The sequence below is a fragment of the Mytilus edulis genome, chromosome 7, assembly GCF_963676685.1.
Source record: "Mytilus edulis chromosome 7, xbMytEdul2.2, whole genome shotgun sequence".
In the NCBI taxonomy this organism is placed as follows: Eukaryota; Metazoa; Mollusca; class Bivalvia; order Mytilida; family Mytilidae; genus Mytilus; species Mytilus edulis.
In genome coordinates, this window is record NC_092350.1 from 4,866,107 (window position 1) to 5,142,596 (window position 276,490).

Below are 276,490 nucleotides of genomic sequence, written 5' to 3' on the forward strand. Positions count from 1 at the left end.
TTTGCATTTAATTGATGAAAGTGTGCTTTTATCATATAATCTTGCTGTTACGTGTATTATAGGATCGCATAAATATGAGCACGAACATATTTGATATTAAACTAAAACAATTTAGATATCTAAAACAATAATTCACTAAAACAAACACCAAAAATAATTTTAACATGGCAGTTCATTAGGATACTAATGTATTACTTGAGAAGTTATTTTTTTATTTTGTAATAAGTCTGTACAGAAAAAATCCACAATGAACATGTAAAAATGATTTGTAATATTATTTAAATTTGTGAGTAAAACTCACTTAATTTCAATAGTTATGTAACAATGATTATCATATAAATAAATCAAAATTTCCTTTTTGAAAATCTTAATTTATAACACATTTTCATCGTTCATTGTATACAAGAACACAACCGCAAAATCGCGGGCATTTTAAGCTTGGTTGGAAGTATGTAAATTATTGTAGGATGAATGTTTATAAAAGATTTCATGTCTGGAGAATTTCAGGAAAGATATTACAATTCATATAAGCACATGGAGACACTTACAGGAAAATATTTGTAAGCCCTCTCCCTTTTTTTCAAAGTCCGTTATTTCTTTGATTCTGTTATATTCCATCATTTTCGCGTTTCTGTATACTATGAATATATATACTATAAATAAAGTGTATTTGCTATTACATGTAACTATCAATTCTAAGTTTCTTCTACACGGCGATCACTACTATATTATATAGAGAGTCTCTATATATTATAGTAGTATGATCATAATATACATGCAGATAAACGCGAAAATAACTTTCCTGTCCCCGAGTACTTATTAAAATTATGTGTAAAACCGCTAGTCATGTCTGTCCTAGGCGGTCTTATGAAGAAAACCATATCCGGACGCCTTTATTTTCGTTTTTTTCCCTAAAGTACCAAAACTGAATAGTCATAAGAATGGATGACAATTGCGACTATGCATGGTACCTATAGCACACAGAGGCATGATTATTAGTTTGTTGTGGAAGGAAGAGAAGCGACACCCAAAATGAGGATCTTTGTTTAAAAGTATATTTACGCATATGGTCCAAATACTCATATAGTTCGAACCATATACATATGATTGAAACAATTACTTAAAGTAAGATGAATTTTCACTTGTTTCCGTTTAGGTTTTCTGCTGGTTATTAACGTTGTTATTGACTTCAACTTTTTAAATTTTACTTATTTTGGTTTTGTTTATATACTTTTTAATTAGTTGATTGTTTTACATGTATAATTTTTTTATAGAATAAAGGCAAATGTAGTATTTTGATATTCAAAATAGCATACAACAAGAATTGACAGAAAGAAAAACGTATAGAATTACAATCAAAGAAGGAATATTTTTGTTTTGTAGTATTGTGTACAATTTCCGCAAGAATCTAATGAATCCATTGCCAACTATTATAGCTCGTACTAAATACTCAAACGGCAATAACGATTTGTGATGTTATAGGCTGTAAATTGTATTTTTGGACGTTCCTAAATCGTCGTCTGTTCAAAATCATTTTTACCAGTTCACCTACAGATGATAATATAGCAATGAAATATAAAAAATGTAGATATAACTTGTCGTGTTGCGCCACACAAAGGATGACCACAACTGCTTTTAATAGTAATAAAGCATCTTGAAGGTACCACGAAATTTTGACAAGTCATTCGATTGTATACTGATTATAAAGGATGTATAAAAATAATAACAGTCACACGATTTGATTACATTGATTCTCTTTCAGCCATGGTTTAGTTGGCTTTGAATTTATTGAAGCTTTTAGTTGGTCACTGTCATATTTCTTCTTATTACTATTTAATATAATTAATTTAGATATCACATAAACGCACAAACCAGAACGATTGTGATAGCTTTTCACTCGTATTCTTGGCTGATTGCCATTTATTCTTTTATAAACATGTTTCCGTTCATTGTATTAAGTATAATAAAGTTATAAATAGGTTGAAAAATTCCTAGATCTATTTATAATAACACGTCATTAATGTTATAAAAATATATACGTATTACATAACTTGCTCGTCTGATGCAGTAAATGTTATTGTTCTAGATCTTCATATTGTTGTTAGTTTATCAGGTAAGTTCGCACCTGATCTTGATATTATCATTTTTATGTAATGCACTAACTAACCTCTACAGCTAAGAATTTCTTGCCTTTGTGATAGAACTGTTGATCTCATCCAGCCATATACTTTTAATATTACTTCCTAAAATAAATAAGTATAAATCTGATCATTTACAGTTAATTTCATGCTGATACATTTTAATGAAAATAACACCTTAAAAGAGGGGCAGTCAAACTCATAAATCGAAAATTAACTGACAATGCAATGTTTAAAAATGAAAACGACAAACAGACAAATAATTGTACACAAGAAACAACATAGAAAACTGAAGACTAAGCAACATGAACCCCACCAAAACTGTGAGTGATCTTAGGTGCTCCGGAAGGGTCAGCAGATCATGCTCGACATGTGGCACCCGTCGTGTTGCTCAATTTATTAAAAACCCGGGAAATGGTCTATTTTAGTACTTAACATTCGTGCGTCAGACTCACTTTTCTTGATATAACATCATCAGGAACGTATTTATAAATATAAACACCAAAATAATGTTAAAGATGCAAAAATACCTATTAAAACTATTATAATATCCCATATCAATTATTAATATTGCACCGACTTATTTATGAAAGGGAATCCAGAAAGTTTTAAACTTATGTAAATTTGATGTGGATAAATAAAAATATCTTAGAAAACCATATAGGACTCATATCGCCAACAGTAATTTGTAAAAGAATTATACGCAAATAAACATGATCATGATGAAATTGTGTATATATGAAAAAAATAATGGTAATGAGAATTCGGAAATGTTTTAATTTAAAACACATCCATTTAAGTCAATACTAACAAAGACAATACAGACATTACAGGGGTAAAATATATATCGGATATCAATTCAATCAGGACCTCAAATCATTTTAATCACATGCTTGCGTTCATGTTCTTCAATACGACCATGTGAGTCATCTTGTTGAATCTCTAATAAAACATGTCATTATGGCAATAAGAATAAGTATTATAAATACTCATTTGATTGTACTTCCACACCTGATTATGCAACCAATAATGCCATGTGTAGTAACAGTTATCTCCAAAAATAGCTCAAACAACAGCGGGACACACCAACCAGATATTTTGCGAATCATAAAAGTTAGAAAATTGCTGTGAATCAGTGTTAATATTACATTATAGCCTTTGTAATGCAAAACTAATTATTAAACTTAAATAAGCCATTTGAGTATGATCTATAAAAATTTATATTTTTATAAAAAATAAATTTGAGCATTTTCATTTCTGTTTGTAATTACAAAAAAGCAAACGATACAAAACCAAGGATATGAACTCACAAATCAAAGTTTCAAATCATTGTTATGATATGCAAACATTAAATATATTTAAATCCTACTTATGTAACATAAATACCGAACTTCGATGAAAATTCAAACCATAAAGTCCCTAACAAATAGTAACCTTAAAAGCTCAAACACATCAAACAAATCGATAGCAACAGTCACATTCCTGACTTACGAAACCTTATACACTATATGTTTTGTTAAAACAAACATTGTATCTCATATACTAGTATACAGTATTGTTGATTGTAGGAGAAAATGGTTCGTCTACACAGTTTTAGTTATAGGAGACAAAATCCTTGTATGTTCCCAGAAGCTTGTGATATATGTACGCCAGAGAGAAGATTCATGCTTCCTGCACATAAGAAGCAACATGACGATGCCAAGCATGGAAATTGTTCGGCGTCATTTTACGACTACTCCATGTTAACTCCTTGCTATGTTGTTTCCGATGTTTCATCTACGAGACCCAGTACACATAGCCATTTATCCGACAACTACAGATCAACGGTATTTCGCAATGATAGAGAAATGTTACCACCCTCAAGTCCACTTTATAGTGTTTTAAGATCCTCTCTCGATAAATTTGTAAGGGACGAACTTGAACCTGACACAGAATATAATGCTAGCTGTGGTGCTGTTGTTGATCGTTTATGCAAGTTCATGCAGAATAATTTCCCAGCAGAACTACGACCATCACAGATTATCAAGGTATAATTTCCTTATCCTCAAATAAATTTATTTGGCCTTTTTACCTTTTTTATTCTAGAGTAACTGATGAGTCTTTTGTAGACGAAACGCCCAACTGAATTTTAATCTTGGTATCTTTGATAAGGTTTTTTTCACAAAATTAAAATGTAGAAAATACAAAATTTTTTGATCTCACTTCAAAATATAAATTATTATTTTAATGTAAATCCAAAACAAAAAACTAGATGCAATGATTTGCCAACAACTGTACATTAATCACAATTAGAGAAGGCATAGTTCGACTAATATAGTACAATTCATTTCGCGATCTACTGTATCTTAAAAACAAATGTAGCCTTGCATCTATCATAAGTTTTATTTTAACAATAAAAAATATTAAATGTCTACATGTACCTCTTTATCAAAACCTGTTATATAATATTTGTCATTATGATATTCAGTCATATTATAAGTGCTTCTTGTTAAACACAATACTTGTATTGTCCTTACTAGTTCCTGATTTTAAGAGCCGATGTTATATATGGGTTTTACAACATTCTTTCTTGTAGGGTGGATCCCTTGGTAAAGGTACGGCTGTGAAGGGAAAATCAGACGCTGATCTTGTGGTTTTTCTCGCCAATCGAAAGATTGATTCCATTCAAGCTCTCCAAAATTACATGGAGACAGTGCTAGATGGTATGAAAACCTATTTGCATGACGGGGAATGCATCATTGATGGCAAAACCCGCCACGCTGTAAAAGTGTCTGTGTCGTGTCATATAGGACATAGCATTGATGTTGATATACTTCCTAGCGTCAATATTCTAGACAAATGTGAGTAAAACAATTATAATTTAGTTCAGTCTAATGAGTTTAGATGTCATACAGAATACAAAAGGATTGAAACAGAAACAGAATTGCACGAACTCAATGGGTGAACAAACCATAGTGACGTATGGTTGTAAACAAACTCGTCCCTTGGTCACCGTTTGATGGTTGTCTCATTTGCATATATGACATCTCTTTATTTTCTTATATTTCACATTGATGACAAATAATCTATGGTGCGTTTATTTACAACCAGTTGGTCAATGCCACAGTTGGTGGAGTTTTTATTCCACGAAGTTATCTCCAGCCCAGAGGCTGGCACTTCTTTTTGGGCATGGATTATCATTGATATGGTCATAATTATAAATTAATTGTTCACAAAACTTTTTTAAATAATAAGGCTTTTCGACCTCGGGAATAGATTACCTAAGTTGTATTTGGCAAAACCTTTAGTACTATTTTGTTCTCGATTACTGCTCTTTAACTTCGTACTTTAGTTGCCATTTTCAACTATTTTTTGTTTGAGTGTCACTTCTGAATCTTTTGAAGATAAACCGCAAATACAAAATTTTAATCCTGGCATCTATGATGAGTTTATTTATATTAAAACGATACTTTCACATATTTTAGACATAGCGTGTCTTCCCAATTATCTTGTTTTTTTCTTATCATAAAAGTATATCAAAATATTTTGAAAACATGCATGTATTACTTTTTTCAAATTAAGGCAGATGATATTAATGATTTTTGGCCTTCAATGTAAATTTGATTTTGTCTTTCCAATTCTATCAATTAGAGCGTAACTGATCAGTGAGTACACAAAATGAATTTCATTTAGCGGTGTTCACAGCGCATATATTGATTTCGAAGACCAATCAAGGTACCAAAAAACCAATAAGTGACTCGCACGGGAGATTAGACAGTAGCAAACCGATGACACGAAAAAAATAAAACAGTAACTCTTATTAAACGAAAAATATACAGTAAAGCAATGCCGGTGAGGATACTGATTACAATTTATTTCTTATCGGCAGTGTTGAAAAATGTGTAAATAGAAATATACATTCCAATACATGACTTTTTATAGTATTCATTTATTGAGATCACTCCATTAGAGGCTTGTGAATTATTCTTTTTTAAATTTGATAAAAATAAACTTATGCAGCTTACAAAGTCATTGTAAACATGACAATTAATTCAATCTGCTTATTTTTGAATTTGTTTTACATCAAATGATTTTTGTCTTCAGTCAAACATGTAACCATGTTAACCTATTCAATATCTGAAATATACATGTTGCTAGCATTTGTTGATTCCAAAATTTATGTCCCTGTGTCCTGCGAAAAAATGTTTTTAATTCTCATATCTCCTAAGATAACGATGATATCCAGATGATGTACAACACAGTCACACAAATTTGGGCAGAGCTCATAAAGAGCACAATAAAAAAAAACATTCGAACGTCACTGGATATGTCTTTTGCGTTTTGAGCAAACATTTAATTTCCATCCTGGTAATCGTAAATGAATTTATATATCATGCAATGCTAAACTTAAGAACCAGAAGTCATAGATACACTTCTGAAGGCCGAACGGTTGCCTATTATAGAAGAGTTACGAAAGATACCAAAGGGACAGTTAAAATCAGAAATCTAACATAAACTGACAACGCCATGGCTAAAAATGAAAAAAAAAACCAAACAGACAGACAAACAATAGTACACATGACACAACATAGAAAACTAAAAAACAAACAACACGAACCCCATCAAAAACTAGGGGTGATCTTATGTGCTCCGGAAGGGTAAGCAGATCCTGCTCCACATGTGGCACCCATCGTGTTGCTTATGTGATAACAAATCCTGTAAATAGTCTTATTCGGTAGGTCACATTCATGAAAGGGAAGGGGAGATTGTCCTGTACCAAGTCAGGAAAATGGCCATTGTTATAACATAGTTCGTTTCTGTGTATGTAACATTTTGACGTTGTGTTTCCGTACGTTGTGTCGTTTGTTTTCTCCTATATTTGAGTGTGAATTCACATTACTATAAGACGTGTCACGGTACTTTTCTATCCCAAATTCATGTATTTGGTTTTGATGTAATATTGGTTATTCTCATCAGATTTTGTCTAATGCTTAGTCCGTTACTATGTGTGTTACATTTGAATGTTGTGTCGTTGTTCTCCTCTTATATTTAATGCGTTTCCCTCAGTTTTAGTTTGTTTTCCCCGATTTTGTTTTATGTCCATAGATTTACGATTTTTGAACAGCGGTATACTACTGTTGCCTTTATTTATCACCATCGGACCGGAATCTCTGCTGGTTTACAATCTGTCCCCGAGGATTCTACCAGTCCGGTAGCCTAACGGCATGAAAACTAGTAGAACAAAAAATATTATACTGGATGACACGCCGCCCAGGATAAAAAGGTGTTAATCGGCTGTTGTCAAGGACACAACAACACCGATTTTATCAGGTGTCCCAAGGATCATTTTAAATGATATTATGAAAATGACACATGTGCAGTCTTCTGAATCCTCAGTGTACTATAAAAATGCAGACAAGTTTGAATATATTCGGCCCTGTACCGTTCAACTTTCAGATATTTTAGATTTCAATGACAACCATCAATATTGCTCTATTTCCAAATGTAACCGTAAAAATTGTAAAATCTGTGATATACTAATAACTGATACCCACTTTCAAAGTAATTTAACCATTAAAATTTACAATACACATAGTCATGAGGATTTGAATTGCACCGCTTCCAATATTGTGTACGGTATTGAATGTACTCTTTGTGGATTGATCTACATCGGGGAAACTCGACAAAGACTCAATTTTAGAATGAATGATCATCGATCTAATGTAAATGATCCTAATTACAACAAGTTTCTCTAGAAACATTTCAATCAGCCTGACCATTCTATTGTTTCAATGAAAGTCAGGATTATAGAGAAAATATATCATCCAACTAATGACCCCATATTGAGTACAACATATCGTTTACAAAGAGAAGACTTTTGAATTAGAGAGTTGGGAACAGCCATTCCCTATGGATGCAATGACAAAATTGATGGTGTAGGTATTTTGTCTAGTCCCAGGTGTAGTACCGTCAATACATTACAATTGTTTAATACTTCTGCTCGACGAAATAGAAGTCATGGTCACAGAAAATATATACCACCTGCTGTACACACCGTGACAATTGATAGTCTGTTAACGTCTGTTCAAAAACCTTTAGGAATTCATCATATCAGAACTAAATTATACTCCATTACATTGTCAAAACTTTCTTTACTATTTCAATAAGCCCAAAATACTTCCGTTACTGATTCTCGTTCTCTTTTGAATAGACTAGTTTCAATAATTATGAACATTGCTAACCATAGACTATTCAAACCTGTATCGACTACATCCAATAATGAGTAACAACGTTATTTTTTTAAGGTAGAATTCGCCAATAAAGGTTTAGATGCTGTAAATATTAGCAATATTTTCCATCAAAAGTCTGTACAAAAACCCATACCTGATTACTTCAAAATTAAAGCTACACCTGTTATTTCTTATACTTACACCTACACCACAAGAGAGTTTTAGAGGCCTTTAACCTCAAAGATACGAAATCCAAGCCTCCGGATTGCTCATATGCATCCTCACAATACAATTATAGTCCAGCTGGTCATGTTATTTCTGGTGACCTTGGCATCGTTACCAATGAACAACTTAGAGAGTTGTTAGCCAAGGGACCAAAATATAGAATCCCCCAGCCCATCAACTGGAAAAAGAATTTCAAGTACTGATGGATGCAGTTGAGGACTAAGCAAGAAAATGGGTAAAGCGCGAACCAGACGAACCAGAACTGGACACTTTGTCTGAATGGATCAAAGCTATTCGATCATGCATTCAGAGGCGCATACAAAAACTACGATGTAATATGAGTACAAGAGTTACTAACCCTCTTATACTGGATACCTAAATTACACAAAACTTTCTACAGTTAAAGATGGGCTTCAAAAATATTGTGATGAGATATATTCTACCAGTGGTGTTAACCAGATGTGGATTCTCAAAAATTCGAAAGATCTATTGCTTAATCTTCGATCAGAATCTTTGCAATTTTGCAGCAACATACAGACTTTTGATTTTTCTACGCTATACACTACTATTCCCCATGCTCAGTTGAAAGATCGACTTCACCTTCTCATAAAACAGAGCTTTTTCTATAAAAATGGGAATCGTAGATACAAATGTCTGGTTTTGGGTTACAATAATTCATATTTTGTGAAGAATCACACTGAATCTTCCAGAAAATATACTGAAGATGATATTATCAAAATGCTGGACTTTTTAATCGACAATATATTTGTTGAGTTTAGAGGATTTATATTTCAACAGACAGTCGGTATTCCAATGGTTACTTATTGTGCACCCCTACTGGCCGATTTGTTTTTGTACTCGTATGAAGAAGAATTTATTCAGAACCTTCCGTAGCGAAAATCGGTCATAGTTCATTTGTTTTGATGTGAAATACCAGTTGCCTTTTCCTGTTAATTGTGTTTCTATATGTTTATAAGTTTCTCCATAGTTGGAGCACCGTCTATTTGTTAAAACACCCCTAAATTTGTTATAGTCTTGATTTTTACCCCTTTAAGTTTAATGGACCGTTCCATATGGTAGTATATAAACCGGCTCAAGACAGAGAAACTTTGTCAGTTATATGTGGACCGTTGAAGTGATAACATCAGGGATTATTTTCCAACTGGTAAGTAGAGTGAATTAAGTGATTCCAAAGGATATATAAATAGTGTTCGGATTTATATGTGGATATTGCAATAGTGATTGTGATACAATGTATAAAGTGAAACTGATATATAAGTGGTTATTGTATTAATGAGAATACAAGGTGTATACTTGCTGGTGTTGCAAGTTGTACTATGTGGAAGTGTGAATACTTCATAGATTTGTATTAGTGAGAATACAAAGTGTTTACTTGCTGGTGTTGCAAGTTGTTATATTGTGGAAGTGTATTAGTGAAAGTGCACTGTGTTAAACCTTACCAGTTGGATAATATTCATTGTGTGGGAACTCAAAAGGATAGTTAGTGTGTGAGTTCAGCTGTGTTATATATATATTCCTTGTGAATTGAAACATTGTGCAAGTGCAATTGTGTCATTGTGTTCTTGTGGTCAGTTGCAGACTAACAAGGTGATACTACATATTGGTGGACGTTGTAAATAGAAGTTGTATATATGTGATTTTGTGTTCATACGTTTTGTGTAATACTTACTTGATGCATGTTGCAAAGTAATCTGTTGGTGACATGGTGTAATAAAGGGTCGTATGCATGTTGCATAATAATCTGTTAGTGACATTGTGAATAAATCGGTCTGATACATGTTGCATAGTGATTGCATAGTGACATTGTGTATATATTTTGTTATGATACAGTGTGTTTATATATTGTGAATGAGAAACTTCTCCTTGAATTTTGATTTATGTGCATTGTGCTGTGTATATATTTTTCGTTGTAAATCCTTTTATGGATGTGTTGATTGTTTGAATAGGACAACTGGTTGTGGTGAAAAATTGAGTTGAACACTTGAAATCCTGATTTATTCAGATACGGATCCATTGATCGCCCGGTTACACGTTACAAATTTGGTGGCAGCGGTGGGATTTCATGTGTTGGTCTCTGTAAATTCGTATGTGATTGAACTAGTTGTATTATTTCAAAGTTATTTTTGTGTTTTGTTTGTAGTCAAAGTATAGCAAAAAAAAATAAGTAAGAAGGAACATTAAGTCAGTTGAAATTGAAATGGCCGAAAATCTGTTTGATTCGGAAATTGGTCTTTTAACAAGTGAAATTGGAAAATTGGAATATTGCCTCAGACACAGTTTTATGCATTCAGCCTCTAATTCTTTGCAAAACGAAAATGATTCAGGAATTACAGATGGTGTTGAACTATTTAGAGATACTGTAGTGTTTGGAAGAAAGTAGTCATGAGGATTTTTGGGTTAAGGATCACTGTGAAGAGTAGACGATTGGATGTATCATATGTGTATATAGACAGATTTGTAGTGTATATAGTGTACATATAGTTAAATATGAGTCCGTCGGATGGGGACGTTAAATCACAGGCCCCATGTACAGGCACATGTCACGTCCTGTGCATGTTAAAGACCCCTCCTGCAGATTTCGTTAAGAGTAGGCTCCTTGGGGCCGCTGCAGAGGCAAAATTTGTTAGGGACCTTTTAAATTTTCTTTGGCAGTGACGCTCAAAATTACAGACGTTAATAGGAAAGAGGTTAATGTTAGAAACAGGGATATTTTGAAGTAGGAAGTTTTAAAAAGTTTTATTCGGACAAATAGAGAAATACTGTGAATAGTGTTTGTGCATAAGAAGAAAGTTCAATATGTTTGATATGACTGACTGGAATTTGGACATATAGGTAGACTTTGTATCTACGGGTGGTGCCTTGTGATGTCATCAGTTAAGACCTGATGGACAAAAGGGTAGCCTGACATTATTGTCGGATGTAATGGTGCCTGACGTTGTGGTCAGAAGATATGTCCAATGGAAATAGTGCCTGCACTATGGTAGAGTTTGGGTATGAAAAATGACCACTATGATAGATGATTTATCAGCATGTCAGATGTATTTAAGGAGTCATGCGAGGACGCATGATTTTTGAGGCGTGGGTAGTGTAACGAAAATCGGTCATAGTTCATTTGTTTTGATGTGAAATACCAGTTGCCTTTTCCTGTTAATTGTGTTTCTATATGTTTATAAGTTTCTCCATAGTTGGAGCACCGTCTATTTGTTAAAACACCCCTAAATTTGGTATAGTCTTGATTTTCACCCCTTTAAGTATAATGGACCGTTCCATATGGAAGTATATAAACCAGCTCAAGACAGAGAAACTTTGTCAGTTATATGTGGACCGTTGAAGTGATAACATCAGGGATTATTTTCCAACTGGTAAGTAGAGTGAATTAAGTGATTCCAAAGGATATATAAATAGTGTTCGGATTTATATGTGGATATTGCAAAAGTGATTGTGATACAATGTATAAAGTGAATCTGACATATAAGTGGTTATTGTATTAATGAGAATACAAGGTGTATACTTGCTGGTGTTGCAAGTTGTACTATGTGGAAGTGTGAATACTTCATAGATTTGTATTAGTGAGAATACAAAGTGTTTACTTGCTGGTGTTGCAAGTTGTTATATTGTGGAAGTGTATTAGTGAAAGTGTACTGTGTTAAACCTTACCAGTTGGATAATATTCATTGTGTGGGAACTCAAAAGGATAGTTAGTGTGTGAGTTCAGCTGTGTTATATATATATTCCTTGTGAATTGAAACATTGTGCAAGTGTAATTGTGTCATTGTGTTCTTGTGGTTAGTTGCAGACTAACAAGGTGATACTACATATTGGTGGACGTTGTAAATAGAAGTTGTATATATGTGATTTTGTGTTCATACGTTTTGTGTAATACTTACTTGATGCATGTTGCAAAGTAATCTGTTGGTGACATGGTGTAATAAAGGGCCGTATGCATGTTGCATAATAATCTGTTAGTGACATTGTGAATAAATCGGTCTGATACATGTTGCATAGTGATTGCATAGTGACATTGTGTATATATTTTGTTATGATACAGTGTGTTTATATATTGTGAATGAGAAACTTCTCCTTGAATTTTGATTTATGTGCATTGTGCTGTGTATATATTTTTCGTTGTAAATCCTTTTATGGATGTGTTGATTGTTTGAATAGGACAACTGGTTGTGGTGAAAAATTGAGTTGAACACTTGAAATCCTGATTTATTCAGATACGGATCCATTGATCGCCCGGTTACACGTTACACCTCTAAAAGACAAAAAGAAAAAGCACCTTGCAAAATTCTTTAATTTTACTTTCCGATATATTGATGATGTTCTATCATTGAATAACCCATATTTCAAATCTCATATATCCCAACGAACTTGAAACTAAAGATACTACTGATACTAGAAGGACTGTTTCATACCTTGATCTTTTCCTCAATATTGACGCAGATGGACGACTTCACACGAAAATCTATGATAAACGGGACGATTTCAACTTCCCAATTATCAATTTCCCATTTCTCAGCAGTATCATACCCTCTGCCTCTTCGTATGGTGTTTACATATCACAATTGATACGTTATTCTCGTGCATGTTCACACTATACTGACTTCATATACAGAAGTGTGCTCCTTACACAGAAACTGCTTCAACAAAGTTATGAGGAGGACAGATTAAAATTGACACTCCGTAAGTTTTATGGACACCATCACGAATTAGTTGATCCATACGATGTGTCTTTGACCAAACTAGCTAAGGACATTTTTACCACATGGCAGATTGTGGTTTGTCATTACGTCGTCTAATCTTTTAATTACCGAACGTGATTTATTCCCGATTGTGACTGTTTTGCTGAGTGTGAATTTGCATTCCTTCAAGACGTGTTACGGTACTTATCTATCCCCAATTCATGTATTTAGTTTGATGTTATATTTGTTATATTTGTAATTTTCATCGGAGTTTGTCAAATTAGTTGACGTCTTTTCTATTATATTTATGTGTTATGGTAAAGAAAATTAATCACCAGCTTCATTTATTAGTTTTGATTTTGTTCAACATAATCTGTACGATATTTTATGATTATAGTTAGGTTCAAAACAAACCGGACATATATATAATATAGTTAATTGCTATTAACTAGTATTGCAACGTGCATTGTGTTTAAATGTAATATCAGTATTTAGTTCTATTATAATTTTAAATCAATCCTATTTCTATCTTATTTTTGAGATATAGTTTTTCAAATGTGACGTCATTTTCGTGCTGTTGCAGAAATTCAAATGTCTGCGTGACGTAATTTTTGTGCTATTTTACTACTTCGTATGTGACGTCATTTTATGACTTTTTGCGTTGAGGCCTGGACCAAGTCGGGTGTGTCTATTTTCTGTGGTCTTCAATGTATTATGTATTCGGGTTTTGTTTTCTGTAATTAGTTAAGACGTCAGTTTTATCATGTAAATCTTTTATATTCATTTGATACTGTTTGCAATAGCGTAAATTGTTCTGAATAATAAGGATGTTATTATCACAAGCAGAAAACCCTAGCCGTATTTGGCACAACCTTTTTCAATTTTTGATCCTCAGAGCTGTACAACTTTGTACCCTTTTTTTGACTTTCGAACTTTTATATCTGGGCATCACTGGTAAGTCTTGTGTGGATGAGGCGCGGTTTTGACGTATTGAATTTTAAACCTGATGCCTTTTGTTATCTATTATTCATGTTTTTCTTTGCCTAATACGTTCTCCTATTTATTTGTATTGAAGTCCTGTATTATTATGTTGTCATTTAATGTTATATTTAACAATGCCATTAAAGTGCGAGGTTTTGCATGCCACAAAAGTAGGTTCAACCCAACATTTTTTTCTTTAAAAATGTCCTGTACCAAGTCAGGAAAATGGCCATTGTTATAACATAGTTCGTTTCTGTGTGTGTAACATTTTTACGTTGTGTTTCCGTACGTTGTGTCGTTTGTTTTCTCTTATATTTGAGTGTGAATTCACATTACTATAAGACGTGTCACGGTACCTTTCTATCCCAAATTCATGTATTTGGTTTTGATGTTATATTGGTTATTCTCATCGGATTTTGTCTAATGCTTAGTCCGTTTCTATGTGTGTTTAATTTGAATGTTGTGTCGTTGTTCTCCTCTTATATTTAATGCGTTTCCCTCAGTTTTAGTTTGTTTTCCCCGATTTTGTTTTATGTCCATAGATTTACGATTTTTGAACAGCGGTATACTACTGTTGCCTTTATGTATCAATTTGGAGATATATACCCCGTATGCAGGTGCTTCTGGAGTGTTGCTACATAGAAATGGAAAGTTCACAATTGGAAAGCTGAAATCATCTCTTTTGTCGTAAAGTTTTGTTTTCAACCGATCCTCATTGTCAATTTCTAGATGTAAGTCAAGATATGAGGCTGACTAATAACTGTATCTGTAGTATCCTTTATCTCTAGTTCGATGGGATAGATGCGTTCCACATAGTCACCAAATTTTTGAATTATTTAGTGAAAGAACATCATCTATATAGCGGAAAGTAGAGTTAAAAGATATTGCTAACTTCTTGTCCTTCTTTCTAAGAAGTTCCTGCATAACGTCAGTCTCATAATAATAAAGAAACAAGTCGGCAAGTAAAGGGGCACAGTTAATAACATTCGGATTTCAAATATTTTGGCCACGATCATCACTGAAGAGACATGTATTGTCGAAATGCGCATCTGGTGCAGGAAAATTGGTACCGTTAATGCTATAAGTGGTTCTATTAAACTGTTTTAAAAACATATAATCGATTATCTGATGTCGATTGTTGCATTGGTTGTTCGTCCTTTATGTGGGTTGTTGATTTCTTCGGATAATGAATATCATTTCAGATTCGAAGAAAAAGATATATCAAATGATGACGGATAAAAGTGAAGCAGATCAATCTTTCTTTTCCGCTGCTTTGGTACCGTTACAAATGCAATTTGTATCTCAACGACCAACTAAGCTCAAATCCTTGATTCGACTAGTAAAATATTGGAGGAAAACATCTTTTAATGTATGTACTCTTATTATTTAAAGATAAAGTTTAATTGGAAAAGTTAAAACCATCGAATGCAATGTTGATACTATGATATGTTATCATGATTCAATAATTTGTATAGCCTCCCTTTGATATTTTTATTTCAAACAACACGCGACTTTGTAAGAATACAGTTCTTGTAATTTCAAAATTATCAATGAAATATATAGTACCAAGCGCTTTAAAATGAAAACTTTCTTATAAATTGTATACGTCTTGCTTACCTTCATAAGAAACACTTAAAGCTAATATTTGAAAGCAAAGGGGTGTAGATTTAACAAGACTCATGAGGATCAATTTAACAAACAGGTTCCTTCATATAATAGCTCATAGCATGAATTGTATCCTATGATTATCACTCATACTGTATCTTTTTTCAGGAAAGTACAGGAAACAAAAGACTTCCAACATCATACCCATTAGAAGTCATTACTATAAGTCAATGGCTCAAAGAATGTGGTCGTGGAAACTTCGACTTACGGAAAGGCTTCTACAATGTTCTGAAAGCACTTGTGAATTACCGTGATCTAGCTTATGTCTGTGAAGATAACTACGAGTCGTCTGATGTGAAAAGGTAACTTAATTAAGATAACATTTTTTCGTCAATGATAACACCGATCAAATTATATTTCATTGATAATTTTAAAATTACATGAACTGTACTCTCTCTGAGCAAAGCGTCCTTTAAGTAGATACATTTACGTGTTGTTTATTCTTTAGTTTTCTATGTTGTGTCGTGTGTGCTGTTGTTTGTTTGTCGTTTTCATTTTTAGCCATGGCGTTGTCAGTTTGTTTTAGATTTATGAGTTTGACTTTCCCTTTGGTATCTTTCGTCCCTCTTTTATAACCACTGGGTCGATGTCTCTGCTGGTGGACATTTTGTCCTCGAGGACATCATCCGCCCAGTAGCAAAACTACAATTGCATGAATTTAAGAAGATCTAACAGGAAACTGGCTCGGACGTCGCCCAGTATAAAAAGGCCCGAAACAGACGTCACCATGGACACGGTGTCGTCTGATACGGCAGGTGTCCCCTCATCACCAGACATGACAAATATCACAAACATGACCCATTCAGATCATCGTCCTAGTGACAACAGCAATATTACACTTATTCAGCCATGTTCAGTTCTCCTTAAAGACATTTTGGCTTTTAATGACACAGTACAACACTGTCGCATTTCGAAATGTGAGACCAAAGGCTGCAAAACTTGAGCAATTTTAATTACAGATGCTGAATTCACTAGCAATTTGACCAAGAAGTCATATTTTACCAGAAGTTACGATGATCTGAATTGTAAATCGATAAATGTCGTCTACGGATTAGAGTGCAACCTTTGCGGATTGGTATACGTCGGTTAAACGAAAGGAAGGCTAAACAAACGTATGTGCGGTCATAGATCAGACATTAACCTCAATGCTAACGACATTCTATACCAGCATTTCAATCAGCCCGATCATACCATCGTTTCCATGACAGTTCACATTATCGAAAAGATATACCATAGCTCTAACAATCCTAATCTTTCAACAACTCTCCGTAGACAAAAAGAGGACTACTGGATTAGACAATTGGGAACTGCGACACCTTATGGTTGCAACGACAAAATTGATGGTATAGGTATTCTATCTAGTCCTTCGTGTAACTCGGTGAATGTGATGAATATTTTCAACTCGACTCCTCGACGTAGACACAGTCATGGTCATCGTCATTATACATCACCTTCTCTGCATGATGTATCTATTAATGACTTGCTGCCATTTATAACAACGCCGTTAGGTATTCATCACATTCGCACGAAACTTTATTTATTACCCCTTTCTAAACTTCATTCTCTGTTCAATTTATGTTTGGAATCCACTGTTACATTCAAACCAATACAAAATTACAGCTATAATTTCGGATATTGCAAGTCACAGACTTTTCAAGCCAGTCCGCATTGGCAAAGATGAGAAAGAGAAAAGATCTTTCCTTAATCTTTCCTTTGCCAACAAAGGTATGGATGGCGTCAACTTAGGCAACATCCTTCATCATAAATTAGTTCAATTGAAAATACCTCCTTATTTCAAAGACCAGTCTGTACCAATCATTTCTTATACCTATACCAAACCTATTGCAACTAAAATTTTCAATTACAAACACGTTTTGCAGGATCTCGATATTGACGACTTCAAGTCTAAACCTCCTGATTGCACTTGTGCTAGTTCCCAATTCACATACTGTATAAACATTAATTTTCGTGGGGTTAAAATTTCGTGGTTTTGTATCCAAAAGTAAGTTCGTGGGGATTAATTTTCGTGGTTTTTAAGTTTAGAAAAAAATTATACAAATGTCACTTTATAATAAAATTTGACAATACTAAAAAAAACTGATGTGAACTTTTGCCGTTGGGAAAAATCAATAATTGCATTTCATAGTAACAGTGAGCACTAATCAAGTATTGTAACCTGCACACGCTAATTTGCTGTTACACACCTTTGGTGTTTTATCCAAGGACAATGAGTGTGTAATAAATGTATTACGACTTGAGGGCATTACAGACGCATAAGACTGTTAAATGACATTGATTGACAGTTCTTGATGATTATTAATTACTGTACAAACAAGGATTAGGATTATCATCTGACTTAAAGAAAACCTTTGAATATCGATGTCTAATGAATTAACCTATTTATTTCATTGTCTGCATTTATGTTCATCAATTATATAATGTCAATAAGATTTAGTCAAATCATAAAATAATGTAAATCTACAGTTAAATTTTCGTTGGGGTTTTAATTTCGTGGATAATTCTTATCCACGAAATAAACGAAATTAAATCCCCCACGAAAATTTGTGCTTTTACAGTATAATCCTGCTGGCCACGTTATTACCGGTGACCTCAACATTGTTAATAACACTTCTCTACGAAATGTGTTATCGAAAGGTCCGAAATATCGTGAGCCTAAATCCATCAATTGGAAATACAAATTTAAAATTTTGATGGATTCAGTTGAGGATTATGCCAGGCAATGGGCTAAGCGCGAGAAGGAAGACGTAGACACTCTTTCCGAATGGATTAAGGCAGTGAGGTCGTTGATACAAATCAGAATTAAGAAACTGAATGGGTCTATCAATGCCAATGCTACGTCAATCTTTAAAGACCCAAATGTTGCAAAACACCTATCCTACCTCCATGACAAATATGTTGTTGTCCCCGCAAAACAAACAACATCGTTTTTGTATGTAAAACTCATTACATTAATTGCTTGATAAACGAATTAGGTATGGATAATTCACTTGGAAACTCAACATATACCCTCACGACACTTACCAAAGAGGAAATTCTGGATAATCATAGGTCTGTTCTGTGTTCCTTTGGAATTTCAACCAAAGATGAAGAACTGGATCTGCCATCACTGTATTAGATACCTAAACTACATAAGTGTCCTTACAAACAACAGTATATTGCTGGGTCTTCCAAGTGCTCCATGAAACCTCTTTCTAAATTATTAATATCTATTTAATCAGCAATCAAAGACGGGCTTCAAAGTTATTGTGAAACTGCCTATCCTAGAGGGGGCGTGAATCAGATGTGGATACTTAAAAATTCCAAAGATCTTTTAGAGTACATACAAGCTAACTCTCTTTCATCTTGTAATAGTATTAAAACATTTGACTTTTCTACTCTGTACACTAGTATTCCACATTCCAAACTAAAAGACAAATTGAAAGAGTTGGTATTGCTTTGCTTCGTAAAAAAGAATGGCCAACGTAGATACAAGTATCTTGTCTTAGGGAGGGATAAATCCTACTTTGTAAAGGATCGTTCTGATTCGAACGATATCCTTTAACTCTACTTTTCGCTATATAGATGATGTTCTTTCACTAAATAATTCAAAATTTGGTGACTATGTGGAACGCATCTATCCAATCGAGCTAGAGATAAAGGATACTACAGATACAGTTAAGTCGGCCTCATATCTTCACTTACATCTAGAAATTGACAATGAGGATCGGTTGAAAACAAAACTTTACGACAAAAGAGTTGATTTCAGCTTTCCAATTGTGAACATTCCACTTCTATGTAGCAACACTCCAGAAGCACCTGCATACGGGGTATATATCTCCCAATTGATACGATATTCCCGTGCTTGCATTTCCTATCATGATTTTCTTGATAGAGGGTTGCTGCTGACAAGGTCGCTATTAAACCAAGAGTTCCAAATGGTGAAGTTGAAATCATCCCTTCGTAAATTTTACGGACGCCATCACGAGTTGGTTGACCGTTATGGAATAACCGTTTCACAAATGATATCGGATATGTTCCTTACGTCGTAACTACAATCACCTTCCCTTTCATGAAAATTACCTACCGAATTAGACTATTTACCGGATTTGTTATCACATAAGCAACACGACGGGTGCCGCATGTGGAGCAGGATCTGCTTACCCTTCCGGAGCACCTGAGATCACCCCTAGTTTTTTGGTGGGGTTCGTGTTGTTTATTCTTTTTTTGATTTATGAGTTTGACTGTCCCGTTGGTATCTTTCGTCCCTCTTTTACTTTAAAGGAGAAGCGACTGATATCAAGCCTATTACCATAAAACAAACTGACAATGTCATGGCAAAACATACAAATAACGATACAAAATACAGCATACAGTACACATAACACAATGTAGAAAAACATACAAACAACGATACAAAATACAGCATACATTACACATAACACAATGTAGAAAAACATACAAACAACGATACAAAATACAGCATACAGTACACATAACACAATGTAGAAAAACATACAAACAACGATACAAAATACAGCATACAGTGCACATAACACAATGTAGAAAAATATACAAACAACGATACAAAATACAGCATACAGTGCACATAACACAATGCAGAAAAACATACAAACAACGATACAAAATACAGCATACAGTACACATAACACAATGAAGAAAAACATACAAACAACGATACAAAATACAGCATACAGTACACATAACACAATGTAGAAAAACATACAAACAACGATACAAAATACAGCATACAGTACACATAACACAATGTAGAAAAACATACAAACAACGATACAAAATACAGCATACAGTACACATAACACAATGAAGAAAAACATACAAACAACGATACAAAATACAGCATACAGTACACATAACACAATGTAGAAAAACATACAAACAACGATACAAAATACAGCATACAGTACACATAACACAATGTAGAAAAACATACAAACAACGATACAAAATACAGCATACAGTACACATAACACAATGTAGAAAAACATACAAACAACGATACAAAATACAGCATACAGTACACATAACACAATGAAGAAAAACATACAAACAACGATACAAAATACAGCATACAGTACACATAACACAATGTAGAAAAACATACAAACAACGATACAAAATACAGCATACAGTACACATAACACAATGTAGAAAAACATACAAACAACGATACAAAATACAGCATACAGTACACATAACACAATGTAGAAATACATACAAACAACGATACAAAATACAGCATACAGTACACATAACACAATGTAGAAAAATATCAAACAACGATACAAAATACAGCATACAGTACACATAACACAATGTAAAAAAAAGTAAAGACTGAGCAAAATTAACATTGCCAAAAACTGGAGATTACCTTAGATGTTCCTCAGGGTAAACATATCATACTTCACTTCTTTTAACTTCATTTATAATTCTTGTGCAAGAAGAGAGTTGTTCAATTCTTATAACTGCAAAACGGTGACCTATAATTTTTATCGTCTATGTCATTTGATCCTATTGAATAGTTGTCTCATTGACATTCATACACGTATTTCTATAGAAATATATATCAATAAAACACAATACCAATCTAATGTTCATATCTCCGACGACGAACTCCTAAAAGGATAACAATATAGCTATTAATACACCAACAAATATCTCTTTATGTTTGTGTTTTAAAAACATTTACCGCATTTTTAAGACAATTACTTAATTGACTCCGAGTCATTTTAAAATAACTTTATTCAAATAAAAGTATATCATAGCTAGAAACCTTTTTGCCTTATTTCTAATTTATACGCTTTATTAGTTTGTTTATATATAAGACATGAAATTTACTAACAAAATGCCTATATTTGAAATTGTAGCTCTTTGAAGCGAAGTTGGCATGTGATGGATCCTGCAAACCCGTTTAACAACCTTATGGAAAGATGTGATTGCTGGGAAGAAGTCAAAAGTATTGCTGAAATTTGTCTTGCTAAACCTCTACTTAATGACCTACGTGGTGATGTAGGTTGGATCTGACAATAAACACTGGCAGTGTAACTACAGGTTACCGTGTGAAAGGGGCATACGTTATGCAGTCAGTCATATTTTTTTTAAATCATTTACACGTAGTATTTGGTTCATGTCACTAAAATATATACTTTGTCACATGTGATATTTAACTTTTCTTATATAGGAAAATAAGCGCCTTCCTGATATCGAAACAGCTCTGACATTCTATTTTCGTTCCGTGGAAGGCAGAAGCACATGTCGAGATTATGTTGCTGATATGTAAAATTAAAGTCATAGTATCCTGTAAAAAGTATTTCGTCTACATTGTTGAAGTCAGGTAATTTATGTTCTCCCACTCAAATGGACACATTGAAATGATTTTATTTTGAGAATCAATATTCTTTGACGCATCTTCTCTGCGAAAACAGATTAACATAGATGAGGCTGTTAATTTTCTCGTTTGAATTGTTTTACATTGTCATTTCGGGGCCTTTTATTGCTGACTATGCGGTATGTGATTTGCTCATTGTTGAAGGCCGTACGGTGACCTATAGTTGTTAATTTCTGTGTCATGTTGGTCTCTTGTGGAGATTTGTCTCATTGGCAATCATACCATATCTTCTTTTTTATTATGTTGTTTACTGCTGTTTTTAAAATTACAAGCTTTCAACAAGAACATATACATTAATATTTTATGAATTAGGGCACTGGAAAAAAGATAAATGTTGTTTACTCTAGTATTTCTAATTGCTGAATTTGTATATTCTTTCATACTTGTAAGAATATGAAATACGTTTTCACTTTTTAATTGTGATAGCGATTATGTAGCGTTGAGCTCTTTTGAATTATACTTTTTTCTGTGTTTTGTTTAATGACATCACACCTTGCAGTGCGCTATATTGGTTTTAGATATTATTACAAGATAGTTATATTTTCGGATGCAACTTATTTGGATAAGACAGGTTTAAGTTTGTAAAAAAAACTGTTATGGACATTATCTTGTTATTTCATAACTCATTTCATAGAAAGTCATACTATGTTAATTTACTTTCTAAATTTACTGTATTTAATTTTCTTAGAGTAGGTTAGCTCTTAACTTGTAAAAGAATTAGCGGATGCAAGACAGAAAGAAAATTGGTAACCTACTTTGTTTAGATTAACACTAAAAACAAAAACGTTTTTAATCATAATTTACTTATCTGGTTATGTCAAATTATTCGTGTTTTTTAAAGAATCGTTCGTTTTGCGATAATTTCTTATGATATTTGATGAATAAAAGACAGATAACATGATGCGAATCGTATATTCTTTTCTTACTTGAAATCCGTGTGATTTGTACAGTCCTTATCAATTTTCTAAATTTTATTATCTCAGTTTAACATATTTCAAAAATTATTTTCATTAAACAGGTACACAACGTTATAATTGATGCAATTAGCAGCTGGTACTTCATTGTAACCTTTTTTATCCGACACATTGGGGGACCAGAATAAAATATCTGATTAAGCAGGGTGTCGGAATATTCAGGTTTTTTCTGCAAATGCATATTTTAAGAATAGGAAAATGTGTCGGTTAAAACATGAGGTTGGAATACTCAGTAGTCGGACTACACTGCAATACAATACACTTTTGCATCGAGTTAATGTCTTACTGGAATCATTTTAAATAAATTAAAATTAAAACTTGATGAAATACGAAGAGGTCCGGGTATATTGATAATGCATATAAATACTATAAAAAGTGAAGAATTTAATAATGCTTTTAAAATTTGGTGGGAAACCTGGAAAATTGAAAAAAGTAGGTTCGAAAAAATTCAAGATTGGTGGGATGTAACAAAATCACAAATAAAAAAGTTAACAATGGAAGTAAGTAAAATATTAAACAAAAATTCTCAAAAAAGTTATATTATCAACCTTGAAAAGAAATTAGAAAAGCTCAAATTAAATAGTACTACTTCTGGGGAGATTGAAAATAAGATATCAGAAATAGAATTACTAATTAAAAATTACTATGAGAACAAATCTGAGGCGTCTAAAAATAAAGGCGCGTGTAAAATGGGCAGAAGAAGGGGAAAAATCGTCGAGCTACTTCTTCAACCTCGAAAAGCAAAACGAAAAAAATAAATTATGGAGTCGAATTAAAACAGATAATGGACATTTTAAATACAATATAGACGAAATACTAAATGAACAAGTTAAATTCTACTCAAATTTATTTAGCTCCGAGGGATGGAATTTGGAAAGTGCTAAAGATTTAACCAGTCACATCGAAAATAAACTAAACGATGACGACTAAAAATTACTTGACCGCGATATTACTGCGGAGGAAATAATGAAAGTTCTAAAAATTATAAAAACAAATAAATCCCCAGGGGAGGACGGGATCATATCTGAATTTTATGTATTATTTTGGAATATCATACAAGAAGAATTTTGTACGTTATTGCAAGAAATATTTAATGACAAAACATTGTCGGACTCGCAATATAAAGGAGTTTTAACATTATTATTTAAGGGCGGGGAACGGGAAAATATACGAAACTGGCGCCCTCTTACTCTACTGAATTGCGATTATAAAATTATAGCTAAAATACTAGCAGAAAGATTAAAAATAGTCCTTCCTAAGCTTATACATCCCGACCAAAAAGGGTTTGTAAAAGACATATAACGGAGGCGAATAGAATGATACAGGATATCATAAAATATATTGATGTTGAAGATGAAGAGGGTATTATTGTCTTTTTAGACCAACAAAAGGCCTTTGATAGGATGGACTGGGGATGGCTAGATTTCGTTATGAAGGAATTTAATTTGGGGGACAATTTTCGTGGTTGGGTTCAAATGCTATTAAAAAGTGCTAAGACGTGTATTAAAACAAATGGCTACGTCTCAAAATATTTTTCAATTTCTAGATCAGCCAGGCAGGGGTGTCCTATAGCCCCCTTTTTATATATATTACAGGCAGAGCCCTTGGCCTGTGCAATAAGGGCAGAAAAAGGAAATTCAAGGCATTATATTGCCTGGGGAAGAAAATGGGGAGCGAATAGAAACCAAATTAAATATGTTTGCAGACGACACGCAATTATTTAATGAAAATGAAAGTTCTGTAAAAAAATCTTTTGAAATATTAGACAAGTCATCGGGTTCTAAAATTAATTACGAAAAGACTAAGGGAATAAATATTGGCGCAAATAAACGCAGACGACCTACTTTTGAAAAGATAAGCTGGACAACAGATAACATAAAAACACTAGGTATTCACCATGGTTATAACATTGACAATGACAAAATTTGGAAATCAATATTAGAAAAAGTACAAAATTGTGTACACGTCTGGAAAAGTCGAAAATTGACTTACTCTGGAAAAGTCCTTATTATTAAAAAATTTAATTATATCAGTGTGTGGATATGAGTTAGAAATAAGAGGTATACCCGAAAAAAAAACAAAAAAGAATTGAATAAGATAATATGGAATTTTATTTGGGATGGGAAAGTGAATCAAGTAGACCGGAAGGTTTGTTGTTTAGATGTTAAAAAGAGGGGCATGGGGATGGTAAATTTAGATAGTTGGATAGAAAGTAAATATATCAAATCTTTATATTCGATATTACATAAGCCATTATCTAGTTGGAATGCAATAGGTAAATTTTGGTTAAAAAATGTGATAAGAAATTTGAGGATGAACTTTTTCTGTGTAAATGTTCTGACCTTTCAGGTCTTGAGATAAAAAAAACTACCACATTATTACAAAAGCGCTTTACAATCGTGGTCAAAATTGACTAAGATCACACAGGGTATATTTAACGAAATGGAAGTAAAGAAACAGCGATTATTTGGAAACTCAAATATTTTATTTCAGGGCAAATCTTTATTTTATTCTTCCTTTTCAAAAAGTCAGATCAAAACTATTGGTGATATATGGGACGATAATACTAAAGATTTTAAATCGTGCAATGAAGTATATAGACAATTAATAGATAAACGTAATTGTATTTCGGAATATTCACGAATTAAAAGTTCCATACCACAAACATTCATGCAAATTTTTAAAAATAACAATGATCAACCTGCTTTAAAAAGCAACAAAATAAAAATGTCTTAAAACCTTGAATTTTTAAATCCAGACAATAAAATTATTAAAATCAAGGATTTGACATTAAAATATGTTCAATTAAACATTAGCATAACTGAGACCCCTAAGTGTCAAACAAAATGGGAAAATTTGTATAGCGAGTATATAAATTGGGAAAAAATTTGGCTAAATCTAAGTAAAATGAATATTAATAGAAAAGTTAAAGAATTTCAATGGAAATGTATACACAGGATTATATATACAGAAAACAGACTGAAAATAATGCACATGTCAAATGGAAAATGTCACTTATGTGATGAAATTAATAATATTGAAACTCTTGAGCATTTATTTTATCAATGTATCAATGTTAAACCATTGATAGAAACGGTTGTTAGAAATTTACAACTTTGTAACCTTATAAGCGACGAGGTTCTCGTTGAAAAAAATATTTTATTAGGAACTTGTACAGAGAATTCGAATAATTCCATTGTTAATGCAATAATAAATTATTTCAAATGGGCTATTTGGAAAATACGTAATAAATGAAAATTCGATAAAATTAAACTGAATGTACAGTATACAGGCTTTGCTAAAACTGCACATGAAAAACGAATTAAAATTTCTTCTGCTACGCTCGGATATAAAGTATATATGCAAAACGAAAATTAAACTCTTTATCGAAAAAATTTAGGAAGATGTACTTAGTTCTACTGCTCTAAACGAAAGGTGTGTTCGATTCCATATATACTTATCTTATTGTATCTTGTGTATAAAGTAGTGAACAATATGTTATTATAACAGAAAGAAAAAACAATATTTTGTATTGTAATTATTATTTAAATCTATGTCTGTGCATATTAGTTACATTAGTAAACCACATATATTATGCTTCGTAATACATTTGTACTCACCACATGTGCTTTATCCTTTTTTTATAATCCATAAATATATATTAAAGAATACTTTCAAATTATGTTCAATCATATCAAAATTCTTCAAGTCAAACTATAACTTATTTTCGCAATCAAATTTTAAAGTATTTCCAGTTTAAATCAACACATGTTTGTTCAGTGAACCGGATATACGATAGTGATTTTATACAGTGATGCTTATCAGGTGTGAAAATCAATTGTATTGGTTATTAAAATATAATTATGTATGTAAAACTATTGTATAAACTCATTTGATATTTTCCCTGGTCAAATGAGACTGTTAAAATACAGGGGCCCCTACACAGGTAAAATAGCTACGGACGTTTCACGGCCGTGGTAATAAACGTCCGTAAAACATCCGTAATACGGATGTATTACGGATGAAACGGTTACGTCCGTAAAACGTCTGTAAAAATACATCCGTAAAACGTACGTGTAAAAACTGACGTAAAACGGATTGTCCGTTTCACGGACGTATCGTAAACATACGTATTACGGACGTTTCTACAACATCCGTATTACGGCTGTATCATATTCAAAGATGTAAAAGTACCATGCATGATATACGCACGACTGCTTATACATGTATAAAGTAAAATTCTTAACTTGCTTTCAACATTCTGCATGCCAGACATACATATGTATAGTGAATCTCTGCTTCAAGGCTATAACTTTAAATATTTGCATAATATGAGTACATACATGACATACATGTACATGTACTAATATAATTTTTTATTATTAAAATAATTAACTTTTGTTCATTATGAACATCCATTCGCAACTACCCTATATTTTAAGCCTAGAAATAGCGTACCAATTATCAATAAGCACTGTTAATGTCAGAATTTCTCTCCCATCAGCCCAAAGAGTCAATGAAAAATATGTAAAATGTAAAATAAAAAAAAATCCCTACCTATCCTATTTTTTCAAAGATGTAATAGCTGAATAGCATGAACACAGATATTATTTTATTTGACCTAATTACAAAAAAAAGAAATTGAAAAAAATCTTTCTATATTTTTTTCTAAAGGTTGTAATTACAATTAAGTTGAATTATAAATACAAAGAGTGCTTGGCAGTGGCAGATCCAAGGGGTCCGGGGGTTGGAACCCCCCCTTTTTTTTGGCCGATCAATGCATATGAATTGGGACATATAGTTGGACCCCCCCCCCCCTGTTTTTAAAATGGCTGGATCTGCCCCTGCTGGGTGTCTTTCAAACAACCAACTAATCATGCTAATGATGGATGGTTAAATAATTGCCATAAAAGCAGTTAAAACAATATAAAACATCTAACATTTAACATTATTTGCAATGCTTGAGCAAAAATGACTGTAGTCTATGTATATATTGTACAAGGCTGAATTAAAATTACCTCATACCAGGTTTCACCAATGGCAATAGACCGGACTGTTGTCTAATATACTTGATTGTTGATCATTCTGATTATCTGTCCAAGTACAAAACTATTGCTAACAAGAAATTGCACATGAGCATATAGAAAGTACCTGAAAAGTTTCAGATTGTTTAATGTCTGAAGTAGTTTCTACTGTTCAATGAGGATCATAAGATGCAGGGGGAAGGAAACACTCTTATCATGTTTTAATCACAACAACCAATGCAATAGTCACATGGTGTTCCTTCGTCCCTTATACATTTTGTACCCGCCCTTTAATATATTAAAGCCCTTAGAATGTATATGTTAAAGTAGTCTCAGAATCAATGTATGTAGAATAATGCCGGTAACATTAAAATGTTATCATACATTTATCCTCCTTTGGTGTGGAATAAGAGCAAATTACCTGCTAAGCTTCTATTTTATTGTGGGACTATGGGAAGAAAGGGGTACTATTTAAAGTATTTTTAAGCAAGACAGAAAATTAAAGATATTATCATTAAAGTACAGGGCCTTTTGCTGTAGGTCTATTGTTAACGATGAAATTGGAAAGAGGATACCAATTACATTAATTTATAACAAAAAATACAATCAAACGAGATAAGACAGAGAATAAAAGATAAAAATATCAATATTTAAAGTCCCTTTAAACTTACCATTAAACATAAACTGACTGATCCGGAAATTTGTATAAAGGGATGGGGGGGGGGGGCACTGACTGTTAAAAAAACAGGCCCCACTAGTCATGCCATGTACTAGCGAACAGTTCGGAACTTCCCGTGGCATCTCAAAATTTGGCAACCTACATCTCAATTGCAAATTTAGTAAGTACAATTTTGACTTGATTCGACATATTGACAAACATGATAACATAAGTGACACACTGACGACATTAAAAGATCAATGTAGGATAAAAAAAATTAAATCAAATAGTTTAGGGGTGTGGTGGATGGGTAAACATTGCTGCAAGTTTTGCTTATCTCACATCAATTTTACATGTATATTCAATCATTTTTTTCCAAAATTAAGTAAAGAAGGTGGGGGAGGGGGGGGGGGGGGGGGGGCAGTGAAAAAACTATGTTAATTAAGTTTTGTTTATTCCACATTGAACTTTTGATGTCGTCCACAAGATCTTGTGAGCTTAACGTTGAATATAGGAGGAGAATTATAAAACAAAATATATTGTCAAGTCCAAAATTTAGCCATTTCAAGGATCTATCAGGCTGATAATGTAGCACTGGCTATTATTAGAATCTTAATTGTATCGAGTAAATCAAGGAGACAGTAGGAAAACTTATAAGATGTTTCCTAATAATCATGATTACAAAAGAGCTTGACACGAATTTTTAACTGAAGGTCTGTCCGATTGGTAAAATTTTGATTGCACTTCAATGAATACATAAGTGACCCCCCCCCCCCTTCCTCCCCCGCCCATAATAAGTGTCCAAGACTTTAATTCTTCTCTGATTTAAGCTAGGATGTGTATAGTAAGTAAGTCAGTAATTTTGATTGGTTTGAAATCCAAAATCATAGGATTGATACCAAGACAATACACATTGGTTATACACCAACATCATGACAAACATACAGACATATATATCATACCAAATTCATAAAGATTGTACTATATATATATACACAGCCATGTATCACCATCATTGTTGGTGATCCGATGGATAAATCTAACTTAGACGTTCTTATACATATAATAATTTCTGTGACTGTATCTTGCATTAATTTGTACTGAACAATAACATCTCCATGGCTTATATATCATGTAATGTAGTACGACGCTAGATTAAAAGTATATAAAACTGACGAGGAAAGGTAACACACGGCCACCGAAAACTTTATTCATTGTGAGGCCCAGGTGGTCGTGTGGTCTAGCCGGCGGGACGGCTACAAAAAGGGGGGGGGGGGGTAGGGGGGGGTTCTAACTATGTCCCCCTGCAAATACATTGATCGTCCCAAAAAGGGGGGTCCAACCCCCCTGGATCCGCCACTGATGTATGATAATGTCATGTAGGCCTATGTCTCCGATTCATTTCTTCATAGTTTTATATAAAGCGGCTGTGACTGATTTGTAGACAAATCCTTGTTTATAACAGAGGCCTATTTTAAAATACTCAGTGTACCACTTCTGAACTTTTTTGTATTTATTTTCAATACTTAAATCCCCATTCTTGATTCCAGACCGGGTTCCGGACTAACTCTCAATCATATACGTAAATGATCGTAAAGTGTATTCTCGAAAGCTTGACAAATGGAATACGAAAACCCGGAAAAATCACCGTTGCCGTTTTTTACACTATGACGCAACTCCATCCATGGACGCTCGTCGGCTGCTGGCTGAATTCATGTTTTACAGTTAAAAAGAATGGAAAGATGTATACTAGTCTGATAGATAATACGAGGACCTCTGGTTTTTCAAAACTGTTGGATCAACAAGTTATTATAAACAGATAAATTGAAATGGTTTGCTTGTCGATTAACTTGAAGAAACCGGGTTTTAAACAAGAAAGTTGTGTGTCTTTTTGATGGATTATTTACATACCCGCTATTTTGTACTTGGAAAGCGCACCGAAAGGTAAATATTATCATGCAAATATTTAAGAAGATGCTAGTGGTATACTTTTCACGAAAAAACATTTGAATTTATAAATTTCATCGCATGCAAACCCGAAAATAAGTCTGACAAACATTGCAAAGATCAGAAGATTGGCAAGAACGGACGCAAGTCAACTCGACCCACTGCCAAAACGGCCTACTTTTTTAACAACACGTCTCCCTTTCTAAAAATGTCCCACTCTTGTTAAGGGAGCTACCATGTGAGTTTTATTGGAGGTGGGGGGTCACCATGTCACAGGCACTTGTCTCAGAAAAAAAATTCCCTATATACCTTAATATAATACATATTTAATACATATATATAGGATTTTTTTTTCTGAGACAAGTGCTTGGATGTTATTTGAAAAATATGCGGAAATGGAGTTCTGTCAACTTTTTAAAAAAAATGCAGGATAACATTTTTATCGTAGCCCCCACCCCATAAAAGTCAAGTGGTGGCTTCCTTACCAACTCGTCCTGCTTTAAAAAAAAAATTGCCCTACTTTATATAAAAATGGTTAAAATCTGTAAAATATACTCCTGCAAAGAATGGCCTTGCCCAAATGAATATAATTAATATTTAATTTATATAAAAAATAAAAGTCTGCAAATTTGCCCTTATTTACATAAATTTGTACTTATCTAGACTACCTAGTTCAAATAATTATGACTTCTTGAAAGGCTATTACATTTTTTTTATTTGACGCCTTACTGTACGCCTTACTGTACATTAGAGTAAAGCGTCCAAAAAATAATATTATAATAGCCTTTCAAGACGTCATAATAATTTGGACTACTAGACTACCCAGAAATTAGAAAACACTGATATAAAAATTTAATATACATAAAATTGATAATGGAAATGGGGAATGTGTCAAAGAGACAACAACCCGACCATAAAGCAGACAACAGCAGAAGGTCACCAACATGTCTTCAATGCAGCAAGAAATTCCGGAGGCGTCCATCAGCTGGCCCCTAAACAAATATATATACTAGTTCAGTGATAATGAACGCCATACTAAACATGCTAAACTCCAAATTGTACACAAGAAACTAAAATTAAAAATAGTACAAGACTAACAAAGGCCAGAGGCTCCTGACTTGGGACAGGCGCAAAATTCAAGCGGGGTTAAACATGTTTATGAGATCTTAACCCTCCCCCTATACATGTACCTCTAGCCAATGCAGATGTATGATATCTATTGATTTAAATTGATGTGTCATTTCTGAAACCATGATCATGATGATTGTGGATTCATATTTACTAGAACACACCCGCGAAATCGCGGGCAATCAGAGCGTGGTTGAAAGTACGTAAAGTGTTGTAGGAAGAATTTTGCAAAAATGACTGAAGAATTTCAGGAAAAGTATCAAAAGTCATAGGTATACTTGGGGACAGGAAAATGTTTTTTTTTATCTCTCCTTTTTTTCCCAAATTCCCATTTTTTTGTTTTCTATTAATTTCAATATGATCATACATTTAGTATATTAAGAACATTCAAGTCAGGAGCTTGTGATTCAGTGGTTGTCGTTTGTTTATGTCTTACATATTCTTTTTGTTCGTGTTTTTTGTACATAAATAAGGCCGTTAGTTTTCTCGTTTGAATTGTTTTACATTGCATTTCGGGGCCTTTTATAGCTGACTTTGCGGTATGGGCTTTGCTCATTGTTGAAGGCCGTACGGTGACCTATAGTTGTTAATTTCTGTGTCTTTTTGGTCTCTTGTGGAAAGTTGTCTCATTGGCAATCATACCACACCTTCTTTTTTTTTGTTATAATAATTTTTTGTTAAAGATTTAATTGATGGAGAATTTCAGAAAAGGTATCAACAGTCATTGACTTTTGGACAGGACAATTGTTTTCCTAGCCCTGCTTCTCCTTTATTTTTCAAAAATTCCCATTTTTTTTAATTTCTATTTACATAAATAACACATGCATACTTTTAGCGCTGAACATTCATTACTATAAATAAAGTGTATTCGCTTTTTACTTTCAATTTTCAGGTTACTAATCGATCCACGGCGGTCATTTCTATATTATATAGACTCTCTCTCTTTTAAGTTTACTCTGTGACCGCTGTGGATAGTAAACTTGAAAAAGATAGCAGATAGAAAATACACTTTATATGTATGGTCAAAGAATACAGAAAAACTCAAACCGGAAGTCTAATATGACTTAAAATTTCGCCCAATGACGGAATCAATATCCGGATGCGTTTTTTCTTGTTTTTCTCCCAAAATAACTCAATCTGAATAATCATAAAAATGGATGACAAATGCGACTATGCACTGTACCTATAGGACACAGAGGCATGATGATTACTTTATTGTGGAAAGAAGAGAAGCGACACCCAAAATAAGGTCTTCTCGTTTAATAGTATAGATTATTAAATTATTATGTACATGTAATTTATGTATTTATTTAGTGTATCATAATCTATTTGAACTTTTTTTTAGCTTACTCAAAATCAAGCTGTTTGGGCCTCCTCTTGTACATGGGAAGTGCACTCCTTGAGAAGGTGAAAGGTCTGCTTTACATGTACGTAATGTTAATATAAAAATACAAAAAATGTGGTGATCATGGTGATAGTGAATGAGAAAATAGAGGAATTTTTAAAAGTGTAAATTCACTTTTTTCCACTTATAAATCTGTCATATTGTAATTATGATAATAATGTTTAAATTACATAATTAGGGAGCTACCATTTGATTTTTAGGGGGGGGGGGGGGGGGGGGCTAGGATGAAAAATTTTGTCCTGCATTTTTTTTCAGTTGTAATTTCTGTCCTGCCTTTTTATTTTTCACTCTATTCGGTCCTGCCTTTTTTTTATTCATGTTATTAGTTTATTCCGACTTTTTTTTACCTAAATTGTCATCCTGTATTTTTTTTGCAAAGTGTCTCATCCTGCCTTTTTTTTACACTCAAAACTCCTGTCCTGCCTAATTTTTTCAAATTTCATCCTAGCCCCCCCCATAAAAATCAAATGGTAGCTCCCTTATTTTCAAAATAAAATATTGTTTAGGTTGCTATAAACAGTTTCGTATAAAAACTAGGGGTTATTCCCCAACTAAAAATAAACATGGAGGGAAGTCCCTTTTTATCAACATAATTGGTGAAAAAGTATCATGTTTTTTGTATTTGGTTGTAAAGATATATTAATTAACTTCAATTAAAGCAGGTTGAATGATTAAAATAATTAAAAAAATTAGATTAAATATACATGTTTTGAGGGGAGACAACACTGTAAACAGTGAAAATTGAAAACTTATTTGCAGACACTGTAGCTCTTTATGGAGCAGGCGAAAGTACCCTGAAGCATGAATTTTTTGAAAGACCAGGTAAAAATCTATGAAATTCATACAACTTTGATTATGAAAAATGTGCAGGTATCATGTCTTCAGGGGTGTGCACATGACCTGATTTCAGGTTTTTGTCAAGCCTGCAACTTTTGATTGCACCCTTAACAAGAAAAGAAAACTCTCCACCAGAAATCAAGTGACATCGAAGTTAACTGTTAACATGTACAACAATAGGTCACTTTACATCCTTCAACAATGACTATGAGCAAAGCCAATACTGCATATTCAGTTTTTAAGGACCCTATATGAGAATCACAAATTTGTAAATCAATTCAAACAAGAAAACTAAGAGACTGATTTATACAATGTAAAATATAAAAAACAGAACAAAAAAAATATGATAAACAGCAAGATAAGACAAATTGAACCACTAAATTACACTTATTTAGTTAGAAATATGTGTCTCTTGCTAACTAACATGCCAACATGACTAAAAATAGAACATAGGGGTAAAATGCAGTTTTTGGCTTATACATGTATCTCTGAAAGCAGAAACTAAAGCATTCAGAGCAAATTTGACCTGAAGTTAAAATGTTTACCAGGTTAAGAAGAGCTATCCTTTTTTTTTCAGGGAAAGTTTGTTGGTCTAGTTTAAAAGATCAAAACTAAGCCAATTTTGCAAGATCAAATATTAAATGCAATTTTGGCAGATATTATAACTTTATTTCATTAAACATTATTTCTTTTAGCATTTTCAAAGAATGTACAAGTACAAGTACTTTGAGAAGTAGGAGAAGATAAGCAACAGAACAGAATTCATTTGGGTCATTGCTGTCTAGATTATATAGTGGATTCATAGATTGTCATTATATTGATTTATGTGCATATGAGCACAGAGGAGCAGTAGTCAATGAATAATTTGGTGATGAGAGGTATGTTTATATTAAAATGATGCCTAGTTTATTTGATAATTTTGCTCTCTTGTCAAACTCGGTAAATCATGGACATGTAGTTTCCAAGATTTATTTTAAAATTTGAGGTCATAGAGTTCCAAGTTTTGATTCTTGTTGTGGGCAAGTTTGAAAATTATCCATGTTAACAATTAGAAGTGACAAATTATTTTTTTTACAAAACCATAAACAATTTAACTAAGATTTAACCCTTTCCTCCATGGAATTTTTTTTTACAAACTTGATTCGCATAGGATTTTTTCAATAAAAAAAAAATCATCAGGTTTAAAGTATTAATGCATTGTAAAAACGAACATTTCATCAATGAAATTCAAGTCAGATATTCTCCTGAATATCCTTTTCATATTGGATACAATTTTTTTAAAGTCTTTTTTAATATGCAGACATTTTGTAGTCGATGCGTTTCAACTGAGGTACTACACAGGCGTCAAAAGGCGTCATTATGGAGTAAAGGGGTGGGGTCAAAAAGCGTCATTATGGAGGAAACGGTTAACCTCAAACTAATTAAAACAGAAAATGTTTTAGTTCTAATCTATAGCGTTATGCCCTTTATATACACAGAAAAAAGTCCCATAAAATCTAACTTGAGGAAAACTCAAAAGTGGCATTTTATATTTCCTTTGGAAATTAACATTGGAAGGGGAGATAACTCCACAAAAATGAGTCCTTTTTTGGTCAGTTTTTGGTTGATTTTCTTGAAATTTATGTGAAGGCTTAAGCACGATACTTTTATGGAGTTATAAGTTTGTATTTGACTAAATTATATAATCATGATAATCTCCTGCTCATGAAATGTACAAAACCGAAGTGTTACAGGTATTATTTTTTTTTGGTGCATTTTTCATTAAAGAAATTGCAAATTTGAAGCTTTGAGACCATTTTGAAAAAATAATGTGAATATTTGGTATTGTTTATATCTGTATATTATATTCTTTCAGCATCTTACTTGTCTAAAGAAACTTTAAACCACAAAATGAAGAATACGTGCTTAATTATTTTTATCAAATTTGAGATTCTTAATTACCTTGACACCAAGCAATAGGTATGGGCTTTGCTCATTGTTGAAGGCCATACAGTGACCTATAGTTGTTAATGTCTGTGTCATTTTGGTCTTTTGTGGATAGTTGTCTCATTGGCAATCATACCACATCTTCTTTTTTATAATAACTTATTATGGTAAAGTGATTAATATTGTGCAATTGTAGTTATAATATAGGGATATTGCATGAATATTGTCATGAGTAAAATTTATATTGCACGAGCTTCGAGTGCAATTTTTGTTCTACAAGGGACAATATTTCCCAATATTCATGCAATAATTTTGAAGATGTATTGCACTGGTGCAATATTATAGGGTTATTGCATGAATATTAGGGAATATTGTCCCGAGTTGAATTTTATATTGCATAAGCTTGCGAGTGCAATATATGTTCTACGAGGGACAATATACCCCAATATTCATGCAATAACCCTTTTATTGTATAGCAATATAATATTTGAAAGTAAAAATTGGTTTAAACTAAGAGTTTGTCATTGATAACGTCATGATTTTTTGAAGATTTTTGCACTAGTCATTGTAGTGCAATATTATCAGATTATTACATGGCATTTTTCATATCGCATGTATTATCAGCCCTAGGTTCAATATCAGCCCAAGAGCCGCATGGCTGATAATACATGCGATATGAAAAATGACATGTTATGGTCTTTTTATCATATGCTTCAACAGTAGAGAAAAATAACAGATTCATATATTGATCCTTCTACGTGGTTCCCGAAAAGATCTTGAAAGAGTAAAAAGTTCACGGACGTCGGACCCAAAATTTGATACATTCAATAAGAAATCTTTCTATCATATGCCTCAACAGAGAGAAAAAAAAAACCAACATTTTAATATGGACGAATGGAGAAAAAAATAATTCAACAATATACATGATGAAAATTGTTTGGAAAAGTCAACTTTTTTTAAAGTAACTTTCTAAATTATGTTTCAGAAAAACTTAAAAAATGCATTTATTTAATATTTTTTTTTAATTTAATTTAATTATTTTACACAATATACTTTCCAGTATTCATATAATTGTTTTGTACACTACTTTGTAATGTTTTTCACTGAAAACGTAGCATTAAGGTGTATTTTCCGGAATTTGCTGAGTATCACCAGAATGCCATGTGATAACGTTACGGAAAGGCATGTGATAACAATCGAAGCATGTGATAAACTTTTCATATCAGCCCGCTAAGCACCAATTCGAAAAATATAGAAAATACTTTAATTTAATGCTATTATCATACGGTAAAAATCATATGTTATTAAGTCTAAGTATATGATAATAGAATTTATTGCACGCTAACTTTTAGTTATTTTCTGTGGGAAATATTATATTGCTATGCAATAATAGAATTTATTGCACACTAACTTTTGGTTACTTTCTGTAGGAAATATTATATTGCTACATGTATGCAAAAATTCTTATAATTAGTGCTTCACTTAAATGTTGACAAGTTTCTTACTCCTTGATACAGGTCCTAATTTGGATTGTAAATAAATATTTGACATATTATATGTTTCTGAATAAATGTAGTCAAAGAACTTGAAATTGGTTACACAGCTACTTTTGCATCTATGTACTATTTCTGAACCAAAAAATATGTAGTACTGTAGCTTCGGAGGCGACGGCATCAACAATGTATTAGTTTGTGATTAGGTCTAGTTTATGGTGAACCACATGTGATAGGATAATCATATTTGGTATGCAGTTGTATAAGCATTGGCACATCTCATTTCCATGGAGATTATTTGGCCCTGCCTTCTCAGTCATGGTCTATTGACTTCGAAACTTTTGCTCATACATGTATTAGTTTGTGATTAGGTCAGTTTATGGGGAACCACAAGTGGTAAGTCAATGATATTTGGTATGCAGTTGTATAAGCATTGGTATATCTCATTTCCATGGAGATAATTTGGCTCCGCCCCCTTAGTCATGGTCTATTGACTTTGAAATTTTTTCTAAGTTATCATGTATTAGTTTGTGATTAGGTCAGTTCAAGGGGAACCATTAGTGGTTGGGCAATGTTAATTGGTATTCAGTTGTATAAGCATTGGCACATCTCATTTCCATGGAGAATATTTGGCCTCGCCCCCTCAGTCACAGTCTAATGACTTTGAAACTTATCTTAGTTTACATGTATTAGTTTGTGATTAGATCAGTTTAAGATAAACTGCTTATGTTTAGTCAATAATATTTGGTATGCAAATTTATTGGCATTTGCAAGTATTGTTTCCATGGAGATTATATAGCCCCACCCCCTCATCATGGTTCATTGACTGAAACTTTTACATAGTTTACACATTAATGTTTGTAATTAGGTTTGGGAACGACTTATACATGTACCGTACCTAAATGTTACAATAATTTTTAAGTAAAGAAAGTTATTATACTAAATATCAAAAGTAAATGTCCAGTACTACAGATTTTAAATACAGAAACATTACCTATGCAAAAGTAGCAGTTTATATGAATTCAAGAATTGAATCTACATGTATATTCAATTAAAGATTTCTTGCTGTTGTGCAATACACTGGGCTGTTGCGCAATAATTGGTTAATCTGTTGTCAGACTGCAAACAAACAATAATTTCTCAATGTCACATGTATATCAGAAATTTATAAAAAGAAAACTAAAAGGAGGTTTTCTTAATAGCTATAAATCGGTCATCAAAGTTTAACGAAATTTTAAGGATACATGTATTTCCAAAAACTTGAAAGTCACCCCTTTTCTTATGACATGTATGAAGAAAATCTTATAACTCAGAAACTGACAAACTTAAATTTATAAAAATCAAATGGGAGCTTACAACAAAAAAATATGAACAATTTAACTAAGTTTCATGATATTCAGCATTTTTATGTCCCACTCAACGAAGTTTTGGGGGTATAATGTTTTTGACCTGTCTGTCTGACGTCAAGTCCTGTTTCTTGTCATCACAACTGTTCTCAAACCACACAACAGAATTTCATGAAATCTTTTTAGATAATAAGGACATACAATGTAGATGTGCATATCGACAGGAAATTAAGATTCAATTTTTTTTTTAGGAGTTAAGCCCCTTTGAACTTATTTGCTTTAAGTTTAATGTACTACTTCAACAGTTTGTTATTGCAACTCTCCTGAATCCACACAACAGAATTTCATGAAACTTTGTAGATAATAAGGACATACTATGTAGATGTGCATATCAACAGGAAATTACAATTCATTTTTTTTCTAGGAGTTATGCCCCTTTGAACTTATTTGCTTTATTACTACTTCAACAGTTTGTCATTGCAACTCCTCTGAAACCACACAACAGAATTTCATGAAACTTAGTAGATAATCATGATAATAAGGACATACTATGTAGATGTGCATATTGACAGGAAATTATGATTCAATTGAAGTTTATCAATTGCCAAGGTACATTGAAAGGTTGTTCTTTTATTAAAATCTGCACATACATGTATATAGGATTTTTTTATAAGCTTAAACTTGATCTTCTTTCTGTTGTTAGCTTACATTTTGTTTCAATTTACTTAAAAGTAAAAGTATATAGGAAAGGTATAAATTAGTGAGCATCGGTTCATACTACATATAGTTTTTGTCTGGACTTCTTGATTAATTTATATATATATATACAATTTTAGCTTGTTACCAAATGAAAGGAAAGGACATTATTGGCAAGGATTGATATTACTGGTGAACATGTATGTCATGTAGGTGTGAATGCCCTGCAAAACAGACCTGATATCAAAGTAAGTTCATCTGTAGAATTGCAGTTAATTTAAATAGTTTTATGTTATCTACCTAAAACTGTTTCAAGTTTAATTGTACATGTACAGTGTTGCTTATTTTTCTCACTTTCTGATTCAATGCATGCATTAAGCCTTACTCTGCTCGCCTCCTTCTGCTCCATACACACACACTTGAGATGTCAGAAATTCAGACTATCATAGCATTTACATTACAAACTTACCTAGTCAGACTGGCCAATATTATGTTTTGATAAGTTAACGTTGTTATTTAGAAAACATAAAATATTTGCCACTGGACATTCAAATAAGCAAAAAAAAAAATGACCAGTTAATGATTTTGCATTAACCATGTTAACAGAATGAATTTGCAAACATATAACAATTAGCTTATGTAATTCATGGAAGTTAGATTTATATTCTTTATGAATATTTTATTTCAGTTACCATCACAGTGAACATGGTGAAGAATAACCAATACCATGAGTACAGGACACAGAAGACTACCTCACAAACTTGGGAATTTTACAAAAAATAGAACGTTTAAATTTACAAAGAAGACATTTATTTTGACATTCATAGGCTTGGAAAGTAGAGAAATTATAATGTGAATATAAATCCTTGGAAATAAAATTTTGAACTTTGAAGAAGATTGAAGATTATGTTTGTTCTAAGAAAGTTTGAAGAAAAAGGATACATTCAAAACTGTAAAAAGGAAACATTACAGTATTCTCAATTTATACTCTTGAGATCAATTACTCTTGATATATAATTAAAAGGACTTATAAAAGTAAGGACATTTGGTTGAATTGCCAATGAGAAAAATATCCACCAGAGTTCACATGATGTGATAGTGAGCTATTATAGGTATCCATATGTCCTCCAACAATGAAAAAAATGAACTATATAGTGTGTTGTGAAAGGGTTTGGACATGACAAATAGAGAAAACTAAGAGCCTTATTTTATCAAGTTAATACATGAAAGCAAAATATGAACCAAAGACCACCACTGAAATACTTCTGATTATTGTTGATTAACTCTTGAAATATCATGTAAAATGTTTAAAAAGATATCATCAATATTCAACTTGTTAAACAACAAGTCACTGTATGACAGAAAGTTCTTTGACAAAATCCTTGTATGTGTATTGCATCAGAATATTTTTTTTAGATAGAACACTAGGAGACTATATACATGATATAAGGAAATGCAAATAAAAAGTATCATCACCTTAAAAAAAAGTATAGCATTTTATCATTGACAGTTCCATCAAAAGTTTCAGCAATACAATGCAACTGTTACATAAAAATCAAACTATACACTATAATAAGTGTGTTATATATACTACAATAAGTGTGTTATATACTATAATATATATATATTATAATGCATAATTATAATAGACGTTATACGTCCGTGGTACAAAACATCCGTATTACGTCCGTGGTACTAAACGTCCGTAATACGGACGTGGTACTAAATATCCGTATTACGGACGTTTTACGGACGTTTTACGGATGGGAAGCAACGGACGTTTTACGTCCGTGGTACTATTCGTCCGTAGACGTGCCGTATAATACGGACGTTTTACGGATTTTTTACGGACGTAAAACGTCCGTAGCTATTTTACCTGTGATATAAGTATGCGACCTGGGCTACTTAGGTATTTATATATCAGGAAATGATTGAATAAAATATTTGTTATCGTTAAAAAAAAAAAAAAAAAAAGACACTTTTAAACTGTTAAATACGATTTTAAGTAAATATAGGAAGATGTGGTGTGAGGGCCAATGAGACAACTCTCCATCCAAATAAAAATTTATAAAAGTAAACCATTATGGGTCAATTTACAGCCTTCAACATGGACCCTTGGCTCACACCGAACAAAAAGCTATATAGAGCCCCGAAATGAATAATGTAAAACAATTCAAACTTGAAAACCAACGGTCTTATCTATATAAAAAAACGAGAAACGAGAAACACGTATAAATTACATAAACAAACGACAACTACTGTACATCAGATCCCTTAAGACCTATTCTTGCTCTTAAGGAAACATTCAAATTTCTTTTTTTCAATCCGTCTCTCTTCATCATCAAAATTATACAGGACGAAGACAAGGAGGAACTGCTCCAGTAGGGCCTAACAACATTCTTACTAAATACACGAATATAATAGATGTACTGTGTACCTCTCAGTGGTTTCCTTTGCTGGTTTTCATTTCTGAACGATGGAAATTTGTTTTTGGTTTACAGAAATTTCGCCTTTTAAACAACATCCGCAGCAAAATTTAAGAATATAAAGAATAAATTGAACGAAATCCATGATCATGTCAATTAATTCTAAAATAAAAACTAATCCAAAAAGAATTGTTAGCCATGACGACGTATCAAGAATACCTCCTAAGTCAATCCCCATATAAAATGTAAATAAAAATGAACATATATCCAATACCAGCTCAAGAAATTTGAAACCAGAACATCGGATTTGAAATTGTAATTTTGTTTTAGTATCAGGAATCCAAAATGCACATAATAACAAAATAAAAAACATTACTATAAATGATGATATCTCACTTATCCAAGAAATATATGCTTCCAAAGAAATACTTCCTTTGTTATAAGCATCTGCAATGTTTATCTTTTCAGATGCACCGAACACAGTTATCTGGATTATATTTGTAGCAAGTTTTAACACAACATGAATAAAAAGACGAAATATCAAAAGTCTTCCATTTTTATCATACTCCTTTTTACCATTAACCTCTTCACAGCAACAACCACAACAGCGCTTGAAACAGCAGCAACAATTAGACAGAATACAAAAAGTTAAATCATACATGGTACGACCAACTGATCAGAATGGATAATAATCCTATTTATCGGTCAGTTGATATTACATTTTGTTATGTTTTCGTTTAAACATGTTCTAAATGACAAATGGATGAGACACAAGTTTTAGAACTAAGTAACAGTAATGTCTTCTCTAGGTTATACAAATTGTGTTATGTTATATATCTTCAAATGCTTCTCCGAATTCAGTAAATTATAAACTGTTCCTTATTTACATTGAACAATTATGTACTGTTCTTTTTATATGTTATACTTCTCCAAATTCAAAAACAATTATGCACAAATTTACTTTTCCAAATCCTTCATATTATGTATTATGTGCAAAGTCAGCAAAGTCTGAGCGACTATACTACAAGATATTCAAGGAATTATGTAATGTAATACTTCTGTAGAACCACATTAACTTTTAAGTTCTGATAATTGATTAGCCATATAAGGACATTTATTTGAATTTGAAACTAGATACTTATTAGCTATATAACAAGACGTAGATTTCTATATCTGAACGTAGTACGAATGATTTGATTATAATGCAGTTTTGTAAACTGAATGAATAAGGGCTATGATGGCATTGCTGTATTGTCATAATCGCTTTAGAAGTCGATGACACAAGTAATACCTTTAAGTTGATAGTTCAAAATAATAAATTGTAATATTAAATTGAACTGAAATAGCGGCCGAATAATACGAATACATGCTATCTTAGATCCTTATGATATTAAATCTTTTAAAGTCCTCTTCTATGAGTAAGTTTGCATTCGTGCGTTACGTTGTTTTATATTTTTTAATTCAAATTGTCAAGAAAAGATATACCGGTAAGAGTTCAAAAGGTACATGTTTGTACATTATTTTTCCAATCTGCATCAACTCTATAGAATCTAAAACAAAATCGTGGTATTCTTTAATCACTGCATTAATAACATATCGCACGACTAGAAACATTGTAATGTATGACAAAAAGTATGCAGTATAAAATTGAGAATGGAAATGGGGAATGTGTCAAAGAGACAACAACCCGACCAAATAAAAAACAACAGCAGAGGTTCACCAACAGGTCTTCAATGTAGCAAGAAATTCCCGCACCCGGAGGCGTCCTTCAGCTGGCCCCTAAACAAATATATACTAGTCCAGTGATAATGAACGCCATACTAATTTCCAAATTGTACACAAGAAACTAAAATTAAAATAATACAAGACTAACAAAGGCCAGAGGCTCCTGACTTGGGACAGGCGCAAAAATGCGGCGGGGTTAAACATGTTTGTGAGATCTCAACCCTCCCCCTATACCTCTAACCAATGTAGTAAAGTAAACGCACAAGAATACGCACATTAAAATTCAGTTCAAGAGAAATCCGAGTCTGATGTCAGAAGATGTAACCAAAGAAAATAAACAAAATGACAATAATACATAAATAACAACAGACTACTAGCAGTTAACTGACATGCCAGCTCCAGACTTCAATTAAACTGACTGAAAGATTATGATTTCATCATATGAACATCAGGCACAATCCTTCCCGTTAGGGGTTTAGTATCATACCATCATAACATATATGAGAAGAACATAACCCGTGTCATGCCAACAACTGTTTTTAAAAAAAATAATGTGTTTAGTTCCGATGCAAAGACCTTATCAGTGACTCAATATTAACGCCAAAATATGCAATCTTTAATGACTTGACAACAGTATCGTAATTATATCCCTTCTTAATAAGTCTATTCAAAGGTTTTGTAAGTTTCTGAGGTGAATACTGACACCTTTGTGCTTTATAAAGAATATTACCATAAAAAATTGGATGTGAAATACCTGAACGTATTAGAAGTCTGCATGTTGAGCTATATTTACGAATGATGTCTTTATACCGATGATAAAATTTAGTAAATGTTTTGACTAGTTTGTGATATCGAAAACCCTGGTGTAATAATTTTTCAGTAATACATAAATTTCTCTCGTTAAAATCTAAAACATTGTTACATACACGAGCGAATCGTACAAGTTGAGATATATAAACACCGTAAGATGGTGACAAGGGAACGTCACCATCTAAAAACGGATAATTAACGATAGGAAATGAAAAATCATCCCTTTTATCATAAATTTTAGTATTCAGCTTTCCATTAGTGATATAGATATCAAGATCGAGAAAAGGGCAGTGGTCATTGTTAGTATTAGCTTTATTTAAAGGAAGTTCAACAGGATAAATTTCATTAATATACATACTGAAGTCGTCATTATTGAGAGCCAAAATATCATCCAAATATCTAAAAGTATTATTAAATTTGTTTATCAGATGTTGTTTCGATGGGTCTTTGCTTATTTTTGTCATAAATTGTAACTCATAACAATACAAAAACAGGTCCGCAATAAGTGGTGCACAGTTAGTCCCCATTGGAATTCCGATAATCTGACGATATACGGAATCCCCAAAGCGAACAAAAATGTTATCCAGTAAAAATTCAAGGGCATATATAGTATCAAAGCATGTCCAATTAACATAGTTTTTTTGTTTATTGCTACTAAAAAATGACCTAAAAGAGTTTGAACATATATATTCACATTCTGATTTTTTGAATGCCCATTTAATTAGGTGTGTGAATTTTTTCTTAATGAGAATGTGAGGCAATGTGGTATACAGGGTAGAAAAATCAAAACTTTGAACTGATTCAAAATCATCAATATAAGCATGCAATTTATCAAGTACTTCCAACGAGTTTTTGACACTCCAAAAGTAATTTATTCCACTATTTTCAAAGGCCTTATTTGAACAATTTATTATCAGGTTTTTAATTGTACCAAGTGTGCTGGTAAGAAGAATAGACAATTTAGTAGTTGAACAATGGCTTGAAGACGAAATAAATCTATATTTGTAAGGGGTTTTGTGTAGCTTCGGAAGCCAATACATAGTTGGGACTTTCATTGTATTTGGCTCTGCTTGTAAAGCGGTGGCTAAAAGTTTATGTTTGTTACAGATTTCGTTTTCTGAAAATGGAGTCAGTTGGAATGTTGGTGAATTGGTGATTTCCTTTTTCAGAACCTCAATGTAAAATTTACGTCAAACAATAATAATATTATTAGCAGCTTTATCTGCCGGGACAAAAACAAATTCCTTGGCTAGTTCTTTTAGTTTATGTTTGATACGAGAAATAGGTTTATTGTGGTTATAGTTTATAATAAAATGTTCTTTAAAATGTTGAATACGTATATCAACTATCTTCATTACTGAATTAAAAAAAGAGTCCAAAGATTGTTTGTCAGCTTTTTCCCGTTTTATCCATTTCATACAGTAAGTATGGAGTGAGTCGTGGATGATATTACGACACTCATTCCAATTAATAATTGACGGGGGACGATATGTAGGTCCTTTACTGAGGAATGATTTTAACTCTCGGTCTTGAACGATGTTAAGATCTCCTGTTATAACATGGGAAATGGGTCCATAAATATATTCGGAATTACTGCAATTACATGAAGTAGGTGTATTTTCACTGATATTAACATCTTTACACAATTGACTATAATTAAACACAAATTTCCGGGTAGATTTCTTGTAAATATAACAAATAAGAGGTAGCTCAGTATTGTCAAAATATCCAGGAATTTGTTCTTTAACAGAATGGTCGTTAAATATACCGGCAATATTTACAAAATCAAAACCTTTATTGACATACTTAATTTTAATAAAATGTTTTTTATGATCTTCAGGGCGATCAATTTTGGGAAATAATTTAGAATAACAATATGCCATAATAATTTGAACAATTTCATACTTAGGACTGCTATATGAAATTGTGTTGCAATCCTCCAAAATTTTATTTAACTTATTAACCGGTAACGAACAGAGTTTTGTTAACAGATAATGTCTGCCGTTGTTTTTTGAAATAGAAATTAGGTCCGAAATATTGGTATGATTGGCCCGAAATTTTCTTTGATTGCGATTTGTTATACGACCGTGAGAACGTTTTTTACGAACAGTTTTAGAAACTATATCCAAAATGTTAACGGAATTGGTTCTAGATATATTACCAATTCCCATGATATTATCATTTAGACCGAGAGGGTAAACTGTCTGTAATTTTTTAATCCAATTTAATTCAATTATTTTCCGTGATCGTACAAACTTTGAATGCGATTCACCAGGCTGCTTATTTACTACTTCTAAAGGTTAAACTGCTAAATATTTAAAAGGATGGTTGTGCTTCTTAAGGTGTTGGTAAATGATACTTTTGAATTTATTGGGTCTTTTAAAACGATACAGATGTTCTTGAGTGCGTTTAGATAAATATCGTCCAGTTTCTCCTACGTACTGAATACCACACCCCGGTTTGTTTCATGTGAGTAAATAAATAATACTGTTTGTTTTTCAAGTTATATCAGTTTCAAAATTTAAAGAAAATGTGCGACCATTAAACGTGGACCTTACCGTATTGTTGGTGGAAAGACGGGGACATGTAAGTAATTTTTTGGCATAGAAGGGTAACCACGATTTTTATTGTTAAAAATGTTAGCGATGGTAGTATTTTTAGATAACCGATTTTGAAGATTGAGACGTGTGGATACCCTTTGAACAAGTTTAGTATTTAGTAATTTTCCATTTCTAAGCTTCATAATTGTTTTGTTAGTGAATTATATAATAAAGGAGCAAAGATTGGCGTCCAGAATATGAACCAGCATACAATAATTGAAGTTATATAAAATGGATAAATTTGTTCGGCTAAAAATGTCAAACGCTATCAGTATTAAATAGTAGAATGGGGCTGAATATTGAAATACTACTTTTTGATAAATATTCCTAAAGTAATGCATTAGAGCAGTTCTCGCTCGGACACACACTCCATAATCTAGTATATTATAAGAGCATAAACCTGAAGCACGGGGAGGCACTCTACTGCCTCCACACGGCACTAAAGACAAACTCTGTAAAAAATAAAATTGAGAATGGAAATGGGGAATGTGTCAAAGAGACAACAACCCGACCAAATAACATATTTGATAGGTTTACAAATTGTTAACTGCGCATGCTTTTCTGAAAAATTAAATTAAACAAAAATGCCGAACTTAAAGGAAAATTCAAAACTGAGAACCTAAATAAAGTACAGAATAAAAGCTTAAACACATCAAACGAATGGATAACAACAGTCATATTCATGAAATGTGTTTGAATATTTTTATCCAGTTTGGTTTACTAAGCAATCAAACGATTAACCCTTTTCCCTCAATCGTTCGAAAGTGATTTTTAAAATATCTCGAATATTCCGATTTCTTTCAATTGCACAATAACTAACTAAAAAAAGATGCAAAATCAACAAAAGTTGTGATAGATTATAAAAAAGTAAAAGCTTTTCTATCGCAGGAATAGATAAACTTAGCTGTTTTTGGCAAAACTTTAAGAATTTTTGGTCATCGTTGCTCTTAAACGTTGTACTTTATTTAGCCTTTTAAACTTTGATTCGAGTGTCACTGATGATTCTTTTTAAGACAAAACACGCGTCCGGCGCAAATAAAAAAAAATCAAACCAAGGGATATTAGGAATTACAATCTATGTTGAATGTTAAATGAAATGAAACTGAACCTCCTACTCGCAAGTTTGAATGAATTATGTTTTTTTCAAATATATTTGTATAGTTAATGTAGCTTCACAAGTCTTTTTATTAATGCATTCTTAAATCAAAACATTTGAAAACAATAATTGATACACATCTGTTGGTTTGAAAGCCAGTTAAATCATACTTTTTACATAGAATTAACATAAATGTTGCAGGTTTCACAATAACATTTGACCTGATGTATAAATGCATGTACATTGGTTAACAAACGTTATATATAGTTACAGTACATGCACTATATATTTTATTGATAGTTCACTTCCGTTCCGTTTTCACTTACCTGTCCATCAGCGCTCAATGGGCTTTGATATGTCACAGTTTGACGTGAAATAGGTAATTTTATGTTAGCAACATTGCATTACCTCCCCAGTAGCTGTATCGTATGCCCTCAAGCACGATCAGTGAAATAACAGTCGGTATATCTAAAATTCTGTTGAATTTTTTTTTATGTTGTGCTGTTGTCCCAGTTATATATGGGAGAGTATAAAATATAATAAACATTTGCATGTCTTTTACCAGGGTTTTTTTGTGAAATGTAATAAGCTTAAATCCGGTCATTAGTTTTATCTTTTGTATTGCTTTATCTTTTATAATCCAACAGTGCTTTAATCTATAACACATTAAACGGAATAGTTCTTTTTCACACAGTTTTGATTCATAGAGATGAAGGGGTATAAATGTAATTGCATCCTAACGGCCTTCATTTTTTGTTCATAAATAATGCCCTTTTTGAATTATTTTACATTGTCATTTCGGGGCTTTTTATAGCTGACTATAAGGTATTGGCTTTGCTCATTGTTGAAGGCCGTATAGTTTTTTAATTCCTGTGTCATTTTGGTCTTATGTGGAGAGTTGTCTCATTGGTAAGCATACCACATCTTCTTTATATTAATAAGTTATACCGTAATCCAATGTCTGGTCCAAAAGATAATTAACCCAAATAAATATATAAAGACATCTTGTAACATAGAATATTTTGGTTTATACCTTGGCACCATAAACTGAGTATAAATCCATGACAAAGTCTGTCAAATCAGTCATTGTTGAAACGTGTTCATTTACAAGATTTCTTTCCAGAGAATTTGTATGTTTAAACAATCTAGAACATAGCTTTGAGTATTTTAGTAAACTTTTTAAAATAAAACAACGAAATTTTTAAACTGGTACGAACACATGACTTTGAACTAAGTGAACGAGTATCAATATGAAAAAAAGATGACGAAGATATCAAGGGCACATTTCCAACTCCTAATTCAAAGAAAAACTGTCAACTCATGACCAGTATAACACGACGAAAAAGGCAATTTATATTTATATTTCGAAAGGTTTAATATGATTAGAAGTATAAAATTAAGAAGATGTATGACCCTCCACTCCCCGAGAGACCAAATTACAAAGCAGTTACTAGTAATAGCTATAGATCATCGTATTGTCTTTTTTGTAGAAAGAGTTTTTTCACACGCTTTTTCTCTTCAGCATCTATTTTCACGGACAGAAAATCAGGACTATCCAACGGCTTCACCTTGTTTTTACCAGATTTATAAATTGTATAAATGTATTGTGGATCTTCAGTTTTCTTTTTCTTTTTTACACAGCATCCGCAACATATTTTAAACATATAGAGAATGAACTGAATTAAATCCATTAATAAGTCAATAAGCTCAAAAATAAAGAATAAACTAAAAGTTATTGTTAGCCAAGACGAAATATCTAGAATACCTCCTAGATCAATGCCCATGAAAAATGTAAATAAAAACGCACATACATCCAACAATAGCTCGAGAAATTTAAATCCCGCACATCGAATTTGAAAGTCACCTTCTGTTTTAGTTCCGTCCAACCAACATGCACATAAAACCAAAATAAAAAACATAAGCAGTAACGCAAAAATCTCGCTTATCCAAGAAATATATGCTTCAAGGGACACAATCCCTTTTTCATAAGCTCCTGGAATATTTATATTTTCAGATGCACCAAACACAGTTATTTGGATAATATTTGCAGCAACTTTCAACAATACATGAATAAAAAGACGAACAATTAAAATTTTTCCTTTAGTAATATTATTCTTTTTGGTATTATCGTTTGCACAGCACCACGTCGGAGAGATTTCAACAGTGCCAATTTTAGTATACTTCTTTCCATTTTTCTTTATAATTTCATTTCTCTTTGAATTTGTATAATGGTTTTCATTTTCACTATCTCCTTCGTTTCTTCTTCCATCACAACAAGAACTACAACATTTATCACAACAGTAATACCAATTGTATAAAATATAAAAAGTTAGATCATACATGTCTCCACTGGATATTCGTATATGTCATGAATATTTATAATGCAGCTACCTAACGTAAAGTAATATTACATCAGTTATATCTTAAATCCGATCCACAATTTATTTTCCTTCTGTCAGCAAATTATGTATTGATACATACTTTTGAAAAATCGAACTATAATTATACTTTTAAAAAATCGAACTAACTTTTAAATTCCGAGAATATTGCCTACCCGTACATTATTGAAACATTTAAAATTGAAATTAGATAATGCCTTGTTAAATTTAACAGGGACCTGATTTTATTCATAAAATAGTTCGAATGTTTTAAATTAAGTGCAGTTTTAAATATGAATAAATGCAAATAACGATAGCATTGTTTCAATGTTATAATCGCTGGAGTAGATTGTGATAATAGCTAAAAACTTATTATATAATAGTCCAAAGTTATTGATTATATACTTAATCGATTGAAAATTATATAATATTTTTTAACTCACCTGAACAATAGACCTGATGAGTTTTTCTTATCATTTGGCGTCTGTCGTCCATCGTTGCCCGTCATCGTGTATAAACGTTTACAAAAATATTCTCCGCTGAAACTCAAATTTAACAAAACTTGGCCACACTCATCATTTGGGGTATCTAACTAATGTATCCGATGACCGTTCCAGCCACCTAAGATAGCAGACATGGATAAAAATGGAACATAGGGAGATAATGTAAATTGTGTCTATTATCTTCATAACCGTTATAAATAGAGAAAAACTGACAGGACCACAAATGTTTAGAATGTCGAGCTCTACTATTTGTCCATGAAGGTGAACTGTCAGATGACTTCATATAGGAGCATTTTAAATCTGACACATCCACTGACAATATACGAATCAAGATTAAAAAAAAACTAAAGAAATCAGACCGTTTGTGGGATGACACCATTTGTAATGTATTTTGACGGTTTTACAATGGCGTTGTCGGTTTGCTTTCGACATACGAGTTTACATATCCCTTTTTATGTCTTCCGCCTCTCTTTTGAACCACGAGGGCAGGGATTTAGCATTGCTTAGATGGCAAGGAAAGTATTTTAGTTTACAGAATTATATCTTCCTATTCTGTAAAGCCCATCTAGACCTTTGGTTGTGATAATTGTAATAAATTAATCTATCAAAAACTAATAATACATGTTGTAAAGAATACGTAGTAAATACTATTCATCGTTCATTCATGCACTCAAAACTGACAACGTGACATTCCCTGTTCAATATCGGATAGAAGTAATATGACATTTACACTGCATTATATTCATTTTATAAAATTATATAAATTATAACCAATGAATTAAGAAAAAATTATATAAACAAAACGTTTTCCATTGGAATATATCTTTATTGTTTGTACGTATCTGTATATTTAAATGCAAAATTATGCAACTATATTATGCCGTTATAGCTAGCTGTTCGGTGGGAGCCAAGGCTCTGTGATGAAGACCGTACGTTGACATCTAATGGTTTACTTTTCCAAAATGAAAGAGGGACGAACGAAAATAAACAGACAACGCCATGTCTGACATTAGAACTTGAATGGAGAGTTGTCTCTTTGACACACATACCATATCTTCTTATATGATTTTATATCTACATAAACCAAAAAGTGGTCGACTAGAATAGGATACATCGAAATGAATACCAATTATTACCAAATGCTGCAAATGGACAATATGCCGGGTCATCCGGTGGTACAAAATAATTACCTGTTGCCCCCCACAAACAATATAACGGGTGATATCAATCATGACCAGCTGCCACAAACAGGCAATATGACAAACAAAACCAATCATTACACGATGTTACCGACAACAGGCAATATGAAGGGTTATATCACTAGTCAATACAAACAGGTAATATGACGGATGGTACTTATAAATGCCAGCTGCCATAAACAGACAATATGACGGACGAACCAATCATTACCAGCTACCACAAAAAAACAAAACGAGGTGATAACAAGCAGCAGACCAAGCTAACAATTTCGGATACTACCAATAAATATCAGCTGCCTCAAACACACAATTTGACAGGTGATACAAATCATTTCCATTTGCCACAGGCATGCAATATGACGGATGATACCAATAATTACCAGCTGATAAAAAACAGAAAATTTGACAAATGACACCAATCAATACAAGCTGCCACAAACAGGCAATATGACGGATGATAGCAATCATTACCAGCTGACATAAACAAACAACATGACGGATGATATCAATTATAACCAGCTGACATAAACAGTCAATATGACGGATGATACCAATAATTACCAGATGACATAAACAGGCAATATGACAGATGATACCCATCATTACCAGCTGACATTAACAGACAACATGACGGATGATATCAATTCTAACCAGCTGACATAAACAGACAATATGACAGATGATAGCAATCATTACCAGCTGACATAAACAGACATGACGGATGATACCAATAATTACCAGATGACATAAACAGGCAATATGACAGATGATACCCATCATTACCAGCTGACATTAACAGACAACATGACGGATGATATCAATTATAACCAGCTGACATAAACAGACAATATGACAGATGATAGCAATCATTACCAGCTGACATACACAGACATGACGGATGATATCAATTATAACCAGCTGAAATAAACAGGCAATATGACGGATGATAACAATAATTACCAGCTGACATAAACAGGCAATATGACGGATGACACCAATCAATACAAGCTGCCACAAACAAGCAATATGACGGATGATACCAATATTATTAGCTGCCACAAACACGCAATCTGACGGTTGATGCCAATTACTATTAGCTGTCATAATGGAAATATGACGGATAATACCAATTATTACCAGCTTCCACAAACAGGCAATATTAAGGATGATACCAATTATAACCAGCTGACATAAACAGACAATATGACGGATGATACCAATTTTTACCAGCTGACATAAACAGACAATATGACGGATGATATCAATTATTACCAGCTGACATAAACAGACAATATGCCGGATGATACAAATTATAACCAGCTGACATTCACAGGCAATATGACGGATGATAGCAATCATTACCAGCTGACATAAATAGGCAATAGGAGTGTTGACACGATTTATTAAAAGCTGACATAAACAGGCAATATGACGGATGATACCAATTATTACTAGCTGCCAAAAACAGGAATTACGACGAATGATGCCAATAATTACCAACTGACATAAACAGATAATATGACAGATGATACCAATAATTACCAGCTGACATAAACAGACAATATGACGGATGATACAAATTTCAACCAGCTGACATTCATAGGCAATATGACCGATGATAGCAATCATTACCAGCTGACATTAACAGCCAATATGACTGGTGATATTAATCATAACCAGCTGACATTCACATGCAATATGACGGATGATATCAATTTTTCCCTGCTGACATAAACAGTCAATATGACGGATGATATCAATCATTACCATGTGAAATAAACAGGCAATATGACGGATGATATCAATCATTACATCCGACATAAACAAGCAATATGAAGGATGATATCAATTATTACCAGCTGACATAAACAGCCAATATGACTGATGATATCAATCATAACCAGCTGACATTCACAGGTAATATGAAGGATAATACCAATTTTTCCCTGCTGACATAAACAGTCAATATGACGGATGATATCAATCATTACCATGTGAAATAAACAGGCAATATGACGGATGATATCAATCATTACATCTGACATAAACAAGCAATATGAAGGATGATATAAATTATTACCAGCTGACATAAACAGCCAATATGACTGATGATATCAATCATAACCAGCTGACATTCACAGGCAATATGACGGATAATACCATTTTTTTCCTGCTGACATAAACAGTCAATATGACGGATGATATCAATCATTACCATCTGAAATAAACAGGCGATATGACAGATGATATCAATCATTACATCTGACATAAACAAACAATATGAAGGATGATATCAATTATAACCAGCTGACAAAACAGGCAATAAGACGGATAATACCAACTATTACCAGCTGACATAAACAGTCAATATGACGGATGATATCAATCATTACCATCTGACATAAACAGGCAATATGACAGATGACATCAATCATTACCAGCTGACATAAGCAGGCAATATGAAGGATGATATCATTTATTAGCAACTTTCACAAACAGACAATATGACGGATGTTATCATTATTACCAGCTGTCATAAACAGGCAATATGACAGATGATAGCAATCTTTACAAGCTACTATAAACAGGCAATATGACAGATGATATCTGTTTAACTTTTTTGGATTCGAGCGTCATTGATGAGTCTTTTGTAGACGTAACACATGTCTGGCGTATATACAAAATTTAGTCCCGGTATCTATGATGAGTTTATTTACAACCACTGGGTCGTTGCCACTGCTGGTGGAGATTTATTTCCCTGAGGGTAGCACAAGCCCAGTAGTCAGCACTTTTCGTGCTGACATGAATTATCATTGATATGGTTATATTTATAAATTAACTGTTTACAAAATTTTGAATTTTTTGAAATATGAAGGCTTTTCTACCTCAGGCATAGATTACCTTAGCTGTATTTGGCAAAACTTTTAGTTTATGGTCCTCAATGCTCTTCAACTTCGTACTTTATTTGGCCTTTTTAACTTTTTTGGATTCGAGCGTCACTGATGAGTCTTTTGTAGACGAAACGCGCGTCTGGCGTATACACAAAATTTAGTCCTGTATCTATGATGAGTTTATTTATTATCATCTAAAAGTTTAATTGAGATTTCTAAATGTGTATTTATTATTTTACTCAAAATTATTGCTGGATTTCACATCAAAATCATAGTGAGGCTTTTCAAAGGATAAGTTATATTTTCGAGCATAACAATCATCCCTGGAATTCAGATCTAAGTCACAGTGAGGTCTATGTCATGCTTTATTTTCAAGCACCTGCTATCACCTTTAAAATTCATATTAATGTCACAGTTTTTGTTGTATGTTCCAAATAATACTAATAAGAAAACAATTAACAAATACTCCAATTTTAATGCCTTTACATAGTCACTAATAATACAGGAATATGATTTAACAATAAACATCAACAATAAATCAGGTGTGTTCTAGTCAATAGTTCATATCCTCCAAGATTGCTCCTATATCTGACAGCTATATTAGGAATTTTCTGTGGCTTTGGGACCAACCAGTTCCTTCAAAGATTGTCAGACATCAGAGAGCCATCTTGGACTATATCTCCCATTATATTTATCAAACAAAACACAGATATCTTCCTAATATTCATTTTAAACATAATAAACCAACTAACTGTTGTAATTTAAAATGGCAAAGTATGAAAAAAGTACATTAATCTAGGCTAGTATTCCTCTTTCCTTATCAATGATTTGTCTTTATGCTATTTTGTTTCTCTTTAATTTCAGTATTTATGCTGTTATTTTTGGAATTTAACAGACAAAATAACATTTCAAAAATTTTAATATTTTAAAGAAAAGTCTCATACAACCACTTTTTCATTAATTAAAGAAGACAAATTTATGCATTCTTTTAACTTTTCAACTCCTTTTTGTTTTCTGTCATAGGACATTAAGTGATTGCGTTAAAAAAAATTAACAGTAATGACTACATGATGGCAGGCAGAGGTCTAAAACACTCAAGTTATTCTAACAGTAGATCACATAATCACGACATAATCAAATAATCACATCATCAAACAATTCAAATTAAGTCATGTTAAATCTCATAATTATTTTATTTACAATTAGTGGGCACCATTTACTATTATTATAGCTATCTGTTTGTACTGTTTCCAAGCAGAGGACCATATACCAATAATATGAAACCATGGGCTTATCATGCTTATCAAATGTTAGAAAGAACTGAATTTCTGCAGAATCTCACTGCATGAAAATTGGAATTACCAAAACAAAAAATTAAAACTCACAAAAAAATCTAAAGTATTAAGAGCAATTCTCTGTAACCACCAAAATATTTCGGCACGCATTAAAAAATTATTGCTTTAAACTTTGTTAGTTCAATAGAGCCATATGACCTTAACAAAAAATATTACTACATTTAACCCCATATGTTTACCGTTTCCTTGGTAACAGGACTCAAAGTGGGAAAAAAGGGGGGAAATGCTGTGTTTACAAATTATATCTAATAAAAGAAAATAATATAGAAATTCAGACATTAAATACTTTTTTTCAGTTGAAAAAATCAAATAAAAATTGCGTTCAACAGTAAACTTTCTTAAAAAAAATATATTTAGCTAAAATAGGGTAAAAAGTGCAATAAAATGGGGGTTTTAGAGCCTATTTTGATCAGGTGTTGTAAAAAAATGCAGCCATTTGCTCAAAATGTTTAAAGATTAATCATTATTTTTCTGTACTTGAGGGATTCCTTAATACATGTACTCAGGTTAATTAAACTGCTTTCATGCTATAGTACATTATTATGGCGAATAATCATTTTTCAATAAAATCAAATGGATGGGCATTCAGCAAACATCTATCTAATAAAATTACATGTAAACTATATATAAAGTTTGTTTTCACACAAAAATATGGCTTCCTTTCACACTGATTACACAACCTATGGCACATACAATAAATAAATATAAAGCAAATGATGTAGCAGAAATGTAAACACCTATAAAATATATCTTCATTATCATCAATAACAATGCACTCACAACATGTCTTAGTTTTTGTTTTAAATCATGAAATATTCAAGCATATTTCTCAAACTTCCATCTAAATTTTCAAGTATTTTTAAGAGTACAAAGTGCAGTTTTTTGTGTGTTTTTTTTTATGTTTAATAGCTGACTTTGAAAATGATAAATTTTGTTGATTTTCTAGCTAATTCTGACCAGCACCATTAAACATTGTGAAAATAGAATTTGAAGTGTAAAATGCCCATTACCTTTTATATATAACTCTATGAATGACAATATAAAAATATATTAAAGAAACAGTTTTCTATAAACACGATAAGCAATAACAAAGTGAGTTGTATCAGACTGCAAATGTGAAACAAAATGGTGAGCGTAACTAAACTTAACAGTATAAACTTTGACCACAATAAGAACAAATAATTGTCAAGTTTTTTTTCATTCTAGTGTAAATAATAAAGATTTAGCATTCACAAGGTTTAGACATAAAGACAGATTGGACAAGAAAAGATTCCCGGAAAGGGGATTTCATAACAATGTGTAAAAGTTTGCTAAATTAAGACAGGTAATTACTCTTCCATAGCATCAGTTATTAATAATGTTCAAATGATTTGTTAATTACAACCATTATTTTATCCAATGTTTAAACTGGAAGTTCAAACTCTGCTTCAACAATTTCTTTTTCTGAAATAGAATCTTTCAGTATCCTTTACTTCTGTCTTGAAAAATCTTACAAAGAACACTGCATATATATTCATTAATTTTGTGGATAAAAATGTTCAAGGATTAACAAGAAAATAAATGTGGAATGTGTCCATTGAACATGTGTTTGACACAGATGATGCCCCGCTTGCATAAGATATAAAGTTATAAAGGGACAGAACTGAAGAACATTAATCAAAGTGCTTGTGAGGGCAAAAAAAATATTTTTGGTAGGTATTTGTTTTTTTCTGTATGCAAATAATTTTTTATGTATCCAAACAAGCCTATGAAAAATTGTGTACCTCACATAATATTCAAATTCATGTTTTTTCTGTATCCACAAAATCCATAAAAATTGGTATCTGACATCTAACAATGAATTCACAGTAATATTTTACATTAAACAAGTTATACAATGGAATGTGGAGAACAGTAAAATCGACACCTCAGCATCATAATTTTCTGGTTTTTTGTTCCTTTACAATAGTCTCTGCAGCTTCTATCATATTTTTTTCTTTCTTCATTAAGTCTTCCAACTCAGTCTTTTCTTTGGAATTATTACACAACACAACGAACTTACTGTTGTTTTTTCTTGCTCTCCCTCTCATTTGTACCAATGCAGTAACTGTAGAGGGCGGGTTGAATGTAATGACTAGTTCACACTCTGGAATGTCCACACCTTCTTCAGCGACTGACGTAGCCACAACAATGTCGATGACCTTTCTTTTCATGTCATCTAATATTAGTCTTTGTTGTGACACAGTCATACCTTGTTCAGTACCACTGGTGGTTCCATGGCCAACTACAGCTTCAACCTTCAGCTGTAATTTTTGTATTGAATCATGTGATCGCAGTAATTGTTTCATCTTAAAAGCTGTTTCTCTTTGTTTTACTAACACAAGAACCATGGCGTCTTTATTGGACCAATTTACATAATCTGGTCTCGTAACAATTTCGACTAATTTGGACAATTGTGGAGATGTATCTGTATCTTGATTTTGAAGTGATAGATAAGGTCCCTCTACATTCATACAAGTCTGTAGAGCATCCTTTATCCTTGTACATGGTAATAAGATTGCTTCGGCAAATTCAAAGTTTGCACAGGGGTCAGCAGCCATTAGTTCTTGTAACTCTTCGATAGCCATGTTAACTCCGGACTCTAATAACACATTTAGAGTAATACAAATGTTCTGTGTATGCTTAATTATATTCCTTGAGAACAGTCTTACACCAGATTTAGAGGCTTCTTTTGGTCCTGCCATATTAACAGTGATCTCTAATGAATTCAGAAGACTTCCATCGACTTCTTTAGCATATTTTATTAACTGTTCCTCCGTTAAATGTTTAGTTTTTGATGCTAATCCAATATCAAAATGTTGCAGCAAATCAGTTTCCTCACCAAGGCGCATGTAGCATTTAAGTAAATATAACTGAAGTTCTTCTTTAAACAACCTCTCTTTTGATGACATTGCAATGTATTGAGGGTCAATTTGTGCACTAGACTGATATTTCTTTAATTCATACGTATTTTCTTCCACTAAAGCAATCATAGCTCCACCTAGATTGTCCATCAAATGATGCAACATCCTCACTGTTTCATCAACAGAATCTCGTCCGGCTGGTGATGCTGTAAGACCAAGCAGTTTGGGGCGGGTTTGTTTTGGACATTTATGATGATATCCCTGGAGCAGCTTGTTGAATGGATGATTTTTTATACAGTGATGAGCCTCATCAAACACAACCAAACTAGTGTCATTCCATCGAAGTATTTTCCTTAGAAGTAAGTTCTCATAGAATGCTAAAAATACAAGAATTACTTTTAAAAAATTGTAGATTACTAGAATTGGTTAAAATATATAAAAAATTTGGAATTAGCTATTTCAACAATCTGTCATTAGCATCTTACGTTTTTTTATACAGTTTGGTTATTTCACAAGTGTAAGACTGTAAAGCATTCTTGTGTTTTATTACTGAACTAGTATACATTTTTATTTAGGGGCCAGCTGAAGTGCAAATCCAGATACAGGATTTTCTAACTGTATTGAAGACCCATTGGTGGCCTTCGTCCTTTTTTTGCTCGTTGGTTGGGTTGTTGTCTCTTTGGCACATTTATTGTAGGTAGGTTAAACTATTCCCACAGTGTTTTTGTTGCCTACCTGCAGTATCTACAAACACATGCAGTGTAGTATGTTTTTTTCTTTATACAATTATTTTTCTGTATTATAATCTTTTAAAAATTGTGTTTTTCTTATAAGTAGATTAGAAGGCCACGGAGTGGATTATCTGTTCCATTAACTGTGTAACCTTCTGAAAATAAAGAATTTTTTATCATTTCATTATCATCATGATCATATTTCCATAAAAGTTATATTTGCATTGCCTACTTGCAGTCACTTTAACAAAATCATGTCCACAAAGAAATGTATTTTTGTTGCCTACCTGCAGTAACTATAATAACATCATGTTTCCACAGAGGTACCCCTCCACTTTTCTGTAGTCCCCCACACAAGGCAGCTATAACAGGTTTTCTCTCCTCAAACTTGGACAGATCTGTGTGACTAAATCTACAATAAATTACACCAGTTTTTATTAATTCCTGACTTTGGCTGAGATAAATCTAATTTATTTATTGATGTGTATGTTTGTATAGGGTCCTGGGTTTCTTATTGGTACATCAGTGGCGGATCCAGAACTTTTCCTAAGGGGGGCCCGCTGACTGACCTAAGGAGGGGCCCGCTCCAGTCATGCTTCAATGATTCCCTATATAATCAACCAAATTTTTCCCACGAAAGGATCCCTGGATCCGCCTATGTACATATAAAGATCAATTAGTATGTCCATCATCAAGACTAGTAAATGGTCGTCTGGTATCATAGTTTGTCTGATAACAATATTATAGTGTTCGTATAGATTATAACATGCCCTTTTCCATATTGGCCCTGGTATCATCCCAAGACTCCCATATCGGCCTTGAGGCTTTAGCCGAGGGTCGATATGGGTCGAGGGATGATACCAGGGCCAATATGGAAAAGACATGTTATAATCTATTTATCACATATTTAAGTTTTGCAGGAAAGAGGGAAAAAAAGTTCAATTATAACAATTTAATGAAACAAAACAAGTTAATCTTTAAAAAAAAATTATAAAAGTTTTATCACATTTTAAAATTTAGTTTTTATCATTTACTCCATAGAAATTTATTGTCACATTTCCATTTATTTTAGAATATGGCAATACACAAACGCGAGAATTTTGGAATATGGCAATACACAAACAGCGCGAGAGTGTTGCACCGTCATTGTTCGCCATTGTCGTTAAGAACGCAATGACATCACGTCATTTGGAGGGCACAATATCAATATACCCTTTTTTGCCCCGGGCAATTTTGAGGTTATTGCATATGCAAAACCTAAGGTATTCATAACAAATATGTGATAAATATATATATTGTATAGTGAAATAGAATAAGATTAAATTGAGAATGGAAATTGGAAATGTGTCAGACAACAACCCGACCAAAGAGCAGAAAACAGCCAAAGGTCACCAATGGGTCTTCAACACAGCGAGAAAACCCTGCAGTATGAGGTGTGCTTCCTTCCAATTATATTTTATCGTGTGTTTTTCTATGTTGTGATGTTATGCTATTGTTTCAGAAAAAGGGAGAAGGTTTGGTACCATTAAAACGTTAAATCCCCCTGCAAATGTTTGCACCTGTCCTAAGTTAGGAATCTGATGTACAGTAGCTGCCGTTTGTTTATGTAATTTATATGTGTTTCTCGTTTCTCGTTTTTTATATAGACTAGACTGTTGGTTTTACCGTTTGAGTGGTTTTACACTAGTAATTTTGGGGCCCTTTATAGCTTGTTGTTCGGTGTGAGCCAAGGCTCCGTGTTGAAGGCCGTACATTGAACTATAATGGTTTACTTTTATAAATTGTTATTTGGATCGAGAGTTGTCTCGTTGGCACTCACACCACATCTTCCTATATCTGTTCAGCTGACCTCCAATCAAAAATGTGTACTAGTTGAGTGATAGTGGAAGTTAAAATAAACTCTGAAATATGTAAAATAAACTAAAATTAAAAATCATACAAGACTAACAAAGGCCAAAGGCTTGTGACTTCGGACAGGTGCAAAAATTAAAAAAAAAAAATTCTACAATGATACAATATATACCAGTATTCAAATTTTTTTTGTTGGTAATTATTATTTTCGATGCCATGCCCCAATCTTAGTTGACTAGGATTGTCAGTTTTCCTGCTAAAGGCTAAAGGTTGGTATAGATCTCAGCAAGCACTCAGGCTTCCTCTGTGAAAAGGCCAATATCCCTAAAAGTGGCATTAGACACCAACCAATCAATCAATACTTTAAAATATATGTACAATGGTCAGACAACAAAATACCATTTAGAGAAGGTGTCCAGATGATGAAAAAGAGAAAAGTTTCATAAGTTTAAATTTCATCATTTTTTTTTTTTATAGTCACATGTACCTTTTATACATTCGGTCTCCAATTTCTCTCTTGATATACTCTGACTGCTGTAGTACTAACAATACTTTATCTACCAGAAACATAACTTGTCTAGTAGGATTCTGTTCCAACATGGCACTGATAGTCATACAACTGATTAAAGTTTTACCAGTCCCTGAAAAAGACAATCATGAGACCTCAAATGATGTTTGCTGGTAGAAAATGTTGGAAAAAAACCATGAAAATAGCAAAATGTTTATCAGCATGATACAGCAATGTATACTTGCTACCATTAAGTGGGTTAAGCATCAATAGTAAAGCAAGTATTTTTTTAAGCAAAATTCTAGGTGCCCAACATGAAAATCTTCCATTGTAGCAAATATGTACATAAAGATATATGGAAATAAGGTCTGATTGCCTCTTGTAAATTGTAAAAGGTGTAAAATTGTTGACTGAAGCACATATTGTATGAAATGCTTCATACTTCAAAATGACCAGGTACATGTACAGTGCTTTTAAAATCCTTTTAAATTACAACAAAGAAGTTTTCATTTCTTTAATAGTTTGATTTTTATGCTACAAACATGACAACCATGAAATAAAAGTGAAATTAAGCATTTCGTTTATTTTTCTATGTATTTCTTGTTTTATCTTTGTAGTAAAGAGCATATACGGTCATAGCTATTGTATTTTAAACAATTAAATTTAAATCGTCCAATAAAAATTATGGAATTGTATAAAAGTTTTATGTAATTGCATTTATAAAAGATTATTATTTCAATACCTGTTGGTAAAAAGCAGACTCTGTCACTGTCCATGGCCTTGTTAAATAGTTCTATCTGATAACTTCTGGGTGTGGTTGTAGTTAACTTAAATCCTATTCTACCATACTCATTCATGCTCTTGACAGTTTGTGGGTGTTCCCTCTCTGGAGCAGTTTCTTTAGCAGCTTTCTCACAATGCCGCTGTCCACGTAAATGTTCCTTGTAACTCTTCTCTGTATTCATTGGTCTCTCACATGTTGAGCAATAGAAGGGAAAAGGACTTTGTTTGTCTCGATTTCTACCAGAAACCTCACATGACAATGGTGTTGTACTTCGAGCAAAATTATTTTGTATGCTTTCCAGTGACTCATCCGAGTTATCTTGGATATTATTCCCACCTGGAGTTTTTTCAAAAACATTTTCTTTCACAGCATTCAAACTAAGTTCAGAAAGGCTATCAAGAGATGTATCTGCCCCGCTAAGCGAACTTTGCTTACTTTTGCATCTGTTTTTAATCGCTCTAGCTTCCTCAGAGCCAGAAGTTTTTCGTGACCCAGATGATTTACTTCGAGATGAAACTGACGAATCAGACACAATAAAATATTTATCTCCAAACATTGGTAGTTTGTTACAAGTTTTCTCAGGAGTAACTCTCTCATTTTCCCTTGATTCCTCTCCGTCTGACTCGGAGAAACTTGAATCTGTTGTACTGTGCTCCGAGTCACTCTCTTCAGGGTTTTCACTGTCAATGCCATGTAAATCATTAGATATTTTATTAATGGTAGACTTACATGACTTAAACTGAAGGCTTTTTGATATCTCTTCTTTGTCATTTGATGCTGATGCAAGATTGAAATCACCTTTTCTTTGCATGATTGGAGATTTCTCTATAGATGGAATGGTTTTAACATTTGTCTGCTCATCAGTAAGATGAGGATAATGATTGACCTCAGTTTGACCTCTAATGTTTTTGTCAGATAAATTTGTTGTAAACACCTTTGGTCGTGCCATTGCGATCATTGATTTTTCTTCATCTATTTTTAGAATTGAATCATCATCTCTCAACGATCCCAGAGTAAGGTGTGATACCAACGAAGTATTGAATGGCACTAATGAAGGCAAATCTTCGTTTGAATTAGAATTCAAAACCCCATTTTTAATGACTGGATTCTGTGGCAATTCTGCTACTACCTCAGAAGTAGCCATACCATTTTCAGTTACTACATTTCTTTTGATGTCATATATTTCCTTAGTTACAGATGTTGGTGACAAATACTCTGCCTGTGGCAATGTGACACCTGATGATGACATTCCATTTATTTTAGGTAAAGGTGTGACACAACTAGGTGTAACAATGGTGGTAGACTTTGTTTGAAAATTTGTCTGACTAAACTGATTGCCTACATATTTTCCAGACATGGGGTTCTGATTTTCTATTAAATTTTCATGAAAGCCTCGTCCTAAATAAGGTCCAAAGTTTTGTCCTAAATTTTGACCTAATTGTCCTTGTTGAGGATTAAACCTTCTGTCTGTATCAAACCCAGTCTGTTGATTTCCAATGCCTGCTGTACACTGTCGGATCATCTTTTCTTCCTGTACCTTATGTTTTGGAGAGTTTTTGTGAGTTTCAAGCTGTTGCTGTGAATTAAGTTTACAGTTACAAAAACTACAAGTGAACCATTTAGTGTTATCTGATGTATCAACTGTTCTAACAGGAGGATCATTTTGACTTGAAGTGGCCAGACCAGCCTTCTCTACATGTTTTTTGCTTGCAAGGTGTTGCTGCATGCTCTCAGGACCACTACAAGTTATCTGACAAATCTCACAAAACATTGGTACACTTTCTGTTATTCCTTGTAGCCAACGATGTTTAGCTTTTGCATGATTTTTACCTTTTAGATGACTATCTGCATGAAGTTTAGATGTCAGTTCTATTTTACACACATTGCAGTATCCTCTGGAGCCATTAAATGTATATTCCTCCCCTCCAGTTCCCCTTATATCTGACCTGACTGGAACACCCCTGGTAACGGATGGTTTTACTGCTTGAGCATTTTTCATTTTTGCATGTTTAGCTCCACTTAGATGCTGATCGGCATGCACTTTTGATGTCAGTTCTAAATTACAGAGATTACAAAAACCTTGTTTTCCATTAAATGTGTAATCCTGGCTACTTGAACTAGACTGACGAGCAACAGGATCTACATCTTGTACTGGAACTTGGATATTCATTGCATTTTTTGCCTTGTGATGTTTTGCACCTTTTAAATGTTGTTCTGCATGTTGTTTGGAGGTAAGTTCAAGGTCACATATATTGCAATATCCTCTGCTTCCTACAAACGTATAATCAGGCTCTTCAGATTTTTTAAAAGTTGGCTTTGATACTGGAGGTGCAGGGCTTAACTTTGGCATGTTTAATGGTTTACTTTGAAGAATGAAAGAATATGGTGGTATTGTTAGTGGTGATAATGGCTCGGCATTATTTTTAGTAAGACTTAAATCTGCCTGCATCCAGCCTTCCTTTGCTTGTTTGTGTAATGCACTATTAAGATGGGCACTTGCTTGCTCTATAGATGTAAGAATCAATTTACATACATTGCAAAATCCACTCTCCCCCTCAAATTCATATTCAACCTCTTCATGAAGTGGTGATGATAACGAAACAGTGTTAAATTGAGCTCTCTGCTGGTTTTCAGGCTGAACTTTTGACATACTTCTAGTTTCATTTTGTTTTCTTAGAAACCATGATTCTTTGGCTTTTTTATGTTTAGCTCCTGAAAGGTGCTGATCTCTGTTTTTAATGGATGTAAGCTCTACTTGACAAACATTACAAAATCCAGTGGTTATATTAAATGTGAACTCTACATCTGGATCTCCATATCCTGACCTCTTTGTTAAATTTTCTAAGACTGATTGAGGGGGAGTTTCATTCTGCAAATCTAGTTGAAAATTCTGGAATAACTTATCAAGATCATCTCCAGATTTTGGCTGGTCAGTTTGTAAAGATGAAGATGTGTAAACATTTGCTTCATTAAATGACAATTTCATACTTAATTGTCCTTCAGTATTTTTAGTTGTATGAAAATTTTTAATATGCAACTCTGAGCTTGCATCGTCTGGAAAAGTTATGTTACATGCATTACATTTTCTAGTTTGTTGAGGGGCGCTTTGCATTTGGTTTGACTTTTTCTTGTGCTTTTCACCATTTAGGTGTTGAGATGCATTCTCTGGTGAAGTTAAATCTACTCTGCAGACATGACAGTAGCCACGTTTTCCATCAAAATCATACGGTCTCCCTGCAGTGTCATATTGCTCTGATGATACTTGAAACTGATGTGATTTGTCCATCTTTACCTTATGCCTTGGACTGGCCATATGTTCCATAAATGATTTTGGCCCATTACATTGTTCACTACAAACTCTACAGAAGAAATGACTCAATGAATCACATTGTAAGCTAACTTGTTTAGCTTCAGCCTCCTTATGCTGTTGACTTGAAAAATGAGCATCAGCACTGTAAGCACTCGAGAAGGGACCTTTCTGACATATCTTACAATATTTTGGGACCTCATTAATTGAGAGTGACATCTTTTATAGTCCTTACTCTTCTGAATTTTGTCATTTAAATTCTACTTTCACTTTCACTTTGCCAACTTGACAAAAAAAAATGAATTGGTGTTTATTAGTGTAGTTTTGCATTTTATTCTCGCTTCAGCTGATTTTTAGAACCATCTTGGTTTCTATTTTTAAAGAGCCAACTAGAATGCATGTTAGCAAACATCTGATGTGTATGCAGGCAAGGCTGGAAATTCCCCTTACTAAATACGAAGCTAAAACGTATACCAATATGCAGATATGTTCAATTGAATGGTTAAAGAGATAAGAATGCAATAAAAATTTGTTTGTTAATATATAGATATATGAATGGTTTTAATTATTAAATTTAAACAAAAACTTAGCTACGAAAATAGTACCAGCTTCATTTACATTATTTTGACAACCAGCAAGATGGCGGACACTGTACTGATGAAAAATAATTACAAGTCAAATCAAGTAATAACATCGAAATACAGTCAAGTTTTCTTCTTCTTCAGTTTGCATTTCAGTTCACCACCTGATGTATTTTCGATCTGCAGTCTACTAAATTCTTGCGTTTTATAAGCCCGTGTAATTCGTTTATGACATCGTTAATTTACAATTTTTAAATGTACAAGTCAAATCGGCCCCTACAGAAAAGGTCAATTCGGCACGTTGCCACCCATGGAAAAAGTCAAATCCTACCTGGTGAAATAGACACATATTCAAAATCAATTTGGCTTCTGATAATATTTTAAAGACCCCAAATAGTTCAAGATTACTCTGACATCCAACGGCTGTTTTACCAGACAAGCTGGGCAGTTGGACGTCAGAGCTCGTCCCATATCAAAAAGTGGATATTTGGCCGTCCAAAATAGATGCGCTGCTTTGTCGCTTCTGGTGCCAACAGACGGTTTTGGAATTATTAGGGGGATAGGATTCTATCGGCATCCAAATAAAAATATATGTGTGGTTACATACTTTTAAAAAATAGGGTCGATAGGTCAGCAATTTTTTTTTTGAATGTCAAAATCTGGAAAAAAATTGTGTGTTTACCGAAATTGTTTCAGGTATTATACACCCCCAACCGGAAGTCTGCCATTTTCAAATATTTTTGGTTGTAAAATAAACAGTTATGATACGTTTTTAGTAAATATTGTTGCATTTTGTTATGAATTCTTGCATTTTAGCCATAACAGATACTTGTGATGGAAATTCAGATGACAGAAATCTATGAATTTAATTATTTTAATTCGCAATCCTCAAAATTTGATCGTTTGAAAATTTATTTTTCAGAAATGAAAAAAAAGTTCTAGGTTGGAATTTTTAACTAGGGTCGGTCGGGTTACTGGAACAACACATATATTTGTATTTGGCCTAACCTTATACACTATGCTAAATTACTACAAAACAAAAGATCAAATTTGAATTTTGCTGGCTTCTCTTTTACCATTCTTGAGTTATGTCCCTTTATATTATAGACATGAAAATTGCACAATTTTCATTTTTGTTCTCCAATTTATGTTACACTGTATTTAATAATTTAATTTGGGATGTAATGTGACATTATTAAGTGCACGTGTGTACCACATTTTCTGTATTATTTTGAATAGACAGAAAAAAGTCATTTTTTAAAATTTTATTCTAAATTCCATTTTAAATCAACATAAATCATAAAAAAATGTTGATGACGTCACAGTTACAAGTACATGACAAAATTATGTCTATGAGGTGATAATCAAAACAATGTCAGTCTGTCAGAAGACACATTTAAAAAATGACTTTTTTCTGTCTATTCAAAATAATACAGAAAATGTGGTACACACGTGCACTTAATAATAACCCACTACACAGGTTATTCAGTGTGCACCACATTTTTGATGTTGTTTCTTCTTTAAAATCATCACATGTTATTATTTAGCAGTTAGAAAACATTATTTAATTGTTCAAATTTTTCTCAATATTTTATGACTGATGTTTATCGCATCATAAGTTCTCTTTTCAATTAAATAATGAATAATTTTTATCAAATGAATAATCAACATGTTTGATGTTTTTCTTCAAAATTTTAAATAAAAAAAAAAACAATGAAGCCTTGAAGCTGTATTATGCAAACATTAATAAGCATTGACATTACCTACAAAATCATCATCCCCATCATCTCTCTCAATAGCTTACAGATGAGAACTTAACAGCACTGACTATGAAGAGTCAAGTCAGGTAAATTTTCTATACTAAAATAGCTTTAAATATGAATCCCTGTTGAATATTATACAAAGCTAAATTTAACAGTTAGCCAATTTATATTATATAAATTATTTTGTTATATGACACGTATGATTAAAATCTTCACCAAAACTATATGAGGTTCGAATTCATGTAAACTGAATGCATAATTTATGATTGTGATGATTGAATTTTTACTTTTCTAGGCCATCAAATCATTGCTGGAGAAATGTGGCATCAAAAAAGATAAAGATGTGGAAGAGCTGTATTTATCAAATCAGTAAGATTTTAGTGGCAATTTCTGTATATATCGAACCAGTAAGATTTCAGTGGCAATTTCTGTATTTATCGAATCAGTAAGATTTCAGTGGCAATTTCTGTATTTATCGAATCAGTAAGATTTTAGTGGCAATTTCTGTATTTATCGAATCAGTAAGATTTCAGTGGCAATTTCTGTATTTATCGAATCAGTAAGATTTCAGTGGCATTTTCTGTATTTATCGGATCAGTAAGATTTCAGTGGCAATTTCTGTATTTATTGGATCAGTAAGATTTCAGTTGCAATTTCTGTATTTATTGGATCAGTAAGATTTCAGTGGCAATTTCTGTATTTATTGGATCAGTAAGATTTCAGTGGCAATTTCTGTATTTATTGGATCAGTAAGATTTCAGTGGTAATTTCTGTATTTATTGGATCAGTAAGATTTCAGTGGCAATTTCTGTATTTATTGGATCAGTAAGATTTCAGTGGCAATTTCTGTATTTATTGGATCAGTAAGATTTCAGTGGCAATTTCTGTATTTATCAGATTTATTAAAGTGTCGAAACGTATTACATCAGTAAATAAGTCTGTAAGACTTGTATCTGAACCAATTTCCGTATTTATAAGATTAATAAGGTACATGTATCAATACTTAATTACAAATTAGTAAGACATGTACATGTATATATAAACATCAAGACTGTGTTTATCAGATCATTAAAACATTTAAAAATTGATTTCTAAACTTTCAAAACTAACCAATATATATCTACATGATCTAATACTTCATTCTGGAAATCCTGATTTAAAGTGTAATTTATATTTCTGAGATTTGACATTAGCATTTGATAGATAACTAAAGATATGAAATGTTGAAGACTGTATGATTATATTCTGCATTTCAGAGATCTTTCAGAAGTTGTTGATTTAACCAGATTTAAATTCTTGAAGATATTATGGTTGAATGCAAATAAGGTATGTATAGATACTTGTATAGAGACAAAAAGGTTTTTTCTGAATAAATGTAAATCATGGTTTAAGTTTACACAAAACATTGATAATGGGGAATAAACATGATTAATGAATCTGAATTGTTTTTTCTTTTTCATTTTACAAAACTAATTATGACATAATTTTGGAATCTGCTGACACTGATAATAATTATACAAGTAAAATCATATCTAATGGGAGACAACTCACTAATAATAACATAATAATGGAGATCAAAATCTTCAATTTTCAATTCTTCATATGTATCTAGTAAAAGTTATCAAATGTACCAGGAAAATGGGTATTAAAATGAGACTATTTGTCTTAATAGATAAGAAGTCATGTCAGCATGATAATGGTGTTAAGATTTCACTTATGTTTATATTGTTTTACATTACTATATTGGTTGTTTTTCTTTTAGCTAAGAAGTATTAATTGTTTGACAAACAACTTCCTATTGAAAGAACTCCATCTTGAGAACAATCAGCTGACAACAATCTGTGGAAAGTTACGACATCTGACTTGTCTTGAGGTTCTAATGTTACATAACAATCAGCTCACTAAACTAGAGAGGGTCGCTAAAGAATTCAACAAAATGCAAACTTTACACACGCTTAGTAAGTGCCCTGTTATTATTTATTAATGTTAGTCTAACTGAACAAAATGTGTAGGATTTCACACTTTTAAATACATGAAAAGTTAGATGTAACAATCAAAATAGTCAGATGAAATTTTATGAAATCTATGTAGAATTACATATATGGAAACTGCAATTTCAACAATCATAGTGCTTTGGTATGGACATAATTTAGATAAATACATTATGACATAGTTTTCATTTATAAAACATTATGACATAGTTTTCATTTATAAAACATTATGACATAGTTTTCATTTATAAAACATTATGACATAGTTTTCATTTATAAAACATTATGACATAGTTTTCATTTATAAAATTTTTCATAGTACCACAATAATGATATAGACAAATAAGATATTGGATGTTCTGTTTAAGCCCACAATTTTTTTTTTCCCAAACTTTTTTACCATATCCAATGAGGATGATATAAGAAACATGTGTCATATATTATAAATAATTCTTTTAAATGTTAGTTGGTGATTAAACATCAATATTTTGTCTTTTATCGCAAACATCTCTGCATTTCAGTATCAATACACATGAATTACATCCCTTTGTCACATTGGAACTCTCAGTCATAAAATGAGTATGAGAACTAACTATTCTAAGATAACCACACAACATTCTGAAATTTGTCTGTCCCAAGTCAAGAGCTTGTAATTTAGTGGTTATCAGTTATTGCTGTATTTCATAAATATATTTTGTTTATTGTTTAATTTTGTATGTAAATCAGGCTGCTAATTTTCTTGTTTGAACTGTTTATTTTTTTCAGAGTTTTTTATAGCTTACATGTGGTTAGGGTTTTGCTCATTGCTGAAGGTGAATGGTGAACTATAGCTGTTATATTGATGGAGAGTTGTCTCATTGTCAATTATACCACATTTAGTGCAGGCAATGTAGCATAAATTTGACCCTAACCTTAAACGTAATTGCAACAGTAGATTTTGAAGTTTAAATCTTTAGCATTACACCCAAAATATACACAGACAAAAGTCAAACAAAACATAACTTGAGAAAGACTGAAAAATCATGATTTTAAAATTCCTATGGAGATTTGCATTGAAATTGGAGATAACTCTGCAAAAAGGTAAAAACATCAATAATAATTGATACAAAATTACCCCTTTTACTGCTTTTATTCAGCAAGATATTTTAGCTGTCTTTAGAGTATAATAAACAACTCTCAAGGTGTTTTCATATCTTTTATCAAGCTGCAACCTAGATTTCATAATTTATTAGTTTACCATATATTAAATTATCCAACAAATTTAATGAAAATAATTAAGTATATAAATATTCTTCTTTTTGTGTTTTGAAGTTTCTTTAAACAATGTGGATGTTGACGATATATAAGTTAAAGATATAAACAATTCCAAATTTCAGCACATTTGTTTTTTAAATGGTCACAAAGCCAAAATTTGCACTTTCTTTAATGAAAAATGCACTATTATTTTTTTCAAATACCCATAAGACGTCGGTTTTGTACATATCATGAGCAGAAGAGGATATAATATAGACAAATACAAACTTATAACCCCATCTAAGTATCATGCTTTACATGAATTTTAAGAATATCAACCAAAAACTGAGAAGAGACTCATTTTTGCAGAGTTTAGTATCTTCCCTTTCAAATGTTAATTTCCATAGGAAAATTAAAAATAGTGATGTTGAGTTTTCCTCAAGTTAGATTTTATGGGATTTTTTTCTGTGTATATTCAGGGCTTAATGCTATGGATTAGAACTAAAACATTTTCTGTTGCAATTAGTTTGAGGTTAAGCCTTAGTTTGACTGGACTAATTTTCTTATTCTTATAATTACATTAAAAGGAGACAACTGAACATTGGTGTGAAAATAATTTTAAAAAACTATGTGTAGATTTACTATTTATGCACAAGTTGTCATGGTTAAGGACCATTTGAAGGTATCTGAGAGCTGAAAAGATCATATATTCTTAAATATTATGTTGAAAAAGAATAGGTCCAGTAAGACCCCTTTTTGGCCCCAAAATATAGTAGTTTACAAATTTTTAGCTCACCTGGCCCGAAGGGCCAAGTGAGCTTTTCCCATCACTTTGCGTCCGGCGTCCGTCGTCGTCCGTCGTCGTTAACTTTTACAAAAATCTTCTCCTCTGAAACTGCTGGGCCAAATTGAACCAAACTTGGCCACAATCATCATTGGGGTATCTAGTTTAAAAAATGTGTGGCGTGACCCGGTCAACCAACCAAGATGGCCGCCACGGCTAAAAATAGAACATAGGGGTAAAATGCAGTTTTTGGCTTATAACTCAAAAACCAAAGCATTTAGAGGAAATCTGACATGGGGTAAATATGTTTATCAGGTCAAGATCTATCTGCCCTGAAATTTTCAGATGAATCGGTCAACCCGTTGTTGGGTTGCTGCCCCTGAATTGGTCATTTTGAGGAAATATTGCTGTTTTGGGTTATTATCTTGAATATTATTATAGATAGAGATAAACTGTAAACAGCAATAATGTTCGGCAAAGTTAGATATACAAATAAGTCAACATGACCGAAATGGTCAGTTGACCCCTTTAGGAGTTATTGCCCTTTATAGTCAATTTTTAACCATTTTTCATAAATATAAGTAATCTTTTACAAAAATCTTCTCCTCTGAAACTACTGGGCCAAATTATTCCAAACTTGGCCACAATCATCTTTGGGCTATCTAGTTTAAAAAATGTGTGGCGTGACCCGGTCAACCAACCAAGATGGCCGCCACGGCTAAAAATAGAACATAGGGGTAAAATGCAGTTTTTAGCTTATAACTCAAAAACCAAAGCATTTAGAGGAAATCTGATGGGGTGAAAATGTTTATCAGGTCAAGATCTATCTGCCCTGAAATTTTCAGATGAATCGGTCAATCTGTTGTTGGGTTGCTGCCCCTGAATTGGTAATTTTGAGGAAATTTTTGCCGTTTTTGGTTATTATCTTGAATATTATTATAGATAGAGATAAACTGTAAAAGCAATAATGTTCAGCAAAGTTAGATTTACAAATAAGTCAACCTGACCGAAATGGTCAGTTGACCCCTTAAGGAGTTATTGCCCTTTATAGTCAATTTTTAACCATTTTTCATAAATCTAAGTAATCTTTTACAAAAATCTTCTCCTCTGAAACTAATGGGTCAAATTAATCCAAAGTTGGCCACAATCATCTTTGGGGTATCTAGTTTAAAAAATGTGTGGCGTGACCCGGTCAACCAACCAAGATGGCCGCCACGGCTAAAAATAGAACATAGGGGTAAAATGCAGTTTTTGGCTTATAACTCAAAAACCAAAACATTTAGAGGAAATCTGACATGGAGTAAAAATGTTTATCAGGTCAAGATCTATCTGCCCTGAAATTTTCAGATGAATCGGTCAACCTGTTGTTGGGTTGCTGCCCCTGAATTGGTAATTTTGAGGAAATTTTTGCCGTTTTTGGTTATTATCTTGAATATTATTATAGATAGAGATAAACTGTAAACAGCAATAATGTTCATCAAAATAAGATTTACAAATAAGTCAACATGACCAGTGATATTGTTTGCCTCAAATTACAGCCGAAATTCGGCCTTTTCCCCTAGAGAAAATTCCCCAATTACTAAAAAAAATGGCTTAAAATTCCTCCCATAAAGTTTTACATTTTCCCCAAACAGTGATGGCATTGGTAGTAATGTTTGTAAATATCGTATTAATGTTATTATTTTGATATTAGAAAGCACTTTTGAGATCCGGTTTTCTGTTCAGAATCATCGTGGTGTTTGTAACACATGTAGTTTTCAATGCATAAAGTACCATCATTGCTTCTGTTTCTTTTCCCTCTCCGAAAAGTACTTTTCAGGTTGAAAATGTCTGACAACCAAAATATACAAGAAAAAACAGTGCAAAAAAGACAGCAAAGGTCAGCAAAAAATTGGAGATGTGTTTAGAATAAAATATACAAATTTCCCAATTTCAATAAAAAATATGCATTTTTCCCAATAAAAAACGGTAGAGGTAGTTTTGAAAAAAGACAACAATATCACTGATGACCGAAATGGTCAGTTGACCCCTTTAGGAGTAATTGCCCTTTATAGTCAATTTTTAACCATTTTTCGTAAATCTTAGTTATCTTTTACAAAAATCTTCTCCTCTGAAACTACTGGGCCAAATTAATTCAAACTTGGCCACAATCATCTTTGAGGTACCTTGTTTGAAAAATGTGTCCGATGACCTGGCCATCCAACCAAGATGGCCACCACGGCTAAAAATAGAACAGGGGTAAAATGTAGTTTTTTGCTTACAACTCTGAAACCCAAATCATTTAGAGGAAATCTGACAAGGAGTTAAATTGTTAATCAAGTCAATATATATCTGCCCTGAAATATTCAAATGAATTGGACAACCGGTTGTTGGGTTGCTGCCCTCCAATTGGTAATTTTTAAAGAAATTTTGCTGTTTTTGGTTATTATCTTGAATACTATTATAGATAGCGATAAACTGTAAACAGCAATAATGTTCATCAAAGTAAGATCTACAAATAAGTCCACATGACCTAAATGGTCAATTGACCCCTTAAGGAGTTATTGCCCTTTATAGTCAATTTTTAACAATTTTCATTAATTTGGTAAATTTATGTAAATTTTTACCAAATATTTTTCTCTGTTACTAATGGGCAAAGTTCATTATAGATATAATTGTAAGAAGCAAGAATGTTCAGTAAAGTAAGAACTTCAAACACATCACCATCACCAAAATACAATTTTGTCATGAATCCATTTGTGTCCTTTGTTTAATATGCACATAGACCAAGGTGAGCGACACAGGCTCTTTAGAGCCTCTAGTTTAAAATGTAAACTTTTAGCTATTTATTGGATAGTAAAATGCTTCTGCTTCATAAATATGGGCTGTTTTTGACAATGCAGTGCACATATTTTGGGTACTAGCATCATTAAGTCATGCTGATTACTAAAATCTTCACAATTTTAGCATTTTAGTTAAATTTTAGATGGTTTCTGTCCTAAATGAAATTGGCCTCATTTGTTTTCATTCTTAATATTGAAATGTAAGTTGTATTTGATGGTAATACATAACATATATAATGATTGAGGATGAACACAGATGCAGCCACTTTAATTTTTGACAAAAACCATCTGAAAAGTGACAATTTTTTGCATATTTGATAGATTTTTCCTATTTAAGCTTGAATCGGAGCATTTTTCAATGACTAAATCAGTTAAAATATTTCACATAAACTAATTGAATCAACTGAAATAGACACTGAAGTGTTTAAAAAGTGTCCAAAATCTTTTCGTCAGATGAACCTGAAATTTGAGGCCAAAATCGGCCCTAACCGGACCTACTCCTTTGTAAAGCTTTGTTGTCATTGGTAGTACAGGTAGTATATAATAGGTACACTTCCTGCATCATTTGAGAATAAGTATAGATTATAACATGCCCTTATTGTTATAATTGACCTTTTTTTCTCTTTTCTGCAGAAATTAAATATGTGATAAAAAGATTATAACATGTCTTTTCCATATTGGCCCTGGTATCATCCCGAGACTCCCATATCGGCCTCGAGGCTTTAGCCGAGGGCCGATATGGGTCAAGGGATGATACCAGGGCCAATATGGAAAAGACATGTTATAATCTTTTTATCACATATTTAATTTCTGCAGAAAAGAGAAAAAAAGGTCAATTATAACAATTTAATGAAAGATAAAAGGTAAAATCTTAAACATTTTATCACAAACATGTCGTTAAGGACGCAGTGACGTCACGTCATTTAGAATCAGGGCACAATATCAATATGCTTTTTTTTGCCCCGGGCAATTTTGAGGTTATTGCATATGCAAAACCAGACGTATTCGTAACAGATATGTGATAATAGTAGATATTCGTTGTCCTATGCACCATTCAGAATAACAAAGAATTATAGCTAAGAACAAAAAGGATTACATTATATTTTTTTATTCGTTTTTATCATTTCAGACCTGTTTGACAATCCAGTTTCTCAGGAACCAGGTTACCGACTGTTATTAATTCATACAGTTCCCTCCTTAAAACTCCTGGATAGACAAGGTTAGACAATTTTATAGCTGACCTGAGGGAATTTGTTGTTTTTTTACCTTGTTGAAAGCGGTACTGTAACCTATAATTTCTTTCATCCTCATCATGTAAACTCATTGTCTATTATTGTACACTGTTAGTTTACTTGTTGGATTACTGTCTCATTGACATTTACTACATATAACGTTTTTTCAGTTTGATTTATTGTTGTTCCAAATTCCTTTGTAGATTTCTATATGGTATTTCATTAGACCTGAACTGGAATTAAAACAATGCTATGCAAGTAGTTAATCGAGATTAGTTAAGTTATAGAAAAGACTGAGTTTACCCTATAACTTTGAATTAATAATTGAATAAAGGAAAACTAAGAATGTCACATAGAAAATACTTTTGTGCACATATTTGCAAGTTTTTCTTTTTTTATATGTTTCTGAACTTTAAAATATAAAACTTGATGTCAAAAGCAATGATGCATATTTATTGATTTGTTTCTAAAGACCCATAATTATTGATTTGATTACTTTAGAGGTAGGGAAAACAGAAACAGATCAAGCCAGGAGAGTTTACGACCAGGAACAAGAAAAGATAAGGGAGACAATAGCATTTGGTAGACGATCAGAAGGCCCACCAGAGTTATATTACCCTCCAGGGCTAGAAAGATCACGGACCACAGATATAGGTTAGTAAAAGTTGGATTCTGTATATTCGTTATATTATTATTTTTTATATTATATTAATTTTTACATGTTCCCTTTAATGTTACTTACTGACATTTTAAGATCATGGACAGGACTTAATACTCTTTAATATTAAGCAATGACGTCATGTAGCAATGTCACATGCTCAAGTCAATCTGCATTAATTTATCAATTAAATGCAACCTTTAAGTTTGAAAAGGTTAAATGAAAAAAAAAACACTTACTTAATAAAAACAAAGTACTTCAGAAAAAATGTCTATGTCGGGTATGACATGACATGAAAAAAAAGCATTGATTTAGTGATATTATTTATATTTATTTACCAAAGCAGAAAATATTGAAAAAAAAATATAAATACACATGGTTGTTTAATACATTTTATTGATTTTGATTTCAGAATCCAAACATATAGGAAACAGTTACCTGAGAGATAAGTAAGTAAAGTACATCAGACAATTATATAGATTATAATCCACTGAACAGGTTGAATTGTTTCACATTGTGTCATGTCTAAAACCTTTTGTTCCCTTACTATATGGTAATGGTTTTGCTCATTGTTGATATCTGTACAGTTACATGTACCTATAGTTGCTAATGTCCGTGTCATTTAGTGAAATTTTAGTCTCAGGTGAAAAGTCATTTATAATGACAATCATACTCCATTTTCTTATTCTTATATTCATGTACATTATTTGACTTTATTTGTTTATTGCTCACAATTGTATACTGTTTATTCACTTAAAACCTACTGGGGATTCATTTATTTTCATAGATTGACTTGCTTTTTCGTAAATATTTATTTTCATTGTACTGCCAATCTCTGCATACAAAGCCTATAGAAAATTTGTAATTCGTGGAACATTTGAATTCATGGTTAACCTATAAAGGCTGTATCCATAAAACTCATGAAAATTGATATCCAACGAATTATAGTGAATCCACAGTATGCTTTGGGTTTTTATGCCCCTCCCCTGTAGTGGAGGGGACATTTAAGTTTACCCTTATCCGTACATACTGAATATAGTTTTGTTTCTTTAACTTAAGTTTGTCTAAACAAAATTTTATGAAAGTAATACACAATTCTTAATACATGTACCACAACACACCGATCAAGTTTTATTTGAGTGGTGATATTTTTACCTTTCTAGAGTTATGCCCATTTACAAAGGGAAAAATTATTGCATTTTTCGTTTCTGTTCTCTAACTTAAGTTTGCCTCAGCTAAATGTTATGAATCTTATACACATGGCTTATTACCACAAAACACAGATCTAGTTTGAATTTTGATGGCGCCACTGTTACTGCTCTAGCACTTTGACCTTTTCAAAGTGTGTTATTGCTGAATTTTTCATTTCCCTTCGCTAACTTGAGTTTGCCACAACCAAATGTTCTTGTTTTACTTCAGTCCTCCTTATGACAACACTGAAGAAGCTGTAAATGCTAGACGATTAAAGAAGTCAGTCACTGTTTTTACCACATTTGATTGGTCGAAAATACCACGATATGAAGAAAGACGACAGATGGACAAACCTTTTGATTCGCCAGAAATCATAACACATGTTTATCGTTAATTCATTATGTGTTATCATTTTTTTTTAAACTGTGATAAATATAAAAGTATTAGAATTTATTTGTGATAATTGAAGAAGTATTAGAATTCATTGGTGATAACTTAAGATGTATTAGAAATTAATAGAGTATTAAAAAATAAGTATTTGAAAAATATTTCTATTTAGAATCAAAACATTTTTTCTCAGCTTCATATATATCAGTATTTCATGGACATGTTTTATAAGTGCTATTTATTGGTGTAACTAAAGAGGAGATTGGAATTGAATTTGTTTATGTTACACAGAATGTTTTGATATTGCTGTCAATATACAATATATATAGAAATATGAACTTGTCAGATAGAAAATAGGAGCCATCTCAAGGTAGTAAGGTGGCAGAGGTCTAAATTACAAACATTAGAATTTTTCATAGGGGTATGGGAAAATATCATGCAGGCTACTTTTTATGACTGATTTCATTTAAAGATTCATGATTTCATGAGTTGAATTTTAAAACCAATTATTTGATTTAATGAATGTTTCTGTGCAACACATGTATATTGACCACTGCCATCATTATGGATGAATACAATTTGATTATATGACTGGTCATCTCTGCTTAACAGAACTGATTATATGATTGGTCATCTCTGCTTAACAGAACTGATTATATGACTGGTCATCTCTGCTTAACAGAACTGATTATATGATTGGTCATCTCTGCTTAACAGAACTGATTATATGACTGGTCATCCATCTCTGCTTAACAGAACTGATTATATGACTGGTCATCTCTGCTTAACAGAACTGATTATATGACTGGTCATCTCTGCTTAACAGAACTGATTATATGACTGGTCATCTCTGCTTAACAGAACTGATTATATGACTGGTCATCTCTGCTTAAGAGAACTGATATCAATAAAACATAACTAAATACAGCGTTCATATATTCAGTTTTTTAAGGCAAAAAAGTATAAATGGTTGTTTCATTATAATATATTTTTAAAGATATTTTAGATCACCACATATTATATATTTTTGTAACAGTTACAATTCTGTAACTGTGGATAGTTGTAATTAGAGCTATTATTTACCAATTGATAATGGTACAGTCTTGCTTTGTATTTTTTATTTGTATTGGGCTATCATTATAATAATTTTAAATGTTGAAATATAAGAAATACAGTAATTTTTATTTGATACCAAATTAAGATTGCAGTTATCTCCCTTTACTGTGACTTGCTAAATAAATCCTTACTATCAAAATTTGGTCTTACCAAATACGATTTATTTATATGAAATTAATATCTTATTTTACTTTAATTTGTTTACTACAAGATGTTATACTGTATTTTTCAAAGTACACTGAAAACAACTGATAGAAAAGAGATTTATATTTTTATATATCTAAAAATAGAAATCTATAAACTTCAATACTTTGTGACACAATCATAACAAGCAATCAAGTAAATTTCTGCTTTATTTCAGGCAGATTGATATTACTAATATTATACAACATATTATTTTTGTCTCACTAAATCACAATTCCTGAAATTGTCAGATTCTAGTTTGATGTAAGCAGAACTATTCACTCTATTTCTTACAATTATTATTTTCCTGTCTTATTATCCAACACAAAGTATAGTCAGATTTTTATATGATCTCAATTTCTTTACATACTATAATAATACATAATATGCAAACAGTCAAATGTAAGTACTGATGTTCACTAACAGTCCTGTCTTCGTTAATTTAATAGTTGATATTTGAGAGGGTAGGTTTCTTTGTGAAAATAGGCTTGTTTGTTTTCATTTATGACTGGGGCAAATAATTATTGTTATCTAAGTAGAACATATTTTTGTCGAGCCTTCGACTTTAGTCGAAAAAGCGAGACTAAGCGATCCTACATTCCGTCGGCGTCGGCGTCGTCGTCGTTGGCGGCGGCGGCAGCGTCCACAAATATTCACTCTGTGGTTAAAGTTTTTGAAATTTTAATAACTTTCTTAAACTATACTGAATTTCTACCAAACTGGGACAGAAGCTTGTTTATGATCATAAGAAAGTATCCAGAAGTAAATTTTGTAAAAATAAAATTCCATTTATTCCGTATTTTACTTATAAATGGACTTAGTTTTTCTGCGAGGAAACATTACATTCACTCTGTGGTTAAAGTTTTTAATTTTTTAATTACTTTCATAAACTATCCTTGATTTGTACCAAACTTGGACAGAAGCTTGTTTATGATCATAAGATAGTATCAAGAAGAAAATTTTGTAAAAATAAATTTCCACTTTTCCGTATTTTACTTATAAATGGACTTAGTTTTTCTGCGAGGAAACATTACATTCACTCTGTGGTTAAAGTTTTTAAAATTTTAATAACTTTCATAAACTATCCTTGATTTGTACCAAACTTAAGACAGAAGCTTGTTTATGATCATAAGATAGTATCAAGAAGAAAATTTTGTAAAAATAAATTTCCACTTTTCTGTATTTTACTTATAAATGGACTTAGTTTTTCTGCGAGGAAACATTACATTCATCCTGTGGTTAAAGTTTTTAAAATTTTAATAACTTTCATAAACTATCCTTGATTTGTACCAAACTTGGACAGAAGCTTGTTTATGATCATAAGATAGTATCAAGAAGAAAATTTTGTAAAAATAAATTTCCACTTTTCCGTATTTTACTTATAAATGGACTTAGTTTTTTTGCCAGAAACAGAACATTCACTCTGTGGTTAAAGTTTTTAAAATTTTTATAATGTTCTTAAACTATCCTGGATTTCTACCAAACTTAGACAAAAGCTTGTTTCTGATCATAAGATATTATTCAGAAGTAAATTTTGTAAAAAAAAAATTCACTTTCTCCGTATTTTACTTATAAATGGACTTAGTTTTTCTTCCAGTTAACATTACATACAGTCTGCAGTTAAAGTTTATAAAACATTTATTAGATTCATAAACTATCCTGGATTTTTTTACCAAACTTGGAAGCTTCTTTCAATCAAAAGACAGTATAGAGAGGGAAATTTTTATTGATGTTTTTCCTCATTTTTGTTGAGTCTGCGATTAACAGCAAAAGTAGGCGAGACACTGGGTTCCGTGGAACCCTTATGAATTTTTTATGACAGTACCCATACAACAATAATTAACTTATTTTTGATTGATCTCTTTAATATAACATTTTTTTAGGCCTTAACATAGCAGATGATTTATGAGAAGTATCATCACCATATTTTTTTATATTATTTTATTTCATTGGTGAAAGCCATGTTAATATTCTATTGACATTGGATGTTGGATTTTTATGTTTTTGTTTTTGTTTGCACTAGTTTTGTAAAATGACATTCCATAAATTTATTTTTGTTGACATTTTTTAAGCAATACATATTGCATTTATTACGAATAATAAAATTTTACAATTTAAATATTGTTTTTATTATGCCCCACCTACGATAGTAAAGGGGCATTATGTTTTCTGGTCTGTGGATTCGTTTGTTCGTCTGTTCGTCAGTCTGTTTGTCCTGCTTCAGGTTAAAGTTTTTGGTCAAGATAGTTTTTGATGAAGTTGAAGTCAAATCAACTTGAAACTCAGTTCACATGTTGCCCATGATATGATCTTTCTAATTTTAATGCCAAATTAAAGTTTTGACCCCAATTTCACGGTCCACTGAACATAGAAAATGATAGTGCAAAGTTCAGGGTAAAGTTTTGGATAAAGTTTTTGTTCAAGGTAGTTTAAGATGAAGTTGAAGTCACATCAACTTGAAACTTAGTACACATGGTCCCTATGATATGATCTTTCTAATTTTTATTCCAAATTAAAGTTTTGATCCCACTTTCAATGTCCAGTGAAAATTGAAAATGATAGTTGGAGTGGGGCATCTGTTTACTATGGACACGTTCTTGTTCAGACTCTTTGAGGATTATAGAGTATGGAGAGGCTTGAACCCCATCCTTCCATATATTCATATGTTCCTGTCTTGGATAAATAGAGAATGGAGATTGGGAATGTGTCAAAGAGACAACGACCCTACTGAAGAGCAGAAAATAGCCAAAGGCCACCAATGGGTCACCAGTGACAGTGTAGTGAGAAAATCCTGCACCTAGAGGCTGGTTTCAGCTGGCCCCTACAAAAAATGTGAACTAATTCAATGAAAATAGACGCCACACTTAACTCCATAACATATTAATAAACTAAAATTGAAAAAAAAACATTCAAGACTAACAAAGGCCAGAAGCTCCTGACTTGAAACAGACACAAAAACTTTTTTTGTGAGATCTCAACCCTCCCCTTTAATTCTAGCCAATGTAGAATAAGCAATACACACAATACAACTCAGTTTAAAAGAAGTCATAGTTCAATATCAGAATCAAAGAAGATGCTTATATTCCTGATTATGTACTAGGGATATTGCAGTCAAATTACTTCCCCAAGATCTACACATCTAGCCAATGGCATTTGAACCCATGAATTTATGTAGTAAATTTCTCCATAAAAAATGTGTTGCTGGTTTCCAGTTATAGATCAAAATGGATCAGCGGTCTTACCTGAAGCAGTGACAGTCATTGTAATTGACAGTTATATTTGCAAATGTAATTTATATTTTGCTAAATTCCAATGTTTATAATATAAAAAAGAAGATGTGGTATGATTGCCAATGAGACAACTGTCCACAAGAGACCAAAATGACACAGACATTAACAACTACAGTTTAGCAGCTTTATTTTCTTACTCTTAAAACCGATATAGCTTTAGGAACAGAAAATTTCCATGGAAAAGTGATTGATGTATATGACGTCAATAGTTCAAAGATTCTGGTGTCAAGCGTTGCAGATTTTCAAATAGCAATAGGTGTATTCACTTAGTTTATAACAATTAAAGAATATGGTCTTCATAAATTGTTTTATAAGTTGTATACAGCCTTTGTTAGAATTTTATGAACAGTCTTTGATATGATGATTCATCTCAGGTTGCTTAATGTCCAGTGGCAAAAATAACACACACTTAGTGTTTGAGGTCGGATTATGTAGGACAGACTATACAAAACATAAGTCAAGCTGAATTTATTACTTTATTTCAAATTGTGTAAAGTAAATAAATAACATATAAAAAGACAACAGTATAACTAATATAAAACTATATTTATCACATTAATTAAATACACAACCGTGTAATCACTAAAACTTGTAAAAATAAATTGGTATAAAAGAAAATGTTTCATATTACTGATTGATTCAGTTCAGAAAATATAACAAACAAATTAACAATATATAACAATCATCAAATAAAACTTGACACTCTAGGTCACAATAAATGCTTACATTTAATTGTTTGCAATGATGCATCATGAGATTCCAGTGAAATAAAAACTGATAATCTCAATTGTGAAAAAAACTAGTATGAATCAACATGATAACACTATTCATTTCAACTACAAATCAATGATACAGTGTGTGAATGAACTGGTAAAATCTAGAGAAACCTGCAGGTCATTATATTAACATGTTTATACTAACATGAGGATAAGTGGATGAAGCATCAATATAGTGGTACTGTAAATTCAGAAATTATTGCGTGCATTTATTATTGCGATTTTGTCATTTTAGACTTAAATGCCGTTTTAAGTTTTACGATTTTGAAAAAAAATCTGTTTAATTCATATAAAATATTTCAAAACGCGAGTTTAAATTATTGCCATTACAACTCTGTCCCTTTTTCGCCACTATAAAAACCTTGCATTAATTTCTGAATTTACAGTAGTTGTTTCAAAATATATAATATTAGAAACAGTTGCAAACAAGCATAATAAAACAAGGTCAACAAATAAACTTTTGATTTAACAAGTAAAATTTGTAACAAACTATTGAACATTTCCATATCGTTGGCATCTACATGTATGAACAAAATGTAGGCACAATGGAACATGGGAGTAAGAAACTGTGAAAGTTTCATTCTAATCTGAAGTAAAATGTAGTATTAGACACTCTTGTGATAAAAATATAAAAAGCAATATGACAACAAAAAATGACACTATTTGATAAGTTTTAAAATACAAAAGTGTAACAAAAATTTACAAGAATATTAATAATGTCAATAATAATAATATAGGGTTATTGCATGAATATTGAGGTTATTGTCCCGAGTTGAATTTTATGTTGCACAAGCTTGCGAGTGCAATATATGTTCTAAGAGAGACAATATTCCCCAATATTCATGTAATAATTCTTTTATTGTATACTTATATAATATTTGAAAGTAAAAATTGGTTTAAACTAAGATTTTTTGGTTGATGACGTCATGAATTTTAAAGATTTATTGCACTAGTGCAAAATATTAATTTATTGCACTCTAACTTTTTGTTACTTTCTGTGGGAAATATTATATTGCTATGCAATAATATTCTTGATATAAAGTGGGTAATTCAAATAGTTTTTACTAATTTTACGTAGAAAGTACAAAATGATACACAGGTTTACATGTAGTACATGCAAATAAACAATAAAAAAAAACAAGCAGTATGCATAAAATTAAAATAATTCATATTAATGTTCATGTTAATTAAATTAACAATTTATTTTTGCATGGTTTGACAGTTATATTTGAAGGAATTATCATTGGTAAGCTATTTTATTGAATTGCTGAAAATTTTATGCCCCTTTTATTATGCCCCATTCATTATGCCCCAATTATTGGCATTATGTTTTCTGGTCTCTGCATCCATTATTCTGTCCATCCGTTCGTTCTTTCATTTGTTCGTTCAGATTAAAGTTTTGGTCAAGGTAGTTTTTGATGAAGTTGAAGTCCAATCAACTTGACACTTAATACACTTGTTCTTTATGGTATTATCTTTCTAACTTTAATGCAAAATTAGAGATTTCCCCCCATTTTTACGGTCCACTGAACATAGAAAAGGATAGGGGCATCTGTGTACTGGGGACACATTCTTGTTCAGTATGTTTTTCATGTTTAAATAAAAGACCTACCTGTTTTAGAGGATTTGCAGTCACAAGAGGTATATGTCACAAAACTAAACCAAGGGCTCAATAAATTAACCTGTGTTGCTAACTGTTGTCTATGTACATCTTGAAAAATAGACACAAGTAGTTATATTTCATAAATTTTGATTTACAAGGGATTTATATACAAGTGTAAATTTAAAATTAAGTAGCAGTTAGACCCTTCTTTTCAATCTAAAGATAAATTACATGACATTGTCAAAAGTTGGTGGCAGATAATAAAATGCTGTTTTATCTTCCTGTAATTTATAAACCACATGGTTAGTTCATGATACATCTTCAATCTATAATTCTTCCAATTATCTTAAAATTCAGAGGGATCACACAGCCTCAGCTTAGCTGAATATAAAATTATGCAATCTCCACTTATTGTTATGTACAAACTATCAAATTATAATGATCATTAATGAGTATCAAAGCTACAGGATTATACATGATTTAGAGTTTCTTCTGCCAAAACAACAAGTATTTATATTTCCCTTTTTTCTATGCTCATTTTCTCCCCTTTGTGTATCGTCCTCTATGGATAAATTTTGCCGTCGAGAAGTAATAACAGGTTGAATCAATGGTACAATCCTTTTCCTTTTTTTTTTATCCTCCTCCTCTCTGCACATCCGTTTCTCATTTTGAATCCTACGTCTAACTTCTTGTTGGGATAAAACTTGCTGACCAACAATAATGACAGGGTCTGGCCTTGTTTGACCAACCTGAAACAGTGGTATACTGACATCTAATCCTATTCTATGTGTTAATAGATAATTCAGTTTCTTGAGTTTTTCATTGGCTGTTCTCTGTTCCTCCCACGTTGAACATTCATGCCGGAGATAATATTGAAAATCCATGAAGAAAGAAATTTGATCAAATGGTGTACCTTCATTCATTAGGGGAGATAACTGTTTTCTAATAAAAATCTCAAACTCGGGAAACGTAATCATCTGTAAAAAAAAAAGAGAACTACAGCTTTAGGCTTACAAAGAAAAAAAATAATACAGAGTTAAATCAACATGCTATACTGACCATTAGTATGTAGTTTGAGGTCAATGTAGATATATCTATGATTAAACATGCATTGATGGAATTGAGAGGCTTCTACTGATAAATTGTTCTGTGTATCAAATCTAATATATAATTTTTACATTTTTATTATTTTAAATTGAATCATGCAGATAACAGTCTTATTTTGGTTTCAGCAAACATTACATGCTGGATTAAAAAGGAAACAGAAGAGACTATAATTAATCAAACCTGTTCATATTCATCAGCCATATACTTTGTACAACTGTTAATAAGACGTGGTATATCCAATTCCACAGAAGTTTGATAGATGTCAAGGACGTTGCTAGGGTCAATATATTTACTGATTTCCTCCGAGCATTTCTTCTTTATGACAGGTAGTACAAATTGAGTACTTGCTCTCATTAGAGGGATACAATTGTCCTTGGTTACCTTAAAGTAAAGTGTACAATCAAGCTTAGAAAATAATTTGTAAGGGGTTCCGTGGAACCCTCTGTCTTGCCTACCAGTGCTGCTGTCAGTGTAAAAGTGTAACGTTCACATAAAAAGTGAGTCAAACTTATCAGTAAAATACAAAATTAAAAAAAAAAAAACTCTTTTTCATGCTATTTCTTGGTCTTGAAAATAAGCTTCTGTCCAAGTTTCATTACAATCAATGAAAGTTTACAAATTAGTCAATCAAATTTATTCCCAGACTGTCAGTAAATGTTAAATGTAAAATTCATCTTATCATAAAAATACTGAAAATATATCTTAATCATAAAAATGTTTCAAAAATGCTATGATGGTTTGACAAAGTTTTTGATGTGTCACAAGCAGGTCCATTTAACAGTAAAATAGTAGAAAATGAAAATATAAATTAAAACATTTTGCTCTGAATACTGAATTTTGGTCATTAACAAGTGTTTGCTCTAATTCCATAAAGTTCCTTGAATTATTTACTAAGTAATTGATGTTTAGATAAACTGAAACCAAAGACTGAACCTAACTGTTGATGCCTTCAATGTAATCTCCAAATCTATGTTGCTTTCTCAACATAAATGTTGCAAGCTTGACAAAAATGGCTAGGACCCTCAACTCCCATATAAAAATTCATATAAAAAAAAAAGTAAAACATGGTTAAACAATCCTAGTCTCCCACCAAGTAGGAGAGTTTTCTATCTTCCGCTGATCAGAAATTACTTCATTTAATAAAATTGAGAATGGAAATGGGGAATGTGTCAAAGAGACAACAAACCCACCATAGAGCATGGATGCATAGACAATGAATCATTTAGAATTAACTTGAAATTTATATATCTTGATAAAATTTAGCTGATTGCTGATTGATCAACATTTCTATAGGACACCAATCACGTATCCAGGATTCTTCAAGCGTTTGTATTATGTTAGGAATTCAGGCCCTTGCAAGTAAGAGAGATCGATTATGGGGTAGGACTGAATTATTCAGGTTACATAACTCCTGTAAAAATGAACAAATATATTTGATGGCAAACAATCCTGTAAACTATAAGAGCTTTCTGTAAAATGGTCTCAGAGGAGTTGGGTTTATAAGGTGACATTGTTAAAAAAAACTAAAAAATGATCAAGAGAATATTGTGACAAATAAGTCTTCACATTTGCATGCTTAATGTCATACTGTCAGTGAGAATTGATGTGTTTCAGACAGATGGATAAACAGATGGACTGGTGGACAAGGGAGACAATTAACATACGGAAATGCTGTATAATCATGTTAAATATGACAGATAAGCTTCAAATCTCATAGATATGTAACAAGTTCTGCTCAGTAATTATGCCTCTTGACCTACCTCATATTCTTCAGTATACAAAAACGAAATAATCTGGATAAATATATCTGCTGTTATATCGTCTAATTTAATGGCAGGGAGATAATCGCCATAGGATGGTGGCTGCTCATCTTCTTTATCGATTAGCATTTCTCTGAAAAATTCACTTCTCCCATAGAAAAATATCTGAAATACAAAAATATATTACTTACTACTTATATGGTTGTAATACAAGGCCAGAGACATATAATTGTAGTATATGTCTGCTTTGGCTAATGATGAATTTTCAATACTGTAACAGTTTATTTTTTTGCTGAAGTATGCAAATCAATTAGCATGCTTAAAGTAAACAAAAATAATTTAACATGTAAAATATTTATTAAATATGAATAACAAAAAGGTTCATTAATTGACATAAACACAGTTTTAGATTTTTTCATTGAAATCAGAATGTAATCAAAAAGTAATCAGGATTACAGGCTATTTTAAAAAGTAATTGATTAAATTAAATTACATGTAATGATATTTAAGGCTGATTAATGATTACACTGATTACTTGAAAAATTGTAATCAATTACAGCTGATCAACGATTACAATTACAATTACCCCAACTCTGGGTTGTATTAAGACAAATACTTATACATTATACCATCAACAGCATCTCTGTGTGGGGTATAAAAATGATTATTCATTCTAACAAAAAGTTTGAAGATTTTAAACCTAAATAAGCAGGGAATGTGTCCATGGGACACAGATGATGCCTAGCTTGCATATAATGTAAAAAAAAATAGGGTCATCATAACTCAAGAACTGTAAAATGGATGCTACCCAAATTTGTACTTAAACTGAGTTTTGTGATAAAAAGCATTGTGTATAACTTTCATAACATTTGGTTGAGGCAAACTAAAGTTTCATCAATTTTCCATTTGTAAAGGGGATAACTCTAGAACAGTAAAAGTGATGCCACCAAAATTCATACTTCATATGTATTATGTGGTTATAGGCATTGTGTTTAAGTATCATAATATTTGATTGAGGCAAACTAAAGTTGGAGAACTGAAACCAGTTTTGGGACTTAGGGGGTGTAGGAACAGACAGACAAGGGTAAAACTTGGTGCTAGAGATAACTTAATCCAATCACCAAATAATAAGGAAATTGAGTCTTGCAGCCCATCTGTTCAGTACTGTACCATTTGTTAACACAGGTGAAATATAAAATTAAGACTTTTCAATTAAAATTTACTTCTACTACTCTTTTAATCTTTAGAATTTGATCACTTTAATTTTAGCCCCTGCATTTGTTTATAGTGTCCAGGAATAAAATCTTGTATGCAAATAAAAACCTACTGGCAGAATATTTTTTAAATAGATTTTAAACTGACATCTCAGATCCTCTTCCTGAGTCTGGTTTATAGACTGACCTTATGACACTTAAATGAGTGACCTTGAACTTCAAATATAATATCTGGGTATGTTTTAACATCCAGACCACAAGCTTCATTCTCAGCTGCCTAAAACAGAAAAAAATAACATTTGCTACAAATTTTGTTATCTCTTGGGGTTTTCTCATTGTTTACATCAGTCCTTTCATTTGTTATATCCCCCATGGGACTGATTGAGTACTCTCACTCAGAAATCTAATACATATATCTATATTCAGATTTTCCTGAAGTCTTTAAAAAAATACTAATTTCTGTCAATTCTTCAGCCATTGCAATAAGAAATGCACCCAATAATTTCTAAATTTAATGAACTGCTTTTGTTGTTGTTTCTTTTATAAAAGATGCAGATATCCCCCCCCCCCCTTTTTATATAGGATTATATGTGTTAATGACAGCTTGTTTATAAAATACCCTCATTAATTAATGTTTATTGTAGTGACTACTACTTACTATAGATGAAGGTACTGCTGATGTTACTAAGCAACCAAAACCCTTCTTTAAATCTTTCAAAAGTTGCCAATGTTGTATCAAAAGTAAACTTTTATCTGAAATTTATTAAGTGTCAATAAATTTCGTTTCTATTCATAACATTTAAACAATTACAGTATGGATCTTATGAAATTACACAACTTTTTCATGGTGTCACTAACTATCTGGGGCCATGTTCAAACAATGCATTACACATAAATTTCAGAGACAGTTTAAAAAGTATGGTAAACACTTCAAAACAAAACATTTTTAAGTCTTTACTTTAAAAATATTGGATTATAATCTATCGAAATTACAAAATGTTCACTTTTAAAACTTTTCCCTCCATCTGCTCATTTCTGATTTCCTTTGTATTTGTGAAACTTGGCCCATACAGAAAGTTGTCAAAGTGACCGTTTATTATAGATTGGACTACAAAGTGATAAGGTGTGTAAGATTTAGTACCTTCAGTACCTGATGAATTTATTATCTTTATTCACAAACTGGACTTTTATGATTCATTTCTTTATATGATGACTGTTATGTACGTTCTGCTGTACTGTATCTAATCTAATTAATTGTGAGCGGAGTAAGAAAAATTGACACGAAAGTGTGAATGATAGAGTTAAATTTTGTAATGCCCAAAAGGGCCCTGTGATTAGTAAATAAAGAATTTGATTTGTACATTTTGTGCAAATACAATGAAAGATAACAGATTGACCTTAGATAATTGATTATATGTTTAAGATAAATTTAAAAATCAATATCTGAGTTAAAGCTACGAATAATTTGCTGTTGTAAAGACTCTTTTAAAATTTAACACTAAAATTATTGACAAAATTAAGATTTTGACCTACTTAGAGTAAAACAAATACAAGGGTAATTAGCCCTAACTCTCACCTCTTTCTAAGATTTCAGCTAAACTGTTAAACTGTAAGAACTTAGCTAATGCTATTGTCTTTTCCCTCTGTCTTTTTTCAATATCCAATCTACCTGTAATACAATAAACAGATTAAAAGACAAAATGCATAGCTCTAACTCCTTTTCCTGGTCTGAACCTTGTGGTACAATTTAATAGAGATCCGTACACTCATACACGAGTTATTGTCCTGAAACAAAAAAAATGCTTGTTTTTTGTCCCTTTTTTGCCCTAAATTCCTACACAGTTAAGACAATAACCCACAAAATCACACCCAACCATGGTATGGAACCTTGTGGTACAATTTTCATGAAGATCCTTACACTTATACTCAGGTTATTAGATATAGGAAGATGTGGTTTGAGTGCCAATGAGACAACTCTCCATCCAAGTCACAATTTATGATTTTTTACAAGTCATAATTTATAAAAGTAAACCATTATAGGTCAAGGTACGGTCTTCAAAATGTCTGGAAACCAAATGTCTTCAGACAATGAACGCAACAACAACATCATACCATTATACGACTGCAGAAAATTTTCATAGAAAAATAGTTTTGATATATTGCATTGGAATGGAAGGCACATGTAAGTCTAGGACATTTGGTTCAGATTTATCTGTAATATGAAACTGTTTGGTTTTCGTTTTTTGTCTTTTTTGGTTTTTTCACCTCTTTCACATTTGTATAAGAATTTGAAATTTGTTTGGCTTCAAGCGTCCCTGAAGAGACATTAATTGGCAAAATGCACACCTGGTGCAGTAAATTTAGTACTGTTAATGTTATATATATATATAAATTTCTGTTATGTTAGAATCATTCAAATTATTTATTTCAATTATTCAATCCTCTAAAGTTGGCCATTAAATCATAATAAATTTACAATATCGTTTACATATTATCTATTCATATCTGCATTATTCAAAGACTCTGACAGACAGATTAGGATTTACATAAATACATATTGCACCAACAGTCAGGTTTATTAATGTGAGCATCCTTACCTGTATAAATAAAACAAAGGATTTATCCTTACCTGTATAAATAAAACGAAGCATTGGTCCAAAAACATCAGTGCACATCTGTAAAATAAATGTTATAAAAATAAAAATAAGGAATAGTTTAATTTGTTCCAATTAAACAGTTAAAACTATCCATTAATAACTAAAGGACAAGGATGGGAAATAATATGACCATTAACAATGAGCAACAATCCTACTGTATATATAAAAGGCAACAACATGACAATATGTGAAACATTTCAAACAAGAAAACTTACTGTCTAATTTATACTAAAACAATAGACAACAAAACATTTGACTTACAAGTTTATGTGATAATACTATCCTGCCATTTGTATTATTTCGAAACAAATCTGCAAAGTATCTACACCTCACAGACAAAATACAACGATGTGCTAAATATAGTTGACCTTGGATTTCAAGCTCAATGTCATATCCTGGTTGTCTCTCATATAACCTGAAACATTAAACCAAAAAGTTATTAAACAATTTTATTCTAGTTTAGGAGACTTGGTTACTTGAAAAAGTGCTTATTATATAAAAATTTACCTGTGTATGTTACTTTATTTAACGACATTTTGTCCTAGGTTGAAGTTGTCTTTTTGATATTGTTATATTTTTTTTATTTTAATTGTGTCATAGATCAAACTGATTCATTCAGTGTATATTTAACTGTTTTTGTTTATATGCCTTTTAATCGAGTTAAGCCATTTTAATTGGTATTTCATGGTGTATCTTTTCATGTTGTAATGTTACACTACTGTTATCAGCTTAGGGTGAAGGTAAGCACTTGTTAAAACGATTAAATTTGCTGCATTTGTTTGCACCTGTCCTAAGTCAGGAGCCTGTTGTTTAGTGGTTGCTGTTTGTTGGTGTGAGTCATGTTCCTTGTTTTTTAGATAGATTAGACTGTGATACACTAGTCATTTTGGGGCCATTTTATAGCTAGATGTTCAGTGTGAGACAAGGCTGTGTGTTGAAGGCTTTACTTTGACCTATATTTGTTTACTTTTTACACATTGTGACTTGGATGGATAGTTGTCTCATTGGCATTTATACCACATATTCTTATTTATATTAGATAAACTTGAATGAATAGATTTTCTACTTCATTAAAATCAAAGCGCGAAAGCGCTGTAAAGGCAGTTAATTACAGGTTGTGTGTATTTCTAGTCCAGTTATATCATTATCTTCCATAGAACAGAGGTGGTTTGTAGAATTTAAGATTTAGAGTTCTTTTGTACCTAGTTCGCCTATATCTATAGTCTACTGTTTACAGTATATTTTCTGTGCCTCGCCATGAAATGCATTTTTAGCCATGGCCTTGTCAGTTTGCTTTAAATTTATGAGTTGACTGTCCCTTATGTGTCTTTCGTCCCTCTTCTTTAGACATATAAGAACTTTTCCTTTTCAATATAAATAGACTATTTTTAATTATTGATTGTATACGCATATTCTATGACTCCCATAAAAAGAAGTTCACAAAGATTGACTAGTCTCTGTACTGTGTGTATAGCAAGAACATCAAGTAACATAATGGTAAATGTACATAGTAACACATCAACTTTTTTTATGACCATACCTGCCAACTGTCAGTATTTGCAGAGTATTTCCCCCATCGAGCTCGAGGCTCCCAAATGGAAATTTTGTAAGAGCAATTTTGTCGACTATTTTAAAGAAAACAATTAATTCAACAATGGCAATGAGCTTGTTTATGCACGAAGAAGCCAAAAACCACATTAGAATATATTTGAAGGGAATCCATGACAAATCGCCCCATTAGCAAATAGCCCCACTTTTTCACTAACTCGCCCCACTTTAAAAAAAACCTGCCCCAACCTGGATAACCAAATCGCCCCACTTGTGAAATGTGTTATATCCCTTAATATTACTCCTGCCAACTTGCCCCAACTTATAGAAAACGATAATATCTAGATAAATATATTATTAACCAGGAAGAATTTACTAATGCCAACTCGCCCCACTCATGTAAAAAGATGTTATCCCGTTGTATATAAGTTAAATTCCGTTAATATTACTCCTGCCAACTGGTCCCACCTAATGGAAATCAGTGAAATCTAGATAAATATATTATTAACCAGGATGAATTTAGTAATGCCAAATAAAGGCAACAGTAGTATACCGCTGTTCAAAACTCATAAATCCAGGGACAAAAAACAAAATCGGGGTAACAAACTAAAACCGAGGGAAAAGCATTAAATATAAGAGGAGAACAATGACATAACACCGAAACGTAACACACACAGAAACGGACCAAGCATCAGACAAAACACCACGAGAATAACAAATATAACATGAAAACCAAATACATGAATTAGGGATAGACAAGTACCGTGCCACGTCTGATCTCAATATCTCAAAAATAAGAGAAAACACAAACGACTCAACGTTAAAATGCAACACACACAGAAACGAACAATAATATAACAATGGCCATCTTCCTGACTTGGTACAGGACACTTTTAAAGGGAATAAAAGTGGTGGGTTGAACCTGGTTTTGTGGCATGCCAAACCTCGCACTTTAATGGCAAAGTTAAATATAACATTGAAATGACAACATATTACAGGACTACAATACAAATAAATAGGAGAACATATTAGACAAAAAAAAACATGATTAATAGATAACAAAAAGCATCAGGTTTAAAATTCAATACGCCAAAAACGTGCCTTGTCCACACAGGACTTACAAGTGACGCCCAGATATAAAAGATCGAAAGAGAAAAAAGTACAAAGTTGTACAGCACTGGAGATAAAAAGTTGAAAAGGTTTCGCCAAATATGGCATTGTTTTTATGCCTGGGATAAGAACATTCTTATTATATAGAACAATTCATGCTATTGCAAACAGTCAATTTTATCAAATGAATATGAAATAGATATACATAAAGAAACTGAAGTATTAACTAATTACAGAAAACTAAACCCGAATACATAACGCCCAGATATAAAAGATCGAAAGTGAAAAAGGCACAAAGCCGCACAGCACCGAAGACCAAAAGCTGAAAAGGTCTTGCCACTCTCCCCACTTATGGAAAAAGATGTTATCCCGTTGAATATAAGTTAAATTCCTTATATTGCATTATGATACAATTAACAGGTTTCTTTTCAATTGTTATGCAAATAACTAAGCTTCAAAACTTAGTTATTCTTCAACAATACATTTTTTTTTTAGAATTATAATTTCAGTATATCAATAATAGTAATTAAATAAATTTTCGGTTTGTTTGTATTCTGTGTAGATTAGTTTTCATTAAAGTGGTGCGAGTTTTTATTTTTAATTATATATATATATATTAATCTAAATATTACCGTTTTTTTATAAGTAGGGCGGGTATGCAGGAGTAATATTTAACATGATTTAACCAATTTCACATGTGGGGCGATTTGATAAATCAGTTTGTGGCGGTTTTTTTAAAAGTGGGCGATTAGCCAGTGGGGCGACTTGTCCTGCTTCCATTTGAAGGCCCCCTTGAAGGTTTTGTGCATTTTGAAAAGTTGGCAGATATGTTTCTAACTCCAGGCAAAATCTACCGGTATGAATGAAAAAGAAGTTTTCAATTAAGGCTCTGTGGCCATAACAGCTGTCTCATTAGCATTTTAACCACTTCCCATATTTGCAATTAAAACAATAGAAGAAAATTATTCAACGCAAAAACAAAACTTACTTGTAAATATGAAATTCTCTTTACGGTATGAGTTTTTCTCATTGTTTGAGATTGTACAGTAGTACCTGTAACTGCTTATACCTATTTCTTATTCACTTTTGCTTGATAAACTCACTAAATATCATGTATATACATTGTACCACATCTCCTTATTTTTATATGCATTCCAATAACATGAACAATTGTAATTCAATTCTATATACCAAAGCAAAATGAACTGCACCACTTTCATTCACTAGTATGCATCTTTTGGCAAAATACAAGTTCTTAAATGACACAAGATATATTTACATTGTATTGATAAAAAAAATAAAATTTAGTATACAACTCTTTAACAGGTATAAAAAAAAAAGCACAGCTGTGTCATAACTTGTGAAATCTGTGCTGAAAACATAGACATTGATGGTATTTGAGTAATTCCATATGTGAAGCTCAACATTAGCTCGTCAGTTGGTGGTGGACAGTTATAGTTCCTTTCTGCAGGCTAGGATGAATGACTTTTCAGGAAAACCAATTTCACAAATCAAAACTTTCCTCTAGATTTCTCCTACAATATTCATCCAGTTTAGTTCTTTTGGTTTAATTGGACACCGTCCTGATTTTTAATTTTGCAAACCATTCAGTCTCTTGCTTGCAAATGGTGCATGAAAATAGGATTGGTATGGCAGTAGACAAGTCTCTTTAAAGTGGGTTTGTGCCCTGAAAAAAAGTTTTATAACTTAAGTTTTTTTGAAACTTGTGCAACACACATACCTAAATAACTATAACATAGAAGAGAGCATCATTCGTGTCAATGTTTTGTTCCTGTTTACATTGTCATTGATATTTTTTCAGAAAGCCTGAGGCATAGCTCATGAATTCCTGTCATTACATCCTAAATTAACATAATTACTGCTAGAATAATTATCAGTATGATATACGTACACTATCATTGTACAGCCCAAGTCTTCAGTATATATCATTGTTGCATTCATTCACTCCTGTGTTCAGTCGTTCAAAAATATTTAAACATCAACAAATGAACTTTAATATTAAAGGACAAGAAAACACTAGAAAAGATACGTACATACAACCCGTGTTTAAGTGTATTTGAAAGAGAAATATATCTGGTTAAACGATGTATAAAGGAGGAAAAAAATGCAGATATTGCATTACGATGCTTTCTACCTAATAGCACGTGGATATGTTTACATATTTAGACTTGACCCAGTATGACCCGTACCTTGTAGGTCACCGCCGTCGTTTAAACACTAGACTACAGTCGTGTATAAGACAATAAAATGCTTAAGCCTGTACTATTTGTGTGAAGTAAATGTGTTTTTTCTGTACATTTAAATTGTTTTACCTGATAGCAAGGACGTATATCTATCCGTTTCCTTCTCAATTCACTTTGTCAATTTCTTCGAGCTCCTTCAAAACATACGTATTACTGCGCCCGGAAGTGAAAAAAATATTAGAAATCCTCGTAAAATAATGCTATTTTCAATTTTGTGGAATCCATTTTGTTATATTTATTATATAGAGTTAAAAAAAGTTACGATTAATTATGAATTTGCATATCATTATACGGAACGTTTATGGACTATTTTTCCATAGCTGTAAGTCGGTCATTTTGGCGGGAAATCATGTACACATACACACGTAGATTGGCTGGTACCTGATCGTAATGTTACACATCAGATATATCAAATAGCTAATACCCGGAACGTAGTACCGGGAACCAGGATAATACGTAGACAACATACATAACTAATACCGAAATTGAAAACGCTTTACGGTTTCTCGTTTATAAACTGAATTCCGCTTTGAATTATAGAAGATGCAATATTAATCATGTTCAGTCGACTTTTCATTGTTATATCAACGTCTGAACTAATTAAAAAATCTTTAGATCTCAGATAACACTCGAAATTGACCCGACCTCTTTCCACACGGAATACAAATAATGATAGTTTGTAGTCAGGTTGACTGCTTATAATGCAAAATACACATTAATAACAAGTTCTATAAAACGAACAATACATACTGATCGTTTCTTTAGTCCCCAATGTAAATGAAAGAAACAAAAACCATATCATACCATAAAAAGAAGAGGAGAAATTCGAACATTTCCGGATCTTTTTCTGGCCAAAAGACCCCCTGCATAGATTGCGTATGAAAAGATTAACCTCATGACTTGAAAGTCAGGCCTTAAAGCACTGCCTTTAAAAATTAAACATATTTAGTTTAAATGACTAGGTGTATAAAGCTGGGAAATGGAGGATATTGTGTTATTTTATATGTTATTAAGAAATTATAAGGATATCATTTTAGTTTAATTTTTTCTGCAGCATATAAATTATGTCTGACGATTAACCATCGGTAAACAAACAGCTGTTTCCATTGTTTTGCTGTGTTAAATAAGTAGAATATTAGTTAAAGTCTTACTGTTGTAAATACTCCACATATTTAAGATCTGTACTTTCCACAATTAAGGAACATTCATACTGCTTTAAAACTTGTCTGATGTCATTGGTCAAAGAAGACAGAAAGCATCTCTGACTGTCTACACTGTTAGTGTCATATCTTGCTCCTGTGAAAACATAATAAAAAAATACACTTTCAAAACTAATTCATTTTCAGAGGGTCAGAATGGGGTTTACAGAATACAGATTAATATCGAATAATATATTGAATATAGAAATAAAAAAAGAATAGACAAAATGATTTGCAAAAGTATAAATACTAATTGTGGAAAATAAAAGTGTAACGCAATACAATACGTATATATCATTGTATTTGAATTGTCTCCCCTTGACTATGATTGTTACTGTAAATTTAGAAATTGTTGCATACATTTATTATTGCAAGTTTGTCATTGTAGACTAAAATTCGATTTAAATTTGCTATATTGAGAAAAACCTTGTTTGATTCATATAAAAACTTTCAAAATGCAAGATAAGTTATTGCGATTATAACCTTGTCACAATTTTCGCAATAATAAAAAACATTGCAATAATTTCTGAATTTACAGTATTTACACAATGTACTTTGTATTCTATCCTACATGGCCTTTCTGATCCTTCATGATCACTAGTGCCTATTGTGTAACAGATAAAAGGAGTAAGAGGAGAAGGCCAATGCCATTGTTACTTTTCCTACGTATTTTTGTAATTTATTCCAGAGTTATATCGAGTAGATAATTACCATATATGCATAACGGTAGGGTACTCAACATTTTAGCTTTAGATTGTGCTATTGAAAATTTAATATTAAAACTTATATTTCATATTATATATTATGTTTATATCTATGTATCTCAATGCTTCTCAGGTTCTTCTCATATGTTTTATGATGGGGGAAGGATTGTGCTTAATTTTCATATGATGAAGGCATAATCTTTCAATCAGTCAATTTAGGTCTGGAGCTGTGGCATGTCAGTAACTGCTAGTAGTCCTTTCTTAATTTATGTACCATTGTCATTTTGCTTAGGTTTTTTTTGTTACCTGTTTTAACATCGGACTCAGAATTCTTTTAAACTGAACTTTACTGTGCATATTGCTGTGAATTTGTTTAATCTTCATTGGCTATAGGTGTAGGAGGAGGGCTGCTAGCTAACAAAACATGTTTAACTCTGCCCATTTTTTGTGCTTGTCCCAAGTCAAGAGCCCTTGGCCTTTGTTAGTCTGCATAAACAAGAGTGCACACACTGAAATGTCTCGCCTCCTTTACTAATCATTGATTTTATGTTGATAGTCCTAAATGTAAAGCTTTATTACAACTGTCACATAAACTTAACATTAACCAAGAAAACCAAATATTGATCAATGAACCATGAAAATGATGTCAAGGTTAGATAAACATGATAAACCATGCTAGGCAGACATGTACAGCTAACAATTCTTCCATACAACAAATATAGTTGACCTATAGCTTATAGTTTAAGAAAAACAGACCAAAACAGAAACTTAACACTGAGCAATGAACTGTGAGAATGAGGTCAAGGTCAAATAAAATCTGCATGACTGACATATGATCATAAAATATTTACATACACCAAATATAGGTGGCCTATTGCTTATTGTATTATAAAATAAACCAAAACTCAAAAACTTAACTTTGACCACTGGACCATGAAAATGAGGTCAAGGTCAGATGACACCTACCAGCTAGACATGTGCACCTTACAGTCCTTCCATACACCGAATATACTAGACCTATTTCTTATAGTATCTGAGATATGGATTTCACCACCAAAACTTAACCTTGTTCACTGATCTGTGAAATGAGGTCAAGGTCAAGTGAAAACTGTCTGACAGGCATGAGGACCTTGCAAGGTATGCACATACTAAATATAGTTATCCTACTACTTATAATAAGAGAGAACTTAACATTACAAAAAATTTTAACTTTTTTTCAAGTAGTCACTGAACCATGAAAATGAGGTCACGGACATTGGACATGTGACTGACGAAAACTTCGTATCGTGAGGCCTCCATATACAAAGTATGAAGCATCCAGGTCTTCTACCTTCTAAAATATAAAGCTTTTAAGAAGTTAGCTAAAACCGCCGCCGCCGTAGCCGCCATGGCCGGATCACTATCCCTATGTCGAGCTTTCTGCAACTAAAGTTGCAAGCTCGACAAAAAAGAAGATGTGGTATAATTTGCCAATGAGAAAACTCTCCACTAGAGACCAAATGACAAAATAAAAAGATCTAGAATTAGTTTTACTTTGTGATGTTTTAGGGTTAGCAAAAAAAGACAACATACTTTAATCAATTTTTTATTGTTTGATGCCTTATTACTAGTGTCACTAATGGAGCAGGATCTGCAGACATTTCACAGCATCCCAGTTTTTGGTGAAGTTCTGGTTTGGTCAATCTTTAGCTTTCAATGTAGTGTTTGAACTGTAGTTGTGTCTATTGGTGGTTGTCTTTCACCCATAATGGGTGTTGTTTTTTTTCACCAGCGTCTGGTTTTTAAGTCTCCTTGGTATCTCCCCGTTTTTTTACACTTGTGACAAATGTAATCATACAAAACAGAGATCATAATTACCGTTCTGTAGCAGATATTTGACAGCACTCAGATGTCCACACAAACAAGCCAAGTACCTGTAAAATAATGGTAGAATATACAAACAGAATTAAGTGTTTTGTATGGTTCTTTAAATTTCATTCAATTGTCATATGGTACAAATCTATTACTGTAAACCAATTTTTTTATTCGTGGATACTTTATTTTGCGTTTAACCCTTTCTAGTCTACTTTGCGACTATTTAATTTCGCAATTATTTAAATTACATTATGTAGTTTAATTAGGAAAATCCAAGTTTAACATATTCTCGACAATGTATTTCGTGTAATTTTTCTACTCGAGAAAGTCACGAAAATAAGTTGTTTTACAGTATCTTTCAATCAGTTTAATTGAAGTCTGGAGCTGGCATGTCAGTTAACTGCTAGTAGTCTGTTGTTATTTATGTATTATTGTCATTTTGTTTATTTTCTTTGGTTACATCTTCTGACATCAGACTCGGATTTCTCTTGAACTGAATTTTAATGTGCGTATTGTTATGCGTTTACTTTACTACATTGGTTAGAGGTATAGGGGGAGGGTTGAGATCTCACAAACATGTTTAACCCCGCCGCATTTTTGCGCCTGTCCCAAGTCAGGAGCCTCTGGCCTTTGTTAGTCTTGTATAATTTTAATTTTAGTTTCTTGTGTACAATTTGGAAATTAGTATGGCGTTCATTATCACTGGACTAGTATATATTTGTTTAGGGGCCAGCTGAAGGACGCCTCCGGGTGCGGGAATTTCTCGCTACATTGAAGACCTGTTGGTGACCCTCTGCTGTTGTTTTTTATTTGGTCGGGTTGTTGTCTCTTTGACACATTCCCCATTTCCATTCTCAATTTTATTTAATATAAACTCTGCCACATACTGTATTTGTCTGTCCTAAGTCAAAAACCTGTAATTTAGTGGTCGTTTGTTGCTGTATATCTTTTTTATGGTTTTGTACATCAATCAGGCCATTAGATTTTCCGTTTGAATTGTTTTACCTTTAAGAATTGAATGCTTCATTTAGTAACTTCATAGCAGTGTAAAAGCGGTGACAGAAGTATATTTTGTATTAAGAGCGGAAGTGCTTCATTCTAAAAATGTGCGCAGGGTCAACGCTATTACACCCTATGAAGTTACAAAAAGAAGCATTCAATACTTATAATTACATTTTTTAGCTAGGACCATGAAACACGATTTACAATGTATATCAAGTTTTTATTTAATTTACCTGTGCACTTTATTGTGGGACCTTGTGTCATCATGATAAATTTTATTGTGTAATGAAGTTGATCAAGGAATAACATGAGATTGCAGTGTAGCCGATCAGAATAATGTATTATAATGAAACATACATATAATGTAATTATTTGTCATTACACATGTTACAGGGTTTTTAAATAGCTTTTTATGTGGTATATGGTGTGTGCTAATTTTTACGTCATTTGATCTCTGGTGGATTTGTATCGTTGGCATTCATACCAGGTCTTCTAGTACCATTCATCAACTAGAATATTGACATAAGTAAACACTGGCACTTAAATAAACTTACAATGGAGTGTTATCCCAAGCGTCAGTAGTATTAACATTGAGGCCCTTGCCTTCTATGGAACGTCTAGATAAAAAGAAAAAAAAAGTTCAGTTTAGGGTTTAATACAAAATATATATGAAGAAAATACATTTTGTGAAGTGGTAAATGATTAGCCAAAGATGTTGTAGTGAGTAATTTGTTTAGAAAATGATATAATATACTATTCGTGATATTTTACTCATTCGCTCCCAAGAGGTTTCTGGAAAATCCGACATTTAAAAAAATTTGCAATCATATTCAAATTATATGCAAATTAGCAGACTCTTGATTCTGTAACTGATGCGCATCTATTAAACTATATATTGAGATTTGGGGGCAGATGGCATGGGTGGGGGTGGGGTGCGAGGTGGAAGATTTTCTCATGGGTTTGAACCCACCCCCACTGAAAAATGGTCATTTTCCATCTATTTCCCGATTTAAAAACGACCTTGAGAAGTGAACATTGACCTGACTGTGTTTCTTTGTCATTCAAGTCTTACCCTATAGTTACTGCAGTCCATTCATGCTAACTGGGAGTATATCGGACTTAAGTGTCTTGCTGGCGAATTATTATTGTTAAGTCAGGTCTGCCTAAATGTCTGTTTTTACAGATTTTTGACAAAACGCTGACCTAGATTTTACAGACTAGTTTCCTATTGGCCAAATTATACCGCTTTGAGTTCCTATACCACCTATGCATGCATTTACAATAATAGTTTATACCTACAATGACTAGCAGTTACGTAGTGGCCATCAAAAGATGCCCACCCCACCTGATTTTGGCTACTTTTCACGTTTTTCGGATTTTGAACTCTTTAACGGCTTTCAAAGTGCCATATTTGAGAAGAGTTTATGGAGCATAAACTGCTTGGTTGAAGTCCCTGCTATCATGACAGTTCAGGTGGGGCAGTTCAAAAAAGGTATGGAGGGTCATACAGGCAATCAAAGAATGGTTGTCGCCATCACTCCTACAGGCGGGATTGGAGGTTAAAGGGTTAAAAGCATGCTTAGTGTGAAAATCACAGCAAAATCTAAATATGGAATGTTATGCTTTATGAGACTCAGAGATATTCAAAAAGGCACAAAAAAAAAACCACCTTATATAGATTATAACCCTGAATTGTAGAAATAAAATATATTTATTATCTGTTATTGGTGTTTTGTAAAGGAATAAGTAAACAGGTCATATACATGTATTAAGTTATAAATGTCATAACTGAAGGAGAGATACCCTCTTTAAAGGTTTCAGAGGTTTGCATGTATGAATATGCTGGTTTTTCCATATGATATTTTGACCAAGGGGTCAATTTTCAAGGGGGTTCAAAATACCATATGACACTGACCCAGGGTTTTTGTTTTTTTCTATTTGGATTAATAAATTAAACTAAGGTTTTTAGTTAAAATCTGTTTGAAAATTTTCCAACTTGGTTTATCTAGGGACAGTTATAAGTAATCTTACAGTGTCTTAAGTGACACATAATATGACTGTACATGTATACATGCATTACCCACTTGTACTTTGACAAAAAGTCAGCGTGTTGTGATCAAAGTTACCTGATAGCACTAACATCACCTAGTCGGACACTTCTAAAAAAATCTTTCAAGTCTCGACTGTTCTGTCTTCCATATCTGGCTGATTGTTTACCCTGAAAGTATTCAAATAAAAATAAATAAGGATAAGGCACAATAAAATACATAATTCTAATTTTGTAACACTTAAATCTGGTTGTTTTGTTCAAAGTTTCCTTGAAAATGGTTCTATACATTAATTCTACAAATTTCTTTTATTTGTAATTTCAGAGATATTTTTCCTGATAAGAGTAATAAAGCATGTGTATAAGATGATACAAAAAGCAACAAAAACAACAAGAAGTTAGTGATGGGTGGTAACTTGTAAAATTTGCTTGTCAAGATTAAAAGAATTTTGCTGGACAGAATATTCATTTTCATATGTTCTGTCATGGGCAAAGAAATATATAGTAAGTTATTTGAGCAGGCCAGACTATTCACTTTTAATATTCTCTGCACTTAAAAAGCCATTAAATCTGTTGAAACAATTACCCTTAATCATGAATGTTATAATTATTCATTTTTATTGACAGTAAAATGTTCATGGTATAAACCTTTTTAATTTGAATATGGAAATCAAACTTTGTGAATTTGAAAGTTTTTTGAAGCACTTTTCTAGAATTTGGCAGTTTGAAGCACTTTTCTGGATCATCAGAAAATCAAAAACCCCCAAATTGAAAATTCAAGGAAGCGTGTTTAAATATTTGAGTCTTTGAGGAGCTAAAACAAAAATATGATCAGAAGGGATGACAATAATAATAATAACCTGAGAGAGTGGTACAGTCTGTTTTCTATTATTGTTATCTTCTTCCTGTCTGCGCTTCAATTCTTCATATACTTTCCTATTTCTTTCTTTCTCTTCATTCTTTATTCTATTCTTTTCATCTTCTTCCTGTCTTTGTTTCTGTTCCTCATTTTCCCTCCTACGTCTGACTTCCTCTGCAATCTCTTTTCTTTTCTTTTCCTCTTCCTCCTGTCGTCGCTTGCGATACGTGTCATCCGTCCTTTGTCTAACTTCATCTTTGGATAAAACTCGATGACCAACAATAATGACAGGTTCTGGCCTTGTTTGACCGACCTGGAACAGGGGTATACTGACATCTAATCCTATTCTATGCGTTAGTAGATAATTCAGTTTCTGGAGTTTTTCATTGGCTGTTCTCTGTTCCTCCCATGTTGAACATTCGTGTCGTAGGTAATATTGGAAATCCATGAAGAAAGAAATTTGATCAAATGGTGTACCTTCGTTCATTAGGGGAGATAACTGTTTTCTAATAAACATCTCAAACTCAGGAAATGTAATCATCTGTAAAAAAAAGTATTACAGTGTAACCTTACAAAAAAAAATAATAAAGACTTTAATTAATCAATATGCTATACTGCTACAAGGATGCAGTCTGAGGCAAATGTAGATATATCTATGATTAAACATGCAATAATGGAAATTTAGAGGCTTCTACTGCTAAAATTTTCTGTGTACTAAATTTTATATACGACTTTTACTGTTTTCTTTTCTTTAATTGAATCATACAGATAACAGTTATTTTATCTTCCCTGCAATGAACAGAAGAAGGACTATCTTATCACCAGTAAGTTCCACAATGCTATATTGTATCTTGAATGTGGTTTGTCTCAGGAAATTTGCTACTTACCCTTCCAGAGCACCTGAGTTTTTGGTGGGATTTGTGTCGATCACTTTAGTTTTCTATGTTGTGTTTGTGTGCTATATTCTATGCATGTCTGTTGGTGGGTTTTTTTTAGCCATGGCATTGTCACTTGTGAGTTTTTTTTAAATGTCCCTCTGGTATCTTTGGTCTCTCTTTTGCAACTGAATGTTTATAAATTTAATCTGACCTCTTTCTGACACACATTTGATCAAAAATAGATCAGAGACTTAAAAATGGCTGGTTTGTACAGGAAGAATCTTTTAAAATATAGAGAATCCTCAGTAAATTGAACATTCAAATATTTAAAATATGAAATATAAAAATTCCTTAACACTGTACAAGGATTTGATTACAAAACAAAAAACTTTTAACATCTTTTAGAAGTTTTGCTGAAAACTTCCTATGTCAGGAAAATTTATACAAATGTGACAGTTGTGGTTTTGCCATCGTTATAGTTTAGTTATAAATATGAATTTTATTAAGTTCTGGGCTCAAAGTTATCGGAATTTTCTCAGAATTTCTTACCTATGTTTAGTTTTATCCCCTTTCGTTAATTATAAAGGTTTTAGATCCACATTTACTCAAAGTCTTGAAGTTTTCATTCATTTTATTCTCAGCTGATTTTACCGTCAAACCGGAAGTTGGATTTAGTTCGAACAGAAGCGGGAATTTTTAGTAACTTAATTTCATTGGTCTATTGATAAATATTTCAGTCAATCAGAGCATGATATGTTTATATCGAAAAGCCAGGTATTTTACGTAGTAAAACCTGTGAACTGTAAAGGGTTCATTTAAGTCAAAAAGGTTATAATTTTTCTACTATATAAGTCCATATATTTCTTGTATTCATTGGTTCATGTATAAAGGCGACAGGTATGTTACCTGAGGGAATTGTATTCTATTCTAGTCTTTGATACTGTTTGCTTAGTTTAGTGCCAGAGAAGATTGTTTCAATCCAGTATATTGGTATTTAAACTTGCACAATTTTGTGGTTTATATAGAGTCTCTCTTTTCTTTTGGTTTAGATAAGTTTTGTTAGGACGATTTTATAGAAACTCCCGGTAGGTTAATCATCACACGGACCCGAGTTTCAAGTTAGATAAATAAATAAATAAGTATAGTTTGTATGATAGATACTCCGGGTAGGTCAATTGTCACAGGAATCCTGGTTTTCAGTTAGATAAGTAAATAAATAAGTATAATTTGTTTTGATATTGTATACTGATTAAATTTTGTACTTTGTTATAATAAAAGTTGTACTTTAAATCTTTGTTTTTCAAAGTCTATACAAGCATCTGACAGATACTAACCAGGACGGGTACTCCACTACACGGTCCAGGACTAGTCCCAACCGAACCCCACCGTGTACTGGGACCTGCTACTATTACACAAATATTGGGGGAAGTTTACTACTTTTTGTTTTCTTTACACAACAAAACAATTGGACAACAGTCACAAACTGACTTAACACAGGACACATAAGAGAATATCATTAAACAAACCTGTTCATATTCATCAGCCATATACTTTGTACAACTATTGATAAGGCGTGGTATATCCAATTCCACAGAAGTTTGATAGATGTCAAGGACATTGCTAGGGTAAATATATTTGCCAATTTCCTCTGAACATTTCTTCTTTATGACAGGTAGTACAAATTGGGTACTTGCTCTCATTAGTGGAATACAAGTATCCTTGGTTACCTAAAAGTAAAGTGCATACCAAACTGAGCTGAAATCAGGCTCTTACTATTTTATTTAAACTTGTGTGCATTTAATTGTCAGCTGTGAAAAGTGAGTCTTGCTCATTGTTGAAGGCCATGCAGAGATCTGAGTGTTTGGTCAAATAATTGTTTTTTGTAAGATAATTTTGGTTCATAGACAATCAAACCCCATCTCCTTATACTTACGAGACAACAAAATGTGTCACTTTTATTCTTGATTCTTAAGCTTTACATTCTATTTCTAAATTTCTGATAATGATATAAAATTTTAAACTTTTAAAAAATTGGTAATAAATACCACTTATGGTATTTAATCAAAGGAATGTGTACTAATATGCAACATGGTTGCAGTTTCAACAAGGTTGCTAGGTGGTAGTTAAATGTCCCCAACCACTGTGTAAATGACAAATTCAATTTTGTGTACAGTAAAGATTTGTGTAACAAGAACATGAATATATTATAAAGTGTATTTGAGCTTTTGTATTTGTTCCTGTTATTTAATAGGCAGGACAGTGTGTATTTGTGGTACAATAGTAGAAAAAAATTGTTAAGATAGTGATATGCTGTTAGTGAAAAAGTGTAAAGTTGACTTAAAAGAGAGTCAATTTATGAGCAAAATACAGAATTTCAAAACTTTTTCTTCAGATCTTATTTCTTTGTCTAGAATATTAGCTTCTGTCCAAGTATCACAACAATCCATAACAGTTTACACATTTATCATGACTATAAAATGAAATCACAGACTGTCTTTCATCCTACCTCATATTCCTCGGTATACAAAAAGGAAATAATCTGTACAAATACATCTGCTGTAATATCGTCTAATTTAATGGAAGGGAGATAATCCCCATATACTGGTGGCTGCTCATCCTCTTTATCAATCAGCATTTCTCGGAAAAATTCACTTCTCCCATAGAAAAATATCTGAAACACAAAAATATATTACTTGCAACATATATGAGGGTCAGGACCTTTTTCAGAATGTCGGGATCGGGTGTTTTTAAGCTTAGGATTTCGGGATTGATCCTTTCTGGATCAGGGAATTCTTTTTTTGAATTTTGTAATGTCGGGTTTAAATTTCTTTAAATTCGGGACCTTGGGATTTCATGTTTTAAAGTCTGGGATTTCGGGACCAGGACCCCTCTGACAACCCCCCCCCTTTATATATGGTTGTATTAAGACAAATACATATAATCTATACTCTCTGCATCATCTTTGTGTGGGGTATAATGATGATTTATCATTCTAACAAAAAGTTTGCTGATTTTAAACCTAAACAAGAATGTGTCCAAAGTACACAGATGCCCCACTTGCACTATAATTTTTCATGTTCAATGGACCGTGAAAGGTCATATCATAACGAACATGTGTACTCAGTTTCAAGTTGATTGGACTTCAGCTTCTTTAAAAACTACCTTGACCAAAAACTTTAACCTGAAGCGGGACAGACAGACAGACGAACGAATGAATGAATGGAAGAACGAACGGACGCACAGACCAGAAAACATAATGCCCCTCTACTATCGTAGGTGGGGCAAAAAAATGCAAAACATATTTGCTTTTGAAGGTCTAGATTTTTTTTATCAATGATTGGCAATTTTCATATCTATTGATAGAGATAACTTAATCCAATCACCAAATAATAAGGGAATTGAGTCTTGCAGCCCATCTATACCTTTATGATTAGAGTTCCAACACTGTTGTAATATAGAATTATGACTTAACAAGAATGTGTCCTCAGTACACGAATGCCCCACTCGCACTATCATTTTCTATGTTCAGTGGACCGTGAAATTGGGGTAAAATCTCTAATTTGGCATTAAAATTAGAAAGATCATATCATAGGGAACATGTGTACCAAGTTTGAAGTCGATTGGACTTCAACTTCATCAAAAACTACCTCGACCAAAAACTTTAACCTGAAGCGGGACAGACGGACGAACGAACGAACGGACGGACGAACGGACGCACAGACCAGAAAACATAATGCCCCTCTACTATCGTAGGTGGGGCATAAAAATATCTGAAATACATAAATATATTATATTGGTTGTATTAAAAACACGTAGTTTTCAGCAATGAATCAGAAACTTTTCTATTTATCAAACTCATCAAAATTTTCTTGAGTAGAAACCTTCATAAAAATGATATAAGTAGTCCAGTCAAACTAAGTATTAACCTCAAACTAATTGCAACAGAAAATGTTTTAGTTATAATCTATAGCATTAAGCCCCAAATATACACAGGAAAATGTCCCCTAAAATCTAACTTGGGGAAAACTCAAAATCAGCATTTTCTAGGGAAATTAACAATGGAAAGGGAAGATAACTGCGCAAAAATGAGCCTTTTTTTGTCAGCTTTTGGTTGATTTTCTTTAAATTCATGTAAAGCATGATACATTGATGGGGTTCGTATGCAGCTATAGTATATCCTCTACTGCTCATGAAATGTACAAAAGGGAGGTGTTGTGGGTATATTCAAATTTATTTTTCATTAGAAATTGCAAATTTGTGGCCTTGTGAGCATTTGGAAAATTATGTGAAAATTTGGTATTGTTTATATCTGTAAATTATATTTTTTCAGCACTTACCTTGTTTAAAGTAACTTTCAACCACAAAAAGAACAATATATGCTTAATTGATTTTATTCAATTTGAGATTCTTTACCTTGACATGTTGAAAATTTAAGATATGGTCAACTAATGAATTACGAAATTTAGGTTGTAGTTTGATAAAAGATAGGAAAACACCTTAAAAGTTGTTAGTAATACTCTAAAGATGGCTAAAATATCAAGAATCATAGAAGCAGTAAAGTTATAATTTTTTATTAATTTTTATTGATGTTTCTGCCTTTTTTGCAGAGTTATCTCCCATTTCAATTCAAATCTCCATAGGAATTTTAAAATCATGATTTTTTAGTCTTCCTAAAGTTATATTTTGTGGAACTTTTTCTGTGTATATTTGGGTTATAATGCTAAAGATTAAAACTTTAAAATCTTCAATTACTTTGAGGTTAGGGGCAGATTTATGCTAGATTTACTGGACTAAATGGAGCCAAAAAGAACTGAAGACATTATCTCGGAGGCAAGAATTAATATGGAATTTATTTACCCTTTTTCCTCCAGATAAAATAGTTCACAATTTCAGATTTTTCATGGTTTTGATCAGTGAAAACCTTCACCTAAATTTGTTAAGGATCAGGAAAAGGTTAAGGTGCTGGGGTAGCATGCAGATGACTAGATGGCCCATTATACCCTCTGCAAAGTCTTTGTGTTGGGTATAAAAAGGATTGATTATTCTAACCTTAAGTTTGAAAAATTTATACCTAAAAAAAAACAAACATATCTGCTTTTGAAAGTCTTCATTTTTTTAATTTATGAATGGCTATAGTCACATCTACTGATAGAGATAACTTTATTCAAATCTTTTATGCAGTCAAATAAAAACCTACTGGCAGGGATAGTTTTTGTTCAATCAAGGACCTTCAATAAGATATCCCTGCCAAGTCTAGTCCAGCATTTAAGAATGAGATATAAAATGGTAATGGAATGCTCACTGACTATAGAGGATTGATGCAACATGAGGCAAATAACTCATTCATGGCAGACTGTGCAGATTTTTTTTAAATAGATTTAAAACTGAAATCTCAGATCCTCTCCCTGGGTCTGGTTTATATACTGACCTTATGACACTTAAATGAGTGACCTTGAACTTCAAATACAATATCTGGGTATGTTTTCTTAACATCCAAACGACAAGCTTCATTCTCACCATGAGGAGCTGCCTGCAAAAGAAAAAAATAACATTTGTTTCATATTTTTTTTCCCTTGGGTTTTGCTCATTGTTTACATCTATTCTTTTAATTGTAAAAATACCCTTGGGACTACTTGAGTATCGCAATAATAAGTACTCACTCTCTGATACATACATCAATCTTTAGATTTTCCTGAAATCGTAAAAAAAACCTCATTTTTTTTAATTCCTCAGAAATTGCATTAATAAATGCATGCAATAATTTCTGAATTTACAGTACTGTTTTTTTTTTTTATCTATTTCATTTTTTATGTCTTAACACTGTTAATTTCCTTTTATCGGTAATTCGTATATTTTCCCTTTGATTTTACTGCCTAATATTTTCGAGTATCAATGTACTGGCTGTATCACTGAAAATATTAGGCAATACATTATGTGACGTCATAATTACCGATAAACAGAATAATAGGTAGTTTCGTTTTTGTTACTGACTATATCATGTGGAATATCTTAACTCGCCCTAATGGGCTCGTATAGATATTCCATATGATATAGTCATGGTGTCAAAAACGAAACTACCTATTATTCTATATATAGTATGCTATATGTTAATGACAGCTATAAAAGTTATAAACTATCCATCATTAATTAGTCTTTACATTAGTGACTACTACTTACTACAGATGGCGATACTGCTGCTGTTACTAAGCAACCAAAATCTTTCTTTAAGTCTTTCAAAAGTTGCTGATGTTGTATTGAATGTAAACTTTTGTCTGGAAAATATTAAAGTTACAATAAATAATAATGAACATGAAATTGATCCCTTTACCATTAAAGAAAGGGGTGTTGGAGGTTGGAGGGGTCCTGATCCGAAATTCGGGGCTTAAAAACATGAATTCAAGAGGTCCCGAATTTAAACAAATTTAAAATCCTGACATCCCGAAATTAAAAAAAAATGAATTCCCAGATCCCGAAAGGATCAATCCTGAAATCCTGAGCTTAAAAACATAGGATCCCGACCTCGAAAGCATTCTTAACTACAAACCAAAATTCTTTTAGAAGTTAAGCTACTTATTGTTTCTCAGGTGTAAATTTACTAGTTCTGGTTATGAAGAGCTTAAAAACATTTTTATTTTTATGGAAATATCTCACATTTTGATAAAACTAAAGGCTCTAAAGAGCCAGTGTCGCTAACCTTGGTCTATGTGCATATTAAACAAAGGACACACAGATGGATTCATGACAAAATTGTGTTCTGGTAATGGTGATGAGTTTGTAGATCTTGTTTTACTGAACCTTCTTGCTGCTTACAATTATCTCTATCTATGCTGACTGGCTTTAGAAACGCAACTCATTTTGTAGAATTTTTTTTACCAAATCAGGTTTGATCCTCATACAACTACTTTTCATGCTTATCATACTTCTTTTTCTTTCGAAAAAATCAATATCTGACTTACCTATGGTTATTAAACATACCGAATTAGTGAGATTGCACTAATTTCATTTGCGAAACAGACCTACAGCCGCAACGTCAACTGCTAATCAAATTGCTAAATGCCATTTTGCACATATTTATGCCATAAATGTTTCCCATAAATTGAACTGCCAAAGAATCGACTGCAGAAAAACATTTAAAGCCTTAATGTTCAACCGCATTATTGCCAAAACCCATTGTAATGGGTGGGACATCAGTAAAATCAGAAAGTGAAAAACAGAACCCAAAACATGCCGAACAGAATTGATTGACCTTTCTGATAATCATTTTGGCGTTTGTTACAGGCAGTCATTGCTTCTGACAATTACACGTTCATTGGTAAGAGTAAAACCAGGGTTTCAGTGTATAGCATAATATTTGAAAGTTGAAAATGACGTAATCAATTCAATTTTCAACCTGGCATTTTTTTTTTTTAAATTGAAGTAATGAAAGAACTTTCTGTACATAACTTTGTTTACAAAAATATGAATATTTGAAAATGAGAGTTACAAAGAATAATCTAGTGTTGCGTTTCTAAAGTCGGTCAGTATATAATGAACTTGGCCCTGTAGTTACAGTGAAAATATTTTGTAAAAATTTACAAAATTTATGAAAATTGTTAAAAATTGACTATAAAGGGCAATAACTCTTTAAGGGGTCAATTGACCATTTGGTCATGTTGACTTATTTTTAGGTATTACTTTGCTGTACACTATTGCTGTTCACAGTTTATCTATATCTATAATAATATTCAAGATAATAAACAAAAGCTGAAAATTTTTCTTAAAATTACCAACACAATAACGGTTAGCTGGGCAGATACATCTCTTCATCTGACGAACAATTTTTTTTCCCTGTCAGATTTGCTCTAAATGCTTTGGTTTCAGAGATATAAGCCAAAATCTACATTTTACCCCTGTGTTCTATTTTTACCCATGTCAGCCATCTTGGTTGGATTTCCGGGTCACCAGACACATTTTTCAAACTAGATACCCCAATGATGATTTCGGCCAAGTTTGGTTAAATTTTGCCCAGTAGTTTCAGAAGAGAAGATTTTTGTAAAAGTTACAACCGATGGACGCCAAGTGATGAAAAAAAAAGAGTTAAAAAAAAAGAATATTGTGAAGGTTCTTTAATAAACTTATTATAAATTGATTTGACAAATTTCAGATTTTGACCTTCTTTAAGTGAAACAATACTAGGGAAATTAGCCCCAACTCTTACCTCTTTCTAATATTTCAGCTAAATTGTTAAACTGTAAGAACTTAGCTAACGCTACTGTCTTATTCCTTTGTCTTTTTTCAATAACCAATCTACCTGTAATAAAATAAACAGATTAAAAGACATAATGCAATCCTCTGATTCCTGGTTCCAGTTTGGTTTTCATTTTTGGTCCTTTTTGGTTTTATCATCTCTTTCACATTTGTATTAGAATTTGAACTTTCTAAAATTTTTGGCTTCAAAGAGTCCCTGAGGGAAGAAATTGTGAAAAATGCACAACTGGTGCAGTAAAATTGGTAGTGTTAATGTTATATATAAATTTCTTTAATGATAGAATTATTAAAAGTCCGCTAAAGTTGGCCAGTAAAACATAATAAATCTACAATTTTATTTACATAGAACATAAGTATTATTTAAAGACTCTGCCAGACATGGATACGAATAAAACTAGCAGTCATGTTTATTAATGTGAGCATCCTTACCTGTATAAATAAAATGAAGAATTGGTCCAAAAACATCAGCACATATCTGTAACATAAATGTTTTAAAATAAAATACGGAAAAGTGGTACTATGATTGCCAATTAAACTATAATGCATTAATGACTCAAGGACATAATGATTTTTTCAATCTCTTACATTTTTTTTAGATATAAGCCAAAAACTGCAGTTAGAGCATATGATCTATCTTTAGCTATATAAGCCATTGTTTCGATGAACCAACACCTGAGATAGATGTTTTGAAAAGGATATTGTAAGAAACAGTTATATAAAGTTTGGCTCAAATCTTTTAAAAGCAGTTTCATAGATTTTTTTAAAAGTTTTAAGGAAACCTATAATTGTTAATTTTCTACACATTGTGACTTGGATGTAGAGTTGTCTCATTGGCACTCATACCAAGTCTTTATTTTTATATAAATATAAGTTGTTATCTAAGTTTTGAGGTGTATCTTTCCTTCAGGACCTTGCATATTTTAACTTACACATTTTTTAGTTAATGCAATCCTGCCATTAGTATTATGCTGAAACAATTCTGCAAAGAATCTACATCTCACAGACAAAATACAACGATGTGCTAAATATAGTTGACCTTGAATTTCAAGTTCAATGTCATATCCTGGTTGTCTCTCATATAACCTGAAATAAACCAAAAAGTTACTAAAAAATTTAAGTTTATTTTAGGACACTGGTCTGTTGAGAAAGTTCTAAGCTAAAACTATTATGACTAGATTTTCCACATTGCTAAAACAATTGATTTACTGATTGATTGATTGATGTTTATAGCCACTTTCAACAATTATTTTGCTATTTTGCAGCAGTCAGTTTCTATAAGTGGAAGAAGCCATGGAGATCCCTTCAAACAATTGATTCAAGTAAAAGATGTTTCATGTTTGGAAAAAGTGGAAATTGTGCCATTTTACCTGTTATTAATAAACTGAGATAGCATTTAATCTATGTTTTTGTTCTACCACGAATAAATCATGTCTGATAAATTATTGTCTGTAATACCACAGCTATTTCCATTGTTTTGCTGTGCTAGTTAAAACATATTTTGTTATGCTGTGTTTTAGTAAGTAGAATATCAATTAAAGTCTTACTGTTGTAAATACTCCACATATTTAAGATCTGTACTTTCCACAATTAAGGAACATTCATACTGCTTTAAAACTTGTCTGATGTCATTAGTCAAAGAAGACAGAAAGCATCTCTGACTGTCTACACTGTTAGTGTCATATCTTGCTCCTGTGAAAATATATAAAAAAAAAAAATTAAAACAAATTCCATTTCAGGGGGTCTGAATAAGGTCTACAGAATGGAGAATAATGGACATATAATATAACTCATGTATAACGATTTTTCTGCACTCTCAACAGTTAAATTTTAATTATTGAAAAAGCTTGGCAAGCCTCATGCTTTAAAAATTGAAATTTTAATGTCTCAAACAATAATATCGTAACAAACTTGTTGTAATGGTGAAATATATATATGTTAATGACTAAACTGTCTCCTGATGAGTAGTAAACCCAACAGGTACCAGTAGTGGATTAAGAACTGCTTACCTAGTTTGGGATTGATTTGCTTTTATTTTCGTTGTTATATTTTGTATTTTTTGTTCTTGTTAGGCCAATCTTTAGTTTTCTGTGTAGTGTTTGGACTGTTTTGTGTTTTGGTTGTTTTCTTTTGACCTTAGCCTGTTGTTGTTATCATCAATGTCTGGTTTTGATTGCCTCCTGAGAGTTATCTCCCCTGTTTTTAAAACTTATGACAAATGAGGGGAGGGGGGGTGTTGGGAGGTTGGAGGGGTCCTGATTCTGAAATCAGGGGCTAAAAATATGAAATCAAGAGGTCCCGAATTTAAAGAAATTTAAAATCCTGACATCCCGAAAGGATCAATCCTGAAATCCTGAGCTTAAAAACATAGGATCCTGACGTCCCAAAAAGGTCCTCCCCCCCACCCCCCTCACATATGTAATCATACAAAACAGCCATCATAATTACCATTTTGTAGCAGATATTTGACAGCATTCAGATGTCCACACAAACAAGCCAAGTACCTGTAAAATAATGGTAAAGATTTTCACCAGGATGTATCATAACATTCAACTACATGTAATTCATTCCCTGTTTATTTTTTACAAAAACTTTATATGAAGTCATTCTTTACTTTGTATGTTTAACCAAGTGATTTTGCCAATAAAAGTTCTAGCTGACTTTTCATGGAAATTAATTAATAAATTTTATTTCTTTTGAAACTGTTGAAGGAAAACTTGATTGTATTTGAAAATCTTCAAACTTTCATAGTACTTATATTGGTATATGTATATCTTGATGAAAGCAGAAAACAGAATATTAGATATATTAAATGTAAAGGTTGACGTCAGCCAAATACAAATGAAATTTGAATGTTACATTATGTTCAATTGCAGAATTCTTAATTACCAAAGTCTTGTCCATTTCCATGAAAATTCCAATAAGTACATATAATATACCGTACTAAAAATGGTAAAACAGAATCTGTTATACATTTGTACTTCCAAAGGAGTATTTTGAAATCAGGGAAATTGTTTAAACTCTTTAATATTTTATCAAAATTGTGTCGATAACCAGGCATTTTTATTTGATATAAGTAAACACTGGTATTCTTAAATCTGTTATACTTACAAAGGAGTATTATCCCAAGCGTCAGTAGTATTAACATTGATGCCCTTGCCTTCTATGAAACGACTGAAAAATATATATACAAACTTTAGTTAAGGGTTTTTATACAAAATATATATCAAAAGATTTCACTTTTTGAAGACATCAGTCAAAAGAAGCTATAGTGAATAATTTCTTAAGAAAATGATTGAATCATGCTGAGGGATGAACAAAAATTTGCCTTTTAACATAGTTGGGGTAAATTTAGACGAATTATAATATATATATATATATATTGTGAAGTTGAAATCATTCCTTTGTAAATTTTATAGGTGGCATCACAAGTTGGTTGACTAGATCTGGAAATCAGTTTCACAGATGATATCAGATTTGTTCCTTATGTCGTTACTACAATCCTGTTACCTTTTCACTAATGTGACCAACCAAATTAGACTTATTACTGGGTTTGTATTAACATAAGCAACACAACAGGTGCCACATGTGGAGCAAGATTTGCTTACCCTTTCATAGCACCTGTACATTTGCATAACACACTTGTGCTTTATTGTCCATTTGACTCTATATTTAAATAGGTAAAGTCACATAGTACAAAGAAATAATCCTGATCCTTCAAATTCATTTCATGTGGGACTTTCTGTTTTAAATTTTTGTTGGAGTTCAGTATTTTCGTTATTTGACTTTTTCAAACCACTTGAATGTTGTTTTTGTTTTTGATTGGAATGTTGTTTTTGTTTTTGATTGGAAGGCTGTTACACTATGTATACTTCATCAGGCAATCAACACTTCAAAAAAAAAAAAATAGAGACCTAATTGGAAACTTTTTTTTAATTATACACCAAAACTTAATAGTCAGATAAGGCATCTATCATATGTCAGAAAAAATTAAGGGAAAATATCAATTTGAAAAAATGGATTTTTTGATTTTGTTTCTGCTAATATATAGTTCTAGGTCAAGTGGACAATAAACAGAAATTTAGTGTGTTTTGATCCAAGTAAATACCTGATAGACTTAACATCACCAAGTCTGACACTTCTAAAAAAATCTTTCAAGTCTTGACTTTTCTCTCTTCCATTTCTGACTGACTGTTTATCCTAAAAGTATTCAAATATAAATTAATAAATGGAGGTGTCCACTTGCATTTATAAATAATGTTAAAAGTGATATGACCCAAATTTAAACTTGATCTCTGTTTTGAGGTAATAAACATTGTGTAGAAGTTTCATAACATATGGTTGAGGCAAACTAAAGTAAGAGAATGGAAACCAATTTTGGCACATAAACATATGAACACTTAATGCCTGCTCTGGTAAAAACTGGTAAATAAAATTATGCATACCTGCCAACTATCACTATTTGCAGGGGATTTCCCACATGGAGGCTCCCAAATGGAAATTTCGAAAGAGCAATTTTGTTCACAATTTTAAACAAAACAATCAATTTTACAATGTCAATAGGCTTGTATGAGTGTGAAAAAGCCAAAACACAACATTAAAATGTATTTGAAGGCCCCTTATGGTGTTGTGGGACTATAAGAGCCATCTTGCACGTAAAACCCCCATTGGCATTTTGAAAAGTTGGCAGGTATGATTATGAGGCACATAAAAATTGAAAAACAACTATCAGCACCACAGTATTGGTTCAAAATATAAAAAAAAAGATGTGGTATGATTGCCAATGAGACATCTCTTCACAAGAGACCAAATGACACAGATATTAACAACTAAAGTTCCCTGAACTGCCTTCAAAAATGACCAAGCCCATACCACATAGTATGCAGCCATAAAAAAGTCTGAAATGACAAATGTAAAACAATTCAAAAGAAAAAACAGAATGCCTAATTAATGTTCCATTAATATATATGAACAAAGAACAGATCAAATTTATTCGATCATTGTGTCATGTGTGTGTTTATTTGTCACTTTTTGACGGATATTTAATAGTGTGTCTTTCTATGTTGTGATGTTATACTACTGTTATACTACTGTTTCAGAAAAAGGAGAAGGTTTTGTACCTTTAAAACATTTAATACCGCTCCAATTGTTTGCACCTGTCCTAAGTCAGAAATCTGATGTTCAGTGGTTGTTGTTGGTTTATGTGGTTTATAAGCTAGTGTTTCTCGTTTTTTATATAGATTAATTAGACCTTGGTTTTCCCATTTGAATTGTTTAACACTGTTACTGTTAAAAGTCATTTGCCAAGAATTTTTACCGTAAGTCGTCACAAATATCCCCAATTAACCCTTTCAACGCTATGCACGGCATATGCCGCGATGACATACGCCGTCCACCACTGCTATTCACGGCATATGCCGCGATGACAACGGATTTTTCATAAGGACTCTTAAACAATTCGGTTTTCATTCGGGTCCTCTCTAATTTTTCCTTGTATGAATCGAGGATATGCAAGGTCTCATTTGCTCTTGAAATCCCGGCAATTTTTATTGTAAAATCATGCAGTAGAAGGAAAATTGAAGGAAAATAAAAACAAATATTTTGACAAATGCAAATGGCGGAAATCGGAAACGAAGCTGTAAATATGGAAATATTTCAGCATTTCTATGGCGAAACTCACGACGAGGATTAGTTAAAAGGTTTCTTGCTATCTCAATGTGTTTATTACATTCAATTCGTGTGGGAAATATGATTTGATCGATCATTACAAGACGTAGAAAAAGGGGGGAAAACGGAGGTTGACTGAAAATTTTGAGGACGGAGCCACTGATTTGTGCCATAATTACATAATACGTTGTGTATGGTGCAATACGCTACGGAATCGAGCAATTGGTGTCTTCTTTATTATATGGCAGATAAAAAAACAAAATAGATGAAGACTAAAAGTAGTTTTTATTCAAAATTCAACACAAATGTAATAAATTACACCTTTTACCTGTTAATTACCTGAAAATGCAGGTAACCTGATAAAAATTTTGCTGAAATAACTGCCTAACATTACAGTTCATACTCTCCTGAGCATTTTTCATGCAATAACTTTATCTGTATCTCTTATAATAAAAAAGATACACCAGTCTGAAAAGAAATATACTGTTCTAATGAATGAACACAAAAAAAATGCAGCAGCAGCAGCCATTTTTCTATTTTTTTGTGTAGCGTTGAAAGGGTTAAGACCCTCAGACCACAGACACTTGTTTCTATCCATGGGAAGGTAGACTATCCATATAAATAGCTTCTATTTATACGAATAGTTGACCTTCCCATGAATAGAAACAAGTGCCTGTGCCTCATACCTACAGAATGTGTCAACAGTTTGCCAAGGCAGCAACCATTTGATTTTCTGGGGGGGGCTATGGTTTTTTTTTCTATGTAAACTTTTTTTTTCGCCTGCGGCGAAAAACAATCTATTTTTTTCGCGACAAGTCGAAAACAAATTTTTTCTTTCAATTTTAGCATTACATATAGTGGCAGCTGAGGGTGAAACAAACAATTTTTTTCTCAGAATCAAAAACAAATTATTTTTTTCTCCAAAAACTGGAAAAAATCTTTTTTTTCAAAAAAAAAACCATATTCCCCCCCCCCCCCCCCCACCCCCCCCCCCCCCCCCACCCCCCCCCAGAAAATCAAATGGTTGCTGCCTGCTGCCTAAGAATCAGTCAAATATGAACCTCAATTTATTCTAAGTTCTTACCGACATGACAGTCTGTTTCGTTGTTAAACAAACTTATATAATGACAGTTAATCACATTATAATATTTATTAACTGTTATTTTTTGAAAGATCGTACATCCATTTCGAAATCGTGTGCATTGTTGACATTGCAAAGACAGGGGAGATTATTTCCCGCGGTTCCTAAAAAAAAATGTAGAATCGGTACCGGTGATAAATTTCCGTGACAGATAAAATGGCATGATTGATTTGAAGATAGATATGGTGATCAGGACAGGAGCATTTTTGGCAGGTGGCATATCCATTTTAACATGTCAGGGGCGGATGCAGGAATTTTCGAAAGGGGGGGGGGGGGGGGGGGGGGGGGGGGGGGGGGTGTGTGTGCTAACCCAGGGCACCCAGGGCAAAAAGGGGGGGGGGGGGGGGTGCAAAACATATGTCCCGATACAAATGCATTGATCGGCAAAAATAAAGGGTGGGTGCGTAATCCTGCATTTTGAGAAAAAAAAATTAATTATTTATCTTTATTGGACAGAATATTCTGTCATGGGCAAACAAATATATTTTCAGTTATTTGAGCAGACCAGAATATGCAGTTTTTAATAATTCTCTGCACTTGAAACCATTAAATCTGTTGAAACCATTACCTTTAACCTTGCATGTTATAATCATTCATTTTCAGCATCTAGTATATGACCTTGTAATCTACAGTAAAATGTTCATGATATGAACCTTTTTATCTTTAAATATGGAAATTAAATTTTATGAACTTTGCAATTTGAAGCTAAGTCTTTTCAGGATTTCTCCATCAGGAACTCAAAAAGTCCAAATTGACAATTCTTGAATAATTATCTTAATGTACTCTAAAAGGCTATTTGCCAATTCCCGTAATTGACCCTGTAAATAAAGATCCCTCTTTCAGTTGTCTCCCTTATGAGGGACATTATTTTTTATTTATAATGGTGAGCTACCAGAACGTATATTGATAATGCTGCTGTTTATTGAAGATCAGTTTGTGTGAAAGGTTCAGATGATATTTGTTACACTGTAATGAACTGTTTTAAAAGTGGTGAATAATCCATGTAATGTACTATAGGGATGCATAATATGTAATCCATGTGTAAATTGTAGACATGCTTATCTTCACTTCTCACTTAATTACAGATTAATTAAAGATTCTTGTTAATTACCCACACACACAGCAATGGTAAGTACTTAATTATATAATATATAATTTTTTTCTTCAAGAAACTTCAGATGACCACAAGTTTATTTAGATTTTTTAATAAATTTTATATTTATTAAGGGGGTCTCATTGGGGGGTTCTGATCCCGGATCCCTATTTTGTAAGATTCCCTTATCCCGCTTACACTATTTGCGTAAGCAATTCTTATTTTTTTGTAATTTCCTGTGTCCCACTAGACCTCATTTCCCGATAGTTTTCACGGCACAATAATTTGACTTTCATGTGTCACGCTTACAAAAAATCGGCAATCCTGCATCAGGCTTAGACTCCAATGAGACCCACTATTAAAGTACCAAATACTCTTACTTTGCCAATATACACATATTAGGCCGACAAAATGCAATGGTAAGCTATTCATTTAGAAGGTTAGATGTGTCAACTTGACCAGTTTTTAATAACAAAAGATATTCCTGATTTCTTGAAATGATTATTTTGCAATGAAGTAAATGTCATTAAGATATGATTTTCACAAACTAGACATATAATGATCAGGGGTGGATACAGGATTTGGCGTATTGGGGGGGGGGGGGTGCAGAATAAAACTTTGCCGAGCGGAGTGAGGCGAAAAATTTTTTGAGGTTAAAATAATCAAAGTTATTGAAATATTCTTCTAGAGTGGGTGCAATGTAGATAGATATCTTGCAAGCTAGGTGTGGCGAGAAACATTTGTGGTAAAATGAGCGAGAAATTAAAGTTTTAATCTAAAACCGCATAATTTAAATGACAATCTACATTAACCATAAAATTAACAAAAAAATCTATTAGTTTCTTTTCATTGACTACCTCTATATATTTACCAGAAAACGGGACTCACTGCCAGAACAAAGGTAGAATAGAAACAATTCTGAGTACACAAACTGATTCTCCATATAAAAAAAATTAAACGAATTTTATGTCAATGGTTGCTGGGAAAACTGGTGCTAACTGATTCTCCATATAAATAAATTAAACGAATTTTATGTCAATGGTTGCTGGGAAAACTGGTGCTACATTACTATAATTTAATCGAATATATTCGGTGGAAAATGAAGTAGGGACGTCGTATATGCACGCATACAGACAATATTGTGAAATGAAATCGGTAAACTTTAAAATTACTTTAACTCTCCATAACCACTAGCCCTGCCAAACTTCAGTTTCTTTGTTAAGACGAAGGAAATGTGAAGAGTTGACAGATAGACAGGCGAACCGACAGACGCAAAGTGAGACGAAGCAAATGTCGATAGCTCATCTGACCAATATAAGATTTTGAAAACGAAAATTATAACTGGTACAATTTATTTGTCAATTCATAATACATGTTTTTATTTTTGTTCTATTTTCGGAGGTCGTGCTAGACTTTTTACATACTGTAAAAAAAAATGGCCGCTAACCACTAAAATCAAAATGAGATCCTTAAAAAATTGTACGGGTTTGGTCCTTGACCGTTTATGCATGCTTCAGCAAAATTTATATGTTGCAAGTGAGAATCATATATTATTGTCACAGAGATATTAAATAATGAGTCAAATTAACAAACTAACCTCTCACTTGAACAATAATCTTTATCTTTCCTTAAGAAAGAATCTAACTTAGACTGCTTTCTTAATTGGTCGTGCCATGATGAAATAACCCAAATAGCGGGTAGGGAACTTCCACCTTCTTCGTGGGAAAGTGATGTAGGGATGTTTTTGAACTTCGATTATCAAAGAAATTGTTAATTAAAACTGCAACTACAATGTCACAATTGTTTTATTCTAACTGCTGAAAGCCTATGATATTTGTCATCAAACGCAGTACCGGACACCTTCCTTTGAAGTGTAACATGTTTATAGAACTTAAATAAACAATAGGTCAGTTGATTAGTAATCACGTTAAATAATTCTGTTAAATTACTGTTTTATATAGTAAAACTTCTTTGAATGTTAAAACAGATTGAATGCAACGACATTAGGCTAGCTTTCGTCGTCTCTTCGGATACTTATTACGTGCGGACAACCCATGGTTTGCAAATTTTAGGGGGGGGCGCACGCCCCCGCCTAAATCCGCCCCTGATGATTATTAGTTTGCCGAGATGATAGATCAACAGAAGTGGTCTGTATAACTGTCAAAACACACTCAACATTTATAATCAGACTTAATATATTGCAAAGAGGAGGCTGAATGGAATGTAGTGTAATGCATCATTGAAGTTATAATGTTTATTGTGATGGGGGAGGCGAAAAAAAGGGGGGTTGGAAAGCTTATTCTAATGTAGTGTGCATCAATCTAATAACAATAAGTAGAGAATGATTATATTAAAGGTCATAGGTCAAATCTAAAGAGAAAGGGTCTGAGTAATAACATTTTTAGCTCATGTATAAATGTATTGTCCTTGATCATGTTGATCGGTCTTTATAAATAATCATATGATTTAGAAGAAGGATAGGCCTAGTTAATTTTCTATGTAGAAGGTTGAAAAATCAGTATAGTTCTCCCTAGTGCATATTAACATTTGAAATATAGTCTGATGAATAAATCTGATTCTAATCAGGAATACATTTCTATAAGCTTGTATTATATAATTGTTTTACCCTGATCTTATCATTATTTCTTAAAATTTGGTTTATTGTGATGCAATAAATTTAAACAAAAAGGTACTGTTTTAAAACTTTCTTTTTGTTAGTTAATGTCTTAAAGAAATTTCTTGGGAAAATAATAAATAGCCACCTCTAGAACAAGGATCAAGACCAAAAATTGTAAGCATGATATATATCTGCAGGGATGGGTTCTACAGTATTCAATAAACTTGATGCTGATAATATTAGAAAGGAGGATGTCACCATCATTTATTGGTTATTGTTAAACTTTAATGACTTAAAATAAATGGAGATCTGGACATTAAGTTCTGTCATTGAATGATTTATAATTTAAATTTTTCTTTGAACTCTGTGAAGTTCAATTATTGGTTGTACTATTTCTATTCCAGAAGATAAGGTGTGTGGTGTTAGGCCTAAAATAACATATTGTTTGTTTCCCCAATCCCGACTGACCCTGCAAAAATGGAGCTACTCATAAAATTTTATTGTCAAAACCAAGTCAAATATTATTTTATTCATTCCTGATTTTCAGGCTTTCTGGATCATCCGATAATGTTCAAGCTTTTTGGAAAAATAAAATTATTTCCCTACCTACCTACCCACACCTTGCTGACAGGGTCGGGATTGAGGAAACAAACAATATATTAATATAAGCCTTATCATCAATATCGTGAGACATCTTTGGACAATTATGTCTTTAGACATTTCTTTAAGGCATAAACATTATAAAAACATATTTGTCTCAAGATGTGTCTTAACTGCCTTGTTAGATATATACCTATAAAGTTAACAAGAAATTATAGTAAATTATAGATGTAATAAAAGTATCGCTTCAGTCTGAGACTATAAAAAAACACAACACAAAGTATCGGGTAGTCTCAGTTTCGGTCTTCAGCAATAAGTAGAACAGTTTTATAAATTCTGCTGATGACAATCATTATGTTGTAAAATTTTACAGATAAAATTGTGGTTGTCCCCCCTTGCTTGAATAAAAAAGCTTAAATTATTAAATCAAGTTATGCCAATTTTTTTTTTTTGATTTACCAATGTTTACCAAAATAAACTAAAAAATACCTGTTGGTAAAAATATATTCAACAAATCTGATAAGGGTTTGATTTATTTAAGATATTATCCATTATAGGACATTTCTTAAGTCAAAATTTGTAAGTATAACTCGACATCAGTACCTTGAGACATCTTGAGACAATTGTGTCTTTAGAAATTTCTATAACCCTTTCCTCCTGTGTAGTTGAAACGTCTTAACCTACGTCTTAATACCTACGAAAAAACTTTATCAAACTTAAATAAACTTTGTATCTGATATAAAAAGGATATTCATGGGGAGATCTGACTGTAATTTCTTTGATGAAATATTCGTTATAGCAATTCATTAATACTAGAAACCTAATGATTTTTTTATGGAAAAAATCCTATGCAAATCAAGTATGTAAAACAATAAATCCATGGAGGAAAGGGTTAAGGCATAAGCATGATAAAGACACATGTTTTTCTCAAAATACATGTTAAAAAAAATTATCATTTGCCTTGTGAGGTCTGTTTTTACGTATAAAGTTAACTAGAAACGATAGAAAGTGATAGATATAATAAAAGTATTGTTTCAGTCTGAAATATGGAACGCCATCACTGCCTTATAAGAAGAAACTACAATGACATGATGCAAATGTTGCTTACAAGATGTGAATTCTCCTTCATATGATGTGAATTCTTCTTTACATGATGTTAATTTTTCTTTACATGATGTGAATTCTACTTTACATGATGTGAATTCTTCATTACATGATGTGAATTCTTCTTTACATGATGTAAAATCTTCTTTACATGATGTAAAATCTTCTTTACATGATGTGAAAACTTCATTACATGATGTGAAAACTTCATTACATGATGTGAACACTTCTTTACATGATGTGAACACTTCATTACATGATGTGGTTTCCTCTTAATATGATGTGAAAACTTCATTACGTGATGTGGTTGTTTCATTACTTAATCTGAAAGTTTTATTACATGATGCGAAAATTTCTTTACGTTATGTTAAAAAATCTTTTATGTCGTATTTCTATTACAATATGCCAAACTATATACATCGTAATGTCAAATTGGTATTACGAGGTAAGAAACACATATGACGTTATGTGAACACTTCATTATGTCAAAACATCTTTATAAGAACACGGGACCTCTCGGACGTTATTATTGTTATTCAGACTCCTTGAATTTTTTCTAAAGCTTTAGGGTAAAATATTTTGCCTCCTAACATCTATTTTTATTTTCATAAAAATCTTCAATAGCTAATTTTGAGATCCAATTAATACCAATGCAAATGCAAGGTAAAATTCCAAGTCATCTTTTTCCCGCCATTTTTTAAAACTGAAATATCTCAAGAAGGAGCTCCATGACCTATCAATATCTTTTAGCTTATTTTGTTCCTTAGCTGATGCTCTTTAGACTTATAGTATCAATTTTAATTTCTGGATTTTTTTTAAATTTCAACTAAGTACATGCTTAAATGCATTTAAAGGGAGCTGAATATAAAATTTCTGTAAATTATGAGTGATGCTATACATTTTTATTTAAAAAGCTTATAAGCATGGCCGTGCCATATTTAAAATTTTCTTTTTAAGTGTAAGTCATTTTTTTATATATTTATATAAATTTAGGAACCTAATTTAAATGAATTTTATATGAAAATATTACTTTTTAGAGGCAATTTTGGCAAACCCCTTCCAAAAAATATTCAAAAATACTTCTCCTATTTCATGTATATCCAGAAGCTATACTTTACATGTACAATTATTTCACTTACGTTACTTTGTTACATATCTCACTTTGAAATTAATAAATCTATTAACTTATCTTAACTTAAAAAAATAAATCCATACAAAACTGGCTAAGAAGTGATACACAAACATAAGAAGTGTGGACAAAGAAGAACAGTATGGGTAGTATCCAGCATTCTGAAAGTATTGCATGGCAATACATAGTCCCCTACCAGTTAAAATTCATTATTCTCAAACAGAAAATTTGAAATTAATGTGTAAATTGTAATGTTAAAAGTAGATACCAAATATCAAATCAATATAAAGGTAGTTAGACAAGCATGACTAAAACATGTGCAGAACATTGTGTGATTTTTCTAGGTCTAAGGACCATTTGAATTTGCAAAAATTTCATCAAATCAAAACTAAATTTAAACTTGATCTGTAACTTGTAATGATAAAAACAAATTTCAAATCTAAATCTGTAAGTTAATGACAAAAACAATAGTGGAAAATTTATTTCTTGCATTATTTTTCTAAGTTCGAGGACAATAACATTGCAAACACAATTCGCACTTGATCTGTAACTTGTCATGGTTTTACTAATAATTTGTATGTCAAATTTTAAGTCAATATCTTTAAAAAAACAAAAAAGTGAATTTTCTAAGTCCAAGGGCCATAACTCTGCAAAAAATCCTCAAACCGTTACAAAATTTGAACTTGATCTGTAACTTGTCATGCTTATATTATATACTAAATATCAAATCAATATCTTCAAGCATGGCCAACAACAGTGACATATCTCTTGCACGTAAAAGACATCCTTGTAGATTTCGAAACCGAGTAGGCTAATGCCGCTACAAGGCAGCACTCGCATTTGCAAAATGGAAAGGGATTTATATAAGTTGCAAAACGTGTTACCGAATCCATTATAAATAAATATGTTTTAAACTAAAATATGTGGAGAGCTAATTTTCCGGACGGACATTCTGACAGACGGACAAAGTGCAAACCTAAAGTCCCCTTCAACTTCGTTGGTAAAGGGACCCATAAACGTTTAGTATATAATACTGAGGTTTCCTAAAATATAAACCTTATAATAGTTTAATAAATGTGCCTAGTTAATTCCCCTTACTTTTGGATAGATTAATTATTTGATGATTAAATGTTTATTTTAAGTTTTATTTGATTTAAACTCCATAGTGAGATAAAAGTAAGGATTGTTAATTTAACCGTTTTAGTATTTAACTTTTGATGTTTCTGTAATGTTTTATGAATATTAGTTTATTCAATTTGTCTTCAGTACCTTCAATGTAAAAGTTATCCGGTTTAATGACAATATAAGAATTTTAATTGTTTTTTTTTCAGTCGGAGTCGGCCTTGTACAGGCCTCCAAATACTCACCGGACTGTATCAGTCCACTTCAGTTTCGAGTTAGTCACCACTTCGGTGCAGTTCGCTAGAGTTAGTCACCTCTTCTTGGTGCAATTTTACTACTTAAAACACAACGCGAAGCCAATTTACTTTACTAAAGACTAACTCTTGGGAACACTTTATTTTTCATTTTACATTTGAAATTACTCTATTTTTGAACTTCATTTAAGAAAGTTTTTTGACTCTTGTTTGTCCGCAATTATTTTACATTTGTGACTAAACATAGCTTCATTTGATTAATTGTCTGTTGTTCAGCCATAATCTGACATCAGGTGTCCCGATGGTCGAATAGGGACACAATACTGGCAACTACACGTCCCGGGAGGTGTCGGCACCGACCCTCTCCGTTACAATAACACTACCATAAAAATACACCACCAAGAACGTTTCTATAAAGTTTTGAACCCTTGAATGACCTTAAATCCTATATATCCTTAACAAGCCTATGGACTGTGCAACAAAACGTTTATAGTGAAAATAGGGCACAGATTTTGGGTTAAGGAGTTATGGAGCACAATAATACTGTAAACGGCCAAACCTAATAATAATAAAAAAGATAAAGCACGCTTCTATCAAGTTTGTAACCTTTTACATGACGTAAAATTATAAGTTGACGTTCACATCAGGTAATGCAGTTCTAGCATCACGTACTGCAATATTCACATCATACACTAAAATATTTGCATCATGTACAAGCGTTTTTATTTTAACAGCACATAAGGAAAGTTTTGCATAATGTAATGAAACAACCACATCACGTAAAGACGTTTTCACATCATGCAATGAAGTTTTCACATGATGTAATGAAGTTTTCACATCATGTAATGTAATGAAGTTTTCACATCATGTAATCAAAGGTTCACATCATGTAATGAAGAATTCACATCATGTAATGAAGTATTCACATCATGTAATGAAGAGTTCACATCATGGAAAGAAGAGTTCACATCATGTAAAGAAGAATTCATATCCTGTAATGAAGAATTCATATCATGTAAAGAAGAGTTCACATCATGTAAAGAAGAATTCACATCATGTAATGAAGAATTCACATCATATAAAGGAGAATTCACATCATGTAAGCAACATTTGCATCATGTCATAGTAGTTTCTTCTTATAAGGCAGTGATGGCGTTCCATACTGAAACTACTCCAACACATAGTATGGGATAGTCTCAGTTTTGGTCAACAGCAATAATTGGACCAATTATCGAAATTCTGCTGATGGGGACCATTAATGTTATAAAATTTTACAGATAAAATTGTGGTTATCTCCCATTGCTGTAATGGAAAAAAAGCTAAAATTATTAAAATCAAGTATTACCATTTTTTGTTTTTACAAATTAGAATTAAAGAAACACTGGTTAATTGACATTATACCAATCTGATAAAGTTTTGATTTACTGAAGATATTATCCATTATGGGACCTTTCTCATGTCAAAATTTTAGAAGGGTTTTTTTGTCGAGCCTTCGACTTTTGTCGAAAAAGCGAGACTAAGCTATCCTACATTCCGTCGGCGGCAGCGCCGTCCACAAATATTCTCTCTGTGGTTAAAGTTTTTGAAATTTTAATAACTTTCTTAAACTATACTGAATTTCTACCAAACTTGGACAGAAGCTTGTTTATGATCATAAGATACATGTAGTATCAAGAAGAAAATTTTGTAAAAATAAATTCCCACTTTTCCGTATTTTACTTATAAATGGACTTAGTTTTTCTGCGAGGAAATAGAGTTTTTAAAATTTTAATAACTTTCATAAACTATCCTTAATTTGTACCAAACTTAGACAGAAGCTTGTTTATGATCATGAAGAAAATTTGTAAAAAAAAAATTCACTTTTTCCGTATTTTACTTATAAATGGACTTTCTTCCAGTTAACATTACAATCAGTCTGCAGTTAAAGTTTATAAAACATTTATTAGATTCCTAAACTATCCTGGATTTTTTACCAAACTTGGAAGCTTCTTTCAATCAAAAGACAGTATCGAGAGGGAAATTTTTATTGATGTTATCCCTCATTTTTGTTGAGTCTGCAATTAACAGCAAAAGTAGGCGAGACACTGGGTTCCGTGGAACCCTTACAAATTTTTTTCTCTTTAGATCTGACATTTCATCCTGGATAATATTAGAAGTGATAAGGGTTATAGTTATATATATATGATATTTCACATCATTTATACTTGCATGAAGATAACTGTGCAGATGTTTGCACTGAGAGGTTTATTTTTTTAGGTAAACCCCCTTTTAAACTTTGTCCTTCCATAATGTATAAGAAATTTATCAAAACATTTTCAACTTTTTCTGTGCCCATGTTCATCTGCGATTTAAATAAAATGAATATTGTTCTCATGTCTGTCTGACTGCAAGTTTAATAAATTTGGATAATTTTAAGTTTGTTAGATAAACATTTGTTTTGTTGGATTGTGGGATTCTATTTATACAGTGTCACTCAATAAAATACATGTCAGTGAAATCAAGAAGAAAGTAATTTCAGAATAAAAAAAAACATAAATCCTTCAAGAAATAAATTTTGGTTCATGATTTATTTTATTTAGTGAATACTTTGATCTCTGGGGATTAGGTATGTATAATACAAAGGCATTAAAAAATATACATATATATATGTATACAGTATAAATTTTATGTACATCAAATGGTGATGTTGTTGATAAATGATCGATATATTTTGACAATTTGGATACAGAGCAAATAACCTATCATTTACCTATTGTACTCTGAACTATTACAATAGAAATTGAAAATTGATTAGATTATAGGTATCAATTCAGGTGAAAGTTGAGGCCATATAATAGGAGAAACCTTGATTTGTTTTTAATTTATATATACATTAAAGTCCTATAAAAAAAAACATACAGCAACTAGAATAAAGACTTATATACAACTATTGAAAATTCTGGAAAATTCTGATTTACATTTGACATGTTTTTTCCTTGAATTTCAGCAACAAAGCATTTTTCTGATATATTTCCTATTTTCACCTCAGATGATATTTAAGGATTTATTTTCATTATCCAATGTCTACATCACAAGGTTTGGGAATTATATATTTATATCCAGCTCTTCAAATTTAATTTCATATAGAGGAGTTCATTTTACATGTTGACTTCATAATCTGTGCAAGATTTAAACTTTTATGAAATTTAATCATAGTTTGTCTGATATCTGCTGAGTTTTTTCCTTGAAATGTTGAAGATAAATGTTTGACATGAGATTATATAATGCTCTGGTGGAATGAAAGAGGATATATTTCTTTGGATAAACCATTTCTATTAATAACATATAAATAATAGCGAAAAAAAAATTCTATAATATTCAAAGGAAGAAATATACACTAGAAGACTTTAATAACAGGAACTTAGTTGATCATATGTAATGATTGCAACTGATATTTTTTTATGTGTTCTATTAAAACATCAATTTCTGGGCATGATCAAAGATTATGTTAAGAATCAGCGGGGGTGTTAACATCTATGGACTTGTGTGATCAGATAGCTTTTGAATTAGATATTTCCTGCATCGTTGTCAGCTAATTTTGGAGATCTCGTTGTAAGCTCGTCTTTTTTTACTGGAGGATTGAAATACTATAAAGAAGTAATCATGCAGATGAAAATAATTTCATTTGATATAAATATAATCACCAGTAATATTTTTTCGATTATATTTGCTGATAGTGCCAAGTTTTTCTACTTCAGACTTTTTTTATGAAAATAATCAAGGAAAAAGTTGATTGCTTGACTTTTTAACAAGTTTCTAGATTTAATTTTGTTTCTGTGGAAACAAAAAGGACAAAGATTGACCAGAAATCCACTTCAGCCGAAAAAACATTATAATTAGTTTTAGTATGACGGACTACTGATTAATAACTTGAAACAAGAAAAATGTGTAAAATCATTCCCAAAATAATCGTTACTTAGTGATTAACAAACTTACTTTTTATCGTTTACATCTGAAACTTATTGACACAAGGTATATACATAGCAGGAAGTATTTTGGCACTTTGTCGCAGAAAAGTATTACCCGTTCTTCGCTGTTGGCGTGCCAAAAACAACTCTCAGACAACATCTTAATTATGTGGCGTGATTTGTTAGTAATGTGAAGAAAATGGTTTGACAGAAGGAGAAATATTATTACAGATTTAAATGTTGACCACTGATTATGTGATAATTAATTTAACATACTTTTAGAGAATTGAAGCTTTATTGGAAATATAATATTTGAAATAGGGATGCTGTTATAAAGGATAGAGATGTTTTACAATTTGAATTGTATCTGCTAGTTATTCATAATGACAAGTTTAGATTGGGAAAATATTATTCCAACAGAATATTGGATAAGGCCTTACACTGAGGTGCAACAGTGTCCTCGGAATTATTCAACAATAACAGGTAGGAAGTATGAGTTATTTCCCTTCTATTGGTTTGTTAATGAACTATGTTTGACCTTTGTATTTGGTATCAGAGAGTGCAATGACCTTGTTAAAATGTAGAGTATTTTAAGACCTTCATTGAGTTTGGCTTAAAAGATTAGAAAGCTTGGTCCAAAATTGTGAGGGGTCATCTTATTCACTGAAGATCATTAGGGGGTCTCAACATGGTTTTTTTGGTTACAGATGTGCTGAGTGAGCTGGGATTTCAACCCCCCCCCCCCCCCCCCCCCCCCCCATTCATACATTGTAGTCTTGAGAAATACTGACCAATAAACATATTTCTTGGAAAAATCATAACCCATTCATATATACTAGTATTTCACAGTTGTTACAAATCAAATTTTCTACATCTTGACTTTATTTTAAACAATAAAACAGCATTTATACAAAAATCTAATCGAAAGATGAAAATTATTGACCCATTGACATATTACCTTGGTGAAATCGCAACCCATTTATATACTTTATGTGCGAAAAAATGTACCCATTCAAGCCGCACATCTGTGTATACGATCATATAGGGAAAAAAACCTGTGCCGAAGACTAACCATGTTGCACTAACTTGTAGAATTGTCAAGGGACCTTATTGACCAAAGACACTAAAAGTTTACAATGGCCCATGCATGTTGTTAAAAGGACATTATTGACTGAAGACACCAACAGTGTTGTAAAATTGTAAAGGGACCTTATTGACCCAAGACACTAAAAGCTTACAATTGGTCCATGTTATTGTAAAATTTTCAAGGGATATCATTGAGTCTTCAGGTTTTGGAGACACTTTAATATCAAAATCAATAAAAGCTTACAATGGTCCAAGTTATTGTAAAATTGTCATGGGACCTTAAAGGCCCAAGGCACTAAAAGCTTACAATAGTCCAAGTTATTGTAGAATTGTCAAGGGACCTTATTAACCCAAGACACTAAAAGGTTACACTGGTCCATGTTATTGTAGAATTGTCAAGGGACCTTATTGACCCAAGACACTTAAAGGTAACAATGGTCCATGTTATTGTAGAATTTTAAAGGGATATCTTTGAGTCTCAAGTGTTTGGAGATACCAAAAGGTTACAATGGTCCATGTTGTTAAAGAGATCTTATTAACCGAAGACACGTTAAATCTAACAAGGGTCCAGTTCATTGCATAATTGCCAAGGGACCTTATTGACTGAAGACACCAAAAGCTGACAAGGGTCCATGTTATTGTAGAATTTTCAAGGGATATCATTGATTATTTAGTGTTTGGAGACACTTTAAGGTTATAATGGTCCAAGTCATCACAGAATTGTTAAGAAACCTCATTGAACCTATTGTGGTTATGGACACGTGGAAGGTAAAAACAAATGGTCCATGTTTTCCTAGAAATGTTGAGGGACTTTATGTCCATGTTTCTATGTTTACATCTGTTTTTACTGCTGTGTGGTTTCAATAAGAAGATGTGTTATGATTGTCAATATATCAAATTCCACTCAGGACTAAGTGGTGTAGCAGTTTACAACTCTCTGTTTATGTAGACCTGCTTTTAGATACTTCAACAAAGTGCAAACTGAAAGGTAAAAAAAATTGTAAGATGGTAAATCTCAAGGAAATTCTTATCTCTGAATAGCTAATCCTATATATCTGTTATTTTGTTTTCCATTTTTTTGGAAAGGTTTGAGAACATTCAATTATATCTTTTAGAGTTATCTCCCATTCTGGCTTATGATAACCTTGCCAGAATAAAAATATGTAACAAACTAATTAAATTTTGTAAGAGACTTAAGATAAGATATGCAGTTATTTTCTTCTCTGATTCATGTAGGGTGTGTAGACCTGTCTAAGTCTATAACTATATAACTATGATATTTTAAATAAATATTAAACCAATCATTATCAAGAAGGATTGGTATCTTGTTTGTTATATTACTGTATGATTAGGGAAGAAAAAAAAGACAGGATACAAGAAAATATTTAACAAGATAAGGGTTTGAGAATTCTGGCTAAATATTGTTCAGAATTTTACTACCATTTTAGTCAATAAAAGAATAAGAATAGATATCAAATAAAATATCATTGTTTTTTAATAAATTTTCAAAGAAAGAAAGTTACATTATTTACCACGATGTTTTTGTATAGGTTCACCAGATTAGACAACAAGGACACAAAATATCTGTTAAAAACCATTAAAGGTGTCAACTTTGACGGAATCTGACCAACGCAAACATTGTTTGCTACATATATGTAAACATGACTGTGACAAGGGGGTTAGTATTTGTACATGTATCCCACACACACAGAGACATAATAGTTGATAATTATGTGACAGGTTTACTGAAGACATTGTTTTGTAGTGGCATAAATGTGCAAAAGTCAAAATTATAATGTGTGGGTCTATGTCAGGCCTATAAAATGTTCTTAATAAAATTTAGAATGGAAATGAGTTTATTTCTGAATTGAAAAATGCTTGATACCTTTTTGTAAGATAATTCTACAAATTTTTCCACATCTTAATACATTGTAGTATGAAATATTCAATATTTAAGACATACTAGTTTATAGTAAACTATCAGTTGGCTGTCTCTTTCACATACATTCTCTGTCTTATATTTCCTAGATAAATGCTCACTGATAAAAAAAATTAGTTTTGCAATAAAGAAATTAAAAAAAAAAATCATTGTTTGGTCTCTGGTGGAGTCTGTTGTTGCTAACTTATAACCATGTTCTATGGTAAAGCATGGTTAAGGCAGAATACCCAATTACATTAAATGACATCCTGGTGTATTTTAGAATAGTATATTCTGTTAGTTTGTAGAGAGACGGAAAAGGGAGAGGGTTGGGATCTCAATAAAAACTAATTAAACCCCATCACATGTCAAAGCAGGGGGGCCTTCACAGGTACCCCTGTCAGTGTGCAGTTTGAACCATGGTTAGAACCATGGTTAACCATGGTCAACCATGGTTGGTCAACCGTGGTTACAACCATGGTCAACCGTGGTTCGAACCATGGTCAACCGTGGTCCCAACCATGGTCAACCGTGGTTCCAACCATGGTCAACCATGGTTATTAATGAGTCAACCATGGTCAACCATCTCCATTAAACCATGGTTGGCCATTTTACATTCTTGTCAAATCAATCTTCAATTATCTTGAAACAGTTAGTCTACTTGTTATGGAGCCTGTATACTTCTCTTCCTTTTCGTGTCAGGACTACCAACAAATGCTAAATTGCATGAAACTCTTTAAAGCTACCCTTGCAGAAATGTTCATCCATAAAATGCAAAGCAGTTTCCACCTGCAAGAACATAAAATTTTCCACAAAGAATCAATTGTTCTTGATAATTTGTATACAATAACAGATTTTAAGGATCAAAAATGTTTTATCTTCTTTTGCAAATTTTCAATAATAAAAACACCCAACAAAATAATCATTATGAACATGTTTTTGTTTAAACAAATAATTGTACCCCCCCTTTTTTTTTGGTTTACCTTTCAAACAAAAGAATGATTGTGTAAATTATTTTACCATTGACAAAATTTTCATATTGTACAGTTTTATCAGTTACACCTGGAATTAAAAACAATTAAATATAAAATTTATGTTGATATGAATAACTGACACTGACAAAAAAAATTTAAAGACCCATTTCAGGTGGCATGTGTTCAATTAATGAAAGCCAAATCAAATACTGTAACAATTTTTACATCTTTTAAACAAAATATCAAACAGATTTCCTGTGAATGTACTTATCTGATAACAAATCTTCTTTACGTGACAACACTGCCACTGGACATCAAATCCTTCACTTGATTTTTAAAGCGCGAAATAACTTTACTGAGATCACGTGACGTTTGTTCCAAGTCATTTAAATGTTTCGCACTGAGTGAATCATTGTTAACGGTTGGTGATAATAATTGATCATGACGTCGCATGTGTTTCCGATTGGGGAATAAACATAAACAATAAAGACTAAAGATATCACTCTGAAATGTTTTCAAGTTCTTAAAGGAAGCAGGACAAGTCGCCCCACTGGCAAGTCGCCCCACACCTAGTCGCCCCACTTTTTCACCAACTCGCCCCACTTTAAAAAAAAACGCCCCAACCTGGATCACCAACTCGCCCCACTTTTTAAAAAATCGCCCCACATGTGAAATTGGTTAAATTATGTTTAATATTACTCCTGCCAACTCGCCCCACTTAATGGAAAACGGTAATATTTAGATATAAAATTAAAATATAAAAACTCGCCCCACTTAAATGAAAACTAATCTACACAGAATACAAACAAACAGAAAATTTATAATTCTATCTAATGAATGTTTGTTTAAAATGTTATTGTTATGCATACTTATGTAGATGTGCAAACATCTGAGAATAAAATTATGTAAACACACATGATTCTTGACTTATTTTATAGAAAATTGCATATATTTACCATGACAAACACGTCACAAAAATGCTGTTCCTAACCTTTTATCTGTTTTATTTCAACTATGCAGAAGAAAAGAACAAAAAAAAAAGGAAGCCTTTCAAAAATTCTCATAAGTGGGACCAATTGGAAAGCCAACACACATTTCAGTTTAATTATTTTATTCGTATGTGGGGCTAGTTTGTAGCCTTTAACTCTATTCATACTTGTACTATTCATAATCTTTTCCATAAGTGGGGCGAGTTGGCAGGAGTAATATTTACGGAATTTAACTTATATACAAAATAATATATTAATCTAGATATTATCGTTTTCTATAAGTGGGGCGAGTTGGCAGGAGTAATATTTACGGAATTTAAGTTATATACAACGGGATAACATCTTTTTCCATGAGTGGGGCGAGTTGACATTACTACATTCAACCTGGTTAATAATATAATATAAATCTAGATATTATCGTTTTCTTTCAAGTGGGGCGAGTTGGCAGGAGCAATATTCACGGAATAACATCTTTTTCCATAAGTGGGGCGAGTTGGCATTAATACATTCATCCTGGTTAATAATATATTTATCTAGATATTATCGTTTTCTATAAGTGGGGCGAGTTTTCAGGAGTAATATTAACGGGATTTAACACATTTCACAAGTGGGGCGATTTTTTAAAAAGTGGGGCGAGTTGGTGATCCAGGTTGGGGCGGTTTTTTTAAAGTGGGGCGAGTTGGTGAAAAAGTGGGGCGACTAGGAGTGGGGCGACTTGCCAGTGGGGCGACTTGTCATGGATTCTTCTTAAAATATGCCGTATAATGATAAAGAAAGGCAGATTTATGAACTTGGAGAGAAAGTCAGAAATTACGTCTTTGGAAGAAAGAAATACATCGTTAAATGACAGCGTACAACTGTTAAAAAACAAGGAATACTGATCGAAAGTAAGTTCCAACTTCCAGTTTGTAAAAGTTTGTAAGTCCCAAATTTGACCCGACTGTAAATAGCATTCTCTGCCACTATAGCTTTACTGCTCAGTTTATGTGTGTTTTAAAATGTATAGAGAATATATTGTTATTGAAATAATCATGAAAGGTCACAATTTACCTCTTGGGAAGAAAGAAATTAAAAATTGTCAATAACATTGTACCACTGAAAAAACGAGCACGATTTTTTAATATTGAAAGTCTCAAAGTAATTTACAATTTGTTATAAATTCCCATGGGTATAATCCAGATCAATATTTATTCACCATGGTCCAGGTTGTCAAGTTGACCATGGTCAGGTGCAAGACCATGGTTGTCAAATAATTTGACCATGGTTGATTAGACCATGGTTGTCAAATTGACCATGGTCAACCATGGTCAGATGTTTACCATGGTCACAAACGTGGAAAACCATGGTTAACCATGGTTAAATAGAGCATGGTCAACCATGGTCAGATGTTGACCATAACCATGGTCAGATGTTGACCATGGTCACAATCATGGTTAACCATGGTTAACCATGGTTTTCAGCACAGTCAACCATGGTTTGACCATGGTTATCAATGGTTAGCGATGGTAACCATGGTCAACCATGGTTGCATTTTGACAGGGGTAAGCAACCTTGTCAGTAGTTGTCATGGGAACTTTAATATCTTCATGCTTTTTTTGTCATTTAGAGAATATAGAATTAATGACATATATATATGATAGTTCCTGTAATTTCATTAACAACTAGTTTAGAATTGGGATAATTTAGGGCTTTGCAATGTATATAAACCTGTCTATTGCTGAAAACCTCAAGATGTCTTTTAATTATTTGTTTTGTTTGTTTTTTTTCTAATTGAAATTTGTTCTAACTGTCTTTTTATTCATACAACAACAATGTACAGTTAAATCTCCTTACAGTTTTCTACTAAAGCTTAATAAATATACGCCTTAAATTCTAAATTAGCAGTATTTCTGCCAAACCCTGCAAATTACTAAGAAAACATTACTTATAAAACTACACACTGAAATATGTTGCTTGTCAGACGAACAGCTGTTAACATCAGATCAATACATATAACAGGTATATTAAAAATGTTGTATGATATATTCAGATATTTTTTGCATCTTGTGCATAGCAGAGTTGACATCTTTCTAATAATGCCTTTTGGAAGTAGTGCCCCTCCTGTACATTTTTACCTTTAAATTTTTTGACAGGCTATTCAATTTTGTCCTTGGTCGCCTGATTTATTGATGTTTGTTGATATTCATTTAGATTGATGTATTTAAGGAAAGACCTACATTTAAAAAATTGAAAACAACAGTTTAAAAATTTCTTGCGTCCGAAGCGCTTTTCTAGATATACCTTCATCAGGAAAGCTCAAAGCCAAACATTTGAAATCCAAAGATGTATAAGTACCGAAACCGTTGAAGAGCTGTATATGTCAAAAATACCTAAAATAAATAGCCAAATTCATCTAAAGCCAACTTTGCCTGAGGGAGTTGAAACTTATAGTTTCTTAATAATTTCAAATTTATAAACGGACAATTTTAGTAAAGTTTGTTATATCATGTCAGTACCGAAGTTCTGACTACTGAGCTGATGATATTCTCAGGGACTGATAGTCCACCAGCAGTGACACTTGTAATCAAGATAAGTTGCTCATCCAGGACGGGAAAAGTGTATTCCTATGGTTGAAACCCCCATTCCTAAAAAAAAAATTAACAAATAAAAATAAGTGACAATGAACCAATTAACCCTCATTCAAGTTTAAATTTCTGTATCAGTATATGGCAATGATCCCTCATTCACAAGTAACACCCCTCCTGAATAATCTGTTTTGTAGAATTTTGTTTATTTTGTACTAAGTGTAGGGTTTGCATATTAAATTGGTTATCTTGTTGATGCTCATGTTGTGAATTTAATTGATGGAATCCTGTTCTGATGTATTACATGTTTTACGTAATAATAAAAATAGTATTTCCATGACGATTTCTTTAAACCATTGTGACATTCTTACCAAATAATTGATGATATGTATTGTGTATTGACATAGGATGAATAAAAATGAATTAAGAGTGATAGATTAGGCCCTAATTATATGGTATAATAGGTAAATATTTAGATACTTTTCCTTGTCAAGTAGCCAGGGGTGATGATCTAATGGAAAATCTATTAAAATGTAATTAAAGCTTGTTTAAATGAGCTGTGGCTTTGTTACAAATAGCTAAGGGCCCAAAATATTTAAAAGTTTGACCTCTGCATTTTAGTTTTTAACAAATGGGAAATGAAATTTTTATTTTCATTTTAGATATATATATAAGGTAAATGTCAGGTGAAACCTATTAGCTCACCTGGTTTAAAGGAATTTGAGAGCTACATGTAATTACTGGTCGTTTATAATAACCCCTTGTATCTATAGTATTCCAGTCAGACATACATTGTTTTTTTGTATTTAGAAAAAATCAGCAGAGAATATGAAAGGTCGAAATTCTGTATACTTTATAAGTTGTGACAGAATTTTTAAAGAGCCAAGGGATATTGAAAAGGAATCAATAGGGACCCTAGCTGTCACCTTTTTTTCTGGGCTTCTCTTTAACAGTAAAGTAAGATCTAGGAATTATATAGGGCCAGTGGATATTGAAATGGGAATCAACTGGGACCCTGTCACCTTTTTTTCTGGGCTTCTCTTTAACAGTAAAGTAAGATCTGGGAATTATAAATGGCCAGGGGATATGGAAATGGGAATCAACTGGGACTCGAGTACATTTTTTTTTCAGATCATTTCTCTTTAACAGTAAAGTAAATTCTGGGAATTTTAAAAGGGCCAGGGGATATTAATTTGCAAATGAGACCTTGCTAAATATATGTTTATCCATGTCAAAACTCAATAGGCGGCATTTTTTGAATTCAAAAGATGAAGGTTTTTTTTTTCAATGCCAGGTGAGCCAATATATGGTTATTCTGATTTTCTGACTTAAGTATATTGGTATATAATGACCATTTGACTTTGGACATGTGATCCAGCATACAATAGGTTCTATCTACCTGGAGTAATTACCTACAGGTATGCATGGGCACTACCACGAAACTATTTGTATGATAAAATCTTGACATGGAGGCTGGGATGGCAATTTCAATTTAACATAGTGTATAGAAATCACCCTTTATGTCTTTCAACAAAAATTTCAGTCACGATAGAAAAAGGGAAAAGCAATTAAAGTTCGTTACATTTAACCTGAGAAAACTTATTGTTACTTTATTTACAAAGTTTAATGTGATTTTTGCTACTGATACTGAATTTATTGGCAACCGGAACTTAATTAAAAATGGTAAAAAATAGTGTTTTTTTAATACCAAATATGACTAACGTTACATTCCTGTGGTAACATATGGAAGTAAACATCTGAATATAGTCTTCCAATACTTACACGTTATATAAGTTATAACAAAGGACTTCACAAACGTTAAAATATACTGTAAAATTGTGAATATTATCGTTTACTTTCAAAATAATTCCAAAGTGAGAAAATATTTATTGAAAATGATTTTCGTGCATTTAAGAGTCCACAATCAATTCAGTGAAATGATGGAGCTTAATAGTAAAGGATAATTCACAGTTCACATCTTTGAAATTAGAATTAATAGACTTTATCAGGAGGATAATGGGGGGAAATTATTTTAATGTTATAAGTAATACTAATATTTGGTTATAAGTGAGTGATTTTGAGAGGTGACAATAATTAATACATCATTACTTGATCAAGTGATTTTTGACACCTAAAGGTAAACGAACCTTTAACAAAGTGAGTACATTTCTAAACAAAGACATTCTTACCAGGGATTTAATTATATCATTGATAAAAGTATCTGTTTACATTGTGGAATTTTAATGTGACTGGAGACTGTTACGGAGACTAGAGTGCCTTTAATGGGGAGATGGAGTATTATAATATCAGTACCAAATAGGTGGAAAACATTCAAAGCATCAGACATTTTTTGAGTGAAAATTAGATATAAGTGGAAAATTTTAAATTAGATTTAGAATTTCAAAAATATATATATATTCTTGAAGAAATTCAAGAATTTGAATTTTTTTGAAATCTGAATTTTAAGTGAGACTTTCCAAAAATTGGAATTTTGTTAAATGTCAAATAATTTTAAAACTTTGAACTATTAAAATGCAGCGTTTGAGAGACGAGAGCAGGTTAACCGACTTACACCATTCTCCTAGCATGAAACAGAATCGGTTAAGAATATTCAAAGGTGTAAAACGTTCTGTCACATTCAATTTAGGACAAAATTTACCAGTCTCTGCTGCAAGAAGAGGTATGTTTGTTACATTTATTGTGGGACACAAAAAAAGAGGGATGTTTAATTATCATTTACTTATATTGTTCTGCAGTTATCCTCTTTTGATTACTTGTATTAGTATATATTATAGTTTAATATTATATCTAAATATATGAGCCAATTAACTTATCTTTCATGTGAATCCCAGAAATATATCACATCTGCAAACTTCCCAAAACTGTAAAGAATGTAGGCACAAGAATACTCAATAAATAGCTTTAGCAATGTTTAGTTTAATTTTTAATAAAAAAAAGATAAGCGGTTCTGTGAGTGCAGCCTATGAGGAATATTAAAATTTTCTGGAGGTAACTTGGTTTAATTTTTTTAAAAGAAGCAAGTATATTTAATGGCTAATTTGGCCCAGCAAATTCTTCTTAAAGAAGAGATCAACTTATGCAGAGGTTGATTTAGAGGGGAGGGTCAGGAGTCCAAACCTCTTTTGGAGGCTACATATATAGTTGATGCATAGAATTTTAATATGTCACATTTTAAACTTTGCTTATTGTTTTCTAAAGCCTGCATGGATCTGTTATGTTAATATTAGCTTATTCTTGATGACACAATTTGATTGTTACATCATTTAGTATGAAGTTGTAGTTTGATTAAATGTCTTATTTGTTTTGGCAAACGTTTGGAATTTACAGAAATATTTAGGCTAAATTAGTTAGAGAACATCTTTGCATTATGTTTTTGGTGGTTAGTTGTCTCATATAAAATTAGCCATTTCTCCTTACTTTTATATACATACAATGCCCAACGGGGGATTTAATGCCATCAATTATATATTACAAGATGCACTTCCTGTGCAAATATCATTTTAGGTGTGGGTTGAGCTGCATATCATTTATCATTATGACTGAGACAAATAGTCAAGATTGTTTGGAATTTTGCAGTTTTACTCAATTGTTATAGTTATTTGAGGGCTTAAAAAACAAGAGCATGAGTTTTATATTGCCTCAACCCTATGACAAAGCTCAATGACTTTTTACAGGGAATGTGTCAAAGAGACAACACCCTGTCCAAATAACAGAGAATTAAACAGCCCCAGGCCAACAGTAGGTGTTCAACGCAGCAAGAAAATCAAGCACCTGGAGGAGGGCTTCATTTGGTATCTAAACAATAAATTTAATGGATGCAATATTTTTTTATTCTCTTAAATGCTCTACAGCACCAATTTTTTTGTTGCAATGAGACTGAAATAAATTGTTCGACAGTCAGGCTCCATGGAAATGAACTTTTGACAATCTCAAAATTAAGTTATTGCCCTTGTTTAATGGTGTCATGACCTTGACTCAACTTCTTATAATTATTGGTTTGTAACCTGATACAGAGGAAATGAGACAAAAAAATAGAAGTTTTATTTAAAATCAGTACATATAAACTACATGTAACATAAGCTCTGTAGAACTTTTAACTGACAAAATTTTATTATCTTACCCAATTTAATCAATCAAAATTCTGTTTTCTTATTTCCCATTATATTTTATTTTAATATCAAGTGTTTTGTATCGACTGACTTGAGTTTGACCAGCTGTTACACAACATCATGAGTAAGCAAAATAAACAATAATAGCCAGGTCTGTCTCAGCCAGGTACCAGAACAATAAAAACCAGGTCTGTCTCATCAAGGTACCAGATAGTGAATCAAACAACAACTTATTAAATTTTTATTAAATAAACTTTATTTTCATACATGGTTCATTAGATAAATCTGTTTGATACCCAGGGTACAGAGTTCAGTCACAGACATTCCTGTATACAGTATTAATACAACAGTGAAACCTGTTGAAAATCGGAAACAGTTCTTAACAGGGTTGCATTCAATATCGTAGTGCTATGTATATTTTTTTCTACTGAACTATAGCTAGCCTAGCTGCTATCAATATCTATGTAGCAGCTAGGCTAGCTACAAGTTCAATAGTCATAAATCTCTGTAGGACTATATAGCTGCTATGATATTGAACGCAACCCTGAACTTTCCTATCAGCACTTTCAGTGATAAATTATTTCATACTTAAATATGTGGAAACTGCAGGGGCGGATCCAGTCATTTTAAAAAGGGGGGTTCCTAACCCAGGACAAAGGGGGTGGTTCCAACCCCCGGAACCCCCCCCCCCCCCCCCCCCCCTTCTGGATCCGCGCCTGAACTGTTCACCTGTCTTATCTGAACAAAGTTTTCAGTTCAGTTTAATCAGATTTTACTGTAATATTAATTATATATTAAAATATTTCAGATATACCAATCACTGTCAGCTTAACTTTCCTGGTACTTTGTTTACTTTTCATAAAAACCTATTTTACTACTTATATTGTGATATTAAACTGATTTATACAATATATCATTATTTTTGCAAATAACAATGTGACCCTGACTTTTATTATTTTTAAGAAAATATGTTTATTTAGTAAACAATTGATTTAAATGAATGAATATTAACCACACTAACCACATAAGAGTGGGAAAGTCTTCCAGCTTATCATATGACAGGATTGATAGAATATTTAGGGAAATGATTGTGGTGTTTGATTGACTTAATTGAGTCTTTGTGGTATTGGATGCTGTCAATTTAAATTTAAGGAAGAGAGAAGGGTGGTAGTTGGACACCTATTTTACATGCCAATAAGATATTTCACCAAGGAGTAGTATTTAAGAATATGCAAGTAAAGATTGTGTAATAAACGTAGAGTTAGACAGACAAACCAACAAGACAAGTCTGTAAATATTTTAGTTTTGTTTATGAAATTTTTGAAACTAGTGTTATATATAGGTTAGTCTTATCTCTGTACAGAAAACCTTACTAAATCTTCCATGATCAGTCAGGTGTATTAATTTGTTAATTACACCTGTCAATCATCCTCAGGTAGATTCCTTTGATGTCTGATCAGGTAATGATCCTCTTCAATGGAGATTGATACAGAAAATGACACAGTGTATTGGCTTGTTTTGATACATAATTCATTCACCCTATTTAACCCAGTTGAATTTGCCCATCCAACCAACCAACCATGACCCTTCATACCTAGGCATTATAAGATTCCCATAGCCGCTTTTGGAATATTGGCTTGTTGCTTTCTAACTATTTTGATCTGAGTGTCACTGATGAGTCTTATTTAGAAAAAACGCATTTCTGTCGTATCAAATTATAAACTTGGGTAACCTTTGATAACTATTGCATGCTGCACTAATGTATTTCAGCAGTATTTTCAGTTAAAGAACACAATGAGTGCACTTCCCTAACCAAAACTTGGGAAAAGTAAATTGTTTTATTTCTTTTTATCTGAGCATAACTTGAAAGTTATATTTTTGGTTATCTGACTTATGATTTATAGGCAGTTATCATAGGCAATTTTTCAGAGTCAAGGGCTTGTATTGTTTTTTTTTTCTCACTAAGTTGATTGACATTATGCCTCCGGATGTGGGAGTTTCTCACTGCATTGGAGACCTATTGGTTACCTTCTGTTGTTGTCTGTTCTATGGTCTGCTTGTTGTCTCTTTGACACATTCCCAATTTCCAATCTCAATTTTATTAATCAAGTACATGTATATCCATGTTAATTTGAATAGTAAATTTGGTTGATAAAAATTTTCCTGTATTTTTAATTTCATGGTTTGCCAAAATCTACAGCATGGTGTAAGAATTGTAATAAAACTTCAAGATCAATAAATATAATCTGGTGTGTGGTGCAGTCAATCTAGCATAAATTTGACCCTAACATTGAAGTAATAAATGCAACATACGATTTTTAAGTATTAATCTTGAGTATTGTACCCCAAATATACACAGAAAAAAGTCCAACAAAATCTAACTTGAGGAAAACTATAAACTCATAATTTTAAAATTCCTATGGAGGTTTGCATTGAAATGGGAGATAACTCTGCAAAGAAGACAGAAATATCAACAAAAAAAACTGATACAAAATTATAACTTTACCACTTATATTCAACAGAATGTATTAGTTCTTGATATTTTAGCCGTCTTTAGAGTAGAACAAACAACTCTAAAAGTGTTTTCATATCTTTTTATCAAAAATGTGCAAAAAAACTAAATTAAAAAAAACATTACACTTAGGTTTTGTACATTTTATGAGCAGATTATATTATATAGTCAAATACGAACTTATAACACCATCAAAGTATCATACTTTGCATGAATTATAAGAAAATCAACCAAAAACTGAAAAAAAACCTATGTTGAGTAATTCAAAGTATTTTTCATATACCCCCTCATCCACTTTTATTCCCCTATTTCGACCTCATTGTTAACATATAGACATTATAAAATAATATTAACAAGAGTCAGATTATATCATTGGCAATTTATTATAAACAGTACTTTTTATCTTTTTCAGGAAGAAGTATTGGCATTACAAGACATTCCAGTTTTCTTGGAGGAGGATTTGGTCGAAAGGGTAAGAGTTTATTCTTGAAAAATATATTCACTTGAGGACCAAACTAATGCATTCTTTCTGAAAGGAGGATTTGATAGAAAAGCTACAAGTTACTTTTTTCAGGACAATTAATATGATAAGAAGGGGATTTTTTATTTCCCTCACAAGGAGATTTTGATGGTCATTCTTCCTTTGTACTTCCCTTTCCTATTTTTGAATTCATTCGGTAAAAATTAAGGCTTGATTCTTATGTTTTATTTTGCGTTAGTTGGGATTCCAGGCTTTTTTTTTTCTTTCTTTTTAAAAATTATCCCAGTTTTTTAGCTCACCTGGCCCGAAGGGCCAAGTGAGCTTTTCCCATCACTTTGCGTCCGGCGTCCGTCGTCCTGCGTCCGTCGTCCGTCGTCGTCCTGCGTCCGTCGTCGTTAACTTTTACAAAAATCTTCTCCTCTGAAACTACTAAGCCAAATTTAATCAAACTTGGCCACAATCATCATTGGGGTATCTAGTTTAAAAAATGTGTCCGGTGACCCCGCCAACCAACCAAGATGGCCGCCATGGCTAAAAATAGAACATAGGGGTAAAATGCAGTTTTTGGCTTATAACTCAAAAACCAAAGCATTTAGAGCAAATCTGACATGGGGTAAAATTGTTTATCAGGTCAAGATCTATCTGCCCAGAAATTTTCAGATGAATCGGACAACCCGTTGATGGGTTGCTGCCCCTGAATTGGTAATTTTATGGAAATTTTGCTGTTTTTGGTTATTATCTTGAATATTATTATAGATAGAGATAAACTGTAAACAGCAATAATGTTCAGCAAAGTAAGATTTACAAATAAGTCAACATGACCGAAATGGTCAGTTGACCCCTTAAGGAGTTATTGCCCTTTATAGTCAATTTTTAACCATTTTTCGTAAATCTTAGTAATCTTTTACAAAAATCTTCTCCTCTGAAACTACTGGGCTAAATTAATCCAAACTTGGCCACAATCATCTTTGGGGTATGTAGTTCAAAAAATGTGTCCGGTGACCCGGCCATCCAACCAAGATGGCTGCCACGGCTAAATATAGGACATAGGGGTAAAATGCAGTTTTTGGCTTATAACTCAAAAATCAAAGCATTTAGAGCAAATCTGACATGGGGTAAAATTGTTTATCAGGTCAAGATCTATCTGCCCAGAAATTTTCAGATGAATCGGACAACCCGTTGATGGGTTGCTGCCCCTGAATTGGTAATTTTATGGAAATTTTGCTGTTTTTGGTTATTATCTTGAATATTCTTATAGATAGAGATAAACTGTAAACAGCAATAATGTTCAGCAAAGTTAGATTTACAAATAAGTCAACATGACTAAATGGTCAGTTGACCCCTTAAGGAGTTATTGCCCTTTATAGTCAATTTTTAACCATTTTTCGTAAATCTTAGTGATCTTTTACAAAAATCTTCTCCTCTGAAACTACTGGGCTAAATTAATCCAAACTTGGCCACAATCATCTTTGGGGTATGTAGTTTAAAAAATGTGTCCGGTGACCCGGCCATCCAACCAAGATGGCTGCCATGGCTAAATATAGGACATAGGGGTAAAATGCAGTTTTTGGCTTATAACTCAAAAATCAAAGCATTTAGAGCAAATCTGACGGAGTGAAATTGTTAATCATGTCAAGATCTATCTGCCCTGAAATTTTCAGATGGATCCGACAACCGGTTGTTGGGTTGCTGCCCCATAATTGGTAATTTTAAGAAAATTTTGACGTTTTTTGTTATTATCTTGAATATTATTATAGATAGAGATAAACTGTAAACAGCAATAATGTACAGCAAAGTAAGACCTAAAGATAAGTCAAACATGACAAAAATGGTCAGTTGACCCCCTAAGGAGTTATTGTCCTTTATAGTCAATTTTTAACAATTTTCATAAAATTTGTAAATTTTTACTAACATTTTCCACTGAAACTACTGGGCCAAGATCATTATAGATAGAGATAATTGTAAGGAGCAAGAATGTTCAGTAAAGTAAGATGTACAAACACATCACCATCACCTAAACACAATTTTGTCATGAATCCATCTGCTTCCTTTGTTTAATATTCACATATACCAAGGTGAGCGACACAGGCTCTTTAGAGCCTCTAGTTTATGAGAATCATTAGGAGAAGACCATTAGAGTTAATTCCCTTGCATACAACAACTATAATCAGAAGATTAGAGTTAATTCCCTTCTATACAAAAATGTTTTGGAGCAAATGATAAGTTAACAATTGAAAGTTACTTTTTCCTTACACAATACCTATACATTTTATGATTCTTTTGATAAAAAAAAACTGTACGGATGATCTGCCAGTCAATGAAAGAAAGAGTTCAATGTCCTGGCTTTCTTACATTACACAGAGTTAGTTCCCTTACATAAATCAGAGTTAGTTCCCTTATATAAATTCATCACATAGGGTTACAAGAGCGCAATTATTCGTAATGCATTTTCCATAGGGTACCACTAGTGTTCCGTATTTTTTTCTCGAAGACTACACAAATTAGGGAAAAACGGATAGCAGTTCCTGTTACTAGAAATGCCAGTGTTGCATTACAACTAAAAAAATATATAGGGTCATGTGGCTCAAATTGACTTAAAATGCAGTTGAAAAAGATCGTCTACTTTTTTCGCTTAATGAAAAAGGCATATTTTTAATGGGTTCAACGTGCAGAAATGGAAGATATTTTCTATACTTTGTAAAATGTGAATATGATTTTTGGCATTTTTAAAAATAATTGGATAAGCTTTCGATTAAATGTAATTCCAATCCTGTATCAACCAATCAGAAGCCGTAAAGGATTCTATTCTGAGTACCATCTTGGGGTAAAAAACTTGCCGGTAAAATGTAAACAAATAATTGCGCTCTTGTAACCATAGTAAAGGTTCCAGGTTTCTTAAACTAAGAGACAGTAAAAAGTAAAAGCCTAAAAACAGTGTTCTAAATAAAGGCGACTGAAATTTAGATGTTAAGAAGAAATAACTAATAGGGAAATGTACTATTACCAATTTGTGTCAGTTGTTTGGGACATTTTCTAGAAAAGATATTGAGATGAAAGATAGAGATTATTAAAGTAGAGGGTTGGATTTAATGTCATTTATTGTAATAAAGTGTGAATGTTGACTAGAGAGAGATGTAATTATTTGTTGGCCAGTTTCTACCCTGAGGTCACATGTTCTAATGATGGTCAGTTTTATACTGAAAGTTTGACCTTCACTATAAGGTCAATATCAGAGCAAGAGAAGATTATAGAAATATAAAACATGCCACATTTACCCAGTATAGATTATAATTTATACTTCTAATTGAATATAATTGGACATCTTTACAGTAGGCTAGCAATGTATATCAGTTTATAACATCACATGGATTTATATTAGTAAAATCAAGTTATTTCTAATGGAAGAGCTTATATAATTATTACAGTAACAGTTTCCTTGGAAATTGATAAATTAGGGTCTTGTCTGTCTGTACTAATCAAAAAGGAGTTTAACCCCCATAAAATTAAGACATACATATTCATTGGCAATCATACCCCTGGAGGGAACTCATAGAGATTTTATTATCCACAAAAACATTTAGCTTCTTCAATAAAAACCTTAGATATTGAACTTTGTACTGCAGGACCGAGATATACAGTGATTACCTATACATAACATGTTAGTTTTCTTTTTGTGCATTTTAAATGCAATGATCATATAAAATGTGTTTTACAATTACTGGTTTATTTGTGATATTGACAAATTATGTTGCAAAAACCTCATATATTGGTCTTGTACCCCAAAAAAAGTATTTGGAGATATGATGTAATAAGTGGTTGTTCTATATTTCTTAGTACTCCTTCAAAAGTTACGGATATTGAGAAGTGAAAAAAAAATAAACACCGAAAAATTGTTTCAGGAAAGCATTTAAAGATATTTAAAATGTTTTACAAACAACATTAAAAAAAAGACCTTAACAATAGTTGGTAATAATGTATCAAAAATGATGTACAGTTATTAGAAACAAATGGTAAAGTACTAACTGTTATGTGTCACGGCTGTGAGAGATATCTAATGAATCTAAATGTACCTGTTTTTAACTCTCAAATACATTGTTATTACCGTCTAATAAATATGTCATACTTTTTAACATACATCGTTCACACTTTTAGATCACAAAAACACATTTTAATGGGCCGTATTTGTCAAAATGTCATTTACAGTTTTATGTGTTTGAATTATTAAGGCTGAATTTGACAAATTGACGTTCTTAAACGTTGAAATATTTTAAATTCTTAAGAGAAATTACTTTTTTGAAATATTAAGAAAAGGGGTATAACTCAAAATGACTTCTGGTTTAAAATCAATTGTTAAAATTGTCTAAGATAATACCTTTTAGAAGGAAAACATTATGTACAAAATTGATATGGAATTATTGAGTAACATTTTTATAATTAATTAAATTTTACATTCAGGGGTAGTTATAATTTTAATGGTTTGATTGGCATATAATTGTCAACAAATTTTTTTTTCTTCGTTCCATCCGCCTAGCTTTTTTTAATCGGTCACCAATCTTTTGTTTATTTACAAAACAATTTACATAAAATTTTGGGATTAAGTTTCTGGTAATTAATTTGAATTCCCAGTATGATAATTAAAAACAATTAACTTTGTATTCTTGACACGATAAACATATTTATGCAAATAACATTTCATGCTTTGCATAAATAAAGTTATGTTGTTTCAAAATACACCAACACAGCAAAAAAACAAAAAATAAGTACAGCACAAGATAACTGGTTATGTCTTGATTTTAGACAGAATAATCAATTAAACCTCATTCTCCACAAATTTAATATTATCAGATTACCAGTAATATCTACTGAAGGTTGTGGTTTTCCACTTTAGTTTGGTCTTGGAAATATTTTATAATATAGCGCAAAGCGGCTTATTTTCATTGGTGTTAAATTTTCACGATTTTCATTGAATAAGGTATACAATATATTTTTGCAGTTATTATTTTGGCAGGTTCAAAACTTTATCAATACCTTTGTATGAGCTGTTTTAAATTAGCAGAATTTATTTGGGTGATTTTGTTCTGGCCTCAAAAATAGGCGTAAAATTGCACCCTGCGAAAATAACCAGCTATTCGTTAATACTCCTATGGTTGGGCTTAATTTCTCCTCAAACAAAAACTAAGCTTTATGAAATGCAAGTAGTCAACACGGAAAGAGGCACAATGAACACCAACTTTCAATCAGTCTTGTTCAGAATTGATTGTACTTAAAATAAATCAAGACCTATTGAAATGGCTTTTAAAACTTTTAAAATATGAAGTCATAAGTGTTTTAAGTGCATTTTTGCTTTTAAAAGTAAAATTAGAATCTTAATGAGGAAATGACTTTTAAGCAACAATTTCCTGTCTGCAAGTTTAATTACACAAAAATTTAAAATGTTGTTTGAAGCACTTGTACATACTATTTATATATATATGTTTGAATTTCTGTCCCAATATTTTTTTAAATGATAATGTGGTGCATTTGATAATGCTTTTGTCATTCAGTATAAATTAGATTTACGCTTCTCAGGGATTACAAGTTTTTCTGTCAATACTCTGAGTGGTGCAGTAATTGTTCATCATGACAGGAAAGTTTATCATAATTAGTTTGGAATACAGATAGAAGGTCAAGGTCATAAACTTAAGAATTGATGTTGCAGACCTTAGGTTCACATTAGAAATTTCAATGAAGATGTTGTGTTTCACTGTTCTCAGTATTAAAAGATATGGCATACATAACATTGGATTATGTGTTATTTAACAAGGTTATCATCATAGTCAAATGTTGCAGACCCAAGGTCAAGGTTTACAAATCATTTCCAGTGATCAAACACCACTGAACTCTGAGTTTTTGAGTATGCAGTGAGGTGTGCTTGAATCAGACAAGGAGTGCAAGGTTTTCTGTTCTATGTCATTGTTTATCATCTCTTGATCAATATAAACTTGCAGCCATATGATATATCCAAGACTGCAGAAAGTTGCATTAAACAACAACAAACCAATAAATTCTGTCCCCTCTTTAACTGAAGTATGGCAAACAAACAAATAAATTCTGTCCCCTCTTTAACTGAAGTATGGCAAAGAGTTCAAGGACTTTGTGTAATATATATTCTTTACATTATGATACTTGATACATTACGTTTGACCTAAAAAAAAAATTTAAAAAATTAAAGCAACATTTGAGAATGATATAAAAAAGAAGATATGGTATGATTGCCAATGAGACAACTATCCACAAAAGACCAAAATGACACAGACATTAACAACTATAGGTCACTGTACGGCCTTCAACAATAAGCAAAGCCCATGCCGCATAGTCAGCTATAATAGGCCCCGATAAGACAATGTAAAATAATTCAAACGAGAAAACTAACGGCCTTATTTATGTAAAAAAATTAACGAAAAACAAATATGTAACACATAAACAAACGACAACCACTGAATTACAGGCTCCTGACTTGGGACAGGCACATACATAAATAATGTGGCGGGGATGACCTTAACTTCAAAGATAAGTTAAGTTTTGCCTACAATTATGATGGTAATTTTATTGTGCAAGTAGAAAAACAACATGAAGTTTGTAACAATTTACCTGTCTGCATTTAATTTTTGATTGACATTGACAAAGACAATGACACCACCTTTAGTTGTACCTAAATGTTTATCATCCTGGGCATGAGGACAGGAATTTACCACCAAGGTTTAATTTTGTAAACATTTTGGGTTTTAATTACTTTATGGACTTTTTTTTCTTTATAAGTGAAAATAAATAAATAGTTTTGTAAAAGACGAACAGTAGATACTGAAAATGGTTTACAATAATATTCGGAATAATTGAAGACAATTCATTAAGCAAAAATTGTATGGTAGAAATCTTGAACATTAGAACAATGTGATTTATGGATGTTACTGGTATTCAAATGTTTAGTGGTAGCAGTAAAGCTGTCAGAAGCAACATTCATTGAAGTTAGGTTTTTTTAAGCAAGATAAATAAGTAATAACTGCAATTGGATATAAAATAAACATTGTTTAAAATATTGGAGCAAATAATTGGATTTGGAAGGATCCTGTTGGATATGATGCTACTTGATTAAAGTTACAATTAACATTACAGCTGCTCAGGTGAGATAAGGAGCATATCTACCTATGATTTATGACTTCAAAGGAACTGACACCTGTAGTGATATTCTGAGATAACTTCTTCCTAAACTTATTGGAATACAATGATTATAAACCAGGAGATAATATGATTATTATTGGCCACTGATAATTGGTTTATATGATTACCATAGATTGTAAAATATACCTATTATTATCACAATATTTACAGTTTTAGTGCCATTTTAGTTAAAATATTGTGACAGATTTATGATATTTAATTACCAATAATCATTCTTCTCAATATCAGTTTGTCTGACTGACTGGAATAATTTTTCTGTTAGAATACTTTTTAAAAAACATTGATTATGGAGGTCGATGAATTTGATGTAGACGGAGAGTTTCATTTTGGAGGTTTTCACAAGGAAAGTTTTGATGTTATGAAAAAAACACGGTGGTCAAAAAGGCGTCATTCAGATGTTTGTGAGTATATTTATAGATTGTTTTGTTTATGGTAATATGATACTGTCATGTTTCAGACTGTCAGTCCGAAATAAATAAAATTAATATAGAAATATTTCTTTGGGCTATATATAAATGTAATGAAGCTTATTTATGATAATTGAAAAAGACATAATTGAGGGGAAGTGTCATTGGTCTTGTTTTATTGACATAACCTTCAAAACATTTTTCCTTGTCAAGAGTTGTCTTTCTTTGAATCAAATATTTCTGTGAGGACAGGAACTGATGGGAAAATTATGTTTTCTACATTTTTATTCAAATTAAAGATTTCCATACATTTGTGGGAAATTATAAAAGAAGATATCATATGCTTATTTGTAACATTTGGTTGGTTTAAAGATCTCTGTTTATTTCTTATAAAGTAGATGTTGACACATTTCAATACAATTATGCTCTTAGAAAATGGACTATTTTAATATTACCGACTTCTGACTCCAGGAGTATAGAATTCTTTAACATTAGATTCTGGTTCTCAGTCAACTGAGAACAAGTGTTTGAGAGAATATTCTCCAATATGAAAATTTACAAGTTGTATAAAAATGTTGTAAGGGAGATAATTCCTATAATTTGATTACCAAGTGAAAAAAAGGCAGTAAAAGCCTACAAAACAGGAAGTGAGACTATTGACAAATATTTTTTGAATTTGAACATATTTTTGACAACTTGAAATAAGTGACCAGTCAACACTGCAGTTGTTAATTTCGAACCCATAAAACTGCCTGCCATGAAATAGCACAAAAGTGGCACAAAAAGTGGCATTAAAAAGTGGCATTAAAAGTGGCATTAAAACGCCAACAATCAATCAATCAATCAATCAAAAGTATTAAAGTCAGCTTGTTGCCTTTTATATACCTGTTGACCATTTTTGTTGTTTAGTTTCTGTCTTGTTAAGTAACATAGCCTCTCTTTTGATAACAAATACTTGAAATTAAAAACACACCAAAAAGCAAAAAAACAGTCTGAAAACTGTTTGCAGTAGGAAAATCTTGCGCCTCTAGGCAGGCATTAGCTGGCCCATAAACTATTCTGTTGGATACCAATATTTGTAGATTTCATTGGTTCAGAACCACGAAATTAACTGCTCAATGAATAACAATATCCTTTAGATTGTATGCAGACTTTAGCAAAACCATGCATGGAATCAAATATACATTAACATGTACATTTTCCTTAATCCATGCAATTGGTAACCCATCAAAATAACTGAATCCACAGTACTAGTTCAGCTTAATGGACACCACACTAAAGTAATCTCTGATGGACACCACACTAAAGTAATCTCTGATGGACACCACACTAAAGTAATCTCTCAAACACTTTTGACATACATATGAACCATTATAAAAAAAGACCATATGAGGATTTAAAAACAAACTGCTAGTCTAGTTGTCGAGCCTGCAACTTTTGTTGCAGAAAGCTCGACATAGGGACAGTGATCCGGCGGCGGCGGCTACGGCAGCGGCGGCGGCGTTAGCTAACTTCTTAAAAGCTTTATATTTTAGAAGGTGGAAGACCTGGATGCTTCATACTTTGTATATAGATGCCTCATGTTACGAAGTTTCTGTCAGTCACATGTCCAATATCCTTGACCTCATTTTCATGGTTCAGTGACCACTTGAAAAAAAGTTCAGAATTTTTGTAATGTTGAATTCTCTCTTATTATAAGTAATAGGATAACTATATTTGGTATGTGCGTACCTTGTAAGGTCCTCATGCCCGTCTGACAGTTTTCACTTGACCTCGACCTCATTTCATGGATCAGTGAACAAGGTTAAGTTTTGGTGGTCAAGTCCATATCTCAGATACTATAAGCAATATGGCTAGGATATTTTCGGTGTAGGGAAGGACTGTAAGGTGTACATGTCCAACTGGCAGGTGTCATCTGACCTTGACCTCATTTTCATGGTTCAGTGGTTATAGTTAAGTTTTTGTGTTTTGGTCTGTTTTTCTCATACTTTATGCAATAATTTAAGTCTACTATATTTGTTGTATGGAATGATTGTAAGGTGTATATGTCTAGTGGGCAGATGTCATCTGACCTTGACCTCATTTTCATGGTCCATTGGTCAAAGTTTATTTTTTTGAGTTTTGGTCTTTTTATCTAATATTATATGCCAAAAGTCAACTATATTTGGTGTATGGAAATATTTTATGATCTATATGTAAGTCCCGCAGGTTTTATTTGACCATGACCTCAATTTCACGGTTCATTGAACAGTGTTAAGTTTTTTGTTTTTTGGTCTGTTTTTCTTAAACTATAAGTAATAGGTCAACTATATTTGTTGTATGGAAGTATTGTTAGCTGTACATGTCTGCCTGGCATCGTTCATCTGACCTTGACCTCATTTTCATGGTTCATTGGTCTTTGTTTAACTATCTTGGTTAATGTTAAGTTTATGTGGCAGTTGTAATAAAGCTTTATACTTAGGACTAACAACAATATCAATGATTAGTAAAGAAGGCGAGACATTTCAGTGTGTGCACTCTTGTTGAACAGAGTCACCAAAATCTGTGTCCTCTGTATGCACAGACTGTTAAATAAATGAGATTTGAATTAAACAAATATTTAATCATACTTCCCTAGAAATCAGCTTATCATTTCATCTAAAGTATACTATGTAGGAAAACTTTACAAAAGATTTTTTTAAAAGATAAAAAAATACCCAGATAAATATAGATTTTTTTTATCTATAGTATCTATGGTATATAATAATTGCAAAAAGATTAAAAAAGTTATGTTTAGAGACAATTTTTTACCTCAAGTATTCTGATAAAATGTGAACAAGTTTATACTACATGTACTACATGTATGGGATATCAAATTGTAAAAATTGTACATACTTTATTATCAAGTGTCATCCATGAACTTCTTGAACTTTTGTGATCAGGTTATAAATAACAGAAATATTGTCTGTGGTTGATCATCTTTTTCCAGGATTTAGTAACGAAACCTTTTTGTTTTACATTTTTGATTTAATAACTGGAAAGCCATGATAAGGTAAGGGGTAGAAATAAATGTAAAAGAAAAAAAGAGACATTTTATACAAATTTAGGGTCACAGAAACTCAGTGATAATGAAGAAAGCTTTACGACCTTTTAGATAGTGAAAATATTACAAATTTCATATCTAATAATAAATCAAACTGTATACTAAAAGGGAAATTTGTTACATTTAACCAACCAAATTCCTTGTTTGGGATAATCACTGTTAAGACTAAGATATATTTTTCTGAAGATGTATTTCAAAATTTTGTCACCAGAGAAAAACAAGATATCAATGAAGAATGGTGACAGGCAAAATGAAAATGAAAAATTTAAATCTGCATACCTACCAACTTTTCATAATCTCTATGGGGATAGTGAAATCATCAGAGAAACTAATGCATACCCTATCAAAAGAGTACTTGATTAGAACATCCATGGGTTTAATGAGTACAAGTGTGCTTAGATTTATTTGTATGCCCCTGCTTCAGCAGAGAGGGCACTAAGTGTTTACCCTCGTCTCTCAGTCTGTCTGTATGTATGTCCCAAATGTGGTTTCTATTCTCTAATTTTGGTTTGCCTCAACCAAATGCTTGTAAACTTATACATAATTCTCATTACGATAAAACATAGATCAAGTTAGAATTTGTGTAGTGTCACTTTCATTGTTTTAGAGTTATGCCCCTTTCAAAAGCTTAAAACTACTGTTCATAATATTTTTGAACTTATTTTGTTTAGAAAAATATTGAAGTGTTATCTCTTTTGGTTTCTGTCTTGCCTGTCATGTAGGTGTTTTTGCGTTGTTTTTATGACGTCATCATGTCGGCTTCAACAATAATGTTAAGTTTTCTGCTTAGTCTGTTTGATAGAAACTAGATCAAACTACTGATAGATCATTCATATTTTGTATAAAGAGGGGATAAATTGAGATCATACATGATTTTTACTTGATGATAATCTTTAAAACTCTTTGTAATTATTTGATTATTCCAGGGGCTCTTTTCACAAAAATCTTAATTTTAGAATTGATCATGAAGTTCAATTTTTGGTGAAAGAGTCACTGAAGTCTTTGTTAGATGTTGTCCTATGAGAATCCACTATCTATTTATCATTTCATCCCTGTATAATGACTGACATCAGTATGTTAACTATGTATGACAATTGTGATATGATTGATATGCTGCAGGAGATATCACAAGTCAATATTTGTTAAAGGAGTCCATACTAAATGTTTTATTATAGAAAAATGAAATTATAGATAGAATGATTATTACAAAGCAAGATTAATCTCTCACAATAGACATTATAGTCCCAGGCTGTGATAATGTTGAGGTATTAGCATGCATTAACAATTAAAAGACTGCTTAAACAGGGGCGTAGCTAGAAAGAAACGATGTGCAAGCAACTACTGCCGAGCTGAGCGGGGCGAAAATTTTTTGGGACCCTTTTTTTTTCGGTTTTCGGTCATAGGACAGTTGAAAGAGGAGCTTCATGTAGATAGGACTTATAAACAATTTATGAATGTAAAACTATTCATTAAGCTTCTGAATAGAGTAAATCATGGTTAATTGAAAACATAAACTACACATTTTTCTGTTACAGAATTTACTCAAAATTGTCCCAAATCTGCTCTTCGAGTCTAGGCAGAAACGAGCTTCTCTATTCATTTGTCAATATTCACACTGCAATCCCGATAAATATGCAGTAATGCTAGCGATGATAACCTGTCATTGTTCATTGTTGATCGTACATTTGATTTGAACAGACGAAGTACACTGATAGATCTCCACGGTAGCACTCGCGAGATGTTATAAACCAGTGTACGTGTTCGCCATCGAGCAACCTCCCAATTGAATTCGTCAAAATTACATACCAGGTCAGTTTCGTATGTCTCAGACAATGTTGAGATTTTTTCGTTTGTTATATTTCCTACAACACGATGAAGCAGATACGGCACAAAGAAGCGATTTTCTGATAATACCAGACGCGACTCCACTCTCCAGTTCCATTATCATATGGTCTATAAACGCAAAATATAATGAGACTTTCCAAAACTGTTTTGGCGTGTTTGCAGGATGAGTGGCTCTGGTAGTCCGTCAAACACATCACCGTGGCATAATTTCAAAGATATCGAAGGGTTCTGATAAATCTAATGCCGATTGGTACATCTCATTCCAAACAGATAAACCGTACCCTGTAAAATGTGCTCTGAAACTACATGTATTAGACTGAGTATAACAAATTCAAATCTTGTGAAAGATACAAGTTACTGTCCGATTTTGTCATGCATGATCTCCAATAAAACTTCTATTTTGAAACCAAATGCCGTTATTTAATGACATTTCATCAATTAAAAAAGTGACAACATATGTGTTTCCTTTAAAATTTCCTTTATAAATTTTTAATTTTGCAATATTTTTTTTGCATGACGAACCAATGTGCACGCAACTGCGTGTTAGCGTATAGGGAGCTACGCGCCTGTTAAAAACATAAGGCTACAATAGCCTTTACTTGGAATTCTATATTTTTGTTACACTCCCCCCACCCATTGGTTAAAGGTTGCACTTTGTAAATACAGCTGTTTCTCAAACCACACCTCTTTTGGGGGAGATCTAGAATATTCATAGAAAATTAATTTTGTTTACATACTGGTTCCCAGTTATGCTATCTGTGTTGCATCTCACAGAGACATATAACTTGGAAATGTTACTAGTAAATATACCTGTGTATATTGTTTATATTGAAATCTGTGGTAACCCTACAGTCGAGGAGGGGGCAGTTAAGAAAATTAGTGTTAGTTAAACTCTGAGAAGTTCAGGGCATATAAACGTTTAAAATATGCCGCACAGCCGTATACTTTGACCTTTGAAAAATATTGTAGAGCATATGAACTTTCAATTCTAGGATATGATTTTTTTCAAAACCTCATAGTAAAAGTGATACAGTTTTAGCTGTATTATATTAAGGAGTTACTATGGGAAATTGCATTGACAATTAACAGAAATGCAACCTTTAGCTGATGGCACAACAATAAACTGCAAATCTTAGACAATAGCTAATGTGCCACCTTAACTTAATAAGTACATGTGTATGGAAATGAAATGTTTTATCCCACCCAGCAATATTTGTAAACCACTTTTAATTTTTTTCTAACTTGATTAGAATCGTAATGTTTATGCATGTATATAATGATTCAATTATTCAGATGTTGCAAAAAGTTATTTTCACTCTTCCTTGAAAAATATGTTCACTCAATTTTAAAATCTGCTCTAACCCTATCACCAAGGTCCACCTACCCAATTCCTAAAATAGGAAAAATATTAGAATGTTGGCGTCTTATACAATTGAAATTCACCTTTCATTTGTGTGAAAATATTAATTAAGATTTTATCTTTTTACTCTACTATAACGAAGGAAGTGAAAGTTTTTAATTTCATTTCATAAAAACAATCCTGTATACCAATATAAGATAAACACTTATACATAGTGACTAATAGCAATTCTATCAAGTGTTAGTTCACATCATACGATACTGTAACCAGGATTATGTTAACTTCCTTCTGATAAATTGGTCAAGATATGGTTTAATCATGATTACAATTGCATTCATAATCTGCTAAATAATACTCTGCATTGACATTTTATTAAGTAACCTATAGATTTAGTTTTTCAACCTTTTGTGCACTAATGTGCTCTGTGACAGGGGCGTTAAGGTTTACCCTTATCTGTCCGTGAGTATGAAATAAGTTTCCATTCTCTAACTTTAGTGTGCCGGCGCCTCAAACAAATGTTATGAACTAAGAATTTTCTTATCCCAGGAATAGATTACTTAGCCGTATTTGGCACAACTTTTTTGGATTTTGGAACCTCAATGCTCTTCAACTTTGTACTTGTTTGGCTTTATAACTATTTTGATCTGAGAGTCACTGATGAGTTTAATGTAGACGAAATGTGTGTCTGGCATATTAAATTATAATCCTGGTACCTTTGATAACTATTATGAAACTTATACACAGCTTAATACCACCAAATTCAAATCAAGATCAAATTTTGTCTGCCTGACTTATACTGTTCTTGAGTTATGTCCCTTTATAAATTGAAAAATTACTGAATTTGTAATTTCTGCACTATAAACATAACAAAATTCTCTTATACGATCCTCCTCAATAAACAAATTCAAATTATTTTCATGTCACTGTATGCTTTTAATGTCCCCCAAAATCTAAATAATGTTGCGTGCAGATTATTTTTGCAAGTTTCAATTAGAGATGGTTGGGTTAGTAAACAATTTATTTTTTGCTTGGTCTTGCCATGTTGATAAACAAGAGTAGTTATCTCCCTTTGTCAGTACCCATCCTATCATATGGTGATTTGATTTTAAACATATTTTATTCATTAAGATATGAAAAGGATTGAGCAACAGGCACAGCCTATAAAAGCTCTCTCCATATTACATGTACAAGGTATAATTCAATCACAACAACTGTATTTAAAATAATGCAATATAGTGGAACATGCATGCTACTTGTGAGCACACACGAGCAAATATATGTTAACAGTGTTACTTACTAAATGCAAAATATATTTAAATATATAGGCAATTAATCATCAGTTATTTAAAGTACCTTGAAACATGCAAATATCCTTTATAAGTCATTAGAAATATATATATGGCTTGAAAGAGACACTAAGCTTGCTTAGTGGAATAAATGAATTAATGTTGGAGTGTAGAAAAAAAATAAAAAATAAAAATAGATGAAACAAAAATTAAAGTAAGTTTCAAACAAAACGTTGAGTGTCACTGATATATTTCTGAACAGATTTAAAAATAGCAATATTCATATCATATGAGAATAATCTGTTTCCAAAAAGTAGTAATTCAATATTTATGTCAACATTATCAACAATAGAGTAAATGGAATCAAGAAGGATCTGTCTTACATCATTATACTTAGGGCAAATAAAAAAGAAATGTTGGTTATCCTCAACAGGATGGTTACAGTTTGTGCAAAAAGTGTTCTCGGATAAGAACTGATTAAACAAATGAGATTTAAGGTTGCTAGCATTATTTCTGAGTTGACAATGACTTATATTTAGTTTCCTTATCCCATAGTTGAAAGGTTTAAATATATCACCAGTCCTATAAAACTTATCTAGTCCACTTCTAAATATACCCAAACTTGGTGATTTTTGTAAACTCAAAGGAAGACTATTCCAAAGTCTTATAGTGGAAGGAATGAAACTGTTAAAATAAGAGCTAGTTCTAGCAAGAGGCGGGTGAAAAGTGTTATTTTCATTCCTCAAAGTATAAGGGGTTTGTCTGGGAAGATATGGCTGAACTAACTCATATAAGTATGCAGGTGTCATCCCATTTAATATTTTGTAGAATAGTATAAGCTTATGTTTATTACGTCTATTCTCCAGAGTTTCTAAACCTAATTCAATATAAAGTTTTTGTCTGGAGGAATTTCGTCGTAATCCTGTAATAATTCTAGCAGCTTCTATCTGAATATTTTCAAGAAGCTCAGTCTCATGCTGGGAGCAATTGCCCCAAATAACATCACCATATTCTAATATAGGTCTAATAAAAGCATAATAAATACGTATAAGTGAACTCCTATCTAATAAGTGTTTAACTTGACGAAGCACAGAAAGACGAGAGCATGCTTTTTTATAAATAATATCAATATGCGTGTGCCATGAAGCTGATGACTGAAATGTTATCCCAAGATGACAGTGAATATTTATTTTCTCAACCTCTTCACCATTTATCCCAAAAAATACAGGTGGATGCTCCCTTTCCCTTCTAGTAAATACAATATTTTTAGTTTTCTTAGAATTAAATTGAACAGCCCATGATTTTGCCCAATTTGAGATAACATCCAAGTCATCAGTCAAAGAAGCAGCCGCTACAGCATGATCATCATCTACTATGACAAATAAAGAGGTGTCATCTGCAAAAAGTCTAATATCATTAGCAATGTCATTTACTATATCATTTATATAAATAAGAAACAGAAAGGGTCCCAAAACTGATCCCTGGGGGACACCTGCATGTATACTTCTTAGAGTTGACGAAAAGCCTTCTGAAACTACCTTTTGTTGACGATCCGAAAGATAACTTTCTATCCAAGATAAGAGCTGGTCATTTAAGCCAGATTGTTTAAGTTTAAATAAAAGTCCTTTATGCCAAACTTTATCGAAAGCTCTAGATACATCACAAAATACAAACCTTACATCCCTACCACTATCCATATTACTAATAATTTTATGATATATTTCAATTAACTGATTAACAGTAGAATCACCTGGTTGGAATCCAGATTGAAACTTTGACAAAAGGTTATTACTCCTCATATAATTATACAAATGTTTAAATAAAACTTTTTCCATAATCTTACAAACAATACTAGTAACAGATATTGGACGATAGTTTAGAGCTGAATGTGGGCTACCTTTCCCTTTAAAAATAGGATTAACATGTGCAATTTTCCATAACAGTGGAACCTGTTTAACTGATAGAGACATATTAAATAACTTAGTTAATGGTTTAGAAATAAAGCTAGCAACCTCTTTTAAAATTCTAGGACTGATACTATCAGGTCCAGCTGGTTTATTAACATTCAAAATTTTTAACTGGTCTAAAATTTCTTTCTCAGTGATGACAAATTTGTTTAAATGACATGGAGGAGGCTCATTATTATCAGGAATTTCTGGTTCTATATCAATATTAGCTATATCAGCAAAATGATTGTTCAGGATCTCTGATTTGTCCAATGGATGAATAAAAATTTGGCCATCATGTTCCAAAAAAGGGGGGGAATCTCTGTTTTTAGTAAAATTTGAAACAGACTTGGCAATGCGCCACCATTTACCAGGAGGAATATTTTTGTCAATAAGTTGTGATGTCAGTTTGCACTTATAATCATCCTTTGCCTTTCTAACTAAGCTGATAATTTCATTACGAATTATATGGTGATTAAACTGGGTTATAATTAGCATCATTTTCATTTGAAACATTTTAATGTGTTTATTTTGAATCAGCAAAATAAATAGATAAACATTATGTCAATGAGTGTGTAACTTGTAAAATAAACAAATAAACAATCCTATCAAAACAAAATATATTGAAATAGAAAATTTCAAAAGTGTAGTTGAATTTATAACTTATTTTGTGCTTAAGTTTTGTAGCTTTTAAACTGTAAACCAGAAATTATTGAGTTTTTTTACTAAGGGAATTAGAAGTGACCTGTAGCTGTTAATTTCTGTGTCATTTTGTCTCTTGTAGAGAATGCCTCATTGGCAATCATGCCACATCTTTTATATTATATTTCAGCAATATATTCTATCTTATATTAAATTAATAACACTTATATGAGATGATAATAAGAGATTATAACATTGGTTCCTTTTCATTTTAAGTTTTTAAAATCCTACTTGAATGTTTAATAAGTCAGCCAATATTTGATTAAACTAAATTTATTTCATGTAAAATATCCATGATGTTGAAAGAGCCTGAAGATAAACAATCAGTGAGCTATAAATAGTAAATATGCTGCATATTTATAATGATCAATAATCCTGGAGAATAATGAGGTCACTCAAGATGATGTTATGCATTTTATACTACAATTGATTAGTATGGTAGATTCATCAAAGAGAGAGATGTACAACTCAAGGCTATATTTAACGACTGTACCATACCATAGGACCAATCAACTCTTCTGAATCTGAGAAGTCAAAAACAATAAAGTGAAGGGATCATGTGATTTTCTTGACATTTCTTTTGTGGAATTTTAACTATCCGTCATGACATAATTATACTAATGGAAGCACTGTTGAAGCACAGCAAGTGTTGATATATATTTCCAATACTAAAGTTTCGTTGGATTGAAATAGACTGCTCACTGTCATGACTATTTGTTGATTATGTGAAATTAATATATGATACAGAGATGTCTATGATACTTCTGGATATTTTAAGATCTCAATAATCTATATATATTTATCTACGAATTAAATTTGAAACGATGTGAATTTTGTACGTGGATTGTGAATGTTGCCTCTGAACGGAAATGAAATCCATCGTTATGTCACCCTCTACATCCGACCTATATGTCATACAACAAATACAAAACGATTTTATGTAGTTATTCACTGTTATTGTACAACGTTTAATTTCTAAATACAAAAATGACTTGTAAAATGGTGTATTTTTGCAAAGGTGTTTATTACAATTTAACTGAAGATTAGAGGAAAAGGTTTTTATATTCAGATCAAAGGATAAAATATATGTAATCAATCGATGTTAATCTCATAGCAAATATTTACCTGACAAAGATGAAAGACATCTAAACAATTTGATTGTGAGGTATGTTCAAAATTATCAATAAGTGGGGGCAAATGGGTGGGGTCAATGTACTAGCTAAGCAAAAAAATGAAAAAGTTGAAAGTTATAAGATATGTTAAAATATACCTAGTATATGTTTATGTAATGCATCTTATTTATAATGTGGTTTAAGATGAGTGGAGTTTAAAGGAGGGGGGGGGGGGGGCAAAATTATATTAGGAATAATAATCTATTGTGATCAAGTTTTTTACAAAGAGAAAATAAATGCTATTACAGTGCATGGCTATAGAATGAGATTACCTTAAACAATGCAGCTTACCTTTACAGGAATTACATGGTTTCATGATAAAGTACAAGGCCGTTTTGTATAACAGAAAAAGGATAAAGTTTTTTTTAGTTTTTTTTCTATAGGCTAGTGTCACCATTTATTAACCAAGGACTAAGAATGAGGAAGTATACTTTTCAAAGGAAGCTGAGTCATTAAACAAAGATATTGTGCTGCATTTACTTGGACGCAAAAACATGTTAGACAGACCTTTGAATTTTTGGTCAAACAAATCTTAGAAGTTTAACCTACAATCTTAATCATCATGATCATGCATTGTTTTGTAAGATCATGTTTATGAATCTCAAAAATTTCATTGTCAAGAATAAGAGGAAATTTGAGGTCATTGTTCGCAGGACATTAAAGAGAGGTGGTTTATGATCAGCTTATCTTTAAAAATTTCTAGAATTATTATACTTCTCAAATCGCAAATTAATCATTGTCACAAAAGTTTCCAACCCAACCATCCCAAGATTAAGATCACGTACAATCAGCAAAAGCATATTTTGGCATACCAGAGAAAACATAACCAATTGATGAGACCAACATTTATAGATGACTATACAGTAGGTTGTTTTCTCATTGTTGAAGGATGTATGGTTGCCTATAATTGCTTACATCCACTTCATTTGAACTTTGGTGGATAGTTGTCTCATTGGCAATCATACCTCATCTCCTTATTTTTATATTTCCCTTTTCACAAAAAAGCAACTTTAAGAGCCTTAGTTGAGTAGATTTAGCTCAACTAACAATAGATATAAGCAGAGTCAGGTCAAATGCTCTTGAGAACCTGCTCAACTAATAAATGAACAGTGAGCTCAGGTGCTCTGAAAGGGTCAGCATGATACTGCTTCACTAATATTTTAAATGAACAGTGAGCTCATGTGCTTTGAAGTGGTCAGCGTGATACAGCTCTTCTAACATTTAGAATGAAACCGAGTCAGATCAGATGCTCTTGCAGACCCTTCTCCACTAGTATTTGATATAACAGAGTCAGCATCAAGTTCAGCTTTTGAAAATGTTTGAACAGTGGGTGAGTTCTGATTCATCCATCAAACATTTTACAGATACATGTGTTTTGTCACCTGGCCTTTTGATGTTTATACCTGTTTATTTCCTTGATTAATTACCTATTAATGTCCTACAGGTAATAACATAGGTCAAACTGGACATTCATTATACATTTTAATATATCTTTAAGAACATAATTAATATTTGTGGATGGGTATTCATATTCAATACTTCACAACATGCTAATTTTTGTTTTCCCTTCCTACCAATGTATATTATTTATATAAGGGATATATATAGAGCCTTGGTGGTCGAGTGGACTAGCGTGTTTATATAAGGGATATATAGAGCCTTGGTGGTCGAGTGGACTAGCGTGTTGGGCACAGTGCAAGGCGATTTGTATATTATTTATATAAGGCATATATATAGAGCCAAGGTGGTCGAGTGGACTAGCGTGTTGGGCACAGTGCAAGGCCATTTGGTGCCACAATTTCTCAGTAGCACGAGTTTGAAACCTGGCAAGGAAAGAACAAAACAAATGTGTTTGCGCAAATTTACAGATCTAACATTGTTGGGCTGATATTTAGAGGAATAATTTATATAAGGCATATATAGATTTACCATTTTACTAAATGTACAGATTAGTTGACATTTTAGTTTGACCCTGTTTCTAAAATACCTATAATAACAAAATTATCAAATGTCATGATAACATTATTATTATATAAAGAGGACACTTAAATTTAAATTTCATGAATTTTGAAGAAGCTTGAAAATTTGTATAACTATGTTATGAATGTGAACAAGTATTTTATAGTAGAATCTTTATTGTTGTTATGAGTAAGGCATACCAATTTACCTTTGTCTCACTGTTCAACTGGAATTGGTTAGGAATTTTTAGTTAATGTCAATTTAATCTATGGTACTAAGCATTATCTGGGATATTTAACCAATAAGTCTTTTATATTTAAGCTGCATTCAGCAAAGGCTGTATAGCCAGTCAAGGTCGTTAAAAACTTCAATCATCATCAACATTTGAATCACTGTAACCTATATTTATTGATTGAGTGATTTGGATTGAAATTTTTGCATGAAGGGTCATTGAAAGGAAATCTAAGGAATTGTCATTAATAGTATTTTACCACCACCAGCAATGAGTTAGAACAAGGCATTGGTCAACAGAGAGGTCACTTTCATTTGCATTTTAAACTGTGGAACTTTGAAATCAGTATTATTTCATCACTTTAGTCCTGAGGAATTAAAAATATATATAAAAGAAGATGTGGTATGATTGCCAATGAGACAACCATCCACAAGAGACCAAAATGACACAGAAATTCACAACTATAGGTCATCATATGGCCTTCAACAATGAGCAAAGCTCATAACACATAGTCAGCTGTAAAAGGCCTTGAAATGACAATGTAAAACAATTGAAACGAGAAAACTAACTGCCTTATTTATTTTAAAAAATGAACGAAAAACAAATATGTAACACATAAACAAACGACAACAACTGAATTACAGGATCCTGACTTGGGACAGGCACATACATACATAATGTGGCAGGGTTAAAATATGTTCAGTTTGTGGAAGGACGAATCAGGCAGAGTTTACACTTCCAAAAAAAAAAATTTAAACTTTCAATCCCAACATATATACTTAGAATGATATTATTATCATAACATTCACACAAAACACTTACAGATTCAAACAGGTTTATACATGTGTAAACTTGTTGGTTGCAATGAGGTTCAAGACTAATAACACATTGGAATAGAGAATTATACCTCTAATTAATGGTTTTGGTATAATCAGAGACATATATAATACAATAATAATATATAGACAAGACAAGACAAGACAAATACTTTATTAAAGTCTCACCACTTGTTACATATTAAAACATACAGCTTTTTAAAACACAAATTAACAACAAGAGCCACTCTATAAAGAGTTATGAGAGACTATAAAACATTTATATATATATGTCTCTGGTATAATACAATACTGATTAGTAATATTTTGATCACTCTTATTATTAGTCTTAATTAACCAACATTTTATTTAGGTAAATTATCAAATAAAGAAAATAAAGAAATACATTGGTTTTCTTTTCAATGTTGACTTTACTTACAGAAGCTTTTATAAATATGTGTTTTTATGCAAAATTTCAAAAAAATATTATTTGTTACCAACATTATTCATTAGAAAGACTGATATTCCCTCCAACAAACCCTATAAATAGAAGTTCTTTGATTGGTTAGATAAAATAGAAATCAAACAATACTATGGTAATAAACAATGGATAATTTTATTGATATTGTCTGGTCAGCTGATTGATTTTTAATTGATAATATGTCTCAGGTAAATATCAGGTAAACTTCACACCTGTATCAACCTTTGATTTGTAAACAAATTCAGGAACAACAATTAGGGGGATAATCTGATCAAATATTTCACATATTTCTAAGGATTTTAAAAAGTACTTTCTAGACAAAAAGGTAAGGTGTTTTATTTTGTTTTAACTCAGTAAAATATCTTATAACATTTGATTGGAATAAAATTTACAAAATATCTATATAACTTCAACTGTAATAGTACAATTTTACTTATGTTTTTATCCTAGTCTGTTTTTTTCTTGGATTTACAACAAATTTATACATGATTCATGCATTCTGTCAACTAATATTATACTCATGCTATAAAATAAGTATGTCCAAACTGGAACTATTATACTAGTATATGATAGTCCCTGGTCCAAATTATTTAATTACTTAAAATTAGAGAAATAGGTTTATATTTATATGATTTATTGAGAATAAAGATATATGTAAAAATTGGGACTATTATACTTAACATGAGTATAATACTTATTAAGTATAATAGTCCCAGTAATCAGGTATTAGACAGTTGGTTTTCCTGTTTGAATGGTTTTACACTATTTACACAGTATTTTTTAGGGCCCTTTACAACTTGCTGATCGGTGTGAACCAAGGCTCAGTGTTGAAGGCCATACCTTGACCTATAATGGTTTACTTTTATAAATTGTTACTTGGATGGAGAGTTGTCTCATTGGCACTCCTACTGGATTAACCAATTTCTAAAAAAAATGTACACACCAACTGCAATTAGTCCAAGTCTTTGGAAAAATGTTGAGAGCCAAAATTTAATCAAAATTTTGCTCTGACAAATCTCTGATTTTCAAATGTAATGCATGAATGTGGACATGTAGTTGGACCCCACCCCTTTTTTTCCTGGGTTGGGAACCCCTCTTTTGAAAATAGCTGGATCCTAGTTACAATTGCTAAATCATGCATGCCTTACACAAGGCATTCAGTAACCAATAAAGCAATAAAGACCAATTACATGTACAATGAATAAGTAGTGGAAATAATGGTAAACCTTTAGGTTTTTCTTTTAAAAAATAAAAAAAAAGATGGCCAGCTTTCACGTGTACACTATACAATTGTCATGTTATCTTGAAATAAACATAGCTTATGAATTAATTAAGCCATTTGTTTTCTCAACTGAATTGTTTCACATTTTTTTGTTGGGTTCTTTTACAGCCGACTATACTGGTTTTTTCCTCATTATTGAAGGCTTTACTGCTGTCTATATCTTCATTTGGTGGATTGGTTGTCTCCTTCGTAATGATACCATATCTCTTTATTATTTTATAGCAATAACTTTATAAATTCTTATAAAATCTACATTATTTTAGATTACACTTGTTTTTATTTCAGATCCACTCTTCATGACTCGTAAGGATCCATCCCAGATTTATCATAATGTTCCCTTGGAAAACCTTAATGGACCCCACAGAGTGTCATCTCAACCCGTAGTGGACCCCAACCATCATCAGATTTTTGTTACCAGAAGTCATTCATTTGCTGGCATGGCCAGTCGATCTAGTCAGCTAATGGAATCTCCCTTAGGAACCCCTGTATTAGGGGCTACATATAGGAGTAAGACACAACATAAAGTGCCACATTCTCCAAGGCCAAGATCTAGAGCCAATTACAGAAAGTCACCAAAAGTACCAAAGATTCCACGACCTAATTGGACGACCTTGATGTTTGAGAGCGTGAAAAAAGGAATCAGGTATAATACAAATTACTTAGAATTAACAAACCTAAAACCAAAAGCACCAGGAGTTGAATTCATTTATGGATGGTCTATAGAGTCAGTTGTCAGGAATATGACAGTTGTTATCCATTCGTTTGAATTGTTTCAGAGCTTTTGATTTTGCCATTTGAATAGGGACTTGGATTTTCCTCAGAGTTTGTATTAATTGTTATTATACATTTTCCTGAATATGCATGAGACATTTCCAACATCAATCAGTTACTTTACTAGTTTAATGGGATTTAAAATATTAATGAACTAGCCAATGTTACCACTACAGACATTGACCTCTAAACATCATTATTTTATTGTATTGTTTAGTTACTGTCTCATTACTAAGTACATTTATTTTGAGTCAGTCATGATCTTTTTAAATGCAAGATATGAATTTGTACTTTATGTACAGAAAAAAACTGACAACATCCTTTTACTGTTGCTATGCAGTATGGGCTTTGCTAATTTTTGAAGGCCATATTATGACCTAAAGTTGTTAACTTCTAAGTCATTTGGTCTTTGTTGGATAGCTGTTCAATCGGCAATCATATCCACCTTTTTATTTCTATGCCCCTTCAAGGGGCATTAGGTTTTTTGGTCTGTGAGTATTTGTTTGATTTGTTCGCTCTTCGGCCTGTCCATCTGTCTAGCATGTCTAGGTTCAGGGGAAAGTTTTTGGTCAAGGTTTTTTTTTGTGACATTCAAGTCCATTCAACTGGAAATTTAATTCACATGTTCCCTATGATATTGTATTTCTAATTTCATTCTAAAAGTATAGTGTTTTGACCCTAATTTCAAGGTCCTTGAACATAGAAAATTATAGTGTGAGATGGACATCCCTGTATCATGGACACATTCATGTTAACATCAAACTTAAAATTCAAACTTAGTTGAGACTCTTTGAATAAAGGATGTTGTCTGAGACAAACTTAATGAAGAAATTATGGGTCAAGATCCATAGTTCTTCTTCAGAATATACAGTTTGTATAAGATAAATAATTTGCCTTAAGACATGGTTTCATCCTACTTTTACTGCATGTAATTTCACACAAAGTGTAAATATGAGAAAAGAAATATATGTAATTTTAAAGTGCAAAGCTATAATTCATTGTACTATAAATAAATAAAAAAAAGTAGATAAATGAGATTTTGTAAATAATGGGGAAATTTAGTGAATATTTATCATGTCAAGAATGACTTGAATATTAATATTATCCTGAACATTAGTACACGTAGATTTAGCTGACAGTAAGAAAACTTCCTATTCAGAGTAGGTATGTTCATTTGGATTTTATCATATTTCAAGCAAGAGAATACATGTAGCTCAATCCATCTTATGAGTTAAAGAGGCACCAACCCAATGACAAAAATAATCATAGGTCTTTTACATGATATCTTGACTTGTTGCGTACATCATAGGCAGACATACCACATCTCTTTATGCCCCTGCCATGCCGAAAGAAGCATTTAGTTTCACCCTGGTCTGTTTTACATCTGTTGGTCTTTAAATTAGTTTCTGTTCTCCGACTTTAGTTTGCCTAAACCTACACTTATGAAACTTATAGTTATACAATATGCTTATCACAATCCTACACAGGTTAAGTTCAAATTTTGGTAATGTTACTTTCACTGTTTTGGGGTTATGTTCATTTGTAGATTAAAAAATTTCTGAGTATGTCATTTTTGTCGAGCCTGCAACTTTTGTTTGCAGAAAGCTCAACATAGGGATAGTGATCCGGCGGCGGCTACGGCGGTGGCTACGGCGGCGGTGTTAGCTAACTTCTTAAAAGCTTTATATTTTAGAAGGTGGAAGACCTGGATGCTTCATACTTTGTATATAGATGCCTCATGTTACGAAGTTTCCGTCAGTCACATGTCCAATGTCCTTGACCTCAATTTTATGGTTCAGTGACCACTTGAAAAAAAAGTTCAGATTTTTTGTAATGTTGAATTCTCTCTTATTATAAGTAATAGGATAACTATATTTGATATGTGCGTACCTTGCAAGGTCCTCATGTCTGTCAGACAGTTTTCACTTGACCTCGTCCTCATTTCATGGATCAGTGAACAAGGTTAAGTTTTGGTGGTCAAGTCCGTATCTCAGATACTATAAGCAATAGGGCTTGTATATTCGGTGTATGGAAGGACTGTAAGGTGTACATGTCCAATTGGCAGGTGTCATCTGACCTTGACCTCATTTTCATGGTTCAGTGGTTATAGTTAAATGTTTGTGTTTTGGTCTGTTTTTTTCATACTATATGCAATAGGTCTACTGTATTTGTTGTATGGAATGATTGTAAGGTGTACATGTCTAGCGGGCAGATGTCATGTGACCTTGACCTCATTTTCATGGTTCAGTGGTTATAGTTAAATTTTTGTGTTTTGGTCTGTTTTTTTCATACTATATGCAATAGGTCTACTATATTTGTTGTATGGAATGATTGTACAGTGTACATGTCTAGCGGACAGATGTCATGTGACCTTGACCTCATTTTCATGGTTCAGTGGTCAAAGTTAAGTTTTTGAGTTTTGGTCTATTTATCTAATACTATATGCCATAGATCAACTATATTTGGTGTATGGAAATATTTTATGATCTTTATGTCAGTAGCGCAGGTTTCTTTTGACCATGACCTCATTTTCACGGTTCATTGCACACTGTTAATTTTTTGTGTTTTGGTCAATTTTTCTTAAACTATAAGTAATAGGTCAACTATATATGTTGTATAGAAGCATTGTTAGCTGTACATGTCTGCCTGGCATGGTTCATCTGACCTTGACCTCATTTTCATGGTTTATTGGTCTTTGTTTAGTTATTTTGGTTAATGTTAAGTTAATGAGACAGTTGTAATAAAGCTTAGCTTTATACTTAGGACTATCAACATAATATCAATGATTAGTATAGAAGGCGACATTTCAGCGTGTGCACTCTTGTCATTTACATACATTGTTTTGTGTACTTTTCAACTTCAGTTTGACTGTTAAGAGTAATGTCCCTTAGTGAAATGTAAATTTCTGCATTTGTTGTATATTTACAAGGGGGAGCATCTAGACTGTGTCTCATGGGCACATTCTTCATTTATTTATGTAAGTTTCTTTGCATCTTGTTATGATCATAAACAAAGTAATTGTGATGGTAGATAACTGTTATTTTCTATAAAAAAAATAATAGAATGGATGATATTTTCTGAATTACCTCCCCTTTTTTATAGAAAAAAATGAATTCAAAGTTTTTTATGAACAAATTTTTTTATTTAAGAATTGAATGCTTCTTTTTGTAAATTCATTGGGGTGTAAAAACGTTGACCGAAGTACATTTTGAATGAAGCGCGGAAGCGCTTCATTCTAAAAATGTGCGCACGGTCAACGCTTTTACAACCCTATGAAGTTACAAAAAGAAGCATTCAATACTTATAATTACATGTTTTTAGCTATGATCAAGAAAAAACGAATTTTATATTGTTTTTATTTAATTCACCTGTGCACTTTATTGTGGGACCACGTGCTATCATGAATGAAAAGTATTATTGAGTGATACAATTGCTTACGGAATAACACGTGATGTGCTGTTAGCTAATCAGAATAAAGTATTATAATGAAACATACATCTAATGTAATTATTAGTTCTTGTTAGCTAGTGTAAATTTTGTGCTTTTTCCCAAACACGTATTCTTACTAAGTCAAGAAAATTGATAAAACTGAGATATTTTATAATTAACATTCTAAGGGCAATCCTTCAACCATTGATGCAGATCAAGAATATGTTTTTGTGAAATTAAGATTGATAGATTCTGATTTGTACAAGCAGAGCCAAATTTTTATCAAGCTAGTTTGCAAGCATCTTTGATAGGCAGAGACTAGATCAGTCGTAACCCTTAGCTAGTGAAGATAGCTTGCAAGCATCTTTGATAGAAGTGGCTGGATCATAACCCTTCACATGGGAAAATGGCTTAGAAGTGAACAGTCATAAGACAGGCATGTTACTAAACAAGCACACATAATTATGCCTCTGACCCACTGCTCTGACCCAAAAAGTCCTTGCTTTTAATAACAGATTGAATGTTTTCTTCCATGTAAACTCCATACAATGAATTGTAAAAATCTTTTAAAAGATTTAATTTTAAGAATAATCTTCGAAGTGAATTTACAATTGACTCACATTCTAGGCAACCGCACTATGAATATGAATCCACTGAGATGGTATAAACTTTTGGTATTATGGAAATGAGAAATAGTCAGACTATGAAAAGTGAAGTCATCTCTATAAAGCTAAATGATTGTTCTTCATGGATTCTCTTTGATCATTCCTATATTTAGTCGTTTACCCATTCAGAGATATTTATCTTACGGTCATACTTGGTTTATCCTCTGTAATTATACTTACAAGAAAGTTTAAACAGTTCATCAATGTTTAAGGTTAATAGGGTGATCTAACTACATGATTAAAATAATATCAGTGAAAATCAACCCACCCTTGTACTTATCCCCAAGTTATATTTGACATGAATTTTATCACTGACTGCTAACAATTATGTCACTTAAATCTCTAATTCTTGTCCAACAAACATCTATTTGTTTTCTTTGAAAACATCAATTTTTAAATTGTTTTAAATTTTACTACATGTATCAACAAGTGGCATGTTTTAACTCTGAAATAAATATAATTATTGATTTGATTTAGATGTAATATTGATGATAAATGTTAATGTGTTGATAACAAATCAACAACAACAATAAGAGTCATTTAAAGGTCATTTAAAGGTCAATGTACATGTAGGGTTCTCAATAATGAACAACCATTCTATGCTGCTGAGGTCATCAAGCATAATTACTGACCAAGAATGGAATCTAAAGAGTTAATGACAGTCTAATCATTTTCCTGCATTTATTCTTTAAAAAAAGATATGGTATATGGGTTTTTGAACTAAAATAGACAATGGAAATTGGGAATGTGTCAAAGAGACAACAACCCAACCAAAGAGTAAAATAAACTACTGAAGTCCACCAATGGGTCTTCAACACAGCGCACCTGGAGGCGGACTTCAGCTGGCCCCTAAAAAATGTTTACTAGTCTAGTGAAAATGAATGTCATACTAAACTCCTAAACATATAAATAAACAAAAATTTAAAAAAACCATACAAAACTAACAAAAGACATAGGCTCCTGACTTGGGAAAGGCACAAAAATGTGGCCTCCATGTATTGTAAAAATTATATACTGCCATTTTTAACACCATGAAGATATTATTAAAAACACATCCTTTATTCAGGGAAATAGAAATATCATTTGAAATAAAAGGCAGTTATAAAAAGTATTAATATTCCATGTACATGAAGTGTTTAAGCTAAGATCATTGATGTCTGGTTGGTTTGGAAGAAGTAAAGAAAAGTTTTTGAGAACACTGGACTTGTATAGTGATCCTTATGTACTGAGAACACTGGACTTCTAGATCATTGATGTCTGGTTGGTTTGGAAGAAGTAAAGAAAAGTTTTTGAGAACACTGGACTTGTATAGTGATCCTTATGTACTGAGAACACTGGACTTCTAGATCATTGATGTCTGGTTGGTTTGGAAGAAGTAAAGAAAAGTTTTTGAGAACACTGGACTTGTATAGTGATCCTTATGTACTGAGAACACTGGACTTCTAGATCATTGATGTCTGGTTGGTTTGGAAGAAGTAAAGAAAAGTTTTTGAGAACACTGGACTTGTATAGTGATCCTTATGTACTGAGAACACTGGACTTCTATAGTGATCCTTATGTACTGAGAACACTGGACTTATATAGTGACCCTTATGTACTGAGAACACTGGACTTCTATAGTGATCCTTATGTACTGAGAACACTGGACTTATATAGTGATCCTTATGTACTGAGAACACTGGACTTATATAGTGATCCTTATGTACTGAGAACACTGGACTTCTATAGTGATCCTTATGTACTGAGAACACTGGACTTCTATAGTGATCCTTATGTACTGAGAACACGGGACTTCTATAGTGATCCTTATGTACTGAGAACACGGGACTTCTATAGTGATCCTTATGTACTGAGAACACGGGACTTCTATAGTGATCCTTATGTACTGAGAACACTGGACTTCTATAGTGATCCTTATGTACTGAGAACACTGGACTTCTATAGTGATCCTTATGTACTGAGAACACTGGACTTCTATAGTGATCCTTATGTACTGAGAACACTGGACTTCTATAGTGATCCTTATGTACTGAGAACACTGGACTTCTATAGTGATCCTTATGTACTGAGAACACTGGACTTCTATAGTGATCCTTATGTACTGAGAACACTGGACTTCTATAGTGATCCTTATGTACTGAGAACACTGGACTTCTATAGTGATCCTTATGTACTGAGAACACTGGACTTATATAGTGATCCTTATGTATTTTGGATTCTTTATCATTGGTGGTAAAACAATTTTTATGAGCACAGGTTAAAGCACAAATATCAATGTTAGATTAAGTTCAAATCATTTTCAAACGGCTTCCATGCAAAACCACAAAATTAAATATCCACAAAAAAATGTTTTCTCTCAATTTATGAAACATTAATGAATCCACATCGATGATTCCCCTGTTAATATGAGGCAGGCATAACCTGTGAATGGGGACTAAGTCTGTATGATTTTTTTTATAAATCAAGCATGTTAAAAAGAGAAACGGAAACATGTTAAAAAGAGAAACGGAAATACCGTAACGTTTCCGATTTTGGTTCTGTTGTTAGGGATTTAGTTGTGACGTTATGATGTCATATTCAATGTAAACAAAGAACGTAACGTTTCCGATTTTGGTTCTTTTGCTAGGGATTTTAGTTGTGATGTTATTTAAGTTATGACGTCATATTCAATGTAAACAAAGAAACGCTGTCATCAGGTAACTTTTTTTTTTTTATAACAAACAATTTTTAAAAATGAATTAGTATTGAGTTCCTTTCTTAGACTGATAAATATACATTTTATTCAAAGTCTCATGCAAACAAGACCAGAAATGGAAGTAGATTTCTGCACAGATCCGGAAATTCAAAAACGCGACAAAAAAAAAATTGAACAATTTTGAGTTCATTAGTACAATGAAAATATCGGGAAAATTTTCCCGATTTTTTTTTTTTATTGAATTTTCTACTGTTATTGGGGACTTGAAGTGTCCCCATATAAACATCTTGTGTAATTCCAATTTCTTTTGACTTGAAAACAGAATCAGAACAATTTGTATTTTAACAAGCTGTAATTTACATTTCTTCTCATTAATTAAGAATACAAATAGTTCATTAAGAGAGCGTTCTATATCAGTCAGTGTGACATAATGCCTGAGGGAGAATATGCAAATGACCTTACATAGTTTAGTGATGTGGGGGTCTGAATTTTAAATGTTAATTACATATATAGCTGTTGTTTGTTACTAACTGGATGACTGAGTGTTGATAGCCTCTTATTTCTAACCCCATCGTTCAATAACTTACATGTATAAATGATAATTGACAAATTGATCATTTGAAAGATGAAAACATAGAATTAAATATTTTGTTTACATTGTTCCCACTGGATAAAGTTATGATCTTATGAAAATGAGACTGTATGATTCCAGCCAGATGTTTAACTAAATCCAATACTGCAAACCAGTATAATTATCTTTAATTTGAATATTTCTTTGTTTCAGGGAGTTTATAGAAGCTACTAAAGACGATATAGACCAGTTATGTGCCAGAGGTGTTGAGCAAGCAACTTCTACTGCTCAGGTAAACAGAGTTATCTTCCCATTGTTGTAAACTTATGTCAATATAGGTTTCTTTCTTGTATTGGAAAGTCTTAGGCCAATTTCAATACTACATGTAGAGTCATATCCCTGTTTTATATCACATTTCCAGTACTGGAGAGTAATGTCCCTTTGTAAGGTCACATGATGTTTAGGAATATATGTTTTTTTATTTTCAAAGATTGTTAAAGCATCACGTCTGATTGGGAAATAACAAATTAGACATAACCAATTTGATATCAGAAGGGGGAGATAATAATGTCTATGTACACAGATTAGCAGCATTGTAATTTGGTAAATTTCCTTTTTTCAATCCAACCTGAACTGAATACTTTGATGGTCATATTTCCTTGGCCAAATCTTATAACTATGGCCTAATTCTCTGAAATAAAGGATGTGCCACCAAACAATGCTCACACTACCATGGCCTTATTATCTGAAATAAAAGAATGTTCATATTACCATGGCCTAATTCTCTGAAATGAAGGATGTGCTACCAAACAATGCTCATTTTACCATGGTCTTATTCTCTGAAGAGAAGGATATGTTGCTTGTGCCACTAAACAATGTTCATATTACCTTGGCTTTATCCTCTAAATAGAAGTATAATGTGGCTTGTGCCACTAAACAATGTTCATATTACCTTGACTTTATCCTCTGTAAAGAAGTATAATGTGGCTTGTGCCACTTAACAATGTTTATATTACCTTGATTTTTATCCTCTGTAAGAAGTATAATGTGGCTTGTGCTACTAAACAATGTTTATATTACCATGGCCTTATCCTCAGTAAAGAAAGATGTGCGGACCATGTCACAAGATATGCCACTAAAAATGTTCATATTACCTTGGCCTAATCATCTGAAATGAAGGATGGACCTAAAATCTAACATTAAAATGACAAATTCAGTTGTCGTTGTGGACCTTAAGTAGAATGTTCGAGATGTACTGTAAAGGGAAGCTTTGTTAGCATATTATGTTATTATTAAAGTTATGTACTAGGTCTAGGAATGAATATACTATGTTATTATTAAAGTTATGTACTAGGTCTAGGAATGAAAATCTACGGCTGTATTTTAAAACAAAACTTCCAGTCAATTTCTTGAATACAACATTAAGTGAATAACAAAGATAGAAGTTTCTTTATGAACTTCAGTAAATCTGGTGTATAGTAAAATATTTATTACAGCACTTTGATTAATTAAATTTTCTCTCACATGCCTCATCAATATTTATGAATACATTTACTGAATATATAATAAGATTAAAAATAATTCTATTTCTGGGTCATGATCGATCAATTTATTTGAGGAGGGTTCTTTAACTGGGTCATGTCATATCAATTAATTATTTGAAGAGGGTTCTTTTTCAGGGTCATGATAGATTAAACTATTTGATTTTTTTACTAGGTCATAAAATGATAAGCTATTAGAGGGGGGGGGGGGGGGGCAGCTTTTACTAGAATAGAATAGTTACAGATTTAATAGGGTCATGATAGAGGTGTCTTTTAAGTACCATATAAGATTATCAAGACAGTAATGAGAAAGTACTAAAAGCTGGAAATTAAAAAAAAACATTATTAGTTAGGCCATACAGATGCCTGTATTTGCTTACATCTGCTCCATTTGAACTTTGGTGGTTCAGTTGTCTCAATGGCAATCATCTTATTTTTATACAGTCATTTCAACCTTGGTCCGCTCAGTTTAAAAAGGATAGACAAGCTATTAACAGAACTAATTCTTAACTACTTTCGAGCTAACAGTTTCCCTTCTTTTTTAAATTCTTTTCTATAATTTTTTTCTTAAAAAAAGCATGATTGCAAATTGAGTAATGTTTCCAACAGAATGATGTGAAGGTCAGTATCTACATCTCAAGGTCATTTAAAGAATACTTCTGAAATAACATTTTTTTACTTGTCAGTTTAACCCTCTTGTATGTTAACCTTACTTTCTTCAGGGTAAATTATTGGAAACAGATAAGGTAAACTATGTGTTTGTGATTGTGATGCATGAATGTTGATTAAGGATATTTTGGGGTATTTTGAATTGTTTGCATGCCTGTTGGAATATGGTTTGGATTATTTAGAATGATTTGTTTGATGAAGTTTGTTACATGTTTGTTTAATGTCCACAAGTTTTCTAATATGAAGGACTCATGTTTGGACATTTTTGTTGTTTGTACACTAATATAACTCACAATGCATGATTGAATGTCACCTATGTCACATGGTAACTCATAATAAAAAAATGCATGTTTGAAAGGTCACTTTAGTCACACGAAAAGGGAATTTAAGAGATGCTGTGTTGCAGGTTACATTTTGTGCATAATTTATAGATAAAAAATAAGCTTGATTTTGCAGTCCTACAGTTTTTAATTTATAGAAGATATAGAATTCAAAATGGGAGTGTCTTTGATGATCCCAATTTTGACAAAACAGAAACTTTCCCAATTACCATACAATTGCTGTATATGTAAATAAACTAAAACAACTGCTGGGGTACAGTCCAACTTTACATGACTAGGAATGTAACAAAACAACTGGTGGGGTACAGTCCAACTTTACATGACTAGGAATGTAACATTTTATTTTTGTTGAATTTATACAAGATTTTGATAATGAGACAGAAACCAAACAATACAACAACAACAAAACAGAAAAAAATATCTAGAAGTCAACTTACAAAAATGTATGATATTCAACAATGGACATGTATAAATATCCATTTTAAAGGCAGGGATTGGAAAACAAATTGTTCCCTGCAGATCAATCATTGGGAAACAAAAAAAAACAAGGAAAATACAAACAAAAAACAGACCACCTTTAACACTACACAGAAACCAAAATATTGAGCAACAAGAACCTCAAGATAAAAGTTGGTATGAGCTGTGATGCTCCAGATCAGTATCAGACAGTTTGTCTGGGTCCATCTTTTTTTTTAAATTCTGGACAACTTGTTTGTCACCTCTAAAATCAAAAGCCGGATCCTTATATTTAACCAGTATGATGTATAATGTTTCCCTTATCTTTTCAGCAAATAAAAGCAGCAGAGAGATACCTTAAAAGATTAGAGTTTCATCTGTCTAAGGTTGGTATTTTACTTAAAAGATTAGAGTTTCATCTGTCTAAGGTTGGTATTTTACCTTAAAAGATTAGAGTTTCATCTGTCTAAGGTTGGTATTTTACTTAAAAGATTAGAGTGTCATCTGTCTAAGGTTGGTATTTTACCTTAAAAGATTAGAGTTTCATCTGTCTAAGGTTGGTATTTTACCTTAAAAGATTAGAGTGTCATCTGTCTAAGGTTGGTATTTTACTTAAAAGATTAGAGTTTCATCTGTCTAAGGTTGGTATTTTACCTTAAAAGATTAGAGTTTCATCTGTCTAAGGTTGGTATTTTACTTAAAAGATTAGAGTTTCATCTGTCTAAGGTTGGTATTTTAAACATAATCATTAAAAGATTAGAGTTTCATCTGTCTAAGGTTGGTATTTTACTTAAAAGATTAGAGTTTCATCTGTCTAAGGTTGGTATTTTACTTAAAAGATTAGAGTTTCATCTGTCTAAGGTTGGTATTTTACTTAAAAGATTAGAGTTTCATCCGTCTAAGGTTGGTATTTTACTTAAAAGATTAGAGTTTCATCTGTCTAAGGTTGGTATTTTAAACATAATCATACATATATTCTGAGGTGCAGGCAGGTTGGAATGGTATGTTTGTGAATTCAGTTTTGGATTTTACATAACAAAATTGATTTTTTTGGACAAAGATGCAACAAAAATCTTCTTGTCTGACACATTGACTATATCTATCTAGTATATATATTCGTCTCTGGTGTATTTCATTCAAGTGAAACTAACCCCATAATCTACCACTGTTAGTCCTTTGAAAGATTAAGAATTAGAGAAATATTATTTGTAGGAAACAAACCATAGGTTGATGATATTTCTCATGACTCAAGTTGCTTTCGAAAACTGAGTCATAATTCATGCACATTTATAGGAGAACTTTTTTATATAACCCCTTCAAACAAATATATGATAAAAATGTCAAAAAATGCAACATTTTGGAAGTAAATTCATTTGTTGCGCTTACAACTAAAAATAAATGTCTGACATTGAGTAATATCTTGGATATGTTATTTTATTCCAAATGCCTCTTATGTAATATGTTCCCATTGATTTGTGACTAAACGTTAGATAAGAGATATTTGTTCTGCATCAGACTAGATAGTATATAGGCATGACAAGTAATTGTATTACATGGAACATCAAAAACTTAGTAATCAATAGACAAAACAGATATCATATAACTATCTAATTTGATAGCATACAAACTGTTCCTAATGTTTGTTCAGCTAAGTGGATAAGCAGTGAAGATGTTGAAATTCATTTTGAAAGTCTTTGGTAGCATGATTGGTTGGAGAACTTTATATGTCTATTGTCAGTGTGGATCAAATCCCAAATAATTCAGAATTGGTATCCACTACTTCATTACTAAGCAGGTGATAATCTGCAAAAAAATATGATATGATCCCAAGAGGCCATGTTTTGCCTTGTCTCCCCTCCCCCTTTTCAAAATCTTGGATACAAAACTGATTCCAATTAGTGCAAACAAGTTTATGATTAAGATTTCTGAACAATCATTGAACTAGTTATTCTTTTCAAAAATTTAAAAATTCAAAAAACTATATCTATTACTACAGGTTCTCACTTAGTTTTTAATCTTTAATCTCTTATTTATTTTTGTATGACAAAAGACGAGAGAAAGTACAGAGTTTATTTTACATTGGTAATTATTTGACGGTATATCATTGAAACCAATAAGAATTTTTATTCTCTTTATACAATACTGTCACTTTATCAGATGAAATGAGTCAGAAAACATATCCTGTGAAATCAATAAGAAATAAAAAAACATTTATATGAAGAATTGTAATTAGTCATGTGAGGATTCAATGCAACCAAGTATTGATTTAGGAAATAAAATACTCATGTTACTGGAAATCAAATACTCATGTTACTGGAAATAAAGTAGTGTCATGCTATACACATCAGTTATCTGACCAAATAGTCAACCATTAAAGGACAGAGGAGCTCGGACTAACACCTGGGTTGTTTTCTTGTAGTAATTCAAACCATGAAAGGGCTGAAATCTATGACTAACACTTGGGTCGTTTTCTGGTAGTCATTGAACCATTAAAGGGCAGAGGGGCTCTGACTAACACCTGCGTTATTTTGTAGAAATCAATGAACCATTAAAGGGCAGGAAGCTCTGACTAACACCTGGGTTATTTTGTAGAAATCATTGAACCATTAAAGAGCAGGGAGCTCTGACTAACACCTGGGTTGTTTTCTGGTAGTCATTGAACCATGAATAGACAGAGGGGTTCTGACTAACACCTTGGTTGTTTTCTGGTAGTCATTGAACCATGAATAGACAGAGGGGTTCTGACTAACACCTTGGTTGTTTTCTGGTAGTCATTGATCCATGAAAGGGCAAAGGAGCTCTGACTAACACCTGGGTTGTTTTCTGGTAGTCATTGATCCATGAAAGGACAGAGGGGCTCTGACTAACACCTGGGTTGTTTTCTGGTAGTCAATGAACCATGAAAGGGCAGAGGAGCTCTGACTTACACCTGGGTTGTTTTCTGGTAGTCAATGAACCATGAAAGGGCAGGGAGCTCTGACTTACACCTTGGTTGTTTTCTGATAGTCATTGAACCATAGAAGGCCAGGAATCTACGACTAACACCTGGGTTGTTTTCTGGTAGTCATTGAACCACCATGTGATGGGTAGTGCCCCTGTCTGGCTCTATGGTTTTTTACTGATAGTCATTGAACCACGAAAGGCCAGCAGCTCTAACTTGCACCTGGGTTGTTTTCTGGTAGTTGTTAAATCATGAAATGAGCAGCTTTCTGTCTGATACACTGATAGTCATAAAGAAGTGTGAAATAATGTATCATCCCACATTTCCTTGTTTTAATGTTAGTTTTAATTTACATACTATCACTTTAATAATGTACATGTCAAATAACAAGTCCTTCAATTTTCTGTCAAATCATACCTCACTTTTACCTGGTATTAATTAATGTGTAGGTTTACAAATGGTTTATGAAAATAATTTATAAAGGATTATAATATATCATAAGTTATTGATAAATGCAAAGAGCATGTTTAATTATCTGAAGGAAAATTTAAGGTTAATGTATTGACTTTAAAGTGAATTATTCGAAAATAACGTGTCAAAATCTCTTCATTAATAATGGTAATTCTGACTAGGAAACAATTATTGAATTCCTGACACTTTAATGATTTATATTTTTTCTGATTATTGGAATCATTCTTCATTTTCCTGTGGTTATTGCATTGAGCTGGTTTCAATGTCAACATGTAAATCTTTTACAGGATAAAAGTTTTACATATTTCTATTATGCCCCAACTATATGGCTGTACTGGGAGCCTTATGTTTTCTGGTCCATATGTGTCTCTCCCACAATGTCTAGACTTAAATTTGGTTACAATGAATTTCCTATTGAAACGTATTCTTGTTATCAAATCTCTTTGGAATCCAATCCATTCAAACAATCAGCTATTTGAAGAGTTGAACTCTTTTTTTATTTATCTGAATCTCTTCTAATACATGTTGACTTCTTTATTCTTTTTGTGGACTAATCCAAATGGAGACCTCATGGGTGTGGGATTTTCTCGCTGTTTTGAAGACCCATTGGTGGTCTTCGGCTGTTTTCTGCTCTGAGGGCAGGTAGTGTCTCAGTGAAACATTCCCCATTTCCATTCTCAATTTTATGGACCTTTCTCATGTATTTGAATGTTTAGAATATAATTGAAAAGAAGAAAATGATATATCTTATAAATGTTTGTTTTTATTTTTCAGATTGAAGAATTACATGATTGTTACATGGTACAACAACAACTAAGAGAAGGTAAAATACACTAAATAAAGTAAAAAAACATATAATAATCTTTACTGCAAAACTACACCCATGAGGGTAAAAGCAATACAAACAGACAATACAGTTAAATACAATACAATGGAATACAATAGAAAATATTTAAAGAAACAGTTCAATTAACAAATTCATGAAAAAAAACATTTATAAATGTTGTCTAAATCAGTCTTCATCTGGCATGTTCAAACACCAAAATTTGAATGGCAAGGATATATAGATATATGAGTATGTGGGGAGATGTGTACAAGAGACCTAAGCATTAAAGAGCTAAACTATACTCATTAAAATATGATTGATTGATTGGTGGTTGCTTTAAGCAGCATCACATTAAATATGATTCATTCATTCATTCATTCATTCATTCATTCATTCATTCATTCATTCATTCATTCATTCATTCATTCATTCATTCATTCATTCATTCATTCATTCATTCATTCATTCATTCATTCATTCATTCATTCATTCATTCATTCATTCATTCATTCATTCATTCATTCATTCATTCATTCATTCATTCATTCATTCATTCATTCATTCATTCATTCATTCATTCATTCATTCATTCATTCATTCATTCATTCATTCATTCATTCATTCATTCATTCATTCATTCATTCATTCATTCATTCATTCATTCATTCATTCATTCATTCATTCATTCATTCATTCATTCATTCATTCATTCATTCATTCATTCATTCATTCATTCATTCATTCATTCATTCATTCATTCATTCATTCATTCATTCATTCATTCATTCATTCATTCATTCATTCATTCATTCATTCATTCATTCATTCATTCATTCATTCATTCATTCATTCATTCATTCATTCATTCATTCATTCATTCATTCATTCATTCATTCATTCATTCATTCATTCATTCATTCATTCATTCATTCATTCATTCATTCATTCATTCATTCATTCATTCATTCATTCATTCATTCATTCATTCATTCATTCATTCATTCATTCATTCATTCATTCATTCATTCATTCATTCATTCATTCATTCATTCATTCATTCATTCATTCATTCATTCATTCATTCATTCATTCATTCATTCATTCATTCATTCATTCATTCATTCATTCATTCATTCATTCATTCATTCATTCATTCATTCATTCATTCATTCATTCATTCATTCATTCATTCATTCATTCATTCATTCATTCATTCATTCATTCATTCATTCATTCATTCATTCATTCATTCATTCATTCATTCATTCATTCATTCATTCATGCAGCATTACATTATAAAATGATATTGAGTTGAGCCAGTCACACTGCCTTTTAGTTATGTTGACCATCAAATACAAGTATAATCTAATTACAAAAGCAAAACAATTCAATACCCTAGACATGTCAAACAAGCAGAGGAACTAGGATTGATGATGATACAGGTTTTTAATGACGTTGACTGTATATACAGCCCTCACACCGTTCGTGAAGTAGGATTTAATTATTTTTATGTTTTTTATAGGTACCAGAAATTTACAGAAGGCTTATACCACATCACCAACAAGTCAAAAAGACACACTTAGTAATGTTAAATATGGCATGTTAGAATGTATACAGGTTTGTACAGACGCTTACATATATTTATTCACTTTTAATTCAAATCTTGCTTAAATTATTATTTAATTTTTTAATACCGAATTTTTAATTTCAATTTTATTGGATAATTAGCAAATTTTTCTTGTATAAGATATTTCTTCTTAGTTGTCTAAAAAAGTTTCCTTTGTGATAAAATTATTGCAATCATATAAATAAAGTGGACAATAACAATGGAATATTATGTGGATGCTTAGATACATGGGCTAATTATTTTCTTTCTACATAACAAACTCAGAAATTAATATTGAAACATTAAGTGAATATTTCATTGAAATTTATTGTAGACAATGTGTGCAATAGAAGCTCAGTTAGAGGCTATGATGGGAACATTCCATTGTAGAATTAAAGGTAACATTTTTAAACAGAAAGTTTAAATGGTAGCAAACTTTTTATAGTGAGAAAACCCTGAAAATTCAGCTTCAGAATTGGCACTATACTTAGGATCTTAGATAAAGCTAGTTTATATCAAAATCAATTTTAGGCAGCATAAAAAGCACAGTTCCAAAGATCACGATAAACATTTTCCTGATTTTCATACCCGTAGCCAGGGGGGTTTGGGGGGTTCGGATGAAACCCCCCCCCCCCCCCCTTGAAATCAAATAAGCACTGTTAAAGTCAACGTTTTGTTCAAATTGTGACTGTTAAAGTCGAGTTCATGAGTCCAACGAACCTCCCCTTGGAAATTCCTGGCTACGGGCCAGATTTTTATATAATTTTAATAGTACTTGAGAGCTGGATTCTTAACTTAGAGATACCAAGGTGTATAGTTATAAGAAGATGTGGTATGGGTGTCAATGAAACAACTCTCTCATTCAAGTCACTATTTGTAAACGTAAACCTTTATTGGTCATAGTAGGGTGCCTTGGCTCACACCGAACAGCAAGCTATAAAGGGCCCTAATAATGAATAGTGTAAAACCAGTCAAACAGGAAAACCAACATTCTAATCTATCTAAAAACAAGAAACAAGAAACACTTACGAACCACATCAACAAACAACAACCGGGTTTGAAGATGTGAATATTTCGAGGCATGTTTGATATTTCAGTGTATTGTTTACAGGTATGGCAGGCTTTGCAAGGCTATGTCCAGGAGACGTGTTTGATATTACTCTGCGACATGGATCACAGAAGTGGCGTTCACGTGGCAGAGTGGAAAAAACAGGAAACCAGAGATGGGAGAACCCAGAGTATACATTTAAATCTGTCATCGGGGATGGGCTTCATATAAAGGTAAATAAACAAGTTAGTGGGCGGTATGAATAAAAGGAGGTGTCGAATATATGACAATGAGACCACACCCCAACAACTCACAAAAAACAAGACATTCAAAGGTCAACATGTGATCCTAAACATTACACAGATAACAACCCAACAACAAAACAAGACATCAAAAGTTCAACAAATAGTCTTTAATACTATACAGATGTCCTTACAAAAATCAATGAGATAACAAACCTAACAAAATAAATTATATATAAGACATTAAAAGTTATACATATTGTATTCACCAAGGTTCTCAAAGTAGTCATATTTGCCAGTCATGACCAAAAATGAAAGATTATTGACCAAATTTATAAATTGGGATTTAGGTCAAAAATATATTTGTTTATAGAAATAATTTGGGTAATTTTCATAGAGGTTGCATTTCTTAATTTCCATTTCATTATAGTTGTTATCTTTGAAATTTGTTTCCACTTATAAAACTGCTCAGAACTTATATTCCAAAGAACTTCTACTAAATTAAACAGTTGTACACAGTGGAAGAGATTTGCTTGCTGTCTAAGAACAAAAAGCTAAAAATCCAAGTGCAATACACACAAATTAAACTGTTAGATTTCTCATTTGAATTGTTATACATTTGTCTTTTTGGGGTGTGTTATAGATGACTATGCAGTATGGGCTTTGCTCATTGCTCATTGTTAAAAGCTATACCGTGACATATAGTTGGTAATTCCTGTGCCATTTGTTTTTTGTAGAGAGAAGTGTCATTGCTATCTACCTTCAATGAAGAAGGGAGATAATTATCTGTTGATATACAATGAATAGCATCACTTCTATTAATTATATTGAAATTTTAGTTATTTTAACATAAAAGAAAATATTTATTGTTGAACGAACATACTCTGAGCCATTGTTATTTTATATTTTGTTTCTATTTTTCAGGGAGTAGAAGTAAGAAGCTTTAAGTCTGTGATATTAGGACAAAAAACATGTGAGACGAAAGATTTGTTCTCTTGTAATCAACAGTTAATGACTGTCAGCATCAATACCAATGGTTCTCTTAAACTTAGTGTAATAATCACATGGAAGTAAGTATAAAGGTCAGAAGTCAAAACAAAGGGCATAAAAAATAATGGTTCTTTTAAACTTAGTGTAATAATTTGCTGGACATTAGTATAAAGGTTAGAGTTCAAAACAGCATCAATAACCATGGTTCTTTTAAACTTAGTGTAATAATCACATGGAAGTTAATATAAACGTCAGAGGAAAAAAAAACAGCATCAATATCAATGGTTGTTTTAAACTAAGTGTAATAATCATATGGAAGTTAGTATAAAGGTCAGAGGTCAAAACAGCATCATTGTCAATGGTTGTTTTAAACTTAGTGTAAGTATCACATTGAAAAGCCAGGCTCATACAGGCCGTTTTAAAAAAATAAAATATGAATTCTGTTTTATTTTCTAATGGATGCAAGTTAAGTTGAACTAGTCATAAAACAAAATTATAAAGTTTAGAAATTGAATTTTCTCTAAATAACCTTGTTATTTAATTGCCAACAAATGAACAATATGCAAATGAGGTAATATAACATTGCTAATAACATCACCATAAAAAATAGCTGAGGTGATTAGCATACCTTAGTTTCCAAGAACTTAGGGGAAAAGACAAGCTTTGTATGTCAAACTAAATTGTACTTTTATTGTATTTTAGTCCTTTAGAAGGTGTAGAAGAAGCAATGTCATATTTCGATGTTCCCAGCCGACCACAATCTACCCCACGGAAGAGACCTGTATCTGTGTTGGCTCTGAATGGAGAACTGGTAAGATATAAATTATGTCAAACATTCAGATTCTCTTATTAGTCTAATTGGCATTACCTTGTTTTGATTGGATAGCACATTCATTACTTGTCCAATTCAAAGGATTTACCTTGTACAAGAACTTAGGATTTGTTCTCTTACAGCAGTAGGGGTCTTGATGGTACTCATATACTGTTTTAATAGCCTGTCAACACAGAGGTTGTAAGTTTGAAACTAACTTGTGGCATGTGCGTTTGAATCCAATTTTGATCAAGTAGGATTGTCAGTTTTCCTACCAAAGTTTTGTGGTTCTCTCAAGCACTCTGGCTTTCTGTGCTATGAATAAAAAGCGATGTTAGGTATTCATCAGTGAGACACCTCCAAACTACAAATCACAAAAAGACATCTTGAGAGCAATATATAGTCTTCTCCAATAGACATAAGGTCTATACAAAATGTCAAGACATTAAAAGTTCAAAGGCCATAAAAGTTGTGAAATAATTAAACAGAAATAAACGAAGATTAGCCATTAAAACCAAGTTTTCAAATTAACTATTACCCAGTATAACTTTAAATATTCATATATAACTATAATAACTACAAATTTTGTTTACAGAGTGGAAGTTACTCAAGTTTATCATCAGACGACAGCAGGCGCCATTCTACACCACCAAATCTAACCACTACCAAAGACGATAACTTTATTTTACGTACGAGTGGCAATCATAGCAGTTTCTCATCACCGTATCGTACAGTTCATTCTGACAATTCTTTTAACCTACAAAGAGACTCTGGATTTTCTAGTGTTATACATGTACCTAGTGCTAATTCACCTTTAGGAATGAAACGCCATGCGCCACCTGTACCTGTGATGGAAATCCCAGAGATTACTACAAATAACAATATTGACATTGTAAAACCAATGGCAGCGCCCTCTATATCACCATTAGTGACATCCTCGCCAGCATCATCGTTATTATCATCATGGTATTCACACTTACATTTCCCAGTGGCATTAGGTCACACTGTGACATTGTCAAAAGACGAGCCAACCAATGTAGAGGACGCTTTACACAGTCTGATGACAACGTTAGAGGATTATCATGGACAGTATCGGGAATTAGAAAAACTGGAAGACGTAGTTGTCATGTTAGAACAAATATTACGAGTAAGAACTTTATCAATTATTCAAAAATGTTACATACCTGCAAACTTTTCAAAATGCCTATGGGGGTTTTACATGCAAGATGGCTTATATAGTCCTAAAAAAACCTTCAAGGGGGCCTTTAAATGTAACTTAATGTTGTTTTTTGGCTTCTTCTTACTTTTTAATGCTTATTGCCATTTTAAAATAAACTGTTTTGTTTAAAATTGCTGACACAATCACTCTTTCAAGCACTCTTGATGTGTCTTAAGGAATATAAAATATTCTGTGCTGTTTAATCTTTAATTTGTAATAAGTTAGTGTGACATTTTCTGTTGACATTGTGGTGTACATAGGAAACAAGTTTTCCTTATAAGAAATGTTACTTTCATTTTGTTATGATTATCATTGACACAATCCACCAGAGTCCAAATAACTTTCATGTGTCCAATAAATCATATTATATAAACAAAATAGTTTATGCATAGCTTCTTTGATTCCTGTCTAAAAGGGATCATACAATCATAAAATGTCCTTAAATCAGATCATGATTTTAAAAATGTAATGCAAATATTTGAATATTCCCAGATAAGTCCTTGCAAGCAATACTCTTATGATGGATCAAAAATTCTGATTAAGTGAGGAAAATAGATTTAATTTTTTTAGAAATTCACAATTTTTAAATTAATTGTTTTTCTGTTTTTTTGTCAATTAAAACATTATACACATTAAGGAATATGACAGATGACTTATTTAGAATTAGATAAAAACTTTTTCCTGGTCAATATATATATATATATGTAGGACTCTGAACCGTGATGGTACTCCGAACCGCGATGGTCACGCTGAGGTGCGATGGTTTGACGCTGAAGTCCGTTTTTGATCACGCTGTAGTGTGATGGTGGCATTGTGACGCTATCTTGTTGATAGCTAGGCCGAAGTACGATGGTGGTTACGCTGAAGTGCGATGGGTTACATAAATTTCATATTGTTAGTGTTTTTTTATGTCCACATGTCGATGAAAAGAAATACATAGCTGTGCTAAAAGAACTTATCTTGTTATAATCGAGAATATTTCCAGTCATACTAATTGTAACGTTCAAGTTTACTGTCAGACTTTGGACAAAAAAGTTAACATTCATTCAATCGTTCCAGCCGCTACATGCAAACATTTTTTTTCATTAGTGCTTATTTCTGACTGAAAATGGGTGTGCTGCTTAAAACGCAATATAATAAGTACATAATACACATATCACCCGTATGGGGCTTTTACTGGAACTGGACTGAGAAAAAATAGAATGTTTTTGTATATCCATTATGAATACAAGTTATATACATTCTTAATACTACATGTACGGGTAAAGTGAAATAATTAGAAAACATATAGAAAATTTAGCCTCTATGTAGCACATCATTTTTCGAAATTTACAGAAGTTGTTTTTTTTACGTACGATTGTGCTTGGAAATCTTTAACTATATGTGAGTACGCTGACATACTCTTCGTGTAATGATATTACGGTAAGTGGTAAGCTGAGACTGAGGTGGGAGTAATACATATAGTAACTTTAGATGAGGGGAACAAAGTTAAGTCTTTTAAGATAAGGTGTTAACACATAAAAATGTCCTCATGCAGCAAAACGGAAAACAATCTCGTTTAGCATGAAATCATAATTAAGAACATATATAGACCATCGCACATCGGCGTACGGACCATCGCACTTCGGCGTAGACCATCGCACTTCAGCGTCCCTATCGCACCTCAGAGTCCTACATATATATATAACAGTAAACTAACAGAAGATTTGGTGGTTTTTTTTTAAATATTTTAAAAATTTACTAAGTAGTTTATTACAAACATTAAATGGAAATCTTAACATGATACAATATGTTTATTTACATTTTTAGAAACATTCAAGATGCAGTTCAAGATCTTCTAGTATAAGTATTTCTATTGAAAGTGCTTTGGGTGCGTTTGATTTTCTGAATACAGAAGAAGAGAATGGTGATCCAGAAAATCATCAGTAAGTTTTTACACTATTACAAATTTTCATGTATAATAATCTGTTTAACTATATAATATATAAATTATACTTATGATTTATATGGATGAAAGAGCAGATTGTTTATAGTCAAATGGGTCTTTGCCTTGATTGACAATGCTTTTCTGAGGGTTAATAATCTGCATTCTCACCCTTGCAGCTATGTGTATTGAATTTATAATAAAAAAAGGTTTTTTTTCATTATTGTCTTTAAAAAAAATTGTAAATCGAATGTAATATACTTTGATGTCATGTACTTAAGAATTTTTCAGTTATTTGAATAAGCAACAAACAGGAAGCAAGGTATAATTTGTTTATGTTGATAGTCAATGAAAAATATCTAAACATAGAACTTAAGAATATAAAAATTGTCTCCCTTGTATCAACCCATCAAATCTGACATTTAAATGTGAAGTATAATAAACATTAATGTTCTATTTTACAGTGATGCTTCTGTATTTGACCATGTCATGTCTAGTCCAGATTCAACTGCCAAAACTGCTGACTCAGGGATTGAGTCATTAGCAAAACGCCTAAGTGAAGACACACAACTTGGATCCAGTTTAGGTTCCAGTCCGTTACCGCCGACTACAGAGAATGACCAAGTGGATCATGCCTTAGTGTATCATTTAGTTTATTGTGAGAGATTACTGGAGGTTAGTAGATATATATAGGAAGATGTGGTATGAGTGCCAATGAGACAACATTCCATCCAAGTAACAATTTATAAAAAGTAGAGGTTTTAATTGTTCATTCATAATTTTACCTGTGATTAAATCAAATTACATTTGAGATCCATATCGTCTTTTATGCCTATCTTCCGTCGTGAATTTTAAGTTTTTTTTAATTACTGGAATTTTCGGATATCATACTCTGTTAGCCTATTAGATGTGTGAAGCTCCTTGTAGACATTAAACCAAATATTTAAACTATGGTTACAGAATGTTTGTAGATTCAATCATTAGTTTTTTTTACACCCCTGAAGAATAAAAACACTAATTTACAATTAAACATGACAAAAACAATATATGTATAAAATAGAAAGAAATATATCATATATTGCATCACTGAAATCACATCAAACCAATTATTAATTTTAGATGGAACTAATGAGTGATTTTATTTTGCAGAGCCTTGGTGTTTATGGTCCATTAAAATGCAGGGAAATCTATGCATTAGATAGACTCCAAAAGCAGGCTGATATAATAGATAGTTTGATAAAGATCTCGGAGAATGGGTCAGATATTGATTTATTGTCTGGTAAGATTTCAGAGAATGTGTAATATGTAGTTAAATTGTTTGAAGTATGAAGATTACAGAGATTGGCTTCTATATAGTGGCTTCTATACAGTAAATTTCTTTTAAGTTAGATTCAGAGATGTTCAATAATAAAATATGCCCTGGTCAGATTCAGAGAAAGGAAGAAAATGTTTGCTCTGGTATAAAGGTGGTACCCAACATCATGACTAAAATTTATTTGGCTTGTTTAATTTTCATTTTTACAGAGTTATCTCCCCGTAATGTTATGTACCACTTTAAAGAAGATGTGGGGTACATTTCAATGAAACAGGAACTCTTTTAGGCTAAAAACTAAAGTTATATAGAATAGACATGTGTCTATACAATTTGTCTTTTTTGTATTACCAGATAAAAATTAAGAAGTCAGTTAAGACAGTTTTTTGGGCAACATTGTTTACCAAGTATATCATGGGTGGGCCTTTTAAATCTAACTCTATGATATGGGTTTGCTATTGTTGAATGCCATTCAGTTGCCAAAAATTGCTTACTTCTACTTCATATGGTCTCTTGTAGATAGTGGTCTTATTGGAAATATACAACATAATTCTACTTCATATGGTCTCTTGTAGATAGTGGTCTTATTGGAAATATACAACATAATTCTACTTCATATGGTCTCTTGTAGAAAGTGGTCTTATTGGAAATATACAACATAATTCTACTTCATATGGTCTCTTGTAGATAGGGGTCTTATTGGAAATATACAACATAATTCTACTTCATATGGTCTCTTGTAGATAGTGGTCTTATTGGAAATATACAACATAATTCTACTTCATATGGTCTCTTGTAGATAGTGGTCTTATTGGAAATATACAACATAATTCTACTTCATATGGTCTCTTGTAGATAGTGGTCTTATTGGAAATATACAACATAATTCTACTTCATATGGTCTCTTGTAGAAAGTGGTCTTATTGGAAATATACAACATAATTCTACTTCATATGGTCTCTTGTAGATAGTGGTCTTATTGGAAATATACAACATAATTCTACTTCATATGGTCTCTTGTAGATAGTGGTCTTATTGGAAATATACAACATAATTCTACTTCATATGGTCTCTTGTAGATAGTGGTCTTATTGGAATTATACAACATAATTCTACTTCATATGGTCTCTTGTAGATAGTGGTCTTATTGGAAATATACAACATAATTCTACTTCATATGGTCTCTTGTAGATAGTGGTCTTATTGGAAATATACAACATAATTCTACTTCATATGGTCTCTTGTAGATAGTGGTCTTATTGGAAATATACAACATAATTCTACTTCATATGGTCTCTTGTAGATAGTGGTCTTATTGGAAATATACAACATAATTCTACTTCATATGGTCTCTTGTAGATAGTGGTCTTATTGGAAATATACAACATAATTCTACTTCATATGGTCTCTTGTAGAAAGTGGTCTTATTGGAAATATACAACATAATTCTACTTCATATGGTCTCTTGTAGATAGTGGTCTTATTGGAAATATACAACATAATTCTACTTCATATGGTCTCTTGTAGAAAGTGGTCTTATTGGAAATATACAACATAATTCTACTTCATATGGTCTCTTGTAGATAGTGGTCTTATTGGAAATATACAACATAATTCTACTTCATATGGTCTCTTGTAGATAGTGGTCTTATTGGAAATATACAACATAATTCATATTCACTGTACATAAGTTTAATTGCAATTGAACTGTATTTAGAAATAACTAGTTTAAAAAAAATAAAAGTTTTTTTTAAATAGATATAACTAATCTCATGTCACACTTTATAAAATCAAAACTTCATGAGGATTATTAGACATAATAAGATGTGTGATTATTAAATATTTATTTGTGTTATAATGATTCTTTTTTAGTGATGTCCAGTTTAACCGAAGATAAAAGTTTACGAGAGTTTTGGGCCAGGTGTACTGATCAAAATCTCCTGTATATACAGCCAGAAAAACTGGTTACCTGTTTAGATCAAAAGTATGGTGCTCAGCTACGTAGTAAATACGAGAGAGATCCAAAGAGAGGTATGTCACGTATCATGTGGAATTAACTCTATTGCTGCAGTTTAATTATTATGTTTAGGTACTATCAATAGTATGTAAGCATATGTTTATTTCCCTTTTTCAAGATGGACTATCAGAACATACATTCCTGCTGATTATATAACACATCAAATGAATTCATGACATTGTCTCTGACATCCCATCACAGCAACTGTGAATGCGTAGAAAAAGATATAGTTTCTTACATTATTTACTTTAATTCAACTAAAAATACCAATTTTAATGTAATAAATAGAATAACTAATCAAAGATTTCAAATATGGAAAAACATTTTCAACTCATGACAATAACAACACTTATTTCTAAATCATGTGCTTCAAGCATTTGTAAATTAATGTGTTGTTTGGTCACTCGTTGAATATTATTCTCTATTTAAATTCTTCAATTACAGTTATTCTTGAAAACTTAGGACATGATATTAGTATCTTGGGGTAATGAATATCTGAATGAGGTCTTAAAGGTACAGCTACAAATCTAGTTGAAATATACTCTGAACATCCATAAAATAAACCTTCTATGAAGAAAATTTGTTTTGATGAAATAAAAATATTTTGTTTATGTTTTTTTTCAGTATTACGTCATTTAGTAATGAGGTTACTAGATGTCCCAAATTATGACCCTGAAACTATAAAACCCACCTGTATAGTAACACTTCACCAGTTCATGACCTATTTTAAAGAGGAAGGTGGTCTACAACATGTTGATGCAGTAGCCAGTGAAAGTAAGTATTTCAGGTCATGTGATCAAACAACAGAAGGTTAAAAGGGCAAAATATCAATGACATAGCCTGGGCAGATTGTTCGTTCTATATGGGCAAAATATCAATGAAAATAAAATCAGATGAAATAAGAATAAGAATATATTCCAATTAAGGGGCCCTTATACACATAAAACAATACATTGTGATTAGTAACAGATTTTTTTTTTTATTTTTTTTATGATTGGCAATGAGATAGTTTTCCTCAGTCTAAATGACATGAATGTAAGCAACCACAGGTCAACATATAGCCTTCAACAATGAGCAAGACCTATACAATATAGTTATCTTTAATAGTCTCGACACATAGTTTGTTCTATAAGTTACCTTAGCTTTACCATATATCAAACGGTGACAAAAATTACTTTAATTGATATGTTTCTTTGAATTTTTATCATTCTTATGCAATTTTGTACTGTTAACTTACAAAAATAGGAAATTTTGCAATAAAAGGTGCTTTATATTAAATTTATGAAAGCATGTTCGTAAAAGCCTTTTTGTAAAGTTTTTGCACTGTATAGAGTTACTGATGCAAATTCATATCTTCTTTTATTCTATTAAATATAATTTTTTTGTCAATTTTCTTTTCCAGTTAACATGATTGAGAAGTTATGCTGCGAGGATTCAGATACTGTGATAAAAACAATATTAAAATTAAAAGATGTACTTCCCCAACCACAATGCATCAAAATACTTGGTGTACTTCTAATGGGTAGTGACACAGAAATAGCTGATTATATAGGTACGTATCTTGTACTACCCCAATTACAATTTATCAAATTTGTGACTGCTAGGATTGTGAAATAACAGTTTTACTGAGTTGCCTCTTGTACCAGAACCTTTGTGAGGCCTCTGATCACATCAATAAGAACCTTCGCAATAATTTCTGAATTTATACAAAACTAAATTGACATGAATAAATATATAAATAACTATAACATTGAATGGTGTTTTTCCTTAGTAATTTATATGTTATGTAATATATATGTAGAATTTTTCTTTACAGAATCATATTTAAGAAAAATTAACAAGAACAAAGAATCACGAGATAAGGTTAGTATAAAAACTACAAAAGTTTAACAAAATAATTTAGAAGCAATTAAAGATTAAAGATTGATTAAAAGAAGTTTATTACCCAAAGTTTAGGACTAATTTAAACCGTTTGTGGGGCTTCTGTTGCTGAGTGGTCTAAGTAGACCGTTGGTTTTCCGGTTTGAATGGTTTTACACTAGTAATTTTGGTGCCCTTTATAGCTTCTTGTTCGGTGTGAGCCAAGGCTCCGTCTTGAAGGCCATACATTGACCTATAATGGTTTACTTTTATAAATTGTTATTTGGATGGAGAGTTGTCTCATTGGCACTCACACCACATCTTCCTATATCTAAGTAGTTTATCTTCAGTTATCACTAGCCAGTCAAATCTAAGGTTGTGAATTTTATAAACTCAGTTGATCACAAGGCATGTTCCATTCCAATCTTAACTAATAAGGATGTATAATTTCCTGCAAAAAATCAGTGATATTTGCAGGCTACTCCAACTTCCTCTACCAATAAAACCCTAACATTGATAACTTACATCTGAAATGTACGCCATGTTAAAAACCCACATAGCATATATATAGAAACGCTGTCCTGCTTCAGGTTAAAGTATTTGGACAAGGTAGTTTTTGATGAAGTTGATGTCCAATCAACTTTAAACTTATTAAACATGTTTCCTATGATATGATCTTTTTAATTCTAATGCCAAATTAGAGTTTTGACCCCAATTTCACAGTCTACTTAACTTAGAAAATGATATTGTATGAGGGGCATACATGTATTATGGACACATTCTTGTTTATACATACAAAATCTAAAGATTAGGGTGTTAAAATAAACATAACCATTGCAACAACAATAAATACCTACCAGACATCCAGGTAAACTATTTATTTACTTTTTGAATCAATCGTTTAATGTGGAAACCTTTCTCTTGTAACAATATATTTTATTATATACAATATTATTTTTCAGGCTTTAGTTGTATTTGCTGAAGGTTTAGAAGACAAGACTTCTGAGATCAGAGCAGGTTCTTGTAAAGCTCTACAGATATTAGAGGTAAGAGCCTTGACATTTAGTTAATGCTTTGTTGATAACACGTTACACATCTGGTCCTTTCTCTGAGATTTTTTTTAGTCTTTTTATCATGTGGGGTTTCATTATGAATAACAACTACACCACAGAAACAATATACTGATAAAATCTCATTTGATAATGATAACAATTACATTAATTAACATTTCATCAAACTAGTGAAAATTGATACAATAAATATGACAATATTGACCAATTTGAATGATAAATGTGTATGTTTTTTAAGGCTACAGAGAGTATAGACAGATTGGCCTATATTTGTCAGACAGATAGGTCAACTACAGTCCAGGACCAAGCTAAGGCAGCCCTTACCTCATTAGGTATAGTATTTTTTTTAATTGATTGGTCAAGAAATGGTAGAATCAGAAAATATTTTGATGCTCTTTTAGTATTTATACAACTTCCAAATAACAAAGTCGCATAGCGGGATAATGTTTCTGACCTTTCTGTTCCTTAGTCTGTCAATCCTGTTCTTACCATCACATCTCCTTTCAACATGTCAGCTTTGATACTGTTACTTATAGCAGAAATTAGGGCAATTTTTTTTCTTGTAAAGTGTGCATTGATGTCAAATTTTGATTTATAAATAATCAATTTCCATGGTCTTTCAACTGCAACAAAGTTTTTATATAGTTTACTGAAAGATTTTCTTATTTCAAAAAACTTAGCCTACCTCTGAAGCAAATGATTAAATATAAATGATACTCAGATGTTAGTTGAAGGATACAGGCCTAGAAGCCTGATGTTTTTTAGCCTCCACATTTTATAGTTAAATTGTCAACGTTTATTTTCTTAGGTGAATTAAAACTTCTAGATGTTAATGTCCATTTCTATGTATATTTGTAGGTGAAGATGGGAGACAGGCTTTTGATGATACACAACTTACAACCCATGGATTTCAAGGCATTCAGGTTCAAAAGTAGCTCTACATACATAGTAAACAGTAGCCAGAACTATTGGTACACAACCCAAGGATTCAAGGCATTCAGGTTCAAAAGTACCGGTAGCTTTACAGATGTTGTAGGCAGTTACTACTTGGATAGTTTTCATAAACTGACAGAATTGAAAACTTCAAAGAATGCAATCATCTGTTTACAGATTGATTTACTGGATTATGTATTTATCAAAGTTGTAAACAATTACATGAAGTTATGTTTTAAATAAGGACATGTTGTTTTGAATCTTCAATCTACATAAATGCAATGAATTCAAAAGTTATTAAATATTATATATTTCGTAAGTGTTTCCTGGCCTTTTGATCATAAAACTTTACTCAGTACTCCGATCAGAAAAGGAGTAGGTTCCGTAAGACCCCTTTTTGGCCCCAAAATATAGCAGTTTTACAAAAGTATGAAAATGTAATCTTATAGCTATTTACTGGAAAGTAGAATGCTTCTGCTACATAAATATGGGCTGTTTTTGACAAAACAATGCACATATATCGGGTACTAGCATGATTAAGTCATGCTAAATTACTGAAATCTTCACAATTTGAGCATTTTAGTTAAATTTTAAACGGTTTCCGTCTAAAATGAAAGTGGCCACATTAGTGTTCATTCATAATATTGAAATGTAAGTTGTATTTGATGATAATACATAACATATATAAAGGTTGAGGATGAACACGGATGCGGCCACTTTCATTTTTGACAAAAACCATCTGAAAAGTGATGTTTTTTGGCATATTTGATAGATTTTTCATATTTAAGCTTGAATCGGAGCGTTTTTAATTACTAAATCAGTTAAAATTCTTTACAGAAACTAATTGAATCAATTTAAATAGACACTTGAGTGTTTAAAAAGTGTCCAAAATCTTTCGTTCGATGAACGTGAAATTTGAGGCCAAAATCTGCCCTTACCGGACCTACTCCTTTGTGAAAAGCCAAATCTAGTATAAATTTGATAGTTGATTTCTGAGTTTGAGTATGACAATCATACTTGAAAGTTTTATCAAGGATTCATTTATTGCTTGAAACCACTTCTTGACGTGATCAACTAATATAATATCAGTTTGAATTGAAGCTGCTTGTATTGACAAGTACAAACATTCATTGATAACATTTATAGAATCACTCACCCATGAGATTACCAACACTCCATTAAAAACAACCATCTCAGATTTTCACCAAATTTTACCTCATTTAAAATCATAATTGTACTACTAAACAACAGCTGTTTTCATGTAAAAAATATTTAAGTTATTAAATTTTATCGTAAGATTTTTGTTGAAAAGGGTCACTGTTCTATTCATTTTCAACATAATATTAAAGCTTTACCCTTCCAAATATTGATTGCAAGTATTAAAGCAATAATTCTATTTGTAAAACTTGTAATGTTTGCCAATCTTTAAGCCAAAGAGGCAGTTACCGGTAGTCATTTAAATATTGAAAAATATTGAGAGTCATAACTTTAATATGTTGATCTGAATATTATTAATTGAACAAGCTATCTGCATAATACCTCACTCACTGAAATTGTTGTAGTTAAATAAGGTGCTTAATAAATACTCATTAAATTGTCATTAACTTGCCAACATTTTTAAAATGAAAGACTTTGTATGTTGTAGATTTTTACTGAAACGGACCAGTATATTTAGATTTTATACTAAAACAGACCCATTTGAATGTCAAATATTACAAAGTCCCATCAACACCATTCTCAAATCATTTGTGAGGACACGAGTGACTATTTTTTTGTGATGAAAAATAAATCTGAGTAATCTCCCCTTTATAAACATATTAACTTCAAACTATTTCTAAAACTAATTATTATGTAGCATATTTACAATTTTGGCAATGATTTCATGTTTTATAAGACTATACCAAATTGATAGCAAGTGAGCAGCAATATAAAACATAGTCAGGAGAAAACATTCTGAAAAATAAAAACTTTTTTATTGTTTAAAAAATTAAAATACATAAATCTTCATTCAGTAAGCTAACATTAAGCTATACCCTCATGGGTAGTCGAGGTAGTTAAAAAAAACTCCCTCATCATCCAGCAACTATTTCAAAGTCATGTTATTTAAATTTATTCACCAATAAGTTATTTTCTTGCAATGCATGATTTTTACATATATGCCCAACGTATCCTTTCATTGGTGAGAGTTTGTGTTATGGAATATGATGTTAAGTTTCTGGAAAACTACTCAAGCTTTAACTACTAAAGATGTTTGTTGATATTCATTTAATGTGCAATATATTGATTTTCATGATACACTGTTGTATAAACTTTGCAAGTAGAACACAAATGTTATTATTGTTATTTATACACACTTTAAATTAGTTTGAGCAAAACAGAAAAAGTCATTCAAGGATTATTGTTAGAAAGAACAGAGAAAATTTCTGAGTTGATATTGTTTACTATCATATATTTTGTTTTATTATCTTGGAAATTCAAATATAACTATTCTACCAGTTAATTTCTGATCTTAGAAATACTATTAGGTGTAACCTTTAAGTTCATCAAAAGTTTAGAATCATCTTTATTTTGAAGTGCCTTCAGTTTTCATAAGACATTTATGCTTGTTCTTGGTCTAGTTCTTGGTCTATTCCTTGTTTTGGTTAAAACCTGTTAATAATGTAAAGAAAAATCTGTTGTAAAGCAATTTGTTTTGATGACTTGATTGAGATTATGACAAAGTAATTAATTGTTATTTTATAATTGATTGAGATTATGACACTGTAATTAATTGTAATTTTATAATTGTAGTCTAGTCAAATTGTTTATATAAAAGTTATCTTAATGGTTATATATTAAAATATATATGAAATGAAATGTTTTTATTTATTCGCAAACAAAAACTATTTGGAATCTTGAAGAGACATGTATGTTTTTGTTCACCTTACTTTAAATAATTGAGTTCTTATCTGAAATAACTAAAGGTCACTGTTTGGTCTTCAACTACTGTTAATACAGAACTTATTGTGATGACTTTAGTAATGCTAATAATACCACTGAATGAGTATCTCAATAACAAGTACTCACATTCTTCTATATGATATATATAACTGTTTGCAGTTTTCCCTGAAAACACAACAATCAATCTTGCTTTTTAATTCATTCCACAAAAAATTGAAATAATAAATCCTTGCAATAATATCTGAATTTACAGTATTAGAAATGCACGACAAAATATGAAGCATTCGTGAAGGAGATAACTAACAGCTCGTTTATACTATACACAGTGAACAAAAACAAATATGTCACACAGCAACTAATGACAACCAGACTGAATTACAGGCTCCAGACAGTAACTAATGACAACCATACTTAATGACAGGCTCCAGACAGCAACCAATGACAACCATACTGAATTACAGGCTCCTGACAGCAACTAATAACAACCATACTGAATGACAGGCTCCTGACAGCAACTAATGACAACAACCAGACTGAATGACAGGCTCCAGACAGCAACTAATGACAACCATACTGAATGACAGGCTCCAGACAGCAACTAATAACAACCATACTGAATGACAGGCTCCTGACAGTAACTAATGACAACAACCAGACTGAATGACAGGCTCCTGACAGCAACTAATGACAACCATACTGAATGACAGGCTCCTGACAGCAACTAATGACAACAACCAGACTGAATGACCGGCTCCTGACAGCAACTAATGACAACCATACTGAATGACAGGCTCCAGACAGCAACTAATGACAACCATACTGAATGACAGGTTCCTGACAGCAACTAATGACAACCATACTGAATGACAGGCTCCTGACAGCAACTAATGACAACCATACTGAATGACAGGCTCCTGACAGCAACTAATGACAACAACCAGACTGAATGACAGGCTCCTGACAGCAACTAATGACAACCATACTGAATGACAGGCTCCTGACAGCAACTAATGACAACAACCAGACTGAATGACAGGCTCCTGACAGCAACTAATGACAACCATACTGAATGACAGGCTCCAGACAGCAACTAATAACAACCATACTGAATGACAGGCTCCTGACAGCAACTAATGACAACCATACTGAATGACAGGCTCCAGACAGCAACTAATGACAACAACCAGACTGAATGACAGGCTCCTGACAGCAACTAATGACAACCATACTGAATGACAGGCTCCAGACAGCAACTAATAACAACCATACTGAATGACAGGCTCCAGACAGCAACTAATAACAACCAGACTGAATGACAGGCTCCTGACAGCAACTAATGACAACCATACTGAATGACAGGCTCCAGACAGCAACTAATAACAACCAGACTGAATGACAGGCTCCTGACAGCAACTAATGACAACCATACTGAATGACAGGCTCCTGACAGCAACTAATGACAACAACCAGACTGAATGACCGGCTCCTGACAGCAACTAATGACAACAACCAGACTGAATGACAGGCTCCTGACAGCAACTAATGACAACAACCAGACTGAATGACAGGCTCCTGACAGCAACTAATGACAACCATACTGAATGACAGGCTCCTGACAGCAACTAATGACAACCATACTGAATGACAGGCTCCTGACAGCAACTAATGACAACAACCAGACTGAATGACAGGCTCCTGACAGTAACTAATGACAACCATACTGAATGACAGGCTCCAGACAGCAACTAATAACAACCATACTGAATGACAGGCTCCTGACAGCAACTAATGACAACAACCAGACTGAATGACAGGCTCCTGACAGTAACTAATGACAACCATACTGAATGACAGGCTCCAGACAGCAACTAATAACAACCATACTGAATGACAGGCTCCTGACAGCAACTAATGACAACCATACTGAATGACAGGCTCCAGACAGCAACTAATGACAACAACCAGACTGAATGACAGGCTCCTGACAGCAACTAATGACAACCATACTGAATGACAGGCTCCAGACAGCAACTAATAACAACCATACTGAATGACAGGCTCCAGACAGCAACTAATAACAACCAGACTGAATGACAGGCTCCTGACAGCAACTAATGACAACCATACTGAATGACAGGCTCCTGACAGCAACTAATGACAACCATACTGAATGACAGGTTCCTGACAGCAACTAATGACAACAACCAGACTGAATGACAGGCTCCTGACAGCAACTAATGACAACAACCAGACTGAATGACAGGTTCCTGACAGCAACTAATGACAACCATACTGAATGACAGGCTCCTGACAGCAACTAATGACAACCATACTGAATGACAGGCTCCAGACAGCAACTAATGACAACAACCAGACTGAATGACAGGCTCCTGACAGCAACTAATGACAACCATACTGAATGACAGGCTCCAGACAGCAACTAATGACAACAACCAGACTGAATGACAGGCTCCTGACAGCAACTAATGACAACCATACTGAATGACAGGCTCCAGACAGCAACTAATAACAACCATACTGAATGACAGGCTCCAGACAGCAACTAATAACAACCAGACTGAATGACAGGCTCCTGACAGCAACTAATGACAACCATACTGAATGACAGGCTCCTGACAGCAACTAATGACAACCATACTGAATGACAGGCTCCTGACAGCAACTAATGACAACAACCAGACTGAATGACAGGCTCCTGACAGCAACTAATGACAACCATACTGAATGACAGGCTCCAGACAGCAACTAATAACAACCATACTGAATGACAGGTTCCTGACAGCAACTAATGACAACCATACTGAATGACAGGTTCCTGACAGCAACTAATGACAACCATACTGAATGACAGGTTCCTGACAGCAACTAATGACAACCATACTGAATGACAGGCTCCAGACAGCAACTAATAACAACCATACTGAATGACAGGCTCCTGACAGCAACTCATGACAACCATACTGAATGACAGGCTCCTGACAGCAACTAATGACAACCATACTGAATGACAGGCTCCTGACAGCAACTAATGACAACCATACTGAATGACAGGCTCCTGACAGCAACTAATGACAACAACCAGACTGAATGACAGGCTCCTGACAGCAACTAATGACAACCATACTGAATGACAGGCTCCTGACAGCAACTAATGACAACAACCAGACTGAATGACAGGCTCCTGACAGCAACTAATGACAACCATACTGAATGACAGGCTCCAGACAGCAACTAATGACAACCATACTGAATGACAGGTTCCTGACAGCAACTAATGACAACCATACTGAATGACAGGCTCCTGACAGCAACTAATGACAACAACCATACTGAATGACAGGCTCCTGACAGCAACTAATGACAACCATACTGAATGACAGGCTCCTGACAGCAACTAATGACAACCATACTGAATGACAGGCTCCAGACAGCAACTAATGACAACAACCAGACTGAATGACAGGCTCCTGACAGCAACTAATGACAACCATACTGAATGACAGGCTCCAGACAGCAACTAATAACAACCATACTGAATGACAGGCTCCTGACAGTAACTAATGACAACCATACTGAATGACAGGCTCCAGACAGCAACTAATAACAACCATACTGAATGACAGGCTCCTGACAGTAACTAATGACAACCATACTGAATGACAGGCTCCAGACAGCAACTAATAACAACCATACTGAATGACAGGCTCCTGACAGCAACTAATGACAACCATACTGAATGACAGGCTCCAGACAGCAACTAATGACAACCATACTGAATGACAGGCTCCTGACAACCAGACTGAATGACAGGCTCCTGACAACCATACTGAATGACGGGCTCCTGACATGGGACTGACACATATAGAATGAGGACAGTTAAGTATGTTAGTGAGTGCTTTACCTCCCGTTCAACCAAAGCTTTTAAAATTTTAATATGTTATTACTGACAACTAAACGAAGGTCAAGTTCAATAATGGCGATTTTGACTTTTACCGTTCAGGAGTTATGGTTCTTGAAAGATTGAAAAATGGAGTTTCCAGTCGTGTCCGTGCATTTACGCATGAACTGTTCTACCAAAGCTTCCCAAATTTTAATATGTTGTTACTAATGACAGAATGGAGGTCAAGTTCAATAATGACGAATTTGACTTTTACCGTTCAGGAGTTATGGTTCTTGAAAGATTGAAAAATGGAGTTTCCAGTCGTGTCCGTGCATTTATGCATGAACTGTTCTACCAAAGCTTCCGAAATTTTAATATGCTGTTACTGATGACAAAATGGAGGTCAAGTTCAATAATGACGATTTTGACTTTTACCGTTTTGGAGAAACGAGATTTCATGGTGACGGACGTGTTTTAATATGGTGGTGGAAAATTCTACTTTTATCAACTTTTATCTACAGACAACAGTTGCAGAATATACTTTTATGTCATGAGTGACCCTGCATACACCTAAATATTCATTTCTGAACAACGGTGAAAACGAATTTTACCTTTTATTGAGAACTTTTTACCCGAGAAAGTGAAACACATGTGGCAGCCATTTTGAAAATTCAACAAACTTTTTAAGAAATTTTATGATACATCACTAGCAACCTATATTCATGAACTAATTTCGAAGGAAAGATTAAATATATATTATTTGATTATAATCATCCTGTACTTTTAACTTTTTACACATTACGTGAATATTTCCGAGCTGTGAAGGACCGTGTGTAAATAAATATCCAGGCACAGTGATCAACCACAACACGATTTTACTCATTTAAGTATATTATCTGGAATAAACTTGAGTCATAAAATATTTTTAACGCTGTAATAGTACATCAACAGCAGAAGGCATGGGATATCCAAGCCACGCTGCTTGCTGATGGTACTATTTACATACGAACTCTGAACTTTTTATCTTGAAAGTGCGAAACAACTTAGACAAATCATTTATTATTTTTATATAGAAGCTTAGTAGTGGCACAGCTTACTTAGACTATATATATATATACTGCATAGATAACTGCTTAGCTTGTATAAACCAACTACTTATCCACTAACGCACACTAGCAATATACTATATCTTATCAACCATTCATGACCGAGGCAAAATTGATTAAATACTTACAAATTCCACGCAAACCTCTAACTGGTACACAACATTTAGCGCCAATCATTATATCTGACAGCAAAGGTTCATACTAAAGAGATCAGGTTGTACATTCACTTGACAAAAATATACACTGGCAGTGTAAATCAAGCACGACTATCCAAGATCAATTAAAGTGGCTTAAAACAAATATAAACAACAAAGTCAAACAAGTCGGTGATATCAGTATATACATATGGTCAGGTACCTGTAACCTCACCACAAGGGACAAGAATGGTTACATCTCTCTAAGATCTACAAGTGATGATACAGTTCAACTCATCTTAGACAAATTTCATGAGTGCATTCATATTGTAAAGAAATATCCACATTCCAAGATCACAATACTTGAAATACCACCATATTCCATCATTAAATATAATCAGAAAATAGCCTCAAAGATCAACAATAAAAAACAAAACAACCACAAGGACAGCAATAACAATCACACCGACTTAGTGGCACAATCAGATATTATAGATAAATATACAGAACAAGAAACACAACTTCAACAACAAATAGTCAAAGTCAACGACGGTATTAAATATTTGAATAGTACTCTTGGAACAAAATCTCCCTGCTTCTCTATCCATCTACAAAGTAGGCGACAAAGATCAAGAGGGAAAAGTAAACCGACTGAAAAATACATAAACTACAATTTATATTCTGATGGTATACATCCAAAAAGACTACTCGCTAAAGCCTGGCTTGGTCAAATTTCAGACTTAATACAGAAAGACTGTTGGTATTAATATCATAGTTGAAAAGCAGACTATAAAAACAGAAGGCATGGGATATCCAAGCCACGCTGTTAAAATATAGTTCTGATTACAACCAAAAGTGAATAAATAATAACCGACACGATATTCTTTAAGCAACTACTCAACTTAAGGTAAATAATAACCTTGATACATCATGACAAGCATTAGCAAACAGGGAATACATACAAGTACCAACCCTAGAACTGAAAATTTACGATACAATGACTTTGAGCTAAATTTAGATAGGGCGATTGCTCGGAAACTTCAAGCTGCAAAGCGCCAAGCAAATATCATCTATAAATTTACAGGGGGTGGTATTACAGGAGAAGCTTGATAAATCACCACCTAAGGCTACACAGGCACCACCATCAGGTCAAAACCAAAATGTACATATACCACAGCAAAATAAAGCGAAACCATCTGTCCAAATTGATACAGATATGAACTTTGAGGAGCACAACACTCCCATACTACCTAGAAATGGCCATCTGCCACAATATACTGGCCCTTTTAATATTCAAAGACCAGAAACACATCATATAATGGGACAACCAATATATTTCCAACCACCTCCGAACATCAACCATCCGCCTCCGAACATTAACCATCCTCTAAAGAAACAAAATATACAGCCTCAACCTGCTCAAACCATGACCAACCCTAATGCAAGTCAGGATTACCTAACGACAACTACCAATTCTTTTTTAGAGATTTAGAGATGAATCGCATGGTAAACAGACTGACCTAACCTCTAGTCACCGAGAAAGAAACATAGAGTGCAACAACAACAATCAAGACACTCTAAACATTCTATCGTTTAACTGTAAAAACATAAAAACTACAGGTCAATTCTTCCAAGAAATAGAGAAATCCATAGATATTATATTAATTCAAGAACACTGGCTATTTCATTTCGAACTAGAACAATTAAAAGAACTACACCCGAAATTAGTAGGTGTCGGAAAAGCAGTAGATTCAGATAACCCAATTGCGGCCTCTCATGTGCCTCGTGGATATGGTGGTGTAGCAGTGCTTTGGCAAAAATCAATAGACCGTTATATTAAACCACTGCCTGACGGATCAAGTAGATTACAATGTATCGAATTAACCATAGATAAACCACAGATAATTATATCAGCATACCTTCCTACAAAATCCTCAAATGATAGCTACGACATATTTTTAGACTGTTTAGACCAGATTTACGAAATTGTACAAAAGTATGGTGGGACCCATGAAATTATAGTCGGAGGAGACCTTAATGAAGATCTATACAATCCATCCAATAATAGCAGACGCAAACATAAACTCAACGATTTAATGGTGGAATGTAATTTGAAAACTAACTCTAAAGGCCTCACTTTTATAAATGTAAATGGTATTGATACATCTGAAATTGACTATTTTCTATATACTGATTCAAAGTGTGAACCATCGAAAAGACTGATTGATTTACCATCTAATGTATCAGACCATCATCCTATATCAATGCGAATCAAATGTAACATTACTCGAGAACAACAATCAAGCAACTCTGAAAAACAAAAACACAAAATTAGATGGAATAAGGTAGACAAATCTAGATATGAAGAGACTATCAGTAGAAATATTGGAGATTTTATAGAAAGGTTAAAATCCGATAAGGTTAATATAGAAGTGATACCCTTCAAGCAATGGACCTCTTGTCTGATACTGCAAAACAGCTGGACCAGAAGAAAACGTATGGGAAAAATAAATTAAAACTCAATGTGTGGAACAAAGAAATTTCGGAATCATTAGAAGCAAATAAATTGGCATATAAAAACTGGAAATCAGCCGGTAGACCCCCAAATATTGATAATATACTTTTAACGGAAAAGAAACTCACTAGAAAAAACTTCAGGACAGCCATTAGAAATGAAGAAATCAGAAGAAAGTATAACGAAAGAAATGACATTATTAATTACAATCAAAATGATAAACAGAAATTTTTTAAATTAATACGGAAACAGAGGCAAAATGTAAACACTTTTATCAATGATCTACACGTTGAAAATGAAATATTTGAGAGAAATGATATATTAAAAGGCTGGAACCAACATTTTAGTAAACTTCCATCTGAACATCCTGACTTTAACTATCAACATTTAGCACTATGTGAAATGGATTATGTCTCTATAAAAAGGATAAGTGAACATTATGCTACCAGATATGTAGATTTAGACACTATCGAGAAAGCTATAAAATCAATCAATAAAGGAAAAGCTGAAGATGTATTTGGTATATCTATTGAAAATGTATTATATGCCGGACAACAATTTAAATTATTTTTGCATAAACTGATAAATCGAATGTTCCAAGATAGGGTACTTCCTGACATCATCAAAACAGGGTTATTATCACCAGTATTTAAAAACAAGGGAGACAAAAACGATGCCAAATATTATCGTGGAATTACAGTCCTTCCCATACTTTTGAAGATCATTGAATTTATCTTACGTATAGACTTAAGATCTGGCTCTCTAAAATTACAGTCCATACTTCAAAAAGGCTTCACGGCAAATACATCACCTTTGAATGCTGCTATTATTTTAGAAGAAGTGTATAGGGAATATATGGACAAAAAATTACCTTTCTATATAGACCTATTGGATGCAAAGTCAGCTTTTGATGTTGTTGTTCTAAAAATGTTGTTAAGAAAAGTATATATATCAGGCACTGATCCATCATCTTGGCTACTGATCGATGAAATCCATAAGAACACAGAATCTCGAATAAAATGGTCAACCGAAATCTCAGAAAAATTTTCAGTTCTACAAGGAGTTAAACAAGGCGGTTTATTGAGCGCAGATCTATATAAGGTATATATCGAAGATCTTCTTAGTACATTTGAAAATACTACATCTGGATGTGAGATAGGTGAAACGCTAATTAATGCAGTAGCATGTGCTGACGACGTAGCAATTGTTAGCGAAAACCCACATGAACTACAATACCTTGTGAATATTGCTGCACAATACAGTGAAGATCATCACTATCTTTACAGCCACAAAAAAGCGTAGTTATATAAGTACAACCCTCAAACCGAAAAAAATCTGAGGATCCAGTAAGAATATATATAAACAACAATGCAATGCCAATTTCAGATAAATCTCCACATTTGGGCATCTTAAGATCAACAACCAGTCAAAAAACACAAGATGCTACCGTTGAACAGAACATCACCAAATCAAGAAGAGCCGCGTACAGCTTAATGTCAGCCGGTATGCATGGAGAAAATGGACTTGATCCTGTTATGTATTACTAAGTATAACATTGAGGTAGAAGGCATCTGTTTAGATTAGCATTTTATTCTACACTAAAATAATCAAGCAAGTTACATATTATATATCGCGACAACTGTGGTAGATATAACGGTATAGGCGGTGCCAATATGGTTTTCATCACTTTAGAGATTACAGTTCATTTGATAACAATTCGTTGTAACTTTAATAGTTTGTATTGTCAGTTTCAATTAGACATAACATTTCCTCCCTTCTAATTTTCGAATTCCATAGTAAAGTTATAGTATACAAATGATAAGGTCATTGACTCGGTCATTGATAAAAATCTGTTGTATAAAGCACGTGTGGAAAGAATGAATGAAAGAAAATAATTACTGTCTATGTGTAAATAAAAACGTTAACTACAAAAAAACTCTAATACTAGTATCATACATTCAAAATATTTATCCCTAGTGATTGCCATAGAAAAACATTTATTTTTCTCGCGCACACAATCACACCTAACAGGTTGCAAAGGGAATTATTATTACCCTGACGCACTACAACCATTAATACAAATTTAATTTGGTAACCGGTTTTCTGGTTCTCAACGGATATCTTCTCTGAATTGGTTCTGACAAAGGTTGTTCACTGTCTTGATGTTTCGGTTGGAGATCTTGTGCCGGTTGCTCAGTTGGTTCATCCGGAATTATCTCTATTTCAACTGTTTTGTCATTTTTAATTTCTTCTCCCTGTTTATCGTTAAAGTCTGAGTTTCGTATCTGGTCTGCATGACGTTTCCAGATACTATTGGGCGAAACTTCTACCTGGTAATTTAACGGTCCTTCACGTTTGGTTATAAGTCCACTTGTCCATTTATTTGGTCCACGGTAGTCGCGTACAGCTACTGTTTCTCCCTCGGTAAATTGTCGCAAAGTCTCTTTTGTTGGTTTTATTGCAATTTTCATCTGCTTGTCTTCCACTTGTCTATTGATATCTGGTTTAATTAAGTCCAGTCTGTTACGTAAATTTCTACCCATAAATAACTTAGCTGGTGTTTCATTCGTTGTAGTATGGGGAGTACTGCGATATGCCAACAGAAAATTTGCTAATTTCTTATTCAAATCTGCATTTTCTCCTCGCATTGCCTTCAAGCTCTGTTTGAAAGTCTGAACAAAACGTTCTGCGATTCCGTTTGTTGCCGGATGGTATGGTGCGCTCTTTATATGCGTTATTCCATTCATTTTAGTAAATGTTTGAAATTCTGCTGATACGAATTGTGGTTCGTTATCACTGACTATTTGCTCTGGCAATCCTGCTCTTGCAAATATAGTCCTTAAAACTCTAATTGTCTGTGTTGAAGTGGTACTTTTCATCGGTATAACTTCAGGCCATTTAGAATGAGCATCAATGACAATCAAGAACATGTGATCAATAAATGGTCCAGCAAAGTCAATATGAATTCGTTTCCACGGACTAGACGGCCACTCCCATGGATGAAGTGGTGACTGTTTCGGGTTACGATGGTGCTTTTGACATCCGGAACAACTTTTTGCTAGTGATTCTATCTCAGAATCAATACGTGGCCACCATACGTAGCTCCTTGCCAATAATTTCATTTTCACTACTCCTGGGTGCGCAGAATGTAACAGTTCTAAAGTTTGCTGTCTAAATTTTGTCGGAACAATAGTACGTATTCCCCACTGCAAACAACCTTGACTGATTGACAGTTCGTTTTTCCGGTTGAAATACGGTTTCAAATCGATATCATCATTGACGGTCCAACCTTTTTGTACTAATTCATAGACTCTTGATAAGATCTTGTCACGCGCAGTTTCTCGTCTAATGTTGTTGTTTGTTAAGCTTAAATGTTCTAGCTGCTTTAACATGAAAACATCAACTGCATCAAATTCCTCACCATCTGCTTCTGTAGATTCCTGTGGTATTCTCGAAAGCGCATCTGCGTTCGTGTGCTTGTTAGTGTTTTTGTACTCGATGTCATATGTATATCCACTTAAAAATAACGCATATCTCTGTAAACGTGCTGCTGAAGTGGTAGAAATTCCCTTTTTCGGATTGAATATTGACACAAGCGGCATATGGTCAGTAATCAGTGTAAATTTACGACCATACAAGTACGTATGAAACTTTTTAACGCCGAAAATTATACCAAGAGCTTCTTTGTCGATTTGACTGTAATTTCTTTCGGCTTTATTAAGTGACCTTGACGCAAATGCAATAGGGCGCTCCGTTCCATCTTCCATTTTATGTGACAAAACTACCCCTAATCCAAATGGGGAAGCGTCACAAGCTAATCGAATAGGTAGTTCTGGGTCATAATGACATAGAACCTGCTCAGATGTTACCAAATCTTTGGCCCTCTTGAATGATACCTTACATTCTTCATTCCAATCCCATTTGGCATCTTTTTCTAACAGTCTATGTAATGGACGCACAACTGATGAGATATTTGGTAGGAATTTATGGTAGTAATTCATTAATCCAAGAATTGAACGTACCTGGGTAACATTTTGTGGTTCTGGTGTGTCCAAAATCGCTTTGATTTTATCCTCTGTTTTGTGTAATCCATGCTTATCTATTTTATGTCCACAAAACTCGATTTCATCTTTGAAAAACTTTATTATTAACTGAAAGGTTGTACATCTCTAATCGCTTCATAACTTTCTCGAGGTTCACTAAATGTTCTCGGTCATTTTTACCGGTAATAACCATATCATCTAATATGCATTGTACTCCTGTCAACCCTTGAAGTATTTGGTCAATGGTTCTCTGCCAGATAGCAGGTGCGGAAGCTACACCGAATAACATTCGGTTGTACTGATAAAGTCCTCTATGCGTATTTATTGTCAAGTACTTCTTTGATTCTTCTTTCATCTCGAGCTGTAAATATGCCTGTCTTAAATCTATTTTCGAATATTTTTCACCTCCAGATAACGAAGCAAATATATCGTCAATTCTAGGTAAAGGATATTGATCCACTTGAAGCTGCTGATTTATTGTGACCTTAAAATCGCCACAAATTCTGACGCCTCCTGACTTCTTCACGACAGGCACAATAGGCGTTGCCCATTCACTAGTTGGCACTTTTGTAATAATTCCTTCCTCTTCAAGACGGTCAAGCTCCTGTTCAACTTTCGGTCTTAGTGCATACGGTATCGGTCGCGCCTTCATGAACACGGGTTTAACATTATCTTTCATAATTAAATTTCCTTTAATTCCATTTACACAACCGATGTTGTCACTAAATACGAATGCATGTTGAGCAAGCAATTCTTTTGTTTTCTCATTAACATTGTCAACACTTACTTTGTTGATTTTGCTCCAGTCTAGTCTGATTTTTCGTAACCAGTCTCTTCCAAATAAAAGTCCTCCTCCTTTTTGAACGACATACAGCGACAATACTTCACTTTGGTCGTTGTAGTTTACATTTACGGCGGTTACACCTAGTGGTTTAAATTTCTCACCCGAAAATGTTCTCAAAATAACGTCCGTTGAATCAAGCTTACGATTCGGAAACATTTGATCAAATTCCTTCTTCGGAATAATCGAGAGAGCGGATCCTGTGTCCACTTCGATTTCAACAGATTTGTTGTCGATTTTCACGTCGACAGTTATCTCCTTTGTTTTGGAATTCACTGTATAAATCCCTACATCATTGTTTCCTTTCTGTGTATCTTTGTTCGCAAACACTGTGTAAATCCCAAATTCATCATCCTGAGAATCATCAGCGTTCAGTGAGTGCACATTCCGTTTTATCATTTTACTACGACATGCTGCTTGAATATGTCCTTTCTTTTTACATTTATGACACGTTTGATCTTTAAAACGACATGTATCAGCTTTATGTCCTTGTTTGTTGCAACGGTAACACGTTATGGGTTTCTGTTGGTAAGAGTTAACTTTCGGTTTTTGACTTTTAACCTTATGTACAGCTGACTCTGGTTGTTTTCCTTGTAGCTCCAATTCGTCTTTCGTAGCTGTTTCCATCGCCACGGAAATCTGCATAGCTTTTTCTAATGTTAATGCTTGGACTGATAATAGTTTCTTCTGAGTTTGTTCAGATTTTAACCCACAAACCAATCTGTCTCTTAATGTATCGTTTAGATCCGGGAAATTACTATATTCCGAAAATTTTCGAATTTGTGCTACATACTCATTAATAGACTCTCCACTCTTTTGGTCCCTCTTGTGAAAACGGAAACGTTCTGCTATCACCAATGGTGCGGGTGATAAATGTTCTTTCAAAACTTTCACAATATCATCGTATGATTTATCTTTCGGTTTGTCTGGTGTCGTTAAATTTCTTAACAAAGCATAAGTTTTTCCACCGATTAAACTAAGTAAAGCAGGTACACGCTTTTCGTTGCTAATTTCATTCACAGCGAAATATTGTTCTAGTCTTTCTGTATAAGAAGTCCATTGTTCAATTCCATCATCAAAATTTTCGATTTTACCGATATATCCAGCCATTTTTCTTTTTAACTCGTCGCCAATTTGTTATGTATTACTAAGTATAACATTGAGGTAGAAGGCATCTGTTTAGATTAGCATTTTATTCTACACTAAAATAATCAAGCAAGTTACATATTATATATCGCGACAACTGTGGTAGGTATAACGGTATAGGCGGTGCCAATATGGTTTTCATCACTTTAGAGATTACAGTTCATTTGATAACAATTCGTTGTAACTTTAATAGTTTGTATTGTCAGTTTCAATTAGACATAACAGATCCTAGTACTGCTATTCAACTATTCAAAACCTTCGTACAACCCATCTTAACCTATGGTCTCGAAGTCATACTACCAACTTCAAAAAACCTACTTAAATTAGAAACATTTCAGAAGAAAATATTAAAACAAATTTTATCCGTTCCTATATCAGCTCCTGATCCTAGTGTTTACATCATGTCTGGCATTTTACCTATAGAAGCTCAAATTGATCAAAAATCATTAAATTTATTCAACAACATCTGTAACCAAAATGAAAACCATTTAGAAAAGAAAATAGCAAGGAGGCAATTAATAGCAAAAAATCAAGAAAGTAATAGCTGGTTCATAGCGATCAAGAGGGTACTATTCAAATACGATCTACAATCACCAATCGTACTTCTAAACGACCCACCAACAAAATATTCTTGGAAGAAATCCGTTCGTTTAGCAATTGACCATTACTGGAAAAATGCATTAATACAAAAGAGCTGTACTTATAAATCTCTGAAATATCTTGGGACCTCGAACATTTCACCAGGAAAATGCCATACATTATTATCCATTGGAAATACAAGTGACCCAACGAGAGAAGCTGTCCGAATATCTGTGAAACTAAAGGTTATTACTGATACGTACATTTTACAATCTCATAGATCAAGATATAATCTAAATGAAACTCCTACTTGTAAATTATGTGATACAGATATCGAAGATCGTTCTCATTTTTTGCTTACATGTAAAATACTCCAATGCATTAGAGAAAGATATCTTAACCAAATCGATGAAATTATCTCTGATTTCTTGAACTTTAGAATGAGGGACATACCAACTGATGACCAACTACAAATTATCTTAGACTGCACCGTGTTACTTTCTCGGTATACAAGTGATTATACAGTACTTCAAAGGATAGAAGATTTATCAAGGCAGTTGATTTATGCTCTTCACGTTGCTAGATATAGAACGTTGGACATTAAGAAGAGATAATTGTGCGTCTTTAACAGGAAATAAGTATATTGTTAGTGTGCCGGGAACATTTAGTGCTAATTTTACCATGATCGATATTGTGTATATATATGTTGTATATATATAGTGTATATAAATGTGGTGATGGATATTATTGACATTATTGTGATGACGGATTACTGTTGTCTGTAGATAGTGAAGAAGGAAAACTGTACTCAATTGAGGTTGTCCCAACGTGGACGGAAAAAGAATACCAGAAGAAGAAGAAGTTCCGGAGTTATGGTTCTTGAAAAATTGAAAAATGGTGTTTCCCGTCGTGTCCGTGCATTTTCTCATGAACCATTCAACCAAAGCTTTTGAAATTTTAATATGTTGTTACGGATGACAAAATAGAGGTCAAGTTAAATAATGACGATTTTGACTTTTACCGTTCAGGAGTTATGGTTCTTGAAAGATCGTAAAATGGCGTTTCCATTCACGTTGTTGAATTTACTCATGAACCATTCAATCTAAGCTTTTCAAATTTTAATATGTTGATACTGATGACAAAATGGAGGTCAAATTTGATATTGACGATTTTCACTTTCACCATTAATCAGTAATGGTTCTTGTGATATTGCCAGGACACAAATAAATGATAATAAATCCGGTTTGCTGTCGTTGTGACAGCCTCTTGTATCTACATAGTTTTTCAAGAACAATAAAAATATAAGATATAAAAAAGAAGATGTGGTATGATTGCCAATGAGACAACTGTCCACAAGAGACCAAAATGGCACAGACTTTAACAACTATAGGTCACTGTACGGCCTTCAACAATAAGCAAAACCCATACCACATAGTCGGCTATAAAAGGCCCCGATATTACAATGTTAAACAATTCAAACGAGAAAACTAACGGCCTCATTTATATAAAAAAAATGAATGAAAAACAAATATGTTACACATAAACCAACGACAACCACTGAATTAGAGCTCATCAATTGTTGATATTTATAAATATTTGGACGATGAAAACAATAGTATGGTAACAACCTCTTTCTTTCACAGTACACTTATACCATAGTAAATCAACATGCATATTTTTAACCATTACTGCTAGTATAAGTGTTTGGTAATATTCTTCTAGTGTGGTTCGGTATTTATACATCTTGCCAATGTGTTGTTGTGCTATATATGGTAATTTTTTTGTATTATTGTTTATCAAAGTGATATTTTCTAATCAAATGTAAGTGATTCGAAATGACATTCATGTTCAAAACTACAATCTCTTGAATTATTGATATACAAATAGAAATGACATGTTAAAATCAATATAATCAGTTTATTAGAATCTTCTACAAAGGTTCAATCCTTGATTTAAAAAGCATGATAATAATAACATTAACGGTACCAATTTTACTGCACCAGATAAAATGTCATGGTTGACACCCAATACCATGTGTAATTTCGAGAACAAAAATGTAATAGATAGAAATTAAAAAATTAAAAACGGAATAATGCAAAAGATGTGTCCCCGGTTTGTCCATTGTTGTTTTCTTGTCAGTATTTATTGTGCCTTCTCTTTAAAGGTGTCCCACATCGAAGATATCTGTATTTCTGCACTTTCTCTTTAAAAGTGTCCCAGACCGAAGATATCTGTATTTCTGCACCTTCTCTTTAAAAATTTTCTACATCGAAGGTATCTGTATTTCTGCACCTTCTCTTTATAAGTGTCCCACATCGAAGGTATCTGTATTTCCGCGCCTTCTCTTTAAAAGTGTCCCACATCGAAGGTATCTGTATTTCTCCACCTTCTCTTTAAAAGTGTCCCACATCGAAGGTATCTGTATTTCTGCGCCTTCTCTTTAAAAGTGTCCCACATCGAAGGTATCTGTATTTCTGCACCTTCTCTTTAAAAATGTCCCACATCGAAGGTATCTGTATTTCTGCGCCTTCTCTTTATAAATGTCCCACATCAGGTATCTGTATTTCTGCGCCTTCTCTTTAAAAGTGTCCAACATCGGAGGTATCTGTTTTTCTGCACCTTCTCTTTATAAGTGTCCCACATCGAAGGTATCTGTATTTCTGCACCTTCTCTTTATAAGTGTCCCATATCGAAGGTATCTGTATTTCTGCACCTTCTCTTTATAAGTGTCCCACTTCGAAGGTATCTGTATTTCTGCACCTTCTCTTTAAAGGTGTCTCACATCAAAGGTATCTGTATTTCTGCACCTTCTCTTTAAAAGTGTTTCACATCGAATGGTATCTGTAATTCTGCACCTTCTCTTTAAAAGTGTCCCACATCGAAGGTATCTTATATTTTGACTTTAGCAAAAAAAAATGTGAATGACTAGGATATTATTTTAAACGAAACTCCAGTATGAAAGTGACACCGTTTTAGTCGTACAAAAAGATATATAGGAAATAGCATTGTCTATATTCACAGAAATACAACTTTAAGAGTGATAGTGGGTTTAGATTATGACACATAATGTTTACTACGAGAAGATTGACATACAGGTAGTCCTGTTTGTTCCAATTGATCATAGTTATTTTCATACAATATTGTTTTATGGTCAAGTTGACTTCTGGTATACTTTATGAACTTTCAGCAAAATAATTTTATTCTCTTATTCTAAAGGTTATCACACTTTTCATAGGTTTTTTCATAATAAAATATTGGCAAAATGAAAAAAGACAATTTCTCTGTCGACTGTCGTATTATAAAGGCCAACTATTGTTATAATGTCCTTTTAAAATATGTTTAGAAGTATCTATTATTTAATTCATTTATGGATTAAGAATGGAATGATCGCATTCGATGTATGCAAGGTCTGTTAAGAAATCTGTCTCGTTTAACATATCTGACTTGATGGGTCTTGGTAATATAAACAGTAACGAATACTAAATACTAGAACATGCATTTACATCGACATTCGTTGTACGTAGACAATTATTCGCTTTACTTTTTGTCAGCTGGCTTTATTATTTCATATGTCTCTATGCTGTTCAACCTTTTGGTTTTTTTAATATTGTGTCGGAAAAACTTACGTTCACCTGCAACAATACTGATGCAGGGTTTAGCTGTTGCTGATTTTCTGACAGCGTTTTCGTCATATGGACTTCAGCCATTGTTCAATTCGCAATTCTTTTGTCGTTATGTCAAGCGAGGTTCTGTGACGAATCAATGTACATTGAAAGATTTACTATATCCATACTGTTCTATGGTTCATCACCTGTCATTAGCTACCTTCACATTCCACACAATATCCTACACGATCACTACATGTCTTGGGATACAGAAAGTCATAGCCATCAGGTTTCCAATCTGGACAAGAAATCAACTGACCAACAAGAAAACTGTGGTGTGTTGTGTCGGATGCTTCCTTTTCTCAATTGCCATCAGCCTTCCACGACATTTTACCATTGGTTTCATGCGATTAAGGGATAACGATATGTGTTGGTACTTTCTGAATTTTGAAGCAGCAGCAGAATACTCATCTGTTTATTATCTAATGATTCAGACTGTTCTAGTAACATGTTCTTGCGTTTTCATGCTACTGTCTACAGTGTATATTCTGTACAAATTAGCAACTAACAAGTTCCGGGGTCGGATTACAGAACAGAGAAAGCAGGAAAGAAGATCAGTTATAATGGTAATCATAGTTCTGGGGGTATTTCTCGTGACAGAAGTTCCAAAAGTGTGTTTGTACCTATGGTGGTGTTACAATTACATATCTGGAACCTTTTTGGATATGGGTGGACTAGAACTATTTAACAAAAAAATAACATATGGTATTTTGGTGGAATATGAACAGGTGATGAAGGACTTACTGCTTCGACATACAGATATGTTTAGTGGTGAGAACTCTATGAGATGGAAATACTGTCTCTATCTCATGGGAGGTATTAAACTATTTACAATCGTAGGATGTCTGTCCAACTTCATCATCTATATCGTTATGTCAACAAAGATGAGGAATGAAATTAGTTTAATGTTCACGAGAAGGACTTATAATCGAACAGATGAGGCAGGCACGACACAGACACAAATAACAAGAAACCGCCATTCAAATAAGATAGGAATGGATCTGATACAAAGAAATGGAAACCAGCGTACAGATGATGAGTTAAAAATGAATTTGACACAAGAAACTGGAAACCGCCATTCAAAGGAGATAGAAATGAATTTGATACAAGAAACTGAAAACCAGCGTAAAGATGAGATAGAAATCAAATTGATACAAAAGGCTGGAAACCGCCATTCAAATGAGATAGAAATGAATTTGATACAAGAAACTGAAAACCAGTGTAAAGATGAGATAGAAATCAAATTGATACAAAAGGCTGGAAACCGCCATTCAAATGAGATCGAAATGAATTTGCTACAAGAAACTGGAAACCGCCTTTCAAATGAGATAGAAATGAATTTGCTACATGAAACTGGAAACCGCCATTTAAATGAGATAGGCATGGCTTTGATAGAAGAAACTAGAATCCTCCGTACAGATGAGATAGAACTCAATGTGAGACAGGAAATTAGAATCCGCCGTACAAATGAGATAGACATGAATTCGATACAAGAAACTGGAGACCGCCGTACAGATGGAAAAAACAAGAATTACGATACAAGAAACTGGAATCCGTCGTCTACACTTGACAAAGAAATGAAATTCGTACACGATAAATTAGAAACTGGAAACCACCGTACTAATGAGATAGAAATTCATTTGATTCAAGACAAGGAAAACCACCGTACAGATGAGATAGAAATCAATGTGTTTCAAGAAGCTGGAAACCGTCAAACAGAGGAGGTAGGCATGAGTTTGATACAAGAAACTGGAAACCACCGTACAGGTGACAATGAAATGGATGTGATACAAGAAACTGGAAACCACCGTACAGGTGACAGAGAAATTAATTTGATGCAAGAGAGTAGAAACCGGCGTACAGATGAGATAGACATGAATGTGGTACCAGAAACTGCAAACCGCTGTTCAGATAAGACTGAGATAAATTTGATTCAAGAAACTAGAAGTAGACGCCCTAATGCGATATAAATGAATTTGATTCAAGAACTTGGAAACAGCCGCCTAAATGACAAAGATATGAATTCCATTCAAGAAATTGGAAGCCGCCGTACAATTGAAATAAACATGGAACACGTAAATGAAAAGAGAAAAAAATCCACAGGAGATGAACACTAGCTGTAACACCAAGGACACTGGAATGACTCAAACACAAAGAATAGACTGGCAGTTTTAAAAGAGATGCAGGTGCTTTCCGTGAAGATCTTTTTTTAGTTTACTCTTTGATTGCAACTGACTCTGATGTATGACATCTCGATAAATCATTACATGGTAAAACGAACTTTGGACAATCTTCACAGTGTTGCAGATTAACCTTATACCTTCAGATCATTGCAGTAGATAAAGCCATATTCCTAAGTCAATCTCACGTAGACTGATACAGTGTCGTCATTTAATACATGAACCTGCAAACATTCAAAAAAATTTATACAACTGGTTTTTTTTCTTGCGTCACAAATGATGTTTTTGTCGACAAAACGCACGTCTGACGTACAATTTTAAAGTAAGGTAGCAAAGATGAGTTTAAAAACAAATAATAATATTTACTAACACTGTAATTGTTTAGAATATGAAAATCTCTAGAGTGATCTTAGCCATGCTACTACCATGGAATACGATCTTTAAATATTGTTTTCATTGGTATATATCTTGGTAGATGTAAATTAAACCATGATACTTAATACTAATTTTATACACATTTTGACATGAACTGTTCTAAATGTTGTCGATATCTATAGTTAATCATTTCATCTAGTCATGTTTTTCTCCGACTGTTCATGACGTTCCTTATCAAAATCTATTGAATGGTGGATTTGGACTGGTTGGTATTTTTACTCTTAGATAAATGATTTATTAGTTGTTATTGACTTTGAAGTCTCAGATCTGTACATCGTGTATATACGAGTATGTATTAATTCTCTGCCCAGTTCGGTCTGGTTTTTTTGTTAGTTGTTTCTTTTGCCTTGTGTAAATACATTTTCAACTGATTGTTGTGGTTTTATTTTTCTTTTCTTGTACTGTTACACTCCTGTTCCAAGTAAATGTCAGGGTTTGACGCCTCTCTTTTGAAACAGGAAAAATCAATTGATCAGCAGTTCACCAGTTATGATACAAATCACTGCAAAATACATAAATTATCACAATAAGAAAGTCTGTCTTAATTTGAAGTATGTTTATAATTTTGTACATGGCCCTGAATGATTATAAAAAATACCCTGTTATATGTAGACACTGATTTTTTTTTCTTAACTGCCGTATAGTTTTTTATTATACATATATATTATTACCTATTTTTTTTTAGTTTGTACAATATATCTAATCATTCCAGTCAACCATTAAATGTAATTATGTCAGTGCAAATAAATCTTGTCTTTTGTTTCTTGTGTTTTCAAAAAAAAAATATTCTGACACAATGTATATCAATTTTGTTCCGATCTAGTTTTTTAAGCAGCAGGTTGTACAAGAAATTTTTGTAAGTTAATACACGAACAACACTATAAAGTGTTTAGAAAGAATGTGATAGACTTTTGATATATAAAAATTATATCAATTTTTAAAAGTAAAATAACTGGCTATTGCACCATAAAATATATCTATATATAATTTTCTTTTTTTTGTGCATTTAAATGATGTTCCAAATTCTGCTTAATTAATGCGTACAATAAGGCATCATCATTTCTAAGACTAAATCCAACCTTTGTGTAACTTCAATTTGAGTGATTTTTTGTTTGTTAATATTGTTATTTTTATAATTGTTTTAGTGTTTGATATTGTAGTTATTGTTTTCTAGTGTGTATTTGACAATATTTAGTAGAATAAGAAACAACCAATTTATTTGTTACCTTTTTTTTTACCAATATAAAAAAGATGTGGTATGATTGCCAATGAGACAACTGTCCACAAGAGACCAAAATGACACAGAAATTAACAACTATATGGTCACCGTACGGCCTTCAAATCAAAGTATGTTTCTCTAAATAATACTCAAGATTTAACTGCTTCAAATAAATAATGTTGTATTTGTTGTCTTGCTTGAATGTAATTGCAAATATTATATGTCTAATATGAAAATAAGATAAATTTAATTTTGTGATCATACTATTTTAATCTTTTTTTTTATATATAGTCGACACAAACTTTATTATATATAATTAAACAATCACAAATTAATGAACCAAAGACATTTACAATTGCACTGAGTAAAACAAAATACTTGTAGTACCATACGGTTATTTCTATAATATTGGTTTTGATCGTCTCGAGTAGAATGTTACACCATTGTACAATTAATACTCTATAAAGATACGACCTTTTTACTTCAACACATCGAAGAACATTATGTTGACTTTTAGAATTAACGACGTTGCCACCAATTAGAAATGTGTAACACCTTCTAAAAATGACCGGGTTTATACATCATTACATACAACAAATATAAGTGACCTATTATTTAAAGTTTAAGATCAAAACTTACAAAATGAGCCTCGAATAAAAATCTAAACGTCACATAAAACCTGCCAGACTGACATGTACATCGTTAACTTTTTCCATACACAAAATATGGTTGACCTTATCCGTACAGCATTCGAAAACTAACAAAAACAAACAAAACCTAACTTTTATCACCAAACAATAAAAATGAGGTCAAGGTGAGATGCCAGTTGTAGACCTTACAATCCACCAAATAGGGTAGACCTATTGCTTATATTATCTAAGATATGGACTCGACCACGAAAACTATATCTTGTTCACCTATACATGAATTGAGGTCGGGGGCAATGTAAACTGGCAGACAGCTACGAGGACCTTGTAAGGAAAACGTAAAATCACAAAAATACTGAAGTCCGAGGAAAATTCAGAACGAAAAGACCCTAATCAAATGGCAACATCAAAAGCGCAAAAACTTCAAACGAATGGATAACAACTGTCATATTCCTGACTTGTTACAGGCATTATGTAGAAAATCGTGGATTTAACCCGGTTTTAAAGCTAGCTAAACCTCTCACTTGTATGACAGTCGCATAAAATTACACATTTAAATCTAATTATTTTATTACTCATATAAGAAAGAAATTAACATTACAAAAAAATTGTGTAAGTTGTCAATTAACCATGAATAAAGGCAACAGTAGTATAACAATAAATAAAGTGTAATCTCAGAAATATGTCTCGCTTTTTTGTAATTTTGATTATGCAAACTAAAATAGCAATACTTATTCATGTTACATAAGTTAGTCAATGAACCATGACTGAGATACATGGCTAAATAATCTCCAAGTAATTTAGGTGTGCCAATGTTAATACAACTGCATACCAAATATCATTGACATATAAGTCATTCCCTATTATAAACAAACATGAACTTGTACATTTTGAAAATTATGTTAAAGTTTCAAAGTCAATGAACCATGAAGAGGGGGATTTATCTATATAATCTCCATGAAACAATGCTATCAAATGCCAATAGATATGCATACCAAATATCATTGACTTAACATTCACTGGGGTAAAGCTGATGACCGTAACTGCATTCACGGTCATCCCAAGATGTCGGATGAAAAATTAGGTCAGCTTCTGTGTTGTCTACTAAAGTGTTTCTATTTCATTTTCTTTACAAATTATTCATTGAAACGATGAAAATAAATAAAAGAATCACTCGGAAATCACTAATTGCTTCCGAGAAATGTGCATGAAACGGGAAATTCGATTTGAAAAAATCATGAAGATGACCGTAAATCATAATCAAAATATTTTCAAAATGACCGTAACATATAACAAGGATGACCGTGATTGGTAAAAAGATGACCGTAACTTGTAAAGGATAACCGTAATTTGTAAAGACTGACTGTAATTGATATAGGACGACCGTAACTTTTATAGGATGACCGTCAATTCTAGAAATATCCGTATTTGTATTGAAAGCTTTTTGTTGAGTTTGTCGATCTCAATAGGGGCTCGGTTGGCGGATATAAATATGTTTCATAAATTTCTTTTTTTAAACTATAATATAATTGGCCGTATTTGGGATTTATTACAATGATAGTAAATTGCATATTTCTCGTAAACAATGAAATATTTATTGATAACGACGTTAAAATTTTAACACAAATTGACAGCGATACGACGAAAATTTGAAGAAACATGAAAGTGTCCCTGGTACACGGATGCCTCATCTACACTATCATTTTCTATGTTAAGTGGACTGTGAAAATGGGATAAAACTGTTATTTGGCATTAGAAGTAAAAAGATCATACCATAGGGAAAAGGTGTACTAAGTTTCAAGTTGATTTAACTTGAAGCTGGACAAATGGACAAACAAACAGACGAACGGACGAACGTACGCACAGACCAGAAAAACATTATGCCAATTAATGAAGCATGAAAAACATTAATAATACATATAGATATTCGGTAATCGAGCCCATGTGTATGGTTCCAGAGCAAGCAGATTAAAATCTTAATTTGTCTTGATATATGCAGGCGGAAACACTCTTGAAATAGAACAAAAGAATCGAAGCTCTTTGTTAGAGAAGGCGATAAATGTTTACTGTAATGTTTACTATAGTGACAAAATTTTTAAAAGTTAATAGAAACAAATACAATGACAATTTTCTTCTCAATTACGAATTATTTTATTTTAAAAACACCATTTGCATAAGTTTTCAATTTATCTATTACATAGTATTGCAAAACAATAAGATATCAAGTCGACTACATGGGTATCTATAAGTTGGATGTAGAAAATGCTTAACCTCCGATTTTTATTTTTTTTTAACGAGGGACGAAGAACATATCAATCTTGTAGTTCAGAAATTTTCGTGTATGCCCTTCCATTATGTGAATCAAGAAACAATTCCCCAAAATAGTTAACGATTGTATCGAAAAGAGAAAATCGAGTGCACCTTTTTATGTTAGGGCATGTTTGAGGTGTATATTTTGTCTTTAAAACGTACAAACCAAGAGTATTTGATATAGCATCTCGCTTCAGATTCTATCATTTTTGTATATCAAAGCTACAGGTTGACTTTATAACGTAAAAAAATGACAGTACGTAAAGATGAAAATTGAATATATGGGTCAAGTGAAATACCTATCTAATGAATCACAAAAACAGTAGGTGTGTTCGAATAGCTATTTTTTCTAAAAGTTCTTGACGAGTCTTTTAATTTGGATGATGAAAATGAATATCTTCGAAAAAATTTGATTTTCTTGTGTGTGATAACTAGGGTTTATAATCTTCAACCACTGAAAATATGTAGTCTGCCCTTCAACGAAATATTTAATTAGAATTTTTTTTTAAAATGCTTAAGAATTTTCGAAAATTCCACCTGACATCCGATCAGACAATATTTTTAAGTTGAATCAATGCAGACAAGATCATAAACTGATGCTCATTAGCTAGTAGATACATTTGTCTTTTAAAATACAACTGACATATAAGGATCATAATGGTGCTATGTGGATAAATTTGTCAGTTTTCAAGAGCAAAATTGGCAGAGCGTCATCCCTACAATGGCTTCCATTTCTACAATTGTGAGCATGAACTGGGGTAATGGGGAGATAATTTTGACGAATTATAAACCTGACTGTATGAATTATAACATTTCTGTATATATACAAATTGACAACGTTCCGCCTTGTGATACGCTATTCGTACAAGACTATTTTAAGGATCTACTTTGCTGGAGCTCACCTTCACTAGTTTAGTCGTATAATATTTTCAAAATATTTTCTGTGATTTTATTTGCACGACAAAATGGAAGACGATATAATATCAATGGGTGTACATGCATTGGCATTTTTAAAAATGTGTATTTATTATAATGCATTAAAAGGAATCCCAGAAATAAACAAAATCTTTTGTCGTGCAGTTGGAGGCTGCAGTGCACCGCATTTTTTTCATTATACTTGTAAGGTGTCATTTTATCGCGCCTTGTAGCATGTTTTCCCTACCTGTTTATTTGCATGTCTTTTTGCAAATTCATTTAAAAAATTAAACCCTCTACCGTAAAAATGATACATATGGTAAACTTTGCATTTGAAGCACGTCTTATTTTCTTCTACTTATAGTATAAGGTAGATTCATGGTATACCGCCATCTTGAATTGTACAATCACAGTACAAAATCGGTCTGGTTATTTGTCCTAATCAACAAATTTTGAAACACATTTGCAATTTATTGGTTAGACCGTTTATTTATATAAAGAAAACTTGTTACTTTATTGTATTATTCAAAATATTTTTACAAATATTAACCTTTTTGGTTTTTAAAATCATTTTTTTCAAATGAGCCATTTAAGGGGAGATAACTCTTTTAGTACAAAATTTATACTGGGCTAATAGGGAAATTTTTTATTTTTACTTGTGGCAAGAAAACAAGTTCGGTGACACCATGTTTTCTTTTTATTTTCTTAAAAGATATTATGAAACCTATCTTCTCACTATTTATTTCAAAATTCTATCTCATAGAATTTTTTTTATGCACTCCTGTGTGTTTTTTCATGAACAAACTAACCAAATTTAGGCAATTTTCAACGACTCATAGCTTGAAAAATAGCACGGTGACCCATACTTTTTATTATATTTTTGAAAAAAGCATAGTAAAATCTTCATTTTGGCAAATTATAAGAAAATTCTGTCTCAAAAAACATTTACTTATGATCATTTACAAATTACGGTCATCTTAAAACCCAATTACGGTCACCCTTGTTATGAATCGCTGTTTCTGTTACGGTCATCTCGATTGTGATTTACGGTCATCTTCACGATTTTTTCAAATCGAAATTCCTGTTTCATGCACATTTCTCTGTAGTAATTAGTGATTTCCGTGTGAATCTTTTATAAATTTTCATCGTTTCAATGTATGATTTGTAAAGAAAATGATATAGAAACACTTTAACAGACAAAACAGAAACTGACCTAATTTTTCATCCGACATCTTGGGATGACCGTGAATGCAGTTACGGTCATCAGCTTTACCCCAGTGACATTAGCAGTTCATCTGAAACTGATTGAATCACAAACTAATACATGTAAACTAAATAATAGTTTCAAAGTTGATAGACCATGACGGAGGGGACGTGGCCAAATATTATCCATGGGAATGAAATGTGATAATGCTTATACAACTTCATACCAAATATCATTGACCTACTACTATCCGTTTCCCCATAACTGACCTAAGGGAGGTACCATTTGATTTTTATGGGGGGGGGGGGGGGGGCTAGGATGAAAAATTTTGTCCTGCATATTTTTTTAGTTGTATTCTCTGTCCTGCCTTTTTATTTTTTACTCTATTCGGTCCTGCCTTTTTTTTTACTAGTTTATCCTGACTTTTTTTTACACAAATTGTCATCCTGCCCTTTTTTTTACCAAGTTGCTCATCCTGCCTTTTTTTTAACTCAAAACTCCTGTCCTGTCTATTTTTTTTCAAATTTCATACTAGCCCCCCCCCCCCCCCCCCCCCCCCCCCCCCCCCTAAAAATCAAATGGTAGCTCCCTAATCACAAACTGCTACATGTAAAATAAGCAAACGTTTTAAAGTCAATAGACCATGACTGAAGGGGAAGGGCCAAATAATCTATTTAGAAATTATTATACAACTGCAAACCAAATATCATTGATCTACCACTAGTGGTTCCTCATGAACTGACCTAATACACGTAAAATAAGAAAATGTTTAAAAGTCAATAGAACAAACATGACTGAGGCCGACGGAAACAGCATACCTATGTCTCGCTTTTTGATTCCGTCAAGCGAGACAATTAATCAAGTTCAATGGACATATGACAGGTGAAAACTTCATATCAAAAGACATCTATAAATAAAGGTATGAAACATCCAGGTTTTCTTTCTTCTGAATATAAACCTTGCCCTCCACCGGATCACTATCTCCAAGTCTGGCTCTCAGCGACAGAAGTCGAAGGATCAATGATATAGTATGCTGGAATCGCGGTTCTATACAAGCAATCGGTTGCATTACTACTTGTTTTTAATTGTTGTATTGTATCGTTAGGCTGCTGTCCCACTAGCATATGCCTTACACGTCCGTTGATACACACATATCAAGAGTTTCATTGTAAAAATAAAGGGATGCTGATCAAATTTTAAATACAAACCAACTCAAATATCTTAATTCTTTCGTGTTTACATCACGATGATCATGAGGACATTACGATGTATTGTTGCCGCAGAGATTTCTTCTTACGTAACTTTCGTTTTTGATAGGTAACCGATCTATACATACGCGGACACTATCGAGTGCAAAATAGCATTCCTTATCGCTTTTTATAAATAAAATGAATAATCATAAAAATATTGTTTTTAGAATATAAATCAATAATAAGGGAAGATGTTTTGTCGTTAGAAATATATATATAAGTAAAAATATAGTAATATCTTTGCACACATACAGACAAATTGTGTTAACGCATGCAGAAGAATATATCAAGGACGTTTTGCGGGGAAATATGAATGCCTGCTCAAATCAAATCTATTTGAAAAATCGAATTATTACAGAAGAGTGTCCACCATGGACTTGCACTGCACTATTATTTGATTGTAGAATAGAATGATATACAAATGGATGAAAATTATATATGCATGTAACTGTTATATACAAATACTAATATAATAGTTATTACGGTGAGGTTGAATTCTCTGTCATTGAGACAAGTGCTTCTGGCCATACACAAGAACTTGGGGTCATCCGATGTTCAGAACTTCAGTACTTTGATATATGTCATTTTTTCGAGCCTGCGACTTTTGTCGCAGAAAGCTCGACATAGGGATGGTGATCCGGCTGCGGAGGCGGCGGCGTCGTTAACTAACTTCTTAAAAAGCCTTATATTTTAGAAGATGGAATACCTGGATGCTTTATGCTTTGTATATATATGCCTTATTTTACGACGTTTCCGTCTGTTACATGTCCATTGTCCTTGACCTCATTTTGATGGTTCAGTGACAACTTAAAAAGATAATATTTTTAGTAAAGTTAATTTCTCTCTTATTATGAGTAAAATGATAACGATATTTGGTATGTGCGTACATTGCAAGGTTCTCATGGCCATCAGACAGTTTTCACTTGACCTTGACCTCATTACATGGATCAGTGAACAAGGTTAAGTTTTGGTGGTCAAGTCCATATATCAGATAATATAAGCAATAGGTCTACTATATTTGGTGTATGAAAGAATTGCAAGGTGAACATGTCCAACTGGCAGGTGTCATCTGAACTTGACCTCATTTTCATGGTTCAGTACTTATAGTTTAGTTTTTGTATTTTGGTCTATTTTTCTTATACTTTATGCAATAGGTCTGCTATATTTGGCGTATGGAAGGATTGCAAGGTGTGCATATCTAACTGGCAGTGTCATCTGACCTTGACCTCATTTTCATGGTTCAGTGGTCAAAGTTAAGTTTTTGAGTTGGGTTTTTTTCTGATACTATATACAATAGGTCAATTACATTTGGTGTATAAAAATATTTCATGATGTACAAGTCAGTCTCACTGGTTATATTTAACCTTGACCTCGTTTTCATGGTTGTTTATATGACCTTGACCTCATTCTCTTGGATCATATTAAGTTTATGTGATAGTTGTAGTAATTTTTTTTATAAGGACTATATCATCATAATATCAATTGTAAGTAAAGAAGGCGAGTCATTTCAGTGTGTGCACTTTTGTTTAAGGTGAGTCATTTCAGTGTGTGCACTCTTGTTTAAGGCGAGTCATTTCAGTGTGGGCACTCTTGTTTAAGGCGAGTCATTTCAGTGTGTGCACTTTTGTTTAAGGCGAGTCATTTCAGTGTGTGCACTTTTGTTTAAGACTGTTTTATGTCTTGGTTGTTTTTTCATGGTGTTGTCAGTTTGTCGTCGTGTTTTTTCATGGTGTTGTCAGTTTGTCGTCGCCTTAAAAGTTTAATTAAGAAATAGACACAAAGATAATTGAAATTAGAAGAAACCCCCCAAAAATACGGAAAAGATAGGGGGAAGGAAAAAGATTGTTCCGTCCACACATAACCTGCGTCTCTTTCAGAAAATATATTACCGATATATATAAAATATTTTGTTACAGGCTATGAAATTTATTTAATAAAAAGATACAATATAATTTGTTTGGTATATAAACGGATAGTCAGGAAATTTATATCTGAAACGATTGAAATATAATCGGTAGAATCTAGAACTCTCTATAAAGGTTCAGTCTGCTATGGATAAAGCCTTAAAACGCTATATATGGTTGATATATACATAAACAACATATGTCATTTGGTATTTTCAATGAAAACGCCATCGAATAGAATATTGCTGATTATATTAGAAATGCATAGAGCCATTAACAGATTGCACATACTATCAAAATGTGAATTTTTTGGCTATGAAGGAAGGAAGAGAATCTGGTCGTTTTGTATTTTAATGGCTTTTGGATTGGAAATAATAGTTAAGTTGTCATTTCTGTTTTCTATAAATAATATCATTAAATGAAACAAAAAAATATGTATACACTTATTGGTTTATATTAAAGCTTTATCTGTTAAATTAAAAATACCATAAACACCAAGAATGTATAAGACATAACCACGGGGTGGACTAAATAAAATATTTTGCTATTTTGAAGACCAATATGTAGATGCAGCTTATATTCCTTCAGCTATTAATAAGACATATGTTTGTCAGACACCAGTATTCTACTTCTGATTTTTGTCTTGCAAATAATATTTGCATTCAGTCTTCAAATTTTAAACTGCAAAACTGCATAAACTGTTTGACCATGGCCAGTATAACAATACTGCACACGCTGAAATGTAACACAGGCTTTGTTGAACATTGATACCTTCTCAAATATAAAGCTTTATACAAATAGTATAATCTGCCAAAAATGGCAGATCCCCATGTCACGCATAATGTTAAATCACTCTAAACCTTTGTCAATAAATATACCACAATTTTGAAAGGCTTTAGTAATTTAACTGTTTTTTATTGGACAAAATACTTACGCCTTCTTCTTATACAAATCATAGTGCATGTATTTACCATTTGAGACCTCAAATTCTGTTATTGCAGATATTTCCAATATTTTATTACAAATCATGTTTGGCAAAGGATTGGAGGGATATATCATTATACGTGACATGGGGATCTGCCATTTTTAACAAGATACCCCAATCATGATTGTGGTCAAGGATGATTCAATTTGGTCTAATAGTTATAGAGGAAAAGATATTTATAAAGTTAACATAAAATGATGGACGACTGATGCAAATTGAACTAAAAGACAAGAGTGTACACGCTGAAATGTCTTGCCTTCTTTACTTATCATTGATATTATGTTGGTAGTCCTATATACTAGTATAAAGCTGTATTACAACTGTCACATAAACTTAACATTAACCGAGAAAACTAAACATTGACCAATGAACCATGTAAATGAGATCAAGGTCGGATTAGCCATGCCAGGCAGACATGCACAGCTATCAATGCTTCCATACAATAAATTAGTTGACCTATTGCTCATAAATGGTTTAAGAAAAACAGACCAAACACTGAGCAATGAACTGTGAAAATGAGGTCAAGGTCAAATAAGATCTGTGCAACTGACATATAAATCATAAAATATTTCCATACAACAAATTTAGTTGACCTATTGCATTTAGTATTAGAAAAAAAGACCAAAACTCAAAAACTTAACTTTGACCACTGAACCATGAAAATTAGGTCATGGACAGATGACACTTGCCAGCTAGACATGTACAACTTACAATCCTTCCATACACCGAATATACTACTCCTTTTGCTTAAAGTATCTGAGATATGGACTTGACCACCAAAACTTACACTTGTTCACTGATCCATGAAATGACGTCGAGGTCAAGTGAAAACTGTCTGACGGGCATGAGAACCTTGCACGGTACGCACATACCAAATATAGTTATCCTATTACTTATTATAAGAGAGAATTTAAAATTACCGGTACAAAAATCTTAACATTGGACATGTGACTGACGGAAACTTTGTAACACGATTCATCTTTATACAAAGTATGAAGCATCCAGGTCTTCCACCTACTAAAATATAAAAGCTTTTTTAAAGAAGTTAGCTAACACCGCCACCGCCACAGCAGGGTCACAAAAGTTGCAGACTCGACAAAAACCACATTTGGCCTTTCATGTGAGCTCAAAATAATATTAAGTAGGTATACAATTGTTTCAGATTGCAGTATAAAGTCAACAATAGTATATTGACTTGACATAGAAAAGATATAAGGATATGGCACTAAACGAAAAAAAAAATGTTTTTAGAGCAATGTTTTTTCTTGTTACAAAGCCTTATCCATATATTGTTATTTTATCAGGTCAATTCACAGGTATTGTCTATATTGTGCTGCTAGCAATTGAAATTTATGAAAGTATAGGCAAAATATATTACAAAATGTTTTGGCTTATAGTTTATGAATTAGAAATTTATTATTTAAGAAACTACATAACATACTATGTCAGAAAAAAGTGTCTATGTCTTGTCTTATGATATCAGCAAACAATAATAACAAATATTAATTGGTGTTCCAGAATACATAAACAGGTAAAAATACAGATATAAAGCAGTGTAAAGCCATAGCATATTTTCAAATGGTGAAACGAATCTAGAAAAACTATATATATAATATAATAAGCTAAGCAGCTACACTATATTTGGGTCTGGATGGTAAATCCTTAAATTATGTAACCTTTAATTTTTATGTATTCATTCTCTATTCATCACATGGTTTAGCCCATTTAATGATAATTCTGTATTATTTATATCTTAGCCACCCATTATTCTGTTTTCTTAATCTTTTGCCCTGTTTTTCTCTTTTCTATATCTTATGGTCCATTTTCTGTAAATTTGGCCCGTTATTTTCAATTCCGTAAACCCCATCCAGACCCTTCTATATAGAGCTATGATATTTGACATATATAACAGGTGCTGATATACAGATAGTTAACAGATATGCAGATGTACTATATACATGAAGTACTCATATACAAATGTATAAAAAGCTAAGCTAAGATAAGAAGATAGAGAGATATATATTAATTTAAAGAACATGCATTTGGTCATTATCATCAAAATCAACGTCTTCTTTGTAAATATCTATTATGCTCTTAAATCACATGTATCTTGAACTTAGAGTAAGCTCGACTTAGTATGATTCATTATTTTAATCTAAATTCTCTTCTCCTTTTTTTGGGATAAGCAGGAAACTCTTTTACAATTTGGTACTAAGTGGAAAATTATCATTTCATATAATGAATCCTTTGGAAAATAGAAATTGGTCTTTTTGAGTTTTTGAAAAATCTTAAATTGTAAAACTCTAAGAAATCCCCCCCCCCCCCCCCAAATTAAAAATAAACTAAAAAAACTATCTAAACATAAAAAAAAAAATAATCATAAGAAAATGTCAATAATGCATAATATCTAATAAGCACTTTAATACTTTCATTTAATTGAGAATATACATTTTACTGTTATTTAATTTAATTTTTTTCATGTTTTCTTTATGTCCAGTGTCATATATTTCATGCATGTTAAGGACCAAAAAGTGATATAGACTCTTATTATCAGTGAAACCGGTATGTTAACCTATATAGTATCTTCTTTTTGTTGTTAATATTGATATATGGTGTTGTTGGGTTGTTGTCTCACAGATGTATACCCAACTTTCTTTCATGTTTAAACTTATGCCTTGTTTGCAGTCATTCAACATTCAGCAAAGAGTAAAAACCTGTAGAATATCCTATGTTTGTGACATTAACCAATATGATCATGGAGATAACTTATACAATACATTAAAATAGGAAGGTGTGGTACGATAAGCAATGTGACAACTCTCCACTAGAGACTAAATGGCATAGATTAAACTCCATTTTAATATTAATATTATTGATATATGTGTTTTATATCAGTTATTTCCAATCTGAATCAGACAAAATAACCTTTTCTAAATAACATGTTGATATTTTACAGAATGACAGGTTTCCACTGCTGAAATGGAATTCAATGTAATAATAAAACTAGCCAGTGCTCTTATTATTATTTTACAAAATTCTTATATTTTGTGTTTTCCAAAAAAGAAGAAAAAGAAGATTAGAAGTGGCAGTGTGAATATATGCCCTGTCTAAAAATTTAATGCAAACATAGTCAACTGAAATGAAAAGTTGTCTTTGTCTATCAGATATCACCAAACACAAATGAAATAAACTCCAGAATTACAAAAAAGTTCAGATTAATGTGTACAATTTTAACGGTCTTTTTTAACACAAGGAAAAAACTTTTAATACTGGCTCAACGGGATGGAAACGTATCTCAAGCTGTGAGTCATCCTTATACACTTATGTACCATAATGTGGAACTAGAATCTGCAAGGATAAGGAAGAAAGCATAAGAGAACAGGCTTTGGAGGCGGAGTTAAAGGATGACAAGTCCAGGAAGTGAACTGGATCTAGTGGAGGATGATAACTAATTATGTCATTAAATTTCTTTTGAAAACGCTATGACAATACAAGGGGACATCCAATACGCTTAAGTCAACACAAAACTGACAACAGTATGAAGGTACCAGGAGACACCCAATACTCATAAGTCGGCACTAAAATGAAAACGCTATAAAGATACCAGGGGTATCCAATACTTATAAGTCGACAAATAACTGACAAAGCTATGACGATACCAAGGAGACATCAAATACTCATAAGTCGGCACAAATCTGACAGCGCTATGACGATACCAAGGATACATAAAATACTCATAAGTCGGCACAAATCTGACAACGCTATGACGAAATATAATCACAGAAGACAATGAATAATTTTAAACAAAAGGAAACAAAAGGAAAGTGTGTAGAATTCACAGTAGGTTCACAGTTGATTCAGATTTTAAAAGACAATGAAAAAATATATCATATGATGCCATTTCATAGTTGAAAAGTAAATTTCGTCACTTTTGTCAACAACTAATTGCAATTGAAGAACGAATTACATTATTTAAATTTAATTATCTTCCTTTTATTCTATCAAAATTTTATCGACTGACTCGCACTTATAAGTTGACACAAAAATAAAATTGCTATTCCAATAGATAACAATGTAAACAAAACAAAAAATAGATGCGACCAAATTTGAAATCATGCTTCAATTACATCAGGTCAGGTCTTCAGCGGAGTGTGAAATTTAAGAAGAATGCTTGTACTTTTTTTTTAAAGGAGCACGTTTTTGAAGTCTGCTCAGGTAATTGACAAGTGCCTTCAATAAGAAACAAACCGACACTAAATATTGGCGTCTTTTGTTATTGTCTTTCATGGTGTTTGTTTAAGTTTTTTTTCAATATACTTGTGCCGTCAATCTAATTAAAAAACGATCTCTCATCGCTCCCGTTTTCTGATATGTCCGTGGGATCAGAAACAGGAGCGATGAGAGATCGGTTTTTAATTAGATTGTTGTGCCGTATGATAACCTGTATAAGTCTCATAAGTTGTTTTGTCAAGGTTTTGCAATTGGTTTTGTTCAGTTTTCTCTTAACTGTTGAATACTCTCATATGACATCGCATCATTTTGTGTTTGATATATATATAAAATGAACAGAATATGGAAAGACCTTTAATCAAGCAAAACACTTGACTACGGGCACATTGAATATTAATTAACCAATGTGTGTTGTTTCGCAAAGCCAGAACCGTAGTTAAGTTGATTGTGAATATTTTGGCTTTTTGGCCTACTTATGCATAGATATGATCTTTATGTTTCATTTCATAGAGATACAAATTGGGTGTTTAACCAGTATAAAGACGTTGGATAGCTGTCCATTGAATTCACCTCAAAAGCTAACAAAACCTTTAAACAGAATAGATAGACCTTTTCAACAACTCTCGACCCTAAATTTCCTTTATGAATTTGGGAAGGGGGTGGGGTAGTTGACTTCTCTTTCCGATGTAAAATCATTTAAGCATTACATATTACCTGCGTATGGAATTTATATTTAAACACGTTATTTACTGAAGAGTTTGTTGTCATTACACATTCTTTTTAGACAGTGCTAAGCAGGGATTTGGACTCAAATGACGTAGGTTATCCCCGTCTGGTTATATGATCGTCCTCACGAACTGATTGACTGATATAATTTTACGTGTCCCGAAAAACAACATACGTTGTCACTTTATCGTAGAGTCATTCCCCAGTTCTCGGAAATGACCTCTGGGCTTCTTATAAGAAGCGGGAATTTCTTAGCAGTGAAGTTTAATTGGGTTCGTGTTGATCAAATATCGTTGATTTTATATGTTACACTGTCATGGCTATATTTTATTTTGTTGTCAACGGGTCAGAAACTGTGTCTCTATTTCTCCCCTTTGTCTTGACATAGCTTTGGTTTTGTAAGCTTTTCTATGTGTTCGTACTTATGATTGTTTTTGTTCATGTATGACCATACATATATTAATAAGGCAGGTATTGGGTCCAATTAGACTAGTTAAACACATGTTTTGTGTGCCTGAACCAAATCCTTAAAAAGTTGGTATTTTGTACGTCCTTGATACGGTAGAAGTTTAAGTAAATTATGTGACATTTTTTTTATCCCAGGCATAGATTACCTTAGCCGTATTTGGCACAGCTTTTTGGAATTTTGGATCCTCAATGCTCTTCAACTTTGTATTTGTTTGGTTTATAACTATTTTGATATGAGCGTCACTGATGAGTCTTATGTAGACGAAACGAGTGTCTGGCGTACTAAATTATAATCCTGGTACCTTTGATAACTATTTACACCACTGGGTCGATGCCTCTGCTGGTGGACGTTTCGTCCCCGAGGGTATCACCAACCCAGTAGTCAGCACTTCGCTGTTGACATGAATATCAATTATGTGGTCATTTTTATAAATTTCCTGTTTACAAAACTTTGATTTTTTCGAAAAACTAAGGATTTTCTTATCCCAGGCATAGATTACCTTAGCCGTATTTGGCACAACTTTTTGGAATTTTGGATCCTCAATGCTCTTCAACTTTGTATTTGTTTGGTTTATAACTATTTTGATATGAGCGTCACTGATGAGTCTTATGTAGACGAAACGCGTGTCTGGCGTACTAAATTATAATCCTGGTACCTTTGATAACTATTTTACATTATGATTTCTCCATTATATTTAATTCCTTTTGAGTCGGTCAGATACCGCTGGTTTTTTTTTTTCTTCAATTAAAAAATTTGTTTACCATTATATTTATCCTTTTCTTAATTCTAAATTAAAAAAAAATCTATGTCATTTGAACTCTGTTTGAAAGTTGTAGCATTGCTTATCAAGTAAATTCCACGCAATAAAATCAATAGTGACCGAAACTATAATTTTCATTTTTTATTTTTGAGATGACCCCTCACATCTTACCTGTCGTAGTCGTGCTCAACTGTAGGTGTATACAATCGTTGAAAATGTCTATTTAGAAGGGATATATCTGCTGTCGGGTCTTTAAAGATTGCATATTTTGGCTTTAATATTGACTCCTTATAGGGTCTTTTTATCGGAAATAAACAGAGTCATTCTAAAACCAATTTTTGGCATAATACGGGTTATGTTCTGCTCATATTTTTCATGATGGTATACTTCTAAACCCCTAGCGGTAGGGATTGCACTTGATATGCATTTGAGGAAGTCATAATCTTTCAATCAGTTTAATTGAGGTCTGGAGCTGGCATGTTCGTAACTGCTAATCCTTTGTTAATTTATGTATCATTTTCATTTCGTTACCTATTCTGACATCGGACTCAGACTTCTTTTGAACTGAGTTTTGTTGTGCTTATTGTTGTGTGTTTCTTTTTCTACCATAGCCATAGGGGGATTGTTGAGATCTAAAAAAACATGTTTAACAACGCCCCCATTTTGCGCCTGTCAGGAGCCTCTGGCCTTTGATAGTCTTGTATGATTTTTAAATTCATTTTCTTGTGTATATTTGAGTTTAGTTTGACAACTATTATCACTGACCTAGTATACATTTTTGTTGAGGAACCAGCTGGAGCACACCTCCGGGTTTTGAAGTTTCTCACTTCACTGAAGACCCATTGGTGTGTTAGGCTGTTGTCTGCTCTTTAGTCGGGTTGTTGTCTCTTTGACACATTCCAAATTTCCATTCTCAATTCTATCAAAGTAAAGGAAGGGGTAGTACAGAACTATATATCTTTAAAAACTTAAAATTCGAGGCATATTTATCTTGAAAATGCGCCACTAAAACCTATGTTGTGACCTTTGCTAAAAAAAAGTGAATGACTAGAATATAATTATTAACGAATCTTCAGTATAAAAGTGGCACCGTTTTGGTCGTACAAAACGTTATACAGGAAAAAGCATTGTCTATATATATACAGAAATGCAACTTTAAGAGTGATAGTTGGTTTAGATCATGACACATAATTTTTGATACGAGAAAATTGACAAATATGTAGTCCTGTTTGTTCCAATTGACCATAGTTATTTTCATACAAAATTGGTCAAGTTCACTTCTGGTATACTTTATGTACTTTCAGCAAAATAATTTTATCCTCTTATTGTAAAGGTTATCACACTTTTCATAGGTTATACATTATGAAATATTGGCAAAATGAAAAAAAAACAATTTCTTTGTCGTATTGTAAGGCCAACTATTGTTATAATGTCATTTCTAAAATATGTTTAGAAGTATCTGTCATTGAATTCATTTATAGATTAAGAATGGAATGATCGCATTCGATGTATGTAAGGTCTGTTAAGAAATCTGTCTCATTTAACATATCTAACTTGATGTGTCTTGTAACATAAACAGTAACGGATACCAAATACTCGAACATGCATTTACATCGATATTCGTTGTTCGTAGACAATTATTCGCTGTACTTTTTGTCAGTCGGCTTTATTATATCATATGTCTCTATGATATTCAACGTTCTCGTTATTTTAGTATTGTGTCGGAAAAACGTACGTTCACCTGCAACAATACTGATGCAGGGTTTAGCCGTAGCTGATTTCCTGGCAGCGTTTTCTTCATATGGACTTCAACCATTGTTCAATTCGCTATATTTTTGTCTTTATGTCAAGCGAGGTTCTGTGACGAATCAATGTACATTGAAAGATTTACCATATCCCTACTGTTCTATGGTTTATCACCTGTCATTAGCTACCTTCACATTCCACACAGTATCCTACACGATCACAACATGTCTTGGAATACAGAAAGTCATAGCCATCAGGTTTCCAATCTGGACAAGAAATCAACTGACCAACAAGAAAACTGTGGTGTGTTGTGTCGGATGCTTCCTTTTCTCGATTGCCATCAGCATTCCACGACATTTTACCATTGGGTTCATACGATTAAGGGATAACGATATGTGTTGGTACTTTCTGAATTTTGAAGCAGCAGCAGAATACTCATCTGTTTATTATCTAATGATTCAGACTGTTCTAGTATCATGTTGCTGCGTTTTTATGCTACTGTCTACAGTGTATATTCTGTATACATTAGCCACTAACAAGTTCCGGGGTCGGATAACAGAACAGAGAAAGCAGGAAAGAAGATCAGTTATAATGGTAATCACAGTTCGAGTGGTATTTCTCGTGACAGATGTTCCAAAAGTATGTTTGTACGTATGGTGGTGTTACAATTACCTATCTGGGACCTTTTTTGATATGGGTGAACTAGAAGGGTTTAACAAAAAAATAACATATGGTATTTTGGTGGAATATGAACAGATGATGAAGGATTTACTGCTCCAACATACAGATATGTTTAGTGGTGAGAACCATATGAGATGGAAATACTGTCTCTATCTCATGACTGGTATAAAACTATTTACAATCGTAGGATGTCTGTCTAACTTCGTCATCTATATTAGTATGTCAACCAAAATGAGGAATGAAATTAGTTTGATTTTCACGAGAAGGAATTATAGTCGAACAGATGAGACATGCACGACACAGATATATATTCCCCTAAGCCGCCGTACAAACGCCATCGAAATGGATCTGATACAAGAAAATGAAAACCACAGTACAATCAAGATAGGCATGAGTTTGAAAGAAGCAACTGGAAATTACCGTACAGATGAGATAGGCATGAGTTTGAAAGAAGAAACTGGAAATCACCGTACAGATGAGATAGAAATGAATTGGTTACAAAAAAATGTGAATCACCGTGCAGATGAGATAGAAATGAGTTTGATACAAGAAACTAGAAATCACCGTACAGATAAGATAGGCATGAGTTTGATACAAGAAACTGTGAATCGCCGTACAGATGAGATAAAAATGAGTTTGATACAAAAAACTAGAAATCGCCGTACAGATGAGATAGACATGAGTTTGATACAAGAAACTAGAAATCGCTGTACAGATGAGACAGAAATGAATTTGAAACAAGAGGCTGGAAATCGCTGTACAGGTGAGATAGAAATAAACTTGAAACAAGAGGCTGGAAATCGCCATACAGATGAGATAGAAATGAGTTTGATGCAAGAAACTAGAAATCGCTGTACAGATGAGACAGAAATGAATTTGAAACAAGAGGCTGGAAATCGCCGTACAGGTGAGATAGGAATAAACTTGAAACAAGAGACTGGAAATCGCCGTACAGATGAGATAGAAATGAACGTGAAACAAGAGGTTGGAAATCGCCGTACAGATGAGATAGATATGAACTTTAAACAAGAGGCTGGACATCGCCGTAAAGATGAGATAGAAACGAACTTTAAACAAGCGGCTGGAAATCGCCGTACAGATGAGATAGAAATGAACTTGAAACAAGAGGCTGGAATCGCTGTTAAGATGAGATAGCCATGAACTTGATACAAGAGGCTACAGCTGGAAATCACAGTTCAAAAAAGATAGAAATCAATGTAAATCAAGATACTAGAAACCGCCGTTCACATAACCAAGTAAAGGATTTGATTCTAGAAATGGGAAACCGCTGTACAGGAAGCTCGAAGCCGTCGTGTACACATGACACAAAACGAACTTCATACATGTAACTGGTAGCCGCTGTACACACGACAAAGAGATGAATCTGATACGAGGAACTTGAAACCGCCATACAAATGGGATAAAAATTAATTTTATTCAAGAAACTGTGAATGGCTACCCAAATACAATTGTCATGTTTTTCTCGGACAGGTTTAATAAGTCTTTTCTAGAAACCAATTGGCTGATGGATGCGAACTGATTGATTTTTAAGTCTGTGTAATTTATGTTTTTTTGTTTTACTGTTACACTACTGCCTCTCGTTAAAGGGGTTTTTGGCGACTCTCCATTGCAACAATCAAATATTGAAGATGGATGCCAATTCTAACAGTGTGTCAAGTTATGGCTTATTGGGAGATACCAATATCTTAAATTCTTTTAAAATTGTTATATAAATTTCTTTCACAAATATTACCAAAGCATATGGCAAAATTACTGAACATTGACCTTAATGATTATTCAAGAGTAGTACCCTATTATTTATAGTCGTTTATTTATTTATTCCATAAAGTTATGTATATAAAGTATGTGAGTTTAATACTTGTTAGGTTATTATTGGGCCTGACCATATGAGTATTTGGACCATATAGGTGGGTTTTTTTAAATTACATTATGAAAATTTCAATAATACAAAAACTTTATCTAAAGAATAATGGTTACATGATAATGTATTATTTTTATAATTCAAATACTACGTAAAATTAAACATTGATGCCATAGTTAGTTTTTATCGCTAACTACATTCTTGCATGTAGGCTTGGGTTGACATTTACTTCCACATGGTCTCATAGATTTTTTGGATTTGCAAGTCTTGGTTGTGCACGATCCTGTCGAGTCATTTCCACCTTTTGTTTGCGAGTGAAAAGCTAGCCGTTTTGTAGCTGCGTACAGTGATACCGAGATCTTTGGCCATTCCAATATGTCTATGGTGTTTTAAGAAGCTCTAGATCTCAAATATCGTAACATGATTGCAAAAATAATACACCATATTCACATGACAACTTAAATAAACTATGTTAGTTTCCGTTGAATTCTTGTGTAGCAGTTCATTACGAAATTTTTGGAATTTATTTATTTAAGTCGACATATGGCCATTCACTCGTAATAACAAATCTGCAATGACCATCGGTAATAACCATCGGTATAAAATGTGTTTATTATAGTTTTGACAAGTAATTAAAGTTGACTATGTGAAACTTCTAATTTTTATTTAGATAATCTTTTTACTATAATATACCAACAAAATTACCTATATGATAGCGTCTTTTTAATGAACGGTCATACCATATGAAGACTTTAGAAGTATTAAAAGTAAACTGTAACATATTGTTAATTATACCCCGACTATACGCGTACGGTCGGACCATACGCGTATGGTCGGACCATATGAGTATATACCCATATGGTCATGACCATACGCGTATGGTCCAAATACTCATATGGTCCGGAACATAACCATTTAATGTCGATGTGTCAGTGCAAATATTTGTTGCCTATTGTCTATGATGTTATTAAAGAAATTATAAATTTTAACGAAATGTTTATTTGCACCGATCTGGTTTTTAAAGCAGAATTGTTCTCTTTTTTAAGCGAATACACGAAAAACACTAGATACTTGTCGGAGTTGTTAGTGACCGGAGTTTGGATTAATTATAGGATTCATGAGATAACTCTTATTTCGTTATTAGTTAAGTTTAGTTTTAGTAAGTTTAAACATATTTATTTATAGTGAATTGGGAGACAAGTTTTGCAACTTATATTAATCCCTTTCCACTTTGCGGGTTATCCGAACAGTTCTGCTAAGATATAAGTTAATTATTTTTCGGATCCATGTCTTTATTACGTCTAGTTTCTTTTACTTGTTTAGCTTTATAACTATTGTTATCTGAGCGTCACTGATCAGTTTTGTGTAGACGAAACGCGCGTCTGGCCTAATAAACTATAATCCTGGTAACTTTGACTCGTTGAATGAGCCTCAGTTTGAACAATTGTTCTCCTTCTCTCATTTAATATTTGCATCAAAATTAGGTCTTATATTCTTAGATGTAGCTCTGATCTACGTTCTTCTATTTTGAGCTCTTTTGTTATGAATATATTCCCCTCTGTGGCCAGATGGATTCTTCATTTACAGACGTCCTGCAACTTGCATTATTAACTGCTATTATATAAATAAACATGAATATATATTCTAAGAAACCTCAGGAGATTGGCAGTTGTCCTTCCGAATGTTGTTGTTTTTCGACGGGAACTCGGGGTTCCCACACCAATAAACATGCGACCTCTACGAAATAGCTAATCGTGCTGCATACAGGCAGATAATTTAAAGAGTAAACATAAGACTTTCATTTTAGCGTTCAAATGTGATTTTCGGTTGTTTTTTTGTTTTTCATTTTCAAACACGGGAACGCTTATTATATATATTCCCGAATGAAGAATTCATCTAACAATTGGTATCTTGCCTATTTTTTCAAATTTCATCCTAGACCCCCCCCCCACCCTTCCCCCCATAAAAATCAAATGAAAGCTCCCATACCTTTTTTGTGCTTTTCATTGTCAGAAAATCAAAAAAAATATTAACATTTGCATGGAAATTGAATACACTATTAAATCTTGCTGATATACAATAATATATAGTTACATTCTTTGTCAAAATAAATGTCTTCTCAATGTAAAGAAACCCCTATTGCTATCTCTTATTCAGCCAAATGTGAGGGCTAAGTAAATAAGTAAGGACCCCTTAACTACTTAATGGTTCCAAATAAGCTTATACTGGTGTCATGCTACCACAGAACTACAAATTAAACCTAAGGAAAAGTAGTATAGCTGTACTTGTGTGGAAAAAAATAAATAATTATACAATTCATCTGCTTCGTTGAAAATAATAAGACGTACAGACAACTAAAATATATCGCATCTCAAATTCCAGTGGTTGCACATGTGTCAGACAGTGGTAAAAGTTAAAGCGAACATTTATATTTAAAAAAGTACCGCAAGCTACTTAAAAATAATGAAGTTCTACTTTTTAGGTAAATTTTCACAATATTACCCACAAATCAGGCAAAATTTCCGAAATCAGCAATTTTCACTCCCAGGGGTGAAATTTAAGGGCTATTTTTATTAAAGTTGCCCTTCACAATTTTACAATATTACCCACAGATCAGGCAAAATTTGCTGAATCAACAATTTTCACTCCCAGGAGTGGAATTTAAGGGCTATTTTTATTAAAGTTGCCCTTAATCAACTTTTTATTGATAAACATACAAATTGCATAGGGAAAAAAACAACCTTTTATTGATTTAGTGTAAATATATATAAATCCCCCTTAAGGTGGCACGGTAGTATTTCCTGGCCCATAGGGGATAATGATAGCCTTTTTAGAATTTTCACCCATTTCTAACGCTGCAAAAAATTCTACGTTCACAGTTAACTGAAGTACATTCATTTTACTATTCAGAAATGAATTTGAATGTGAATCATGGCCGTTTACTTTTTTTGCTATTCTTAAAAACTCATTTTCATCTGTATGTAAAATTATTTCATATTTTTCTACACCTGATTCATCCCTCAGTTTGGAAAAGTATTGTCAGTCGCAATCACAATCACACGAGGCTCATCACACTGTTCAGATACATTGACTTAGGTACACAACAGAACAACCTAAATTCTGGAATGCAAATACTACCGTGCCACCTGTAACGTTCCCCTTTCCTATGTTCCCCTCTCTAGTAAATGCAATGGATTTAATATGCATTTTCATAAGTTTTATAAAAATAATATATATACATGTATATGTGTATCAATAGTTATATCTATGTGCTTTGAATAAGTACAGATGCTAAGGTTAATAACTTTTGAGGTGATTTTATCTTGTTTTTCGAAAAGACTAATTTTAAACCACATTGCAAAAACTATGAAAAAATTCCTGAAAGTCATTGCCTGTGCTAATTCCATTTAATAGGAACAAGTAAAGTAGCTTAGATCGTGCTATTAAGCCTTTGCACGTCAAAGAAGAAAACTTTATGATACATTTGAATAAGTGGGAAAAAACACGCGTGTATTGTAACGATGAATCAACTTTCGTTCAAACACGCTCCATGACATTACCATGATTACCCTTGACTGGTAAAAATGTTTTTTCTAGAGGTAAAAATCATACAAGCTAAGCAATTAAGGCATTGCGAGCAATTTTAGCGTGTCGATATTATATTTAATGACGTAAATTATCAGGCATGCCATCTAGTGGAGAGTTAACTCTTCATAAATAACTCCAAGGACAAGCCGCTTCAACATTCAGCATGCATAACAGCATTGTTAACTACTTGATGCTTCAAATTAATCGGGGCATGATGTTGATTTTCAAATACTAATAGAAAGTCTACATCATTATCTGTTTACGTTGTCGTATAGTTTGCCAGTTACGATTCGTTACATTTATTGTATTTTACGATTATAAAAATATAATAGCTTTTTACGATCGTTCGAAATTTCAAATTATTTCTATCTTTACAATATATTCCAAACCATATTTTGCCTTGTTAGTAGACGACGTTATTTTCAAATGGATAATGATAACAATGCAATTTCATTCGATACTGAAAGGAAATAAAATTGAGAATGGAAATAGAGAATGTGTCAAAGAGACAACAACCCAACCTCAGAACAGACAACAGCAGAAGGTCACCAACAGGTCTTCAATGCAGCGAAAAATTCCCGCACCCGAAGGCGTCCTCAGCTGGCCCCTAAACAAATATATATACTAGTTCCGTGATAATAAACGCCATACTAAACTCCAAATGGTACACAAGAAACTCAAATTAAAAATAATACAAGACTAACAAAGGCTCCTGACTTGGGACAGGCGCAAAAATGCGGCGGGATTAAACATGTTTATGAGATCGCAATCCTCTCCTTTACCTTTAGCCAAAGTAGAAAAGTAAACGCATAACAATACGCACATTAAAATTCAGTTCAAGAAAAGTCCGAGTCTGATGTCAGGAGATGTAACTAAAGAAAATAAACAAAATGACAATAATACATAAATAACAACAGACTACTAGTAGTTAACTGACATGCCAGCTCCAGACTTCAATTAAACTGACTTAAAGATTATGTCTTCATTATATGAATATCAGGCACAATCCTTCCCGTTAGGGGTTTAGTATCATACCATCATAACATATATGAGAAGAACATAACCCGTGTCATGCCAACAACTGGGTTTTAAATAATATGTTTAGGTAGCAATACACAGTTAGGGGTTTAGTTTCGCATTTTGGCCCCTGTGGATTTTTCAAATAGGAAAGTTATTGTGTAATAAAATTCATTTTTAGACAGACGAGTGCTAATTTAGCCTTCAAAGATGGTTTATAAGTGCATCAAGATTATTTTTTACATGTTTTATGGGCTGTTTTCTGTTTGACAATCCGTATTTTCATAGCTAGACCGGCCATCGGTCCAGAAATTAATGTACTGTTTACAAACACTCTTTTTCTACACGAAGTTTTTGACGCAATTTTACCAAAAAATGAGACGAAAGACATATGATTTTCATTGGATTTGCTGAATGATATATGTACACAGTTTCAGAAAAGGTATTACTTCAAGCGATTGAAATTCTACTTTTAGCCAAATTTTGGGGAAATATGTGACAAATATGTGACATCTTTCCCCCCCTTTTTGCAATATTTTATAACAAATAAATGCAGATTGTTGCCATGGATACACCAAAAAGAAATTATATTTTACCATTTTATATACTGGATATAAAATCTATGGAAGATTCTGATTACATACATATGCCCATATATGACACAAAGAGTAAGCTTGATATTGCAAGAAACCAATGAAAAGGGGATGGTAAAATTCATAGGACAAACTTAAGTATTTTTTCCTAACTGTTTATTGCTACCTTAGTTCCGATGCAAATGTATACTTTAGTTGAGTGTGTGATATTCCCGTATGAAAAGATAATTGAAATATGTATTGTCAAAAGTCTTTATGTAAAATGGTACAACAGTTACTGATACTTGGCCAATGACTGCTTTAAAACCATTATAAAAAAGTATGTAGTATGATTGCCAATTAGACAATCTTCGCAAAAGACCAATTATTGTACATACATTTACTACTATAGGTCACCGTACGGCCTTCAACATTAAGCAACCATGAAAATCATGACAGTTAAGTTATATAACTAATAAGGTCTTTTCCTCAGATCTAATAAGGTATTTTCTTCAGATCTAAAAATTGTAGTACTTCTTGTCATGCAGAACAATTATAACTTTTCAGGAACTATTTGACAGAATGCCAAGAATATGGAAAGCTGTTTAACACAATATCACAAAATTAATTTTTGATTTCAATGTCAATTGCCTGTTACAAACATTTTTTTAAGCATTTCAATAATTGTTATTATATATTTACGATTCCATGTAAACTTAAAACTTTTGACTATTAAAATTAAAAGCGGGGAGCACACTGTTTGGTATATTGACACCGATTACTATTGTCTCAAATTAATGAACAGGACTAGATATTTTTTAAATCATCGAATAGTTCTCCGACTGCTTTATTATATATTAAACACTGATCACACATTGGTTATACATGTATATTAATAAAAAAAAAATGAGTACGTTTGAATCTTATGCAATTTTTTGGTTCATAGACATATCCGAAAACTGGCTGCTAGCGTATTGGCTGCTAGCGAGTGGCTGCTAGCTTTAGCATGGTACACATCACTCAGGTTGAGCAGGTACAGCGTAAGACAGCCAGGTTTGTCTTCAATGATTATAAAGACAGATCACCTGGAGCAGTTTAAAATTTAATTAAATCATTGGAATGGGGAAATTTAGAAATAAGAAGGAAAAAAGCTAGATTAACTATGTTATATAAAATAAATTGGGGGTTAGTTGAAGTTCCTAAGGACAATTTAACAATATCTGATAGATGAACTAGGGGGAAACATACATTTAGGCAAATATCAACAAATAAAGATTTCTATAAATTTTCATTTTATCCTCGCACTATTTCGGACTGGAACTCACTACCTGAAGCAATAGGTATGTCTGACACCCTGGAATCCTTCAAAAAGGGCATATTCACTCTAACATTTGAAGGATCCACAACAACTTATTAATCTACAAAGCCACTGTACATAATGTATATATGTTATTGTTAACGATTTTTTTTGTCATATTATTTTTAAATTAAGTCCATATGTACATAGCACACAAGTTCCGGGAAGTTTTACACTCCTACATAGGAGTCTACTCCCGTTTTTGGAAGAAGAAGAAGTAAAAATTTTTGTTCTAATATCATCCGGTGATGCCTAAATGTCTTTTTACAAAATGTATGTCTATAAGTGTATTGCACGACCGGCTTTCCGCAGAAGTGATTTCTGTGCTTTAAAAAGACACAATTAGACGTTGATAAACAGAACACATTTTGGCGCCCGTGCAATTTATCAGATCATTGACGTCACATGGACACGTTTTGGGGGAATCGGACACGTTTCTGAGTGCTACATATGTACGTTAAATTTTCAATTAAATTGAATTTCCACTTCAATCTATTAAACATTAATGTACTTTTGTATTTATAAAGTAATTGGTATATATTTAAATGTCTTTTTTTGTCGTTGTTTCACGAATCTTATTATAAAGACAACATAAATAGATTGATGGTTAAAGCTACACGTGCATGAAAAACTTGCCACTGGCAAACACCAATACTTTGATGATGATGAATTTAATTATCATATTTTTCTTTTTTTTTTTTTATTTAGCAACAAATTTCAACTTTGATTGATTTTATATACATGTAGTATCAGAAGTCCAGGCCATTACTAGACTTCTGGTAGTATATAAAGTAATAAGTACATTTTGATGACCATTCCCTTCCATAATTATGCATACTTTTTATTTTTACATAACACAGAAATGAGGAAACATAAGAAAGTTTATAATAGCCTTAATAAAGTCATTACATTTTCTTTCCTCAGAATGATTAATACGAGCAGAAATTTGAATGTTCGATGTGAAAATTGAAGACCTATAAACAAAATGATGTATCAATATGGCACTCATCAGAACATTTAATCCTCTTGAATTACCACTGTACACGTAGCAAGACACATCATATGCGGGACTGAATTGAGGAGAGGAGCCAGGAAACTGACATTCTACGAAGCATTCCAAAGAAAAGATGGCAAAGGGGGAGAGCAATGAAAGATGATACATGTAAAATTAATTGTTTCTTTGATTGTTTTATTTATGAATTTTAAAGGGGCATGAAAATGATATAGATTCTGTCACATGTTTGTATGACATTGGATGTTTTATTATGTATTAAAAAAATGGTTATGATGAATAAAAGAAATTCCAGTTATGATTAAAAATAAGATAAACGAGACATTGTTTTGTGTTAATTATAATGCATTGCCTAACATAGTAATATATGACTGCATTAATTACAACATGTTTTAAGCAATAGCAAAATACCGAAAATGAACATTATTCTAATCTTGTTTGATATATGTATAAATTGTGCGCTATTATACACATTGATATTGTAAAATATAAGCCTAGAACCTCAGTATGAATCTCTCTGATATCGATATCGAGTGCGTATTCTTTTTCTATATACAGAAAGACAGTCACAATCAAAATTAAGAAGTAAACAAAGAATCACAAAACTAAAGGGTATTTACAATAACACTTAAAAAAATTAACAAAAAAAAAACCAACACGAACTTCATTAAAAACGGGCTATGAATTCATATGCTCCTAAAGGGTAAAATCCGATAAACTGCTTATCGTGCTTCATTTCTGTTGTTTTACCCTTCACTTCAATAGTTTTTCGATAGACGAAAGTAAGCTTGATAATTTTCCTTGATCAAGTTCACGTCGCTAAAAAAATCTGCTCAGCAGGGTGATAAAGCCGAAGAGAAAAACGTAACCAGATAAAAAAGGATAATAGTAATATTGTCACAGAAATATCAAACCTATATTTGAATACCAATTGTACTGAGATGAACATTGTACAAATTTCTCTAATGATAGACCAACACTGAATCAGAGATGTCTACACAAGATAAAAATATGTCACAATTATTATGTACCATACTATACTATACTTACCTAGATATATAAGTTTTCAGTTCCAATTTTTTTTTTTAAACAATACACATTCAAATTGTAAAAAAAGAATTAACCACACCAGATCGACTGCTGCAAATATACCTAAAGAAACAACTATTTTTCATATGGATAAGGTGCGCACTAAAAAGTAAGTTTATTACTAAAACAGTGAATGAAAATATCAACTCAATAATAGAATTTAAAAAAAATGGTATACTTACAGTACAAAATCAGAAACGAAACACTACTGACAAAATCAGTACTGAAACATTACTGACGAAATCAGTACTGCAATAGTACTGAAGAAATCAGAACTGAATAAGTACTGACGAAATCAGCACTGAAACAGTTCTGTCAAAATCAGTACTGACACAGTACTGACAAAATCAGAACTGAAACAGTACTGTCAAAATCAGTACTGAAACAGTACTGACGAAATCAGTACTGAAACATTACTGTTAAAATCAGTATTGAAACAGTACTGTCAAAATCAGTACTGAAACAGTACTGTCAAAATCAGTACTGAAATAGTATTTTCAAAAACAGTACTGAATAAATAGAAAGTATAACATTACAAGTTTTCTGTCTTGCCGAACAGTACTGATATATACGAGGGTAGAAATGTACAAAAAAAACGTGAGTAAATTCTTGGTACTTTATGAGGTTCAGCAAAATAATTTATTCTAAAGGGTATCACACCCTTATAGGTTATACATTATGAAAATGAATAACACGTGCTCTGTCGTATTTAAAGGCCAACTATTGTAGTATTGTCATTAACATGTTTAGAAGTAGCTGTTATTGAATTCATTTATAATTTAATGAAAGGAAGGATAGCATTCGATTTTTGTAAGGTCCGTTAAGACGGATATTAGATACTTATGCAATGGATATTATTGAGTCAATATATGGAGTTATAGAATTCATAGACAAATATTTACTTAACATGTTGACCGCTGGATCTGTTATATCATATGTCTCTATGTTATTCAACCTTTTGTTTTTTTTAATATTGTGTCGGAAAAACTTACGTTCACCTGCAACAATACTGATGCAGGGTTTAGCCGTTGCCGATTTTCTGACAGCGTTTTCGTCATATGGTCTTCAGCCATTGGTCAATTCGCAATATGAGTGTTATGATAAAAGAGGTGGGGAGCACAACTGTATTCGTAGAATTTCACGATATCCATATTGCTTATTGGCTCCACATTTCTCAATATCATCGTTCACATTCCACACAATATCCTACACGATCACAACATGTATTGGGATACAGAAAGTCATAGCCATCAGGTTTCCAATCTGGACAAGAAATCAACTGACCAACAAAAAAGCTGTGGTGTGTTGTGTCGGATGCTCCCTTTTCTCCATTACAATCAGCCTTCCACGACATTTTACCATTGTGCACTTAGATCCCATAGATGATAGAAATTATTGTATGTTTGTTGTGAACTTTGAAGTTCTACAAGAATACTCATCTGTATTTTATTTGAGGATTCAGACCGTTCTAGTATCATGTTGCTGCCTTGTTATGCTGATGTCTACAGTGTATATCCTGTACAAATTAATAACTAACAAGTTCCGGGGTCGGATGACGGAACAGAGAAGACAGGAAAGAAGATCAGTTGTAATGGTAATCATAGTTCTAGTGGTATTTCTCATCACAGAGGTTCCAAAAGTAAGTTTGTACATACTTTGGTGTAACAGTTTCATATCTAGAAATCTATGGGATCAATTTGAAAGAAAAAGAATTTATATGATGTTGTTGTATAAATTTGAACAGGAGATGGCTTTGTTGCTGGCTGCTGATATTGATAGTTTTAAAAAAAATATCTATCTCATGGAAGGTGTAAAGCTATTTACAATCGTAGGATGTCTGTCCAACTTCATCATCTATATCATCATGTCAACCAAAATTAGGAATGAAATTAGTTTGATTTTCACAAGAAGGACATATAATCAAACAGATGAGACAGGCAAGACACAGGCACAACTACCCAGAAACCGCCGTACAAATGAGATAGAAATAAATTTGACACAAGAAACTGGAAAGCGCCCTACAGATGAGATAGGCATGAGTTTGATACAAGAAACTGGAAAGCGCCGTACAGAAGAGATAGGCATGAGTTTGATACAAGAAACTGGAAACCACCGTACAAATGAGATAGAAATGAATTTGACACAAGTAACTGGAAAGCGCCGTACAGATGAGATAGAAATCAATGTGTTTCAAGAAACTGGAACCCGTCAAACAGAGGAGGTAGGCATGAGTTTGATACAAGAAACTGGAAACCACCGTCGAAATGAGATAGAAAAGAATTTGACACAAGAAACTGGAAACCGCCGTTCAAATAAGATAGACATGGATTTGATTCAAGAAACGGGAATCCACCGTACAGATGACACAAACAATGATTATGATATAAGAAACTGGAAACCGTCGCGTACACATGACAAAGAAATTACTTTTATGCAAGAAACTGGAAACCGCCATTCAAATGAGATAGAAATCATTGCAAGACAGAAAACTGGAAACCACTGTACAGATGAGATAGACAAGGATGTGATACAAGAAACTGGAAACCACAGTACATATGACAAAGAAACTGGAAACCACTGATGAGATGAGATAGTCATAGATTTGATTCAAGAATCGAGAAACTACCGTACAGATGACAAAGAAATTAATTTGATTCAAGAAACTGGAATCCGTCAAACAAATGAAATAAACATGGATTTGATACAAGCAACTGGAAACCACCGTACAGATGACAAAAACAAGGACTATGATACAAGAAACTGGAAATCGTCGCGTACACATGACAAAGAAATGACTTTTATGCAAGACACTGGAAACCGCCGTACAGATGAAATAGAAATCAATTTGTCACAAGAAACTAGAAACCACCATAAAAATGAAATAGAAATAAGTTTGATTGAAGAAACGGATAACCGCCGTACAGATGACAAAGAAATGAATTTTCTTCAAGAACTTGGAAATAGACGCTCAAATGAGAAAGAAATGCATTTGATACAAGAAAGTGGATGTTGCGGTACACATGAGATAGAAATAAATTTGACTCAAGAAACAGGAATCCGCTGTACAGATGACAAAGAAATAGATTTGATACAAGAAACTTGAAACCGCCGTACAAATGAAAGAGACATGGATTTGATCCAAAAAACTGAAAACAGCCGTTCAAATGAGAAAGTCAATCTTCACAGTGTTTACCTTATAACTTGGGAACATTGCAACAAATACGGGTTTATTCTTCAGTCAATCTTCACAGTGTTAACCTTATACCTTGAGATCATTGCAATAGATAAGGGTTTATTCTTCAGTCAATTTTCACAGTGTTAACCTTATACCTTGAGATCATTACAATAGATCAGGGTTTATTCTTCAGTCAATCTTCACAGTGTTAACCTTATACCTTGAGATCATTACAATAGATAAGGGTTTATTCTTCAGTCAATTTTCACAGTGTTAACCTTATACCTTGAGATCATTACAATAGATAAGGGTTTATTCTTCAGTCAATCTTCACAGTGTTAACCTTATACCTTGACATCATTACAAAAGATAAGGGTTTATTCTTTAGTCAATTTTCACAGTGTTAACCTTATACCTTGAGATCATTACAATAGATAAGGGTTTATTCTTCAGTCAATCTTCACAGTGTTAACCTTATACCTTGAGATCATTACAATAGATAAGGGTTTATTCTTTAGTCAATCTTCACAGTGTTAACCTTATACCTTGACATCATTACAAAAGATAAGGGTTTATTCTTCAGTCAATCTTCACAGTGTTAACCTTATAACTTGACATCATTACAATAGATAAGGGTTTATTCTTAAGTCAATCTTCACAGTGTTAACCTTATACCTTGAGATCATTACAATATATAAGGGTTTATTCTTAAGTCAATCTTCACAGTGTTAACCTTATAACTTGACATCATTACAAAAGATCAGGGTTTATTCTTCAGTCAATCTTCACAGTGTTAACCTTATACCTTGACATCATTACAAAAGATAAGGGTTTATTCTTTAGTCAATCTTCACAGTGTTAACCTTATACCTTGAGATCATTACAATAGATAAGGGTTTATTCTTCAGTCAATCTTCACAGTGTTAACCTTATACCTTGACATCATTACAATAGATAAGGGTTTATTCTTCAGTCAATCTTCACAGTGTTAACCTTATACCTTGAGAACATTACAATAGATAAGGGTTTATTCCTCAGTCAATCTTCACAGTGTTAACCTTATAACTTGACATCATTACAATAGATAAGGGTTTATTCTTCAGTCAATCTTCACAGTGTTAACCTTATACCTTGAGATCATTACAATAGATAAGGGTTTATTCTTTAGTCAATCTTCACAGTGTTAACCTTATACCTTGAGATCATTACAATAGATCAGGGTTTATTCTTCAGTCAATTTTCACAGTGTTAACCTTATACCTTGACATCATTACAAAAGATAAGGGTTTATTCTTTAGTCAATCTTCACAGTGTTAACCTTATACCTTGACATCATTACAATAGATCAGGGTTTATTCTTCAGTCAATTTTCACAGTGTTAACCTTATACCTTGAGAACATTACAATATATAAGGGTTTATTCTTCAGTCAATCTTCACAGTGTTAACCTTATACCTTGAGATCCTTACAATAGATAAGGGTTTATTCTTCAGTCAATCTTCACAGTGTTAACCTTATAACTTGAGATCATTACAAAAGATAAGGGTTTATTCTTTAGTCAATCTTCACAGTGTTAACCTTATACCTTGAGATCATTACAATATATAAGGGTTTATTCTTAAGTCAATCTTCACAGTGTTAACCTTATACCTTGAGATCATTACAAAAGATAAGGGTTTATTCTTTAGTCAATCTTCACAGTGTTAACCTTATACCTTGAGATCATTACAAAAGATAAGGGTTTATTCTTCAGTCAATCTTCACAGTGTTAACCTTATACCTTGACATCATTACAAAAGATAAGGGTTTATTCTTCAGTCAATCTTCACAGTGTTAACCTTATACCTTGACATCATTACAAAAGATAAGGGTTTATTCTTCAGTCAATCTTCACAGTGTTAACCTTATACCTTGACATCATTACAATAGATAAGGGTTTATTCTTCAGTCAATCTTCACAGTGTTAACCTTATACCTTGAGATCATTACAATAGATCAGGGTTTATTCTTCAGTCAATCTTCACAGTGTTAACCTTATACCTTGAGATCATTACAAAAGATAAGGGTTTATTCTTTAGTCAATCTTCACAGTGTTAACCTTATACCTTGACATCATTACAATAGATAAGGGTTTATTCTTCAGTCAATCTTCACAGTGTTAACCTTATACCTTGAGATCATTACAAAAGATAAGGGTTTATTCTTTAGTCAATCTTCACAGTGTTAACCTTATACCTTGAGATCCTTACAATAGATCAGGGTTTATTCTTTAGTCAATCTTCACAGTGTTAACCTTATACCTTGACATCATTACAATAGATAAGGGTTTATTCTTCAGTCAATCTTCACAGTGTTAACCTTATACCTTGACATCATTACAATAGATAAGGGTTTATTCCTCAGTCAATCTTCACAGTGTTAACCTTATACCTTGAGATCATTACAAAAGATAAGGGTTTATTCTTTAGTCAATCTTCACAGTGTTAACCTTATACCTTGAGATCCTTACAATAGATCAGGGTTTATTCTTCAGTCAATCTTCACAGTATTAACCTTATACCTTGAGATCATTACAAAAGATAAGGGTTTATTCTTTAGTCAATCTTCACAGTGTTAACCTTATACCTTGACATCATTGCAATAGATAAGGGTTTATTCTTCAGTCAATCTTCACAGTGTTAACCTTATACCTTGAGATCATTACAAAAGATAAGGGTTTATTCTTTAGTCAATCTTCACAGTGTTAACCTTATACCTTGACATCATTACAATAGATAAGGGTTTATTCTTCAGTCAATCTTCACAGTGTTAACCTTATACCTTGAGATCATTACAAAAGATAAGGGTTTATTCTTTAGTCAATCTTCACAGTGTTAACCTTATACCTTGACATCATTACAATAGATAAGGGTTTATTCTTCAGTCAATCTTCACAGTGTTAACCTTATACCTTGAGATCATTACAAAAGATAAGGGTTTATTCTTTAGTCAATCTTCACAGTGTTAACCTTATACCTTGACATCATTACAATAGATAAGGGTTTATTCTTCAGTCAATCTTCACAGTGTTAACCTTATACCTTGACATCATTACAATAGATAAGGGTTTATTCTTCAGTCAATCTTCACAGTGTTAATCTTATACCTTGAGATCATTACAATAGATCAGGGTTTATTCTTTAGTCAATCTTCACAGTGTTAACCTTATACCTTGACATCATTACAATAGATCAGGGTTTATTCTTCAGTCAATCTTCACAGTGTTAACCTTATACCTTGAGATCATTACAATAGATAAGGGTTTATTCTTCAGTCAATCTTCACAGTGTTAACCTTATACCTTGACATCATTACAATAGATAAGGGTTTATTCTTCAGTCAATCTTCACAGTGTTAATCTTATACCTTGAGATCATTACAAAAGATCAGGGTTTATTCCTCAGTCAATCTTCACAGTGTTAACCTTATACCTTGACATCATTACAATAGATAAGGGTTTATTCTTCAGTCAATCTTCACAGTGTTAGCTTTATACCTTGACATCATTACAAAAGATAAGGGTTTATTCTTTAGTCAATTTTCACAGTGTTAACCTTATACCTTGAGATCATTACAATAGATAAGGGTTTATTCTTCAGTCAATCTTCACAGTGTTAACCTTATACCTTGAGATCATTGCAATAGATAAGGGTTTATTCTTCAGTCAATCTTCACAGTGTTAACCTTATACCTTGACATCATTACAATAGATCAGGGTTTATTCTTCAGTCAATTTTCACAGTGTTAACCTTATACCTTGAGATCATTACAATATATAAGGGTTTATTCCTCAGTCAATCTTCACAGTGTTAACCTTATACCTTGAGATCATTACAAAAGATAAGGGTTTATTCTTCAGTCAATCTTCACAGTGTTAACCTTATACCTTGAGATCATTGCAATAGATAAGGGTTTATTCTTCAGTCAATCTTCACAGTGTTAACCTTATACCTTGAGATCCTTACAATAGATAAGGGTTTATTCTTCAGTCAATCTTCACAGTGTTAACCTTATAACTTGAGATCATTACAAAAGATAAGGGTTTATTCTTTAGTCAATCTTCACAGTGTTAACCTTATACCTTGAGATCATTACAATATATAAGGGTTTATTCTTAAGTCAATCTTCACAGTGTTAACCTTATACCTTGAGATCATTACAAAAGATAAGGGTTTATTCTTTAGTCAATCTTCACAGTGTTAACCTTATACCTTGAGATCATTACAAAAGATAAGGGTTTATTCTTTAGTCAATCTTCACAGTGTTAACCTTATACCTTGAGATCATTACAAAAGATAAGGGTTTATTCTTCAGTCAATCTTCACAGTGTTAACCTTATACCTTGACATCATTACAAAAGATAAGGGTTTATTCTTCAGTCAATCTTCACAGTGTTAACCTTATACCTTGAGATCATTACAAAAGATAAGGGTTTATTCTTTAGTCAATCTTCACAGTGTTAACCTTATACCTTGAGATCATTACAAAAGATAAGGGTTTATTCTTCAGTCAATCTTCACAGTGTTAACCTTATACCTTGACATCATTACAAAAGATAAGGGTTTATTCTTCAGTCAATCTTCACAGTGTTAACCTTATACCTTGACATCATTACAAAAGATAAGGGTTTATTCTTCAGTCAATCTTCACAGTGTTAACCTTATACCTTGACATCATTACAATAGATAAGGGTTTATTCTTCAGTCAATCTTCACAGTGTTAACCTTATACATTGAGATCATTACAATAGATAAGGGTTTGTTCTTTAGTCAATCTTCACAGTGTTAACCTTATACCTTGACATCATTACAATAGATAAGGGTTTATTCTTCAGTCAATCTTCACAGTGTTAATCTTATACCTTGACATCATTACAATAGATAAGGGTTTATTCATCATTACAATAGATAAGGGTTTATTCTTCAGTCAATCTTCACAGTGTTAACCTTATACATTGAGATCATAACAATAGATAAGGGTTTATTCTTCAGTCAATCTTCACAGTGTTAATCTTATACCTTGACATCATTACAATAGATAAGGGTTTATTCTTCAGTCAATCTTCACAGTGTTAGCTTTATACCTTGACATCATTACAATAGATAAGGGTTTATTCTTCAGTCAATCTTCACAGTGTTAATCTTATACCTTGACATCATTACAATAGATAAGGGTTTATTCTTCAGTCAATCTTCACAGTGTTAACCTTATACCTTGAGATCATTGCAATAGATAAGGGTTTATTCTTCAGTCAATCTTCACAGTGTTAACCTTATACCTTGAGATCATTGCAATAGATAAGGGTTTATTCTTCAGTCAATCTTCACAGTGTTAATCTTATACCTTGACATCATTACAATAGATAAGGGTTTATTCTTCAGTCAATCTTCACAGTGTTAGCTTTATACCTTGACATCATTACAATAGATAAGGGTTTATTCTTCAGTCAATCTTCACAGTGTTAACCTTATACCTTGAGATCATTACAATAGATAAGGGTTTATTCTTCAGTCAATCTTCACAGTGTTAACCTTATACCTTGTCATCATTACAATAGATAAGGGTTTATTCCTCAGTCAATCTTCACAGGGTTAACCTTATAACTTGAGATCATTACAATAGATAAGGGTTTATTCTTTAGTCAATCTTCACAGTGTTAATCTTATACCTTGACATCATTACAATAGATAAGGGTTTATTCTTCAGTCAATCTTCACAGTGTTAATCTTATACCTTGAGATCATTACAATAGATAAGGGTTTATTCTTCAGTCAATCTTCACAGTGTTAACCTTATAACTTGAGATCATTACAATAGATAAGGGTTTATTCTTCAGTCAATCTTCACAGTGTTAATCTTATACCTTGAGATCATTACAATAGATAAGGGTTTATTCTTCAGTCAATCTTCACAGTGTTAATCTTATACCTTGACATCATTACAATAGATAAGGGTTTATTCTTCAGTCAATCTTCACAGTGTTAACCTTATAACTTGAGATCATTGCAATAGATAAGGGTTTCTTCTTCAGTTAATCTTCACAGGGTTAATCTTATACCTTGACATCATTACAATAGATAAGGGTTTATTCCTCAGTCAATCTTCACAGTGTTAACCTTATACATTGAGATCATTACAATAGATAAGGGTTTATTCCTCAGTCAATCTTCACAGTGTTAATCTTATACCTTGAGATCATTACAATAGATAAGGGTTTATTCTTCAGTCAATCTTCACAGTGTTAACCTTATAACTTGAGAACATTGCAACAGATAAGGGTTTATTCTTCAGTCAATCTTCACAGTGTTAATCTTATACCTTGTCATCATTACAATAGATAAGGGTTTATTCCTCAGTCAATCTTCACAGTGTTAACCTTATACATTGAGATCATTACAATAGATAAGGGTTTATTCCTCAGTCAATCTTCACAGTGTTAATCTCATACCTTGACATCATTACAATAGATAAGGGTTTATTCTTCAGTCAATCTTCACAGTGTTAATCTTATACCTTGACATCATTACAATAGATAAGGGTTTATTCTTCAGTCAATCTTCACAGTGTTAACCTTATACCTTGAGATCATTGCAATAGATAAGGGTTTATTCTTCAGTCAATCTTCACAGTGTTAACCTTATACCTTGAGATCATTGCAATAGATAAGGGTTTATTCTTCAGTCAATCTTCACAGTGTTAATCTTATACCTTGACATCATTACAATAGATAAGGGTTTATTCTTCAGTCAATCTTCACAGTGTTAGCTTTATACCTTGACATCATTACAATAGATAAGGGTTTATTCTTCAGTCAATCTTCACAGTGTTAACCTTATACCTTGAGATCATTACAATAGATAAGGGTTTATTCTTCAGTCAATCTTCACAGTGTTAACCTTATACCTTGTCATCATTACAATAGATAAGGGTTTATTCCTCAGTCAATCTTCACAGGGTTAACCTTATAACTTGAGATCATTACAATAGATAAGGGTTTATTCTTTAGTCAATCTTCACAGTGTTAATCTTATACCTTGACATCATTACAATAGATAAGGGTTTATTCTTCAGTCAATCTTCACAGTGTTAATCTTATACCTTGAGATCATTACAATAGATAAGGGTTTATTCTTCAGTCAATCTTCACAGTGTTAACCTTATAACTTGAGATCATTACAATAGATAAGGGTTTATTCTTCAGTCAATCTTCACAGTGTTAATCTTATACCTTGAGATCATTACAATAGATAAGGGTTTATTCTTCAGTCAATCTTCACAGTGTTAATCTTATACCTTGACATCATTACAATAGATAAGGGTTTATTCTTCAGTCAATCTTCACAGTGTTAACCTTATAACTTGAGATCATTGCAATAGATAAGGGTTTCTTCTTCAGTTAATCTTCACAGGGTTAATCTTATACCTTGACATCATTACAATAGATAAGGGTTTATTCCTCAGTCAATCTTCACAGTGTTAACCTTATACATTGAGATCATTACAATAGATAAGGGTTTATTCCTCAGTCAATCTTCACAGTGTTAATCTTATACCTTGAGATCATTACAATAGATAAGGGTTTATTCTTCAGTCAATCTTCACAGTGTTAACCTTATAACTTGAGAACATTGCAATAGATAAGGGTTTATTCTTCAGTCAATCTTCACAGTGTTAATCTTATACCTTGTCATCATTACAATAGATAAGGGTTTATTCCTCAGTCAATCTTCACAGTGTTAACCTTATACATTGAGATCATTACAATAGATAAGGGTTTATTCCTCAGTCAATCTTCACAGTGTTAATCTCATACCTTGACATCATTACAATAGATAAGGGTTTATTCTTCAGTTAATCTTCACAGTGTTAATCTTATACCTTGACATCATTACAATAGATAAGGGTTTATTCCTCAGTCAATCTTCACAGTGTTAACCTTATACCTTGACATCATTACAATAGATAAGGGTTTATTCCTCAGTCAATCTTCACAGTGTTAACCTTATACCTTGACATCATTACAATAGATAAGGGTTTATTCCTCAGTCAATCTTCACAGTGTTAACCTTATAACTTGAGAACATTGCAATAGATAAGGGTTTATTCTTCAGTCAATCTTCACAGTGTTAATCTTATACCTTGTCATCATTACAATAGATAAGGGTTTATTCCTCAGTCAATCTTCACAGTGTTAACCTTATACATTGAGATCATTACAATAGATAAGGGTTTGTTCCTCAGTCAATCTTCACAGTGTTAATCTCATACCTTGACATCATTACAATAGATAAGGGTTTATTCTTCAGTTAATCTTCACAGTGTTAATCTTATACCTTGACATCATTACAATAGATAAGGGTTTATTCCTCAGTCAATCTTCACAGTGTTAACCTTATACCTTGACATCATTACAATAGATAAGGGTTTATTCCTCAGTCAATCTTCACAGTGTTAACCTTATACCTTGACATCATTACAATAGATAAGGGTTTATTCCTCAGTCAATCTTCACAGTGTTAATCTTATACCTTGAGATCATTACAATAGATAAGGGTTTATTCTTCAGTCAATCTTCACAGTGTTAACCTTATACCTTGACATCATTACAATAGATAAGGGTTTATTCCTCAGTCAATCTTCACAGTGTTAATCTTATACCTTGACATCATTACAATAGATAAGGGTTTATTCTTCAGTCAATCTTCACAGTGTTAACCTTATACCTTGAGAACATTACAATAGATAAGGGTTTATTCTTCAGTCAATCTTCACAGTGTTAACCTTATACCTTGAGATCATTGCAATAGATAAGGGTTTATTCTTCAGTCAATCTTCACAGTGTTAACCTTATACCTTTAGATCATTGCAATAGATAAGGGTTTATTCTTCAGTCAATCTTCACAGTGTTAACCTTATACCTTGAGAACATTGCAATAGATAAGGGTTTATTCTTCAGTCAATCTTCACAGTGTTAACCTTATAACTTGAGATCATTACAATAGATAAGGGTTTATTCTTCAGTCAATCTTCACAGTGTTAACCTTATACCTTGAGATCATTACAATAGATAAGGGTTTATTCTTCAGTCAATCTTCACAGTGTTAACCTTATAACTTGAGATCATTACAATAGATAAGGGTTTATTCTTCAGTTAATCTTCACAGTGTTAGCTTTATACCTTGACATCATTACAATAGATAAGGGTTTATTCTTCAGTCAATCTTCACAGTGTTAACCTTATACCTTGAGATCATTACAATAGATAAGGGTTTATTCTTCAGTTAATCTTCACAGTGTTAGCTTTATACCTTGACATCATTACAATAGATAAGGGTTTATTCTTCAGTCAATCTTCACAGTGTTAACCTTATACCTTGAGATCATTACAATATATAAGGGTTTATTCTTCAGTCAATCTTCACAGTGTTAACCTTATACCTTGAAATCATGGCAATAGATAAACGTTTTTTTTTCAGTCAATCTTCACAGTGTTAACCTTATACCTTGAGATCATTGCAATACATAAGGGTTTATTCTTTAGTCAATCTTCACAGTGTTAACCTTATAACTTGAGATCATTGCAATAGATAAGGGTTTCTTCTTCAGTTAATCTTCACAGTGTTAACCTTATACCTTGAGATCATTGCAATACATAAGGGTTCATTCTTTAGTCAATCTTCACAGTGTTAACCTTATAACTTGAGATCATTGCAATAGATAAGGGTTTCTTCTTCAGTTAATCTTCACAGTGTTAGCTTTATACCTTGAGATCATTGCGATAGAGAAGGGTTTCTTCTTCAGTTAATCTTCACAGTGTTAACCTTATACATTGAGATCATGGCAATAGATAAGGATTTATTCTTTAGTCAATCTTCACAGTGTTAACCTTATACCTTGAGATCATTACAATAGATAAGGGTTTATTCTTCAGTCAATCTTCACAGTGTTAATCTTATACCTTGAGATCATTACAATAGATAAGGGTTTATTCTTCAGTCAATCTTCACAGTGTTAACCTTATACCTTGAGATCATTACAATAGATAAGGGTTTATTCTTCAGTCAATCTTCACAGTGTTAACCTTATACATTGACATCATTGCAATAGATAAGGGTTTATTCTTCAGTCAATCTTCACAGTGTTAACCTTATACCTTGACATCATTACAATAGATAAGGGTTTATTCTTCAGTCAATCTTCACAGTGTTAACCTTATACCTTGACATCATTACAATAGATAAGGGTTTATTCTTCAGTCAATCTTCACAGTGTTAACCTTATACCTTGAGATCATTACAATAGATAAGGGTTTATTCTTCAGTCAATCTTCACAGTGTTAACCTTATACCTTGAGATCATTGCAATAGATAAGGGTTTATTCTTCAGTCAATCTTCACAGTGTTAACCTTATACCTTGAGATCATTGCAATAGATAAGGGTTTATTCTTCAGTCAATCTTCACAGTGTTAACCTTATACCTTGAGAACATTGCAATAGATAAGGGTTTATTCTTCAGTCAATCTTCACAGTGTTAACCTTATAACTTGAGATCATTACAATAGATAAGGGTTTATTCTTCAGTCAATCTTCACAGTGTTAACCTTATACCTTGAGATCATTACAATAGATAAGGGTTTATTCTTCAGTCAATCTTCACAGTGTTAACCTTATAACTTGAGATCATTACAATAGATAAGGGTTTATTCTTCAGTTAATCTTCACAGTGTTAGCTTTATACCTTGACATCATTACAATAGATAAGGGTTTATTCTTCAGTCAATCTTCACAGTGTTAACCTTATACCTTGAGATCATTACAATAGATAAGGGTTTATTCTTCAGTTAATCTTCACAGTGTTAGCTTTATACCTTGACATCATTACAATAGATAAGGGTTTATTCTTCAGTCAATCTTCACAGTGTTAACCTTATACCTTGAGATCATTACAATATATAAGGGTTTATTCTTCAGTCAATCTTCACAGTGTTAACCTTATACCTTGAAATCATGGCAATAGATAAACGTTTTTTTTTCAGTCAATCTTCACAGTGTTAACCTTATACCTTGAGATCATTGCAATACATAAGGGTTTATTCTTTAGTCAATCTTCACAGTGTTAACCTTATAACTTGAGATCATTGCAATAGATAAGGGTTTCTTCTTCAGTTAATCTTCACAGTGTTAACCTTATACCTTGAGATCATTGCAATACATAAGGGTTCATTCTTTAGTCAATCTTCACAGTGTTAACCTTATAACTTGAGATCATTGCAATAGATAAGGGTTTCTTCTTCAGTTAATCTTCACAGTGTTAGCTTTATACCTTGAGATCATTGCGATAGAGAAGGGTTTCTTCTTCAGTTAATCTTCACAGTGTTAACCTTATACATTGAGATCATGGCAATAGATAAGGATTTATTCTTTAGTCAATCTTCACAGTGTTAACCTTATACCTTGAGATCATTACAATAGATAAGGGTTTATTCTTCAGTCAATCTTCACAGTGTTAATCTTATACCTTGAGATCATTACAATAGATAAGGGTTGATTCTTCAGTCAATCTTCACAGTGTTAACCTTATACCTTGAGATCATTACAATAGATAAGGGTTTATTCTTCAGTCAATCTTCACAGTGTTAACCTTATACATTGACATCATTGCAATAGATAAGGGTTTATTCTTCAGTCAATCTTCACAGTGTTAACCTTATACCTTGACATCATTACAATAGATAAGGGTTTATTCTTCAGTCAATCTTCACAGTGTTAACCTTATACCTTGACATCATTACAATAGATAAGGGTTTATTCTTCAGTCAATCTTCACAGTGTTAACCTTATACCTTGAGATCATTACAATAGATAAGGGTTTATTCCTCAGTCAATCTTCACAGTGTTAACCTTATACATTGAGAACATTACAATAGATAAGGGTTTATTCTTCAGTCAATCTTCACAGTGTTAATCTTATACCTTGTCATCATTACAATAGATAAGGATTTATTCTTTAGTCAATCTTCACAGTGTTAACCTTATACATTGAGATCATTACAATAGATAAGGGTTTATTCTTCAGTCAATCTTCACAGTGTTAACCTTATACCTTGAGATCATTACAATAGATAAGGGTTTATTCTTCAGTCAATCTTCACAGTGTTAACCTTATACCTTGAGATCATTACAATAGATAAGGGTTTATTCTTCAGTCAATCTTCACAGTGTTAACCTTATACCTTGACATCATTACAATAGATAAGGGTTTATTCTTCAGTCAATCTTCACAGTGTTAACCTTATACCTTGACATCATTACAATAGATAAGGGTTTATTCTTCAGTCAATTTTCACAGTGTTAACCTTATACCTTGAGAACATTACAATAGATAAGGGTTTATTCTTTAGTCAATCTTCACAGTGTTAATCTTATACCTTGACATCATTACAATAGATAAGGGTTTATTCTTCAGTCAATCTTCACAGTGTTAACCTTATACCTTGACATCATTGCAATAGATAAGGGTTTATTCTTCAGTCAATCTTCACAGTGTTAATCTTATACCTTGAGAACATTGCAATAGATAAGGGTTTATTCTTCAGTCAATCTTCACAGTGTTAACCTTATACCTTGAGATCATTACAATAGATAAGGGTTTATTCTTCAGTCAATCTTCACAGTGTTAATCTTATACCTTGTCATCATTACAATAGATAAGGGTTTATTCTTTAGTCAATCTTCACAGTGTTAACCTTATACCTTGACATCATTACAATAGATAAGGGTTTATTCTTTAGTCAATCTTCACAGTGTTAACCTTATACCTTGACATCATTACAAAAGATAAGGGTTTATTCTTCAGTCAATCTTCACAGTGTTAACCTTATACCTTGACATCATTACAATAGATAAGGGTTTATTCTTTAGTCAATCTTCACAGTGTTAACCTTATACCTTGACATCATTACAATAGATAAGGGTTTATTCCTTAGTCAATCTTCACAGTGTTAACCTTATACCTTGAGAACATTACAATAGATAAGGGTTTATTCTTTAGTCAATCTTCACAGTGTTAATCTTATACCTTGTCATCATTACAATAGATAAGGGTTTATTCTTCAGTCAATCTTCACAGTGTTAACCTTATACCTTGAGATCATTACAATAGATAAGGGTTTATTCTTCAGTCAATCTTCACAGTGTTAACCTTATAACTTGAGATCATTACAATATATAAGGGTTTATTCTTCAGTCAATCTTCACAGTGTTAACCTTATACCTTGACATCATTACAATAGATAAGGGTTTATTCTTCAGTCAATCTTCACAGTGTTAATCTTATACCTTGAGATCATTACAATAGATAAGGGTTTATTCTTCAGTCAATCTTCACAGTGTTAACCTTATAACTTGAGATCATGGCAATAGATAAGGGTTTATTCTTCAGTCAATCTTCACAGTGTTAACCTTATACCTTGAGATCATTATAATAGATAAGGGTTTATTCTTCAGTCAATCTTCACAGTGTTAACCTTATACCTTGACATCATTACAATAGATAAGGGTTTATTCTTCAGTCAATCTTCACAGTGTTAACCTTATACCTTGAGAACATTACAATAGATAAGGGTTTATTCTTCAGTCAATCTTCACAGTGTTAACCTTATACCTTGAGATCATTGCAATAGATAAGGGTTTATTCTTCAGTCAATCTTCACAGTGTTAACCTTATACCTTGAGATCATTGCAATAGATAAGGGTTTATTCTTCAGTCAATCTTCACAGTGTTAACCTTATAACTTGAGATCATTGCAATAGATAAGGGTTTATTTTTCAGTCAATCTTCACAGTGTTAACCTTATACCTTGAGAACATTGCAATAGATAAGGGTTTATTCTTTAGTCAATCTTCACAGTGTTAACCTTATACCTTGAGATCATTACAATAGATAAGGGTTTATTCTTCAGTCAATCTTCACAGTGTTAACCTTATACCTTGAGATCATTGCAATATATAAGGGTTTATTCTTCAGTCAATCTTCACAGTGTTAACCTTATACCTTGAGAACATTACAATAGATAAGGGTTTATTCTTCAGTCAATCTTCACAGTGTTAACCTTATACCTTGAGAACATTGCAATAGATAAGGGTTTATTCTTCAGTCAATCTTCACAGTGTTAACCTTATAACTTGAGATCATTACAATAGATAAGGGTTTATTCTTCAGTCAATCTTCACAGTGTTAACCTTATACCTTGAGATCATTACAATAGATAAGGGTTTATTCTTCAGTCAATCTTCACAGTGTTAACCTTATAACTTGAGATCATTACAATAGATAAGGGTTTATTCTTCAGTTAATCTTCACAGTGTTAGCTTTATACCTTGACATCATTACAATAGATAAGGGTTTATTCTTCAGTCAATCTTCACAGTGTTAACCTTATACCTTGAGATCATTACAATAGATAAGGGTTTATTCTTTAGTTAATCTTCACAGTGTTAGCTTGATACCTTGACATCATTACAATAGATAAGGGTTTATTCTTCAGTCAATCTTCACAGTGTTAACCTTATACCTTGAGATCATTACAATATATAAGGGTTTATTCTTCAGTCAATCTTCACAGTGTTAACCTTATACCTTGAAATCATGGCAATAGATAAACGTTTTTTTTTCAGTCAATCTTCACAGTGTTAACCTTATACCTTGAGATCATTGCAATACATAAGGGTTTATTCTTTAGTCAATCTTCACAGTGTTAACCTTATAACTTGAGATCATTGCAATAGATAAGGGTTTCTTCTTCAGTTAATCTTCACAGTGTTAACCTTATACCTTGAGATCATTGCAATACAGAAGGGTTTATTCTTTAGTCAATCTTCACAGTGTTAACCTTATAACTTGAGATCATTGCAATAGATAAGGGTTTCTTCTTCAGTTAATCTTCACAGTGTTAGCTTTATACCTTGAGATCATTGCAATAGAGAAGGGTTTCTTCTTCAGTTAATCTTCACAGTATTAACCTTATACATTGAGATCATGGCAATAGATAAGGGTTTATTCTTTAGTCAATCTTCACAGTGTTAACCTTATACCTTGACATCATTACAATAGATAAGGGTTTATTCTTCAGTCAATCTTCACAGTGTTAACCTTATAACTTGAGATCATTACAATAGATAAGGGTTTATTCTTTAGTCAATCTTCACAGTGTTAACCTTATACCTTGAGATCATTGCAATAGATAAGGGTTTATTCTTCAGTCAATCTTCACAGTGTTAACCTTATACCTTGACATCATTACAATAGATAAGGGTTTATTCTTAAGTCAATCTTCACAGTGTTAACCTTATAACTTGACATCATTGCAATAGATAACGGTTTATTCTTCAGTCAATCTTCACAGTGTTAACCTTATACCTTGAGAACATTGCAATAGATAATGGTTTATTCTTCAGTCAATCTTCACAGTGTTAACCTTATACCTTGAGATCATTGCAATAGATAAGGGTTTATTCTTCAGTCAATCTTCACAGTGTTAACCTTATACCTTGACATCATTACAATAGATAAGGGTTTATTCTTAAGTCAATCTTCACAGTGTTAACCTTATAACTTGACATCATTGCAATAGATAAGGGTTTATTCTTCAGTCAATCTTCACAGTGTTAACCTTATACCTTGAGATCATTGCAATAGATAAGGGTTTATTCTTTAGTCAATCTTCACAGTGTTAATCTTATACCTTGAGATCATTACAATAGATAAGGGTTTATTCCTCAGTCAATCTTCACAGTGTTAATCTTATACCTTGAGAACATTACAATAGATAAGGGTTTATTCCTCAGTCAATCTTCACAGTGTTAATCTTATACCTTGAGATCATTACAATAGATAAGGGTTTATTCCTCAGTCAATCTTCACAGTGTTAACCTTATACATTGAGATCATTACAATAGATAAGGGTTTATTCTTCAGTCAATCTTCACAGTGTTAACCTTATACCTTGAGAACATTGCAATAGATAAGGGTTTATTCTTTAGTCAATCTTCACAGTGTTAATCTTATACCTTGACATCATTACAATAGATAAGGGTTTATTCCTCAGTCAATCTTCACAGTGTTAACCTTATACATTGAGATCATTACAATAGATAAGGGTTTATTCCTCAGTCAATCTTCAAGGTGTTAATCTTATACCTTGAGATCATTACAATAGATAAGGGTTTATTCTTCAGTCAATCTTCACAGTGTTAATCTTATACCTTGTCATCATTACAATAGATAAGGGTTTATTCTTCAGTCAATCTTCACAGTGTTAACCTTATACCTTGACATTATTACAATAGATAAGGGTTTATTCTTCAGTCAATCTTCACAGTGTTAACCTTATAACTTGAGATCATTACAATAGATAAGGGTTTATTCTTCAGTCAATCTTCACAGTGTTAATCTTATACCTTGAGATCATTACAATATATAAGGGTTTATTCTTCAGTCAATCTTCACAGTGTTAATCTTATACCTTGACATCATTACAATAGATAAGGGTTTATTCCTCAGTCAATCTTCACAGTGTTAATCTTATACCTTGACATCATTACAATAGATAAGGGTTTATTCTTCAGTCAATCTTCACAGTGTTAATCTTATACCTTGACATCATTACAATAGATAAGGGTTTATTCCTCAGTTAATCTTCACAGTGTTAGCTTTATACCTTGACATCATTACAATAGATAAACGTTTTTTTTTCAGTCAATCTTCACAGTGTTAACCTTGTACCTTGAGATCATTACAATAGATAAGGGTTTATTCCTCAGTCAATCTTCACAGTGTTAACCTTATACCTTGACATCATTACAATAGATAAGGGTTTATTCTTCAGTCAATCTTCACAGTGTTAATCTTATACCTTGAGATCATTACAATAGATAAGGGTTTATTCTTCAGTCAATCTTCACAGTGTTAACCTTATACCTTGAGATCATTACAATAGATAAGGGTTTATTCTTCACTCAATCTTCACAGTGTTAACCTTATACCTTGAGAACATTACAATAGATAAGGGTTTATTCTTCAGTCAATCTTCACAGTGTTAACCTTATACCTTGAGATCATTGCAATAGATAAGGGTTTATTCTTCAGTCAATCTTCACAGTGTTAACCTTATACCTTGAGATCATTGCAATAGATAAGGGTTTATTCTTCAGTCAATCTTCACAGTGTTAACCTTATACCTTGAGAACATTGCAATAGATAAGGGTTTATTCTTCAGTCAATCTTCACAGTGTTAACCTTATAACTTGAGATCATTACAATAGATAAGGGTTTATTCTTCAGTCAATCTTCACAGTGTTAACCTTATACCTTGAGATCATTACAATAGATAAGGGTTTATTCTTCAGTCAATCTTCACAGTGTTAACCTTATAACTTGAGATCATTACAATAGATAAGGGTTTACTCTTCAGTTAATCTTCACAGTGTTAGCTTTATACCTTGACATCATTACAATAGATAAGGGTTTATTCTTCAGTCAATCTTCACAGTGTTAACCTTATACCTTGAGATCATTACAATAGATAAGGGTTTATTCTTCAGTTAATCTTCACAGTGTTAGCTTTATACCTTGACATCATTACAATAGATAAGGGTTTATTCTTCAGTCAATCTTCACAGTGTTAACCTTATACCTTGAGATCATTACAATATATAAGGGTTTATTCTTCAGTCAATCTTCACAGTGTTAACCTTATACCTTGAAATCATGGCAATAGATAAACGTTTTTTTTTCAGTCAATCTTCACAGTGTTAACC

The 276,490-nt window shown here is 32.5% G+C and overlaps 6 protein-coding genes and 1 long non-coding RNA gene across 20 annotated transcripts; 5 read left to right on the top strand and 2 right to left on the bottom strand.

Moving 5' to 3' along the window:
• Window positions 1-2,021: 2,021 nt before the first annotated feature.
• LOC139529774 (2'-5'-oligoadenylate synthase 1A-like) lies at window positions 2,022-22,118 on the top strand. Its single transcript, XM_071325660.1, has 6 exons — window positions 2,022-2,113; window positions 3,707-4,165; window positions 4,714-4,978; window positions 15,462-15,628; window positions 16,033-16,226; window positions 21,831-22,118. Exons 2-6 carry the CDS (start codon window positions 3,713-3,715, stop codon window positions 21,985-21,987), a joined length of 1,236 nt encoding a protein of 411 aa, XP_071181761.1. The 5' UTR covers window positions 2,022-2,113; window positions 3,707-3,712; the 3' UTR covers window positions 21,988-22,118.
• Window positions 22,119-30,463: 8,345 nt separating this feature from the next.
• On the top strand, window positions 30,464-41,067 carry LOC139529775 (uncharacterized). The gene is made up of 5 exons (XR_011665889.1): window positions 30,464-30,951; window positions 33,428-33,509; window positions 35,020-35,202; window positions 39,926-40,033; window positions 40,474-41,067. It is a non-coding gene; the product is annotated as an uncharacterized lncRNA (long non-coding RNA).
• Window positions 41,068-56,587: 15,520 nt separating this feature from the next.
• Window positions 56,588-67,306, bottom strand: LOC139529776 (uncharacterized). Its single transcript, XM_071325661.1, has 4 exons — window positions 63,483-67,306; window positions 62,720-62,873; window positions 60,669-60,793; window positions 56,588-60,027 (listed from the first exon to the last, which is right to left on the bottom strand). Exons 1-4 carry the CDS (start codon window positions 67,048-67,050, stop codon window positions 58,682-58,684), a joined length of 5,193 nt encoding a protein of 1,730 aa, XP_071181762.1. The 5' UTR covers window positions 67,051-67,306; the 3' UTR covers window positions 56,588-58,681.
• A 144-nt stretch (window positions 67,307-67,450) lies between these two features.
• LOC139529777 (leucine-rich repeat-containing protein 72-like) lies at window positions 67,451-80,206 on the top strand. Its single transcript, XM_071325662.1, has 8 exons — window positions 67,451-67,515; window positions 69,471-69,544; window positions 70,432-70,501; window positions 70,938-71,133; window positions 77,135-77,224; window positions 77,739-77,891; window positions 78,308-78,344; window positions 79,315-80,206. The coding sequence occupies exons 1-8, from the start codon at window positions 67,471-67,473 to the stop codon at window positions 79,478-79,480; spliced, it is 831 nt and encodes a 276-aa protein (XP_071181763.1). The 5' UTR covers window positions 67,451-67,470; the 3' UTR covers window positions 79,481-80,206.
• Window positions 80,207-84,525: 4,319 nt separating this feature from the next.
• On the bottom strand, window positions 84,526-121,799 carry LOC139529798 (uncharacterized). Its single transcript, XM_071325698.1, has 25 exons — window positions 121,640-121,799; window positions 118,997-119,088; window positions 118,000-118,062; window positions 117,337-117,392; window positions 116,436-116,580; window positions 115,821-115,974; window positions 115,321-115,366; window positions 114,842-114,934; window positions 112,822-112,916; window positions 112,073-112,174; window positions 109,151-109,315; window positions 108,171-108,371; window positions 105,768-106,307; window positions 104,987-105,078; window positions 103,415-103,477; window positions 101,862-101,917; window positions 99,253-99,397; window positions 93,441-93,594; window positions 93,152-93,197; window positions 92,099-92,191; window positions 91,181-91,275; window positions 90,710-90,799; window positions 89,309-89,473; window positions 87,729-87,929; window positions 84,526-87,418 (listed from the first exon to the last, which is right to left on the bottom strand). The coding sequence occupies exons 1-25, from the start codon at window positions 121,643-121,645 to the stop codon at window positions 86,903-86,905; spliced, it is 3,474 nt and encodes a 1,157-aa protein (XP_071181799.1). The 5' UTR covers window positions 121,646-121,799; the 3' UTR covers window positions 84,526-86,902.
• Window positions 121,800-121,857: 58 nt separating this feature from the next.
• Window positions 121,858-202,722, top strand: LOC139529799 (rho family-interacting cell polarization regulator 2-like). 14 transcript variants are annotated; one of them, XM_071325707.1, is made up of 24 exons: window positions 121,858-121,909; window positions 122,782-122,824; window positions 148,148-148,207; window positions 172,289-172,646; window positions 180,348-180,426; window positions 182,398-182,421; window positions 183,474-183,527; window positions 187,328-187,376; window positions 188,902-188,996; window positions 189,320-189,383; window positions 190,097-190,266; window positions 191,200-191,345; window positions 191,968-192,076; window positions 192,672-193,223; window positions 195,105-195,220; window positions 195,684-195,894; window positions 196,369-196,498; window positions 198,404-198,562; window positions 199,173-199,322; window positions 199,951-200,100; window positions 200,365-200,411; window positions 201,371-201,454; window positions 201,717-201,810; window positions 202,337-202,722. In XM_071325707.1, exons 4-24 carry the CDS (start codon window positions 172,300-172,302, stop codon window positions 202,411-202,413), a joined length of 2,907 nt encoding a protein of 968 aa, XP_071181808.1. In that variant the 5' UTR covers window positions 121,858-121,909; window positions 122,782-122,824; window positions 148,148-148,207; window positions 172,289-172,299; the 3' UTR covers window positions 202,414-202,722. The 14 variants fall into 14 exon arrangements, with proteins under 14 accessions (XP_071181808.1, XP_071181812.1, XP_071181806.1 ...); XM_071325705.1 differs by lacking the exon at window positions 121,858-121,909 and having other exon boundaries at window positions 122,689-122,824; XM_071325701.1 differs by lacking the exons at window positions 121,858-121,909; window positions 122,782-122,824 and adding an exon at window positions 132,994-134,045.
• Window positions 202,723-223,946: 21,224 nt separating this feature from the next.
• On the top strand, window positions 223,947-225,251 carry LOC139482912 (putative leucine-rich repeat-containing protein DDB_G0290503). Its single transcript, XM_071266936.1, has one exon. It carries the CDS (start codon window positions 223,947-223,949, stop codon window positions 225,249-225,251), a length of 1,305 nt encoding a protein of 434 aa, XP_071123037.1.
• Window positions 225,252-276,490: the final 51,239 nt, after the last annotated feature.

Coding starts and splice junctions, on each gene's coding strand:
- LOC139482912 (XM_071266936.1), top strand. CDS start 223,947: ATGGGTGGACTAGAACTATTTAACAAAAAAATAACATATGGTATTTTG.
- LOC139529799 (XM_071325699.1), top strand. CDS start 143,626: ATGCAGCGTTTGAGAGACGAGAGCAGGTTAACCGACTTACACCATTCT. Junction 148,208..172,288: donor AGGAGGATTTGGTCGAAAGG/GTAAGAGTTTAT, acceptor TTTTTATTTCAG/ATCCACTCTTCATGACTCGT. Junction 193,224..195,104: donor TGTTAGAACAAATATTACGA/GTAAGAACTTTA, acceptor TTACATTTTTAG/AAACATTCAAGATGCAGTTC.
- LOC139529776 (XM_071325661.1), bottom strand. CDS start 67,050: ATGTCACTCTCAATTAATGAGGTCCCAAAATATTGTAAGATATGTCAG. Junction 60,794..62,719: donor GGAGACCGAATGTATAAAAG/GTACATGTGACT, acceptor AATTTATTGTAG/ATTTAGTCACACAGATCTGT. Junction 60,028..60,668: donor TGTTATTATAGTTACTGCAG/GTAGGCAACAAA, acceptor TTGTATTTTTAG/CATTCTATGAGAACTTACTT.
- LOC139529774 (XM_071325660.1), top strand. CDS start 3,713: ATGGTTCGTCTACACAGTTTTAGTTATAGGAGACAAAATCCTTGTATG. Junction 4,166..4,713: donor GACCATCACAGATTATCAAG/GTATAATTTCCT, acceptor TCTTTCTTGTAG/GGTGGATCCCTTGGTAAAGG. Junction 15,629..16,032: donor GGAGGAAAACATCTTTTAAT/GTATGTACTCTT, acceptor ATCTTTTTTCAG/GAAAGTACAGGAAACAAAAG.
- LOC139529798 (XM_071325698.1), bottom strand. Junction 117,393..117,999: donor GCTTGGGATAATACTCCTTT/GTAAGTATAACA, acceptor ATTATTTTACAG/GTACTTGGCTTGTTTGTGTG. Junction 99,398..101,861: donor CAAATATCTGCTACAGAACG/GTAATTATGATC, acceptor ATGTTTTCACAG/GAGCAAGATATGACACTAAC.
- LOC139529777 (XM_071325662.1), top strand. CDS start 67,471: ATGGCGGACACTGTACTGATGAAAAATAATTACAAGTCAAATCAA. Junction 69,545..70,431: donor GAGCTGTATTTATCAAATCA/GTAAGATTTTAG, acceptor TCTGCATTTCAG/AGATCTTTCAGAAGTTGTTG. Junction 71,134..77,134: donor GCAAACTTTACACACGCTTA/GTAAGTGCCCTG, acceptor TTATCATTTCAG/ACCTGTTTGACAATCCAGTT.